The 267,532-nt window shown below is 41.2% G+C and overlaps 1 protein-coding gene and 1 long non-coding RNA gene across 6 annotated transcripts; one reads left to right on the top strand and one right to left on the bottom strand.

The window, feature by feature from the left end:
• Nucleotides 1-27,720: 27,720 nt before the first annotated feature.
• Nucleotides 27,721-52,781, bottom strand: LOC132400483 (uncharacterized). Its single transcript, XR_009514267.1, has 3 exons — nt 52,737-52,781; nt 32,796-32,940; nt 27,721-32,708 (listed from the first exon to the last, which is right to left on the bottom strand). It is a non-coding gene; the product is annotated as an uncharacterized LOC132400483 (long non-coding RNA).
• Nucleotides 52,782-52,826: 45 nt separating this feature from the next.
• On the top strand, nt 52,827-255,082 carry fam184ab (family with sequence similarity 184 member Ab). Of its 5 annotated transcripts, none has more exons than XM_059981471.1 (18): nt 52,827-53,338; nt 138,088-138,936; nt 144,680-144,815; nt 148,312-148,493; nt 167,360-167,557; nt 174,534-174,656; nt 176,597-176,758; nt 179,672-179,793; nt 195,411-195,561; nt 211,868-212,080; nt 216,698-216,851; nt 218,434-218,561; nt 227,007-227,191; nt 233,481-233,627; nt 242,631-242,748; nt 248,693-248,797; nt 248,971-249,173; nt 254,830-255,082. In XM_059981471.1, exons 1-18 carry the CDS (start codon nt 53,207-53,209, stop codon nt 254,915-254,917), a joined length of 3,396 nt encoding a protein of 1,131 aa, XP_059837454.1. In that variant the 5' UTR covers nt 52,827-53,206; the 3' UTR covers nt 254,918-255,082. The 5 variants fall into 5 exon arrangements, with proteins under 5 accessions (XP_059837454.1, XP_059837457.1, XP_059837455.1 ...); XM_059981472.1 differs by having other exon boundaries at nt 52,828-53,338; nt 248,968-249,156; XM_059981470.1 differs by having other exon boundaries at nt 52,828-53,338; nt 248,968-249,173.
• The last annotated feature ends 12,450 nt before the right edge of the window (nt 255,083-267,532 follow it).

The following is a 267,532-nucleotide window of genomic DNA, read 5'->3' as shown; positions in this document are numbered from 1 at the left end:
AAATCCAAAGTTATAACATGGATCAGTACACCTGTAGTGGAATAAAACTAAATGCTTTGATTTTGCAAGAGACACCCAAAGGAATTAGAGGTACAGACAAATAGTTCATAAAGTTGTCTGCAAACTGAACATCAAGTGTAAATAGGCCATATAGAATTTAAATTCAATTTTAAATAATAATCCTAATTTTCATAAAAGATTAGTCCAATCGTCTGAGTTTATGTTCAGTTTGGATATTATTTGAAGAGAAACGTTCTCCGTCTCTGAAGAGGATCAATGCAGTTAACTCAGATTCAACAGCAAGAGGATATAGACAAATCTTGAAGAGTAAGGGTAAATAAAACTTGATCCATCCAAAAAGATTATAGTTGAAAAAATGAATATGCTGCTAAGATAGACAGTTTGGGCAGACTGTTTAGCAATTATTAGTCATTTTTCCAACATGTAGCTGTTCAATTCTTGATAGAGAGTGTGATATCATAGGAATCTGTTTCTCCCTGATATTGGGGTCACACAGAAAAATGGTGATGACAACTTTCAATCCTATGGAACTTGCACCATTTGAAGGCTGAGATATTTGGTAAAGCATAATTTAAATAATAGACAAAATATCCAGGAAGCACTCAGCAATTGAGAACTCTGCTGAAATGTCATATACCTGAAATATAAGCTGTTTCTTTTGCTGCAGATGCTGACAGACATACTAAATGCTTCTGGCATTTCTGTTTTTGCTTCATATTTTCAAGATTCTTGTTGCAAAGATACTGATTAAAATCTATGAATTGAGAACGTAATGTCTTCAGAACACAGAACTGAAAATAAGGGGCTACACATTTAGTCTTGACCATCCATTAAAACAAGTTGCTGCAGCTATCAACAATCCACATAATAACAGAACAGCATATCTGCACTAATATAATTCCAAGCTTTGATCTGATCTAGTACTTCCAGTGCCAATTATTGCTGAGATGAGCCTATCTGGCCAGAAAGATGTCTGTGAACCATGAGCAATGGCTCACTGAGGATACAAAACTCTTCAGTACATCGTACTGTGTGTATTTGCCACGTAATTTGCCCTGGGTGATATAATCTAAAAGCAAGGCTCTATTTTTGCACGTCTGCTAACAAACTCACTCCACTCCATCACTATTCCCAACTATTCTTCTGCCTCTCAAAGTTAAATGGTTAGTCTGACATCCATGACTGGGTGAACATAATTTTTTTTCAACTAAATACTGGAAGGACCAATATTACAAAGTCAATTCACTGGCCATCAAATCCATTCCTCCCCTGCAAGTTGTCTGAAGTTAAACCATACAGTTTGCAATCTTGGTACCAGATTTTTCCTCAACAGAAAATTTCAACCAACAATCTGCAGTATCACCAAGAACACAAGTTTAAACCATATCCCTGCCTCAGTAATCTGCAAATGAAATTATCATAAATGTTTTTGTACTTCAAAAATTGGTCCTTCAAACAAATACGTATTTCTTCATTTACTGCTCTTTGTGAGCTTATATCATCCAATTTTTTTAGAAACATAGAAATTCTACAGCACAATATAGGCCCTTCAGCCCACAATGTTGTGCCAAACATGTCCCTATCTTAGAAATTACTAGGCTTACCCATAGCCCTCTATTTTTCTAAGTTCCATGTACTGCACGTATCCAAAAGTCTCTTAAAAGACCCTATTGTATTTGCCTCCACCACTGTAGCTGGCAGCCCATTCCACGCACTCACCACTCTCTCAGTAAAATACTTACCCCTGACCTCTCCTCTGTACCTACTCCCCAGCACCTTAAACCTGTGTCCTCTCGTGCTAGCCAATTCAGCCCTGGGGAATAGTCTCTATCAATTGTGTGTCAATCATATAAAATTGTGTGTCAATCTATGTATGACATCTTTCTCATTATGAAATAGGGATAGAAGGGAAATATTGCTTTCAGCCCTGGGAAAAAGCCCCTGACTATCCACTCGATCAATGCCTCTCATCATCTTATACACCTTTATCAGGTCACCTCTCATCCTCCTTCACTCCCAGGAGAAAAGGCCGAGTTCACTCAACCTATTCTCATAAGGCATGCTCCCCAATCAGGCAACATCTTTGTAAATCTCCTCTGCACCCTTTCTATGGCTTCCACATCCTTCCAAAGGAAGACCAAAGCTGAGCACAGTACTCCAAGTGGGGTCTGACCAGGGTTCTATATAGCTGCAACATTACCTCTCGGCTCCTAAATTCAATTCCACAGTTGATGAAGGTCAATACACCATACACCTTCTTAACCACAGAGTCAACCTGCGCAGCTGCTTTGAGCGTCCTATGGACTCAGACCCCAAGATCCTTCTGATCCTCCACACTGCCACGAGTCTTACCATTAATACTATATTCTGCCATCATCTTTGATCTAACAAAATGAACCACTTCACACTTACCTGGGTTGAACTCCCTCCCACTTCTCAGCCCAGTTTTACATCCTATCAATGTCCCACTGTAACCTCTGACAGCCCTCCACACTATCCACAACACCTTCAACCTTTGTGTCATCAGCAATCTTACTAACTCATCCCTCCACTTCCTCATCCAGGTCATTTATAAAAATCACGAAGCGTAAGGGTCCCAGAACAGATACCTGAGGCACACCACTGGTCACCGACCTCCATGCAGAATATGACCTGTCCACAACCACTCTTTGCCTTCTGTGGGCAAGCCAGTTCTGGATCCACAAAGCAATGTCCCCTTAGATCCCTTGCCTCAATACTTTCTCAATAAGCCTTGCATGGGGTACCTTATCAAATGCCTTGCTGAAATCCATATACGGTACACTACATCTACTGCTCTTCTTACATCAATGTGTTTAGTCACATCCTCAAAAAATTCAATCTGGCTTGAAAGGCAGGACCTCGAGGATCATTAGAGGCACCTTGATCCAATTATGTAGGCCAGTAGTGAACTACTGACATACGATCATAGGGTCAGTTATGTAACAGAGAAACAGGCCCGTTAGGCCACAATGCCAATGCCAACTTTTTGCACTAATCCCTTCTGCCTACAGTAGGACTATATCCTTCTACGTCGTGCATAGTCACGTGTCTGTTGAAATGTCGCTTAGATGTACTAACTGTCCGATTCCACTACAACCTGTAGCAATCCAGTTCAGATATCAGCCACTCTTGGTGCAAAAAATCTCTCCAAATATCCTGTCTCACCCTAAAACTATGTCCTCTTTTTGAAAGCTCTGCCATTGAAAAAAAGATTTTGACTATTTATGTGTCTTATAATCTTATAAACCTTGAGCTTCATTCAAGGGAAAACAAGCCTATTTTCTAATGTAAGCAAATATAATCTTAGGAAGAAGAAAATGAAACAACAGTTCACTAAATTGATTTCTGAGGTGACTCAGGCCTCCCCACTATCAAAAGCATATACATGAGGAGCCGCTTGAAGAAGGCAGCATCTACCATCAAGGATCCCCATCCTCTGGGTCATGCCCTCTTTTTGCTGCTACCATCAGGCAGGGGTAATAGAAGCCTTAAGTCCCAAATGGGAGAGTCTGGGCCAACAATCACTTGAACTTCCTTTCTTATAGGGTTTGACCTGTTTGGGACTGAAACAATGTCTGGGGTGTTGGAAACTAAAGGTCACAATATCAATACAAGGGCTTGGCCAATCAGGACCAAGATGAGTCACAATTCTTTCACTGAGGCTGGTTAATCTTTGGAATTCTTTATCCAAGGGCACTGTGGAGAAGCAGTTACTGAGAATATTCAAGAAGATCAACGTTTGGGGTAATACTGGGCCCAGTACGTAGAATTATGGAGAAGGCACACCAGTCCTTCTACGTTTTTGGAGTTCAGGGAGATTTAGTATATCACCAAATACATCTTTAAAAAAAACTATTACAGATGGACTGTAGAAGCTATCTTGACTAATTGCATCATGGTCTGGTGCAGTATTTTTAACACATGGTGTTGCAGGAGGCTGCAAAGAACCACGGATGCAGCTCATTCCACTTTGAGTACAGGTCACCCCCTATAAAAAGCATATACACAAGGTGCTGTCTGAAGAAGTACCACCTAACATCAAGGATACCCACCATCTAGGTCATGCCATCTTCTTGCTGCTACTGTTAAGCAGGGGAGTATAGAAGCATCAAATCCCACACCACTAGGTTCAGGAACATCTACTTTCCTACAACTATCAGGTTCTTAACTGATCCACACAGCCCTAATCCTCCTTCAGCAATACAAGATTATGGATCACCTCTTGCAATAAAACATGGGCTCAGTTCTAGTCGTGCTTTGTTTGCACTCATATTTTATTTTTCACAGTCCTTTTCTTCACTGTCTTGTATAATTTATTTTCTATATGTTGACTGAATCTATGCACCAGTAATACAGCGGAAAGCAAGTTTTTCACTCTACCTGTATCTCATAATATTTGTGCACGTGACAATAAACTCAACTTTAACTTGTGTAAAGCAGTACAAAACATGGAAATTTGGCAAGACCTTTGAGTGATGGAGCACATGTGAGCGTGAGGGTGGTCAAATAGTCTATTCCTACTTCTGGTTCCAATTTTCTTATTGTGGAGCTAGAGGCAGTATCAGAATATGGTTTAATATCACTGGCATATATTGTGAAATGTGCTATTTTGTGGCAGCAGTACATTGCAATAAATGAACAAAAAATTATGAATTACAATTAGAAATATATATAAAAATTCAAGTTAAATATTTAGTGAATAAGAGCAACAATAGGGAAAAAAAGTGAGGTAATGTACATGGGTTTATTGTCTGATTAGAAATCTGATGGTGGAGGGGAAGAAGCTGTTTTTAAAACATTGAGTGTGTGTCTTCAAGTTCCTGTACCTCCTTCTTAATGGTAGCAAAGAGAAGAGGGCATGGCCTAGGTGATGTGTGTCCCTAATGATGGATGATGTCTTTTTGAGGCATCACCTTCTGAAGGTGTTCTCAGTGCTGGGGTGGCTAGTGCCCATGATGGCGCAGGCTGAGTTTACAACTTATTGCAGCTTTTTAAAATGCTGCACCGTGGCCCCTCCATACCAGATGATGATGCAACTAGTTAGAATTCTCTCCATGGTACACCTGTAAGTCTTTGGTGATAAACCAAGTCACCTCAAACTCCTAATGAAATATAGCTGTTATCGTGCCCTCCTATAAGTGCATCAATATGTTGACATGCAGGAACTTGAAACTGCTCACCCTTTCCACTGCTGATCCTTCAATGAGGACTGCTGCGTTTTCCTTCAACTTTCCCTTCTTGAGCTCCACAATCAATTGGTCTTACTGACATTGAATGCAAGGTTGCTACTGTGACACCACTCAACCAGCTGACCTATCTCACTCCTGTATGCCTTCCATTACCATCTGAGATTCTGCCAACAATAGTTGTGTCATTGGCAAATTTACAGATGGCATTTGAGCTGTGACCAGCTACACAGTCGTGGGTGTCGAATAGAGCAGTGGGCTAAGCACGCATCCTTGAGGAGCATCTAGGTACAGAGGAGATGTCAGGTGTAAGTATTTTTTTACGCGCGGAGAGTGGCAAGTGCGTGGAATAGGTTGCCAGTGAAGGTGGTGGAGGTGGAAACGATAGGGTCTTTTAAGAGGCTCCTGGATGGCTACCATGGAGCTTAGAAAAACAGAGGGCTATGGATAAAGCCTAGGTAGTTCTAAGGTAGGGACATGTTTGGCACAGCTTTGTGAGCCAAAGGGCCTGTATCATGCTGTATGTTTTTCTATGTTGTCAATAAACAGCAGCCTGACAAAAGTACTGCTATTGTCCAAGTGATTTAAGGTTGAAAGGAGAGATAGTTAAATTGCATCCACTGTAGAGCTATCGTGGCAAATTGCAGCGGGTCCAGATCCTTGTTTAGGCCATGACCTACATCTCTACACACTTCATCACAGTAGACATGAGTGCAACTGGGCGAAAGTTGTTGAGGTAAGTGAGAAACTCCAACTATTGCAATGAGCGATTGAAGCTGCGCTTGAACCATCCCACCAGATTGTTGGCACAGGTTTTCATTGCCCTATCAGGTACATCTTCAGGGCTTGACACTCTGCAAGTGTTTACCCTCATTAAAAAAGTTCTGACATCAGCCTCCGAGACAGAGATCACTGGGTCACCAGATGCTGCAGGGACTTGCACGGGTGCAGTTTTATTTTCCCTTTGAAAGTGTACATAAAAGGCATTGAACTCACCTGGGAGTGAAGCATCACAGTCATTCATCAAGTCAAGTCATCACTTTTATTGTCATTTCGACCATAACTGCTGGTACAGTACATAATAAAAATGAGACTTTTTTCAGGACCATGGTGTTACATGACACAGTACAAAACCTAGATTGAGCTACGTAAAAACAAAACTCTAGACGACAGACCTACCCAGGACTGCATAAAGTGCACAAAACAGTGCAGGCATTACAATAAACAGGACAATAGGGCAGTAAGGTGTCAGTCCAGGCTCTGGGTATTGAGGAGTCTGATAGCTTGGGAGATCAAACTGTTACATAGCCTGGTCGTGAGAGCCTGAATGCTTCAGAGCCTTTCCCCAGACAGCAGGAGGGAGAAGAGTTTGTATGAGGGGTGCATGGGGTCCTTCATAATGCTGTTTCCTTTGCGGATGCAGCATGTAGTGTAAATGTCCATGCTGGCGGGAAGAGAGACCCCGATGATCTTCTCAGCTGACCTCACGATCCGCTGCAGGGTCTTGCAATCTGAGATGGTGCAATTTCCAAACCAGGCAGTGATGCAGCTGCTCAGGATGCTCTCAATACAACCCCTGTAGAATGTGATGAGGATAGGGGGTGGGAGATGGACTTTCCTCAGCCTTCGCAGAAAGTAGAGAAGCTTCTGGGCTTTCTTTGCTATGGAGCTGGTGTTGAGGGACCAGGTGAGATTCTCTGCTAGGTGAACACCCCCTAACACATGATGTTAGATTTCACCATGTAAGAAGTAAAGGCGTGCAAACCTGCCACAGCTGACTTGCTTCCAATTCCATTTCCAAGTGGAATTGTTTCTTCACTCTTAAAATATCCTTTCATAGATTCTGCCCGGACTTCTTGTATCATTCTGGATTGCCACAGATCTACCTTCAGCAGACTATGAAGCCACAGCTTTTGGTTTGGGTATGCATGTCCAAGGAGGTTGAGAAGCACAATCACAAGGGTAATAATCTCGGGCTTGTTGCCTGTGCCATGTGACAGGGAGGATAGGAATAGAATGAGGTGGCAGATAAATGCATTGCTGAAAAATTGGAGCTGGGAGCAGAGACTTAGGTTTCTGGATCATTGGTACCTCTTCTGGGACAGGTACAACCTGTAGAAAATGGACAGGTTGCACCTGAATCCAAGGGGGAACCAATATTCTTGCAGGCAGGTTTGCTAGAGCTGTTGAGAGTGGTTTAAACTAATATGGCGGGGGGGGGGGGGGGGCGTGGAAACCAATATGATAGAACTGAGGATGAGCCAGCAGGTTTACAAGTAGATGATGGGGATAATATGAATATAAGGAAGGACAAGCCAATGATTGAGTAGAAATGCAGATAGTGCAAAGAGTTAAGTTGTACCACAGAGACAAAATCCAAAAGAGTGAAGAATGCAGGACTGAAGGTGCTGTATTTATATGTACTTAGTATTTGGAATAAGGTAGATGAACTCGTGGTGCAATTAAAGATTGGTCGGTATGATGTTGTGGACAACACAGAGTCATGGCTAAAAGAAGGCCATAGTTAGGAGCCTAATATCAAAGGATATAACTTGTATTGAAAGGGCAAGCAGAAAGGAATGGTGGAGCAGACTCGACGGGCTGAATGGCCTAATTATGCTCCATCTTATGATCTTATTATACTCTCAAAGGCATACTCTCAATGACACAGGTTTTGATGAAGTCAGTGACAACTGTGATGCATTAATGCAAATTCAAAGATAAAATTCCTGAATATTATACCCACTCAAAGCAGTCTTGTAAGCGCTTCTCCGTCTCCCTTGACCATACCGTTTTGATCTTCACTACTGGTGCTACCATCTTCAGTCTCTCCCTGTATGCCAGGTGACTGCAAGTGGAAGTATTTCAAGGAGCATCAATATTAACAGTAATAGTGAGGCTGAGGTCAAACATAACTTTGAAAACAAACACAAGGATTATTTTATTTGAAATATTGCTCAATTTCAAAGCAAAGTAGGTTACCATTTTAAAAGTGGACAGGGTGTGATGTAAGTTAAGATTAGGGTAACATAATTCTAAATACCTAAGTTTAAGTTTATGTGGTGGTGGGAAATAGAAGGTAAAAGTACTTTGAAATAATAAAATTTCATGGGAACAAAAGGGAATCATTCAGAGTAGTGATATAAAGTTATAGATTAAAGGAAGACAAGCCATTAGAATAATTTTCCTAGCACATTCAATGCATTAAAACTTTTGTTTTTTTTTGTCACCCGTACATTGAAACTAAGTGAGATTACCGTTTGCATCGATGTCCAACGTGGTCCAAGAATGTACTGAGAGCAAGCCACAAGAAGTGACACCATGCTTCTGATGCCAATACAGCATGCCCACAATTTACTAGAACTAAACTGTATGTCTTTAGAATGTTGGAGGAAAGCAGAACACGCTGAGGAAACCCACATAGTCACAGGGAGAACATACAAACTCCTTGCAGACAGCAACGTATCAGGAACTTTACATGTTTGACTTGATATTCAAATTCAGAAACAAGTAGATAAAACAGATTAATAGAAGTGAAAAAGTTCCTGGGTCATTAGCCAATTATTCAAGGCTCCATTAATCCACAAATGACTGATAGCAGCTGAAAAGAGGCTGAGGGGATGCTTTCCTGAATAATTTCCAGCATATCTTTGCTTGAAAAATCATAAAATATTCATACTACTTCCTGAATGTAAGAGAAAGTGTTTCCAGGAAGATCAATATTAACAGCAAAAGAGATGAATATCTGTCTCCATTTCCTCCAGCTAAATTATCAGAACAATTTCAGGTCAGGCATTATTCAATGTAAGTCCACTGGTTCAGAGAAAAAATCCTGCAAATAGCTTGCAAGGTGGCTTATGTCTTTTGCATCTCCAGGCAATACTTGAATCATTAATAAGTTAGAAGTATTCATTTGAGCAAAAGGCTAATCCACTTAACATAACACACACAATTTTGCCCCAAAGATTACTGTTAATATCACTGAAGATGCTATAAAGTAACTAAACCTGAATCAAAGGATCCTATCCAACTAAAGCAGAAATACGAGAATGGCATACATCAAATACACCATTCTCTGATTTGTTTCGAGCTCTATGGGGCTAGAATTGCTTACTGCCCAATAGTTCTGACTTCCTTGGCACACCTTGGTGACAGAGTTGCTACTCACTCCATGATATTAGAATTTCTTGGCAAGTTTCAGTGAAAGAGTTCCTTAGCACATCCTGGTGATAAAATTCCTACTCATTCTGTGGTGCAAGAATTATTTGGCAATCTATGGTGCCAGATCTCTGCAGTCCACATTACACTGAAATCTTTACATTCTTAACTGTGTTAATGTTTAACAGACTAACAAAATAATAAATTGCAAGCTTCCTAATACATAGAAGAATTCTTAAATAACAAAATCAGAATTCTAAAACTTATTACAGTGCTTAGAGTAATGTCAAATTGCAATTCATTATCTAACTACTTCAGTCTGAGTTTAATATAATTTAAATATCCCTATTCACAACAAACTTCTTATGTCTGTTAATCTGCAGTTGCTGTCCTTATCAATGTAGAATTTGATTATCAAGAAAACCTTGCAAACACAGGGATACAGAACTCAAGCCAGGCCCTTTGGCTGTAATAAGACCATAAGACAAAGGAGCAGAAGTCAGCCATTCGGACCATCGAGTCTGCTCCGCCATTTCATCATGAGCTGATCCAATCTCCCCTTTAGTCCCACTCCCCCACCTTCTCACCATAACCTTTGATGCCCTGACTACTCAGATACCTATCAATCTGGGACTTAAATACACCCAATGACTTGGCCTCCACAGCTGCACGTGGCAACAAATTCCATAGATTCACCACCCTCTGGCTAAATTTTTTTTTTCTCAACTCTGTTCTGAATGGGCGCCCTGCAATCCTCAAGTCATGTCCTCTCGTACTAGACTCCTCCACCATGAGAAACAACTTTGTCACATCCACTCTGTCCATGCCTTTCAACATTCGAAATGTTTCTATGAGGTCTCCCCTCATTCTCCTAAACTCCAAGGAGTACAGTCCAAGAGCGGTCAAACATTCCTCATATGTTAACCCCCTCATTCCCAGAATCATTCTAGTGAATCTTCTCTGAACCCTCTCCAATGTCAGCACATCCTTTCTTAAATAAGGAGCCCAAAACTGCACACAGTATTTCAAGTGAGGTCTTACCAGTGCCTTATAGAGCCTCAACATCACATCCCTGCTCCTATACTCTATTCCTCTAGAAATGAATGCCAACATTGCATTCACCTTCTTCACCACCGACTCAACCTGGAGGTTAACCTTAAGGGTATCCTGCACGAGGACTCCCAAGTCCAATTGCATCTCAGAACTTTGAATTTTCTCCCCATTTAAATAATAGTCTGCCCATTTATTTCTTCTACCAAAGTGCACTTTCCGACATTGTAATTCATTTGCCACTTCTTTGCCCATTCCCCCAATCTATCCAAGTCTCTCTGCAGACTCTGTTTCCTTAGCACTACCGGCCGTTCCACCTATCTTTGTATCATCAGCAAACTTAGCCACAAAGCCATCTATTCCATAATCCAAATCGTTGATATACAACGTAGAAAGAAGCGGCCCCAACACAGACCCCTGTGGAACACCACTGGTAACCAGCAGCCAACCAGAATGGGATCCCTTTATTCCCACTCTCTGTTTCCTGCCAATCAACCAACGCTCTATCCACGTATTTAACTTTCCCGTAATTCCATGGGCTCTTATCTTGTTTAGCAGCCTCATGTGCGGCACCTTGTCAAAGGCCTTCTGAAAATCCAAATACGCAACATCCACTGCATATCCCTTGTCTAACCTACTTGTAATTTCCTCAAAAAATTGCACTAGGTTTGTCAGGCAGGAGTTTCCTTCAAGGAAATCATGCTGAGTTCCGCCTATCTTGTCATATGCCTCCAGGTACTCTGTAACCTCATCCTTGACAGTCAACTCCAACAACTTCCCAACCACCGATGTCAAGCTAACAGGTCTATAATTTCTTTTTTGCTTCCTTGCTCCCTTCTTAAATAGCAGAGTAACATTTGCAATCTTTCAGTCCTCCAGAACCAGGCCAGAATCTATCGACTTTTGAAAGATCATTGCTAATGCCTCCACAATCTCCACTGCTACCTCCTTCAGAACATGAGGGTGCATTCCATCTGGTCCAGGAGATTTATCTACCTTTAGACTATTCAGCTTCCTGAGTACTTTCTCAGTCGTAATTGTGACTGTGCATATTTCTCTTCCCTGACACCCTTGAATGTCCGGTATATTGCTGATGTCTTCCTCAGTGAAGACTAAAGCAAAATACTCATTCAGTTCCTCCGCCATCTCCTCATCTCCCATTACAATTTCTCCAGCATCATTTTCTATCAGTCCTATATCTACTAACACCTGTCTTTTACTCTTTATATACTTGAAAAAGCTTTTATTATCCTCTTGGATATTATTTGCTAGCTTCCTTTCATAGTTCATCTTTTCCCTCTTAATGACCTTCTTACTTTCTTTTTGTAAGCTTTTAAAAACTTCCCAACTCTCTGTCTTCCCACTAATTTTTGCTTCCTTGTATACCTTCTGTTTTGCTTTTACTTCGGCTTTGACTTCTTGTCAGCCACAGTTGCACCTTTTTTGCATTCGGAAACTTCTTCTTTGGAATATATCTGTCTTGCACCTTCCTCACTTCTCGCATAAACTCCAGCCACTGCTGCTCTGCCATCCTTCCCGCTAGTGTCCCTTTCCAGTCAACCTTAGCCAGTTCCTCTCTCATGCCACTGTAATTTCCTTTACTCCACTGAAATACCGACACATCGGATTTCGGCTTCTCTTTCTCAAATTTCACAGTGAACTCAATCATGCTGTGATCACTGCCTTCTAAGGGTTCCTTCACTTCCATCTCTCTAATCACCTCTGGTTCATTACTCAATACCCAATCCAGTACAGCCGATTCCCTAGTGGGCTCAACAACAAGCTGTTCTAAAAAGCCATCTTGTAGACATTCTACAAATTCTCTCTTGAGATCCAGTGCTGACCTGATTTTCCCAATCCACCTGCATGTTAAAATTCCCTATAATTATCATAATACTACCCCTCTGGCAAACCTTTTCTATTTTACTAATGAGATATTAAGATTAACATGTTCTGATTTTGTGGCCCCAACACATTGCTGAAAGGACAGTAACGTTCTTAGCCTAGATCATTTATAAAAGCTTCATTAATCTACCTTGTCAGTTGCAGAATTGATTCAGCTTCACAATCTTCTTGAGAATCCTATAGCATTACATTGTGGGTTGGATTCTGCTGCATTCAGCCAGCTACCTGAAAGTATCAGCTTCAGTTCCAAGTACAGAAGTTGAGAAGTCATGTTCTCCACATCTGGAAAGGCCACAATTCTGTTGACCCTGCTATAGGAAGGATATGATTAAACTAGAGGGGATGCAAAAAACAGATTTAAAGATGTACCAGGACCTGAAGCTTGTGTCATAAGGAAAGTCTGGATAGAGTACAACATTTTTTTTCCCTTGGAGCCTAGGAGTGAGGGATAAAATTATAAAGATTTATAGAACCATGAGGATTAAAGATTAGGTGAAGAGCCTTGCCCCAGGGTAGAGACGTCCAAACTAGAGGTAATAAGCAGAAAGTGAAAGAAAAAAAATATAAAAAAAGGTGTATGAGGGGTAATTTTTCACAACAGTGGTGAATATATAAATCAAGCTGTTGGAAAAAGTAGTGGGGTGGAGGTACAATTACATTTTAAAATGTATTTGTATAGTTACCTGGATAGAAAAGGTTTAGAGGGTTATGGGCCAAACACTGGCAAATGAGACAAACTCAGTTAAGCAACTTGCTTGGCTTAGATCAGGGCTTCCCAACATATTTTATGCCACAGACCATGGGTTGGGAACACCTGGTTTAGGTGCACTGGGCCAAAGGACCTATTTGCATATTCATTAGCTCCATGGATTGCAATATGCCTGCATTAACCTGAGCTGGAAGCAAAAAAGTCTATCTTATTGATCTCTAATACTTGGAGTTAAGAGGCATAATGTAATCTTAGGCTACGTCCACACTAAGCATTTTTGAAAATAACTCTGTCCACAGTAAAACTGATATTTCCACGAGTCTCCTCCTACTGCACATGTGCAGGACACATCTACCAAAAACAAATGTCATGTTTGGTGTTGAAACTTGCCGTGAAAGACTTGGTGTGCATTTGTGCAGTTACAGACTAGAAAAACTTAAAAGGAAATTGCCAAACGATGGACAGCTGTTGGCTCTTGCACAGGACTTAAAACTAAAAAAAAACAAATACTGGAGCATATGGAGGCAACCGAAAGGGAGTTCTCAGACAGTATGACCCAGCTGATGACGAACAATGAAAAACTGACTAACTCTGTTGCATTAATAAAGCACCTTGTTAAATGTATAAAACATGTCTGCATCAGTGTAATCTTGTATTTCCATACAATGTTACAGTAGCCTGTTACACGTCTATTGTCAGAGAAGTCCTTGCATAAATAGGTAAACCACCTTCATACAAGCAAGGACAGAAAACAGGGCAAAGTGAGTATACTTACTTATTCAATAAGTTATGGGTCAAAGTATTTGGTGAGCACATTTCTAACTTTGCTGGCTTCAGTCTTGTTGCTGTCTGTTCTGAAATTGTTAGGTTGCATTCAAGAAAACAATGAAATGGCGCGCTGCCGTCACCATCTGTTCCAGCACGTCATGACAGCGTTTTTAGATTTCTCTGGTTACCCCGTCCACTCTGCTCCAGCCTAGCGGTGTTTTCAAAATTACACACTCTAGAAAGCGTTTCTATAAATCTCCATTTTCGGGGGACGAAAATGCCGTTTTAGTATGGACGGAGGGTAAAAACGAAGAGAAAAAGCTTTGGTTACAGATTTATCCGGTGTAGTGTGGACGTAGCCTTAAGTGATGTAATGCAGAAGCCCTACCCCTGGAATGTCCTATAGACTTTAATAGAAGGAAAACCATATATAGCCATATAACAATTACAGCACAGAAACAGGCCATCTCAGTCCTTCTGGTCCGTGCCGAACGCTTACTCTCACCTAGTCCCACCTACCTGCACTCACCCCATGACCCTCCATTCCTTTCCTGTCCATATACCCATCCAATTTTACTTTAAACGACAATACCGAACCTGCCTCTACCACTTCTGGAAGCTTGTTCCATACAGCTACCACTCTCTGAGTAAAGAAGTTCCCCCTCTTGTTACACCTAAACTTTTGCCCCCTAACTCTCAACTTATTCCTCTTGTTTGAATCTCCCCTACTCTCAATGGAAAAAGCCTATCCACATCAACTGGGTTGCATCAGTGTAATCTTGTATTTCCATACAATGTTACAGTAGCCTGTTACTAAATACTAAACTGGGTGGCAGTGTGACATGCAAAGAAGACGTTAGGAGACTACAGGGAGACTTGGTTAGGCTGGGTGAGTGGGCAGATACTTGGCAGATGACTTTTAATGTGAATAAGTGAGGTTATCCACTTAGGGAGTAAGAACAGGAAGGCAGATTATTATCTGAACGGTGTAGAGTTAGGTAAGGGAGAAATACAAAGAGATCTAGGAGTACTTGTTCATCAGTCAATGAAGGTGAATGAGCAAGTGCAACAGGCAGTGAAGAGGGCAAATGGAATGTTGGCCTTTATTACAAGGGGAATTGAGTACAAGAGCAAGGATGTCCTTTTGCATTTGTACAGGGCCCTGGTGAGACCACACCTGGAATATTGTGTACAGTTTTGGTCTCCAGGTTTAAGGAAGGACATTCTGGCAATTAAGGAAGTGCAGCGTAGATTCACTAGGTTGATTCCTGGGATGGCAGGGCTGTCTTACACAGAGAGATTGGAGAGATTGGGCTTGTACACACTGGAACTGAGGAGATTGAGAGGGGATCTGATTGAAATGTTTAAGATAATTAAAGGATTTGATAGGATTGAGGCAGGAAATATGTTCCAGATGTTGGGAGAGTCCAGTACCAGAGGGCATGGATTGAGAATAAGAGGTCAGTTATTTAAAACAGAGTTGAGGAAAAACTTCTTCTCCCAGAGAGTTGTGGAGGTGTGGAATACACTGCCTCGGAAAACTGTGGCGGCCAATTCTCTGGATGCTTTCAAGAAGGAGCTAGATAGATATCTGATGGATAGGGGAATCAAGGGATATGGGGACAAGGCAGGGACTGGGTATTGATAGTGAATGATCAGCCATGATCTCAGAATGGCAGTGCAGACTCGAGGGGCCGAATGGTCTACTTCTTTACCTATTGTCTAACTCTATCTATCCTCCTCATAATTTTAAATACCTGTATCAAGTCCCCCCTCAACATTCTACGCTCCAAAGAATAAAGACCTAACTTGTTCAACCTTTCTCTGTAACTTAGGTGCTGAAACCCAGGTAACATTCTCGTAAATCTCCTCTGTACTCTCTCTATTTTGTTGACATCTTTACTATAATTCTGTGACCAGAACTATTGGGAAGCTTCTGCTTTTGTCAAAGTTTTCACTGAATTTAGTTTTTTTTTTAATGTCGCTGGCATTCAGAAGCAGAGAGATACAGAATGGAAATAAACCCTTCAGCCAACTAAATCCGATCAAATCATTAACCACCCATTTACACCAGTTCTACATTAATCCCATGTTTTATTCTCCTGGCATTCTCGTGAATTTATGCCACAATTACCTTTTGCCTTCATACTCGTGGTAATTTACAGCGGCTATTCAACTTACTAACTCTTATGTCTTTAGGAGGTGGGATAAAACCAGAGCAGTTAACCCATGTAGTCACAGGAACAACGTGTACTCAAAATCTAGATCAAATCCAAATCTCTGGCATCGAGGCAGTAACGCTACAAGCTGTTTCACTGTACTGCTGCAACTCTGGCTATAAACTGCAAATATGAAATTTTGTTCACTAAAATACATAAAAACACATGGAAATAATTTCAAACATTACAGTAAAACAGAAGAATTTTCAAAGCTCCTTCCCCTTTTGCATCCTAACCATGGCTATGAATTGTTGTTAAAATCTTACGTGCATAATCAGCAATCCCATAATTTGCGCACTACTTCTGATAAAGCCTAAGCAATGTTTTACGTGGACTGATCTTTTTGCTTTTCTGCTCTGTGTATATACTAATGAATGAAGAAATACATCTCCCATTTAACATGCTTTCATTCCTTTCTACACCCACTTCCATATTCTGTCACTTTGATGAACAGGGAAGTACAAAGTGTGATAAATACCCAGGTTGTCAAGCAAAATCTGTGGAAAGAAAAATCTTTTATTAAGAATGCATGTTTAAGAACTGGAAGCTAAATATTACAATGTTTGATTTCCACAAACACGAAATGGTGATTGATGCATGGATTACCAGGTTAGTGAATTCCATTGCAGTCCATTACTCTGTGACAAGTTATCGCATGCAAGGGCTTGGATGTGCACATTGACATCCAAGCAGCTGCAATGCCTGAATTGATGACACTTATCTAACCTTTAAGGACATGAGACCACTCACATAGAAACAGACATTAACAGTACTTACAATGCCCGTTCCTCTGGTACTTAAAGGTGTCTGCCTGAGATGCTCTCAGGATGGTGTTCGTAAAACAATTCAAATAAGCTTTTTCATAATCTGATTCTCCTTTGAGCCCTCACCACTCACCCTCTTTCAGTATAGTGTAGTCCTCAGATTACGATGCCTTTTGACCCACATCTATCGATACTATGCCTCCAAAACACAATCACATCACATTGTTAACACTTATCCTAATACCTGAATATATTCGTGACATTGGATTCCTGACAGGATAAATCCACATGTAATCTCACCTTGACCTCAATCCTCATCAGTTAATCCCTGATTTTAAGGCTTGATTCCTGACTTCAACCACCCAAAGTTGAACATGTGCAAATTTTGAACCGATTCTAATTTGAGAGAACATAATTTTCATCTGTTCATGACAAAAATGTCTTGCCTCAGCTGACACTGACTAAAAATATGGGCCTCGAACACAATTGTTCTTAGAATTGGGCCCCTAAACAAAACACTGGTCTGTCTCACAGTAATTGTTTAATAATGAGTCTATGCAGAAGCCAAATATCGATGCAAAGACAAGAAAAACTGCAGATGCTGGAAATTCAAGCCACACACACATACACACAAAATGCTGGAGGAACTTGTCAGGTCAGGCAACATTTATGGAAGAGTAAACAATTGATGTTTTGGGCCAATACCCTTCATCAGGAAAATCAATACATTATGTTTTGGTAAAAAACTGGAAGAGGTCAGAGATAGATTGAACAAGAGAATAAATTACATGACAAAATATACAAATGAACAATGAAAAGGGAGCAGTAATAAGAATAGTAAATTAGGAATCAAATGATGGGTTGAGAACCAATAAAAGTGCAAACAATTGAATTAAATTGCCTTTTATTTCTTACACCCTTCACATACATGAGTAAAAATCTTTGTTACATCTCTAAATGTGAAATGTGCAATCATAGTAAGTTATAATAAATAGAACAATGTAACACAGAAATACACTCAAATCAGCATGAGATAATCAGTCGGCCTGGTGGAGAAGCTGTCCTGGAGGCTGTTGGTCCTGGCTTTTATGCTGCTGTACATTTTTCCGGATGGTAGCAGCTGGAATAGATTGTGGTTGGGTGACTCAGATCCCCAATGATCCTACGGGCCCTTTTTATACACCTGTCTTTGTAAATGTCCTGAATTACGGGAAGTTCACAACTACAGATGCGCTGGGCTGTCCACATCACTCTCTGCAGAGTCCTGCGATTAAGAGAGGTATGGTTCCCATACCAGGCAGTGATTCAGCCAGTTGTGCACCTGTAGAAAGTTCTTAGGATTTGGGGGCCCATACCAAACTTCCTCAACTGTTTGAGGTGAAAGAGGTGTTGTTGTGCCTTTTTCACCATACAGCTGGTGTGTACAGACCACGTGAGGTCCTCGGTGATGGGGATGCTGAGAAACTTAAAAGCACCCGCTTTAATGAAAATGAGATCAGTTGCTACAATCTGAAATTTATAAACTGGAGTTTGGGTCCACGCTAATCAAAAGACAAGATACTGCTGTGTAGCCCCTGTTGATATCATTACTGAGAAGTTGCTTCACCAATAGAGAGATGCTGTCTTTCTGACAAAATGTTGTTTTCTCTGTCAGATGGATATATAAAAAACTCTCATGGCATTATTTTGAAGAACAAGATGTTTCAGCAATATTTATTCCTTGAATATTATTACATCTAAAGTTTTCAAGAGCTTGCAAGTGAGAAATTGCCTGCCTTATTTTCCATATTGTAATAATCAACACATTTCAAAAATACTTAATTGAGGCATCATGAAAGGGTCAAAAAAGGTGAAAAAGAAATGTAAATTACTTTCTAAGGAGGGTGAACCATTTTTGTTACAAATACCTTCTACCATTTGCACTGTACATTTTACTAAATTTCTTCTTAAGTTATGAACCTCTGAATGTTCTCTCTATCCCAGTCCTAGGATTTGTCTATCTCTAATCATTGAAATAGTTCCAATATCCAAATGTAGGACATCAATAAATTTCAATAAGCAGAACAAGCTTGTTACTCATCCATGATGGACAGTATATACTTCCATTGATTTTCAGAACTATGCACCACAACACCACATTTTCAACCTCTTTGCCCATTTTACATTCATTCTGCCAGTTATCTTATTAAAATTGTGATGAGCAAACCAAGCAGAGATGGGGTCCAGAGTTGACCCCCCCCCCCCCGTGAACTATGCTGCTAACGAGAGAGAGAGAGAGAGAGAGAGAGAGAGAGAGAGAGAGAGAAGAAGGGGGGGGGGCATCCTGCTGCAGATGAGAGAGAGAGACATGATTTAATATTATGGCTTTGGCTGATTGTTTACCTTTGCTCCAGGGACACTTTCGTTGCCTGCTTGTGAGGATTCTTGCTGAGACAGCAAGGTGAGACCAGGTGATGGACAGCCTGATGGCAGCTGATGCCCCGAAAGGAGAGATAAAAGGCAGGTCTGCAAAGACACAAGCAGACACACCACGGGACACTGAAAGAGCATTGGGCACCCACGTGAAGTGGAGGTTTGGAGGATCGATTCAGGGGAATCGATCAGAGGCTCACGGTGTGTGAAGGTGTGACCGGTGGGGGCTTGTTTGTGTGTCCACCCTTGCCTGGGTGACAGGCCTACCACTGAAGAACTGTTGTGCCTGGTATGGTCACAGACGGTGACTTCAAAAGGAAGACAACAGGAAGATCGACAGCAACGGCATCACCTCTCGCTCTCTCTCTCTCCAACATTACACCAGAACGACCTCGACCTAAACTAAAGTGAACTCTTCACCATCGTAAGACTATCCATTTACCCCCAGACTTTGAAAGAGCTTGGTTTTGATTCCTATTTCCCCACTTCTGTATATATCATTGCTAACCTGTTTTATATATATTTGCATTTTATAGTACTGTATTACTTCGTTTACTAATAAACACTACTAGTTACAGTAATACCAGACTCCACTGTGTATTCCATTTCTGCTGGTTTGGTAACCCGGTCACAGGATATGTGACAAATTGGGGCCTCTGTCCGGGATTTGAATGTCAAATTGGGGGGCTGTTGAATTGATTGGGGTAAATTCCCTTATTTAAGTTGGCGTGGAAAAACAGCAGAAATGGAGTTTGAGGTTGGTAAGTTTGTGGCGGTTCCAACCCCCAAGGCGTTGGACGAGGCTAAGAGGGATGTACTGCTGGGAATTGCTCATAAGTTACTCAAGATTAAGGTGACTACTCGCATGAAGAGGGCTCAGGTACAGCAAATAGCACATCATTATGTGGACGAGGGCAAATTCGAGGAAGAGGTGCTGGAGACGTTTGCTGAGGGTAAAGCACTTACTGAGGCTAAGGTTCAGCTTCAGGCAGAGAAAATGAAGTATGAACATCATGAGTTCCGAGTAAAACAACTGGAGGTAGAAAGACAGAGGGAAGAAGCAGAACGACAGAGTGAAGAAAGAGAAAAGGAGAGGCGGTTTGAGTTGGCAAAGATAAAGGCATTGCAGGAAGTGGGACAGGTAGTAGACCCAGCACAGGGGTTCTTTCTTTTCTTTTTACAATATTTTTATTCAGAAGAAAAAAAAGCAAGATTTACAGAGTGCAACACATAGAGACATCTCAACATAACTTGTGTACATTCATATATTGTAATAAAATTGATCAAAATGTTATAGCATAACACATAAAGGTATACCACTCTGTAATCAAAAATTTAAAGATAAGTCATACATCATAAAAGAAATTTTTTATATAAAAAAAGTCAACCTCCTACCAACTACCAAAGAAAAATGCTGACGGATGACAATGGATAATTAGAAAAAAAAAGACATATTCACTTAAGAAGAGAAGATAAAAATATACATAAAAGTCTGTGCACTGTTAAACTTTATAAATTGGTAAAGTAATTTAGGAAAGGTCCCCAAATATCATAAAAAGATTGTTTCGAATTTAAGACTGAGCAGTGGATCTTTTCTAAATTTAAATACGACATAATATCACGTAGCCATTGAAGATGTGTAGGAGGGGTAGACTCCTTCCATTTAAGCAAGATTGCTCTTCTTGCTAAAAGAGAGGTAAAAACTAAAATCTGTAAGTTAGGAGTACCTAAAGTTATATCTTCATTTGCAATAATACCAAACAAGGCAGTAAGGGGATTGGGTCAAATTGGACCCTAAAAAGTTGTGAGAAGGTATGAAATACCTCCCGCCAAAACTTTTCAATTGTAGGGCAAAACCAAAACATATGAATTAAAGAGGCATCAGCAGAGTTGCATTTATTACAAAGTGGAGAAACATTCGGGTAAAAACTGGACAGCTTCTGTTTAGAAATGTAAACTCTATGAACCACTTTAAATTGTAGAAGAGAATGACGAGCACAGAAAGATGATTTATTAACCCATTTAAGAATTTTATTCCATCTATCATCAGAAATCTGACAACTTAGGTCATCCTCCCAAGCTTTTTTTATTTTATCTAAAAAGTCTTGTCTAGAATCAATCAACAATTTATAGATACCGGTAATAGAAACATTAACAAAAGGTTTTAAATTTAAAAGATTGTCCAGTAAATTTTTATCAGGACCTATAGGAAACGTAGTTAATTAGAATTGTAGAAAATCTCTAATTTGAAGGTATCTGTAAAAATGTGTTTTTGGGAGTGCAAATTTGACAATTGGTCAAATGAAGCAAGAGATCCTGAGATAAACAGGTCCCAAAAACACTTAATACCTAGTTCATCCCAATTTTTAAAGACTTTATCAGTCATGGAGGGGATAAAAAAAATAATTAAGGAGAATGGGAGATGATAATGAAATATTCGCTAAACCAAAAAATTTCCTAAATTGAGCCTAAATCCTTAAAGTTTGCTTAACAATTGTGTTATGTTATTTTATTTGCTGAAAAAGAAGAGTATGATCCAAGAAGAGAGACAATAGAGGAATTTTTTTACAGAGTTAACTTCTAAGGAGACCCATGATGGGCAATCTTTATGATAAATATAATAGGACCAGAAAGTAAAATTCCTTATATTGGCAGCCCAACTAATAAACTAATAAAATTAAAGATCTTGAAGATAAAATTAATGAGTTGTTTGGAAGTTCAGCAAAAGGGCTTAGTTTGGAAAACATTGGTGATAAGCTAGCACCTGTGTAGGGGGTCTATGAAGGCCTTATCTGAGCTGGTGAGCAAGCTGATCACGTGATGGTTTAGTGCTCTGTTTTGAAGTGGAAAAGGGACAATGGTTGACCAAACGCCACTTTGAATAACAGGATCTGGTTTTGTAGGAATTTGACTTTTTTTTTGTGACAAAGCTTGTGAAAGATAAAGACAATATCATGGTGGATTGACTAAATGTTAAGTTTAAAAGTGAAATAGAGATTAGTAGTTGTATACACCTGTAATATTCCACGTGATTACATGGGTATTAGCTTATATCTTGTAATGTACCGACAATGTGATTGCCGATTGTTTACCTAGATGTTAGATTTGAAATTATCTGTTTTACTCTATTAATGGTTGACTACCTATGTATTATGTTAAACTCTGTAATGTGCATTCCTGTTTGAATTTTTACCCCCCCCCCCCGTAAAAATTCCTAAAAGGGTGGGGGCGTGTTGAGCAAACCAAGCTGAGTTTGGGTCCGGAGTTGACCCCCACCCCCCCCGTGAACTATGCTGCTAACGAGAGAGAGAGAGAGAGAGAGAGAAGAAGGGGGGGGGGGGCATCCTGCTGCAGATGAGAGAGAGAGAGAGAGACATGATTTAATATTATGGCTTTGGCTGATTGTTTACCTTTGCTCCAGGGACACTTTCTTTGCCTGCTTGTGAGGATTCTTGCTGAGACAGCAAGGCGAGACCAGGTGATGGACGGCCTGATGGACAGCCGGTGCCCTGAAAGGAGAGATAAAAGGCAGGTCTGCAAAGACACAAGCAGACACACCACGGGACACTGAAAGAGCATTGGGCACCAACGTGAAGTGGAGGTTTGGAGGATCGATTCAGGGGAATCGATCAGAGGCTCACGGTGTGTGAAGGTGCTACCGGTGGGGGCTTGTTTGTGTGTCCACCCTTGCCTGGGTGACAGGCCTACCACTGAAGAACTGTTGTGCCTGGTATGGTCACAGTCGGTGATTGCAACAGGAAGACAAAGGGAAGATCGATGGCAACGGCATCACCTCTCGCTCTCTCTCCGTTACACCAGAACTACCTTGACCGAAACTGAACTGAACTCTTCACCATCACATGACTATCCATTCACCCCCAGACTTTGAAAGAGCTTGGTTTTGATTCCTATTTCCCCACTTCTGTATATATCATTGCTAACCTGTTTCATATATATTTGCACTTTATAGTACTGTATTACTTAGTTTACTAATAAACACTATTAGTTACAATAATACCAGACTCCACCACATAATCCATTTCTGTTGGTTCGGTAACCTGGTCACAGGGTACATGACAAAATCTACTTATATATTACTACTCCAATACACTAATCAACCATCTGCATTATTTCAAAGAACTTAATGGAGTTAAGTTTGGCAGATGGAGTTCAATCTGGATAAGTGTGAGCTGATGCATTTTGGAAGAACAAACCAGAAGACTGAGTACAGGATTAATGGTCAGTTACTTAAGAGTGTGGATGTACAAAGTGACCTTGGGGTTCAAATCCATACATCCCTCAAGGTTGCTGCACAGGTTGATAGGGTAGTTAAGAATGCCTATGGGATGATAGGCTTCATTAACAGGGGGATTGAGTTCAAGAGTAGGGAGGTTATGTTGCAACTCTATAAATCTCTGCTGAGACCGCACTTAGAGTATTGTGTTCAATTCTGGTCACCTCATTATAGGAAGGATGTGGAAGTGATGGAGAGGGTGCAGAGAAGATTTACCCAGATGTTGCCTGGTTTGGAGAACAAGTCATATGAAGCAAGGTTAGCAGAGCTGGGACTTTCCTCTTTGGAGTGTAGAAGAATGAGAGGGGACTTGATAGAGGTCTACAAGATTATGAGAGGCATAGATAGGGTGGATAGTCAGTACCTGTTTCCCAGGGCACCAATAGTAAACACCAGAGGGCATATGTACAAAATTAAAAGAAGGAAGTTTAGGGGAGACATCAGGGGTAAGTTTTTTTTAACAGAGGGTTGTGAGTGCCTGGAATGACTTGCCAGGGATGGTGCTGGCGGCTAAAACATAAGGGGTATTTAAGAGCCTCTTGGACAGGCGCATGGATGAAAGAAAAATAGAGGGTTATGAGGTAGTGTGGGTTTAGTACAACACACACAAAATGCTGGTGGAACACAGCAGGCCAGGCAGCATCTATAGGGAGAAGCACTGTCGACGTTTCGGGCCGAGACCCTTCGTCAGGACGAAGTCAGCTTCGACAGTGCTTCTCCCGATAGATGCTGCCTGACCTGCTGTATTCCAGCAGCATTTTGTGTGTGCTGCATGAATTTCCAGCATCTGCAGATTTATTCGTGTTTGTGGGTTCAGTACTTTTTTTTAAGGATTATATAGGTTGGCACAACATGGAGGGCTGAAGGGCCGGTACTGTGCTGTAATGCTCTATGGTTCTGTGGTTAATCTTGTTCAGATTTTCCTTTAACAATTATGATGACTTTCTTATTTTTCAGATTAATGGCCTAGGTTTTGTCTGACGTAAATCCAGTATTCAATTATTGGCTTGATGACCAGTTTTGGATTCCAGTGCATCTGATACAGATCCCCAACCAGATCTAAATTATAAATATATCCAGACATATAAAAAAATTTATTTTATGATGTATGACCCATCTTTAAATTTTTGATTACGGAGTGGTATACTTTTATGTGATGAGCTATAACATATTGATCAATTTTATTACAATATATGAATGTATACACTATATGTTGAGATGTATGAGTTGCACTCTGTAAATCTTGTTTTTTCTTCTGAATAAAAATACTGTAAAAGAAAGACATAAGTATTCAAGCTATTGTGATCACTGTTCCTTAAATGCTCAACAATGCCTTCAATATTTCCTTCAAATTGATGCAGCACAGCTTCAGACATAGAGTCCTACAGCACAGAAACGTATCTTTCAGATTACTGACACTGTGCCATCAAACACCCTCTTACACTAATTTTATACAAATTCCATTTTATCCTCCCCCTCCCCATCATTTCATTCTCATCTGGCATATCTTTAGGATGTGGGAAGAAACCAAAGAATCCAGCAGAAACCCTCAGTCACACACAGAGCAGGCAAACACCACAACAGAGATCAGGATTGAAGGCATTAATAAAGCAAATGAACCAGTACACGTTTGTGAACCATCCTCTTTTCTGTCCTTTAGCATATGGAATCATATGCTAATATGATTCATATCATAATCATATGGAATCATATGTCCTTTAGCATCAGCTAATGGAATAATTGATTATCCCACTGTACAGGCAGCTAGATGATAGAAGATATTTCCAGAAAACAGGGTTGTCAGCTTACTTACCTTGGAAAGTAAATACTGATTCACCCAGGGATTTCCTTTCTAGGTGCAGATAACTGGTTACAACATAAGAATTCTTAGTGCTCCTTATAGTGACTGTGTTTTCTAATAAATTTGAAGATGATAAAGCGAATTATGTAAATCATCTAGATCCTATAGAATGACAATCTGGGTTACTCTCCAGGAAATAATAAGGAAATGGTTATTAAATGGTGAGAACTATTGCACAAGCCTGACACATAAACTTTTCTGTTCATATAAATAGAAGTCTCTTAAACAGTTTAAATACTCTACATTTGCAATAATCTCTTTACTGTACCTTGTGGGAAAAAGGGAGCTCTTTCAAATTTGTATATATTATTAAGTTTTCTTCAAAACTGTATACATTATCAAGTTTATTTCATATATATATATCAATATATAATAATGAAATAAACTTGATAATTAAATGTGGAAGATTTGATAAGAAGGTTAGCTCAAACTTTAGAAAATTAAAATAAAAATAATAATTAGTCAAGCTTTAGCATCAAACGATGTAGCTTTTCATGAAAATATAATTACAATGGCCACTTTATTAGGTATAGGAGTGGAACCCAGTGTGGTCTTCTGGCACATTCATTTCAAGATTTGAATAAAATATGCATTCAAAGATCCTCTTCTGCATACCACTGTTGTAATCTGTGGTTACTTGAGTTATGTCACTTTCCTGTCAGCTTGAACTAGAATGGCCATTCTCTTCTAACCTAATTAACAAGGTGTTTTTGCCCACCGAGCTATCGGTCAGTGGATGGCTTCTGTTTTGCACCATTCTCTGTAAACGTTAGTAACTGCTTTTGCACCATTCTCTGTAAACGTTAGTAACTGCTGTGTGAGAAAATCCCAGGAAATCTGCAGTTGCTGAGATTCTGAAACACCCCCGTCTGACTTCAACAATCATTCCATGGTCAAAGCCTCTCGGATCACACTTTTGTGCCATTCTCTTTACTGGTCTGAACAACTGAACCTCTTGACCATGTCTGCATGCTTGCATGCATTGAGCTGCTGTCACGATTGCCTGATTGCATTAATAAGCAGGTGTAAATGTGTACCTAATAAAGTAGCCACCGAGTGTACATAGCTACTGATTGCTATACAGATTCTGGCCAATATAACAAATTCAAAAACTGTTGTTACGCAATTGGTATTGCTGCTTGTGTGACTCCTGAAATAACAAAGCAATCATTCATCAATGAAGCACATAGAAGGATACTTTAACCTATAAAACAGTGTCCTCCAACAATAAAGGTCAACAATGAGACCCTGGAAAACAGTGATCACTTCCCATATATTGGAAGTCACTTCTCAGTCAAGACAGACAGCGATCTATCATTACCTTCAGTGTGCTAGGAGTGCAGGAGCTCAGGTGAGATACACATGTCAGGCAGCAATGAACCTTGCCCTCCAATATGATTCGGAGCCTTGGACTACCTTTAGCAGGCACCTGAAAACAATGACAATACACACCAATACAGTTCAACATCTTCTGTACCCACTAACACTATAAGTGAACCTATCTTAGAATCCCCAGCACTGGCACAAATTACACACAAATACTTACATTCTACAGTCCGCATCATTCATTATCTCAATACCTTTCCAATTTCTGACATAGACAGAGGTAAAGATACAATAATGTTCTCAAATTTGTGAAAAAATACCATATTCTGGGAATCTCTAGACTGATCTCGCTCAGAATGAAGAAGGGTATTCAAAGTGACCTGAGAAACTCAAGTCCATACTTCAGGAGTACACTTCAGTGCAAATAATCAAAAGAGAGCTTGACCTCCCAACCATCATCATACCTCCTTAGAATCTACAGAAAATGAGTGGAAGTAAGAACTACCTAAGACGACGACCAGATAAGCACATCAACAGGTTTGCTTGGCAGGTTACATGCTGATTTTTTGTTCTTTTTTTCTTCTCTCTCAATATTGTTGTCAGTGTGTACATATTCCACATTTTCCCTTAATAAATCCCAGTGACCACTTGGCCTTCAGACACTACCTCTATAATGAAATTTTCTAAAGAACTGCTCAGAGTTTTATCTACTCTCTCCATTCCATTCCTCAGCCACAGTTACTTAACAAATCACAGCAAAGTGTTTAATATGCTGAGGCATGGTGGTGGAGATAAAAACATGCTGTTCAACTTGATTTGTCAATGTAGAACCAGCAGTAAGTCCAAAATTAATGAGTTTCAAGCAAGATTAAAGATGAGAAGACTTTTCCTCTCTTGATTTGTGGCTATGTTTCAAAGGATCCCACCAAAATCATTTAATTGTGTGCATATGAACTTTTAAAAGGGGTGAAAATATTAAATCACAAATTAGAATAAATTTTGGATTTTGCAAATAAGATATTTTAATATCTTATATTCAAAACCTTAAGGTGCACAACATATAATTTTATGTTTTATGTTCACAAAATAATATATACCATATAACAGAAATTTCAGTATGCCCCCCATTGAACAACTAAAGCTCCCTGACAGGGACATAAAATTGGAAATTCATCCACTCAAAGTTACCTATATGGACAGAAACACTGGATTCTATAACTATCATTCGTGGCAAGGGGAGGAGAGGGAAAATTTAAAAATGAACTTTTCTTAATGTCAACTTGCTCCACATACATCTGACACCACTTTTACAATAACAAATAGCTAAGTGCTGCAGCTTAAAGGCATATTTTAAAAAATATATTTAAATCTTGTTTCTGTGGTGGATTTGGGAGCCTTACTTCAGTTTGCTGCTGCATAATGTCTGCAGCAATAAGATGAACACAGTAATATGGAAATTGTCAGCTCCATAGGATAATAGTTCAAACTCACAACGCACGAAGAGAAGCAGATTCTCCCATGGAGCTTTCAAAGATGCAGTTAGCCCCTGCTTAAAATTGGAAAGCTTGCTGGAGTCCAAGCCTCAATAATTCACTCCTCTCCCTTCTCCTCCAACAATTTCCGACATATGTTTCGCACCCCACCCTACACCTCCCCTCATCTTTCCTGATTGCCAAGGATTACACAACAGCTGCTAGCTTATTCCAATGTTGTTATTGTATATAAGTTAGCTGGCCTGAGTGACCAAATAGGTGAGGTCTGTTTTATGTTTGCATTACATATGCAACCACAACATTGTCTGGTACCATCGTCAGATATTAAAAAGTTATTTCTGAGTCTTCCTTTTGTATGTGGAACTTCAAAGAATAAAGATATTTGAAGGTGCTTTTGTTGAATTATCACTGACACTCCTCAATAATAGATATGTTAATCTTTCATTCCATTAGATAGTCCCAAATATTTATAGGATACATGTAAAATTTATAACTGTGATTAGACACTAGATGCTTTGTGCTTTTAAGTAAAACCCAGCTGATTAACGTTGTTTCTGCATTTCTTGTGGGATAGTTATTGAAAGTCAAGGGATGCTGGAATTAAAGATTCACTCATATTTTTCATATGAACGAAAGGAAACACACAGGAAAAAAGTAAACAAGCATTTATGCAGCACACACAAAATGCTGGTGGAATGCAGCAGGCCAGGCAGCATCTATAGGAAGAAGTACAGTTGACGTCTTGGGCTGAGACCCTTTGTCAGGACTAACTGAAAGAAGGGATAAGAGATTTGAAAGTGGGAGGAGGAGATCCGAAATGATGGAAGACAGGAGGGGGAGGGATGAAGCTAAGAGCTGGAAAGTTGATTGGCAAAAGGGATACACAACTGGAGAAGGGAGAGGATCATGGGACAGGAGGCCTAGGGGGAAAGAAAGGGGGAGGGGGAGCACCAGAGGGAGATGGAGAACATTCAAAGAGTGATGGGCAGAGTGAGAAAAGAAGGAAAAAAGAGGGGGGGGGAAATAAATAAGGGATGTGGTAAGAAGGGGAGGGGGGCATTAACGGAAGTTAGAGAAATCAATGTTCATGCCATCAGGTTGGAGGCTACCCAGACAGAATATAAGGTGTTGTTCCTCCAACCCGAGTGTGGCTTTATCTTCACAGTAGAGGAAGCCATGGATAGACATATCAGAATGGGAATGGGACGTGGAATTAAAATGTGTGGCCACTGGGAGATCCTGCTTTCTCTGGCGGACAGAGCGTAGGTGTTCAGTGAAATGGTCTCCCAGTCTGCTTTGGGTCTTACAGACACAGTATATCACACCAGATGTCTCACACGTGAAGTGTCGCCTCACCTGGAAGGACTCGCTGGGGCCCTGAGTGGTGGTGAGGAACGAAGTGTAAGGGTAGGTGTAGCACTTGTTCCGCTTACAAGGATAAGTACTGGGAGGGAGATCAGTGGGAAGGGATGGGGGAACGAATGAACAAGGGAGAGTGAATGATACGAAGGAAAAAGAAGAGAAAAAGTTTATATGGAGCCTTTCATTAACCTAAGAAGCAACAAAACACTTCAATAATTTTGAAGTCTCAAGCAAAAGTGAAACAATGACCAGAAAGTTCAAGCACAAAATGCTGCTAGTACTATGAAGAAAGGTTGGACAAACTCAAATTGTTTCCTCTAGAATGCCAGAGACTGCGGAGCAACCTGATAGCTTATAAAATTATGATGGGCAGAGATAGGGTAGAAAACCAAGTGTCTTTTACCCCAAGTAAAAGCATCACATATTTCAGAACTAAGGTTTAAGGTGATCAAGGGAAATTTAAAGGATAACTGTGAGGGAAGCCACCCCCCACTCCAACACACAAAGTTGTAGGTAGCTGAAATATGCTGCCAGAGGTAGTGCAGAATACCAATGTTTGTACAGGCTCTTCAGCCAAGGATGCTGTGCCAATCCTTCAAGCTACTTGAAAATCAATCTAGCCCTTCCTTTCCACATAGCCGCCCCCCCCAATTTTTATTTCATCGTGTGCCCATGAAAGTGTTTTCTCAAATACCCTTTATGTATCTGCCTTTACCAATACCCCTTGCAGCACTTGTCACTGTGAAAAAACCCTACCTGACATCTTCCCTATAATTTCCTCCCAACACCATAAAGTTATGCCCACTCTTATTAGTCATTTCTACTCTGGAAAAAAGTGAATGGCTGGAAAAGCTCAATGCCTCTTGTCATCTTGAGTTTAGCTGACGCCTCCGTTGGTCAGGGTTGACCATAGATGTTGCATCCTAGCTGTTTAGATATGCAATGCAAGGCAGTACGATATGGAAAGCAAGCTGATAAACCCAAAGGAATGGTGAAGACCAATACAGTTTGGCAACAGCAGCATTGCAGGAGTTGATAATCAGCATTGATTTCAATGTAGGACTGCCTTAGGGACTCCAGCTCTGGATTTGTCCCTGAGGGTTTAGTCCCAAAGCCTTCCCCATGAGTGGGTATAGACACAAGGCAGTGGAGGTTTGAAATCAGTTTTTTTCCTCCTCCTAGATGAGCTTCCAACCATGGCTCATGAGCCCCATCTACCCAAAGTGACTGTTTTTAAGATGCCAATAGCCCACCTTTCTCCTAACAGCAGAAATGGTTCCGCTGGGCTTAGTAGCCAAGCCACATGTGGAGGCCAGGCGCTGGACTTGGTTGTCCATGGTTGGGGACTATTTGAGTTGCACACCACTGGGAGCATTTAATAGGTAGAGGGAGATTGTCCCTACTACCCCTGCCGGCTTTAACAACCTTAAGGAATCACACTGTTAAAAATCCTGCCATTAACCCCATATTCCACCTTCAAGTTCAGCCTTCCAAAGAGAATCACTTCCACTCGTTCCTGGATTGAACGCTATCTACCATTTCTCAGCCCAGGTCCAATGCAGCACAAAAAATACAATAAAGAACACAATATTAACTAAACACAATAAAATACATAAGATATATACATAAAACAACAACACACACAAAATGCTGGTGGAACACAGCAGGCCAGGCAGCATCGATAGGGAGAAGTGCTGTCGATGTTCCGGGCCGAGACCCTTCATCAGGACTAACTGAAAGGAAAGATAGTAAGAGATTCGAAAGTAGTGGGGGGGGGGAGGGGGAAATGCGAAATGATAGGAGAAGACAGGAGGATGAAGCTAAGAGCTGGAAAGGTGATTGGCGAAAGTGATACAGAGCTGGAGAAGGGAAAGGATCATGGGACGCGAGGCCTCAGGGGAAAGAAAGGGTGGGGGGAGCACCAGAGGGAGATGGAGAACAGGCAAACAACTAAATATGTCAGGGATGGGGTAATAAGGGGAGGAGGGGCATTAATGGAAGTTAGAGAAGTCAATGTTCATGCCATCAGGTTGGAGGCTACCCAGCCGGTATATAAGGTGCAGTTCCTCCAACCTGAGTTTGGTTTCATTTTGACAATAGAGGAGGCCATGGATAGACATAGCAGAATGGGAATGGGACGTGGAATTAAAATGTGTGGCCACTGGGAGATCCTGCTTTTTCTGGTGGACCAAGCGTAGGTGTTCAGCAACATGGTCTCCCAGTCTGCGTTGGGTCTCACCAATATATAAAAGGCCACACTGGGAACACCAGATGCAGTATACCACACCAGCCGACTCACAGGTGAAGTGTGGCCTCACCTGGAAGGACTGTCTGGGGCCCTGAATGGTGGTGAGGAAGATATATACACAGATTGGTTGCATGTCCATAAAGTGACGCTAGGCACCTAAGTATCCATACATAAGGTGACTGACAGGAAATGATAGAGTAGCATTGGTGGGTTGTGTGGAGACATGGGTTAAAGGACGGAGGTTCTGATAAAGTAAAGTAATTGTGAGTCTGGTGATTTGGGTGTGGATGCTACGTAGCCTACTCCCTAACAGGAGTTAGACAAATAATCAGTGAGTAGGGTGAGTGGGATCCTTCTTACACCCTGACCCATTTTTCTGTTCTTGCCTACACCCCTCATCATGTGATGAAAGGAAGTCCTACCGCTGTTCATGGGAGGACAACAAATAGGAATTGTAATCAGTGCTCATTCCTCTCACCTGATTTCTACATCACCAAACCAAGGATAATGGCATAAGGGATGTATACGATCTTGAACTGTGCCAAGATAAAAGAGGACAATGTGTTTTAGTGGCAATAGAATTAGAGAATTAGTAGAGAATTAGGCTGTCCTTGCTTCTGATCAATGGAGTTCAAGGCCTTGTGTTCATGGTCCTGTAATTGGAGAGCCTGGTGTTAGGAGTCCTCATCCATCGTCATCAGCACATCTTTGTGTCGATACCAAAGATCAATGTCTGGAGATTGGTTGGAAGTCCAGAAATTGAGAAGTGATGGCTGGTGCTCTGAGTCCGAGAGTCCACTGTGTCCTAATTCAGTGTCGGGCATCTCAATGATTTTATCCATTCTCTGCTTCATTATAGTAGTACTCGGTTAAGATGACACTGATGAATCGCAGCGATTTCAGCCAGGTGGCTAATGAAACAAAGAAAACAACTAAGTACTTTGTTAATCACTCTTTTTCTGGTAAATGACCATCACAAACAACAGCCCATAGCTTACCTTTGGACTTGGAGGAAATTTGATGTGGCAGAACAAGGCAAGGCAGTGGGACCAAGGTGAGCAAGGATGATCCAAGGTTTGATCGATTTAAACATCAGCCTGAATTGGAAAGGTCAGGTACAGGCCAAATCAAGGAGTTCAGGCCCTAGAGTGTATTGAAAAGAATGAACCCGAGTTTTGGACAATGATTGAGACGCCGGGCCAGATTGAAAAGGTCATCCTGGAAGGGTTCAAGGCATAGGAAAGGCCGTTTCAGTTCACTGCTGTGCTCTGGACAGGACTGTCTTTGTGGACTTCAGTTCAGATCACTATTAGCTTGCGTTTATTGTTTGCATGACATTTGGGTATTTGATGGCCATTTTTTATAAGTTTTTTTGGGTTTCTTTGTGTCATGGCTGCCTGTTAGGAGATGAATCTCAAGGCTATATAACTTACACATACCTGATAATAAATGAAATTTGAATATTAGCTAACTTGTAACTTGGTAACTTCCATGACACTCAGTGATACTGCTACAGGTACAGTGTCACATTTCAGGCCATTTCAGGCCTTGTGAAAGGTGATTTCACCCTGAGGAACAACAGCAATTCTTTTCCTTTGGTAATTTTTTTAAACAACTATCTGGTACAGTAGTTTTGTTGTAATGATTACTTTTTAACTATTCCATTATTAATTGAGTTTAAGTTCCATAAGTTAATGTCTCTGGCAACTTAGCTAACGCGACCACTGAGAATCAAGTTCCTTTAAGAAGCTGAATGTTCAGGATGTTAGCTCTGGAAGTTGTTAAGATTACAGAGGATATTTGTTGCTCTCTACCCCTGCAATGAGACAGAGAAGAAGCGGAATAAAGATGAAGATACTCAGAGATGAGGCATTTGAAGGTTAAGAGAAGGGCATCTAAGATAATAAAATATTCTAGTTCAGGATGATAGTGGGAAGTGGCACTGATTCTGTCACTGACATACAAAAGAGAAAGTTGAGGGAATTGACCCAAGATGGACCGAGGAAATATTGCTCCACATGCTTCACTAAAAGACAGGAATAGCTTGGTCTCATAAATAATCCAATAATAATATTTAACTGAATGAACTTTCAATGTGAAAACTATTTCAAGTAGTCAGAGGGTGGTTTATCGGGGATTGCATCCTCATTTAAATAAGCAGTGATAAGGGAAAGGATTGGAGACCCACATCATCCATCTTTTACAATGTTGGTTAACGGGTAAATATTGCACAGGGCATTGGGGAAATACAACATTGCTTGACATAGAAATAGTATCATGGAATCTTTTACACGCAGCTGAGAGGAAATTCATGATTTTGGTTTAACACCACATCTGCAAGGCTTGAAGCTTTATTTTTGTGCCATGAGGGATAACACTGTATTCCAAGATACCAGAATTCCCATCCTCTTTGAGCAGCATTGAGATAAAAATCTTTATGGATAACTCTACAGGGCAAATGAAAAAAATGAAGATCAGTGAGGAATAGAATAACTACAAGATACACTCAGTGACCACTTTATGACATACACCTGTTTTCTAATGCAAATATCTAATTGGGCAAACACGTGGCTGCAACTCAATGTATAAATGCATGGAGATTTGGTCATAAAGTTAAGTGGTGTTCAGACCAAACATTAGAATGGTGATCTATATGACTGACTGTGAAATGATTGTTGGTACCAGATGGTGTTGTTTGAGTATCTAGGAATCTGCTGATCCACGGGATTTTAATGCACAACACTCTCTAGAACAGCATTTCTCAACCCTTTTGCACTGGAGGAACCCTTGAAATAATTTTCAGGTCTCAGGGAATCTCTACGTAAAATTAATTATACCTACAGCTCACCGTACGTTAGTGCAATCAGTAAGTCATAGATATAATAAACCAAAAATAACTGTCAATGCGCTTTTGAGGACAGAATGAATTTTTAGCCAACTTTTCTTTAAAAAATACAGGTATTTAAGCTTAGCTTATCTTTCTTGAAATTCATCTCTTTTCCTTTCATAAATGTTAAAAACTCATAAGGCAAACATAATAAATTTCTGTTAAATAACTGGCTTAAGCCAAAATGGGATTTAATATTTCTTAAGGTAGGCTAGGTAGATTTAATTTAAATAGTGGTAAATTGATTTTAATTAATGCTATTTACAAAATGAAGATTTATTTTCAATGTTGAATAGTAAAGTTACTGAAAATCATTAAGCTAGAGCAATACGAATGAAAATATAGCCCAAGACAATTTATACAAGACTTTGGGAAAAAATACATTTTCTTACCAAGTGACATGATTAGACTCAAATATAGGTCCAGCATATGAAACCTGTGCTTGTTCTTTGCTGCACAAGTACTCAATTCTGGATTGAAATTAAGATAAGCACACACAGATTTCACCTTCAACTGAAATGAGACTATTTCGATCCTTGCCCTGGATACTTGATAAACAAGAAAATGCTTGCTCACATGTGTAAGAAGTTGAAAACTGCAGTAAAATGCTCATTGCTTTCCTATGAATGTCAGGATACTCTTCTTTCACAGAAATCCAGAATTTATTCAGAGGCAGGTCAGTAAATCTCACCTTGAGTGTACGATGACTGCATCATGGCTGAAGGATGGTTGTTGTTGGGAGGTGAATGCTTAAGGTTAAACATTATATCGGATGTATAGCAAGGTAGGCAGAGGGGGTGGTGTGATTCTATTGCTAAAGAATAGCATCAAATCAGTAGAAAGATGTGTCATAGGATCAGAATATCTTGAATCCTTGTGGGTTGAGTTAAAAAAAAACTATGAGGGCAAAAGAACATAGATGGCAGTTATATACAGGCCTCCCAACAGTGGCTGGGAGATGGACCACAAATATAACAGGAAATAGAAAAGGCATGTCAAAAGAGCAATGTTAGGGTAGTCATCAGAGATTTTAACTTGCAGGTCAATCAGGAAAAACAAATTGGTAATGGATCTCAAGAGAGCAAGTCTGTTGAATGCTTAAGAGATGGCTTCTTAGAGCAGTTTGTCATTGAGCCCAATACTGGTTTGCGTGTTATGTAATGAACCAGAGGTGATTAGGGAGCTTAAGGTAAAAGAACCCTTAAGAACCAGTGATCACATTATGATTGTGTTCAACTTGAAATCTGATAGGGAGAAAGTCAGATGTAGCAGTATTTCAGTGGAGTAAGGGAAATTACAGTGGTATGAGAGAGAAGTTGGCCAAAATAAATTGGAAGGAGCTGCAGGTAGGGATGTCAGCAGAGCAGCACTTGTGTGCATTTCTGGAAAAAATGAGGAAGGTGCAATACATATGTATTCCAAAACTGAAGAAACACTCAAATGATAAAATAGTACAACCATGGCTGGCAAGGGAAGTCAAAGCTATTGTAAAAGCAAATGAAAGGGCATACAACAAAGCAAAAATTAGTGGGAAGATAGAGTAGCTGATAGTATGCTGACCTTTTGCATCAAAACCTGGTACTCCAGCTGCAGTGCTGCTGACAAAAAGCCTCAGGGGAGCAGAGAAGGTCATTGGGGTCTCCCTACCTTCTGTCCAAGACCTCTTTCAGAGTTGATGCCTCCAGAAGACACTGTACATCATTAAAGACCCCTCACACCTCTCCATGAACTGTTTGTTCTTCTGCCATAGGTAAAAGTTACAGGAGCATCAAAACTAAAACCACAAGACTACTAAACAGCTTCCTGCCATAGGCAGTCAGATTGCTAAATAGCTGCTCTACCTGACTCTGCTGTGGACACTTTTAACTTGCACTGGACACTTATAACTCATTTTTAACTGACATGTGGCTGTTGTATTTTACTATTTATTGTTATGTTTAATATTTAGTGTTGCGTTTGTTATGTTATGATTGCACTGCTCCTGGGAAACGCTGTCTCATTCTGCCCTGCAGAGCTGATGTACGGTTAGAATGACAATAAAGTTTTTGAATCTTGATTTGGAAGTTTTTAAAAACCTACAGAGAGGAACTAAAAAAAATCATTAGAAGGGAAAAGATGAAATAATATCAAAGTGGATAGTAAAAGCTTTTTCAAGTGTATTAAAAATAAAAAAACAAATGAAAGTGGATATAGGACCGCTAAAAATGAGGCAGGAGAAATAATAACAGGGGACAAGAAGATGGCTGATGAACTAAATGAGCATTTTGTGTCAATCTTCACTGTGGACAACACGTGCAGTATGCTGACGTTGTAGTGTGTGAAGGAAGAGAAGTAGGTGCAGTTACTATTACAAGAGAGAAGGTGCTCAAAAAGCTGAAAGACCTACAGGTACATAAGTCACTCAGACCTGAGGAACTGGTAGTTTTAGAGATTGTGGTGACATTAGAAATGATCTTTCAAAAATCATTGGACTCTGGCATGGTGCCAGAGGACTGGAAAATTGCAAATGTTACTCCACTCTTTGCAGCAGAAAGGAAATTATAGACCAATTAGCCTGACCTCAGTGGTTGGGAAGATGTTAAGAGTCAATTGTTAAGGATGGAGTACTTGGTGACACAGGATAAGACAGTACAAAATCAGCACAGTTTCCTTCAGGGAAAATCCTGCCTGACAAACCTGTTGAAATTCTTTGAGATTACAAGTAGGAGAGATAAAGGGGATGCAGTGGATGTTGTATATTTGGACTTTCAGAAGGCCTTTGAAAAGGTATCACACATGAGGCTGCTTACCAAGATAAGAGCCAATGGTATTACAGGAAAGTTACTAACATAGTTAGAGCATTGGCTGATTGGTAGGAGGCAGAAATTGGGAATAAAAGGATCCTTTTCTGGTTGGCTGCCAGTGACTAGTGGTGTTCTGCAGGGGTCAGTGTTGGGACCACTTCTTTTTGTGCTGTATATAAATGATTTAGATGATGGAATAGATGGCTTTGTTGCCAAGTTTGCAGATGATGCAAATATTGGTGGAGGGGCAGGTAGTGTTGAGGAAACAGGTAGGATGCAGAAGACTTAGACAGATTAGGAGAATGGGCAAGAAAGTGGCAAATGAAATACAATGTCGGGAAATGCATGGTCATGTACTTTGGTAGTAGAAATAATTGTGCTTTATATTTTCAAATAGGGAGAAAATCCAAAAATCTGAGATGCAAAGGGACTTCGGAGTCCTTGTGCAGAACACCCTGCAGGTTAACTTACAGGTTGAGTCGGTGGTAATAAGGCAAATGCCATATTAGTATTCATTTCAAGAGGTCTAGAATACAAGAGCAAGGATGTGATGCTGAACTTCATAAGGCACTGGTGAGGCTTCACCTTGAGTATTCCTCATCTTAGAAAAGATGTACTGGCATTGGAGAGGGTCAAGATGAGCTTCACAAGGATAATTCCAGGAATGAAAGGGCTATTATACAAGAAACATTTGATGGCTCTGGGTCTGTACCTACTGGAATTCAGGAGGATGAGGGGGAATCTGATCTACACCTTTCGAATATTGAAAATCTTAGACTGAGTAGATGTGGAAAGGATGTTTCCCATGGTGACAGAGTCTAGGACAAGAGGGCACAGCCTCAGGTTAGAGAGGTCCCCTTTCAAAATAGAGATGCAGAGAAATTTCTTTAGCCAAAGGATGGTGAATTTGTGGAATTTGTTGCCACATGCAGCTGTGGAGGCCAGGTCGCTGGGTGTATTTAAAGTAGAGATTGACAGTTTCTTGATTGGACATGACATCAAAGGTTATGGGGAGAAGGCTGGGAATTGAGGTTGAGGAGGAGAAAAACTATATCAGTCATGATTGAATGGCCGAGCAGACTTGATGGGCCAGAAGGCCTAATTCTGCTTCTATGTCTTATGCATCTCGCAAACTTCTTCCTCTTCTCTCAAAGTCAAGTCCTCAGGTTGAGCAGAAGATTCACAGAAGGGTCCCTCACCCAGTCATACACTTGTGTTCAAAGGGAGGAAAAACACTGCTCAATTTTGTTCTGCAGTTCTTCCAGATGTTTTTAAGTAGACCTGAGACTTTCTGACCCTTCCTCACTCTCAAACCCAAGCAGCAATGGAAATATTTCAAGATTTCCTTTTGCAAAATTATTTTTCCAAAGATTCTGTTTCCTTTTAAATCATAGAATTTTGTCACTTGAAGTCAAAACTTCCTCTCCAGGGCCTTGCAGAGACTTGTTCAACTGGTTCATATGATGAAAAATGTCTGCTAAGTAGGTTAGTTTCTGCAGCAGTTCTTCATCTTCAAAGCACTCAGCAAAATATGGTCTACTATTTTCTTGAAAGTACTCCTGCAATTCACCTTTCAGCTCAAACACCCTGTTGAGAACTCTTAAGCCACTGAATCTCTGTATGTAGCAGGAGATTGGTGTGTCCTTTGTCCTTGTTTGCACATAGTATTTTAAACATTCTTGATTGAACTTTGATAAAGTTAACCAAAATTTTTGTAGCATGATCCAGAACATCTTTCATCTCCAAGAGTTTTTGATATTGGCACTCTCCGTGAAGAAAGAGTGTGTTGTGACACCATCAGGGTTTTCTTTTTCATGAGGCCAGCCACTGACAGGGCCCTATCAAAACAGATGCCAACACAATTCCAAACAACAGACCTTTTGTTCCACATATGAAGACAAAACATTATATAACTTGGCCTTTGCTTGTTTTGGGCAGCTCTTTGTAACAGCAAAGTTTTATTGAATTTCACCATGATTTACGAATCTTACAAATGCTACAACATGACATTTATTAGTGAAATCTGCTAACTCATCAACCTGGATAGAGAGCTGTTGTTTTTCAGTTTATCACACAAAATGTCTTCAGCATCATGTGACATGTCATCAATACGTCAATTTATCGTACTGTTTGAGAGTGAAACCTTTTCAATTTCTCATTCTGCATCTTGTCCTAGCATTATATGCACGATAATTTTACAAGCCAGCATTATTAGGTTCTCACCAACTGTGTGACTTTTCCTTTTCTGGGTAATAAGTTCTGCTGCTAAATAACTTGCCTCCCGTATTCTTTTAATGACTGTGACTTCACTAACAAAAGCTTTACTCTGTGTGGTTTGAGATTACAATAGCCATTTAAAATAATCGGCATTTTTATGTGTCATATGGTGGTGATTTGTAGTTAGGTGTCTTTTTAATTTTGCCAGGGCCATTGCTGCATTAATAAGTTGTTTGCCACAGATAAGGCTCAATGGAATAGGACAACTTGGATCACCAGTCCATGGAAAACCCATTGATAAGTAGCTTTCATTGTAAAGATGGACCATTTTGTGCCTGTTGTTGCACTAGTGCAGTGCAATGACCAGGATATTGTAATTCAAAAATCGCCACACTAGATCATCTGATATGTTTATAAAACACATGGGTTAATATAAAAATGGGGAAGTCCATTCAATGCTTGGAAAATGCATTTCACTCTACTCATCAGCCTACCATCCTTCCCTCTGTGCAATACAAAGCTCATCAATTATCAACAACCTCCCCTACCTTGCGTCAAAAACTGAGAATGGACTCAACCAAATAAAGACGGTCCTACTGCGCACTGCCATACTAGGCTGAGAGACCTTTAACAAAATTGCTAACAGGGCTGCTCAGTCACTGCCCACCACTGTGAGCGCTAACATTGGACATCGCACCAAATGCAAAAAACAAAGCTTTTTTTTTTAAAGCACCATCTCTCATAGAATCCAGAGTGACCTCTCGCGGAACCCCGGTCCAGAAACCCTGCTCTAGAGTTTGCAGAGAAATATGCATCCAGTGAGCAGCAGTTCTGTGGGTAAAAACGCTTTGCTAATGAGACAAGATATTTGCCAGACTGGTTCAAGCTGTCAGGAAGGTGACAGTAACTCAGATATACAAGCGTTACAACAGTGGTGTGCAGAAGAGCATCAATGAACAAACAGCATGTTGAACCTTGAAGTGGATGGGCTACTGCAGCAGAAGAACAGATTAACACATGCATACAAATCATGATTAACACTTAATCAGCAAATTCATTAAGTCTCACTAGAATCCAGTGAGCAAGCAAACTGATAATAAAATGAGATATAAAGGGGAATTATGAGGCTATCAGGCAGGAAACTGTAAACTTAAATTGGAAACAGATGCTCTCAGGGAAAAGTACGGAAGAAATGTGGCAAATGTTCAGGGGATATTTGTGTCGATTTCTGTATAGGTATGTCCCAATGAGACAGGGAAGTTATGGTAGGGTACAGGAACTGTGGTGTACAAAGACTGAAATAAATCTAGTCAAGAAGAAAAGAAAAGCTTACAAAAGGTTCAGAGAGCTAGGTAATGTCAGAGATCCAGAAGATTATAAGGCTAACAGGAAGGAGTTTAAGAAGGAAATCAGGAGATTAGAAGGGGCCTTAAGAAGTGCCTTGGTGGGCAGGATTAAGAAAAACTTCAAGGCATTCTACAAGTATGTGAAGAACAAGAGGATAAGACGTGAAAGAATAGGACCTATCAAGTGTGACAGTGGGAAAGTGTGTATGGAATCGGAGGAAATAGCAGAGGTACTTAATGAATACTTTACTTTCGTATTCACTACGGAAAAGGATCTTGGTTATTGTACTGATGACTTGCAGCAGACTGAAAAGCTTGAGCACGTAGATATTAAGAAAGAGGATGTTCTGGAGCTTTTGGAAAGTATCAAGTTGGATGAGCCGCCAGGACCAGATGAAATGTACCCCAGGCTACTGTGGGAGGCAAGGGAGGAGATTGCTGAGCCTCTGGCGATGATCTTTGCATCATCAGTGGAAGTGGGAGAGACTCCAGAGGATTGGAGGGTTGTGGCTGCTGTTCCTTTATTCAAGCAAGGGAGTAGAGTTAGCCCAGGAAATTATAGACAGTGAGACTTACTTCAGTGGTTGGTAAATTGATGGAGAAGGTCCTGAGAGGCAGGATTGATGAACATTTGGAGAGGTATAATATGATTAGGAACAGTCTGCATAGCTTTGTCAAGGGCAGGTCATTCCTTATGAGCCTGATTGAATTTTTTTGAGGATGTGACTAAACACATTGAAGGAAGAGCAGTAGATGTAGTGTACATGGATTTCAGCAAGGCATTTGATAAGGTACCCCTTGCAAGGCTTATTGAGAAAGTAAGGAGGCATGGGATCCAAGGGGACATTGCTTTGTAGATCCAGAACTGGCTTGCCCACATAAGGCAAAGAGTGGTTGTAGACGGGTCATATTCTGCATGGAGGTCGGTCACCTGTGGAGTGCCTCAGGGATCTGTTCTGGGACCCTTACTGTTCATGAATTTTATAAATGACCTGGATGAGGAAGTGGAGGGATGGGTTAGTAAGTTTGCTGATGACACAAAGGTTGGAGGTATTGTGGCTCGTGTGGAGGGTTGTCAGGGGTTACAGCAAGACATTGATAGGATGGAAAACTGGGCTGAGAAGTGGCAGGTGGAGTTCAACCCAGATAAGTGTGAGGTGGTTCATTTTGGTAGGTCAAATATGATGGCAGAATATAGCATTAATGATAAGACTCTTGGCAGTGTGGAGGATCAGAGGGATCTTGGGGTCCAAGTCCATAGGACACTCAAAGCAGCTGCGCAGGTTGACTCTGTGGTTAAGAAACCATACAGTACATTGGCCTTCATCAATCGTGGAATTGAATTTAGGAGCCGAGAGGTAATATTGCAGTTATATAGGACCCTGGTCAGACCCCACTTGGAGTACTGTGCTCAGTTCTCACTACGGGAAGGATGTGGAAGCCATAGAATGAGTGCAGAGGAAACTTACACGGATGTTGCCTGGATTGGGGAGCATGCCTAATGAGAACAGGTTTGAGTGAACTCGGCCTTTTCTCCTTGGAGCAATGGAGGTTGAGAGGTGACCTGATAAAGGTGTATAAGATAATGAGAGGCATTGATCATGTAGATAGTCAGAGGCTTTTTCCCAGAGCTGAAATTGTTGCCACAAGTGGACACAGGTTTAAGGTGCTGGGTTGTAGGTACAGAGATGTCAGGGATAAGTTTTTTACTCAGAGAGTGGTGAGTGCGTGGAATGGGCTGCTGGCAACGGTGGTGGAGATGGATACAATAGCATCTTTTAAGAGACTGTTGGATGGGTACATGGAGCTTAGAAAAATAGAGGGCTATAGATAAGCCTCGTAATTTCTCAGGTAGGGACATGTTCAGCACACCTTTGTGGGCTGAAGGGCCTGTATTGTGCTGTAGGTTTTCTATGTTTCTATGATCAAAATCAGATTTATTATCACCAGCATTAAAATAAGTGTTGCAGGGAATCCATTTAGGAATCAGATGGCAGAGGGGATGAAGCTGTTCCTGAATCACTGAGTGTGTGCCTTCAGGTTTCTATATCTCCTTCCTAACGGTAACAATTAGAAGATGTGCCAAGATTGAATATGGTTCAAAGGAGGTGTACCAAAATGATTTCCTGATTTAATGGCTTGTCATATGAAGAGTATTTGATGACTCTAGGCCTGTATTCACTGGAAATCAGAAAAATGAGGGGTGACCTCATTGAAACCTATCGAATGATGAAAGGCCTTGATAGCATGGATGGACGTGGAGAGGATGCTTCCTCTGATGGGGGGAGTCTAGGACCAGAGGACACAGCCTCAGAATAGAGGGGGTGTTCCTTTAGAATTGGGATGAGGAGGAATTTCAACAGCCACAGAGTGGTGAATCTGTGGAATTCTTTGCCACAGGCAGCTGCAGAGGCCAAGTCTTTACGTATATTTAAGGCAGAGGGTGATAGATCCTTGATTGGTCAGGGCATGGAGGGATATGAGAAGGCAGGAGATTGAAACCGAGGGGGAAATTGGAGCAACCATGATGAAATGGCAGAGCAGACTTGATGGACCGAATGGACTAATTCTGTTCCCAAATCTTATGGTCTAAGAAGGACATGTCCTGGGTGATGGGGATCCTTAATAACAGATGCCACCTTTCTGCACCACTGCTCCTTGAAGATGTCCTGGAATCTATGGAGGCTTTTACCAAAATGGAGGTGACTTATTTTACAATTTTCTGTAGCTTCTTTCAGTCCTGTGTAGTGGCCTCCTGCACTGCCCCCCACCCCCCCCATACCTGTCAGAATGCTCTCCACAGTACATCTATAGAAGTTTGAGCGTATTAGGTGACAAACAAAATCTCAATCTCCAAATGAAAAATAGCTGCTGTCTTGTCTTCTTTATAGCTGCATCGACATAGTGGGACCAGGTTAGATCCTTAGAGATTTTGACAGCCAGGAACTTGAAATTGCTCACTCTCTTCACTATGAGATTCCTCTATGAGGTTTGGTTTGTGTTCCCTTATCTTAACCTTCCTGAAGTCCACATTTGCCTCTTTCATCTTATTGACATCGAGTGCAAGGAGGTTGCTGTGACACCACTCAACTAATTAGTAGTGTACCACTCCTGTACACCCTCATCTCCATCTGAGAATCTACCAACATGGCTGTGCCATCAGCCAATTTATAGATAGCATTTGAACTATATCTAGCCACAGTCATGGGTATAGAAGGAGCACTGCATTGGACATAGCCCTGAGCTGCATCAGTGTTGATCATCAGTGAGATGGAGATATTACCAACTTGCACCAATTGTGGTTTTCAGGTTAGGAAGTCAAAGATCCACTTGCAGAGGGAGGTACCACGGCCCAGGTTCTGTAGCTTATCAATCAAAACTGTGTTAATGATGGTGTTAAATGCTGAACTATTGTCAACAAACAGCATCCTGACATAGTGTAATTGCTTATATTGTCCATGTGATCCAAGGCTGTGTGAAGAGCCATTGAGATTGTGTCTGGCATGGACCTACTGTGATAATAGGCAAAGTGCAGTTCTTACTGAGGCAGTTAATTCTAGCCAGATCATTTAATCACCTTAAATGTAAGTGCTACAGGATGATCACGGCAGTTCTAAATATACTCCTGTCATGTTCCAGTATCTGCCATCCTACATCCATAGAAATATTCTGTCTATGCCTTCAATATTTTTCAGTTTCCTCTCTTTTCTTGCACTGAACATGTCTACCTATCCTCTCAAAATGGATGGGTGCAACTGATTGTAAACTATATGCAACCAAATTAATGCCTGTCACTCTGTGATTGTGTTTTGCTCAAGTTCCTTCCTTCATATCTTTTACAAGTATACTGCTGCAGCTTCCTGCTCTCACACACAACTTCCCATGGCCCATCACAGACTCTTTACTTCCCATTCTCAATTTCTCTATTTGCATCTTTCATAGTGTCTACAGATCTAAAGGTTTCCACAGCTCTCACGATTATACATCTTTTATTTCTTATATTTCTTCTGCCCAGTTTCTCCATTTCTGTAGCATCTGTTCTAATGATGTCCCCTTCCACAAAGTATATTTTATATCTTCCTTGGTGTTCAACTGCAGCTTCCATTTTATACACTTATGCTCATCCATTTTCTTCACCCAGAATCAAGTAGCTTCCCCTTGTTTATGTATTCCATCATGCTTGACTCAATATTCAATGGATTATTTTCTGTAATTTCTGATACCTCCAATGTGTTGACACCATATCCATTCACCTTTCAGCATTCCAAAGGCTTGATTCCTTCCATAACCTCCTGTTCCTTCCCAATTTCAAAAACAATATTTTCCGTGCAACCACAGCTGGTGTAACACCTAAGTTTTACTCCCGTCTTCTTGCTATAGATTTAAATGCTACTTTCAGGTGAGACATTTTTTTTCACATATATTTTATATACTTTTTTTATATAGAGATACAGTGCAGAATGGCCCTTCAAGTCACACCACCCCACAATCCCCAATTTAATTCTAGTTTAATCACAAGACACTTAACAAAGACCAACTAATCTTCCAACTAGAATTTTTTTGGATTGTGTGAAGAAACTGGAGCCTGTACTATAAAGCATTGTGCTAAGCACTATGTTACTGCATTGCCCACAAGGTGATCTCCTCTACAATAGGAAAACAGGTTGGAAGGCCACTTCACAGAACACCTCCAAAGGTGACAAACCTTCCAGCTGACTGTGACCAGAATTCCCAATACTATTTTGGAATCAGATTTGATTTCTTATTGTCACATGTACCAAGACACAGTGAAAAGCTTGCCTTGCATACTGTTCTTACAATGCACAGTGCATTAAGGTAGTTCAACAAAAACAATAACAAAATGCAGTATAGGTTTTACTCCACTCTTCTAGCTATCTAGGGGCTTAAATACTCCTTCTGGATGTGTAGAGGATGGTTCCTATCATGGGAGAGTCTAAAACCAGAGGACACAGTCTCAGAATAGAGGGGCATCCTTTTAGAACAGAAATTATGATGGATTTTCTTTAGCCAGAGAGTGGTGAATCTATGGATTTTTTTATGCCACAGGCAGCTGTGGAGGCCAACTCTTTATGTATATTCAAGGCTGAGGTTGATAGATTCTTGATTGGTCAGGGCATGAAGGGAAATGAGGAGAAGGCAGGAGATTGGGGCTGAGAGGAGAATTTTCAGCCATGATGAAACAGCAGAACAGACTTGATTGGCCAAATGGCCTAATTTTGCTTCTTTAATTTATGGTCTTATAAATTGCAATAGTTACAGAGAAAATGCAGTGCAGGCAGACAATAAGGTACAAAATCACAACAAAGTAGATTATGAGGTCCATCCTATTGTTCTAGGAAACCATTCAAGTTTTCTAGCAGCCAGGGAAGGCAGCATCGGAGATGGTACTCATTCCAACAAACAGTGCAAATCATTATCTTGGACTATACAGTACTAATGTAAGTCTTTCATAAAAGTGAAGTTGCATAAAGCAGAGGACACCTGTATTTTAGTTCTTTTTCCCCTTGACTATGACTTTTTTTCCTCACTTCTTTGAATGTGCTGTGTATGTTTTGCACCTTGGCCCCAGAGGAACGCTATTTCATTTGGCTATACCCATGTAAGATTGAATGATAATTAAACGTTGGGTAATTTTTCTTGTGATCCCAAGACCCTGTTGGACATTGGCAATGTAGTACAGTATACTGCAAGTCTGGTTCATTGGTGAGTCTGATGGTGGAGGAGCCATGTCGCTTCAGTTTTGCACGGGCTAGGCCCCCATGCTGCAGTATTGCCTGTTGTAGCCACTCAGGGGAGTTGCACAAGAGGAGGTGTGGGACAGAGCAGAGGAGCAATGTGCACACTGGCGTCCATGTACCTCACATCACAGCACTAAGCAGTATTGCACCCATATTGTACTGTCTCAGTACTTTTATATTTGTGTGCTGTAGCACTTACTTTTTATTCACAGATATTTTGTAAATAACACTATTCTTTGCATTTCTGGTTAGATGCTAACTGCATTTCATTTGGCTTTGTATCTGTACTCAGCACAATGACAATAAAGTCAAATCTAATCTAATCTAATGATGGTTTGGGGTCTGGCACCTTTCATTGGGTTCTGTCCTCCAGTGCTCTGCTCCCTGGAAAGCAAACTGGATTGTGTTCGTCCACAGCTGTACTAGCATGTGATGAGGAACTGCTGCGAGCTTGTTCTCACATAAACATGGCTCCAGGACAACATCTAATGCGGCATCAATTCTCTGGCTATACCACTCAGGGATTTAGGCTATATTTTTTTTGTGACAGTATGCTGCCCTGCTATCGTAACTATATGTGCTATCTGCTGTGTGCTCTGTGCGACTGTTGGTTTGCACCTTGGCCCTGGAGGAAAGCTATTACCATATGACATAGGAACAGAATCAGGCCATCTGGCCCATCAAGTCTGCTCTGTCATTCCATAGAACATTACAGCACAGAAAAAGGCCTTTTGGCCCTTCTTGGCTGTGCCAAACCATTTTTCTGCCTAGTCCCACTGATCTGCACCCGGCCTGTACCCCTCCATACACCTCTCATCCATTTAACTGTCCAAATTTTTCTTAAATGTTAAAAGTGAGCCCGCATTTACAACTTCATCTGGCAGCTCATTCCACGTTCCCACCACTCTGACAGTGAAGAAGCTCCCCCCTAATGTTCCCTTTAAACTTTTCCCCCTTCACCCTTAACCCATGTCCTCTTGTTTTTTTCTCCCCTAGCCTCAGTGGAAATTATCATGCCTGATTTATTAATCCTCGCAACCCCCACTCTTCTGCCTTTTCCTTTTAACTAATCAAGAACCTATCAACCCCCAGTTAAAATATACCCAGTGACTTGGCCTCCAAAGGTAGCTGTGGTAATGAATTCTACAGATTCATTATCCTGTAGCGAAAGAAATTCTCATCTGTTCTAAATAGACATGCCCTCTGGGCCTATACTCCCTCACTATAGGAAACATCCACTCTATCTGGGCTTTTCAATATTCAATTATGAGATCACCCCTCAATTCTTCTAAACTCCAGCAAGTATATGCTCAGAGCCATCAAAGGCCTTTCATTCTCAATCTCAATTGTTTGACTACTTACAAGTGTATGGCTGAATGATAATTGAACTTGACCGAGTGACTGTACTGGGTACACTTTCAAGCTTTTGTATCTTTTTCCCAATCAGAGGGGCAAAAGAAGTGGATGTCCGGGATGGGTGGGATATTGGCTGCTTCACCATGGCAGCGAGAAGTGTAGAAAGTGTCCAAGAAAGGTAGGCTGGATTCTGTCGTGTCCACAACTCTGCAGTTTCTTGCAAACACGAGAACAACAGTTACCACACCAAGCTGTGATGCATCTGGATAGGATTTTTTCTAAGGTGTATCAATAAAAATTGGAGATATGCCAGATTTCTTTAGCCTCCAGTTTTAAACTCTGCCATTGGTCTTCTGATATTGTTTCAATAAGGCCCAAGGTTAAGAGGTGAAACAGAACCTGACCACCAATCAGGAATTTCAGCACCTTCAGGGTTGAAAAATGAATTTGACAATTTCAGATTAGCCATTCTAGCCTTTTGTTTCGTATTTCCATATCTTCCCCTGGAATGCTGGGGGAAATCAGGAAATCGAACAGCGGGAGGGGATTAGGCCCAAAACGTCGACTGTACTTTTCTTCCCCTGGCCTGCTGAGTTCCTCCAGCATTTTGTGTGTGTTGGAGGGGTTTAGGACTTTGTTTTGGAAATTGCAGATTTCATGTATCTCCACCTATTTATAACTCCACAAATTATTTTTGTTATTCAGTGAAATCTTTATCATATCCTTTCCGCTAACATTACCCAGACTTTCATTGAGTCCTGAAGAAAGGTCTCAGCCCAAAACATCATTTCCATAGATGCTGCCTGACCTACTGGTTTCCTCGGGCATTTTGTGTGTGTTACCTAGCAATTCTGTTATTCAGTTTCTCCTGGTGTCCATCGCTACCTGTCTTTTAATCTTAATTCTTTTCTAATTTAAAATGCCTGATTTAATACCTTTACACTGCTATCTATTCCCAAATTTATTTTTTAACATATTGCACTGTACTGCTACAAAACAACAAAATTTCATGTCAGTGATAATAAACCTGTTTCTGAATGCTCACTTTACAATTAGCCATAAATTCTCTCTGCATACAAATTAAGCTGCATTTCCTGTTCAATTTCTTTTAACCATTGACTGCTACTTATCTTGTGTATGTTGCTTAGATTTCCAGTATCTGCAGAATTAGTCACACACAAGAGAAAATCTGCAGATACTGGAAATCCGAGCAACAAACACAAAATGCTGGAGGAACTCAGCAGGTCAGTGTCTATCAAAAAATAGTACAGCCGACATTTCGGCAGATTTTCTCATCTTTCTGCTATGACCTATTTGTGTACTAGCTCTACTTTTCCCCCCAAATTATCCTGATTGGAACACAGTGCTCTTTTCACTTTATGGTACAGCTTCATGTATAAAGGTACGTAGTCATGACTCATGGCACATCTCCAATGCCCCCCCCCCACCCTCAGGTATTGTCTATATATACGTGCCTGTGACACTGCTGTAAAGTTTCCATTGTACAGGTTATCTGAAATGCTCGGGGCTGGAAGTGTTCAGATTTTGGATAATGAGATACCTTGGGGATAGGACCCAAGACTGAACGTGAAATCCATTAACCTTACATATACAGCTTATACACTTACACTGAAGAAAGTTTTATATTTTAGTAATCTTGTGCATGAAACAATGTGTACATTGAACCTTCAGAAAGGTAAGCTATCACTACCTCAGCTGACCAGGTTCCCTCTATTTTAAAACAGCTGTGCAGGAGGATTGCCCTGAGCAGGACAATTTTTAAAAAAAACATGGCTTGAAAATTCCACAACACTTTAATAAAACATTATGTAGAAGAAAATCACACACAAGAGAAAATCTGCAGATGCTGGAAAATCAGAGAAATATATACAAAATGCTGGAGGAACTCAGCAGGCCAGGCAGCGTCTATGGAAAAGAGTATGGTGGACGTACAGGACTGGAGAAAAAAAGCTGAGGAGTAGATTTAAAAAGTGGGGGGAGGAGAGAAACACAAGGTGATAGGTGAAACCTGAAGGGGGAAGGATGAAACAAAGAGCTGGGAAGTTCATTGGTAAAAGAAACAGAAGGCCATGGAAGAAAGAAAAGTGGGGAAAAGCACAAAAGGGAGGCGATGGGCAGGCAAGGTGAGAGAGGGAAAAGGGGGACATTACCAGAAGTTCAAGAAACTAATGTCCATGCCATCAGGTTGGAGGCTACCCAAAAGGAATATAAGGTGTTGTTCCTTCAGAGTGTGGCCTCATCACGGCAGCGGAGGCCATGGAAGGACATATCGGAATGGGAATGGGAAGTGGAATTAAAATGGGTAGCCACCAGGAGATCCCGCGTTTTCTGGCAGATGGAGTGTAGGTGCTCCGCGAAGCGGTCTCTCAATCTATGCTGGGTCTCACTGATATACAGGAGGCCACACTGGGAGCACTGGATACAGTATATGACCCCAAGGGGCTCACAAGTATGGTGTCACCTGACCTGGAAGGACTGGTTAGGGCCCTAAATGGTAGTGAGGGAGGTGGTGTTGGGGCAGGTGTAGCGTTTGTTCCGCTTGCAAGTGTAAACGCAAGGAGGGAGATCAGTGAGGAGGGACAAATGGACAAGGAAGACGCGTAGGGTGTGATCCTTGCAGTAAAAAGTTTGGGGGGGGGGACTGGGAATAGAGGGAAAAATGTGCTTGGTGGTGGGATCCTGTTGGAGTTGGTGCCGCACATAGGTGATTCTACTTATCTCCACTGTACTTTAGGCTAGCAGAACACGCCACCTACTCCTTCGTCCACCCCACCCCCAGCAAGCGTGCCACCTCCTCCTTCGCCCCGTATATTCACCGCGCACGTCACCTACCCCTCGACCACCTCCCACCCCCAACAACATGTGCCACCTCCGCCCTCGCCCCTCCCCACCCTCCCACTCCGCTCGTCACCTCTACCTTCCTTCCCCCAACACTAGCGCTCGGCACCTCCACCTTTGCCCCCCCACCCAATGCTGCGCTCGTCACTTACCCCTCGACCGCCCCCCACTCCACTGCGCTCGTCACCTACCCCTCGACCGCCCCCCACTCCACTGCGCTCATCATCTACCCCTCGACCACCCCCTACTCCACTGCGTTCGTCACTTACCCCGTGACCGCCCCCAAACTCTACTGCGCTCATCACCTACCCCTCGACAGTCCCCCCCACTCCACTGCGCTCGTCACTTACCCCTCGACCACCCCCCACTCCACTGCGTTCGTCACCTACCCCTCGACCTCCCCCCACTCCACTGCGTTCGTCACCTACCCCTCGACCGCCCCCCCACTCCACTGCATTCGTCACTTACCCCTCGAACGCCCCCCACTTCACTGCGTTCGTCACCTACCCCTCGACCATTCCCCCCACTGCACTGCGTTCGTCACCTACCCCTCGACCGCCCCCCACTCCACTGCGTTCGTCACTTACCCCTCGAACGCCCCCCACTCCAATGCGTTCGTCACCTACCCCTCGACCGCCCCCCCACTCCACTGCATTCGTCACTTACCCCTCGAACGCCCCCCACTTCACTGCGTTCGTCACTTACCCCTCGACCATTCCCCCCACTGCACTGCGCTCGGCACCTACCCCTCGACCGCCCCCCCACTCCACTGCGCTCGTCCCCTACCCCTCGACCATCCCCCCCACTCCACTGCGCTCGGCACCTACCCCTCGACCATCCCCCCCACTCCACTGCGCTCGGCACCTACCCCTCGACCTCCCCCCCACTCCACTGCGCTCGTCCCCTACCCCTCGACCGCCCCCCACTCCACTGCGCTCGTCACTTACCCTTCGACCGCCCCCCACTCCACTGCACTCGTCACCTACCCTTCGACCGCCCCCCACTCCACTGCACTCGTCACTTACCCCTCGACCGCCCCCCACTCCACTGCACTCGTCACTTACCCCTCGACCGCCCCCCACTCCACTGCACTCGTCACTTACCCCTCGACCGCCTCCCACTCTACTGCACTCGTCACTTACCCCTCGACCGCCCCCCACTCCACTGCACTCGTCACTTACCCTTCGACCGCCCCCCACTCCACTGCACTCGTCACTTACCCCTCGACCGCCCCCCACTCCACTGCACTCGTCACTTACCCTTCGACCGCCCCCCACTCCACTGCACTCGTCACCTACCCTTCGACCGCCCCCCACTCCACTGCACTCGTCACTTACCCCTCGACCGCCCCCCACTCCACTGCACTCGTCACTTACCCCTCGACCGCCCCCCACTCCACTGCACTCGTCACTTACCCCTCGACCGCCTCCCACTCTACTGCACTCGTCACTTACCCCTCGACCGCCCCCCACTCCACTGCACTCGTCACTTACCCTTCGACCGCCCCCCACTCCACTGCACTCGTCACTTACCCCTCGACCGCCCCCCACTCCACTGCACTCGTCACTTACCCCTCGACCGCCTCCCACTCTACTGCACTCGTCACTTACCCCTCGACCACCCCCCCACTCCACTGCGTTCGCCACCTACCCCTCGACCGCCCCCCCCACTCCACTGCGCTCGTCACTTACCCCTCGACCGCCCCCCCCACTCCACTGCGCTCGTCACTTACCCCTCGACCGTGCCTTCCATCCCCGGCCGCCAGCGTCGGCGGTTCTCCTTCCACGTGCACCGCGGAGCGGGGACACTGGAACCGGAAATGTGTCATATGTCAACTGTCGATGCGCTCCATGGTAACGGCGCGAGCGTGCGGCGAAGGCAGAGGCAACAACAACAATAACAACATCGCGGGGATAAATAGGCGGCGATCCGGCAGCGGCAGACGCGCCTCTGCGTGGCAGCGATGCTGAGCCACGGCCGCCGGTAGCCATGGCGAGCCGCGAATCTCGGCGGTTAGCTGGAGTGCCGGCTCTCAGTCAGCGGCCGCACGGGTTCGCCGGCCTCACGCTGCCTGGCTAGAGCGGCTGCCCGAGGGAGGTGGGCGGGCTGCCGGCTCTCATCCCCTCAGCTCCGGCTCCAAGCACATCGTCCCTGGCACCCCAACCCATTCATCTCCTACTCCTGGTCGACTGGCTCCGGAAGATGGCGACCGGCGTGGGCTGGCAGCAGCAGCACTGCAGCGGTGGACCGGCACCTGGGAAGGTGGGCTCGGGCCCCGAGTACACCCAGGAGCTGCACATCAAGATGAGCAAGAAGATTGCGCAGCTGACTAAGGTGACTGCCGGCAGGGAGAGTTTGTGGTCTGGGGGACAGGATCAGAGTGTGGTGGTGTGTGGGGGGAAACCTGTATTAAAAATGGGGTGAGGAGCTGGAAGGGTTATTTAACGGGGGAGGGCCTGAAAAGAGAAACCTTGGAGGGAAAACTTGGGATAAACTCAGTGGATGTGACTGGGGACTGATGGAGAGGAGCTGGAGGGGATGTTTAAATGGGAGAGGGGAGTGTGGGACCCTGGGGAAGAGAAAAACTAGGGAAAATTTGAGACAAGCTCAGTGGAGGGGACAGGGGGATAAGACAGCTTGGGACCTGGGAGAACCTTGGAGACTAATCTGGTAAATCTGGTGCAAATCCCATGCACTGACTATAACAGGTGTATAGAGGCAATGAGAGGATGTTTAAATGGGGGTGGAGTGGTGGAGCTGGGGAGAGAAAACCTGGGGCAAATGTCAAATTCAATTCAAGGGACTGTGGAGAATATTTGAATGGAGGGGATCAGCTGGTGGACTAAATAAAACCTGGAGGCTGGGTGGAGGTGGTCGTGGTATGTTTATTGGTGGGGTGCTTAAATCGTGGGACTGGAAGTAGTGGACACAGGAAAAAGGAAACCAAGAGGGGGGATTTCTGGAGAAAATGAAGCTAAGTGCATATTTGGGGAAACTGGTCAGAACTTGCAAGTGAGGAAGGACAGACCTGACTTTGTTGGGGAGAGGAGAGGTTTTATGGTTTACAGGTCGAACTTGGTTGGAAATCTGTGAAGCAGCATGGGATCTTGCTCTTATCCAACACCACTGACATAATTCACTCACTTACTTGCGAAGCAGTCATGTCCTGTATTGTTAAATAATTTCTGGGGGTGATTTGACATCCAAATCTCAAGGTTTAGAAATGTATTTTAATGACTACTTTTTTCATTTTAGTGCTGTTTGAGGTAACATGATAAAAACAACTAAGTTGTATGGCTCTGTTGTAAAAGATGGAAAATAAACGTGTTTTTGCTATTGATGAAATTAACTCCTTGCTGAAAAATGTGTAAGATACTTTGTGAATAACTAGTAAATAATAAACTGGCCAGGTACTATGTTTACAGTGGAATAATTGAAAAGTAATCTTTGTGTAGTGGTTCATCTGTAGCAGTGGTTGGGAAAAGATTATCACTTTTTGAATTGAAATTAATTGATTTCTCATCTATTTGTACAATCACAATGTTCGTATTGGCTTCCAGATTTGACTTCTATATTAAACCTATAAAAGTCATGTTAGGTAATTTAAAAGGTGACTTAAGTTCAACCTTATTGAAAGAAAATTTGAGTTCAGGCTTTAATTTAGGTTTGAGAAATATGACGTATTGTTTTGAGAGCATTTATCAGCTAATATGTACAATGAATAGTTCTTGGGTATATTAGATATACAGTGGTTTCTGGTTAACTTGGACACATCAGGACGAGTACATTTGGCCCAATCGAGCAGCTGCCCCAATTAGTCAAAATTTCGTAGAAATAGTTTAAAAAAAGAACAAAAGGATAAACTACCATTTAACTGAGTAACAAATTATGTATTTAAGTGAAATACAGAACAAATGAGAATACTACAGTATTGTAAAACTGTATTAGTTTGTAATAGTTTTTGATGGATGAATTCATCTAGTGTACATATGCTGTCATATTTTTTGATTGCCTGTTATTAAACAAAATCAGCACAGACCTCTAGTGCAGATGATGTACTACCTTCATACAATGCTATCAATGATTTTATCTTCCAAGTCTTCACCTTTTAAATAGCATCAGTTTTGCATTTTTCTGCTTTGTCACCGATAATTGTCCAGAAATAAGCAGTAAGACAATTCAGAACTGTTTTGCTCACTGCATTGTAATATTCAATATAGTTGTCAATCCTTTTGAGTTCTTTGTAGTTCAAAAGTTGTTGAAATGGAGAAATTGTTTCACTTTCACTCTCTGCCATTTCTGGCATCTCCAAGCCTTAATGCTTGAAACCACAGTGAGCAAAACAGTTCTGAATTGTTTTGCTGCTTGTTTCGTGCCGACTATCAGTATTAAAGATAATTATTTTTTGAACAGAAACATACATAACTGATGCTATTTAAAAACTGATTGCTCATGGTGTAGTGTCTAATGGCCACATGAGTGCACACGACTGATGCTAGTTGGAAACTGTTCAGCAACAACCTCCTGTCTCAATTATGTGGCATAGTGTCCCAAAAAAATGGTGAACCCTGGCTATTTTCTTGATTAGTTTTTTGTATTTTAAGAATTGCCCCAAATTTGTGGCTACCCTGAATAAATGATAGCCCAGTTAACCAGAATCCACTGTATTTTACAATTGCAGCCAAGTAAAAGTACATGTTACTTCTTTTTGGTACATGATAATTTTATTCCTTGCCCAAGTATCAGTGACATGTGAGTTCTGGAAGTTAGATGCTAAGTTAGAGGGCAGGACCTTCAAGTTTGTGATCTTAGGATTGCTACCTGTGCCAGGTACTAGTGAGTTTAACATGTAGCCAAGGAGTTGGTATAGGAGGGAGGGTGTCAGATTTTTGGATCATTGAGCTCTCTTCCAGGGAAGGTGGGACCTGTGCAGAAGACATGGTTTGCACCTGAACTGGATGGGGAGTGATATCCTAATAGGAAGGTTTGCTAGTGCTGCAGGGGGGCAGGGGGTGTGTTAAACTAGAGTTGCAGTGGGATGGGTACCAGAGTGCCATAACAGATAGCGGAGAGATTGTGGAGGCGACGTTAAGACCTCAGACAGTCAGGAAACAAAAGCTTGTGCATGGTGTGACTAATGCCCTGAGCTGAGTATATTTTAATTGTATCGCATGAAATGCTGATTAGTTCAGGGCATAGATCAACACATAGAAGTGTAGCCTTTAGTGAGACGTGGTTGCAGGAGGGACAGAACTAGCAGTTGTTGGCGTTACTAGTCAGGGAGAATGTCACGGCAGACCTCAGTCAGGACAGACTGGAGAATTTGTCCAGTGAGACGTTAGAAATAAGAAAGGTATGACTATGTTGATGGAGCTATATTACAGACCACCCAACAGTCCAAGGGATTTAAAGGAGCAAATTTGTCAAGAGATTGCAAACTGTTGCAAGAAACATAAGGTTGTTACAGTAGGTGATTTTAATATTCCATATATTGACTGGAACTCCCATATTGAAAAGGACTAGATGGGATAGTCTTTGTCAAATACGTTCAGGAAAGTTTACTTAATCATTTTGTAGAAGTCCCAAAGAGAGATTGTGCGATACTTGTTCTGTGATTAGGGATTGAGAAGACAGTTGACAGAAGTTTGTAGAACACTTTGCATTAAGTGATCACAGTAGATTAGTTTCAAAATAACTATGGAAAAAGAGGTCTGGCCCATGAGTTGAGATTCCAAATTGAAAAAACGATAATCTGGTAAGTGTGGATTTCGACAGGCTGTTTTCTGGCAAAGGTGTACTTAGTAAGTCGGAGGCTTTTAAAAGTGAAAATTTGAGAGTACACAGTTTGTATGTGCCTGTCAGAATAAAAGCTAACAATAACGTGTTTATGGACCCTTGGTTGTCAAGAGATATTGCGGCCCTGGTTACGGAAAAAAGGAAGTGGTTGCGGAGTGTAAGATTTGTAAGAGAACACTTAAGAAAGAAATCAGGAGGGCTAAGTGACATGACATTGCCCTAACAGATAGGTGAAGGAGAATCCCAAGGGCTTCTACAAATATGTTAAGAGCAAAAAGACAAAATTGGTCCTCTAGAAGATCAGAATGGTAATCCATTCATGGAGCCAAAAGTGATGGGGGAGATTTTGAATGCTTTTTTTTACATCTGTATTTACTCAGGCAACAGACACAAAGTCTATAGAAGCGAGACAAAGCAGTATTGACTTCATGGACCCTATATAGGTTACAGAGAAGTTGTTCATTGTCTTCAGGCAAATTAGAATGGATAAATCCCCAGGGCCTCACAAGGTGTCCCCTCAGACCCTGTGGGAGGCAAGTGCAGAAATAGCAAAGGCCCTATCAGAGATACTTAAATCATTCTTAGCAGCAGATGAGGTACCGGAGGATTGGAGGATAGCTAATGTTGTTCTGCTGTTTAAAAAAGGCTCTAAAATGAAAGCAGGAAATTATAGGGTGGTAAGCCTGACATCCGTATTGGGTAAGTTATTGGAAGGTATTCTAAGGGAACGAAAGTATAAGTATTTAAATAGACATGGATTGATTAGGGATAGTTTGCATGGCTTTGTGTGTGGTAAGTTATGTCTAACCAATCTTGGAGAGTTTCTCAAGTGAGTTAGCAGGAAAGTTGATGAAGGCAAGACAATGGATGTTGTCTACATGAAATTTAGCATAGAAGGTTGGTCAAGAAGGTTCAGTTACTTGTCATTCAAGGTGAGGTAGTAAATTGGATTTGACATTGGTTTTGCGGGAGAAGCCAGAGAGTGATAGTAGATGGTTGTCTGTCTGATTGGAGCCCTGTGTCTGGTGCTATGCCGCAGGGATTGGTGCTGTTTGTCATCTATGTCAATGAGCTGAAGGATAATGTGGTTAACTGGATCAGCCAATTTGCACTTGACTCCAAGATTGGGAGTACAGTGGACAACAAGGAAAATATCAGAGCTTGCCCTGGAATCTGGGTCAGCTGGAAAAATGGACTGAAAAATGGCAGATCGAATTTAATGCAGAGAAGCACGAAGTGTTGCTCTTCAGTAGGACCAACCAGGTTAAGTCTTACACAGTGACCAGTAGAGCACTAAGGAGTGCTTTAGAACAAAGGGATCTGGGAATACAGGTCCATAATTCATTGAAAGTGGCATCACAGGTAGATAGGGTCATAAAGAAAGTTTTTGGCACATTAGCCTTCATCATCAATGTATTGAGTGCAGGAGATGGGATGTATAAGAAGTTGGTGAGGACTAATTTGGAATGTTGTGTGCAGTTTTGGTCACTGACCTACAAGAAAAATATAAATAATAGAGAAAATTTGCAAGGATGTTGCTGGGTCTGGAGGACCTAAGTTGTAAGGAAATACTGAATAGGTTTGGACTTTATTCCTTAGAAGATTGAGGGGAGGTTTGATAGAGGTATGTAAAATTGAGGAGTATCGATAGGGTAAATGCAAGCATGCTTTCTTCATTGAGATTGGGTGAGACTTACAACTAGGAGTCATGGGGGTTAAGGGTGGAAGGTGAAATGCTTAATGGGAACATGGAGGGAAACTTCTTACTCCGAGGATCATGAGAGTGTGGAATGAGCAGCCAGCATAACTGGTGTATGTGAGCTCAATTTAATTTTTTAAGAGCAGCTTGTGTAGGTTCTAAGGGTGGGGAGAGCTATGCTCCTGGTGCAGCTTGATGGGAATAGGCAGTTTAAAGGTTTGGCATGGACCAGAGGGGCTGAAGGGCCTGGTTCTGTGATGACTCTTAGGATGACTGCACTGGTTTGAGGTACAAGATATTTTTGCAGCATCCTCTGAGAAGTAAACTCATTAAGGAAACTGAAAATCATCAAGATAGGATGCACTTAGATTTTAATAGGTCTTCCAGAATGCTTTAAACTTGTTTTTTAATGTTTTTTTCCAACCAAAGTCAAGACTGTTTTACAGTCTTTAATGTGCCAACATAATTCACAGATTATGCTAGTCCACAGAAACTACAGAGGGTGTCTTCTAAAAATATATACTTTGATTCTGACATCACATCCCAAATCTATGAATAAAAAGGGCAGCAGGCATTTGTGAACAGTACCCCATGAAGTTCCCTTGCTGGTTGCGTAGTATAATAACTTTGAAATGTATTGCTACTTTTAAATCAACAGAATGGCTTTGTGCAGGGCAGATCATGTCTAACAAGCCTGATAGAGTTCTTTGAGGAGGTGACCAGGCATATAGATGAGGGTAGTGCAGTGGATGTAATCTACATAGATTTTAGTAAGGCATTTGATAAGTTTCCACACGGTAGGCTTATTCAGAACGTCAGAAGGCATGGGATCCAGGGAAGTTTGGCCAGGTGGATTCAGAATTGGCTTGCCTGCAAAAAGCAGAGGGTCGTAGTGGACGGAGTACATTCGGATTGGAGGGTTGTGACTAGTGGTGTCCCACAAGGGTCGGCTCTGGGACCTCTATTTTTCATGATGTTTATTAACGACCTGGATGTGGGGGCAGAAGGGTGGGTTGGCAAGTTTGCAGACGACACAAAGGTTGATGGTGTTGTAGATAGTGTAGAGGATTGTCAAAGATTGCAGAGAGACATTGATAAGATGCAGAAGTGGGCTGAGAAGTGGCAGATGGAGTTCAACCCAAAGAAGTGTGAGGTGGCACACTTTGGAAGGACAAATTCCAAGGCAGAGTACAAAGTAAATGGCAGGATACTTGGTAGTGTGGAGGAGCAGAGGGATCTGGGGGTACATGTCCACAAATCCCTGAAAGTTGCCTCACAGGTAGATAGGGTAGTTAAGAAAGCTTATGGGGTGTTAGCTTTCATAAGTCGAGAGATAGAGTTTAAGAGTCGCTAGGTAATGATGCAACCCTATAAAACTCTAGTTAGGCCACACTTGGAGTACTGTGCCCAGTTCTGGTCACCTCACTATAGGAAGGATGTGGAAGCATTGGAAAGGGTACAGAGGAGATTTACCAGGATGCTGCCTGGTTTAGAGAGTATGGATTATGATCGGAGATTAAGGGAGCTAGGGCTTTACTGTTTGGAGAGAAGGAGGATGAAAGGAGACATGATAGAGGTATACAAGATATTAAGAGGAATAGATAGTGGACAGCCAGTACCTCTTCCCCAGGCCATCACTGCTCAATACAAGAGGACATGGCTTTAAGGTAAAGGGTGGGAAGTTCAAGGGGGATGTTAGAGGAAGGTTTTTTACTCAGAGTGGTTGGTACATGGAATGCACTGCCTGAGTCAGTGGTGGAGGCAGATATGCTAGTGAAATTTAAGAGACTACTAGATGGATATATGGAGGAATTTAAGGTGGGGTTTATATGGGAGGCAGGGTTTAAGGTTCGGCACAACATTATGGGCTGAAGGGCCTGTACTGTGCTGTACTATTCTATGTTCTATGTAGAATAGTTGATGAGTCTTTCACTGATCTTTTCCAAGATGGCACCAGCAAACAATGTGACAAACTGTCCTGCGGGCAGTTCACAAAACAACTTCTTTCAAATATGATTCTACAACTAAGCTGAGTGTGATTGGAACCGGTGATTTGCATTTTGATGGTGTTTTGGAGGCCAATTGAGCAATCTGGTGCTTTGCTATTTCTGAGGGAATTCAGTGAGGTTAGGAATGGCCTGAATGCCTAGAGATGAGGTGCAAGTCCATGATTGACTCCATTGCTTTTCCAATTGAGGAGTATAGCAAAATTGAAGTCGATGAGAATGCAGGATGGACAGGTGTTTGGCACTGTTTGCCTGTGTTTGACCACTCTACCTTCCCCTCTCGCTGGCTGCTGTCAGAGGAAAGTACAGGAGCCTTGGGATCCATGTTGCAAGGATTGATCGAGAAGACTGGGGACTCATTTTTGGGGACTTTGTGATTCATGTTGCATATGTTTCTGTACTCTGGTTTCCTTTTTTTTTGCTGTTTTTGAGTGGTTTGTTTGGGGCAATCAATGCCCACTGGGGCACTTTGGCAAAGAATAGCTCTGAGGACTGCAGTTAGCTAGCGTTGCTAAACTGAGCTAACCTGAATACTACTGGGCTCCAATTTGATGTTTGATATTCTATATGTTGTTCGCTCACTTTTTGCTATTTGCATAATTTGTTCTTTTTTCATGGCTTGAGTGTTTGATGTTTTCTTGAACAGGTTCCATGATGTTTCTTTGTTTCGTAGCTGCCTGTGGGAGGACGAATCTCAGAAGTGTATTCTGTATACATACTCTGAATCTTTGAGAAGGACTGTAACAGCTCAGGAAGGAAGCTTGCCACCATATTTTCAAGGGTTAGGGATAGGCATTTAATGCTGGCCTTTTTTTTTAAAAAAAGATAAAAAAATATTAGTTTTATGTAGTATCATTTCCTGTTGAGTTTTCCAAAATCTGATGGTGTTATGATATTGTTGTTTTAAAAACTATAAATAAGAGTTAAATTTTCATTTATTTCAATTGCATATCATGTAAGATTCACTCATTGTCATTTTATTAGGATGCAATGAGATTCCTTGCTTGCATGAAACTTGCAGAGGAACACCAATATATAGTGACAATAAGTATAGGTTGATATCTCTTGTATGAAAATCCAAAATCCCGCGCAATACAAACAGTTCTGAGAACCGACCTCACATTTGTAATGAACAGAAGTTAATGAAAAATAGAAATACACTGCATAAAGTGAAAAATAAAGATTTTAATTGTGTACTGAAAGAGTAGATTAGTCAGCATCAGTGTGAACATACGCTGCTTAATGGTATACTGATCATGAAACAAGGAAAGATCTATCATGACAAACTGAAAATTGAAGTTAACTGAATATTCAGCAGGCTGGTTGCAGAAATTTAAGAGAAGGCATAGCATTAATTTTTTTAAAGTGTCTGCTGACCACGAAGCAGCAGAGGAATTCATTGATGAGTTTGCCAATATCACGGTTGATGAAAGCTTAACACCAGAACAAGTCTACAATGCTTTAATACCTGTATAAAATCTAAAAAAAATACAGATAGTGTCTTGAAACCTTTTAATCAAAAACAGCATTGTAGGTGGAGACTGAAAGCCTATCATTGTTTGTTGTTCAGTAGCTGATACAGGTGCTGCTGTACTGCTTTTGTTACCCTGCAATTACCACTGTATATTAATGGTATGTAACAATTTTAACTGTTAAGTACATATGTATGATGAACAAGTGTAAGACAAAGACTGCTTATGGTCTTGGCCCAAAACGTTGATTAGAATCTCTTGTGTTTATGATTTGCTGTTCCACTGTGAAGTCTCTTCAAGGGATGCCTACCCTGAAGAGGTTTAAATCAACTCTTGACAGGAGTTTAGTGAGACCCTCTCTCACTGTTCCCCCTTTGTGATCTCTGCTGCCCTCTGACTCGTTGACCATGTATTCACCTAGCTTCCATGGTCCACTTTCTTCTGCGATCAGGTTCCTTCTCCAGCCCTTAACTTTCACACCCACCCGGCTTCACCTATCACCTTCTAACTAGTCCTAGTCCTATTTCTTCCCCCTCCATTTTTTATTCTGGTGTCTTTCCCATCCTGAAGAAGGGTTGCGGCCCGAACCGTCGACTGTTTATTGATTTCCATAGATGCTCCCTGACTTATGAGTTCCTCCAGCATTTTGTGTGTGTTGCACGAGTAGAGTTATGCTGCTTGTCTCCTGGAATGTACACTACCATTTAACAATATCTCAACTCCTATACATCATCAAATACCATTTCAGGGTTGGAATGTAAGCACTGATGAGCACAACATACTGCTTCTATGTTAGAGTGAGCTAACCTCATAAAACAATCACTTATCCCACAGTGTGACATATATAAAGCTCAGCCTTTGATAAAGCACTTTTTCCCTGTTTGTCCTTCTGGAAAAGGGAGTTGGTGCCATCTGCAACTTATGAGCTGAGCATTTCACGCCCACTCTGTCTCACTCAGAACAGAAATATCAAGGAGTCAGAGTTCCTTAGCTATAAGAACAGAGCGACCCTAGTGGTTAGGACCTGTTGTTCAAATACCCAGATTTGATGAAGAGAGTGGAAGTTGCTTATGTATGACTTTTACTGTAGACAGCTGTTGTTCACATTATTCAGCATATAAATAAATGTGTATGTTGTTACCTGTCAGTCCATGCACACTCGCTACCTCTCTACCATCCTTTTATTCCCCCTCATCTATAATCCTGCTCCTTCACCATCCCTGAATCTCTTCTTCAGTAACCTGTTCCCTGAATCCTTCTTTCTTACATCCTGCCTCCTTTCTTCTCTACATTGGACACCCTTTCCTCAGTTGTTTGTCTGGCCTTTGGCTTTCCACCCTCTGTATATTTTGGAGTCCACTAACAAGCCATGTATTCACTTGTCATGCAGTCCTGACAAATATTTATCCTGAATCAAAATGGATCCAACTGCCTGATAATATAGTTGGTTAACCTTTAAAATTATAACACTAAATAACCTAATATGGTATATAATCTTCAAATATAAGCCTGATTTTTATTTGCACCTTACTGAAAATACTGGAATACCCCTGAAATAAATTCTGAAATATTATTAGCAGAAATTAATGTTTAATTGTGACTTGAGATCTGCAGTCTTCCTTCAGTCGATATGTCATAAGAATTAGTGTTGCAAGTTAATAAGATTTGTACTGTAGATTGATGTGGTTTGTCAGTCTATCCAGAGGGAACTATTTTGATGAAGTAATAATTGACCTGTTTTGATACTGTTTGATTTTTAAGTATTAGGCATTTTCTTCAGTTGAAGCTATAGCCTTGGGTGTGACAGAGAAACAGAAGAGTGGAAGGAGTGTTGTCTTTTTTTTATATAAGGGAGGACATAACAGCAGAGGTTAGAGAGGATATCCCTGAGAAATTATCTAATGAGGCCATTTGGGTACTGATTTCGGTTGCAGGGAAGTTACTGGAAGGAATTGAAGGAGAAAATCTACCATCATTTGGATAGGCAAGGCCCAATCAAGAATGGTTTTGTGTATGAGAGGCATGTCTAATGAGTTTTCTGGAGTTTTTCAAAGAGTAACTTGAAAAACGCAGGGCAGTAAGATGTTGTCTATATGGACTTTGTTAAGACCTTTGATAATGTCCCAAATGGCCAGGCTTATCTTGAAGATTAGTTCTCAAGGGATTCAGGGGGAGCTAACAAGGTAGATTCAGATTGGCTAGACAATCTGAAGCAGAGAGTGATGGTTAAAGGCTGATTCTCCAACTGGATAGATCCCATCTGTAACCAAAGACTTGAGAATTTCCACAGATGTATAGTGGAGAACATTCTGAGTGGCCTCCAATAGGCAAGATTGAAAGAGGCTACAGAGGGTTATTGACGCAGCTACCTCCAGTGCACAACCCTCCCCACCACTGAGGACATCTTCAACAGGATGTACATGGAGAAGGTGGCATCAATCATTATGGACCCTCACCATCTGGGAGATAAGATCTTCTGCCATCAGGAAGGAATTACTGGAACCACCGGTCCCACACCACCAGGTTTAGGAACAATTATTCCCCCATTAACCATCAGGCTCTTCAACCAGGGTGGATAACTTCACTTACCCCAACACTGAACTGATTCCACAACCTATGGATTCTCTCTAAAGGGCTCTACAACTCATGTTCTCAATATTTATTTATAATTATTATTTTGTTTTTTTAAATTATTTTTTGTATTCGCACAATTTGTTTTTGCATATTAGTTGTTTTTCCATCTTGGTTGCGTGCAGTTTTTCATTGATTATATTGCGTTTCTTTATACTTACTGTGAATTCCTGCAAGAACATTCTTTTTTGAATAGCAGCACTATATATAATAAAATCACAGGGGTTTTTTTGCTGTTAAATTTGAAACATAATGAAGTTGAAGCACATCAACAATAATTGTTAAATATATCATAATGCAGTCTACGGAAACAATTAAGTGCATTACTTTAAAAAAAAATATTTATTGGAAGCAAGAGATAATGTTCTTTCTAAATTTAAAGACTGATTAGCATTACTTCCTTAGAGACTGCATTTGATCCTGACCTGCGTGCTATCTGAATGAAGTTGGTACATTCTTCCTGTGACTGGATGACTTTCTCCTTGTTGTATCTGTTTTATTTCCACATGCCAAAAGTATTCTGGTTGGTAGATAATTTATTTCTGTAATTTTCTTCTAGTATAGGTTGGTGGCAGCAGACTGAGTGGGCTAAGCACCGTGCTCCCATAAGGAAAAATATAAACATTTTAGGGAGTAATGAAAATTGTATAATTATCCTGCCAGTTATGGAAATTAAAATGATACTGTATGTATAATTTCCTATTGAGAGATCATTTATTACTCTGAGATTAAATTCATGCTAGCTGAGAGATTTTTGTAAAATGGTTTAGCATGCACTGGACACGCTAAAGGGCCTGTTTCTTTGTTGTATATTAAAGTATTAAAGAGACTGTATTAAAGAGCATGAATATTAAGACTTTTTGATTCATACACCCACTTTCCCTTTCTGTGCTCCTTTGATCATCGTTTTGAGAAAGTAGATCTGTGGGTACTCAATAAACATAAAATTGTTTCAGAGTTTTAAAAATATTTCCATTTGCGACTAAATAAATTCTGAATATTACGTCTTAAAATGCTGACTGTTGCTGTATAGTCTTAACCCTTTGAAAACCCTTGACACCAGGGTTGATGACAATATGCATCATTGGTAACACGAGTGAATCTGCAGGTGCTGGAAATAAATAAAAACATGAAATGCTGGCAGAACTCAGCAGGCCAGACAGCTTCTATGGGAGGAGGTAGTTGCTGTCTGGCCTGCTGAGTTCTGCCAGCATTTTGTGTTTTTATTCATCATTGGTATCTGTTTCTTGAATTTGTTATGCTTGCACTTTGTGCAATGATGCAATTAATTATCTTAGTTTGGAGTAATATTTATCTGCAGTTTCAAACTTTGTCGTAAATCTGTTCAGTGATTTCAGACAATTGTACATGGCATTTTACCAACTCCTTAGACCTAGTCTGTAGTTGATTGGAGGGTGTTAGTTAAGAGTTTCCCTATAACTGCTCCGCTACTGTGTTTGAGAAGGTGAACAGTTTTAAGTTCCTCAGCATACACGTCTCTGAGGATCTGACGTGGTCTGTACATTCTGGCTGTGTGGTGAGAAATGCACAACAGTGACTCTTTCACCTCAGATGGTTGAAGAAGTTTGGTATGGGCCCCAAAATCCTAAGAACTTTTTACAGGTGCACAATTGAGAGCATCTTGACTGGCTGCATCACTGCCTGGTATGGGAACTGTACTTCCCTCTATCACAGGACTCTGCAGGGAGTGGTGTGGATAGCTCAACACATCTGTGGATGTGAACTTCCCACTACTCAGGACATTTACAAAGACCTGAATATGTGTGTAAAAGGGCCTGAAGGATCATTGGAGATCCGAGTCACACCAACCACAAACTGTTCCAGTTGCTACGATCCGGGAAACGGCACTGCAGCATAAGAGCCAGGACCAACAGGCTTCAGGACAGCTTCTTCCACCTGGCCATTAGTCTGATTAATTCATGCTGATACAATTGTATTTCTATGTAATATTGACTGTCCTATTGTACATAATATTTATTGCAAATTACTATACATTGCACATTTAGACGGAGATGTAACATAAAGATTTTTACTCCTAATGTACAAATGTATATGAAGGATGTAAGTAATAAAGTCAGTTCAATTCAATTCAGACAAATGACAATGTCTTCTTTGAATGCATCTGGCCAACTGCTTGTCTGTACTTACTGCTGCCTTTCGATGCAATACATTTCCTGTTCATTCTCTTTCTAATTCAGTGTTGTTTATTTTCTTCTGTTATTTCTGGCCAAGTATCCAGTGTAGTCGCCTGTTCATGATTTTTTTGTTTGCTCCTGTATATCTAATTGCTGATATGGCACTCCATAGAGATACTTGCATTCCCCTGCACCTGTACTTCATTTTCCACTCAATAATGAATCTGATTTATACCCTCGCTTGAAGCAAAGATCAGCCAACATTAGATCATTCATTCGCTCAGCAGAAGCTGTTTTTCCTTGTACTATTTTGACCCTGTCTCATTTCAATTTCTATTAAATAAATATATTATTAATTCCCCCACCTCAACTGCTTGTGCGCTTTCTCTTTATCTTTTTCCCCATAAAATCTTTAATTCTGTTGCTCTCTGTGCCCCCACTTATTTTTTCCTTCTGCTCATTTATTTGCCCAATCTTCTGACCTTGCTTGATATGAGTAATGCATTTAGCTTTCACTTTGTGCACATCGCTGCAATAGATTGACCAGAGCTTAACTGTAATCTTGGAATGTGTCAACCATAGATTATAATTATATTTTCCTGGTGCTCAAATGGATGTACGAAGGTCACTTAATTCTAAGTGAGTACCTATTTATAGGAACATTAAAGCTGATTAAGATTGGGGGGAAAAGGCAACAAATTGAAACTGCCTCAGAAGATTTTGAATCTGTCAGTTTTAATTAAACCAAACTGAGCTTGTGGCGTAGCTTACTCCTACTCTATGCTTAAGAATTCAACAGACTTGCATCTTTTTGAGTAGCATGTAATTGATTATGAATGTAAAATTGATGACGAAACTCAATCAAGCCTTCTAGCACTTAATGAATAACTCAATTTTCAATTAGCCTCTTCCAAGTATATTCAATACCCAATTGCTGAATTCCTTCTCGAACTAACTTGTGTCTTTCTACTTAATATGGTGCTAGTTAAAGGATAACCATTTACTTGCAAATTTATTAGGAATGCATTTGGAACTGAGGAGGCAGAGTGCTACAATTAAAGTTGCTTAGTTATTTGATGAACTTTTGGTGCCTTTCTTGTTACAAAAGCAAAATGGTATTGTTACGTACCCTGTGGGTATCTTGTGACTGTCTTATGACCATGATGTAATTGAGTATCTGGTGAGCATGATGTAATGGTCTTGTGATGGTGAGGTGATGTAATTTCCCGCCAGTTTGTGGTCACGTGGTGATCTGTTCCTGGGAAAGCCTGCTGTGATGCAGGAGTTTTTTGTGTTGACGTCGTTTAAGTCATCAGTTACTCCGTTATACTGTGTATTTAGTTTCACGACGCAGTTTCGTTTTAAAGCGGAGTTTTACTTTCTACTGTAAGTGGTGCCAGCAGTTTTGAAAATCACTGCCAGTTATGTTTGATGCATCTTCGATTTAATTTTAAAGTCTAAGTATTGGAGAGTGAAGATTTGCCGAAGTGCGGGAACCCGAAGGATCGAGTAAAGTTGGTGTCGTCGGCGGTAATACAGGGTCGATCTTGTTGGATGTTTGCTCAGGAAATAGTAACCTGCATCGGAGATAGCCCCTGCATTTGTGAAAGCAGAAAGGGTTGGGTGCAGTGTTATTCACCAAGGAAGAGGTCAGTTCCTTTAAGTGGTTTTTATTTCCTTCATTGTGAATCCTTCATGCAAGGCATATTTCAGCTGGGATCAGCAGTAACTGCGCGTTGTTGAGGAATTCGTTACTTCAGGAAAGTCTCTCCTAATTGACTGTATAAATCGTTTGGACTTTCGCATTTATCGCTTTAAGAACTGTGTTCGCATTTGTCGCTTTAAGAACTGTTGGAGTTGCCGTATAGCAGTTAACTTCTGGTTAAGTTAGTCATTTGTTTACTTTTCATTTGTTGTTGAGCTGAGTTTAAATAAATGTTTCTTTGTTTATATATAAAAAAAACCTGTCTCAATTCTATATACATTTTTGCCGGATCATAACAGTATCCTTGACCTGAAAACATCAAATTTGTCTGGTAAGATTTTCCCTTAAGGAAACCTCTTAGGCTTATTTTACCACGTTCCTCCAAGTACCCTGAAACCACATCCTTAGCAATTAACTTCAACATGTTCCCAACCAATGAGGTTAGCGTGACTGGCCTATAATTTCCTTTCTTCTGCCTTCCCCCCCTTCTTCAAGAGTAGAGTGACCTTTACAAATTTCCAGTCCTGCGAAGCCATGCCAGAATCTAGTGATTCTTGAAAGATCATTATTAATGCCTTCACAATCTCTTCAGCCACCTCTTTTAATCCATTTGGTTCAGGTGACTTATCTTCCTGAAGACCTTTCAGCTTCCCAAACACCTTCTCCCTACTAATAGCGACTGCACTCACTTCTTCCCCCTGACACTCTCGAACTTCTGGCATACTGCTGGTGTCTTTCACCGTGAAGACTGATGTAAAATACTGATTCAATTCATCCACCATTTTTTTGCCCCCCCCCCCCCCCCATTGCTGCTTCTCTAAAATAATTTGGTCTCTACTTTCATCTCTCTGTTACTGTTCATATATCTAAAAGAATTTTTGCTATCCACTTTGATATTATTGGCTAGCTAAATGTTTTTAAAAGCTTCCCAATCTAATTTACTGCTTATTTTTTGCTATATTATATGCCCGCCCTTTTGCTTTTACGTTGGCTTTGACTTCCCTTGAATCAACATATAGGAGGGAGATTGAAAATCTGGGTGGTACTATAACAACAACCTCTTACTGAATGACAGCAAGATCAAGGAGCTGATTATTAACTTCAGGAGAAGGAAACTAGATGTCCATGAGCCAGTACACATCAGAGGATCAGAGGTGGAGAGGACAGCAACTTTAAAATTTTCAGTGTTACTACTTTTGAGGTCCTGTCCTGGACCCAGCACTTAAGTGCAATTACGAAGAAAGCATGGCAGCACTTCTACTTCCTTGGGAGTATACGAACTGACAACCTTCTACAGATGTGTAGGGAAGAGTACATTGATTGGCTGCTTCACAACCTGGTATGTAAACACCAGTGTCCTTGAATGGAAATCTTACAAAAGATAGTGAATATTGCCCAGCCCATCACAGTCAAATCCCTCCCCACCATTGAGCATATCTACTTGAAATGCTGTTGCAGGAAATCAGAATTCATCATCCGAGACATCCACCACCCAGGACATTGTTTCTTCTTGCTGTTGTCATCAGGAAGAAGGTACAGGAGTCTCAGGACTCACACCACCAGATTCAGGACCAGTTATTACCCCTCATCCATCAAGCTCTTGAACCAAAGTGGATAACTTCACTTGCCTTATCATTGAAATGTTCCCACAAGCTACGGACTCAGTTTCAAGGACTCTTCATCTCATGTTTTTGCATTTATTGCTTATTATCATTTCTTTCTTTTGGTATTTGTACAATTTGTCTTTCGTACACTGGTTGAATATCCAAGTTGTTGTGGACTTTCATTGATTCTGTTATCGTTATTATTCCTTTTTGGATGTGTTGAGTATGCCTGCAAGAAAATTAATCTCAGGGTTGTATATGTACTTTGATATTAAATCTAAATTGAACTTTGAACTATATCTGCCGTGGTTGTGTCATCCTGTCTTTAGAATAATAATACTTCTTTGGGGTGTATCTATTCTGTGTCTCCTGAATTGCTCCCAGAAACTCCAGCTATTGCTGCTTTGTTGTCGTCCCTGCTAGTGTACCTTTCCAATCAACTTTGGCCAGCTCCTTTCTCATGCTTCTCTTATTCCCTTCACTCCACTGTATTACTGATACATTTAACTTTAGCTTATTCCTCTCAAATTGTAGGGTAAATTCTATCTTATGACCACTGCCTCCTAAGGGTAACTTAACTTTAAGCTCTCTAATCAAATCTGGTTCATTACACAACACCCAAACCAGAATATCTCATCCCTTAGTGGGCTGAACCACAAGCTGCTCCAAAAGCCATCTTGTAGGCATTCTACAAATCCTCTCTTTTGGGATACAGAATCAGCACCAACCTGATTTTTCCCAATCTACCTGCATTTTGAAATCCCATATAACTATCGTAACATTAATCTTTTGGCATGTATTTTCTATCTCTTGTTGAAATCGTAGCCCACATATTGGCTACTGTTCAGAGGCCTGTATATAACTCCCATCCTGGTCTTTCTAACCTTGTAGATCCTTAACTTAACCCAGAATGATTCTCCATCTTTCAAATCCTTGTCATCTCTTTCTAAGGATTTTGATTTTATTTTTTTACCGATAGAGCCATGCAACCCTCTCTGCTTGCATGCCTTTTGATACAATGTGTATTCTTGGATGTTTAGCTCCCAACTATAATGTCCACAAAATCATACCTGTCAATTCCTAACTGCAACAAGATCACCTACCTTACTCCATATACTGTGTGCATTCAAATATAACACTTGCAAACCTGTATTTGCCATTTTTTAAAATTTTGTCCCCTACTATACTGCCTCATCCCACTGACTGCAATTTTGCCCTGTCATCTGTCCTTCCTGACAGTCTCACCACACACTGCCTCTACCTCTACTATACTAACTGCCCCATCCTCGGCCCTATCACTCATTTTTCTCATCCCCCCTCCCCCGCCAAATTTGTTTAAACCCTTCCCAACAGTTTTAGCAAATATGCCGGCAAGGATATTGTTCCCCTTTGGGTTCAGGTGTAACCTGTTTCTTTTGTACAGGTCATACCTTACCTTAAAGAGATCCCAATAATCTAGACTTCTGAAACCCTTCTCCCTGCACCAATTCTTGAGGCATGCATTCGTCTGCCAAATCATCCTATTCTTACCCTCATTGGCATGTGGCATAGGCTGCTTTCAGCTTTCTATCTACCTCCCTAAATTCTCTCTTCATGTACTCCTCACTTTTCTTAGCTATGTCATTGGTGTCAATATGTACCAAGATTTCTGCATGCTCGTCTTCCCTCTTTAGAATGCTGTGGACGTAATATGAGATGTCCCTAACCCTGGCACTTGGAAGGCAACACACCATCTGGTTGTCAATATTGTATTCACAGAATCTCATGTCTACCCCTCTAACTATGGAATCCTCTATCACTACTGCACTCCTCTTCTTCCCCCCCCCCCCCCCCTGCTCTTCTGAGCCACAGAGACACTCAGTGCCAGAGGCCAGGTTGCTATGGCTTGCCCAGTAGGTCAGCCCCCATCCCCTCCAACAGATCCAAAGTAGTATATTTATTATTGAGGGGAATGTCCATAGGGGTAATCTGCATTGGTGGTATATTTCCGTTCCTTCTCCTGTCAGCCACCCAGCTACCTGACCCTACAATTTAGGGATGACTACCTCCCTGTAGCTCCTATTTATCACTTCCTTATTCTCCCTTATGAGCCATAGGTCATCGAGATGTAGCTCTAGTTCTTTAACATGGTCTCCAAGAAGCTGCATCTCGAAGCACTCTGTGCAGATATAGTTATCGTGGAGATTGGAAGTCTACCAGAGTTCCCACATCTCATACAAAGATCATACCACTAACTGGATCCGTACTCAGTACACTAGCTATATACTAATAGACAAAGAAAGAAAAAATGGAAAAATACTAGAAACTTACTTTGAACCTCTGTCTGTGCTTGTCCAAGCCAGTTTTCACCGAAGCTTGTTGAGCCTAAGCCTGGCCTCTCTAACATTGCCCCACTCCAACAATAGCTGTTCCAACAATGGGTTCTCTGCTTACACCTCCTTTCTTTTTATTGACTCAAAACTCATTCCTGATGAGACCTGGTCTTTTCAAATGGCTCCTGCCTTGCAACAATGTCTCTCTGAATGCGATTCAATGAGCCAGTTTCTGTATATAATTTTTGAATATTCATATTGAATCTGTAACATAATTAATTAAAAAAACTGACATTCAAACAAATTATGTTTAGTATAAATGAAGAGCATTTTGGCCAGCATAGTTGCTGCATCATTGATCCAGCCACCTCATATTCAATCTTGACCTCTGTTGCTCTCTGTGTGGAGTTTAACATTTTCTCTGTGTCCACACCAATTTCCACTGGGTACTCATCCCACATCTCAAAGACAGATTAGATTATTGAGTTTGTTGGTGAGGATAGATTCTAGGATAGCCAATGGGATTTGGGGGATAATAAAATATGATGAAAGTAGTATTCTTGGAAGCAGGTGTTTATTGCTCAGTGTACATTCAAGAGACCTAAGACCTGTATCCATGCTGTACAACTTTATGGCCCTGACAAATCAAAGAGGAGGAACTTGTATATAATGCTTTTCACATCTTCAGATGTCCCCATGTATTTAACACTAAATAACTTATGAAGTGGACAAATGCAGCAATACTTTGCATATAAAAAGACTCAAATAGCAAAGGGATACATAATCCAATAAATGTGTAACAGATTCTGGGGAAAACCCTGGGAGCCTTTGGATAGCTTGCTCCTTTTGAAGGTTTCGAATTGTTTAAATATTGCGAGTAATTAACATTTTAAAATGAATTAAAACACTTTTAAAGTATGAGCAAAAGAATTTTAAAACAATAAGATGATGTATACAGATGTTAAGATAAGCATAAAGTGGGTGTCCAGGCTCAATTCTGATGGCTCAATCAGCGGCAGGTGCAGACCACAGTAACAAGGTTTCTTGCAGGTCAACAATGCTTGTTTAAAAGTATAGAAGAGCCTAGCGGGGCGGCCATTGTTTGGAGTAGGCTGTTAGACTTTGATTCAAAGGAGGCTTCAGCTCAGCTCAGAAGAGGCATTGGCACTGGGTAAGCTTCTGTTAAGGTTCCCTTTTTGTTTTCTTTTACTATACCTAGTACAGTAAATAGTTAAAAAGAGAAAATCTGCAGAGGCTGCAAATCCATGCAACACACAGAAATAGCTGGAGGAACTCAGCAGGCCAGGCAGCATCTATGGGGAAAAAAGTACAGTCAACATTTCGGGCCAAGACCCTTTGGCAGGACATTGGTCTTGGCCCAAAACGTTGCTATACGAATGGCCTTGTTCAGCTCCTATGTCATGGTCTTGTAAGTTGTGCTTCTGTTATAAATTATGTTTACTTAATCTTAGGCTACTTCCACACTAGACCAGATAATTTTGAAAATGCCAGTTTCGTGTATAAACGATAGGCATCCACGCCAGGCATTTTTGAAAATACCTCTGTCCACATTAAAAAGGGTATTTAGGCGAATCTCCTACTGGGCATGCGCAGGACAATAATTTCAACAGAAAATAAGGACATGTTTGTTGTCGAATCATGCTGTGAATGTGTATGTTTGTGCAGTTACAGACTAGAAAAAACTTAATAGGAAATTGCCAAACGATGGACAGCTGTTGGGTCTTGCACAGGAGGACTTAAAACTTAAAAAAAAAACACAAATACTGGAGCATATGGAGGCAACCGATAGGGAGTTCACAGACAGTATGACCCGGCTGATGACAAACATTGAAAAACTGACTAACTCTGTTGCATTAATAAAGCACCTTTTTAAATGTATAAAACATGCCTGCATCAGTGTTATCTTGTATTTCCATACAATGCTACAGTAGGCTGGTACACATCTATTGTCAGAGAAGTACTTGCATAAATAGGTAAACCACCTTCATACAAGCAAGGACAGAAAACAGGGCAAAATGAGTATACTTATTTATTCAGTAAGTTATGGGTCGAAGTATTTGGTGAGTACATTTCTAACTCTTCTGGCTTCAGTCTTGTTGCCGTCTGTTCTGAAATTGTTAGGTTGTGTGGGGTTGCATTCAAGAAAACAATGAAATGCCGCCATCTGTTCCGGCACGTCATGACAGTGTTTTAAAAAATATCCAGTTACCCCATCCACATTATTCTGCCCAATCCAGCATTTTCAAATTTATACACTATGGAGGGCGTTTTAGAAAAGCTTGGTTTTCGGGGGAGGAAAATGCCATTTCAGTGTGGACAGAGGGTCAAAACGAAGAGAAAAAGCTTTGGTTACAGATTTATCCGGTCTAGTGTGGATGTAGCCTTTGAGTCATAAAGAGATACAGCATGGACAGGCTCTAATGAGTGTAGTATGTAACATTGACAGCTATTTCACAGCTATTTCAGAGAACTAACAATCTTAAGAATTGGCAAATTGAGGGATCCAGACCACCCAAGGAGTGAGTGCAGCTGCTGGAAGATCAGGGGAGATCTCCTGACCTTGGTGTCCTGATGAAAGGTCTTGGCCCGAAACATTCACTTAATTCTTTTCCATAGATACTGCCTGGCCTGCTTAGTTCCTCCAGCATTTTGTGTGTATTGCAGGGGATATCTCTGTCTCTGAAAATGTGGTTGTTGGGGAAGACTCCAGGTAAAACTGAAGTGGAATATAAAATTGAAGACCTCAGACCAAGACTGCAGTACCAAAGGAACTGACATTGCTCAACCTCAGTAGTAGCATTCTAGATATAGTGTTACAGCCTGAGGGCTCTACCAGACACCTCATGGATCAAATGGTAATATCAGGTAAAGTCAAAGGCAGTGGCAATTGCTTACGATTAACTCATTATGTTACACAGACATGACAGTTCTGTCTTAGTTGTCCTCCCCATACCTAGAACATTTGATGGTCAAGTGACAGACATGAGATTCTGAAGATTCTAGGAATCTATAGCAACATACACAGAATGCCAGGCAAAGTCAGCAGGTCAGACAGCTATGTAGAGAACTAGAGAGGTTTTCCTTCAGTTCTACACTTCTGCCCTGTTGTCCCAGCTAGAGTGTAGATAGGGTTCCTTTGTCCACACCGTCCACCTCAATAACTTTCACATTTGATGGTCCATCCACTATAAATTCTTAACACTTCAAAGACTTCACTTTTAAATGTATCTTTAATTTCCGTTTCAAAATTGCAACACAAAACACAGCACTGGACAGCCTATTTGGTGCATGATGTTGTTTTGATCTTGATGCCAATTTGTACTAAATGTTCTTCTCCTGTGTATCATCCATATCCATCCATTCCCTCCATATTCATATGTATATCTAAAAGTCTCAAACTCCACCAGCCTGCTTGGCAACTTTTTCCAGGCATGTACAACCTTTTGAATAAAAATACTTGTCCATTTCATTTTTAAACTTGCTCCCTCTAACTTTAAATCATGCTTCATATTTGACATTTCTACCCTAGGAAACATTCTGTCATTCCTATCTACGAATTTCATGATTTGAAAACCACTGTCAGGTCTTCCCTTTATTTCTGATGCTCTAAGGAGAACAACTCAAGATTGTCCAATCTTACAGCTCATACCTTGTAATCCAGGTAGCATTCTGGTAAACCTCTTCTGCAACATTTCCATTATCTCCACAGCCTTTTTATAATGGTATACATAAAATTCTCCAAGTTTGTTCTGACTAAAATTTTATATAGCTGCAGCATGACTTACTTATATTCAACAGCCCTACCAAATACCTTGTTTACTATCTTATCCACTTGCACAGTCACTTTCAGTGAACTATGGACTTGACCATAAGATCTCTACGTACCCCTGCTATTAAGGGGTCTACCATTAGCTGCATACTTCTCCTTTCATTTGACCTTCCAAAATACAACACCTGGAACTTGCACGGATTGGACTCTGTTTCTCTGTCCATATCTGTATCTGATCAATATAATGCTTTCACCATTGTTTTGGGAGATTTTAATATGGCCAGTCTGAAAAAATCACTAAGCAATTACCATCAAGAGATCACTTGCAATACCAGAGGAAATAACACACTGGACCATTGTTATACCACCATCAAGAATGCCTATCGTGCTATCCCATGCCCTCAGTTTGGGATATCTGATCACCTGGCTGTACTTCTACTCCCTGAGTATAGGCAGAGACTGAAGACTGCAGCACCAGTAGTGAGGACCAAGAAGGTTCAGTCAAAGGAAGTACAGGAGTGCCTACAGGACTGCTTTGAATCAGTGGACTGGACTGTATTCAGGGATTCATCTTTGAATCTGGATGAGTATGCTGCAGTTGCTACTAACTTTATTAAAAGCTGTGTGGATGAGTGTGTGCCTACAAAGACTTAATGTACATTCCCAAACCAAAAGCAGCAGATGAACCGGGAGGTACGTCATCTGCTGAAGGCTGGATCTGTGGCATTGAACCCTGGCCTGTAACAAAAAACCAGGTATGAATAGCAGAGGGCTATTTCAAGGGCGAAGGGACAATTTCGAACGAGGTTGGAGGCAATATCAGATGCATGGCAGCTCTGGCAGGGTCTGCAAAGACATTACTTCCTACAAAGCGAAACCCAATAGTATGAATGGCAGCGATGCTTCACTACCAGATGAACTCAACACCTTCTATGCACGCTTTGAAAGGGAGAACACAACTACCCTGCTGCACCTGATGACCCTGTCATCTCTGTCTCAGAGGCCGATGTTAGACTGTCTTTAAAGAGAGTGAACCCTCGCAAGGCAGAAGGTCCCAATGGAGTACCTGGTAAGGCTCGGAAAACCTGTGCCAACCAACTAGTGGGAGTATTCAAGGACATTTTCAACCTCTGACTGCTACGGGCAGAACTTCCCACTTGCTTTAAAAAGGTTACAATTATACCAGTGCCAAAGAAGAATAACGTGGGCTACCTTGATGACTACTGCCCGGTAGCACTCACATTGACAGTGATGAAATACAGAAACCTGAAGACACACACTCAGCAATTTAGGAGCAATTTCTTCGCCTCTGCCGTACAATTCCTAAATGAACATTACTTTTTAAACAGTTTTTTTTTCCTGTTTTTGCACCTTTTTTGATCTATTCAATATTCATATATATACTTAGTATAATTCACTTATTTTTCTGTATGATCATAGAAACTTAGAAAACTAAGACATTACAAGCCCCTTGGCCTATAATGCTGTGCAAAATATATACTTATTTTAGAAATTAACTAGGGTTACCTGTAGCCCTCTATTTTTCTAAGCTCCACGTACCAATCTATGAGACTCTTAAAAGACCCTATCATATCTGCCTCCTCCACTGTCGCTGGCAGCCCATTCCACGCACTCACCACTCTTTGAGTAAAAAATAAATAAATTACCCCTGACATCTCCTCTGTACCTTCTTCCAAGCACCTTAAAACTGTGCCCCCTCGTGTTAGCCATTTCAGACTTAGGAAAAAGCCTCTGACTATCCATACGATCATTGCCTCTCATTATCTTGTACACCTCTATCAGGTCACCTCTCATCCTCTGCTCCAAGGGGAAAAGGCCAAGTTCACTGAACTTATTCTCATAAGGTATACTAACCAATCCAGGCACCATCCTTGTAAATCTCCTCTGCACCCTTTCTATAGTTTCCATATCCTTCCTGTAGTGAGGTGATCAGAACTGAGCACAGTACTCCAAGTGGGGTCTGACCAAGGACTTGTATAGCTGACCAGGGTCCTATAGAGATGTAATATTATCTTTTGGCTCTTGATCTCAATCCCATGGTTGATGAAGGCCAATACATCATATGCCTTCTTAACCACAGAGTCAAACTTTGCTGCAGCTTTGAGTGCCCTGTGGACTCTGATCCTCCACACTGCCAAGAATCTTACCGTTAATGCCATCAGATTTGACCTACCAAAATGAACCACCTCACAGTTATCTGGGTTGAACTCCAGCTGTAACCTCTGACAGTCCTCCACACTACCAACCTGTGTGTCATCAGCAAGTATACTAACCCATCCCTCCACTTTCTCAGCCAGGTATTATAAAAATCTTGAAGAGAAGGGGTCTTAGCGGAGATCCCTGAGGCACACCACTCATCACTGACCTCCATGCAGAATATGACCCGTCTATAACCACTCTTTGCCTTCTGTGGTTGTCGTGGTTTCCTGAAATAACCAGGAGACACAGAAGGTTCTTCGAGAAGTTTAAGCCTTTATTTGCAAACAAAAGCTGAGACAATTAATGAGTGTGTCACTAATTGTCCGCCAAGCCCTAGTTCACAGTATTCTTTACAGTAATTTCTTATCTTAGTCGCATTGGCATATACTTGTTCTAGTGCCTTGACTGGTTCCCCATACCATCACACCACTCCACGATCCCATCTACCACTGTTATCGCTACATGCTTACTTTCACAGTTAGCTACATTCTCAAGGCATTGGTGTGTTCAATAGTACAGAGACAATACAGAGATTTCATTCTGGAAATAAGTTGGATGCATAATAAATATAAGGCTGGTTTCTCACTGTTAGCTACTTTCTTAAGGCTAGCTACATTCTTATGGCACTGATGTGTTCAATAGTACAGAGACAATACAGAGATTTAATTCTGGCTAATAACTTGGATACATAGCAAATAGCAAACACAAGGCTGGTTACATAGTTTTGGTTACACAGCAAACAATGCAACTTTATTCTCCAATATGGGCAAGCCAATTCTGGATCGACAAAGCAGTGTCCCCTTGGATCCCATGCCTCCTTACCTTTTCAATAAGCCTTACATGGGGTACCTTATCAAATGTCTTGCACAAATCCATATACACTACATCTACTGCTTTACTTTCATCAATGTGTTTAGACACATCCCCAAAAAAATTCAATCAGGCTCATAAGGCTCAACCTGCCTTTCACAAAGCCATGCTGACTATTCCTAATCATATTATGCCTCTCCAAATGTTCATACATCCTGCCTCTCGGGATCTACTCCATCAACTTACCAACCACTGAAGTAAGACTCACTGATCTATAATTTCCTGGGCTATCTCTACTCACTTTCTTGAATAAGAGAACAACATCTGCAACCCTCCAATCCATCAGAATCTCTCCCATCCCCATTGATGATGCAAAGATCATCATCAGAGGCTCAGCAATCTCCTATCACCCCCCCCCACCCCCCACTGTAGCCTGGGGTATATTTCATCTGATCCTGGTGACTTACCCAACTTGATGTTTTCCAAAAGCTCCAGCACATCCTCATGGTTAATGTTTATATGCTCAAGCTTTTCAGTCCACTGTACATCATCCCTACAATCGCCAAGGTCCTTTTCCATAGTGAATACTGAAGCAAAGTATTCATTAAGTACCTCCGCTACCACCTCTGGTTCCATACACACTTTTCCACTGTCACACTTGATTGCTCCTATTCGCTCATGTCTTATCCTCTTGTTCTTCACATACTTGTAGAATGCCTTGTGATTTTCCTTAATCCTGCTTGCCAAGGCCTTCTCGTGACCCCTTCTGGCTCTCATAATTTCATTCTTAAACTCCTTTCTGCTAGCCTTATAATTTTCTAGATCTCTATAATTACCTAGTTTTTTGAACCTTTCGTAAGCTTTTCTTCTTGACTGGATTTTCTGCAGCCTTTGTTCACCATGGTTCCTGTACCCTACTATCCTTTCCCTGTCTCATTGGAACATATCAATCCAGAACGCCATGCAAATATTCCTGAACATTTGCCACGTTTCTTCCAAACATTGCCCTGAGAACATCTGCTCCCAATTTATGCTTCCAAGTTCCTGCCTGATTGCTTCATATTTCCCTTTACTGCAATTAAACGTATTCCTGACTTTATTCTCCAATATAATCCCCCCTTTAAGACCCATAGGGTCTCACACAGAGAAAGAAGACTAAGAGTACTTGCACAAGAGCCTCAATAAGGTCCAGCACTTATTCCCAAATCTTGGGTTAAACTATAATTTTCTGCGCCAAGACCTCAAAGTATTCTCTCCCTGTTACCCTAGGCCGCTGAGTCAAAAACCTGTCCCTTTGTATCTGAGGCAGGGAGAAAAAAAACTCAGAAGCCCCTACAATCTACTCCCACACTGTTGTTTTGCTCTTGTTCATCCTGCAGGCGTTGTAGGTTGTAATAATACATCTTCGGTGCTTCTTTCTCCACTAAGCTTGGTTCAGTAATCGCCACAAGCATTGGGAATTGTTTGGTTGCAGGACGCACTACAAGAGACTTGAGACAAGGAAGAAAACAGCACAGAGCAAGCGCATAGCTCAGCAATACAATACTAACAGTCATTGCCATCTTAGTCAGCCATGCTCCCCATCCTCTGAGTCTACGTTCTAACCAGTCAAATAACTGATGTCCGAACCCTGCATTCTGTTTAACTTCCTTTCTGAGACTTTTCAACTTATACATTGCCTTAGTAAACGATCCTTCTGGACTAGTGTTATTTGGTATAAAAGTACAGCACTGCTCTCCAAACATCACACAAACTCCTCCTTTTTCTGCCAACAGCCAGTCCAATGCTTGTCTATTCTGCAACGCCATTTTGCTAGTTGCATCTAACTGTTGTCCCAAGGCCTCCAATGCATCAACGGTGTAGTTGATGAATCTTTGCTGATTGTAATATATATAATTTATCCATTCAACATTCTTAATAGTTCCCATCAAGGGTAGAAATGCTTCGAAGTCTGCAGCAATCTCATTCCTTCCCTTAAATTCATTAGGTATACCTCTCGGCTGCCCTATACTATCTATCCAAATCGTCGAGTCAGGTTCATATTTTCTCCTTCTTCGCAACAGTATCTGCTGTTCAGAGATATCAGTGTTGAAGTTTAATTCAGGGGATACTATAACTTCTTGAAGTAGCATAACACACGTACATGTACCTGCCCTATTGAGGGGAAGCGTGGATCTCAGACCTCCTTCCTGTCCACACAGCCACCAGGTGTCTGCTAATGGGATAGTCTGAGTGTCCAATGCACCCTCAGGAGGAGGGGTACCCATTGTGTGTTTTTTACCTGGGGTTACATCCCACGTCTGAGTGCAGTTGCCTTGGAAGTGGCCAACCGGGCGAGTACATGAAGCATTTATAACTCAGATGGTCCTGCATTATAAGTTGTTCCTGCGTAGGTGTTTGGCTCCTTTTATTTATAGCCCAAGGTCTGCTATAATTACAGTGAGAGGCAAGCTTGTTTTGGTCAAACTGCAAGGACACCTGATATAGCATACACCAATATGGGCACATTGGTGCATTGTTCAGACAGTTTCAATAACAAGGATCCGTGTTAACACAAATCCTCCTGTGACAAGCCCTAACTGGAACTGAACATCGTTGCTCGCATCGCTCCCTGTGCTCTCTTCGCCACTGCGCACAAGTGGAAGAATTATAAGGCATGGGGATTACATGCTGTGGCAGGTTTGCCCTTGAGCACAGGTAGCAATTCTGTCTTTCCATTGTGCTTGCTGTATATATTGCCCATTGGTACCATGTGTTCTCCTGTCGTGGCAAAACAGTGTGTGTGTTACTTCTCTTACTGCGTGCTCCCGAGCTTCCGAGGGTTATATCATTCCCATGCCATATCCTCCACGTTAATGGTTTCCAAATCTGCGCTAGAGTAGGTGGGTGTGTCATCCTGCGGGGCAGAACTGGTTGCACCCAAACTGTCCCCACTATCTGAAGAAGTAGTACTATCCACAACTTCATTCTCAGAGTCATCAGAATTACCAAAGATTTCCCTTACCACCTGGTCAAATTCCTGTGCTGCAGTGTCGGCTTCTTGTTCCTCCTGGCTGGCCTCTGCAATCTGCTCCTCCTCACCTCTTACCTCAGGTTATGCCTCTGACTGTACCTGCAGAACTGCCCTAGTGCAGTGGTTGAGATGATACCAAGTGGAGTGTCCTTCGACTTGAACCGCAGTGGGTGATGCCTTGATTACTGCGAAAGGCCCTTCCCTTCTTGGTTCGTTCCACTTCCTTCGAAACGCTCGCATGTAGACCTGATCTCCCGGTTGGATCGGTCCTTCCCCTTGGATAGTCTCTGGCTCTTTCTGTTTTTCCTGCGTATAGATAGACTTGTGTATCATAGTTAGTTGCTGCATGTATTGTCGTAGCTCAAGTTCCAATTGCTCTAAACTGGGTCCCTTATATGGTCCTCTCCACTGGGGCACTGGCATGGACCTCCCAGTTAGCATCTCATGTGGTGTCAGACATGTCATTCGATTAGTTTTCATGCGATAACTCATCAATGCTAACGGTAAAGCATCGACCCAATTAACTTTAGTGTGTGCACAGATTTTGTTCAGTTTGGCTTTCAGGGTTCCATTAATTCTCTCTACCATGCCCTGCGACTGAGGGTGGTATACACATCCAAATCTTTGCTTTATCCTCAGCGCTTGTAGTACCAATTTGACCACTTTCTGGATAAAAGCTGAACCATTGTCTAAGCTAACTTCTGTAGGTATTCCAAACCTTGGGATCACTTCATTTGTCAGAAATTTTACCACTGTCTTTGCCCCTTGATCTTTCAAAGATACCGCCTCCACCCATCTGCTAAATCGATCAATTACTACCAGCATGTATCTTTTCCCTCTCATTGTCTTTATCATGCCTACGTAATCGATCACTAGATGTTTAAATGGTCCTTCAGGTAGGGGAATGTTACCTATTGGGGTTGTAATTCCCTTCCAAACATTATTCTGTGCGCATACCTCGCACTGTGACAAGACAAAGTCCGCTGAAGCCTGTAAATAAAGCGACCAAAAACCATCCTTCTTTATTTTCTTTATCACTTCCCCCCTTGCACAATGGTCCATCCCATGCGCTTCTGAAATCAGAATCGTCAGTAGAGGGGTGGGCGCTACCAGCTAACTGTCTTCCATGCTCCACAAGCCTTCCGGCTCCTGCTTGGCCCCCCTTCATCTCCACGTTGTCTGTTCTGCCAAAGTTGCCTTACCTTGCATTTCAATAAGGTCCTCTACCACAGGTTCTGGAGTTAGGCTTACCTGGGGGGCAATGACAGCTGATGTACATCCGGACGCTTTTCTGGCTGCCTCGTCCGCAACTTGATTTCCCTTTGTTATTACATCATTTCTCTTTTTATGTGCCTGGCATTTTACTATAGCCAATGCTTTAAGTTTCATCATGGCTTTTATTAAGTCTAGAATTTGCTGACAATGTTGTATGAGATCTCGACTGCTTTTCTTTAAAACCTTTCTGTTTCCACTCTGCCCGGAACAAATGGCATACTCCATGAGCATATGCTGAATCAGTATAAATGTCTACTTTCTCACCTTCCATCATTTCACACGCAGCTGTCGGCTTTGATTTCCGCTAGTAGGGCGGAACACTGTTGTGGGCAGGACTCCATCCTAATAATCTTGAAGCTCGACTGATGCTGCTGCGCTACTGAGAACCCTGCATGATTTCCATCATAATCCCTATAACAAGAGCCATCTACGAACAGAACCTTTTTATCTGCATCCTCTAGTGGTTCTGACCGTAAATCTGCTCTCAATTTGGCAAATGCCATCGTCTTCCCTACACAATCATGGGGTTCTCCTTCATAGCCCAAAGGGATAAAATCAGCTATGTTACTGGTAGTGCATCTCTGTATGGTTATGTCTGGAAATGTCAATAGCATCTGATACACTGTTATCCTGGCTGGCGTCAGCACAAATTTCACCTCTTTCCAGCAATTCTGCTACTTTGTGGTGTGTGTACAGAGTCACAGGATAGCCCAAGGTTACAGATGATGCCTTTTTATATGCATAGTACAGCACCGCCAATCCCTGATAACAGGGTGGATACCCCCAAGCCACCTCATCTAGTATAGTACTGTAGTATGCTATCGGCTGCTTTGCTTTTCTTGTGCCTGGCTCTTGTGTTAGAACTGATGTGACTTTGGGGAGGATACTAATTTTACATGTCTTCAATTTGGGTGCTTTCTCAATTATCGTTTTTTGTATTATATTATTATTGTATGTTTATTTTTGCACTGTATTAATGTTCTTTATTTTGATCTGGGTTTTTTTTAATCTGTAGCGATGTAGAAAATGTATAAAAAAACTAATAAAAAAAAGGACTGCTGTGACATAACCTTCCTGTCGGTTGGATACATACAAATGAAAAACCTCGTAGTCAGGCAAAGCTAATGCTGGTGCTGACTGCAATTCCTGCTTAACAGTATTGAAAGCTATCTCCGCCTCTTCATTCCACTGTAAGCCGTTCTTCAAATTTGTATGTCCTGCTTCTTTCATTATCTTTCTCAAAGGTACCACAATCTCAGCATATTCTCCTGTCCAATCTGAACTGTACCCTGCCATTCCCAAAAATGTCATCATCTGCCCTACTGTCTGGGGTTTTGGGGCCTTAGTTATTGCCTCAATCTGATCTGGTGCTATCGCCTTCACTCCCTTGGATATTACCCTGCCCAAGTATTCCACTTGCTGCGTGCAAAATTGCAGTTTCTTTTTGGATACTTTATGTCCTTCGTGCGCCAGCTTCTCTAACAGAGTTATAGTGTCCTGCTCACACTGTTCCTCGCTGTGGGAGCAAATCAACAGGTCATCCACATACTGTAACAATGTACTTTCCAATGGTATGCCCTCTAGGTCTGCCTTCAACACCTGATTAAAAACATGTGGTGAATGTTTAAACCCTTGTGGCATTCTGGTATAGGTATACTGAGCACCTCTGTAAGTAAATGCAAACAGATTCTGACGCTGGTCAGCCAGAGGAATGCTGAAGAAAGCCGAACACAAATCAAGCACCAAAAAGTAACTTGCTTCTGGTGGAACATTAGTCAAAAGCGTGTGTTGGTTGGGGACTACCGCTGGCCACCACGTCATTTACCACTCGCAAGTCATGCACCAATCTCCATTTAGATTTGACTGCTTTTAAGACCGGCAGCAATGGGGTATTGCATGGACTGTTTGTTCTTTTAAGCACTCCTGCTTCAAGCAACCCCTGCACTGTTGATGCTATTCCCTCTTCTGCTTCTGGTCTTAGAGGGTATTGTGGTCTCCTGGTGGAATTGCTCCCTTTTTCAGCCTTATTTCCACCGAACTAGCTGTTTTTATTTTCCCTACGTCCGTGTCATGCTGCGACCACAGAATAGATGGCAATTCATCTAACCTATCTTTCTAGAGCAAACACAAGGAAATCTGCAGATGCTGGAAATTCAAACAAAGCATCGACAGTGCTTCTCCCTATAGATGCAGTCTGGTCTGCTGTGTTCCACCAGCATTTTGTGTGCGTTGTTGTTTAACCTATCTTTCTGCTGGCCTCTCTCCTTTCCCAGCAATGGCATGTGTGGTTGGGGAGTTATTTCGACCTCTTTCATTGTCCCTACCATATCAACACTTACCATTATTTTAATGCAATTGTTGTCTTCTGATATCCACACCTCTGGCGTGATTTTCCTCCACACTGTTACGGTTTCAGCACTCTTAACTAAGGGTCCTAAGTCTTTAGACTGATATCCCTTGTTTACCAACAATGTTACGTGGGACGCAGCCTCTGGTATCCTGTACCATTTTTCTAAAAAGGTTTTACACTTAACTTGTAAAGCTGCCCCTTGCTTTCCAATTATCACAGCCTCCCCTTCCAGGTGCTGTTGGGTACATGCCTCCAGGTGCCATCTCTCCTCTAACTCCCTGTTCTGAGTCTCGTGAAAAATCACTGTACAATGTAGCTCAGATTTGGGCATTACAGCCCTGGGTAATATAGCTTGCACGCCCTTTTTCCATTTTTCCCAGGTTTCCTGAATCTGATCTGCTATGTCTCCTATCCAAAAGACATTAGCCTTCTTGTCTTCTCGCACTATCAATTGAGCCCCTGCTCTTTCCACACTCAGCCCATTTCTGGTGCATTCTAATTTTAATTCCAGTTTCAATAAGGCATCTCTGCCTAACAAATTAATCGGAGTTCCTTTAGATACTAGCACTGGCAAAACAATTCCTTTATTTCCCATTCTTAACTGCACTGGAGCCGTGCACTGTGTCAACTGTGTTTTCCCCAAGAACCCTACTGTGTTAATAAACTTTCCTGACTTGGGAAGGTGAAGGGCATACTGTGGCTGTACACAAGTGTACGTGGCTCCAGTATCTATCATCATTGGTGTCAGTTGCCCTTCTAACATAACCTGAACAATGGGTTCCTCGTCTGCCTCCCTTGTTATCATTGGGTAATGTCCCTTCCCACTCGAGTCCTCGGGGCACCCCTAATACCTCGCATAGGGGTTCACAAGTCCGCTTGGGCCTTTGGGGGCTGGTCCTTGGCTAAACTTTAGTTCCCTTCTTATCGGTTCCTGCTGGTGTGTGACAGGCATGGACAATCTCTTCTCATGTGAGCTGGCTGATTACATCCGCACCACAATCTTTCTACCTCTCTTTCCCCCTGTTTCCTCACTGGTCCCCTCTGCCCATAGCTCCTCTGTCCCCCTCCTTGGGACTTCCAGTCCTGTTTGGGCTGTTTGAATTTCGTCTGTTCCTGATAGGGCATTTGTGGGAATGCTGCTCCAAAGACGTTGATTATTGGCATGGGGTTTTCCAGCCCTTGTCTTACAGATGATGGGTTCCTCCATATAGCGGTGCTTCATTCAGCTCGATGGCTGTACTCAGACCAGTGGTTGCTGGCAGCATCTTTTTGCTTTTCTCTTTTTCCTTCTTATTGAGGTCTTTGAGCTGCATTTGTATTAACTTTCTTTGCACCTCTTCTTGCTGCTCAGCCAACCTTCATTTGTCTTTCCGGTATTTCTCAACCGCATGGACTACGTGGTCTCTGAATTCTTGTGGGGTCTTTGACGTCAGCCCAACCACTTCCTCTAGTTTGGATTTAACTTGTGGAGGCACTGCATCCAAAATGCTATGTCGGAACAGTGAGGTCATAAATAAACTATTTTCCACCTCTTGCTCAGTCTCCAGTCTCCACCTTTTCAACTGGTTTTCTACATAGGCTGCTGGGTTTTCAGTGTCTCCCAGTGGATCCCCCTTTAAGGCTTTGGGGTCCACTTTGGGTGGATAAAGCTTCCTGAAGGCCCGCCATACCCTCTGCCTCACTCTGTCAAACCCGTCTCCGTCAGTTCTCGGGTTGTTCGGGTTTATTATGCCAGCCATTTCCATTAGTTCGTTAAATTTGGAGGTTCCCATCAACCTTATCAATAATGCCTTTAAATCTCCCATTGCCAATAATCGTCCCGCCGTTTCTTCTTCAAAGGCTCTAATCCATTTCCCTGCTCCTTCATGTAGACTGGGCAGAGTGTTTTTCAGCCCTTCTAGGTCCTGGGATCCCTAAGGGATATACTGCACTTGTCCTGATCCTTTTACTAACAACGGCATCATACTTCCTCCTCCTTTCCACCTGCCCTGGCTCTCCTCCTTGCTTGACTCCCCACCTGTCTCTGGGTATGTCTTTACTGCCTCCCACACAAATTTCTCCGGGGTCCTCTTCTTCCCTTGGTCTCCCTGTGGAGTCCTTCCTTTCTCTCCTGATTCAATACTTGGTCAGCCCCTGGAGTAATTTTCACATCTCCTCTGGCAATTCCCTCTCAGTAACTTATCTAGCTCTCTTCTCTATTTCCGCAAGTCGCTTCCCTACCACCTCCTTCTGCTCTTCTAGGCTTCTGCCTCCTACCTCTTCCCCACAAATACTCGCATCCTCTCTCTCACCACTTAACTCTTGCTCCTCCAATGAGTCACCTCTTTCTTCCTGTCCGTGTCTGTACACATGTGGCAGTGACTCCTCATGATCCTTACCCGTGCTTGATTCCCCTCTCTCTTTTGATTCTCCAAGACTCTCGTCTCCTACCTTCCTTCTACTTCCTCTGGAATGCCTCAGCCCTTCCTGCCCTGATGAGCTACTTTCCTTTCTAGTCTGTTCATTTTTACGGTATAACCGGTACTCCTCATACTCCTTTTCCTCTCTCAAGTATTTCATCCGTTCAATCTCTTCTCTCATTTCTCTCTTTGCCTGTTCCACCTTTATCCTTTCTGCCTGTATTTCCTTCCATATCACTGTTTTTTCCTCATATTGTCTTTTTTCCTCCTCATTATCCCAAACTTGTACTTCTCCCTGCATGTGTACTGTACCCGTCAGCAAGGGGCACTGCTTAGGGGTTCCTTCCTCATTATAGGGAGGGGACCTTTTTGCTTCTTTCACATCCGGGAATGGAGCTGAAGCCAGCTTCTCACTGTACCTTCCTCTCTCTCTAACAGGCTGTTTCTCCAGCACCTTAGTGTCTTCCTCGCTTGTAATCAATATTCTACCTGTCCTCCTCAGCCTCTCTCCCTCCATTCTGAAGAGTTTTAGCACTTCCATTTGTCGTTCTCTTTTTTGCTCTCTTTTCTTAGTTTTATCTTTTGGTTTGTAATTTTTAATTAGCGCCTCCATTTCTTTGCACAAGCTTACATCAAACGTTCCTTCTCTTAGCCATTTTGTGACCAGGTTCTTGGTTCTTTTTTCCCATTTTTCTGAAGTTTTTGTGATCTCACTTTTATTTACCGGGAATTTTTTGCTCAGAATCTCTACTGCCATTCCTTTATCTGTCAAGTTGTTCTCTCTTTTTAAGATATTTCAGAGATTCACAGTTCGTTTACTGGATAATACTATTTACTCTAATTCTATGCCTAGTCTATCATCTATCTACCAGCGCTTTAAACTATATATCAGACTGTCCTTGTTTCCTATTCGGTTCTGCCCATGAAGACCTCTACCTAGAGCGGTATCCGCAGAACATTTTTTTTGCACCTCGTCTGTTCAGACCCTTATCTCTTAAGGCGGTATCCACGAGGATTTTCTCTATTTTCCTTTCCCTGCCCGTTCAGACCTTCGTTTCGTACGAAGCGGTATCCACAGGGACTTATCAACACCACGTGGAATTTTTCTTCACTTAACTTCTTATTAGCTTATTCGTACTTACCCCCACTGCAGTGTTCTCGATCAGTCCTCTGAGCCTCCTGTTAACCCCCAATTCAGCCAGATTCTTTGGATCGGAGAGACCCTTCGGCAGTGGTTCCACACTTCTGAGTCTCAGAGACCTCCCCAAAACCAACAGAATTCTTAGTCCAAATTGTCTCAAAAAGCGTTTACCTTATGTTTGGGTGCACCCTTAATTCTGTTAGCCCTGTGGGGATCCCTAGAGGACCAGAAGCATTCTCAATCTGCCGTTTCCTTTCCACGGGTCTCTTTCCGGTCCTGTCACAGTCGCCAATTTTGTCGTGGTTTCTTGAAATAACCAGGAGACGCAGAAGGTTCTTCGAGAAGTTTAAGCCTTTATTTGCAAACAAAAGCTGAGACAATTAATGAGCGTGTCACTAATTGTCCGCCAAGCCCTAGTTCATGGTATTCTTTATAGTAATTTCTTAGTCACATTAGCATATACTTGTTCTAGTGATTTGACTGGTCCCCATACCATCACACCACACCATAGCCCATACTTACTCTAGTCTACTCCCTGGAACACATGTTCCTCTTCTTGGCCATGACTGGTCCCCATACCATCACACCACTCCATGATCCCGTCTACCACTGTTATCTCTACATGCTTACTTTCACTGTTAGCTACATTCTCAAGGCATTGATGTGTTCAATAGTACAGAGACAATACAGAGATTTCATTCTGGAAGTAAGTTGGATACATAGTAAATATAAGGCTGGTTTCTCACTGTTAGCTACTTTCTTAAGGCTAGCTATATTCTTAAGGCACTGATGTGTTCAATAGTACAGAGACAATACAGAGATTTCATTCTGGCTAATAAATTGGATACATAGCAAATAGCAAACACAAGGCTGGTTACATGTTTTTGGTTACACAGCAAACAATGCAACTTTATTCTCCAATATGGGCAAGCCAATTCTGGATCGACAAAGCATTGTCCCCTTGGATCCCATACCTCCTTACCTTTTCAATAAGCCTTACATGGGGTACCTTATCAAATGTCTTGCACAAATCCATATACACTACATCTACTGCTTTACTTTCATCAATGTGTTTAGACACATCCCCAAAAAAATTCAATCAGGCTCATAAGGCTCAACCTGCCATTCACAAAGCCATGCTGACTATTCCTAATCATATTATGCCTCTCCAAATGTTCATACATCCTGCTTCTCGGGATCTACTCCATCAACTTACCAACCACTGAAGTAAGACTCACTGATCTATAATTTCCTGGGCTATCTCTACTCACTTTCTTGAATAAGAGAACAACATCTGCAGCCCTCCAATCCATCAGAACCTCTCCCATCCCCATTGATGATGCAAAGATCATCATCAGAGGCTCAGCAATCTCCTATCACCCCCCCCCCCACCCCCCACTGTAGCCTGGGGTATATTTCATCTGATCCTGGTGACTTACCCAACTTGATGTTTTCCAAAAGCTCCAGCACATCCTCATGGTTAATGTTTATATGCTCAAGCTTTTCAGTCCACTGTACATCATCCCTACAATCGCCAAGGTCCTTTTCCATAGTGAATACTGAAGCAAAGTATTCATTAAGTACCTCCGCTACCACCTCTGGTTCCATACACACTTTTCCACTGTCACACTTGATTGCTCCTATTCACTCATGTCTTATCCTCTTGTTCTTCACATACTTGTAGAATGCCTTGTGATTTTCCTTAATCCTGCTTGCCAAGGCCTTCTCGTGACCCCTTCTGGCTCTCATAATTTCATTCTTAAACTCCTTCCTGCTAGCCTTATAATTTTCTAGATCTCTATAATTACCTAGTTTTTTGAACCTTTCGTAAGCTTTTCTTCTTGACTGGATTTTCTGCAGCCTTTGTTCACCATGGTTCCTGTACCCTACTATCCTTTCCCTGTCTCATTGGAACATATCAATGCAGAACGCCATGCAAATATCCCTGAACATTTGCCACGTTTCTTCCAAACATTGCCCTGAGAACATCTGCTCCCAATTTATGCTTCCAAGTTCCTGCCTGATTGCTTCATATTTCCCTTTACTGCAATTAAATGTTTTCTTGACTTGTCTGCTCCTATCCCTCTCCAATGCTATGGTAAAGAAGATAGAATTGTGATCGCTATCTCCAAAATGCTGTCCTACTGAGAGACCTGACACCTGACCAGGTTAATTTCCAAATATCAGATCAAGAGCAGCCTCTCCTCTTGTAGGCTTATCTATGTATTATGTCAGATACCTTCCTGAACACACCTAACAAACTCCACCCCATTGAAACCCCTTGCTCTAAGGTGGGGGTCGGCAACCCGCGGCTCCGGAGCCACATGTGGCTCTTTTACGTCTGTGCTGCGGCTCCCTGTTGCTTTGGGAAATAATTGGTTGTGGCGACCCTTTTCCTGGCACATCCGAACCGACTCACAATTAGATAGCCTACGGGGGTTTGCGAGCACAGAGCTTTGGAGCCTCTGCGCCATGGGGGGCAGGTTGAGGGAGGCTTAAAAGTGAGGCTGAAGATTTCGAATAAAGTTTTTTCCTTCGACTGCAGTTACCGACTCCGTGTCGTAATTTTAGCGCTGCGTGTAGCACACCGCTACATGGTCAGTATTTAATTAAAATGTATTTTATGTTAGTTTGTTAGTTTTTGAAATGTAAATCTAAATTTGAAGATTATGGTGATCTTGTACAATCTAAATAAGACGTTGTGGCGACCCATTTCCTGACACATCCGAACCGGCTCACAATTAGCCAGCGTTCAGGCTAAGGGAGATAGCCTACGGGGGTTTGTGAGTACGTGTCTTTTGCAGCATCCGCGCCCATGGGGGGCGGGTTGAGGGAGGCTTAAAAGCAAGGCTGTTTAGTTCGAATAAAGCTATCTTTGACTGCAGTTTACTGACTGCGTGTAGCACACCGCTACAACGTGTTTTTATCGCTGGCTGTCCAGAGGGGAGGTGCTGAAACGCTTTGTCGCGTGTCTGGAAGAAGTGAAAACTTTCCTGGGCAGCAAAGGGCTCAACTTTCCTGAGCTGGAACAGCCAGAGTGGCTGGAAAAGCTACACTTCATGGTAGACATGACAGCGCACCTGAACACGCTGAACACAGCTCTTCAACGGGGTAAGGACGTACAGCCCTGCACATGTTGGAGGATGTTTTGGCATTCGAGGGCAAGTTGACGTTGCTTGCCAGAGATTTACAGAAAGGCACATTGTCTCACTTCCCCAATTTGAGAGAGTTCAAACAAGGTCACGACATGATACATTCGGAGTATTTACATTCTGCAATCATCGCAATGCAAACATCGTTTGGGAAACGCTTCTGTGAGTTCAGAGAGGAAAAAAACACATTATCCTTCCCGGTCAGTCCCCTAAGCATCGATCCATCCCTACTGAATACGACTGCATTGTCAGGTGTGAGTCAACCTGAACAAGTATGATAAATATTTTAATTGCCTATTATTTTACGTATATTCATATGTTTTCATTGTTCAGTGAAATAGTCCTTTTATTTTTCAGGTTGACAGCTGGCTGACGTTATTTTTGGTTTGCTGCTGGCGGCAAATTTAAGTTTGGCGTTTTTCATAAATACAAGAAGGACTCAAATAGACGTTGAGTATTTTACTTAAAAGTAACCTTCAACCCAACGTCTTTTTTTCGGAGTTCAAAATGTTTTTGTTGCATGCAGAAATGTAATTTTGTTTTCTCTGCAGGAGTTCATCAATTTCATAAATGCAACACATTATAGTTTGTTTATACATAGCATAAAGGCAAAACAAAACATTGTATGCAGTGTTATTTCATTTTAAATGTCAAACGGGTTTTGCGGCTCCCAGTGTTTTCTTTTCTGTGGGAAACGGGTCTAAGTGGCTCTTTCAGTGGTAAAGGTTGCTGACCCCTGCTCTAGGGAGATGCCAATCAATATTTGGGAAATTAAAAATCTCCCATCACGCCAACCCTGTTATTACTGCACTATTCCAGAATATGTCTCCTATCTGCTCCTCAATGTCCCTGTTATTATTGGTGATCTCTAAAAACACCCAGTAGCGTTATTGACCCCTTTCTATTTCTAACTTCCACCCACAAGAGACTCTGTAGACATTCCCTCCATGAATTCCTCCTTTTCTGCAGATGTTACACTCTTTGATCCGCAGTGCCATGGCCCCACCTTTTTTGCCTCCCTCCATGTCCTTACTGAAACATCTAATGCTTGGCAATGTAAAGGAGCCCCTGAACCATCCAAGTCTCTTTAATGACCACAACATCATAGCTCCAAGTACTGACCTACACTCTAAGCTCATCTGCTTTGTTCATGATACTCATGTATTGCATTGTACTGCTGATGCTGTTAACAAATTTCACGGCATGTACCGGTGATAATAAACCTGATTCTGACTATGAATTGACCTATCTTGAGGGACTTTATGGAATACCTTGATGAAGTCCATGTAGTGACTTATCTTCATCAAATACCTGTCTCCACTCTTTAAAAAAAAACTCAATCAAGTTACTGGACAAAGTTATGCTGGCTGTCTTTAAGCAGCCCATGCCTTTCCAAGTGCACATACATTCTATCCTCTAGTGTCCTCTTCAATTGCTTCTGTAGCATTGATATGAGTTTTAATGGCCTATAATTACCTGACTTTTTCCTATTTACTTTCTTGACCGAAGGTGCAATATTTGCTTCTTTGCTGTCACTTAGGACCTCACCAGTTGCTGGTGAGGACACAATGATCTTAGTCAAAAACCCAACAATCTTCTCATTTTTCTCACTGTCCAGGATATATTCCATCAGGCCCTGGGGACTTAGAGCTTTTCAGAAGATTCAGCACTTCCTCCTACTTAGTCTTTGAAATGTGCCAGCACATTAGCACATCTGCTTCCCTATCCCCAATTCCTTCTCCTCAGTAAATACTTATTCATGCTAGTCATTTAATACCTTGGCCACCTGCCCTAGCACTAAGCTGAAATTCCCTCCTTTATCCTTACTTTCACCTTCTTTATGCTATTTTTCTAAACATAAATGTAAAGTGCTTTTGGATTCACCTTGATCCTGCTTGCATTTCATGGTCCCTTTTGCCTGTTAGAGCACTTGCTTGCTATCTTTATATTTCACAGGTGTCTAGTCTGATTTTTAGTTTCCTAGACCTTGTATATGCTTCCTTTTTCTTCTAGACTAAATTTAAGACCTCTTAAGTCTTCCAAAATTATGTTTGCATCATTGTCCTTACTCCTTACTGGAACATACTGACAGGATCATACTTAATTTGCTCAGCAGATCATTAAACAACTCTCACATGTATAAAACAACTTGTCTGATATCTGCAGCTCCCAATTAACACCCCTTAGTTCCTTTCTTATCCTTTAGTAATTTGGCCTCCCTCAATTTGGTATCTTCCTGCAAAATCCAATTTTATCTTGATAATGACTACCTTAAAACATTGGTCACTATTGTGGTCATTCTTTGCAAAACGTCTGTCACCTAGGCTGGCTCATTTCCCAAAATTGAGTCCAGTATGTTCTCTCTTCTCGTGGAATCTCCAGATACAGTTTCAAAAAATCCTTTTCGATGTACCCTTCCCATCTAATCTTGTACTAAGGAAGTTACAGTCAATAGTGTGGAAGTCACAAAGATATACAGGTTAGAAGGTTAATTGGTCATGTGAGTATAATTTGGGTCTGTTGGCTAGTTACTGTGCTGTATGTCAAACAAAAAAGTTACTCTCCTACAATAAAAAAATCCTTACTTTTGTACCATTTCTGTAATCTCCGTATGTATCTGTTCCTTCTCTACTCGGTGGGTATTGGAGGGGTCTGTCATAAAATCCCATCAGCATAGTTGCACCTGTCCCATTCCTGAACACCACCCAATTTGCCTCTGAGGATGTACTCATTTAAACTTTAAACTCATCCTCCTTAGCTATTATACACGTAATGTTGAAATAGACAGATTTCAGCCTACAGTCCCACCACGTTATTAGCCTAACCCTTGCTGTCCTTCCTTTTAAGCTTGTCATTTCATCTTTCTTACCCTCAACCATGCCAGCTTTTGCCCTTCAGTGGTGGATCCCATCTCCTGGCATTCTAGTTTCTACTCTCCTGAATAACACTGGCAAATATCCCAATGAAGATATTGGTTCCCCTTCAGTTCATATGTAAACCTTTATGTTTGTAGAGGTCTCACCCTGGCTTGAAAAGGGCCTAACAATACAGACATCTATAACAGATTATTCCTAGAGTATGAGTGAATGGCAAACTCTAGAATTCAGGATGAGTGAGTGTCAATAATATTGTCAAACAGCCTTGTTCTGCTGGTAGAGTTATACATTGGTTTACTATTGTCTCATGTATCAAATATAGTGAAAAACTTGGCCTGCATACCATTGATATAGATCAAATTACTATATAATGCAACAAAGTGCAAAATAAATTTAACAGCTGCAGAGAACTTGTCTACCTGCATTGCAATAAGACTCAAGATCATAATGAAAGAGATTGTGAGGCCAAGTGTCCATCTTATTGTACAAAAGGTTCATTGAAGAGTCTGATAACAGTGGGATAGAAGCTGTCATTGAGCCTGGTTATACATGCTTTCAGGCTTTTTAATCTTCTGCCCAATGGGGGAAAAAGGAGAGGAGAGAATATCCAAGAGTGGGTGGGATCTTTGATTATGCTGCCTGCTTTATTGAGGCAGCAACAGACAGACAGACATTCTTTCTTGATCCCGAGGGAAATTGGGTTTCGTTACAGTGGCACCAAACAAGAATAGTGTAAACATATTGCAATGTAAACCCATAAATAATTAAATAATAATAAGTAAATTATGCCAAGTGGAAATAAGTCCAGGACCAGCCTATTGGCTCAGGGTGTCTGACACTCTGAAGGAGGAGTTGTAAAGTTTGATGGCCACAGGCAGGAATGACTTCCTATGATGCTCAGTGTTGCATCCCGGTGGAATGAGTCTCTGGCTGAATGAACTCCTGTGCCTAACCAGTACGTTATGGAGTGGATGGGAGACATTGTCCAAGATGGCATGCAACTTGGACAGCATCCTCTTTTCAGACACCACCATCAGAGAGTCCAGTTCCACCCCCGCAATATCACTGGCCTTACGAATGAGTTTGTTGATTCTGTTGGTGTCTGCTACCCTCAGCCTGCTGCCCCAGCACACAACAGCAAACATGATAGCACTGGCCACCACAGACTCGTAGAACATCCTCAGCATTGTCCAGCAGATGTTAAAGGACCTCAGTCTCCTCAGAAAGTAGAGACGGCTCTGACCCTTCTTGTAGACAGTCTCAGTGTTCTTTGACCAGTCCAGTTTATTGTCAATTCGTATCCCCAGGTATTTGTAATCCTCCAGCAGGTTCACACTGTCCCCTTGGATGGAAACAGGGGTCACCGGTGCCTTAGCCCTCCTCTTATTTCACAATAAGCTGCAGATGATTCTGCTCACACCATGTGACAAAGTTTCCCACCGTAGCCCTGTACTCCGCCTCATCTCCCTTGCTGATGTATCCAACTATGGCCGAGTCATCAGAAAACTTCTGAAGATGGCAAGACTCTGTGCAGTAGTTGAAGTCTGAGGTGTAGATGGTGAAGAGAAAGGGAGACAGGACAGTCCCCTGTGGAGCCCCAGTGCTGCTGACCACTCTGTCTGACACACAGTGTTGCAAGCGCACAGACTGTGTTCTGCTAGTGAGGTAATCAATGTATAGACATATACAATGTATAGACAAATAATAGACATAGTCCATGGACAGGATGTTTGTTTCCTTGATATACTGAGCTGTGTAGACACTCAACAGTTTCTTGTGGTTACAAGCAGAATACCAAGCCAGGATGCATCCAGATCAGATATTTTCTGAGTGGCATTGATTAAAACTTGGGATATGACAAATTTCCTTAGCCTCCTAAAGAAGTAGAGGTGCTGGTGAGCTTTCTTGGTTGTGATGTCAGTGAGGTTCAACCAACACAGGCTATTGGTGGTGTTCACTCCCAGGAACGTACAGCTCTTAAACCAGTGCACTACTCACCTTCCTGAAGTCAATGATCAACTGGTTTGTTTTCTGACATTGAAGCAATGTTGACATGACACTATTTCACTAAGCTCTCTTAGTAAAATGGTGTCATGACAACAACAGAATCAGGTTTTTTCTCACTGGTATGTGTCGTGAAATTTGTTATCTTAGCAGTAGCAGTGCAATGCAATATATGATAATATAGAAAGATAAAAATAGTGCAAAAGCAGAAACAATATATATTTAAGAAGTGAGGTAGTGTTCATGGGGTCAATGTCCATTTAGGAATTGTATGGCAGAAAGGAAAAAGGTGCCCCTGGAACACTGAGTGTTTGCCTTCCTGATGGTAGCAATGAGAAGAGGGCATGTCCTAGGTGATGGGGGACCTTAATAATCACCTTTCTGAGGCACCTCTCCATGAAGATGTCTTGGATACTATGGAGGGTAGTACCTAAAATGGAGCTGACTAATGTTACAGCTTTCTGTAGCTTCTTTCAGATCTGTGCAGTAGCTCCCCCACCACCCCCATATGAGATGCTGATGCAACCTATCAGAATGCTCTCCATGGTACCTATAGAAGTTTTCAATTGTTTTCGGTGAGAAACCAACATTACTGTACTCTGACTCATGATTGGTTAAGATATGGCCCATGATCTGTAAATTTGTAGATTAAGTTTGAGCAGTGTCTGGATCAGAATAGACTGCTATCATTAGTGTATAGAGTAGAGAATGGGGCTGAAGAAGTAGCTGTGTTGGTTGTCCATTCTGAAGATAATTGTGTTGGAGGAATTGCCTATTGATTGCAGTTTGTTGGTCAAGAAGTTATGGATCCATTTGCAAAAGATGTTAAGCCTCAGGTTTAAGAGTTTGGAAATGAGCTTCCTTCAAATTATTGTATTGAAAGTGGATTTGTCAGTAACCAACAGTGTCTTTAAAGAAACAGTTGTCTTTACAGTCTAAAGTTCACTTGTCAAAATATGGATGCAATATACAACCATAGAATTTGCCTTCCCACAGACAGCCAGAAAACAAAGAAATACCATGGAAAGAAAATATCAAACACACAATGTGCAAAAAAAGAACTAAATGTGAAAATGGCAAAAAAAAAACAAGATAAAACCACACAACATAAAATATCACAGAGTCGAGGAGTATTCAGTTTAGTGCAATTCAATTTAGCGCTGGCCATCACATTCATTGACTGCAGGCCGTGGAGGCAGTCCATTCCGATCAAAATCATATGAAATAGTAATTAAAAAAAGGAGTAACTGAAAACACAACGTAACATGAACCAAAGAGTCCAATCCACTAGGCTCATCTATTAAACCTTTCCCAAGATCCAAGACTCCAGTACCATCCTCTGGCAGCATTGAGCGAGAGGGAGTGTGAGAACGGTCAAATAGAGGCACCTTTCTCCAGCAGCAGCAAGCAAGAGGGAGAAACACAAACACAAGCAGACAACGCTGAACAGCCACTTGCCTTCTGCTCTAATGCTTATTTACTTCAATCTTGCTCAACGCTTTAATCGATGAGATCAGCGAGAAATGAAGTTGATCATGGGTTGTCTCCAGGCTTCTTGGCCTCCTAACTGCAAACTCTGCTCGAAATCTCACTGAACTCCCTTGGAGCCAGCAAACTCGCTCAGTCAGTCTGAAAACACACCATCCAAATGTAAATCACAGGTTCCAATATTAGCAGAATCATATTTGAAGCAAGAAGAATTAAAAGAAGTAGTTTTGTGAACTGTCTAAAGGACATTGCCTTTGGTCGTGTGGTTTGCTGGTACCATCTTCTTTACAGAGGTGACTATAGAGTCAGGAAGATGGTATCTACCATAGACCTGTCTCACCAGTAGGAGAGTTATCGTGGGTTGAGGTTGTTTGTGAGGCTGGAATTAATGTGTGCCATGACAAGCCTTTTAAAGTACTTCATGATGGTGGATTTCAAAACCTGCAGATGATAGTTGTCAAGACAGGTTTTCTTGTTTTCTTAGGTCCCAGGATGATACTGGCCTTCTTAAAGCAGGTGGTAACTTCAGATTGAAGCAGGGCAAGATTATAAATGTCTGCAAATATCCCTGTCAGCTGATCTGTGTAAGATATAAGGACGTTGGTAGGGACATAATCTGGGCTTTCCTCAGATTCACTCACCATATGAGTGATCTTGCTCCTACAACCATGACTTTGGGCTCAGGTGCATTAGAGTTTGTTGGGGTGGGTGCATCATTCCAATACCCTTCATTTTATCAGTTAATGGGACTTGGAAGGCAGCATTTTTGTCGACCTCGGGTTTTTTGAAATGTACAATGAAAGGGGCTGGTCTGAAGTGCCTGCAATAATCAAGTTCCGGCATGAAATAAAATGATCCTTCTTATTGGATATGTCTTGTAAGATTAATGGTGTTGGCACTTGTTTGCATCATTACTAGTTGACATCATCTAGTTCTGTAAGTTAAGAATTAAACCCCAAAGTAGTGTAAAAGTTATCCTAAATGAGAGGTAACTGGAAGGAGCAATGTAATATTAATTGCCAAACAAGTAATATCGGAGGGAGAAAAGTAATATTAGAAAATGCTTTCTAGGCCACACATTTTCAGGTTTGTTGGAACCAGCAAGTGTGAAATGATGTGTTGAGAAATTAAAGATTTATTCAGATGTGTACATATGGTTCAGCAGTCATTTAAATTTTGTTTTTATTGGAAATCTGATTACAGTGCAACTTGCGGTATACGAGTACTGCAGGGAAATCTATTGTAGGAGAGGGTGTCAGGAGTTTCCATTTATTTTGAGACTGAACATTTCAACTCATCCAGTAATTTTAGCATATAACAAGAAATTGAAAAACTGTGGTTAATGCTCGTTTGTTTGACATGGTACTGCTGCATTAATGCATTATACAGATTCTCACATATGGCCTCACATGCTGACCACAGAAACTCTCTCTGGAAATATATTGAAATATTAAATATTAACAGCATAGTGGGATGCTATTTGATCCTTCAAATGAATGTTGACTGTTTGCAAGAACAATATTAGCTCGTCCAGCTCTCCTGCCTTTTCCCTGCAACTCTGTATCACCTTGAACCTGTGCAAGCCTAAATCTGACAACTGTTCAACACTACTGTCTATTCTCTGTTAAATGATAGCCCTTCATACTAGCCTATAGAGTTACACACCATGCCAGCTAGCCTATAGAGACTGCATTGTAGGCTGAATATAGGCTGAATAGATGCTCCCAGACATTGAAGATTTCAAAAACAGCTGTTGTTGGAAATATAGTGGCGGTGTTATTTAAAATTGGGGTGGCAGGGTGGAGCTACATTTCTACCAAAGGAGATATAAGGTTCTCCTTCCGTCCGCTAGGCTGCAGGTTACCCTTGGGCAAGGCGTAGCATCTGCTTAGCCATGGGAGCAGGTCGTGGATGGTCGTATAAGTAGCTGGTGTATATCGCAAGTCCTGGTTATGTGACCACTGACGTGAGGCAGACAATCTTTGAAGAGTATTGATAATAGCCAGGGTCACCCATCTTGTAAAGGTACTGCCCAGAAGAAGGCATGGGCAAATCACTTCTGTAGAAAAATTTGCCGAAAACAGTCATGGTTATGCAAAGACCATAATTGCCTACATCATATAACATAACAAATAAACAAAATTATTTTTCAATCTGTATTGTTGGCAGCAAAGCACCAATTTTAATTATTCTTCCAAGAAATATTGGGCAGTGAAGCTGATGTGGTATAATGAAGTCTTCCTTTCAGAGCCTGAAAGATATATGTAACCATGGCTAATTTGAAGTCTGTGCCATAGGATTACACAATTACAATCTGGGAATTAAAAGTGATATTGCTGATTGTAAAATTGAAGAAGATATTTGATTTTGTTTTGAATTGTGCTACTTAGAATGATGGATTGTAATAGACAAATGTTGAATTGATGTAGACTGTGAGTCTGAAAATTTGCTGCAGTTCTGACAGCTATTTTGATGTTCTCTTTTTGCCTCTTGTATACTCTCAACTGTTTGTGAGGAGTCTGTATGTTCTCCCTGTGGTGTATGGGTTTCCTGTGGGTACTTTGGTTTCCTCCCACATTCCAAAGACATATGGATTAGTAGGTTAATTTGACTCATGGGTATAATTGGCCAGTGCAGATCCATTGGGCCAGATGGGCCTGTTACTGTGCTGTATCTCTAAATTTTAAAAAAATGAGTGCCTTTGCTGTTGTCAAACTACATAATTACTACCTTACCTTATTGGAACAGGACCAGAGAGCATGCAGTACTTTAAGGTGGTTCTGTAATTCATTGAGACTGTAATGGATTTGATCATGATCTGTACTTCAACTTAATTTAACATCTATGATCAGTCAGCCACACTGCCACTTGAGCCTGCTCCATCATTCAATTATATCATGGCTAATGTAGCTGTAAAGTCAATTCCATATTCCCACCTATCCCTGGCAGTCTTTTTCTCTTTTGCTCTTGAAGAATTTGTCCAAATAGTTTAAAAATACTTGATGACTATGATTCCAGGACCAGTTGAAGAATACAGTTCCAAAGATTCATTAACTCTCTGAGAAGAACAATAATATTGTCTCCTTGTTCTTAATAGAGTGACCTCTTACTTTTAAACAGTGACTCTTTGTTCTACATTTGCCCTCCAAAGGAAATATTCATCCATTTCAGAGCCTCCAGGATTTTTTTGTTGTATATCCTTTGATAAAACTGTTGATACCCCTTGATCTTGGTGCCAAGGTAGCATAGTGATTAATGCAATACTATTATGGCTCGGAGCATTGGAGATCAGAGATCAAATCAGGTCTCTTCTGTAAGGAGTTTGTATATTCTTCCTGTGAGTGCGTGTTTTTCTCTGGGTGCTCCAGTTTCCTCCAACATTCCAGAGGTGTATCAGTAATACGTTAATTGGTCATTGTGAATTATCATGTGGTTAGGCTATGGTTAAATAGGTGATTTGCTGAGTGGTACAGCTCGTTGGGCCTGAAGGACTAGTTTTGCACTGTATCCCTAAATAAATAAATTTAACAAAACACTTTTATTTTATCTGAGATTCAATTGTTCCAATGTCAGGATTTCTAACCACTTGTGGTGTATTAAAATTATATCCCGATTTTGTTCCTGAATGCCTTAACTCTAATTTCCTCATTTGCCAACATGGCACTTAAGAAAGTGGTGATAAGGTGATGCTTAAACCATTGTAATCATTAGGCTGAAAGTGCAGTTCTTCCTCAATGTTCTAAGGTTAGGAATGCAATGACTAGTCAAAGCAACAATGAAGAAATATAAATAAAAATAATCCCTCTTCATGATTTTGTGTGATTTTCTGGGGAACTTGTGATTCCATGCTCCTACTAACTGTAGCATGGGAACACCACTGGTAACAGTTGGAGATATCTGGCAGGTATTGTTAAAATAGCCTGGAAAGTAGCTGCAATTCTTTTTGGAAATGAGCACACCATGGCTGTAGGAGGTACTCTGATAGAGGAAGTGGATGTTTAGTGAATTATGTGGAAATCAAGAAAGCTGCTTTACTTGGATGGAGTCAGACTGATTTAGCGTTTCTTAGAACTACACTTATCTACACAAATAGAGAGTATTCCTTTACAACCTAATTTCAACTTTGTAGTTGGCTAAAAGGCTTGCAAGTGGACCAGCCACAGCCTGATTGCCAACTTCAGATCTTCTTGCAAAAGCAGTACTTTTGTGGTTGATCCAGTCTTAACACCTCCCTTCCCTACCCCCTTGATGTTGATGTTTGAGGGCTTAGGGTTAATATTGTAGAAAGCTAAATTGAGACGTAGGACACTACATCACACAAACAAGCCCTTTGTCCCATCTAGTCCTTGCCATATGGTTAATGTACCTAGTCCCATCAACTTGCACTTGGACATTAGTCTTCCATACTCCTTTCATCCATGTGCCTATCTAAATTTCTCTTAAATGTTGAAATCAACTCCACATTACTGCTTGTGCTAGCAACTCATTCCACACTGTCACCACCGAGATTCTGCCACGTGCTTTGGTAGTCTTCCTCGCTGTCCACTACACCCCCAATCTTGATGTTATCTGCAAATTTGCTGATCCACTTTACCTTATTATCATGCAGATTGTTGATATTGATGAAAAACCACAATGGACAGAGCATTAAACTCTGTGGTGCACCACCAGGCACAGGTCTCCAGTCAGAGAAGCAACCAACTACAATCACTTTCTGGCTTCTTCCACACAGCCAACATCTAATTCAATTTACTACCTCAACTTGAATTCCAAGTGACTGAACCTTCTTGACCAACCTCCTATGTGGGATCTTGTCAAAGTCCATTAGACAACATCCTTTACCTTGCCTTCATCAACTTTCCTAGTAACTTCCTCAAAACTCTCTAAGATTAGTTAGACACAAATCACCATGAACAAAGCCATGTTGACTATCTCTAATCAGACCCTGTCTCTTCAAATATTTATATATTCAGTCTCTTAGAATACCTTTCAATTACTTTCCCACTACTGATGTCAAGTTCACCTTTTTAAACAAAAGAATAGTATTCACTGTCTTCCAATCTTCCAGCACCTCACCAGTGGCTAATTATGTCTTCTTGGAGTTCTCTTGATTTCCTTGTTAAATTTGTTAAGGAAATTCTTGCATTTCTTATACTCATTGTACCCCATTTGTTTCTACCTACTGATACCTTCTACCTTTTCCTAACTAGAGCCTCAAAACCAAGGTTCTATATACCTTTTATCATTGTCTTTTATTCTGACAGGAACATACAAACTCAGTAGTCTCTAAATTTCACTTTTGAAAGCCGTCCGTTTACCAAGTGCACCTTTGCCAGAAAACAGCCTATCCCAATCACTCTTGCCAGATCCTTTCTGATATCCTTTCATCAAATTTGGCCTTCCTCAAATTTAGAATCTCAACCTGAGAACTAGACCTATATTTTTCCTTAATTCCCTTAAAAGTATTGGCATTATAATCACTAGATGCAAAGTGTTCCCTTACCTAAATTTAACATTAACGGACATACGGATTACATCACTGGTGACATCAACTTCTGTGTGGACACTGTAATACCATTGACTGTGCACTGCTTCCCTAACAACAAACCATGGTCACCAGTGATCAAAAGGCTCTTCTCAACCACAAAAAGAGAGCCATTAGACCAAGGTACAGGGAGGAATTGAAACATGTGAAAACTATAGAAAGGGTGCAGAGGAGATTTACAACAATGCTGCCTAGATTGTGAGCATGCCTTATGAGAATAGGTTGATTGAACTTGGCCTTTTAGATTGATTGAACTTGAACTTGGAGCGAAGTAGGATGAGAGGTGGCCTGATAGAGGTGTATAAGATGTTGAGAGGCATTGATTGTGTGGATAGTAAGAGGCTTTTTCCCAGGGCTGAAATGGCTAACACGAGAGGGCACAGTCTTAAGGTGCTTAGAAGAAGGTACAGAGGAAATGTCAAGGGGAAGTTTTTTACGCAGAGGGTGGTGAGTACATGGAATGGGCTGCCAGTGATGGTGATGGAGGCAGATATGATAGGGTTCTTTAAGAGACTCATAGACAAGTACATGGAGCTTAGAAAAATAGAGGGCTATGGTTAACCCTAGATAATTTCTAATGTAAGTACGTGTTGGGCACAGCATTGTGGGCCGAAGGGCCTGTATTATGCTGTAGGTTTTCTTTGTTTCTATGTCTCTCTGTGCAGAGGGACCCAAAGAAGAAGATTAAGGTGGCTAAAGAGGAATACAGGAGAGAGCTGGAGAACAAACTTGGGCAGAGTAGCACACAGGAGCTGTGGAGAGGCATGAAGAACATCACTGGCTTCAATCAGTCTAGCTGCAGAACCCTAGAATGCAGCCATGAATGGCTAATTAGTTAAACCAATTTTTCAATAGGTTTGACAATGGCCCTCCTGTTCACAACACCACCCCCCCTACAACAGCACACCAATCCAGGTCCTGAGGCATCCAATACTCCCTCAGCACCAACAGCTTCCTGCACATGCTCCCCACCCCCTTATATGTAGGCTTAACAACATCTTCCTCCACAACCACTGCTCTCTCTGGCTGGTGCTCTGATTCCAATCCTCCTGCAATTCTAGTTTAACCCCCCCCCCCCCCCACCCCAGTACAAATCTTCCCGTTGAGATATAGATCCCCTCCAGTTCAGTTTCAAAATACATTGATTAGACTATTTATTATTGGTCACCAAATTACAGGAAGGATATTAATAAGGTTGAAAGAGTACAGAGATGGTTTACAAGGATGTTGCCGGGACTTGAGAAACTGAGTTACAGAGAAAGGTTGAATAGGTTAGGACTTTATTCCCTGGAGTGTAGAAGAATGAGGGGAGATTTGATAGAGGTATATAAATTATGATGGGTATAGATAGAGTGAATGCAAGCAGGCTTTTTCCACTCAACGTCTAGGGGAGAAAAAAACCAGAGGACTTGTGTTAAGGGTGAAAGGGGGAAAAATTTAAAGGGAACATTGGGGGGGCTTCTTCACACTGAGTGGTGGGAATGTGGAATGAAGTGGTAAATGCGGGCTCACATTTAACATTTAAGAAAGATTTGTTCAGGTACCTGGATGAGAGGTGTATGGAGGAATATGGTCTAGGTGCAGGTCAGTGGGACGAGGCAGAAAAATGGTTCAGCACAGCCAAGAAGGGCCAAAAGGCCTGTTTCTGTGCTGTAATGTTCTATGGTTCTGTGGTTCTATTAAGGATTGTTATTGGCCACTACTGTGCATTGCAAATGTTACCTATCATTTATGAATGGTATCTGTTGTTGTATTTCTTTGTGTTGTATTTTTTGTCACTGTAAAGAGAAATAGAGTATTTGTATCTGTGTTATCCAACATTTTGTTATTTTTTAGCATCTCAATTAGCTCATTCTGTAAAATTTTGCAATTGATGGAATACAATTCAAATTTGCACAACTTGTGCTTTTTACTTAATATATTAAAGCTTGGCATCATTCTGACGAAACCACAGCATAAATCCTTCAAGGTCAATAGTAAGTGTAGTATCTAAACCTGAATGTAGATTGGTACCTGACCCATGCTTTTTACAGCTGAATAACTTTTTGAAGGAAATACCAAAATTCCATTAGCTTTCTTTGTATTTGGTCACTAGGCTTGATGATATCTTTACTTATGGATAACCAATATCTTATCCATCCCTCTGGAGCCACTGTGCATTGCTGTCTTATGCCAAACTGCAGTACAGACAATCAATTATTTTTTTCAGATGCAACTCACTTACTGAGTTTTAAAGTCCAATTTTAATTTGACCTAATGATAGATAATTAAATAAATATAAATAATTAAATATTTATAAATTTATAAATTTGCTGGCTGTTAACATGCCACTTTGCCAACAAAATGTTTACTTACAAAATATAGAGAAAACCGAGAGCACCATATATTCATTATATTCTATTTCATCAATCATAGTTGTCTGCTTGCATCTTGTAAAAGCACACTGATAGCAGTTCCTTGAGGATTGTAATGATAATCAAATCCTGAGCATTCTATAGCATTTTTTTTCTGTTGAGCGGTTTAACAGGATTTGCTGTATAAGTGATTAGGTTTTACTTTATGGTGCTTACTGATTGTGTGTTGTGGATAGCTGGTTTTCTTATGTATTTTAACTTCAATGCAAAAGTATTCTAGTTGCATGTTACTTACCTCTTCCAAATGAATTTGTTAGGTTTATGTTTGTATATTCTTTAAAATGTTGACATTTGTTATAAGATTACTTTATTAATGCTTACTTCATTTCCTAAGTTAATGGGAAAAAATGGCATTTTAGCTGGCAGAATAATTCACTTTGCTTTCTTTTGGAGTGCAGAGTTTCAGTGTATTAAGGAGATGATCAGGTTCAGCCATGATCATTTTATCACCATTTTAAATAGAACACTAGACATTTTATTTCTGTTCTGGCATTTTCGATTATTTGCGTAAGGGGGTTTTACTTTGTATTTTGAAATATGTTTCTTCTTGTCTAGTTTCTAGCTTTTGTTTAGATTCATATTGAAGAAAAGTAATTTTAATTATTCTTTGTGTATTCAGTTGGTGCACAAAGTATGAGATACTGCATGTATTACGAAGCATCCGCTAAAAGCCATTAGGTTGATTCAGCTGTGCATGCTATGCTTGGACAAACTTCCATCTCTTTCATCCTGTGATGTATCTCTTCTTAGCAGATTTTATAGTCATGAATATTTTCTTTATACTTGCACCATCCAATAACTTTAAGCTTTCCAGTATATACTTTGTACACCATTTCTACATTTTTGGTAATGTCAGTCTTCCAGTTTTGTACTTTCTTGGGCATTTGACCTTGGTTTTAAAATTATAGTTTTCTTCTGCTTTTTGACTTGTATACTAGTGATCTCATGAATATTGAAGATAAACTTCCTCCATATGTTTGTTACATTATGAAAAGGAAGAAAGGCTTATATATCCAATTCTGACCATTTTCATACGTTTCTAACTTTTCTGTTTCTGTCTTAATTCAAATCATCTTGTACAATCCTAGTTAGATTTGTAAGGAACAAGACATAGTCACTGCTTAAAAGAAAACTTACTGAATTTAGCACATGTGAGAATATAATTTGCAGACCTACAAGGAAAGAGGGAAAATGAAATTGACAGAATTGCACTATAAAAAGCTGACACAAATGAAGTGAGCTTATGTGTTCCTTCTTTATTATAACCATTCTGTGGTCTTTAGAGGCCATAGAATTCATAACTACAGTTAGCATTTTTTTTGTTGTAAGTTCCTCACAGTCTTCGTCCCTATATTGTTTTTTTTTTATCTGCAAACTAACACATCTTCATTACTCAGAGAACCCCAACATTAATTGCATGATTAAGATTTAAAATGTTGAATATAGGTCTTTAAACCTATGTACCTCCCATAGTAACAAGAAGAGGACATGTCCCAGATGGTGAGGATCTTTAATAATGTATACATTCTTTTTGGCACTGCTTCTTGAAGATATCCTTGATGGCAGGGAGGGCTGTACCCCTGATGGAACTGACTGAGTTCCCTTTGTAGGCTCTTGCAATCGTGTACATTGGCACCGCCATACCAGATGGTAATGGAACCAGTTAGAATGTTCTCCATCATATGTCTGTAGAAATTGCAAATTTGACATACCAAACTAACTCAAACCCCAAATGAAACCAACCTTCTAGCATGCTTTCTCTGTTTAGTGTGGTGCCCAAGGATACATCCTCTGAGATGTTGAGGCCCAGAAACTTAAAGCTGTTCACCCTCTCCACCACTGACCCCTCAATAAGGACTGATGTGTGTTCTCCTGATTTCCCATTCTTGAAGTCCATAATTAATTCCTTGGTCTTGCTGACTTTGAGTGCAAGGTCATTGTGGCTACACCATTCAACTGTCTTATTCCTTTACACCTCTTCATTGCCTTCTGAGATTCTACCAACTGTGGTGTCATCAGCGAAGTTAGAGATGATACTTGAACTGTGCCTGACTACACAATTCTGAGTGTAGAGAGAGCAGAGCAGTGGGCTAACCACCAGTATCAGCAAGGAGAAGATCCGCTTTGCCTGAAGTCTGATAAGGAAGTCAAGGATCTAGATGCACTGGAAGGTACAGAGGCCTAGATATATCAAAAAATCATAGCCAGCAACTTTCAGTTTTTCATTCCCAGTAAAACAGATACATTGTGCAGTAAGGTAGGAAATGTGTGTGAACTGAAGAGTTCCCACAGGATTAGCTCTTATTTTCATTGATTCTCCAGCATTGATTTTAATAAGGTACTTTTTGCAAGGAGGCAGCTCTTACAAATATCACAGTTTTGTTCATTTGCTGTAAGCCACTCCAAAACAGGTAAATAAATATTGAACCCGGTGGATGAACATTGAATCCTTCCACTCACCCAAGTACCCTTGATGCCCATCCTTCTGTGTTTCATCTACCCCTTTCATACCATACTTATTTCTATAGCTGACTGTGAACACTGCAGCAGGTGATCATTTAGCACCACAGATTTGCTTTCCAGCAGGCACCATGTGAATGAGATAGCAGCTGTGAATTCTGCAAGCAGCTGTCAACTATGAACACACAGACTGTTTTGAATGTTGCTGATATGGAGAAGACCCTAATTTTTAATAGGTTTTCTGAAAAACAAAGCCACGCTGACTACCTAATCAGAACGTTTCTTTGCAAATGCAGATAGATCCTCTCTCTCTCAGAATCCCCTCTAGTAACTTGCCCACCACTTTTACTGGGATCACTGACCTGTAAGTTCCTGTCATATCCCTGCTGCCTTTCTTAAATAAGAACAAAGTATATTTTAGTCTTCTAGTATCTCAAATTCGGCAAAGATACAAAAATCTTTGTCAACGATCAAGTGATTTCTTCCTTTGTTTCACACAGTGCCTCTGGGTGCATTTGGTAAGTTCTTGGAGATTTATCCACCTTCATACAGTTAAAAAAATTCCAACCCCATCTCTTTCATAATATTAATATGTTTCTTGATGTCATTATTATCTTCCCTGAACTTCTTAGCTTCTATGACCTTCATTACAGTAAATACAGACAAGAAGTATTCATAGACAACAGGCTGATCTTTAAGGGGATTGATTGCAATAGGGATCGATGTGAGAAGCGAGGGGAGTAATGAATTAAAAGTATTATATATGAATGCACGAAGTATAAGAAATAAAGTGGATGAGCTTGAGGTTCAATTGGAAATTGGCAAGTATGATGTTGTAGGAATAACAGAGACATGGCTGCAAGAGGACCAGGGCTGGGAAATGAATATTCAAGGATATACATCCTATCAAAAAGACAGACAGGTGGGCAGAGGGGGTGGGGTGGCTCTGCTGGTGAGGAATGAAATTCAGTCCCTTACGAGGGGTGACATAGAATCAGGAGATGTAGAGTCAGTATGGATAGAACTGAGAAATTGTAAAAGCAAAAAGACCCTAATGGGAGTTATCTACAAGCCCTCAAATAGTTGCCTGGATATAGGGTGCAAGTTGAATCAAGAGCTAAAATTAGCACATCGCCAAGGTAATGCTATGGTTGTAAGGGGGGGATTTCAACATGCAGGTAGACTGGGAAAATCAGGTTGGTACTGGACCCCAAAAAAGGGAGTTTGTGGAGTGCTTCCGAGTTGGATTCTTAGAGCAGCTTGTACTGGAGCCTACCAGGGAGAAGGCAGTTCTGAATCTAGTATTGTGTATCTAGTATCAAACCGGATTTGATAAGGGAACTCGTGGTAAAGGAGCCATTAGGAGGTAGTGACCATAAGTTTTCATCTACAATTTGAGAGGGAGAAGGGAAAATCGGAAGTGTCAGTATTACAGTTGAACAAAGAGGGCTATGGAGCCATGAGGGAGGAACTAGCCAAAGTTGGCTGGAAGGATACCCTCGCAGGGTTGACAGTGGAACAACAATGGCAGGTATTTCTGGGAATAATACAGAAGGTGCAGGATCAGTTCATTCCAAAGAGGAAGAAAGATACTAAATGCAGTAGGAGACGACCATGGCTGACAAGGGAAGTCAAGGACAGTATAAAAATAAAAGAGAAGTATAACATAGCAAAGATGAGCAGGAAGCCAGAGGATTGGGAAACTTTTAAAGAGCAACAGAAGATTACTAAAAAGGTAATACAGGGAGAAAGGATGAGGTATGAAGGTAAGCTAGCCAAGAATATGAATGAGGATAGTAAAAGCTTCTTTAGGTCTATGAAGAGGAAAAAAATAGTAAAGACCAAAGTTGGGCCCTTAAAGGCAGAAATGGGTGAATTTATTATGGGGAACAAAGAAATAGCAGACAAGTTGAACAGGTACTTTGGATCTGTCTTCACTAGGGAAGACATAGACAATCTCCCAGATGTAATAGTGGCCGGAGGACCTAGGGTAACGAGGAACTGAAGGAAATTCACATTAGGCAGTAAATGGTGTTAGGTAGACTGATGGGACTGAAGGCTGATAAATCCCCAGGGCCTGATGGTCTACATCCCAGGGTACTTAAGGAGGTGGCTCTAGAAATCATGGACGTGTTGGTAATCATTTTCCAATGTTCTGTAGATTCAGGATCAGTTCCTGAGGATTGGAGGATAGCTAATATTATCCCAAGTTTTAAGAAAGGAGGGAGAGAGAAAGCAGGGAATTATAGACCAGTTAGCCTGACATCAGTAGTGGGGAAGATGCTGGAGTCAATTATAAGAGATGAAATAGCGGCACATTTGGATCGCAGTAACATGATAGGTCCGAGTCAGCATGGATTTACAAAGGGGAAATCATGCTTGACTAAACTTCTGGAATTTTTTGATGATGTAGCTATGAAAATGGACAAGGGAGAGCCAGTGGATATAGTGTACCTGGACTTTCAGAAAGCCTTTGATAAGGTCCCACATGGGAGATTAGTGGGCAAAATTAGAGCACATGGTATTGGGGGTAGGGTACTAACATGGATAGAAAATTGGTTGGCAGACAGGAAACAGAGTAGGGATTAACGGGTCCTTTTCAGAATGGCAGAGGGGTACCTCAAGGCTCGGTGCTGGGACTGCAGCTATTTACAATATACATTAATGATTTAGATGAAGGGATTAAAAGTAACATTAGCAAATTTGCAGATGACACAAAGCTGGGTGGCAGTGTGAAATGTGAGGAGGATGTTAGGAGAATGCAGCGTGACTTGGACAGGTTGGGTGAGTGGGAGATGCATGGCAGATGCAATTTAATGTGGATAAATGTGAGGTTATCCACTTTGGTGGCAAGAACAGGAAGACAGATTACTATCTGAATGTTGTCAAGTTAGGAAAAGGGGAAGTACAACGAGGTCACTGAAAGTAAGCTTGCAGGTACAGCAGGTAGTGAAGAAAGCTAATGGCATGTTGGCCTTCATAACAAGAGGTGTTGAGTATAGGAGCACGGAGGTCCTTCTGCAGTTCTACAGGGCCCTGGTGAGACCACACCTGGAGTATTGTGTTCAGTTTTGGTCTCCAAATTTGAGGAAGGACATTCTTGCTATTGAGGGAGTGCAGCGTAGGTTCGCGAGGTTGATTCCCGGGATGGCAGGACTGTCATATGTTGAAAGATTGGAGTGACTGGGCTTGTGTACACACTGGAATTTAGAAGGATGAGAGGGGATCTGATTGAAACATATAAGATTATTAAGAGATTGGACACGCTAGAGGCAGGAATCATGTTCCCGATGTTGGGGGAGTCCAGAACCAGAGGCTACAGTTTAAGAATAAGGGGTAGGCCATTTAGAACAGAGTTGAGGAAATACTTTTTCACCCAGAGAGTTGTGGATCTATGGAATGCTCTGCCTCAGAAGGCAGTGGAGGCCAATTCTCTTTCAAGATGCTTTCTAGGTGCTTTCAAGAAAGAGTTAGATAGAGCTCTTAAAGATAGTGGAGTCAAGGGATATGAGGAGAAAGCAGGGACGGAGTACTGATTGTGGATGATCAGCCATGATCACATTGAATGGTGGTGCTGGCTCAAAGGGCCGAATGGCCTACTCCTGCACCTATTGTCTATTGTCTATTTTGTTCCCCTAATATACTTGTAGGATCTCACTGTATTCTTTAATTTATCCACCAAGGATTTCTCATGTCCCATTTTTTTGCTGCCTTGTTTTCCTTCTTAAGTGTACTACAATATCGCTTATACTTTTCAAGGGACACACCTTATCCCAGCAACTTCAGTCTCTTTTGTCCTGGTTAGAGCCTCAATATCCTTTGTTATCCAGCATTCCCGAATCCTTCAAACCTTGGCCATCATCCTAGAAACATGTTGACCATGCAATCTCAATATCTCAGTATTAAAAGCTTACACATGCTGAAGTCCCTTTATCAGTTAACAGCCTGTCCTACTCAACTTTTGCAAGTCCCTGACTATTGCCATTAAAATTAGCTTTGCACCAATTTTGGACTTTAGCTTGTGGACCAATCCGATCTATTTCCATACTTCTTTAAAACAGATTCTCAGAGTCCTCCGGGTCTCTGACACTTGGGTCACTTCTACAGCTTCACTTCTCAAGAGGACTTCAATTGTTGCTCCCATCTCCATGAGGACCATCTACTTGCTTGAGGAAACTTTCCTGGACATACTTGAGAAATTCTGCCCCATCCCTTAGCACATTCCCAGTCATCATTAGGGAAGGTAAAATCATCAACTATTACAACCCTGTTATTTCAAAAAGTGTTCTGCAACCTGCCTGTATACTTGCACTTATAATTTCTACTGACCATTTGGGGCTTACAATACAATACTATCAAAATGATCACCCCTTATTCATATAACCTCATTTGACTGTCCCCCAAGAATATCCACTTTAACTACTGCCATGATAGCAGTATGTTGAATCATTGTGGATAGAGCTAAGTAACTTCAAGGGTAAATAAGACCCTGATGGGAGTAGAATACAGACCCCCAAACAATAAGGGTATGGCTGACAAATTACAATATTACAATGCATGCTAAAAAGGCAATGTTACAATAGTTAATGGGGGACTTTAATATGCAGGTAGATTGGGAAAATCAAGTTTGTGCTGGTTTACGGAAGAGGGAATTTCCACTGTACCTATGAGACGGATTTTTAGAGCAGCTCATGGTTGAGCCCATTAGAGGATCCACTATTCAGGATTTAGTGTTGTGCAATGAACCAGAATTAATTAAAGAGCTTAAGGTAAAAGAATCCTTAGGGGGTAAGTGATCATAATATGATCAAATTCACTCTGAAGTTTGAGAAGGAGAAACTAAAGTCAGATGTATCAGCATTACAGTGGAGTTAAGGGAATTATAGAGGCATGAGAGAGGAGTAGGCCAGAAATGATTGGAAAAGAACACTGGCAGGGATGACGACAGAGTAGCAATGGCTGGAATTTCTGGAAGCAATTCAGAAGGCACAGTTTATATACATCACAAAGAGGAAGAAGTTTTCTAAAGGAAAGTTGACACAACTGTGGCTAACAAGAGAAGTCAAAGCCAACATAAAAGCCAAAGAAAGGGCATATAATGGAGCAAAAATTGGTGGGAAGTTAGAGGATTGGGAAGCTTTTAAAAACCAACAGAAGGTAACTAAAAAAAGTAATTGAGAAAGTAAAGATGGAATACGAAAGTAATCCAGCCAATAATATTAAAGAGGATACCAAACGCTTCTTCAGATACATAAAGGTAAAAGAGAGGTGAGAGAGGATATCGGACAACTGGAAAATGATGCTGGAGAGAGAGTAATGGGGGACAATGAATACTGGACAAACTGAAGAAGAATTTTGCACCAGTCTTGACTGTGGAAGACACTAGCAGAATGGCTGAAGTTCCAGGTGTCCAGGATCGTGAAGTACCTGGTTATCATAACTAGGGAGAAGGTCCTTGGAAAACTGGAAGGACTGAAAGTAGATAAGTCACCTGGACCATATAGTGTACACACCAGGGTTCTGATAGAGGTGGCTAAAGAGATTGAAGAGGCATTATTTATGACCTTTCAAGAATCACTAGATTCTGAATAGTTCCGGAAGACTGGAAAATTGCAAATGTCACTCCACTTTTCAAGAAGGCAAAGAGGCAGAAGAAAGGAAACTATAGGCTAGTTAGACTGACCTCAGTGGTTGAGATGTTGGAGTTGATTATTAAAGATGCCTCTGGGTACTTGGAGGCAGATGATAAAATAGACTGTAGTCAGCATGGTTTCCTCAAAGAGAAATCTTGCCTGACAAATCTGATGGAATTCTTTGAAGAAGTAACAAGTAGATAGGCAAAGGAGAATCGGTTAATGTTGGGTACTTAGATTTTCGAAAGGCCTTTAACAAGGTGTCACACATGAGGCTGCTTAGCAAGCTATGTGTCCATGGTATTACAGGAAAGATTCTAGTATGGATAAAGCAATAGTTGTTGGCAGGATGCAAAGAGTAATGGGAGCCTTTTCTGGCTGGCTGCCAGTTACTATTGGTGTTCCACGGGGGGTCTGTGCTGGGACCAATTCATTTTACATTATATGTCAATGATTTGGATGATGGAATTGGTGGCCATGTTGCAAAGTTTGCAGACAGTATGAAGACAGGTTGAGGGCAGATAGTTTTGAGGAAGTAGAGAGGCTACTGAAGGACTTAGACAGATTAGGAGAATGGGCAAAGAAGTGGCAGATGGAATACAATGTCAGGCAGTTATGATTGTGTACTTCCTTAGAAGAATTAAAGGGCTGACTATTTTCTAAATGAAGTAAAAATACAAAAAAACTGAGGTCAGAGGGACTTGAGAGCCCTTCTGAAAGATTCCAGAAAGGTTAAATTGCAGGATGAGTCTGTAGTGAGAAAGGCAAATGCAATATTCATTTCAAGAAGACTTGAATATAAAAGCAAGGATGTAATGCTGGAACTTTATAAAACACTGATGAGACCTCACTTGAAGTATTGTGAGCTGGTTTCAAAGGTACATTTAATGTCAGAGAAATGTATACAATATACATTCTGAAATGCTTTTAATTCGCAACCATCCACAAAAATAGAAGAGCGCCCCAAAGAATGAATGACAGTTAAATGTTAGAACCCCGAAGTCTCCCCCAGCTCCCCTCCCTCTCACGTGTAAGCGGCAGCAAGTACCATCTCCCCTCTCCCCACTGGCATTGGCACCCACCACCGAGCACTCAAGCATGAGCAAAGCAACAGTAAAGACACAGGCTTGCAGTACTCCAAAGACTACATTGTGAAACTGGCATTTGACATACCATAGGCTCTCTCTGTCCCTAATATGGGAGAAAGAGGTGTCTCCGTTTCACAGTGAGAGGTGAGACATAACAAACAACTTGCTGGTTTACGATGTTGAAAGTCCATTGTGTCGCTTTTTTCAAGCTCTTGGGTCTTTGGGCACACAACTGTAGATCTTCCCCTGATGACACACAGATCTCCTGCTGTGGCACCAACCTTTGGTCCACCTGTCTCCAGAGCCACAATATCATAGGCCTCCAAAGGTGAGCCAAACTTTTAGGCTGAGCCCTTGGCATGTCAAGCAATGGCCAGTTGTGAAACCCTGAGAGCAGGTCCGATTCTTGCAAAGATCCGTAGTGTAACTCCAGGTCAGGGTCTTCCAAAGAACCCTGAAAAGGAAAAATAGAGATATTAAAAATGGAAATACAGTAGAGTTGTTTGTGAAGATGCAAGCAAAGGAGTTGCTGTTAGGTGCCATTAACCCTCCTGAGCACCACTTTCTTCTGGGCCCCTTATCTTAGAAAGGATGTGCTGAAATTGGAGAGGGTCCAAAGGTGGTTCACAGAAGTGTTTCCAGGATTGAAATGCTTGCCATATGAAGAGCGTTTGATAGCTGGAATTCAGAAGAATAAGAGGTGACCTCATTCAAGCCTATCGAATTGTGTAAGGCCTTAATAGAGTGGTTGTGGACAGGGTGTTACATATGGTGGGACAGTCTAAGACCAGAGGACACAGCCTCAGAATAGAGCGGCGCCCTTTTAGAATGGAGATGAAGAGGAATTTCTTTAGCTAGAGAGTGATGAATCTGTGGAAATCTTTGTCATAGGCAGCTGTGAAGGCCAAGTCTTTATATATCCAAGGCTGAGGTTGCTAGATTCTTGATTGGTCAGGGCCTGAAGGGATATCAGGAGGATGCAGGAGATTGAGGGTGAGAGGAAAATTATATCAGCTATGATAAGCCAAATGGCCTCATTCTGCTCCTATATCTTATTAAATCATAATTAAAAAAGGAGTAAACATCTTTTTTTGAACTTGGCACAATGCAGGATGCTAACACTCAGTGGTAGGTAGTGACCAAGCAATCTCATTAGGGTTCTCTCAGCCTAGTATGACAGTGTGCAGTAGGACACTGTTTATTTGGTTGAGGCCATTCTTAGTTTTTTTATGCAAGATTCGGAAGGCCATTGTTAACTGGTGAGTGCCGTATTGCATGCAGCAGAGGATGGTAGGCTGATGAGGATGAGGAGTGTCAGATGCGTTTTCCATGCATTGAATGGACTCACCCAACTTGGGCTGTGCCATCAGCCTCTCCCTCCCTAATGACCTCCCCAAACTACCGTTGCATGCTGTTGATTGACTTATGGGAGCTAACAAACTTCTGTGTAGCAGAAAATTGGAGGGAGATTTTCATTCTAAAAAGAAATTTTACATGTCGCGACTCAGCTGCTGGCCTGCTGTGTTGTAAACATTGCAAAAGGTGGATTATGTAGGTTAGATGTGAATTCTATTATGAAGTTTTTGTATTTTTTGTGGTTTTTATTATGCTGTTCTTCTTATATAGTCCATCTTTACAAAGAAACCTACTTATCAATGGGTTTTCCATGGACTGGTGATCCAGGTTGTCCTATTCCATTGAGCCTTGTCTACAGTAAACAACTTACAAATGCAGCAATGGCTCCTGCAAAATTGAAAACATACATAACAACAAATCAGAGCCATATGGCATACAAAAGTATTGATTATTCTAAACAGTTATTGGAATCTCAAAACAAACAGTGTAAAGCTTTTGTTAAGGTCACAGTCAGTAAAGGGATTCAGGAAGCAAGTTATCTTGTAGCAGACTTTATACCCAGAAAAGGAAAAGTCATATTGTAGTTGAGGTTCTAACAATGCCAGAATGTAAAATTATAGTGGATAAAATTATAGTGGATAAAATTCTAGAGCAAAATGTAGTACGAGAACATAGAGCATGGAACATAGAAATTTACAGCACATTACAGGCCCTTCAGCCCACAATGTTGTGCCAACCATGTAACCTACTATAGAGACTGCCTAGAATTTCCCTAGTGCATAGCCCTCTATTTTTCTAAGCTCCACATACCTATCTGAGAGTGTCTTAAAAAACCCTATTATATCTGTATCTGCTTCCGCTGCCGCCTCTGGTAGCCCATCCCACACACCCACCACTCTCTGTGTGAAAAACATACCCCGGACATCCCCTTGGTACCTATTTCCAAGCACCTTAAAAGAATGCTCCCTCGTGTAAGCCAATTCAGCCCTGGGAGAAAGCCTCTGGCCAGCCACACAATCAATGTTTCTCATCATTTTAGACACCTCTATCAGATCATCTCTCATCATCCATTACTCCAAGGAGAAAAGGCCAAGTTCACTCAACCTATTCTTATAAGGTATGCTCTCCAATCCAGGCAACATCCTTGTAAATCTCTTCTGCACTCTCTCTATAGTATCCACATCCTTCCTGTAGTGAGGTGACCAGAACTAAACAAAGTACTCCAAGTGGGGTCTGACCAAGGTCTTGTATAGCTGTAACATTACCTCACAGCTCTTGAATTCAGTCCCACGGTTGATGAATACAACACACCCCACACCTTCTTATGACACAGTCAACCTGTGCAGCAGCTTTGAGTGTCCTGTAGACACAGACTCCAAGATATCATTGATCTTCCACACTGCCAAGAGTCTTACCATTAATATTATAGGATGTCATCAAATTTGACCTACCAAAATGAACCACTTCACGCTTATTTGGGTTGAACTCCATCTACCATTTCTCAGCCTAGTTCTGCATCCTGTTGATGTCTTGCTGTAACCTCTGAAAACCCTACAGATTATCCACAACACCTAATTTTTGTGTCATCAGCAAACTTACTAACCCACCCTTCTACTTCCTCATCCAGGTCATTTATAAAAATCACAAAGAGGAGGGGCCTCAGAACAGGTCCCCTACAGAACACCACTGGTCACCATCTTCCATGCAGAATATGAACCACCCTTTCCCTTCTGTGGGCAAGTCAGTTCTGGATCCACAAAACAAGGTTTTCTTGGATCCCATGCCTCCTTGCTTTATGATTGAGCCTTTCATGGGGAATCTTATCAAATGCCTTACTGATATCCAGTACATCCACTGCTCTACCTTCATCAATGTGTTTTGTTGCATCCTCAAAGAATTCAATCAGGCTCGTAAGTCATTTCCTGCCCTTGACAAAGTCATACTGACTATCCCTAATTAGATTATGTGTTTCCAAATGCTCATAAATCCTGCCTCTCAGGATCTTCTCCAACAACTTGCTCACCACTGAAGTAAGATTCCCTGGGTTATAATTTCCTGGGTTATCTCTACTCCCTTTGTTGCACAAGGGAACAACATTTGCAACCTTACAATCCTCTGGTACTTCTCATGTCACTTCCCACAGTAGACTAGGGTGTATCTCATCTGGTCTTGGCAGCTTATCTAAATTAATACTTTTGAAAGCTCCAACACATCCTCTTTCTTAATACCTATACACTCAAGCATTTCAGTCTGCTATAAGTCATCCCCACAATTGCCAAGGTCCTTTTCACTGGTGAATACTGAAGCAAAGTATTCATTAAGCACTTCTGCTTCCTCCTCTGGCTCTATGCACATGTTCCCCCCGTCGCTCCTGATGTCCTATTCTCACACGGCTCATCCTCTTGCTCTTCACATACTTGTATAATGCCTTAGGGTTTTCCTTAATCCTGTTCATCCAAGCCTTCTCATGGCCCCTCCTAGCTCTCCTAATTTCATTCTTGAGTTCCGTCCTGGCAACCTTGTAATTTTCTAACAGTATCTAGATGCTTGAACTGTTCATAAGCTTTACTTCTTAACTAGATTTTTTACATCCTTTGTACACCATGGTTCTTTTACTTTATCATCCTTTCCCTGCCTCAGTGGAACACACCTATGTAGAATACCATGTAAATGTTCCTTGAGCATTTGCCACATTTCCCTGAGAACATCCGCTCACAATTTATGACCCCAAGTTCCTGCCTAATGTTTTCCCCTACCCTAATTCAATGTTTTCCACAATTGTCTGCTCCTATCCCTCTCCAGTGCTGTGGTAAAGGAGATAGAGCTAAACCTCTAAAATTCTCTCCCACTGAGAGATCTGACACCTGACCAGGTTCATTTCCTAATACCATATCAAGAACTGCCTCTCCTCTTAGTTGGCTTATCTACATATTGTGCCAGGAAACCTTCCAGAACACACCTAACAAACTTCACCCCATCTAAACCCCTTGCTCTAAGGAGATGCCAGTCAGTATTAGGAAAGTTAAAATTAGCCATCACAACAAACCTGTTATTCTCCCAGAATCTGCCTCCCTATTTCTCCTCAATGTCTCTGTTACTATTGGGGAGGGGTCTATAAAAAACACCCAGTAGAGTTATTGCCCCTTCCTGCTTCTGGCTTCCACCCACAATGACTCAGTAGACAATCCCTCCATGATTTCCTCCTTATATGCAGCCGTGATACTATCCCTGATTAATAATACCACTCCCCTGCCTCTTTTGTCTCCCTCCCTGTCCTTTTTCTAACATCTAAAGTCCAGCACACTCAGCAGCCAACCTTTACCCTTCTCCTGCCTAGGACATTGGTACCAACATGCATCATGACCTCCGGCTGCTCACCCTCCCCTTCAAGAATATTCTGCAACTGCTCAGAGACATCCTGGACCCTAGCACCTGTGAGGCAATGCACTATCCTGGTGTCTCTTTTACTGCTGCAGAATCTTCTATCTGTCCCTCTAACTATTGAGTCCCCTATGACTATTGCTCCAGCTGACTTCACCCTTCCCTTCTGAGGCTCAGAGCTGACCATGGCGCTATTAGTCTGGCTGCTGCTACTGTTGCCTTGCCCAGATAAGTCATCCCCCTCAGCAGGATCCAAAGGGGTATACTTGTTGCTGAGAGGAATGGTCACAGGAACACCGTGCACTGACTTCTTTCTCCCTTTACCTCTCTCGGTGTTCACTCACCTACTCCCTGAATTTTGCACAGGGTTTAGTGACCTGCTCAAAAGTTGTATTGCTCTACTTTCTGGAAGATCCTTAGTTCATCTAACTCCAGTTCCAGCTCCTTAATGTGGTCTTTCAGGAGCTGGAGTAGGCTGCACTTCCTGCAGGTGTAGTCATCAGAGAGACTATCAGGTTCCATGAATTCCCACATCCTACAGGAGGAGCATTCCACTGCCATATCTGCTGTCCTGTCTGCACTGTACAATGGACTACCAAGACCATATCAACTATAACTAAAGGAAAAACTAACCCTTCTGACATGTCTCGTGTCGTTGATGCCTCTTCAGTCAAAGCCCAATGCTACTTTCACCACTGGCCTACTCCCAACAATGGGTGCTGCACTTGTCCCTTTTATTTAATTTGCAGTGCTCTGTTCCCTCTGTTGATTGGGCCTCTGGAATCCCTAAATTCAGGGATTTATCTCAGGGCTAACAACCCTGACTGGTAAAATTACTATGGAAACAGCAACGAAGAATCCTTCTACATCTGAATGCAATGGTATTCCTGAGTCTCCATCTGGGACTTACATGACTGACAGTAGTGAAGAGCAGAGATGGAGGACTTTTATTACTGCCCTAGATGCCAGTGGCGTAACAAGCAGATATATGATTGTATGTGGATAAGGAGCATGTGATTCACAAATAAAAAAATCTCAAATTGATCGAAATTCCAGATTTGTATTACTCATTTATGTGAACAAAGAATTGACGACTGCACTTTTTCAAGGTGCTGTACATCTCACCAAGCTGACCATCATTCAGTCCCATGGTTTGCAAAGACCATCCTTTGTCGATAGAACAGTGGAGTATACCCCATAGCAATTCCAATCACAGTTCTCTTAAGGTTATTGAATGTACCTTTACATGCATTAACAAAGATGTATTATCATAAATATTAACCAAAGAAGTGGAATAAGGCCCATACTTATTCTAACTTGGCAGGCAGACAAAAAAAAATGTTTTTGATGATACATATAAAAGCACAAGTTTTAAGAATTTATGGAATTAAAATCAATAGGAAAAAATTGAACTTAAGGTGCTACATAAGACTGTAAGACCATAAGACAGAGGAGCAGAATTAGGTCATTTGGCCCATTGAGTTTGCTCTGCTATTCAATCATGGCTGATCCTTTTTCCCTTCCTCAGCTGCACTCCTCAGCCTTCGTCCTGTAACCTTTAATGCCATGTTCAATCAAGAACCCATCAAGCTCTGCTTTAAATACACCCAACAACTTGGCCTCCACAGCAGCCTGTGGTAATAAATAACACAAATTCACCACCCTCTGGCTAAAGAAATTTCTCTGCGTCTCGTTTTTAAATGGATGCCCCTCTATCCTGAGACTGTGCCACTTATCCTAGTCTCTCCCACCTTGGGAAACATCCTTTCCAAATCTACTCTGTCTAAACCAGGCATGGGCAAACTACGGCCCGCGGGCCATATGCAGCCCGTTAAGCTTTTTAATCTGGCCCGCAGAACTTGATGAAATTATATTAATAAACCTTGTTAACGTTTTTTCCCCGCAATTCTGGCGTTTTCCCAATAGATGACGCACTCTATATACATTGACCTTTGTTGAGGTGCAGCGTATTACTCCACATTTGCGCTTTACTCTTTGTTCGGCTCGACCTATTTGTGTGAACAGGCGTTCAGCATCATGAACATCAACAAAGCCAGCCACAGATCCAAGTTAACTGACCAACACCTCAGATCCATCCTGAGAATCGCCACAACAAAACTAAATCCAGACTTTGATGCGCTGGCTAAAAAGGGAGACCAACAACACTGTTCCCACTGAAATTAAAAATAAGTTTCTTTGTTGTGTTATGTAAAAAATGCATTTGAAAATATTTTTTTCAATAAGCCTTACATGTTACATGTCATTTCTGTTAAGTGATGGACATGAGTAGTGCGCAGGTGCACGTACGTTCTCAAAATAAAAAATGCGCTCCAGATCAAATAACGCGCTCCGCATACTGGCGCGCTGTCATTGTTCTGACTTTGTGCTGGTCGTTGTTGAGTTTTGGCACAGGGGACAATTGAATAAGAAGGAGCAGGACAAGTAGACCTGCATCTCCTACCATTTTTGAAATAAAGACAGTCAGGAGGAGAGTGATGATGATAATATCTTGAAGGATAACAGAATTTTCAGTGCTTTAAAATAATAACTGTTATTATTAAAAAAAGCTGTATTTTATTCATTTAATTGTCAGTGTTTTAAAAGTCATTTCAATAAATAGCTAAATACCATGGGACTTCAAAGACAGATATTTTGTTGTAATGCATTTGTTCATTTTCAATTGAAATTAAAGCACATGTTTTCTACATATCCCATGATATTTTATTTTCTCTTATGAGGTGTATTACCAAAACACTCTGTCCATCTGCTCCTGGTCCAGCCCCCCTGTCAAATTTTAGAACCCTTTGTGGCCCACAAGACAAAAAGTTTGCCCACCCCTGGTCTAAACCTTTCAACATTTGAAAGGATTCAATGAGATCCACATTTATTCTTGTGAAATCCATCCACCTAGAGCTATCAAACGTTCCTTGCATGATAACCCTTTCATTCCCAGAATTAACCTTTTGAAACTCCTCTGAACTCTCTCCAATGCCAGCACATCTTTTCTTAGATGAGGAGCCCAAACCTGTTCACAGTCCTCAAGGTGAGGCCTCACCAGTGCCTTATAAAACCTCAGCATCACATCCCTGCTCTTGTATTCTAGTTCTCTTGAAATGAATGTTAATATTGCCTTTGCCTTCCTCACCATGGACTCTACTTGCAAGTGCATCTTTAGGGTGTTCTGCACAAGGACTCCCAAGCTCTCATATTTATGGATTTTCTCCCCATTTGGAAAATAGTCTGCATATTTATTTCTACTACCAAAGTGCATGACCATGTATTTTCCAACATTGTATTTCATTTGCCACTTTCTTGCCCATTCTCCTAATCTGCCTAAGTCTTTCTGTAGTCTATTGTTTCCTCAATGCTACATGTCCCTCCACCAATCTTCATATCATTTGCAAACTTGGCATCTAAACCATCTATTTCATCATCTAGATCATTGATATACAGCATAAAAAGAAGTGGTCCTAACACTGACCCCTGCAGAATATCACTAGTCACTAGCAACCAACCAGAAAAAGATCCTTTTATTCTCACTCGCTACCTCCAACCAATTGGCCAATGCTCTAACCATGCCAGTAACTTTCCTGAAAAGCCATGGGCTCTTAAGTTGGCATCATGTGTGGCACCTTGTGAAAGGTCTTCTGAAGGTCCAAATATACAGCATCTACTGCATCTCTCTTTATCTATCCTACATTTAATCTCCTCAAAGAATTCCAACAGGGTTGTCAGGCAAGATTTTCTTTTAAGGAAAGCATGCTGACTTTGTCCTGTCTTGTCCTGTGTCACCAAGTACTTCACATCTTCCCAACCATTGAAGTCAGACTAATTGGTCTCTGGCACCATGCCAGAGTTCAGTGATTTTTGAAAGATCATTACTAATGCCTCGCAATCTCTACTACTACCTCTTTCAGAACCCTACGGTGCAGTTCATCTAGCCCAGGTGACTCAGGTACCCTTAGGTCTTTCAGCTTTTTGAGCACCTTCTCCCTTGCAATAACATCTGCACTCACTTCTCTTCCCTCACACCCTTCAACTCTGCTCGTGTCTTCCACAGTGAAGACTGATGCAAAATACTCACTTAGTTCATCTGCCATCTCCTTGATTCTTGGTTATCATTTCTCCAGCCTCATTTTCTAGCAATTCTGTATGCACTCTCACCTCTCTTTTATTTTTTACATACTTGAAAATGCTTTTATTATCCTCTTTGATAATGTTTGCTAGCTTGCTTTCACATTTTATCATTTCCCTTCTAATGATCCTTTTAGTTCCTCTCCGTAAAGATTTAAAACCATCCCAATCCTCTGTCTTCTCACTAATTTTTGCTTTGTTGTATGCCTTCTCTTTTGCTTTTATATTACCTTTGACTTCCTTTGTCTGCCACACTTGTACTATTTTACCATTTGAGTATTTCTTTGTTTTTGGAATATATCTATCCTGCACCTTCCTCATTTTCCAATAACCTCATGCCATTGTCGCTCTGTTGTCAACCCTGCCACATCTCCTTCCAGTTTAATTTGGCCAACTCCTCTCTCATGCCACTTAATTTCCCTTGCTCCACTGAAATAATGCTACATCACACTTCACTTTTTTCCTATCAAATTTCAGGTTGAACTCACTCATATTGTGATCGCTGTCTCCTAAGGGTTCTTTCACCTAAAGTTCCCTAATATCCTCCGGTTTATTACATAACACCCAATTCAGTATAGCTGATCCCCTTGTAGGCTCTTAAAAGTCAATTCATAGGTATTGAACAAACTCACTCTTGAGATTTATTTCCAACCTGATTTTCCCAATCGACATGTATGTTGAAACCTCCCATGACATTGCCCTTTTAACTTGCCTTTTCTGTTCCCTGTTGTAATCTGTGGCCACATCCCAGCTACTGTTGGGAGGCCTTATGTAACTGCCATCAATGTCCTTTTACTCTTGTTGCTTCTTATCTCAATCCACAAGGATTCAACGTCCTCCAATCCTATGTCACATCTTTGTACTGATTTGATGCCATTTTTTTACCAGCAGAGCCACGCCACTCCGACTGCTGTCTTTCTTATCCCTCCGATACAACGTGTAACCTTGGACACTCAACTCCCAACAACAACCATATTTCAGCCATGATTTACAGTATCATATCTGACAGTCTGTAATAGTACGACAAGACCTTATTTCTTAAACTCTGTGCATTGAGACTTAATACTTTGAGAGCTGCATTTGCTACCTGTTTTGATTCTGCATCCCTAATGCACTGATACTCACCGTGCTGGCTATAGTTATGTCCTATCATCTGCCAACCCTTCCTAACAATTTAACTGCATGTTATCTTTGCTTCTTTTTACCATCCATCTTTTCCTATGTCCCTTCACTTCAGTTACCATCCCCCTGCAAAATTAGTTTAAACTCTCCTCAAAAGCTCTAACAAACCTGCCTGCGGGAGTATTGGTTCTCCTTGGATTCAGGTGCAACCCATCGCTTTTAAACAAGTCATACTTCCCCAAGAAGAGATTCCAATGATCCAAGAACCTGAAGCCCTGCCCCCTGCACCAGTTTCTCAACCATGCATTAATTTGCCAAATCATCCTGTTTCTAGTCTCACTGGTGTGTCCATAGGCAGCAATCCAGAAATTGCTATCTGGGAGGTCCTGCTTCTCAGCTTTCTACCTAGTTTTTTCAATTATCTTTTCAGGACCTCTTTGCTTTTCCTTCCTATGTCATTGGTACCAATATGTACCAAGAAATCTGGCTGCTCTCCCCCTCTCCAAAATGTTGTGGACACAATCAGAGATGTCCCTGACCGTGGTACCTGGGAGGCAACATACCATTCACATCCACAGAGTCTCCTGTCTGTTCCCCTGACTGTAGAATCCCTATCAGTACAGCTGCCCTCTTCTCCCTTTTTCCCTTCTTCATCACAGACCCATGCTCAGTGTTGGTAACCTGGTTTTCATGCCATTCCCTGGAAGGTCATCCCCCACAACTATATCCAAAACGATATACTTACTTTTGAGGGGAATGGCCACACAGTGCTGTGCACTAACTGCCTATTCACATGTCCATTTTTCCTGACAGTCACCCAGCTGCTAACCTCCTGCAACTTCAGGGTGACTACTTCGCTGATCGATTATCTTGCCACTCTTTGAAGTAAAAGTTATTCTCAAAATTTCATAAACAAAATAATTAATGTTTTATTCAAAACCTAAGGTGGAGACTGAGTTAAAAAACAGTAAAGATGCATTGGTCAACATCTTGATAATAGAGAACTTTAAAAAACATTTAAAACAACACACACTAAACGCTGGTGGAATACAGCAGGCCAGGTAGCATCTATAGGAAGAAGTACAGTCGACGTTTCGGGCCGAGACCCTTCCTCAGGACTAACTGAAAGAAAAGATAGTAAGAAATTTGAAAGTAGGAGGAGGAGGGGGGAAATCCAAAATGATAGGAGAAGACAGGAGGGGGAGGAGTGAAGCTAAGAGATGCTAGTTTTTGACATAAAAGTGCACACTCTCCAATTCGTATATGTTCAAATAGCATTTGAAAACTCCTGTCTTGAAAATGGTTTGAGAAAAAGCAAAATTCATTTCTCACCTTACTTTAGGCGGTTCACTCATTCAGTAATTAAAAAAAATTCTTGAAGCTTGCCAAAAGTTAAAGAATTACAGAATATGTATTTGCTTGTGTGTATGATAACTCTAATTTGATCGGCCTCTGAAGAACCTGTCTTGGTAAACTACATCTGGTAGGGAGACGAGGAATGTCCAGCTAATTATATTTGTTATTCCTCTCTACGCCGTGTGTCTCATTGGGCAGCAATCTTGCTGTTTCTTTAGCATTTTGGCTGTTTTTTTAACGAATCTGAGTTGCTAACTCAAACCTCAGCCCACGGAGGGAAAGCGTGCAAGGAGGCAGCTGGATTGAAACCCTGGGAACACTCACCTCAAAGTTGGCTGCTGATACCATTACACCACCAAAAGTACAAACAGATCACCATTAGTCAATACAGTGGCATGGTCCTTTGTAGCTGCCAGCCACGAACATTTGGGGAACATGACCTTGAATTGAATTGGCTTTTACTTATGTCCTTCATATACAGTATATGAGGAGTAAAAATCTTTGTTACATCTCTGCCTCAGTGTGCAATTTATAGTAATTTATAATAACTAGTATGTACAACAGGACAGTCAATATAACATAGAAATACAATTGTGTCAGCATGAATTTATCAGTCTGATGGCCTGGTGGAAGAAGCTGTCCCGGCTGCAGTACTATTTTTAATACTGGCTTTTATGCTGCAGTACTATTTCCCAGATGGTTGCAGCTGGAACAGTTTGTGGTTGAGGTATCTTGGGTCCCCAATGACCCTTCAGGCCCTTATTACACACCTGTCATTGTAAATGTCCTGAATAGTGGGAAGTTAACACTTACAGATCTGTTGGGCTGTCTGCAGCACTCTCTGTAGAGTCCTGTAACTGAGGGAAGTACAGTTCCCATACCAGGCAGTGATTCAGCCAGTCAGGCTGCTCTCAATTGTGCCCTGTAGGATGTTCTTAGGATTTGGAGGCCCATACCAAACTTCTTCAACCATCTGAGGTGAAAGGTGCCGTTGTGCCTTTTTCACCAGACAGCCAATATGTACAGACCATGTGAGATCTTCAGTGTTGTTTTTGCCGAGGAACTTAAAGCTGTTCACCCTCTCAGTCCCAGATACAGTGATGTCAATAGGGGTTAGCCTGTCTCCACTCCTCCGGTAGTCCACAATCAGCTCCTTTGTTTTTGCAACATTGAGGGAGAGGTTGTTTTCTTGATACTACTGTGTCAGGGTGATGACTTACTTTCTGTAGGCTGCTCACTATTATGAGCTAAATGGCAAACAGTATTCATATTCTTAAGTTACAATGTTTGGTTGTTTTATTTATGACATTTTAACTGTTATATATGAGAAGAGATTTTAAAACAAACACATGGTTAAAGTTTAGCCAGCATCAGTTTTACAAATCTGTAGTGAATGCTGGAGAGCCAGTAAATGAAAAGAATAGATATGTGAAATGTTTAACTCAATTTCTATACATAAAATAAAATAGTGTTTGATAGACACCAACCTAATTTGAAGAGAAATACAATGTCACTTGAAGTTTTGTTTGTATAGTTACTGTTCAAAGCAGAATTATTTCCTTATCAGCAGCCACTGAAAGTAAATAAAACATATTGCAAAAGCATGGGGGGGGGGGGGGGAATTCCAGAAAATTAACAAATTGCAATCTGACAAATTTGCTGGAACTAGCATGTTGATTGTTGCAAAATTTATAATTTATGAATAGCTACATTGTATGATGAGATATTATGAAAAAAGATTTCTCAAATATCTTTGCTAAAACTATTTTTCTGTATGAGTATTATTATTTAAAGTGTCTGGGAATGTTGTACCTGTATGTATTTGTCAAAATATTACAAATAAGTATGATTAAAATATGTGTAGTGCATTAATAAATGATTTTGGAAACATATAATTCTGTTCCAATTTTAAAGATATGATAAATTTGTTTTTCTGCCAATTAATACATCTGTTAGTATGATGTTTGTATTTATTTCAGTAAAACAAATTGTGCAATTAGTGAGAATTCACAATATCTTATTTTTGTGCGATTGTGAACAGAATATCATTACCCACTTAGGTATTTGACATTCTTTTGTGAATTCATGGCAACTACCAATGAGAATAATTAGGTAATCTTTCCTCAAAGACACCCTTGAGGGAAAGTTGTAAACTTATAACTGTATGGCATAATGGCCAATAAAGGTCTGAAGAAGTAACTAAGGGAGTACCCCAGAATTTCACAGTTTTTGGAAATAATTTTGACAAATGTGTATTGTATGAAGTTTGGAAGTCTTCCACTCTTTTTTTTCAAAGCTTTACTAAAAGTCTAATTTTAAGCCTTTCTAAAATTTATTTCCATTGAAGTTTAAGTACTCAACTGCACCAATGCCTTCAGCAACTGTTTGTTTCTTTAGGAGGTTCTCATGCAATATCCTTAACACTATTAATATTGACAACTTTATTGTTTTGTTACTTAATTTCACGATTATTGGCAGCAGTATCATCATTGTAATTGTCGTTGATGGGAAATTAAAGATAAACTACTGTATATAAATAGATATTTTATTGATCCCAAGGAAAATTACAGTGTCACAGTAACATTACAAGTGCACAGACAGGCAAGTATAGAAATATTAGAATTGAAGTAAGAAAGAATAAAAAATAAGTTACCTCAAACTGTCTAACAAGAGGGGGTCATCACTTCCCCAGCTATAGGTTGACTTGTTGTAGAGCATAACACCCGAGGGTAATAATGACCTCATATAGCACTCTTTAGAGCAGCACAGTTGTCCTAGTCTGTTACTAAAAGTGCTCCTCTATTCAGCCAAGGTGGTATGCAGAGGGTGAAACATTGTTCAGAATTGCCAAGATTTTCCGTAGGGTCCTTTGTTCTGCCTCAGTCTCCAGTGTGTCCAATTTGACTCCTATAACAGAGCTAGACTATCTAATGAGTTTATTGAACCTGTTGGGATCACCTGTGTTGCTGCCATTGCTCCAGCACACCACCACATAGAAGATTGTACTGGTGACAACAGGCTAGTAAAACGTGAAGGATAAGTCTGCATACTTTAAAGGACTGCAGTCTCCTCAGGAAGTAGAGGAGACTGGCCCTTCTTGTACTCATCCTATGTGTTGATGCTCCACTCAAGTCTGTCTTCCAGGTACTTGTAAGTCCTTACCACATCCCTGTCCTCACCATCAATAGTAACAGGAAACAGTGCAACCTTGATCTTCCAAAAGTCCATCACCATCTCCTTTGTCTTACTGATGTTGAGCTGCAGATGATTCAGTTTGCACCATTTGACAAAGTCCTCCACCAGGGCCTTGTATGCATCCTCCTGTCCTCCCAACTATTGCTGAGTCATCGGAGAATTTCTGCAGATGACTCAGTATTACATCTAAAGCTCGAGATATACAGGGTAAACAGGAAGGGAGCTAATACAGACCCCTGTGGAGCCCCAATGCTGCTTATAGTCATACCTGACACACAGCTTTGAAGTCCCACAAACTGTGGTCTGCCAGTCAGGTAGTCCATTATTCAGATACAATGGAAGTGCCAGCCTGTATTGAATGGAGCTTCTCCTCCAACAATGAGGGCTTCGTGCTATTGAAGGCACTTGAGAAATCAAAAAACATGATCCTCACAATGCTGCCTTGCTTATCCAAATTGGAGTAGGCTCTGTGCAGGAGATAGATGTCAGCATCATCGACTCCAATGCGCTCTTTGCCTCTTTGCAGGGGATAGCAGGTGAACCAGGACCAGCCTCTCTAGAGGCTTCACAGTGTGTAAGGCCACTGGACAGTAATCATTCATGACCATCTTGGCCGTTCTTGGATACTGGGACCATACATGTTGTTTTCCATACAGCTGGGACCCTTTCCAGGCTGAGACTTAGACTGAAAATGTGCTGTAGGACTCCACACAGCTGCTCAATCTACTCCTTCAGGACCTCAGGGTTCACACCATTTGGTCCCAATGCTTTGCCGTGTCTGAGTTTCCCCAGAGCCCTTTTCACCTGCTCAGTTGTGAAGGTGAGTCCATGATGACTGGAGTGCTGGTGGAAGGTGGAGGCTGGGGGAGGTGAAGATTGGGGCAATAGCATTTGGTATGTGGAGGTATGGATGGTAGCTACAGGACAAGGAGGGGATGTAGACAGGGGTAGCTTGTATTACTCAGCCACATGTTGAATTGGAGGAGGGAGGAGGGGAAGCTTAATTGCTGAAGGAGCATTGGGTGCCTCTGCACCTAGACTGGTGTGCAGAGGAGGTGATGAACAGGAGGGCAATTGTCAAATCTATTGAAGAATTGGTTTACTCATTAGCCCATATGTGGCTACATTTTGAGGCTCTACAGATAGGCTGATCGAAGCCAGCAATGTTTGTCATGCCTTTCTACACCTCACATGTGCTACTTATGTCAAGGATGCTAGACCACTTCAGATCATTGTTGATCATTTAATTTATTGGTTCCGCAAGTCATCCCGACACCTGCATGACTGTGCAATACACTGTTGCATGATTAACTGCAGGTACAACAGTGTATAAAAAATGAGATGCTCAGTTTAAAGCAATGACCATGACTAAGGTCATTTATCATTTTAATATCTTTTGCCTTGACCAGAAAAAAGAGAAAATCTGCAGATGCTGGAAATCACTTAGCTTTACATTGTTTGCGGTGTGTATACATATATCTCACCTGGGTTTCTCCAACAGCATTTTACAGATCTTCAGCCTCCTGGTTTAAAATATGCCTACCTCACTGGATTTCTAGAGTTGTTGTTGGCAATTGAAAAGCAATGCTTCCTCTAGAGACACTAGACTATAGATGTGGAAATCTGGAGCAAAATCAGTTCCAGTTTTTTTTTGCTCCAAATGGTCTCAGTGTGTTAGTTTAGCTTTGGGAAAAGAACTACTTGTCTGAGCACTGACTCCCTCTTTGTATTTGAAATTTACCATGTTAATGACAGCTGCTGGGGTAATGAATACTCTCTGAAATCTATGTGCCTTTAGAGACTAATTGGTGAACAGCAAAATATGACCAAAAAAATGACAAAAACCCTCTCCCTCAGATCCCATCGTCAGCTCCTGGGCCCTCAGAGGCTGCATCTTCCTCTCACCCCAACCCTTCCCTCTCCACCGACACCACCAGCCTCCCTCCCTCCTTGATCCCATTTCTCATCCGTGCCGGGTCTTTACCATTCCCTCTGACCTTCAACTTTCTGAGGCAGAGCGCTTTGTCTTCAGTAAGGGCTTCACCTTTGTCCACACCTCAGCGAGTTCCGCGTACGCCATGATGCCAAACTCTTCTTCCGCCGGCTCCGTCTCTGAGCTTACTTCTTTGGCAAGGACTCTCCTACCCCCACCGATGACCCCTTCTCCCATCTTCAACCCTCCTCCTCTTCATGGACACCCCACTCTGGTCTTCTGCCTGCTCTGGATCTCTTTATTGCTAATTGCCGACAGGACATCAACTGTCTCGATTTCACCACACCATGTTCCAATTCCAACCTCTCTCCTTCGGAACACTCTGCTCTCCGCTCCCTCCATGCCAATCCCAACCTTACTATAAAATCCACTGATAAAGGGGGAGCTGTTGTAGTCTGGCGGACTGACCTCTACCTGGCCAAGGCACAGCAACAACTCTCTGATACCTCCTCTTATTTACGCCTTGATCATGACCCCACTAAGGAGCACCAGGCCACTGTCTCCTATACCATCACCAATCTTATCAGCTTTGGGGATCTCCCATCCACTGCCACCGACCTCATAGTTCCCACACCCGCACTTCCCATTTCTACTTCCTACCCAAGATCCACAAACCTGCCTGTCCAGGTAGACCCATTGTCTCAGCTTGTTCCTGCCCTACCGAACTCATTTTTGCATACCTTGACACTGTTTTATCCCCCCTTGTTCAATCCATTCCCACCTATGTTCATGACACTTCTCACACTTTGAATTTTTTCAATGATTTTAAGTTCCCTGGCCCCCACCGCATTATTTTCACCATGGATGTCCAGTCCCTATATACCTCCATCCCCCACCAGGAAGGTCTCAAAGCTCTCCACTTCTTTTTGGATTCCAGACCTAACCAATTCCCCTCTACCACCACTCTCCTCCGATAGCGGAATTAGTTCTTACTCTCAATAATTTCTCCTTTGGCTCCTCCCACTTCCTCCAAACCAAGGGTGTAGCCATGGGCACCCGCATGGGCCCCAGTTATGCCTGCCTTTTTGTTGGCTTTGTGGAACAGTCCATGTTCCAAGCCCATATGGGTATCCGTCCCCCTCTTTTCCTTTGCTACATCGACGACTGCATTGGGGCTGCCTACTGCACGCATGCTGAGCTCATTGACTTCATTAATTTTCCTCCAACTTTCACCCTGCCCTCAAATTTACTTGGTCTATTTCTGACACCTCCCTCCCCTTTCTTGATCTTTCTGTCTCCATCTCTGGAGACAGCCTATCAACTGATATCTACTATAAGCCTACAGACCCTCACAGCTACCTGGACTATTCCTCTTCCCACCCTGTCTCTTGCAAAAATGCTATCCCCTTCTCACAATTCCTCTGTCTCTGTCGCACCTGCTCTCAGGATGAGGCTTTTCATTCCAGGATGAAGGAGATGTCTTCCTTTTTTAAACAAAGGGGTTTCCCTTCTTCCACCATCAACTCTGCTCTCAAATGCATCTCTCCCATTTCCCATACATCTGCCCTCACCCCATCCGCCCACCACCCCACTCGGGATAGGGTCCCCCTTGTCCTCACCTACCACCCCACCAGCCTCTGGATCCAACGTATAATTCTCCATAACTTCCGACACCTCCAACGGGATTCCACTACCAAGCATATCTTTCCCTTCCCCCTCTTTCTGCTTTCCGCAGGGATTGCTCCCTACGCAACTCCCTTGTCCATTCATCCCCTGCACCCCCCATTCCTTCCCACCAATCTCCCTCCTGGCACTTTTCCTTGCGGACCAAGTGCTACACTTGCCCTTACACTTCCTCCCTCACCACCATTCAGGGCCCCAGACAGTCCTTCCAGATGAGGCGACACTTCATCTGTGAGTTGGCTGGTGTGGTATACTGCGTTCGGTGCTCCCGGTGTGGCCTTTTATATATTGGTGAGACCCAACGCAGACTGGGAGACCGTTTCGCTGAACACCTATGCTCTGTCCGCCAGAGAAAGCAGGATCTCCCAGTGGCTCCACGTCCCATTCCCATTCTGATATGTCTATCCATGGCCTCCTCTACTGTCAAGATGAAGCCACACTCAGGTTGGAGGAACAACACCTTATATACCAGCTGGGTAGCCTCCAAACTGATGGCATGAACATTGACTTCTCTAACTTCCATTAATGCCCCTCCACCCCTATATTTAGTTGTTTGTTTTTCTCTCTCTCTCTCTCTCTGCCCATCACTCTGCCTGTTCTCCATTTCCCTTTGGTGCTCCCCTCCACCTTTCTTTCTCCCAAGGCCTCCCTCCCGTCCTATGATCCTTTCCCTTCTCCAGTTCTGTATCCCTTTTGCCAATGACCTTTCTGGCTCTCAGCTTCACCCCACCCCCTCTGGTCTTCTATCATTTTGCATTTCCCCCTCCCCTCCTACTTTCAAATCTCTTACTATCTTTCCTTTCAGTTAATCCTGACGAAGGGTCTCGGCCCAAAACGTCGACAGCGCTTCTCCCTATAGATGCTGCCTGGCCTGCTGTGTTCCACCAGCATTTTGTGTGTGTTGCTTGAATTTCCAACATCTGCAGATTTCCTTGTGTCATGACAAAAATTAGTTGTGTTCAAAGGTTTTAGCCTGAAACATCAAATGTTTAATCCCCTCCACAGATGTTGCATGACTTGCATTTTTCTAGGATTTTCTGTGTGTTGCACAAAATGAAGGTGTAAGGGGAAAGTAGTTGGGCTGGTCAAAGAATAACACACTAAAGGAAGGATAAGCCCAATATGAATTGGAGGTAACCTTCTTTTTCCCAGTTACCTCTTTGCACTGATGTGGTTAACAAAGCAATCTTCAAAATAGCTGCAGAGGCTTTGTACAGTTCATGGCCTTAAGGTCCATGGAAATGCTTTGAGAACTGGCCTGTGGATAGGTGACCCTTGCTTCTCTTTCTGAATTAAAAACATAGAAACATAGCACATTAGCACATCTACAGCACATTACATGTTCTTCAGCTAACAATGTTGTGTGACCATGTAATCTACCCTAAAAATTGCCTAGAATTTCCCTAACGCATAGCCCTCTATTTTTCTAACCTCCATGTACCAATCTAAGAGTCTCTTAAAAGACCCTATTGTATCTGCATCTACCATCTTTGCTGGTAGTGCATTCCACGCACCCAGCACTCTCTGTGTGAAAAACTTACCTCTGACATCCCCCTTGTACCTATTTCTGAGCACTTTAAATTATGCCCCTTTGTGTTAGCCATTTCAGCTCTGGGAAAAAGCCTCTGGCTATCCACACAATCAAAGCTTCTCGTCATCTTATACAGCTCTATCAGGTCACCTCTCATCCTCCGTTGTTGCAAGGAAAAAAGGCCAAGTTCACTCAACCTATTCTCATAAGGTATGCTCCCCAATCCAGGCAACATCCTTGTAAAGCTCCTCTGCCCTCTCACTATAGTGTCCACATCCTTCCTGTACTGAGATGAACAGAACTGAACTCAGTTCTCTGGGTGGGGTCTAACTCTGGTCTTATGTACCTGTAAAGTTACCTGACAGCTCTTGAGCTCAGTGCCACGGTTGATGAAGGCCCACACACCATATACCTTCTTAACAACACTGTCAACCTGCGCAGCAGCTTTGAGTGTCCTGTGGACATGGACCCCAATTCAACCTAAAGCGATTCAACCAGGATAAAAATTAATACTCAGTGGTATGTTGATTTTGGCTCTGATATTTTCAGGCTTTTGTAATTAATCCAGAACTGATGTAACCATAATTGACACTTCTTTGTGGTTAGTTTTAAAAGAATACTTGTCACCAGCAGACTGATTACACTAGTTACTTCTTGGATTATTGTAAAGTTCACTCTCTTGGCATTAATGACTCCCTTTGTATTTCATCTCACAGTCTATTTTTAAAAGTACATTTCAGTTCCTCACAGCATGCTGTGATATAAACTTTGGTCAAATTTTATGTGTAAAGGTCACAACAAAGACTTGCTTTGTTTTTCTGCTTTATGTGTGCTCTTCTGACCACATCCACAAACATAATTAGATGCCGAATAAGTGATTGCTGTGATGTTCACAGACCTTGATAAATGATAAAAATGTACCCCATATTTTTTTTTAAGTATAAAGAAAACCTTGAAGCTTGCCTCTCTCTCACAGCTATTCTTCTCCATTGAAATGAATGGAATTGCTGACCCTGTAACAGATCTAAACTTCAGGCAAAATTTCCAGTGTACCTGCTAGATTATTGCAGGAACCTGCACTTCTCTGTTTGTCTTCTTGAGTTCAACATCAAAAGAGTGTCATCAAATTTCCTTGTCTATATAGAAATACTGGCATATTTCCAAATATGGCTAGTTTAGGATTCTTGTGTTATAGTTAACATTATAACATTATAACATATATGATATGAAGCACCATGGAAACACCACTGTAGGTGCAGGTGAGCAGTCATCTTGACTAATTAGGATAGCTCCTCACCCATGAAGGAAAATAAAATAAATATTTAACAGGTGCTATACGGCAAAGGGCAACCAGCCTCCAGCAGTGTTTGGGAATCAATGTTCTCAGCAATCAGTGAATCAGTCAAAGTACTATGTATAATTACTGAACAGAAATTAAGATTTACTTTGATTTGAGGGAAACAAAAGAAACAAATTTAATGGGAAATAAGGAAAATAATAACAAAATATCCATTCAGTCAATGGTATTGACAAAAATACTGCATATTCTGGAAATGGGAAAATAATGTCAACTGAGCAGGAGGGAAAAATAAATTAGTAGTAGTACAGAAATGGCATTGATGATTAGATAGTGAAATAACAACATATCCTCTGGATGTATTATTCCATATCCTAGGGTTTCAAGAGTTGCCAACAGAGGTTGTGGATTCATTTGTTTTTCCAGAGTTCATTTGCTGCACCTGCTGTGAATTTGAGGAGTCGTAGGGTGATTCTTTGTAATCTTTCCAGGGCTTGCTGATTTTTGTTTAAATTCATTCCCAGGATGGTAAATTTGAAAATTGATTCTCCACCCTGAGAAGGTGGTGGTGGTTTGCCATCAGTGAACTGCAATCCAGTTTTAATATAACGTAAGTATGGTTTGATAGGCTACATCTTAAGCAGCCTAGCTGATGAAAGCATATTTCCTTTGTAAAGTGCATTAGAGAAAGTGTGTATGAATTTAATGGCAATGCAATGCATTGGCTAGTGCATGGTTATTTTTATTGGTCAGGTGCCCACAATATAGAATGTTCATTATCATGGATGATGTGAGCTTTTAAGAGGCAAAATGAGTCCAAAGAATTTTATGAGCTTATTCATGGCTCTTTGAAGCACAGCTATGGTGAAAGGCTAGGGGGAACCAAGGAGGAAATCTTTAAGATACAATAAGGGCATTCAAGAATTAGAGATGCTGTGTGATCTGCTGAGTTCTTCCAGCATTTTGTGTGTTGCTAAGAATTATGTTATTCTTGTAAGAAAGATATTGCATTGGATACTATCTTTATGATCAAATAATAAATGTTTTTTTTTGTAGGTGATATATGCTTTAAATACTAAAAATGATGAACACGAGGCTGCTATCCAGGCACTCAAGGAGGCCCATGAGGAGGAAGTACAACAAATCTTTGATGAAACAAAGGAGAAAATTCTTCACTACAAAAGTAAGATCAATGAGGAAGTAGAACTACGGAAGAAAATCCAGTCTTTGGAAGAATCTCTGGAACAACATGAGCGGATGAAACAACAAGCACTTGCAGAATTCGAGGCCTATAAACAACAGGTTGAAGATGCACGCCTTGTTTTAGAAACTCATCAAATGCAAGGTGTTATGATTATGTCTAGAAATATTCAAGAAATTAAGGATAATTTTGAAGATAAACTGCAACAGTTTATGCGGTTAGAATCTCAATTTGATCTGGATAAACAAGAAACTCTGGAAGAATTGCGTGCAGCTCACAGACTAGAAATCCAGAATCTCTTAAAGTCTCATCAAAGTCAACAGGAAACTTCAGATAAGCAACAGGAAAAATTGCACCAAATGCTCAAAGCTGAACTGGTTTCTATGAAGAACAAAAATGAAGAACTTGTACTTGAAAAGCAAAATGTAGTGGAAGAATTTGAAGCTAAATTGAGCAAAACTCAGACTTTTTATGAACATGAAATTGAAGCTTTAAGAAAATCTCAGCAGGCATCAGAAAGTGCACTATGTAAACAGAGGGAGTCTCAGTTAAAGATGGAGTTTCATAGCCATGAAACTGCTTTAAAAACAGCACTTGACAAGCTTCAGACGGAATTGCAAATTGCTCAGGAGGATGGCAATCAGCTGAGGAGCAAATGTGAACAGCTTCATGGTGCATTAATCAAAGCAGAAAGTCATATTCAAGTAAGAACCATACAAGTGGTTAGAAACAGAATGATCAAAAATGATAGATATGAGTCATTCGCTACCTAGATTTTATTAAACAACAAACTTAGAGCATGTTACATCAGAAATGGTCTTTGTTCGAGATTAAGCCAGTTTGTTCTGTCCACTGATGAATAGTTTTTGTACTAAAACTAAAAGTTCCATCACTATTGTTGATACAAATTTTTCGAAGTCACTTTCCTGAGTGAATGTTGTGAGTTATGTTTGGACTGTACATTGTACTGTGGTAATGAAATTGTTTCTAAGTCTAACTATGTAGCATCTGCACTTATGCCTGTTGCTTTCAGGGCATAATAAAAGATTCCATTGCGACTTGTCTCAGTTGGGATGGATTGAGCTGAATTCAGATCATTGCCTACACTTATCTGGGCCAGTGTAACCTGCTGTCTCTGGAAATTAAGCAGCAAAGCCTAGTGAAGATTCAGTTGCAATTTGGTGGTGTACTGAACTCTGCCATAGTATACCCTGACTCCTTTTGTCAGGAGGCAAAGCTGGGTGCAGAAACTTGCCTTTTGTAAATGTTGGAGGCACTTTTAACAGATTTTCAAAGTATTTAGAAGTGATCTACATTTGGAAAACAATTCACTAATTTAACATTTAAAAACATGTAAACAAAAAAATAAAATAAGTAGAAAACAAATGAAGTACTCTTTCCCTCTTTTCCTGCATTTGGTAATTATCAATTTTATGAATGCAGACACTGATCCTGTATCCTGGTTGATATAGGATTACAAATCCTCAGATTCTGTGGCACAGGGTTCATAAAACCATAAGACATAGGAGCAGAATTAGGCCATCTGGCCCATCGAGTCTGCTCCGCCATTCAATCAGGGCTGATCGTTTTTTCTAATTGTCAGCTTGATTGGCATTTGAGGTTGGATTACTGACAGGACATAGTGATCAAGTGCAGAGACAATGTGGTGATATTTGTCACTCAACTCACCTGAGACTTTTATCAAGTCGTCTAAATTCAGAATATTCTTAAAGAAGGGTCTTGGCCCGAATCGTTGCCTGCTGATTTATTTCCATAGATTCTGCCTGACTTGCTGCATTCCTCTAGCATTTTGTGTATGTTGCTCAGAAAATTATTACCTGGTAGCAGCTTAATGCAGATAGTTCTGACCCATTAGTTCTTTTAAGAAAACATTCTGAGTCTCCTGCAATAAATAAATAAATAGCTTGATCCATTAAGTTATTACATTGCTTGGCAGACGTAGCAGTTAATGCTGCTACTTAGTGGCTGTGCAGACTTGGGATTATTTCTGTCTTTGTGCTGTCTATGTGTGGTATACAGTTGGCCCTCCTTATCCATGGGGGATTGGTTCCGGGACCCCTTCCAGATACCAAAATTCATGGATGCTCAAGTCCCTTATTCAACCTGTCTCAATCGGGTGCACCTTAGGACCCAGCGGAAACCCAGACCTTATTTAACCTATCTCAGTGCGGTGGACATTAGGACCTGGCGTCGGAGCTCTGAATGCGCAGTGTTTCTGTTCACGAAAATAATCATGATCACGATTGAAAATACAGTAGAAATAATAAAGCAATCAGAAAGAGGTGAACACCATCAGTCATTGTAAAAGTGTTAGGCTACATCAGTCAACTATCGGAACAATTTTAACGAATAAAGTGAGAAAGGCTCTGCCCCGATGAAAGCTACAATTATTACTAAGCAACGCAGTGGTTTAATTATTAGGTTTTGAGTTTTTGATCCTCTATATCAACCCAGCACGGTGGAGAGTGCACTAGGGAGCGATCTGTCCTGAGTCCTGAGAACTTCTGTTCCCAAGCCCGGTGCTGAAACATACTTTCTTAAGTGTTTTATATGCATAGAAAGGTAAAATATATTCTATATACTAAGATGAACATTTGACTGACTGATGCTAAATAATACCGGATGTACCTGTTCCAATTTACTTAGTAAGAGAACTTCCAATTTTTTCGATCCTGATGCACGGTAACCCACGCACATCCTCCCGTATACTTTAAATCATCTCTAGATTACATAATACCTAATACAATGTAAACGCTATGTAAAATGGTTGTTATACTGCATTGTTTAGGGAATAATGACAAGAAAAAAAAGTCTGTACGTGCTCAAACAACAAGTGCTGGAAGAGCACTTCCATATTTTCATGATTCACGGTTGGTTGAATTCGCGCATGTGGAATCCACGGATAAGGAGGGCCGACTGTACACATTCAGACTTTGACCATGCGGGTTTCCAACAAGTGCTCTGCTTTCCTTTCCATATCTCAAAGACTTCCTGAAAACTTAATTGGCTGCTGTAAATTGTCTCTTAGAACAGGTAAATGGTAGAAGAAAATCAAAGAACTGTAGGGCATGTGAGAGAGTAAGTTGCAGGGGTAGAAGGAAATATAAAAGAGGGGGTGTGGGGGCTGATAGAATTACCCTGCAAGGAGCTGGCAAGGGTTTGATGATCCACATGGTTCATTTTGTGTTGCAGTAAGTAAGTAAACAGTAATGACCAAATATCAGGGTTTCTTTATTTTCAGCTGTAATGAGCTTTCTAATCTCGCTGGCTCACATACCTATTGACAATATATGAATACAGAGGCCCAAAAGAGTGGAGGCTATATGTTCATCTGTATCAAATTGATTCCATGAGACCAGGTTATCTGAAGCTCAATACAGCTTGATTTTGAAAGTCAGTGACATGATCAAATACACATAGGCAACTGCTTACCTACACTTTTCTCAATACAGTGGATTCCAGTTAATTGGGACACATTGGACCAGTACATTTTCGACAAATTAAGCAGCTGCCCAAATTAGTTAAAGTTTCATGGATGTTCTCATCACTGGAGAGAAGTACCAGTAGGCATGACATAATGTCTTTATTGAATAAAATGAGATACAGCATGCAATATACTGTGTCCCTTTTGGAGCAAAAGGTCTTCCTGACCCAGCTGTACATGACATTTTGATAGCTCAATCATTCCATTTAATATCAAACAATGTACACAAGAGACAATATGAAATTCTTGCTCCTCACAGTCATCCATGAAAAACAGGAGAGTACCCCAAGGAATGAGTGACTGTAAAAACATTAGAATCCCAAAGCCCCCTTCTCATTCCACGCAAAAACAGCAGCAAAGCATCAACCCTTCCCTACTTAATTCAGCAAAAAACATCAACAGCAACCACCCACCAAGCAAGCAATTGCAAAGCTGGCAAGAGTGAGCATCACCTGCAGTACAACAAAAACAAATTTTTCATCTGACAATCCGACATGACACAGACTCCTCTCAGTGAGAGGGGGGACAAAACAAAACAACTTGATAATTATGGTGTTAAAGTCTGCTTCATCTCTTTTTTTCACTTCCCTGACTCAAGAATTAGCAGCAAACTCTCCCTCAGAGAGAGAGAGAGAGAGCGATTTGCCAAGAACCGAGTCCTCCAACAGCTGATCTGTTGTTCACGATATTCTGTTTTCTCCCTTGATGCTTCAGTCGACGACACCAGTATAGAATCAGCTCATTCACAGGGCTGCAAGGCGTGCTCATCTTCTAGGCTGCTTCCTTGGGATGCTCTAAAGATCAACGGACAGTTCCATATTTACAATGTAAACACTTCTTTGAGCTATGCATAAATTTCACAACTCCCACTTTGCACCCACACCACAGACATTTGAAAGAATTTTAATTGACTGTGGTTCACACTTCTTAGAAACTCATTGTTCAGAACTTCATTTTAGATTTAATCCACCTTTAATATTCACAACAAAGACAATTGGCTGAAGTCAGGTTGCTGAAGTTATTTGTTATATGTGTTAAAGGTATAAAAAAGATGAGCTACATTTAAATGAGTAACAATTTACAGTATGTATTTAAATGAAATACAGAACAAATTAAAACACTGCCAATACCTCTTCAGTACTATAAAACTGAGTATTAGTTCCTAATAGTTATCGACAGAGGAATTTATTTGCTGTGTTCCTTTGATTGACTGTAAATAAACAAAATCAGTTTAGACACCTTTTCCAGATCCTCTAAATCTTCATTTTCATTGTAATATTCAAAATGATTGTTGATACTTTCAAACTTTTTGTAGTACAAGTAGTGAACAATTCATTTTCACACCAGGCTGTCTCTGGCATTTCCAAGCCTGAATGCTTGAAACCATGTTGAGCAAAATAGTTCTGAATTGTCTTATTGTTTAGTTCTCACCAACTATCAGTGACAAAAATCATTGCCAAGTGGTTAAGGCTTTGGATCTGAAGGTCATTATTTCGAGTCTCAGCCAAGGCAGCGTGTGTGTCCTTGAGGAAGGCACTTAACCACACACTGCTCCTGCATGTTTATAGCCCAGTGGCGGCGGTTGGTGAAGTATGGACAAGACAATACAAGACTGCTTTTTGAACACAAACATACATAACTGACACAAAAACTAATCATTAGACACCATGCCACTAATCATGGTGTAGTGTACAGTCAGCCCTCCTTATTCGCGAGTTCTGCTTGCGCGAATTCAACCAACTGCGAATCGAGAATACCTGGAAGTGCTCTTCCAGCACTCATTCTTCGAGCATGTACAGACTTTTTTTGTCATTATTCCCTAAACAATGCAGTATAACAACTATTTACAGAGCATTTACATTGTATTGGGTATTATAAGTAATGTAGAGATGATTTAAAGTATACGGGAGGATGTCCGTAGATTATCGTGGATCGGGATCGATAAAAAGTAAGTTCTCTTACTAAGTAAGTCGGAACAGCTACATCCAGTATTATTTAGCATCAGTTAGTCAGACGTTTGTCTTAGAAAATTGTATATATTTTACCTTTCTATGCATATAAAACACTTAAGAAATGTACGTATTTCAATAATTAAACCACTGCGTTGCTTAGTAATAATTGCAGCTTTCATCGGGGCAGGGCCTTTCTCACTTTATCCTTTAATATTGTTCCGATCGTTGACCGACTGTAGCCTAACGCTTTTCCAATGGCCGATGGTATTTCACCTCTTTCTGATCGCTTTACTATTTCCACTTTATTTTCAATCGTGATCGTGATTATTTTTGTGAACAGAAACACTGCAGATTCAGAGCTCCACTGGGTCCTAAAGACTACCGCTCTGAGACTGGTTACGTAAGGTCCGGGGTTCTGCTGGGTCCTAAAGTCCACCGCACTGGAACAGGTTAAATAAGGGACTTGAGCATCCATGCTTTTTGGTATTCGCGAGGGGTCCCGGAACCAATCCCTCGTGGTTAAGGAGGACCAACAGTATGATGGTCACACATGTGCACGTGATTGACACTAGTTAGAAACTGTTCAGCAACAGTCTTCTTCCCCAAATAAGTGACATTGTGTCCAAAATAAACAAAGGGAATGCCAGGTATTTTAACAACTTAGTTTTTGTTCTTTCAGATTTATCCCAAATAAACAAGTGCCTAATTAACTGGAATCCACTGTATATTGAAATATTTGGCAGTTTGAAGCAGAGAGCTATTGTCTCAAGTCTTCACTTCAAAAATGCTGAGGTTATGTTCAATGAGAATGGGAATTGCATGTGTTTGTCATTGCCTGACATGAAATTGATAAAAATTAAAATATTTCAAAATATACCTTTTAAAATCGAGAAACCTGCTTTGCTTTGACTTTTTTGGTATATTTAGTCCTGAACACAGCTCAGTTGTAACAATTGATTTCTTTAATAAAAGTGGCATGTATTCTTTCAGATGCTTCAGGAACAACTGAAAGACGACCAACAGAATGCTAATGATACTCTTATAAAACAAAAGCAGTTAGAAAATGAACTCGTTGCTTGTAACGATCGTATTCAACAGCAATCTGCAGAATTGCTACTTAAATCAAGTAGGTCGCTCTTTAGTTTAACCCCATTTATTTCAAAAACAACAAAATGGTGGATAAATCAGCTTGAATGATACAATTTAAAAGAGAAGTAATGGAATAACACGTTATTTAATATTAAGAAAAATTACTAATGCTGAACTCGGGAGTTTTATGAGAGAAAATTTTCTCAACTATTGTTTCATATCTCTAATGCCATTAGCATCAGTGAAATTAGCTACTTGTCCCATCATGTCTAGCCTAGCCATTGGGCATCCATATGTATTAATCCCATTTTCTAGCCGGTAGCCCATATCCTTAAATGGCTAGTCATTTGAAGTGCTCTTCTAGACATCTGTTAAATGCTGTTACTGACTCTGCTTCCACCACTCTCAGGTACTTCAGATATTCATCCCGATCTGGGTGAAAAAGGACACATTCAAATCCCCTCTACTTCTCTTACTTCTTACCCTAAGTCAATATTATCTAGTTTAATTCACCTGCATTATACCCTATCTATTGTCCTCATAATTTTGTATACCACAATCATGTTCTCTCTTAACCTCCTTCACTCTAGGGAAACCAGACCTAATCTGTCCAATCCAGATCACTCAAACTCCCCAGTCCAGGTAACAGCCTTGTGAATCTTTTCTGTGCTCTCCATCTTAATCTTATCCTTCTTATAGTGGGCTGACTGGAAATGCACAGAGTAGTGAAGTTGGCCTGACCAACATTTTGTATAATTGTGGAGCCACACTCACGTCTCCATCTACATCAACAGAGCGTGTATCAAGCTTCAAATTCCTTGGTGTCCACATTTCTGAAGATCTCACCTGGTCCCTGAACTCTTCCATCCTGATCAAAAAGGCTCAGTAGTGCCTTTATTTCCTGCAGAGCATCAAGAAAGCTCACCTCTGTCCCAGGATACTGATGGACTTTTACTGCTGTACCTTTGAGAGCATACTCACCAACTGCATCTCAGTGTGGTACGGCAATTGTCCTGTATCGGAATGCAAAGCACTCCAGCGTGTGGTGAAAACTGCCCAGCGGATTACCGGCACCCAATTGCCCGCCATTGAGAACATCTACCATAAATGCTGCCTGGGCAGGGCAAAAAGCATTATCAAGGATGCATCTCACCCTAACCATGGACTTTTTACTCTCCTCCCATCCGTTAGGTGCTACAGGAGCCTCCGCTCCCGCACCAGCAGGCACAGGAGGAGTTTCTTCCCTGAGGCTGTGACCCTGCAGAACTTCTGCATCACAACACTAAGCAGTATTGCACCCATATTGTACTGTCCCAGTACTTTTATATTTGTATGCTGCAACACTTACTTTTTATTCGCGGTTATTTTGTAGATAACATTATCCTTTGCATTTCTGGTTAGATGCTAACTGCACTTCATTGGCTTTGTGTCTGTACTCAGCACAATGACAATGAAGTTGAATCTAATCTAAATCTAATCTAATCTAATCTAATATGACATCGCAACTCATACTCATTTCTTTTGCTGATGAAGTCAAGCATGCCATACACCTTCACATCAGCCTATCAACCTGCATTCCCATTTTCTGAGAACTATGTATTTATATCTTAATGTCCATCTGTTTAACAATACTCCGCAAGGCCCTGCCATTCAACATATTGGTCTGTTCTGCTTTTAATTTCTCAAACTGAATTACTTTATAATTGTCTATGTTAAATTCCATCTGCCATTCCCTTTCCCATTTTCCAAGTTGATCAAGATCCTGTTGTAATGTTGCACAACCTCCGTGTCCATTATAGAGGCAATTTTGATATCATCTGCAAACTTGTTAATCATAGAACTTAGAACAATACAGCACAATACAGGCCCTTTGGCTCACAATGTTGTGCCGACCCTTAAACCCTGCCTCCCATATAACCCCCACCTTAAATTCCTCCATATACCTATCTAGTAGTCTCTTAAATTTCACTAGTGTATCTGCCTCTACCACTGACTCAGGCAGTGCATTCCACGCACCAACCACTCTCTGAGTAAAAAAACCTTCCTCTAATATCCCCCTTGAACTTTCCACCCCTTACCTTAAAGCCATGTCCTCTTGTATTGAGCAGTAGCACCCTGGGGAAGAGGTGTTGGCTGTCCACTCTAACTATTCCTCTTAATATCTTGTATACCTCTATCATATCTCCTCTCATCCTCCTTCTCTCCAGAGAGTACAGTCCTAGCTCCCTTGATCTCTGATCATAATGCATACTCTCTGAACCAGGCACCATCCTGGTAAATCTCCTCTGTACCCTTTCCAATGCTTCCACATCCTTCCTATAGTGAGGTGACCAGAACTGGACACAGTACTCCAAGTGTGGCCTAACCAGAGATTTATAGAGCTGCATCATTACTCTGCGACTCTTAAACTCTATCCCTCGACTTATGAAAGCTAACACCCCATAAGCTTTCTTAACTACCCTATCTACCTGTGAGGCAATTTTCAAGGATCTGTGGACATGTTCCCCCAGATCCTTCTGCTCCTCCACACTCCCAAGTATCCTGCCGTTTACTTTGTACTCTGCCTTGGAGTTTGTCCTTCCAAAGTGTACCACCTCACACTTCTCTGGGTTGAACTCCATCTGTCACTTCTCAGCCCACTTCTGCATCATGCCGCCTATGTTCTTATCCAAATCATTTATATAAATGGTGACCCATTTATGGGTGACCCACCTCTCCAAAAAGCCCAATCTCATCTGTGATATATGATTTCCCATACACAAAGCTCTGGTGATTATCTTTAATCAGTCCTTTCCTTTCCAAGTTCAATAAATCCTCTCTCTTAGAATCCCATCCAATAAGTTTCCCATCAATAACGTAAGGCTCACTGGCATGTAAATTCCGCACCTATTCTTGCTACCCTTCTTAAGTACAGGGGCAACCTTAGCTATCATGTAGTCTTCCAGTAGGTTATTTGTGTCAATGACAATACAAAATGCTCAGCCAAAGCCCTGGAAAAATTGTCAGAGCTTTCTGTAACATTGCTTATATTATTGTGTATTTATACCTTTGAATTTTGTCCTACAGTGAAGTTTACAAATAGATGCTAAATGTTTTTTTGATTTAATTTAAAACATGCAACTACTCGTTTTAACTAAGAGAGGTTCACACTCATACAGCATCATTTTGACCTCTTAATTTCTCAGCTAATTTCACATGTGCTTTATAGGCATTAATAAATAACAAGTTTCCCACAAATAAAGATATAATAATGACAATATTAATTCCTTTAGTTGTATTAATTGGTAAATAGCTGTTGTCTAGAACCTCTGAAATATTTCTTTTGTATCAGAGATTCTATAACATCCACCTCAGAGCATAGGTGGTACTTCGATTTAAAGATTTTTTTCAAAACCAGGGAATGAATTTAACTGGAATCTTTTAACCACAGATCCATGAATGTACAGTAACTAAGTATAATAGTTGTATTGTAATATGAGAGATCATGGATAATCACGGAACAATTATATAAAAATGCTTTGTGTTGATTTTAGGTCACATTGGAACACTTCAAGCAACACAAATGACTCAAGAAGCTACAATCCAAGAACTGGAGTTACAGCACTGTAGATTAATGGAGAAGTTATCCCATCTTGAAGAGGAAAGGAATACATTGCGAAACAGCAAGATGACCTTGGATGAGCAGCAGAGACAACAACTAATGGCCATTGAGAAGGTTGTGCTTTTAATTTTTAAGATATTTTAGTAGTTTAGATATTTTGGGAGTAATGCAAATACAAAGAAATTTAAATTGATTGTTGCCACTTCAACCTTTCAATATTGGATTTTTTACTAAGAAAATACATAAATACATCCACAGAATCTCCTATGTATATAATACAGTTTTATTTTAAAGTAGTTTTGCTTTGCTAACAAAGCTAAATGTCTTTCATATTAGTGAACATAGTATTGTTAAGCATGCATATTTTTCACTCATTATCTTTTAAATTACTTCCCAGCTCTGAGGGGTGTGTTTGATTTGTTTGTATGAATATAGCTGTACATATCTCCTAAATGAAGATGAAATTATTGACCTAGTGACAAATTCTCCCCCTCCCAAATCAAATATATAATTAAAATATCCAGTCAACTCGGGTGCAATGTTCTTTTTGATAATATGCGGTAGCTTGCTTATGCTGAACTTGTGGTAGAGTGGAGTTACTAAAAATTGTTTACTGTTGCCATGATGATTTCATATAGAGAAAAGGAAATTGGTGGGAAACTTCCATGTGGAATATGAAAGAAAGGGTTCTTACAGGTTATAAACTTAAAAATGTTCAACAGTAGCATTTAATCTAATCAGCTCCATCTTGAGTACTAACCTACAAAGTACCCAGGACATCTTCAAGGGAGCTGTGTCTCAGAAAGGCAACATCTGTTATTAAGGACCTCCAGCACCTGGGGAATGCCCTTTTCTCACTGTTACCATCAGGTAGGAAGTACAGAAGCCTGAAGACGCACACTCAGTGATTCAGGACCAGCTTCTTCCCCTCTGCCATTCGATTCCAAAATGGACATTGAATCTTTGGACACTACCTCACTTTTGTTTTAATATACAGCATTTCTGTTTTTGCACATTTGTTTAAATCTATTAAATATATGTAATTGATTTACTTGCTTATTGTTATTATTTTTATTTTATTTTTTTCCCTCTCTGTTAGATTATCTATTGAATTGAACTTCTGCTGCTAAGTTAGCACATTTTACGTCACATGCCGGTGATAATAAACCTGACTGTCATTAATTTAGGATATCAATAAAAAGATGGAATATTTGCATCTATTAGAAGGATCTGTCATGGGTCCGGTTGGCCGTTCCCCTTTAACACTTCTTTCTCCCTAGCTATGCCCCAATTTCAGTCATTTGATCTCCATTGCTGCTCGTTTACCCAATAACCGTACATCTGGATTTCATCAGAGACTGGGAAATAAATACGATGGCGACACTATCACAGGTTGCCAGTTTGTTGGTCTATTCTCGTGTGATACTTTGTTCCCTTGTCTGATTAGAACTGTCAGTTCTAAGTTCCGCTCCAGTTTCTGGAAAGTCGCTATAACTCCCGTCTCCATGTCAAGATTCTTCTGGTTTCCTGTTCTACGTTCAAGTCTACGCCAGCCTCCCCAACTCAGTCGACGTGCCGATGTCCTGCACTTGGGTTCTCCTCAGTTGCCCCATGCAACAGGCTCTTTCAAAACATTTATTTACACCCTAAGACCATAAGACATAGGAGCAGAACAAACTGGCCAGCATGAACCCAGGGGACACGAATCCCTTGCAACAAGCCCTCGCCAGCCAGGACTCCTTACTGGGCCTGCACAATCAGCTGCTTTGGGATGTCATGGAGTACCTCTGCTCCCTGTCAGTGGACATAAGAAAAGTCAGTGAACAGGTCGACTGAGTATCCACCCATCTTACCCCGTCGACCCCGGAACTCTGTCTAACCAACCAAGACAGCCTATATTGGCGACACCTGATGCATTCACTACACGTCCGTTAAGTGAGCCGCACGTACCCAAAGCAGAACCCTACGCCGGAGATCTGGGGAAGTGCCAGGGCTTTTCTTCTGCAATGCTCCTTGGTGTTCGTGCAGCAGCCATCCACATACGCCTCTGACCAAGCGAAAGTAGCTTACATTACGGGGTTCTTGCGAGGAAATGCCTTAGCTTGGGCCACCGCGATTTGGGACAATCAGCCAGAGACCTGCTCTTCCTTCCTCACCTTCATTTCAGAGATAAGGAAGATTTTTGACCATCCAGTCTGCGGTAGGGATGCCACCAAGCGTCTACTCACCCTCTGTCAAGGCTCACGCAGTGATGCTGAATACTCCGAGGAGTACTGGACACTAGCGGTCGACTCGGGTTGGAATGTTGCGGCACTCCAGGAGGTATTCCGTCCGGCAAGGCCTCTGTGATAAAGTAAAGGACGAGTTGGCGGCTAGGGATGACTCAACAGCCTGGATTCAGTGATCTCCCTAGCCACCAGGCTGGACAACCAACTCCGAGAACGGCAGAGGGAGAGAACCAGTTGCCCTGCTCCTTTGGCCACCCCACGGCATGCTTTACCATCTAATCCCAGCCCTAACCTCTCTCCTCCTCCCATTCCTAGAATAGCACACCATCCCGGGAGAGGAACCAATGCAGCTGGGACGGAGCCGTCTTTCTCCCACAGAGCCACTCCGGAGATTCAGAGCCGGGGATTGTTTCTATTGTGGTCAGTCTGGCCACTTTCGTGCTACCTATTCCCTTCAGCCAAAAGGGATGGCTCTCCAGTGGAAAGGGGGACCCTGGTGAGTCAGACAACATTCCCTTCTGTCTCCCAATCCTGGATGCAGATCCAAGCTACTGTGAACCACAACCAACCGTCCCTGTCCTTGCCTGCCTTGATAGACTCCAGAGCTGAGGGGGATCTGTTGGATGAAAACATAGTTTCCCAGGCCGGAATTCCTCGGGAGCCATTGAGTACCCCTCTGGAAGCCCGGGTACTGGAAGGAAGATTTCTGGCCAGAGTCACTCACCGTACTCCACCACTGTCTTTGATCCTCTCTGGGAATCATCAGGAGCAGGTACAATTTAACCTAATTTCCTCTCCTCAAGCTCCGATAGTTCTTGGGTACCCCTAGCTAAGCCGCCATAATCCTTGCATTGATTGGTCCACCGGGAAGATCACCAGCTAGAGTCCATTTTGTTACTTCACTTGTCTACAGTTGGCCCTTTCCCCTGTGAGAATCACCATGACCTCATCTGCCGTTGAACCCCCTGACCTGTCCAGGGTTCCAGCAGAGTACCACAACCTGGGACAAGTCTTTAGCAAACAACACGCCCTTTCCCTGCCTCCACACCGACCATACGATTGTGCCATCGACCTTCTCCCCGGAGCTACTCTACCCACCTGTTGGCTGTATAATCTGTCCCGGCCAGAGAGGGAAGCACTGGAAGGTTACATCAGTGAATCTCTCGCGGCGGGCATTATTCGACGCTCATCCTCCCCAGTGGGTGCAGGGTTCTTCTTTGTGGGGAAGATGGATGGCTCTCCCCGTCCCTGCATCGACTACAGAGGCCTAAATCGTATAACCATTAAGAACCACTGCCTCTTATAAGTTCTGCATTCGAGCCACTTCATGAAGCCACCACCTTCTCGAAGTTGAACCTCTGAAATGCCTACCATTTGGTCCGGATAAGGGAGGGAGATGAGTGGAAGATGGCTTTCAATACCCCGTTAGACCACTTGAGTACCTAGTCATGCCTTTCGGCCTCACCAATGCCTCTGCTGTTTTTCAAGCCTTGATTAACGATGTACTAAGAGACTTCATTAACGGCTTTGTGTTTGTCTACCTGGATGACATCCTGATCTTTTCCAGCAGTCCCGAGCAACAGGTGCACCATGTCCGTCAAGTCCTGCAGAGGCTGGGGGATAATAAATTATTCGTAAAGGCGGAGAAATGCAAATTCCACGTCCCCTTGGTCAGCTTCCTAGGTTATATCATTGAGAGGAGACAGGTGAGAACTGATCCTGAAAAGATCCGGGCTGTGGCGGAATGGCCAAAACACACCGTCTGCAAGCAACTCCAATGGTTCCTGGGGTTCACGAACTTCTATCGCGGGTTCATCAGAAATTAGACAGGTGGCGGCTCCCCTTACCCAACTTACCTCGACTGCCACACCTTTCCTTTGGAATTCTGAGGCGGACTCAGCACTCGCAGAACTAAAGAGGCGTATCACGTCTGCTCCCGTTCTGATTCAATTGGATCCCTCCTGTCAGTTTGTTGTGGAGGTTGACATCTTTGACTCCAGGGTGGGAGCGGTACTGTCCCAACGTTTGGGCCCGGATCAGAAACTACATCCCTGTATCTTCTTCTCTCGCCGACTGTCTCCCGCTGAACGGAACTACGACGTGGGGAACCGGGAGCTACTAGCGGTCAAACTGGTATAGGAGGAGTGGAGACACTGGTTGGAGGGGGCAGAACACCCGTTCATCATCTGGACAGACCACAAGAACCTTGAATATATGCAGACCGCCAAACACCTGAATTCCTGCCAGGTCGTTTGGGCATTATTTTTTGGCCGGTTCAGGTTCTCCTTCACCTATCGCCTGGGGTCCAAGAATGCCTGATGCCCTCTCCCATCAATATGTTTCCAAGGAGGACCGTCGCAACCCTAAGACCATTCTTCCACCATCCTGTGTAGTGGCTGCCCTTACCTGGGAGATCGAGTCCAGAGTCAAAGAAGCCCAAAGGACTCAACCCGACCCAGGCACTGGACCTCCCAATCGCCTCTTTGTACCCGATTCTGTTCGATCACAGGTTCTACAGTGAGGGCACAATTATTGTTTCGCCTGCCATCCCAGAATCGATCGGACCCTGACCCTCCTGAAGAGGCATTTCTGGTGGCCCTCCATGGATGCTGACACCCGTTCCTATATTTCTGCATGTTCTGTCTGCGCCAGTCGAAAAGCCTCCCATCGGCCACCTGTGGGATTACTCTGTCCCCTACCTGTCCCTGGGCGTCTCTGGTCCCACATCGCTTTAGATTTCGTCACTGGTCTGCCCTCTTCACATGGAAACACTGCCTTACTCATGGTGGTGGACCGTTTCAACAAGTCGGTACATTTTGTAGCCCTCCCTAAACTACCTTCTGCACAGGAGACCGCAGACCTTCTCGTCATCCACTTTTTCCAACATCACGGAATCCCTTTGGATATTGTCTCCGACCGGGGACCTCAATTCATTTCGCAAGTTTGGAGATCTTTTTGTCAAGCTCTTGGTGCCTCAGTTAGCCTGTCGTCCGGGTTTCACCCACAGACGCAGAGGCAAACAGAGTGGATCAACCAGGAGTTGGAGGCGGCGTTATGTTGTATAACATCCAACAACCCATCTACTTGGAGCAGCCATCTCGCATGAATAGAATACGCCCACAACTCTCTGGTCAGCACCGCTACCAGAAAATCTCTGTTTGAATGCTCTCTCGGGTATCAACTCCCGCTGTTTCCCGCCCAGGAAGAGGAGATTGCGGTGCCGTGTCATGGTCTGGATCGGTTCCCCTTTAAATTTAGTTAGGTTGCAATCCGGACCATTGACGCCTTGTTCCCTTTTAATTTTGTTTCATGCGTCCCTTGAGCTTGGCAATCAAGGTAATCTACCCTCGACCTGAACCGGCAGCTTATAAACCCCTGGCTTTAGCCGTTCGGGGCAAGAGTGTTAAGAAGCCTTCGCAAGTCGCCACTGCCGCTACGATAAGCCAGAGTGATCCAGCCCACATCGGAGTACCAGCAATTTGCTTTCCGTCACCAGAGTGGCAAGGTCAACCTACCAGGGGCGAGTGGAAGGCGGAGTCCTGACTCGATGTTCCTGCCCGTTGTCCATGTTGACCCTTCGAAGAGTCCCGGCTCGATGCCTGATCTGAAGGAGGAGTCCTGGTTCAAGATTCCTTGTCCTGTGCCTTGGTGTCCACGTTCCTGGCTGCAGTGATCCATGGTATCCAAGCGTCTGGCGGCTGTGAATCAAGGTCCCAGTCTCCAAGTCCAAGGGCAGTGGTGGTCCCAGTCCCCAAGGTCCGTGGCTGCCCATGTTCCACCCTGTCCTAGTCCAAGGTCTGCAGCGATCCAAGTCCCTAATCCCCGTAGTCCAAGGTTCGTGTTTCTCTTTGTCCTCGATTCCCCAATCTTCTGTGTAGTGAGTAATAAACGCTATTTTATTGTACCTAAGAAAGACGTGTTTGTGTCCTGCATATGGGTCCTCTCCCAGCACCCTTGTCCCCACCTCGTCACAGGCCGTCAGTTCAGGCCCATATACACAGGTGCCAGAAAATCTGGGAAGACACGCACGGCCCTGCTTAGCTCAGTCAACCGTAACGAAAAAATTGCTGACCGTCATCGTACCCCTGCTCCTGAGTATCGACAGCTGGTGTATCTGTATCTGGGCAGATGGTGTGGCTCTCGTCCAAAGACATTCATTCCACTCAAGAACAAGCCCAAGAAGCTCCCCCCCCCCCCACCCCCCGGGACCGTTCGAGTTGAGAGCATTATCAATCTCACGGCAATCCGGCTCAAACTACCCACATCAATGCAAATCCATCCTACATTTCACATCTCTAGGTTAAAACCGGTTTCTGTCAGCCCCATGTGCCCTCCGACTGAACCCCCTCAACCTCCCTGGATCATCAACAACCATCAAGAACCTGTCAATCTCTGCTTTAAATACACCCACAGATGCATGTGGCAACAAATTCCACAAATTCACCATCCTCTGGCTAAAGAAATTTCTCTGCATCTCTGTTTTGAAAGGGCGCCCTTCTATTCTGAGGCTATTCCCTCTTGTCTGAGACTCTCCCACCACAGGAAACATCCTTTCCACATCTATTCTGTCTAGGCTTTCAACATTCGAAAGATTTCAATGAGATCCCCCCCCACATCCTTCTGAATTTCAGCGAGTACAGACCCAAAGCCATCAAATGTTCCTCATATGATAACCCTTTCATTCTAGGAATCATCTTTGTGAACCTCCTCTGGACTCTCTCCAATGCCAGCACATCTTTGCTAAGATGAGGGGCCCAAAACTGTTAACAATACTCAAGGTGAGGCCTCACCCCTGCTTTATAAAGCCTCAGCATCACATCTTTGCTCTTGTATTCTAGACCTCTTGAAATGAATGCTAATGTGGCATTTGCCTTCCCCGCCACTGACTCTGCCTGCAAGTTAACCTTCAGGGTGCTCTGCACAAGGACTCCCAAGTCCATCTGCATCTCAGATTCCTGGATTTTCTCCCCATTTAGAAAGTAGTCTGCACATTTATTTCTACTACCAAAGTGCATGACCATGTACTTTCCAACATTGTATTTCATTTGCTACCTTCTTGCCCATTCTCCTAATCTGTCCTTCTGCTTCCTACTTGTTTCCTCAACACTATCTGCCCCTCCACCAATCTTCATATCATCTGCAAACTTAGCAACAAAGTCACCTATTCCATCATCTAAATAATTTATATACAGCATAAAAAATGTAGTCTCAACACCGACCCCTACAGAACATCATTAGTCACTGGCAGCCAACCAGAAAAGGATCCTTTTATTCTCACTTGCTGCCTCCTACCAATCAGCTAATGCTCTAACTATATTAGTAACTTTCCTGTAATACCACGAGCTCTTAACTTGATAAGCAGCCTCATGTGTGGCACCTTGTCAAATGTCTTCTGAAAGTCCAAATATACAACATCCACTGAGTCCTCTTTATCTATCCTACTTGTAATCTCCACAAAGTTCTAACAGGTTCATCAGGCAGGATTTTCCCTGAAGGAAACCACGCTGACTTTGCACTATCTTGTCCTGTGTCACCAAGTACTTCATCATCTCATCCTTAACAATTGTCTCTAACATCTTCCCAACCACTGAGGTCAAGCTAACTGGTTTGTAATTTCCTTTCGGCTGCCTTCCCTCTTCCTTAAAGAGTAGAGTAACATTTGCAATTTTCCAGTCCGCTGGCACAATGCCAGCATCCAATGATTTTTGAAAGATAATTTCTAATGCCACTACAATCTCTAATGCTACCTCTTTTAGAACTCTGGGGTGCAGTTCCTCTGGTCCGGGTGACTTATGAACCTTTAGGTCTTTCAACTTTTTGAGCACCTCCTCTCTTGAAACAGTAACTGCTGCAGTTCTAATCCTTCACACGCTACAATATCAGGCATACTGCTAGTGTCCTCCACAGTGAAGACTGATGCAAAATACTCATTTAGTTCATCAGCCATCTCCTTGTCCACCGTTGTTATTTTTTCTGCCTCATTTTCTAGCGGTCCTATATCCACTCAACACACACAAAATGCTGGTGGAACGCAGCAGGCCAGGCAGCATCTATAGGAAGAAATACAGTTGACGTTTTGGGTCGAGACGCTTCATCAGGACTAACGGAAAAAAAAGATAGTAAGAGATTTGAAAGTGGGAGAGGGAGGGCGAGACCTGAAATGATAGGAGAAGACAGGAGGGGGCGGGATGAAGCTAAGAGCTGGGAAGTTGATTGGCAAAAGGGATTCAAGGCTAGAGAATGGGGAGTATCATAGGATGGAAGGTCTTGGAAGAAAGAAAGGGGGAGGGAAGCACCAGAGGAAGATGGAGAACAGGCAAGGAGTTATTGTGAGAGGGAAAAAGAGAAAAGTAATAAATAAATAAATAGATAGATAGATAGATAGATAAATGGATGGATGGATGAATAAATAGATAAATAAATAGATAAATAGATAAGGGGTCGGGTAAGAAGCAGAGTACGGGCATTAACAGAAGTTAGAGAAATCACTGTTCATGCCATCAGGTTGGAGGCTACCCAGACGGAATATAAGGTGTTGTTCCTCCCACCTGAGTGTGGCTTCATCTCAACAGTAGAGGAGGCCATGGATATCACCCCAGCAGACTCACAGGTGAAGTATTGCTTCACCTATATTGACTGTCTGGGGGCCTGAATGGTGGTGAGGGGGGAAGTGTAAGGGCAGGTGTAGCACTTGTTCCATTTACAAGGATAAGTGCCGGGCGGGAGATCGGTGGGAAGGGATGTGGGGGACAAACAGACAAGGGAGTTGTGTGGGGAGCGATCCCTGCAGAAAGCAGAACGTAGGAGGGGAGGGAAAGATGCAGTTGGTGGTGGGATCCCATTGGAGATGGTGGAAGTTATAGAGAATTATATGTTGGACACCGATATGTCCCACGTCACATTCCCATTTTGATATGTCATCTAACAGTGGCAACACATTTTAATTCCATGTCCCATTCCCAATCCAATATGTCAGTTCATGGCCTTCTCTACTGTTGAGATAAAGCTACTCTTCATGTTGGAGGAACAACACCTAATATTCCGTCTGGGGAGCTTCCAACCTGATAGCATGAACACTGATTTCTCTAACTTCCGTTAGTGTCCCTCCTCCCCTTCCTACCCCATCCCTAATTTTTTTCTCTCTTTCCCTCTCACAATAACTAAAAAAGCAATACGAAGAGAAAAAATCAGGTATGAGCTCAGTCTAGCCAGGAATATAAAAGGGGATAGCAAAAGCTTTTTTAGCTATGTGAAGAGAAAGAAGATAGTTAAGAACAATGTTGGCCCCTTGAAGAATGAATTGGGAGAAATTGTTATGGGAAACAGGGAAATGGCAACAGAATTTAATGCATACTTTAGATCTGTCTTCACCAGGGAGGACACAAGCAATCTCCCAGATGTATGGATGGGCCAGGGTCATAAGATATCAGAGGAATTGAGGCAGATTGACATTAGGAAAGAAACTGTGATGAGTAGACTGGTAGGACTGAAGGCTAATAAATCCCCGGGTCCAGATGGTCTGCATCCGAGGGTTCTAAAAGAGGTGGCTCAGGAAATTGCGGATGCATTGGTGATCATTTTCCAATGTTCCTTAGATTCAGGATCAGTTCCTGAAGATTGGAGAGTGGCTAATGTTGTCCCACTTTTCAAGAAGGGAGGGAAGGAGAAAACGGAGAACTATCGCCCTGTTAGCCTAACGTCAGTCGTGGGGAAGATGCTTGAGTCCATTATTAAGGACGAAATAGTGGCACATCTAGATGGCAGAAATAGGATTAGGCCGAGCCAACATGGATTTACCAAGGGCAAATCATGCTTGACTAATTTGTTGGAGTTTTTTGAGGGTGTAACAAGGATGTTAGACGAGGGTAAGCCAGTGGATGTTGTGTACCTAGATTTTCAGAAGGCATTCGATAAGGTGCCACATAGGAGATTGGTGAGTAAAATCAGAGCTCATGGCATTGGGGGCAGGGTTTCAACATGGATAAAAAACTGGTTGGCAGATAGAAAGTAAAGGGTAGCAGTGAATGGGTGTTTCTCGGACTGGCTGGAGGTGACTAGTGGGGTACCACAGGGCTCTGTATTGGGACCACAGCTCTTTACGATTTATGTCAATGATTTAGATGAGGGCATTGAAAACTATATCAGCAAGTTTGCTGATGATACTAAATTGGGTGGCATTGTGACATGCGAAGAGGACGTTAGGAGAATACAGGGAGACTTGGATAGGCTGAGTGAGTGGGCAGATACTTGGCAGATGTCATTCAATGTGAATAAATGTGAAGTTATCCACTTTGGAAGCAGGAACAAGAGGGCAGAGTATTGTCTGAACGGTGTCAAGTTAGGTAAGGGAGAAATGCAAAGAGACCTAGGAGTCCTAGTTCACCAGTCAATGAAGGTGAATGAGCAAGTGCAACAGGCAGTAAAGAGGGCAAATGGAATGTTGGCCTTTGTTACAAGGGGAATTGAATACAAGAGCAAGGATGGCCTTTTGCATTTGTACAGGGCCCTGGTGAGACCACACCTGGAATATTGTGTACAGTTTTGGTCTCCAGATTTAAGGAAGGACATTCTGGCAATTGAGGAAGTGCAGCGTAGATTCACTAGGTTGATTCCTGGGATGGCAGGGCTGTCTTACGCAGAGAGATTGGAGAGATTGGGCTTGTACACGCTGGAATTGAGGAGATTGAGAGGGGATCTGATTGAAACGTTTAAGATAATTAAAGGATTTGATAGGATTGAGGCAGGAAATATGTTCCAGATGTTGGGAGAGTCCAGTACCAGAGGGCATGGATTGAGAATAAGAGGTCAGTTATTTAAAACAGAGTTGAGGAAGAGCTTCTTCTCCCAGAGAGTTGTGGAGGTGTGGAATGCACTGCCTCGGAAGACGGTGGAGGCCAATTCTCTGGATGCTTTCAAGAAGGAGCTGGATAGATATCTGATGGATAGGGGAATCAAGGGATATGGGGACAAGGCAGGGACTGGGTAATGATAGTGAATGATCAGCCATGATCTCAGAATGGCGGTGCAGACTCGAGGGGCCGAATGGTCTACTTCTGCACCTATTGTCTATTGTCTATAATAACTCCTTGCCTGTTCTCCACCTTCCTTTGGTGCTCCCCCCTTTCTTTCTTCCAAGGCCTTCCGTCCTATGATACTCCCTCTTCTCCAGCCTTGTATCCCTTTTACAAATCAACTTACCAGCTCTTAGCTTCATTCCTCCCCCTCCTGTCTTCTCCTATCATTTCGGGTCTCCCCCTCTCCCTCCCAGTTTCAAATCTCTTACTATCTCTTTTTTCTGTTAGTCCTGATGAAGGGTCTCAACCCGAAATGTTGACTGTACTTCTTCCTATAGATGTTGCCTGACCTGCTGTGTTCCACCAGCATTTTGTATGTGTTGCTTCAATTTCCAGCATCTGCAGATTTTCTCATGTTTGAATTCCTATATCCGCCCTCATTTCTCTTTTATATTTAACATACTTGAAAAAACTTTTACTATCCACTTTGATATTATTTGCTAGCTTGCTTTCATATTTCATCTTTTCCCTTCTAATGATTTTTAAAATTTGCTCTCTGTAGATTTTAAAAAACTTCCCAATGCTCTATCTTCCCACTAATGTTTGCTTTGTTTTATGCTCTTTCAAAGCATTTACAATAGCTTTGAATTTCCTTGTCAGCCATGGTTGTACTATTTTACCATTTGAGTATTTCTTCATTTTTGGAATACACATGTCCTGCACCTTCCTCACTTTTTCCCAGAAACAGATGCCATTGCTGCTCTGCTACCATCCCTGCCAGCATTTCCCTTACTCAGAATCAGAATTAGGTTTATTATCACTGGCATGTGACATAAAATTTGTTAACTTAGCAACAGTTCAATGCAATACATAATATAGAAGAGAAATAAAAAATTAATAATAATAATAATAATAATAATAATAATAAACAAATAAGTAAATCAATTACAGTATAGGTACATAGAATAGATTTTAAAGGTGCAAAAATCAGAAATACTATATATTAAAAAAAGTGAGGCGGTGTCCAAGAGTTCAATGTCGATTTCGGAATCAGATGGCAGAGGGGAAGAAGCTGGTCCTGAATCACTGAGTGTGTGCCTTCAGGCTTCTGTACCTCCTACCTGATGATAACAGTGAGAAAAGGGCATGCCCTGGGTGCTGGAGGTTCTTAATAATGGACGCTGCCTTTCTGAGACACCACTCCCTGAAGATGTCCTGGATACTTTGTAAGCTAGTACCCATGATGGAGTTGACTAGATTTACAACCCTTTGCAGCTTCTTTTGGTCCTGTGCAGTAGTCCCCCCCAATACCAGACAGTGATGCAGCCTTTCAGGATGCTCTCCATGGTACATCTATAAAAGTTTTCAAGTGTATTAGTTGACATGCCATATCTCTTCAAACTCCTAATGAAGTATAAATCAAATCAAGTCAAGTCACTTTTTATTGTCGTTTTGACCATAACTGTTGGTACAGTACACAGTAAAAACGAGACAATGTTTTTCAGGACCATGGTGCTACATGAACAATACAAAAACTACACTGAACTATGTAAAACACACAAAAACTACACTGGACTACAGACCTACCCAGGACTGCATAAAGTGCACAAAACAGTGCAGGCATTACAATAGATAATAAAAAAGACAATAGGCACAGTAGAGGGCAGTAAGTTGGTGTCAGTCCAGACTCTGGCTATTGAGGAGTCTAATGGCTTCAGGGAAGAAACTGTTACATAGTCTGGTCGCGAGAGCCCAAATGCTTCAGTGCCTTTTCACAGATGGCAAGAGGGAGAAGAGTTTGCATGAGGGGTGCGTGGGGTCCTTCATAATGCTGTTTGCTTTACGGATGCAGCGTGCAGTGTAAATGTCTGTAATAGCGGGAAGAGAGACCCCGATGATCTTCTCAGCTGATCTCACTATCCGCTGCAGGGTCTTGCAATCCAAGATGGTGCAATTTCCAAACCAGGCAGTCATGCAGCTGCTCAGGATGCTCTCAATGCTCCCTGTAGAATGTGGTGAGGATGGGGGTGGTGGGAGACGGACTTTCCTCAGCCTTCGCAGAAAGTAGAGAATGCTGCTGGGCTTTCTTTGCTATGGAGCTGGTGTTGAGGGATCAAGTGAGATTCGCTGCCAGGTGAACACCTAGAAATTTGGTGCTCTTAACGATCTCAACCGACGAGCCGTCGATGTTCAGCAAGGAGTGGTCGCTCTGTGCACTTCTGAAGTCAATAACTAGCTCTTTTGTTTTGTTCACATTCAGGGACAGGTTGTTGGCTCTGCACCAGTCCGTTAGCTGCTGCACCTCCTCTCTGTATGCTGACTCGTCGTTCTTGCTGATGAGACCCACCACGGTTGTGTCATCGGCAAACTTGAAGATGTGGTTCGAGCTGTGTCTTGCAGCACAGTCGTGGGTGAGCAGGGTGAACAGCAGTGGACTGAGCACACAGCCCTGGGGGGGCCCCCGTGCTCAGTGTGATGGTGTTGAAGATGCTGCTTCTGATCCGGACAGACTGAGGTCTTCCAGTCAGGAAGTCTAGGATCCAGTTGCAGGGGGAGGTGTTCAGGCCCCGTAGGCTCAGCTTTCCAGTCAGTTTCTGAGGAATGATTGTGTTGAATGCTGAACTGAAGTCTGTGAACAGCAATCGAATGTACATGTCTTTTTTGTCCAACCATCCATTTGGTAATATAGTGAAAGATATGTGAGAAATATGTGGGAAAGATCTGGAGGTACACACTCAATTTTGAAAGATTTTAAGTAAAATGTCAAAAGAAACTCAAAGAACCCCATTAATATGTTGTCTGAAAAATTATCCTATTAAACTGGCAGGATGGGCAAACCTTTGTCAGTATCTTCTCAGAGGCCAATATTCCCTGCCTAGCAACTTGAGTTACCCAAGTCTGGAGGATAGGCAACATCATCTGCATGCCAGAGTCTAGATCCTTTGAAACAAGAGTTCATCCCAAATCCTATTAACAGGCAAGAGCTTTTCCAGGTGGACAAAGAAACTGCTTCAGTATGTTTTGGAAGTTGTCTTGAAAACATGTAACATTCTCAGTGACATGGGGATCATGGCCCTTGATCACTCAGAATGGAGAGAAATCATCCATGAAGTCACTGGAAGAACATGAAGGTGTGCACAAACAACAGAAATAATGGATGACTTCCCACCCACCAGCTCCATCAGACACCACCCGTTCTACCTATGGCAAAGGCTACATCCACACTCGGCCGGATAATTTTGAAAACACCAGTTTCATGTAAAAACGATAGGCATCCACACTATGCATTTTTAAAAGTATCTCTGTCTACATTGAAACGGAGATTTCAGCGAATCTCCTCCTACTGCGCATGCGCAGGACACATCTACCGAAAACAAGCGACGTGTTTGGTGTCGAATCTCGCCGTACAAGTGTGTGTTTGTGTAGTTACAGACTAGAAAAACTTAAAATGACGGACAGCTGTTGGCTCTTGCGCAGGAGAACTTAAGAGTAAAAAAAACAAATACTGGAGCGTATGGAGGCAACCGACAGGGAGTTCATGGACAGATTGACCCAGCTGACGACGAACATTGAAAAACTGACTAACTCTGTTGCATTAATAAAGCACCTTGTTAAATGTATAAAACATGTCTGCATCAATGTTATCTTGTATTTCCATACAATGTTACATTAGGCTGTTACACATCTATTGTCAAAGTACTTGCATAAATAGATAAACCACCTTCATACGAGCAGGGACAGAAAAACAGGGCAAAGTTAGTATACTTATTTATTCAGTAAGTTATGGGTCAAAGTATTTGATGAGTATATTTCTAACTCTTCTGGCATCAGTTTCGTTGCCCTCTGTTCTGAAATTGTTAGGTTGCGTTCAAAAAAACAATGAAATAGCGCGCTGCCGTCTGACAGTGTTTTCAGAAGTCTCTGGTTACCCCGTCCACACTGATCTGCTCGAGCAGCGTTTTCAAAAATACCCACCCTGGAAAGCATTTTTGAAAAGCTCTAGTTTCGGGGGACAAAAATGCCATTTTAGTGTGGACGGAGGGTAAAACGAAGAGAAAAAGCTTCGGTTACGGATTTATCTGGCGTAGTGTGGACATAGCCAAAGTCTGCAGATCCTGATGCTTCTTTGAATGGACGCAAATTAAACTCAAGGCACAAGCACTGCCAGAGGAGGAGGAGGTAGAAGCACTTTCAAACTTGGTTCTGAATAACTAAATAGGTGCAGCATACAAGCTGAGTTAAAAGAGGGGTTTTGACAAATATTGAAAATGGAAAGAACAGTCAAAGTTATAGTTTTTGGATAGATCATTAAATAATGTAATTAAAATGAAAAGAGATCTTGGCCAGATTAACTGCTAGGAAAAAGTTGTAAGCCAAATAAGTAACAGAGTGTGAAAAATATTTTAGTACAAGACGGATGCAATGTAGTTTTATGCAATCTAATCAGAACTAATGTCATGATAAATAGATTTAGAGGTTAAACTAAAAGCAACATTTAAAAAGAGACATGGTAATAATGACCCGTGAAAAGATTGGTAAGATGATGACACGCTTGGATACAGTGGCATCTCTGGGTCCAAACAAAGGTGTTGTTGTTTGTCTTCTATATCTTTTTCACAAATGCAAAACACTGCTGGATATTAAGAACACAAAATGCTGCAGGTCTACCCCAATATTGGGTTGCTGGATGATGGTGGAGCTGGACTTGTTGCCTGCTTCTTCTTGTTCTCTTGCAGCCTGCTTCAGGTACCCATGGAGAAAGGTGTCAGATGGTGTACAATTCAACAGATGGTGCAGCTGATTATCTTGGACCTTCTTGTTGTGATTGCAAGACTCTGTTAGACAATGATAATGTAGGATACTGTGAGACCAATTCAGTAGTTCGTTGGTGAGACTGACAACAGGGGACTTGAGTTGCCTCGGTTGTTCAACAGACAAGGCCCTCATGCCTTGAGATCGCATCTTGCAGCTGCCGCGGAATAGGAGACACCGGGACCGGTTGTGTGCAGCTTGATTCTGCGTTAGGTTGGGGGCTGGCCCATCTGTCGGTGCTGCCATCCAGTGTTCCTTGGTGGAAGACCCAAAGCTGGATTGTGCTCATCTGCAGCTGCACTTGAATGAGGCAAAAAAAAACTACAAACTTGTTCTACAGAAGCATGGCATCAGAACAACATCCATGCACCATCAATCTACAGCCATGACAGTCAGGGGACTTGGACTATATTATTATTTTTAATATATTTTTATGGTTTTTGCTTTCATAAGCACAGAAATGCATACAGGACTGCTTTGAATCAGTGGACCGGACTGTATTCAGGGATTCATCTTTGAATCTGGATGAGTATGCTGCAGTTATTACTGACTTCATTAACACCTGTGTGGATGAGTGTGTGCCTACAAAGACTTACTGTACATTCCCAAACCAAAAACCAAGGATGAACCAGGAGGTACGTCATCTGCTGAAGGCTAGATCTGTGACATTCAAGTCTGGCAACCCAGACCTGTACCAGAACACCAGGTATGATTTACAGTGGGCTATTTTAAGGGTGAAGGGAAAATTTCGAATGAGGTTGGAGGCGATATCAGATGCATGGCAGCTCTGGCAGGGACTGCAAGACATTACTTCCTACAAAGCGAAACCCAATAGTATGAATGGCAGTGATGCTTCACTACCAGATGAACTCAACACATTCTATGCATGCTTTGAACGGGAAAACACAACTACAGCTGTGAAGATCCCTGCTGCACCTGATGACCCTGTCATCTCTGTCTCAGAGTCCGATATTAGGCTGTCTTTAAAGAGAGTGAACCTTCGCAAGGTGGAAGGTCCCGATGGAGTTCCTGGTAACGCTTGGAAAACTTGTGCCAACCAACTAGCCGGAGTATTCAAGGACACTTTCAACCTCTCACTGGTACAGGCAGAAGTTCTCACATGCTTCAAAAAGATAACAATTATACCAGTGCCAAAGAAGAATAACATGGGCTGCCTTAACGACTACCACCCAGTAGCTCTCACATCGACAATGATGAAATGCTTTGAGAGGTAGGTTATGACTAAACTGAATTCCTGCCTCAGCAAGGACCAGGACCCATTGTAACTTGCCTTTCGTCACAATATGTCTACGGCAGATGCAATCGCCATGGCTCTTCACACAGCTTTAGACCATGTAGACGACACAAACATGTACATCAAGTTCATCGACTATAGCTCAGCATTTAATACCATTATTCCCACAATCCTGATTGAGAAGTTGCAGAACATGGGCCTCTGTACCTCCCTCTGTAATTGGATCCTCAACTTCCTAACCGGAAGACCACAGTCTGCGTGGACAGGTGATAACATATCCTCTTCGCTGATGATCAACACTGGCGCATCTCAGAGGCGTGTGCTTAACCCACTGCTCCACTCTCTGTATACACATGACTGTGTGGCTGGCATAGCTCAAATAACATCTACAAATTTGCTGATGATACAACCATTGTTGGTAGAATCTTAGGTGCTGACGAGAGAGTATACAGGAGTGAGATATGCCAACTAGTGGAATGGTGCCGCAGCAACAACCTGGCACTCAACGTCAGTAAGATGGAAGAGCTGATTGTGGAATTCAGGAAGGGTAAGTCGGAGGAATACATACCAATCCTCATAGAGGGATCAGAAATGGAGAGTTCAAGTTCCTGGGTGTCAAGATCTCTGAGGACATAACCTGATCCCAGCGTACTGATGTAGTCATAAAGAAGGCAAGACAGCGGCTATACTTTATTAGGAATTTGAAACGATTTGGCATGTCAAAAAATTCACTCAAAAACTTCTATAGTTGTACCATAGAGAGCATTTTGACAGGCTGCATCACTATCTGGTATGGACGGGCTACTGCATAGAACCAAAAGAAGCTGCGGTAGGTTGTAAATCTAGTCAGCTCCATCTTGAGCACTAGCCTACAAAGTACCCAGGACATCTTTAGGGAGCGGTGTCTCAGAAAGGCAGCGTCCATTATTAAAGACTTCCAGCACCCAGGGCATGCCCTTTTCTCACTGTTACCATCAGGTAGGAGATACAGAAGCCTGAAGGCACACACTCAGTAATTCAGGAACAGCTTCTTCCCCTCTGGTATCCAATTCACAAATGGACTTTGAAGCTTTGGACACTATTTCACTTTTTTAATATACAGTATTTCTGTTTTTGCACTTTTTTAAATAATCTATTCAACATACGTAATTGATTTACTTGTTTATTTATTATTATTTTTCTCTCTCTGCTAGATTATGTATTGCATTTGAACTGCTGCTGCTAAGTTAACAAATTTCACGTCACATGCTGGTGATAATAAACCTGATTCTGTGTTTTGCACCTTGCACCCTGTTTCATTTGACTGCTTTGATATGTATTCTTGACTGACAACTGAGCTTGAAGTTGAACTATTGGCCATCAGTCAGTGTGTAGAATTGCCACCCTTAATCTTGTATCAAATAATTCTACTGATACTTAGTTCATTCCAAATATTAACTGTAATTTTGACTTTCCATTAAATCTAATTAATATTTTGATCCTTCTTTATGTTTGATTCATGACAGAATTAAAAAATAAGACAGTGGTGTATTAAAATGAATGAGTCCTTTTCAAATCCAATGAAAATGTAGTTGATATAGAAATTGGACCCCAGTGCTAAGTCCTTTGAACCTTGCAAGATCTAATGCTTAGTATTATGCTTGTCACTCAGTGTATGATTTTTAACTGCAGTCCTTAAATGAAGAAAAAGAAATGCAAAGGCAATATTATGAACAGGAGATAACAAACCTGCGCCACAAGCTTGAAGAGGAAACTAGATTTCTAAAGGAAACCTTTAGGAAAAGTATGGAGGAGTTATCTGAAAAACATCAAGCTGCATTAGAATCTGTTCAAGGCACAAGTGAAAGAGAAAAGAAAAAGTTGCAACTGGTAAGTGGACGACATTGGCCTTGAATTTTCTGTTACTGGCTTGTTACACTGACCTGTGACAAGTACAAACTGATCTTTTCCAAAGCTCCATCATCAGCATGTGTTCCCATGCTAACACATCCCTTGGTCGTATCATGCATTGTAAATGTTGAGATGTGGTGGTTGGGAGATGGGATGAAGATAGGGATGGGAAGTGGGTTTGCACTAATTGCCAAAATAATCTCTGCTGATGAAACAGATAGAAATAAAATATAGCAGGCTAATTCCTGAGACAGATAATAAGCATGCCCAAGTTTTTCGTAGTAAATTTATTATCAGATTACATGCAATATATGTTATCATATACTACATTGAGTTCACTTTCTTGCAGGCATTTACAGGAAAAAATAGAAGTACAATAGAATTTTACAAAAAATAAACTACACATAAACAGCTAAAGACTGACAAACAACCAATATACGAAAGAACACAAATTGTGAAAATAAAAATAATACTGAGAACATGATTGTGTAAAGAGTGCTTGAAGAGGAGTCTATAGGTCGTAGAATCAGTTCAGAGTAATAGTGAATGAACTAACTGCTGATTGACGAACCTAATTGTTGTAGGATAATAACTGTTCCTGAATCTGGTGGTGTGAGACTTCCTGCCCACCGTTAGTAGTAAACAAGGACATGGCCTTAGGTAGTGGAGGTCTTTAATGATAGATGCTCCTTTCATGTGACAGCACTTTATGCATCCAATAACTGCATCCCCTTTATCTGTTCTATGTGTAATCTCCTCAAAGAATTCCAGCAGGTTCATCATGCAAGATATCCTTAGATTCAGGATCAGTTCCTGAAGATTGGAGAGTGGCTAATGTTATCCCACTTTTCAAGAAGGGAGGGAAGGAGAAAACAGAGAACTATCACCCTGTTAGCCTAACGTCAGTCGTGGGGAAGATGCTTGAGTCCATTATTAAGGACGAAATAGTGGCATATCTTGATGGCAGTAATAGGATTAGGCCGAGCCAGCATGGATTTACCAAGGGCAAATCATGCTTGACTAATCTGTTGGAGTTTTTTGAGGGTGTAACAAGGATGTTAGACGAGGGTAAGCCAGTGGATGTAGTGTACCTAGATTTTCAGAAGGCATTCGATAAGGTGCCACATAGGAGATTGGTGAGTAAAATCAGAGCTCATGGCATTGGGGGCAGGGTTTCAACATGGATAGAAAACTGGTTGGCAGATAGAAAGCAAAGGGTAGCAGTGAATGAGTGTTTCTCGGACTGGCTGGAGGTGACTAGTGGGGTACCACAGGGCTCTGTATTGGGACCACAGCTCTTTACGATTTATGTCAACGATTTAGATGAGGACATTGAAAACTATATCAGCAAGTTTGCTGACGATACTAAACTGGGTGGCAGTGCGACATATGAAGAGGACGTTAGGAGAATACAGGGAGACTTGGATAGGCTGGGTGAGTGGGCAGATACTTGGCAGATGTCATTCAATGTGAATAAATGTGAAGTTATCCACTTTGGAAGCAGGAACAAGAGGGCAGAGTATTGTCTGAACGGTGTAGAGTTAGGTAAGGGAGAAATGCAAAGAGACCTAGGAGTCCTAGTTCATCAGTCAATGAAGGTGAATGAGCAAGTGCAACAAGCAGTGAAGAGGGCAAATGGAATGTTGGCCTTTATTACAAGGGGAATTGAGTACAAGAGCAAGGATGTCCTTTTGCATCTGTACAGGGCCCTGGTGAGACCACACCTGGAATATTGTGTACAGTTTTGGTCTCCAGGTTTAAGGAAGGACATTCTAGCAATTGAGGAAGTGCAGCGTAGATTCACTAGGTTGATTCCTGGGATGGCAGGGCTGTCTTACGCAGAGAGATTGGAGAGATTGGGCTTGTACACACTGGAATTGAGGAGATTGAGAGGGGATCTGATTGAAACGTTTAAGATAATTAAAGGATTTGATAGGATTGAGGCAGGAAATATGTTCCAGATGTTGGGAGAGTCCAGTACCAGAGGGCATGGATTAAGAATAAGAGGTCAGTTATTTAAAACAGAGTTGAGGAAGAACTTCTTCTCCCAGAGAGTTGTGGAGGTGTGGAATGCACTGCCTCGGAAGACGGTGGGGGCCAATTCTCTGGAAGCTTTCAAGAAGGAGCTAGATAGATATCTGATGGATAGGGGAATCAAGGGATATGGGGACAAGGCAGGGACTGGGTATTGATAGTGAATGATCAGCCATGATCTCAGAATGGCGTTGCAGACTCAAGGGGCCGAATGGTCTACTTCTGCACCTATTGTCTATTGTCTATTGAAACCATGCTGACTTTATCCTTTCTTGTCCCGAGTCACCAAGTACTCCATAACCCTGTCCTTAACAATTGACTCCAACATCTTCCCAACCATGTCAGGCTAACTGCTCTATAATTTTCTTTCTGCAGCCTTCCTCCTTTCTTAAAGAGTGGAGTGACATCTGCAATTTTCCAGTCCAACTGGCATAATGCCAGAGTCCAAGGATTTTTGAAAGATCATTACTAATGCCTCCACGATCTCTACCGGTACCTCTCTCAGAACCCTATGGTTCTGGTCCATGTGACTTATGTACCACTAGGTCTCTCAGCCTTTTGGAGAATCTTCTTCCTTGTCATAGCAACTGCTATTCAATTCTCTTCCCTCACACCCTTCAACATGTGACACACTGCTAGTGTCTTCCACAGTGAACACTGATGCAAAATGCTCACTTAGTTAATCTGCTATCAGATTATTCCCGTTATTATTTCTTTGATCTCATTTTCTAATAGTCCTATATCCACTCTCATCTCTCTTTCGTATTTCACTGTTTCACTCCTAATGGTTCTTTTAGTTGCTCTGTGTAGGGTTGTAAAAGCTGCCCAATCCTCTGCCTTCCCACTAATTTTTGCTTTGTTGGATGCCGTCTCTTTTGTTTTTACATTAGCTTTGACCTCCTTTGTCAGCCACAGTCGTTCTATTTTGTCATTTGAGTATTTATTTGTTTTTGGAGTATATCTATCCTGCACCTTCCTCATTTTCCCCTGAAACTCACACCATTGCTGCTCTGTTGTCAACCCTGCCAGCATCTCCTTCCAATTTACTTTGTCTAACTCGTCTTTCATACCACTATAATTTCCTTTACTCCACTGAAATACTGTTACATCAGACTTTACTTTCTCCCTGTCAAATTTCAAGTTGAGCTCAGTCATGTTGTGATCAATGGTTCCTGAGGGTTCTTTTACCTCAAGCTCCCTAATCAGCTCTGGTTCATTACGTAACACCCAATCCAGTGTACACGATCCCCTAACACAAACAAGAAAATCTGCAGATGCTGGAAATTAAGCATCATACACAAAATGCTGGAGCAACTCAGCAGCCAAGGTAGCATTTTGTGTGTGTGGCTGATCCCCTAGCAGGCTCAACAACAAACTGCTCTAAAAAAGACATTGTGTAAGCATTCAACAAACTCACTCTTTTGGGATCCAGTTCCAATCTGATTTTCCCAATCTCCCATGACTATCATAACATTGCCCTTTTGACACATGTTTTCTACTTTGTGTTGCAACCTGTGGTCCACATCCTAGCTACTGTTGAGAGGCCTGTTTATAACTGCCATCAAAGTACTTTTATCCTTGCAATTTTTTAACACAACCCACAAGGATTCAACATCTTCCGATCATATGTCACACCTTTCTACTGATTTCATGCTATTCCCTCCCGGCAGAGCCACGCCACCCTCTATGCTGACTTTCCTATCCCTTTCATATAATGTGTAACCTTGGATATTCAACTCCCAACCACAACCATCCTTCAGCCACAATTCAATGATGGCCACAACATCATACCAAACAATCTTTAAAAGTGCAACAAGATCATCCACTTTATCTTATACTCCATGCATTGTGATATAAGATCTTGAGTGCTGCATTTGCTACCCTTTTTGATTCAGCATCCCTTATGCACTGATACTTACCCTGCTAGCTGCGATTATGTCCTATCATCTGCCTGCTCTTTTTGACAGTCTGACTGTACGTTATCCTCGTTTAACCATATGTCCTGCCCTGAGTCCCTTCACTCTGGCTCCCACCCACCTACCAAATTGGTTTAAACACCTTCCTAGCAGCTGTAACAAACTTGCCTGCGAGAATATTGGTTCCCCTCAGATTCAGGTGCAACCCATTACTTTTGAACAGGTCATACTTCCCCAAGAAGAGATCCCAATAATCCAAGAACCTGAAGCCTTGCCCCCTGCACCAACTTCTCATCCATGCATTAAATTGCCAAATCATCCTGTTTCTGCCTTCACTGGAGCATGGCAGAGGCAGCTATCCAGAAATTACTTCCTGGGAGGTCCTGCTTCTCAGCTTTCTACCTAGCTCTCTAAATTCTCTTTTCAGGACCTCTTTGCTTTTCGTATGTCATTGGTACCAATATGTACCAAGACATCTGGCTGCTCTCCCTCCCTCTCTACTGCTCCCCTCCCCTCTTATTCTTTTCAGCACCACAGACCTATACACAGTGCCAGTAACACAGTCTCTGAGGGGTTCCCCTTGGAAAGTCATCCCCCACAACAGTATCCAAAGCAGTATACTTATTTTTGAGGGGAATGGCCTCAGGGGCACTTTGTGCTAACTGCCTATTCACATTTCCATTTCTCCTGACAGTCACCCAGCTACTTGCCTCCTGCAACCAGGGTGATTACTTTCCTGTAACTCTGATCAATTAGTGTAGTGACACTGATGAAGGACAGGAAGATGATAGGGCAAAATTGTAGTCAGTGGGATAAGCTAAATTGTAACGGGGACAAAATCAAAAAGGTTGAAGGTGTTTGAATGCATGCAATATATGGAGTAAGATAGATGATCTCATAACATGGTTAGAGATTGGCAGGTATGATGTTGTGGGTGTGACTGAGTCATGGCTAAAACAAGATCATAGTTGGGGGATTAACATCCAAGGAAGCAGATTGTATTGACAGGACAGACAGGTAGACAGAAGGGGTGGAGTGGCTCTGTTGATAACGAAATGAAATAAAATCCTTAGAAAGAAGTGATAGGATTTAATGATGTGTAATGCTGGTGGGTTGAATTAAGAAATTACAAGGGTAAAAAGATCCTGATTGGAGTTACTGTATATGCAGGCCTCTGAACAGTCATCAGGATATGGACTACAAAGTACAGCAGGGGATAGGAAAGGCTTGTAAAAAGTCCAAAGTTGGAATACTTATAGGGGTTTTGAATATGCAGGAAAATTTGGAAAATCAGGTTGGGGCTTGATCCCAAGAGAGGGAGTTTGTGGAATGCATTCAAGATGCCTTCTGAGAACAGCTTGTTGTTGAGGCCACTAGGGGAATGGCAGTTCCTAAAGGAATCTTTTTGAGGTAGTAATCATATTATGGTAGAATTCAGTCGAGTGGGAGAAGATAAAGTCAGATGTATAAGTATTACAGTGGATTAAAGGGAATTACAGAGGTATTTGAGAGGAGCTGACCAAAGTTGATTGGAAGCTGACATTATCAGGGATGATGGCAGAACAGCAATAGCTGGAGTTTCTTGGAGCAATTTAAAAGGCTCGGGATAGATGTATCTGAAGGAAGCAGTAGAATTCTGAAGGCAGGATAGCCCATTTGTGGTTGGCAAGGGAAGCCAAAGTCAACATAAAAGCAAAAGATAGGGCATATATGTAGGAGCAGAATTAGCCCATTTGGCCCATCGAGTATGCTCCACCATTTCATCATGGCTGATTCATTTTTCCTTTCAGCCCCAATCTCCTGCCGCCTTCCCGTATCTCTTTATGCCCTGACCAATCAACAATCTATCAATCTCTACCTTAAGTATACAAAAAAACTTGGCTCCACAGCTACATGTGGCAACAAATTCCACAAACTCAGCATTCTCTGGCTAAACTAGCCAATAATATAAAAAAAGATACATGAAGTATTTTACTTGAGCAGGTTAACTTGCAGGTTGAGTCGGTAGTAAGGAAGGCAAATACCATGTCAGCATTTATTTTGAGAGGGATAGAATGCAAAAGCAAAGATGTAAAGCTGAGGCTTTATAAGGCATTTTTTCATACTGCACTTGGAGTATTGTGAGCAGTTTTGGGTCTTTTATCTAAGAAAAGATGTGCTGACATTGGAGAGAGTCTACAGGAGATTCATGAGAATGTTCCCAGGATTGAAAGGATTGATATATGTGGAGCGTTTCATGGCTCGGGGCCTGTACTCGCTGAATGAGGGGGCGATCTCATTGAAACCTATGAATATTGAAAGACTCAGAGAGAGTAAATGTGGAGAAAATGTTTTCTTTAGTGGGAGAGTCTAGGACCAGAGTTCACAGCCTCATAATAGAGGCACATCCATTTACAACAGAAATAAGGAAAAATTTGTTTAGGCAGAGGCTGGTGAATCTGTATAATTCATTGCCACAGGCGGCTGTGCAGGCCAGGTCATTGGGTATATTTAAGGCAGAGGTTGATAGGTTCTTGGTTAGTCAGGGTGTTACAGGTTACGAGAAGAAGGCAGGAGAATGGAGTTGAGATGGAAATAAATCAACCATGATAGAATGGCAGAGCAGACTCAATGGGCCAAGTGGCCTAATTCTGCTCCTATGTCTTATGGTCTTATTGGACTTCCTTGAAAATATTGATCTGATGGTCTCCAGCTTAAGCATCCTATATAAATATTTTATACTGTAAACATTTAATTTTTTGAAAAACGCACACACTCTGTCTCTATCCTCACCTCCTTCTGACCCCCTTTACCGCCATCAACAATTCAGAGGTAGGAACATCATCTATGAGTCTAGGCTGTTTGCTAAACAAATTTCATCAATAATATCTAGTCTAAGTTTAAAAGAATATTGAAAATTTGCATTACTATTTTGAAATCTCAATCGAAATTTTGCTTTGTACAAAATAATAGATTTAAATGCATATTTAATTAATTTAAGAGATTAATTGAATTATTCTCTTCAGGAAATAGATCAAAATCTTGAAAAAGATCGACTACGAATGGAAGAAGAGAAGAATCGGTATCAACAACAAATGGAAAACTTGCAGAATGAGTTGACTGCTAAACTAAACACAGCCAATCAAGAGGCAAGAGAATCTGCTACATTTAGATTTGAATATGCATTTAAAAAAATGTTGCTGTGTCAGGATACTAAGGGTTCTGAAAATAAAAACAATTTTCAAAGTATTGTAAAATATAAGAATCCAACTACAGTCGGCCTTCCTTATCCGCGGGTTCCGCATGCGTGGATTCAACCAACCACGGATTGGGAAAACCTGGAAGTTCTCTCTCCAGCACTCGTTGTTTGAGCATGTACAGACTATTTTTTCTTGTCATTACTTCATAAACAATACAGTATAACAACTATTTACATAGCATTTACATTCTATTAAGTATTATAAGTAATCTAGAGATGATTTTAAAGTCCAGGCAGTCCCCGGGTTATGAATGAGTTCCGTCCCTGAGTCCGTCTTTAAGTCGGATTTGAAGTCAGAACAGGTACATCCAGTATTATTTAGAATCAGTTAGTAAAATGTTTTTCTTAGTATATAGTACATATTTTACCTTTCTATGCATATAAAACACTTAAGAAACATACATATTTTAATAATTAAACCACTGCGTTGCTTAGTAATAATTGTAGCTTTCATCGGGGCAGGACCTTTCACATGCTCCATTAAAATTGTTCCGATCGTTGACCAACTGTAGCCTAACGCTTTTCCAATGACTGATGGCATTTCACCTCTTTCTGATTGCTTTATTATTTCCACCTTATTTTCAATCGTGATTGTAATTATTTTCGTGAACAGAAACATTGCGGATTCAGAGCTGCCCCAGCTCCTAAAATCCACCGCACTGAGACAGGTTGAATAAAGTCCAGGGTTCCGCTGGGTCCTAAAGACCACCGCACTGAGACAAGTTAAATAAGGGACTTGAGCATCAGTGTTTTTTGGTCCCGGAACCAATCTCCCGTGGATAAGGAGGGCCAACTGTATTTAGATATCATGATGGTGCGGCATCTAATTCATTGAATGATGTTTGTGGTGTCTCCTTAAACTCAGGGACCCTTTTTGCTGCATTGCCTCTAAACTCACTGGAGTCCTGGTGATATTGGTGCCATGGTAACATCTTACCTTTTATGTCAGCAAAACAAAAGAGCTTGTTAATAACTTCAGTAAGAAGGGGGAGGGACAGTGCACATGCTCCTGTCTACATCAATGGTACTGAGGTTTAGAGGGTTGAGAGCTTCAAGTTCCTTGGGGTGAATATCGCAATAGCCTGTCCTGGTCCAACAAATAGATACCAAGGCCAAGAAAGCTCACCAATGCGTCATTTTCTTCAGGAGGCTAAAGGAATTTGGCATGTCCCTGTCGGCCCCTAGCAATTTTTATTGATGCACCATATAAAGCATCCTATCCAGATGCATCATAGCTTTGTATGATAAGTGCTCTCCCTGTGACAGCAAGAAACCTCAGAGTTGTGTACATAGCTTAGCACTTCACAGAAACCAGTCTTCCCCCTTTAGACTCTGTCCATTCTTTTCATTGCCTCAGTAAAGCAGCCAGCTTTCTCAAAGTCCCAACCCATACCAGATATTCTTTCTTTTCTCCTCTTCCATCAGCAAAAGAAACAAAAGCCATAAAGCATGTACCACCAGGTTCAATGACAAGCTTCTGGCCCGTTGTTATAAGACAATTAAATGGTTCTCTGGTACAATAAGCCGGACTCTTGACCTCACAATCTATCTTATTATGTTCTTGCACCTTATTGGCCATATGCACTGCATTTTCTGTCTGTAGCAGTTGTACTTTATTCTGCATTCTGTTACTGTTTTACCTTGTACTGCCTTGATGCATGGTATAATGAATGATCTGTATGAATGCTATCAAAGACAAGATCTTCACAGTACCTCAGTACATGTGACAATGATATTCCAATTCAATTCCCACATCCCCTTTAAATTAATTGAGACTGTGATTCATGCACTACCTTTGAACTTTATAGTAAAATGAGCCTTTTTCACCAGGTGTGTCGTTTACAAGAGCTTGTGAAAAAGAGTGAACATGGCTTAGGATCAGCAGAAGAGCATATATCCAGCTTGAAGGATGCTCAGGAAAAACTGCAAAAAGAATTGAATTATTCTAGGGCCAAACTAAGGGAGACAAGTGATTCCCTTTCTTCTGTGCAGGTATTAATAGTTTGTTTATATATTTGACATATCTTCATTCAATGTACTGAAAGTGCATCTGGAAATAAGACCTGTGCTACATGTTCTTGCACAATATTTTCGTTCCGTGATCCAAGGTGAGTGTCACTTAATGACTTGCCAGTGATAGTTGCATGCAACATGAAAGTGACATAATTTTCTGCTCCCCTAGCTCATTTTTCCTTTAGTAGATATGTTTACAGCTCAAACTTATACAGAAATTGAGTAACAAATGATTCATTTAAATGAAATACAGAACAAATTAGAACAGCATCAATGCCACTGCAGTATTATAAAACTATGTATTATTTCTAACAATTATTGACGGAAGAATTTATCCCTGCCATGTTATTTTGATTGACTGTAAATGAACAAAATCAGCACAGACACTTAGTGCAGATAATCAACTGCCTTCATTGCTTTCCTGCATAAAGTTAAAATAATAAACAAAATTATTAAAAGTCACTGCTTTTTGAATTGTCATCCATCGGCCCAAATGGATAACATAACACAAGCACGCACAGCTGACACTATTTAAAACTTGTTCTCTCCATAGTGTCTGACAGCCATTTCTAGCATCTCAAAGCCTGAATGCTTGAAACCACAGTGAGCAAAGCTGCTCTGAATTGTCCTACTGCTTATTTCTCATCAACTATCAGTGACAAAAATCACTGCTTTTTGAGCACAAACACACACAACTGACACTAAAAATGCTTGCTCTAAGCATTTTACTGCTCCATTTAAGTGTCAGTATTGTTATGAACCTGCAGGTTTCGTTTACTGTAGACTGTCACTTTAAAAGAGTGCTTCAGTGAGGCAGGACTATGGTGTTACTCACTGACTGACTCGCAGCTTGTTTACCTTTAAAACAAGGACACAGACTGGCTCAGTCAGAAGAAGAGAGAGAGAGAGAGAGAGAGGGGTGAACCTGGAAAAGGGTAGCAGCTCCAGCTTGTCAAAGCTGGGGATCTGGAACTCTGCTATACCCACAAGGGTGGGTTGATCATCGATCCAGTGCACATCGAATGTGTGGCTGTCAGTTCGGATAATCCATAGGACTGGATTTAGGAATGTCCTGTGTGACCACTTGAAGTTAACCCTTGCCTGGGTTTGTCATGTGGTAACCCCTTGAAGATGACATCCCTGTGACAGATCACTCTGATGGTAATTTGTATGTGGATTTGAAACAGCTCGATGGAGGATCTTCGACAACTGATATTTATTAATTGCCATTGTGGAACCTGTGGAATTCAATGTAATTGCCTTCTTACTACGTTTTACCTTGGATTACAAATATCCCTCTCCCATCATTTTATTCTGTGGATAAACTAAACTTCCATGCTTTACCATCTCAAGACTCTAAGCCTTGTTCTCACAAGCTCAATAGTTTGGGAGTTATATTTGCACACACATGCGTGTTATATTATAAGTAGATACTAGTAAAGAGAGTGGTTTTAACATCAAAACCAGACTCCAAGTGTGAACTCAGTTGTCAAAAATCCTCCGTCGAGCTGTTCCAAATCCACATAGGAATTACCACCAGAGTGATCTGTCACAGGGATGTCATCTTCAAGGGGTTACCACATGACATACCCAGGCAAGGGTTAACTTCGAGTGGTCCCACAGGACATTCCTAAATCCAGTCCTATGGATTATATGAACTGACAGCCACACATTCGATGTGCACTGGATCGATGATCAACCCACCCCTGTGGGTATAGCAGAGTTCCAGATGCCCAGCTTCGTCAAGCTGGAGCTGCTACTCTTTTCCAGGTTCACTCCTCTCTCTCCCTCTCTCTCTTCTTCTGACTTCTGACTGTGTCCTTGTTTTAAAGATAAACAAGCCGTGAGTCAGTCAGTGAATAACATCATAGTCCTGCCTCACTGAAGCGCTCTTTTAAAGTGACAGTCCACAGTAAACAAAACCTGTGGGTTCGTATCAGTATCCCAAATAAAAGATGATAATCCAGGCTGTTTTAACAATTTAGACTGTAAGAGCATAAAATTCAGGAGCAGAAGTAGGTCATTCAGCCCATCAAGTCTGCTCCACCATTCAATCATGGGCTAATCCACTTCATCCAGTCATCCCCACTCTCCTTTCACCCCATACCCTTTGATGCCCTGGCTAATCTCTGCCTTAAATACACCCAATGACTTGGCCTCCACAGCTGCTCGTGGCAACAAATTCCACAGATTTACCACCCTCTGATAGAAGTAATTTCTCCACATCTCAGTTCTAAAAGGACATCCTTCAATCCTGAAGGATGTCCTTTTGTCCTAGAATCCCCTACCACGGGAAATAACTTTGCCATATCTAATCTGTTCAGGCCTTTTAACATTTGGAATGTTTCTATGAGATCCCCCCTCATTCTCCTGAACTCCAGGGAATACAGCCCGAGAGCTGCCAGACGTTCCTCATACAGTAACCCTTTCATTCTTGGAATCATTCTCGTGAATCTACTCTGAACCCTCTCAAATGTCAGTATATCCTTTATACTTGAAGAACTAAATTTATGTCCTTAAATTAACTAGATTTGACTCAAATTCATTTGGAGCATTTTTCACAGTTCCTTCCTGATTTTGGATCTTTCTCTGTCCATCTCAAAGAAGATGGAAGAAAGTGGTGGTGTATTAATTTATGCATAGATCCATTGTACTATATATACTAGATACTATGAAATGACATCTACTTATAGAGGAAGTAGGTATGAAGTTTTGGTTTACAGTAGATTTGATTTTTATCATGAGGTAAGGTAAACTATTTACTATAGTTCTACAGTATAACAACGATTCAATTTACTTGGTGCTTAAAATAAGTAATTTCAGTAGAACATGCATTTTTGAGTTCATATTTGTTTATTGCAGTGGTAGGACTAATTTACTTGTATGCCATAGGGAGAAATGGAACAACAGAGACAGAACTATGAGGCACGACTAACTGCTGCTAAAGAAGAAGAGAAAATCAAATTAGAAAGATTGGAAAAGGATCTGGAACAAAAGTGGAAAACAGTTGTGAGGTAATTCATTATCTTTCATAAAGGAGAACAATAAGCTCTTGAACTGACCACACCCACCCCCCCCCCCCCCCCCTCAATTAGCCTAAGCAGTCCTCCTGGACTGGGTGAGTACAGTTTTCCCTCTGCCATTAACTATAATGCTGACACAAGGAAATCTACAGATGCTGAAAATTCAAGCAACACACACAAAATGCTGGTGGAATGCAGCAGGCCAGGCAGCATCTATAGGAAGAAGTACAGTCAACATTTTGGGCCGAGACCCTTCGTCCACTTTTGGTGTGTTAACTGTAATGCTGAGCTTTGTTAAACAGCTGGTACAGGTCTAGTGGTCTGTAAAACTCCTTGAATTACCATAATTGCTCCAAAGATGAAAATGTGGAATTTTTAGATAATGGTTTTGAAGTTGGACAGGGAGAAAGTATCTGTGGCTTCCTGATATATCAGAGTAGGAAATGTTTGACCTCTGAGAAAAGTTCAAGTTTAATTGTCATTCAACTATACACATGAATACAGCTAAAAGACATGCATACAGCTAAACAAAACAGCGTTCCTTCAGGGCTAAGGTGAAAAACACAGTTCATACAGTCACACATAGCACATATAGTTACAATAACACATACAGTCACAAAAATTATATCAGCACTAGTCCCTGAATAGCAGGACCTGAAGATTGATGATGTATGTGATGTTATACTGGAGCCACATATTATCAGGAAATGTAGAGGAGGCTTGACCAGAAGCAGAGCAGCAGAGATGATTCAGCAATGAACAATAATTTTAATAATAGGTTGCAAAAATAACAAAATGAGAGAGAACAGAGACTAAACAGCACAGACAACAAGGTAACTGAAGCTTAGGAACAACTGGTTGAGACTGACTAGTTCGATGGAAGAACAAGGACTGTGGATGAGAGCTGGGTATGAATAGGCTGCAGTTGATGTGTTAATGCAGTTGGAGAACCAAATCTGCCATCCTAGCGTCTGACGGAAGTTTGGGGAGGGCAATGAAGTGGGCCGCCTTGGAGAATCAGTCCACTATTGCAATGATCACCATTGCTCCATCGGAAGGTGGCAACCTTGTTGCGTCTAGGGACCACAGGAGCACGGAGGGCTGCTGGTTGGAAGAATTGAACCAGGCACATTGAGCGCAGGCAACGATGAACTGATGTACATGTTTGATCATGGTGGTTCACCAGAAATGGCATCACAGAAATGATGGAGTCCACCGTGTGCCTGGATAGCTGGAGAGGGTTGAGTGGAATCCCTCAGAGCATGTGGCTGATGGCATGTACATGCGGTTGTCACCTGTGTTGGCTGGAGCAGGCTTGTGCTATAGTGCCTGGTGGATCTGGTTCTCAAGATCCAAGAGAATTGGGGAGAAGATCTGCAAGATGGATTGATGGGCTGAGGGTCAATTTCCATTTCATAGAACATAGAATAGTACAGCACATTACAGGCCCTTCCTCCCACAATGTTGTGCTGACCCTCAAACCCTGCCTCCCATATAACCTCCCACCTTAAGTTCCTCCATATACCTGTCTAGTAGTCTCTTAAACTCCACCAGTGTATCTGCCTCCACCACTGACTCAGGCAGTGCATTCCATGCACCAACCACTCTCTGAGTAAAAAACCTTCCTCTAATATCCCCCTTGAACTTCCCTCCCCTTACCTTAAAGCCATATCCTCTTGTACTGAGCAGTGGTGCCCTGGGGAAGAGGCACTGGCTATCCATTCTATCTATTCCTCTTAATATCTTGTACACCTCTATCATGTCTCCTCTCATCCTCCTTCTCTCCAAAGAGTAAAGCCCTAGCTCCCTTAATCTCTGATCATAAACCATACTCTCTAAACCAGGCAGCATCCTGGTAAATCTCCTCTGTACCCTTTCCAATGCTTCCACATCCTTCCTATAGTGAGGTGACCAGAACTGGACACAGTACTCCAAGTGTGGCCTAACCAAAGTTTTATAGAGTTGCATCATTACCTAGCGACTCTTAAATTCTATACCTCGACTTATGAAAGCTAACACCCCATAAGCTTTCTTAACTACCCTATCTACCTGTGAGGCAACTTTCAGGGATCTGTGGACATGTACCCCCAGATCCCACTGCTCCTCCACACTACCAAGTATCCTGCCATTTACTTTGTACTCGGCCTTGGAGTTTGTCCTTCCAAAGTGTACCACTTCACACTTCTCCAAGTTCAACTCCATCTGCCACTTCTCAGCCCACTTCTGCATCCTATCAATGTCTCTCTGCGATCTTCGACAATCCCCTACACTATCTACAACACCATCAACCTTTGTGTCGTCTGCAAACTTGCCAACCCACCCTTCTACCCCCACATCCAGGTCGTTAATAAACATCATGAAAAGTAGAGGTCCCAGAACTGATCCTTGTGGGACACCACTAGTCACAACCCTCCAATCTGAATGTACTCCCTCCACCACAACCCTCTGCCTTCTGCAGGCAAGCCAATTCTGAATCCACCCGGCCAAACTTCCCTGGATCCCATGCTTTCTGACTTTCTGAATAAGCCTACCATGTGGAAGCTTGTCAAATGCCTTACTAAAATCCATGTAGATTACATCCACTGCACTACACTCATCTATATGCCTGGTCACCTCCTCAAAGAACTCTATCAGGCTTGTTAGACACAATCTGCCCTTCACAAAGCCGTGCTGACTGTCCCTGATCAGACCATGATTCTCTAAATGCCCATAGATCTTATCTCTAAGAATCATTTCCAACAGCTTTCCCACCACAGATGTAAGGCTCACTAGTCTATAATTACCTGGACTATCCCTACTACCTTTTTTGAACAAGAGGACAACAATCGCCTCCCTCCAATCCTCCGGTACCATTCCTGTGGACAACGAGGACATAAAGATCCTAGCCAGAGACTCAGCAATCTCTTCCCTCGCCTCGTGGAGCAGCCTGGGGAATATTCTGTCAGGCCCCGGGGACTTATCCGTCCTAATGTATTTTAACAACTCCAACACCTCCTCTCCCTTAATATCAACATGCTCCAGAACATCAAGCTCATTCATATTGTCCTCACCGTGATCAAGTTCCCTCTCATTGGTGAATACAGAAGAGAAGTATTCATTGAGGACCTTGCTCACTTCCATAGCCTCCAGGTACATCTTCCCACCTTTATCTCTAATCGGTCCTAACTTCACTCCTGTGATCCTTTTGTTCTTCACATAATTGAAGAATGCCTTGGGGTTTTCCCTTACCCTACTTGCCAAGGCCTTCTCATGCCCCCTTCTTGCTCTTCTCAGCCCCTTTTTAAGCTTTCTTGCTACCCTATATTCCTCAATAGACCCATCTGATCCTTGCTTCCTCAACCTCATGTCTGCTGCCTTCTTCCACCTGACTAGATTTTCCACTTCACTTATCACCCATGGTTCCTTCATCCTACCATTCTTTATCTTCCTCACCGGGACAAATTTATCCCTAACATCCTGCAAGAGATCCTTAAACATCGACCACGTGTCCATAGTACATTTCCCTGCAAAAACAACATTCCAATTCACACCCGCAAGTTCTAGCCTTATAGCCTCATAATTTGCCCTTCCCCAATTAAAAATTTTCCTCTCCTCTCTGATTCTATCCTTTTCCATGATAATGCTAAAGGCTAGGTAGCAGTGATCACTGTCCCCCAGTTGCTCACCCACTGAGAGATCTGTGACTTGACCTAGTTCGTTACCTGATACTAGATCTAGTATGGCATTCCCCCTAGTTGGCCTATCAACATACTGTGACAGGACACACTTAACAAACTCTGACCCATTTAAATCCTTGGAACTAATCAGGTGCCAATCAATATTAGGGAAGTTAAAGTCACCCATGATAACAACCCTGTTATTTTTGCATCTTTCCAAAATCTGCCTCCCAGTCTGCCCCTCGGTATCTCTGCTACTACCAGGGGGCCTATAGAATACCCCCAATAGAGTAACTGCTCCCTTCCTGTTCCTGACTTCCACCCATACTAACTCAAAAGAGGATCCTGCTACATTACCCACCCTTTCTGTAGCTGTAATAGTATCCCTGACCAGTAATGCCACCCCTCCTCCCCTTTATCCCCCCTCTCTATCCCTTTTAAAGCACTGAAATCCAGGAATATTGAGAATCCATTCCTGCCCTGGTGCCAACCAAGTCTGTGTAATGGCCACTACATCATAATTCCATGTATGTATCCAAGCTCTCAGTTCATCACCTTTGTTCCTGGTGCTTCTTGCATTGAAGTACACACACTTGTAGCCCTTCTACCTTACTACCTTTTCACCCTTTATTCTGCTTCTCTTTCCTCAAAGCCTCTCTGTTAGATCTGACTTTACTCCATGCACTTCTTTCACTGCTCTATCAGTCCGAGTCCCATCCCCCTTGCAAATTAGTTTAAACCCTCCCGAACCATGCTAGCAAACCTACCTGCAAGGATTTTGTTTCCCCTCGAGTGCAACCCATCTAATCTGTACAGGTCCCACCTTCCCCAGAAGAGATCCCAATGATACAAAAATCTAAAACCCTGCCCCTTGCACCAACTCCTCAGCCACGCATTCAACTGCCATCTCCTCCAATTCTTACCATCACTATCACATAGCACTGGCACCAATCCTGAGAACACCACACTTGAGGTCCTGATCTTCAGCCTTCTGCCTAGTTCCCGAAACTCACACTTCAGGACCTCATCCCCCTTCCTTCCTACATCATTGGTACCAAAATGTATCACGACTTCTGGTTGTTTTCCCTCTTGTACTGGGATGTCATGCACCTGGTCAGAGACATCCCGGACCCTGGCACCCGGGAGGCAACAAACCATACGGGTGTCCTTCACACGTCCACAAAATCTCCTGTCTTCTCCCCTGACTATAGAGTCTCCAATGATGACAGCTCTCCTCTTCTCCGTCCCATCGTTCTGCACCACAGGGTCAGACTCAGTGCTAGAGGCCCTGCCACCATGGCTCACACCTGGTCGGTCATCCCCGCCAACAGTATCCAGGACAGTAAACTTATTATTCAGGAGAATTGCTACAGGGGTGCTCTGCACCACCTGTCTACTCACCTTTGCTTTCCTCCCTCTGACTGTCACCCAACGACCTGCTTCTGGCAGCCTAGGTTGACTACCTCCCTGTAGCTCTTACCTCTAACTGCCTCATTCTCTCTTATGAGTCGAATGTCATCCAGCTGCTGCTCCAGATTCCTCACACGGTCTTCCAGATCACCCAGCCGCATGCACTTCTGGCAGATGTGACTCTGCAGGAGAGGGGAGGTCCCCCAAGATTGCCACATCTCACAGGAGAGGCATATCACTGTCTCAGGAGGCATTGCACGTCCTCCGCCTCTTCATGTCGAAGCCTCTCAAGTCAAAGACTCAAAGCTCCACTCCTTCACTGGCCACTTTCCACATTTGGGTAGAGTTGTCATGACAAGGTGTCTTGCCTTAATGTTCTTGGAGCCCGGTTGCTAGGAGATGGTTAAGTTGAACTGCTCAGAAAAGAGGGCCCAGCAAGCCTGATGTGGGTTGCGTTGGTGAGTCTGTTAAATAGATGTGAGGTTCTGGTGGTCAATCCAGATCAGAAAGGGCTCGGTGTTACTATTTAGCCAATATCTCCATTCTACAAAGGTCCATTTAATAGTGAGTGGCTCCCTGTCTCCTATCCCATAATGGCCCTCTGTAGAGTTGAACTAGCACGAGAAGAAGGCATAAAGGCCTTCCAGTCCATTCCTCAATGAAAATGGGTGTTCATATCAGATGCCTATGTCAGTGCTTCCACCCAACTACAAAAGGTCTAGAGGATGGGAGCGGTGTTAAAGCGTGTCTTGAGCTCCTCAAAAGTGTGATCTGCAGCAGCAGACCAGGTTATTTATGTGGTAGGTGATTTGATGAGGGAGGTGAGAAGGATGGTAATTTGGCTGTAGTTCCTGGTGGTAAAAGTTGGAGAAGTGCAAGAAACACTGTAGCTATTTGAGGGAATTCAGTCAAAGCCATTCAATGATGATATATGCTTTCTCTGGGTCCATTGTTACCCCTTGGTGTGAAAGAACGTAACCCAAGAAGGAAATAACTGGTGTGTGGAATTTGCATTTCTCTAACTTCCAGTGCAGTTGGTTATTGAGGAGACACTGAAAGACTGAACAGGTGTGAAGATGTAGTCTTGGGGATCCTTTAAGAAGGTGAGGATGTCATCATGGTACATGAACACATACCTATGTAGAATGTTTTGGAGGATCTTGTTAATGAAAGCTTAGAAAACGAATGGACTGTTTGAAAGTCTGAAGGGCTTCACCAAGTATTTGTAGTACCTAGTGGGTATTATGAATGCTGTCTTCCACTCATCCCCTTAACAAATGTAGATCAGCTTATACGCTTTGTAGATTCAGTTTGGTGAAGATCTGGGCCACACTGAGTGGTTTGAATGCACTATCCATTAAGCTGAGAGTATAATGATTCTTAATGGTGATATTATTGAGTCCACAGTGGTTGATGTAGGGATAGAGACCTTCAACTTTCTTTTTGACAAAGAAGAATCCTGTTCTGGAGTCTGTATGTCTTCCTTGTGGAATGCATGGGTTTTCTCTGGGTGCTCCGATTTCCTCCCACAGTCCAAAGGTATATCAATTAGTAGGTTAATTGGCCATTGTAAATTGTCCTGTGCTTAGACTTGGGTTAATTCAGGGGTTGCTGGATGACTCAGCTTGAAGGGCGGGAAGGGCCTATTCCATGCAGTATCTCAATAAATGAATAAATAAGTAGGTAGATACATAGGTAAATAAGCAAAACCAATGCATTCATTAGTGTAATAAAGAGTTTGGGAGACATGGGGGAAGGTTCTAGCATGGATAAAGCAGTGGCTGATTAGCAGGAGACAAAGAGTGGGAATAGAGGGAATCTTTTCTGACAGGCTGCCAATAACTAGTGATGTACCACTGGAGTCTTTGTTGGGACCATTTCTTTTTACATTATTTGTCAATGATTTGGATGATGGAATTGATGGTTTTGTTGAAATGTTTGCAGACGGTATGAAGATAGTTGAAGGGGTAAGTAGCTTTGAGGAAGTAGAGAGGCTACAGAAGGACTTAGACAGATTAGAAGAATGGGCAAAGAAATGGCAGATGGAGTACAATGTCTGGAAGTGTATGGTCATACAGTTTGGCAAAAGAAATGAAAGGGCTGACTATTTTCTAAATGAAGAGAAAATACAAAAAACTGAGGTGCAAAGGGACTTGGGAGTCCTTGTGCAGAATCCCCTAAAGGTTAATCTGCAGGTACAGTCTGAAGTGAGGAAAGCAAATGCAATGTTTAGCATTCATTCCGGCGACCCAATCAGTGGCAGTGGCAGGAGCAGGGCACATCAACGAGGTTACTCACAGGCTGGCGACACTTGTTTAAAAATACAGAAGGGAAATGCAGGGCAGCCGTTGTCAGGTGTAGGCCAGTGGTGAGAGTAGGAGTGTCAGGGTTTGGCTCAAAAGAGGCTTTAGCTCTGGTTAAGCTTATGTTTAGGTCCCACTTTTTTTTACTCTTACTGTACCTAGTGTAGTAAATGGCTGTTGTGTGTTCTTCATGCAGATGTTGGAGTCCTGGGAGACCCACAGTCTCCCAGGGATCTACATCTGGGTGAAGTGCATCCAGATGCAGCTCCTTGAAGACCCTGTTAAGGACCTGGAGCAGCAGCTGCATGACCTTCGGCTTGTATGGGAGAGTGAGGAGATAATTGATTAATGTTACAGGGAAGTAGTCACCCCGAAATGGTGACTGTCAGGAGAAATGGAAATTTCAATAGGCAGTTAGTGCAGAGCACCCGTGTGGCCATTCCTGTCAATAGTAAGTATGATGTTTTGGATACTGTTTTGGGGGAAATGACCTCCCAAGAGAATATCACAGAGACCAGGTTACTGGCACTGAGCATAGGTGTGTGGTGCAGGAGGGAAAGAGAGAAGAGGGAAGTGGTAGAGATAGGGGACTCAATAGAACATAGAACATGGAAAATGTACAGCACAATACAGGCCCTTTGGCTCACAAAGCTGTGCCGAACATGTCCTTACCTTAGAAATGACCTAGCCCTCTATTTTTCTAAGCTGCATGTACATTACCTATCCAGGAGTCTCTTAAAAGACCCCATTGTTTCTACCTCCACCACCGTCACCGACAGTCCATTCCACGCTTTCACCACTCTCTGCGTAAAAAAACTTACCCCTGACATCTCCTCTGTACCTACTTCAGAGCACTTTAAAACTGTGCCCTCTCATGCTAGCCATTTCAGACCTGGGAAAAAGCCCCTGACTATCCACACAATCAATGCCTCTCATCATCTTTTACACCTCTATCAGGTCATCTCTCATCCTCTGTCGCTCCAAGGAGAAAAGGCCGAGTTCTCTCAACCTATTCTCAGAAAACATGCTCCCCAATCCAAGCAACATCCTTGTAAATCTCCTCTGCACCCTTTCTATAGTTTCCATACCCTTCCTGTAGTGAGGCTACAAGAACTGAGCACAGTAGTCCAAGTGGGGTCTGACCAGGGTCCTATATAGCTGCAACATTACCTCTTGGCTCTTAAGCTCAATCCCACGATTGATGTAGGCCAATGCACCATATGCCCTCTTAAACACAGAGTCAACCTGCACAGCTGCTTTGAGTGTCCTATAGACTTGGGCCCCAAGATCCCTCTGATCCTCCACACCTCCAAGAATCTTACCATTAATACTATATCCTGCCATCATATTTGACCTACCAAAATGAACCACCTGACATTTTTCTGGGTTGAACTCCATCTGCCACTTCTCAGCCCAGTTTTGCATCCTATCAGTGTCCCACTGTAACCTCTCACAGCCCTCCACACTATCCACAACACCTCCATCAGAAAATCGGAAAATTTACTAACCCATCCCTCCACTTCCTCATCCAGGTCATTTATAAAAATCACAAAGAGTAGGGGTCCCAGAACAGATCCCTGAGGCACACCACTAGTGACCAACCTCCATGCAGAATATGACCCGTCTACAACCACTCTTTGCCTTCAGTGGCCAAGCAGGTTCTGGATCCACAAAGCAATGTCCCCTTGAATTCCATGCCTCCTTACTTTCTCAATAAGCCTTGCATAGTGTACCTTATCAAATGTCTTGCTGAAATTGATATACACTACTTTTACTGCTCTTCCTTTATCAATGTGTATAGTTACATCCTTAAAAAATTCAATCAGGCTTGTAAGACACGATCTGCCTTTGACAAAGCCTTGCTGTCTATTCCTAATCATATAATGCCTCTCCAAATGTTCATAAATCCTGCCTCTCAGGATCTTCTCCATCAACTTACCAACCACTGAAGTAAGACTCTCTGGTCTATAATTTCCTGGGCTATCTACGTCCTTTCTTGAGTAGGAAAACAACATCCACAACACTTCAATTCTCTGGAACCTCTCCCGTCCCCAATGATGATGCAAAGATATTTGCTAGAGGCTCAGCAATCTCCTCCCTTGCCTCCCTCGCCTCCCACAGTAGCCTGGGGTACATCTCGTCCGGTCCCGGTGACTTATCCAATTTGATTCTTTCGAAAAGCTCCAGTACATCCTCTTCCTTAATATCTACATGCTTAAGCTTTTCAGTCCACTGTAAGTCATCCCTACAATCACCAAGAGCAAGAAGAGGGCATGAGCAGTCCTTGGTGAGTAGGCTAAGGGAAAACCCCAAGGCATTCTTCAATTGTGTGAAGAACAAAAGGATGACAGGAGTGAAGGTAGGACCGATTAGAGATATAAGTGGGAAGATGTGCCTGGAGGCTGTTGAAGTGAGCGAGGTCCTCAATGAATACTTCTCTTCGGTATTCACCACTGAGAGGGAACTTGATCACGGTGAGGACAATATGAGTGAGATTGATGTTCTGGAGCATATTGATATTAAGGGAGAGGAGGTGTTGGAGTTGTTAAAATACATTAGGACAGATAAGTCCCCGGGGCCTGTCGGAATATTCCCCAGGCTGCTCTATGAGGCAAGGGAAGAGTTTGCTGAACCTCTGGCTAGGATCTTTATGTCCTTGTTGTTCACAGGAATGGTACTGGAGGATTGGAGGGAGGCAAATGTTGTCCCCTTGTTCAAAAAAGTTAGTAGGGATAGTCCAGGTAATTATAGACCAGTGAGCCTGTGTTGGGAAAGCTGTTGGAAAAGATTCTTAGAGATAGGATCTATGGGCATTTAGAGAATCATGGTCTGATCAGGGACAGTTAGCATTGCTTTGTGAAGGGCAGATCATGCCTAACAAGCCTGATAGAGTTCTTTGAGGAGGTGACCAGGCATATAGATGAGGGTAGTGCAGTGGATGTGATCTACATGGATTTTAGTAAGGCATTTGACAAGGTTCCACACGGTAGGCTTATTCAGAAAGTCAGAAGGCATGGGATCCAGGGAAGTTTGGCAAGGTGGATTCAGAATTGGCTTGCCTGCAGAAGGTAGAGGGTCATGGTGGAGGGAGTACATTCAGATTGGAGGGTTGTGACTAGTGGTGTCCCACAAGAATCTGTTCTGGGACCTCTACTTTTTGTGACCTTTATTAATGACCTGGATGTGGGGGTAGAATGGTTTGTTGGCAAGTTTGCAGACAACACAAAGGTTGGTGGTGTTCTAGATAGTGTAGAGGATTGTCGAAGATTGCAGAGAGACATTGATAGGATGAAGAAGTGGGCTGAGAAGTGGCAGATGGATTCAACCCGGAGAAGTGTGAGGTGGTAAACATTGGAAGGCCAAACTCCAAGGCAGTAAATGGCAGGATACTTGGTAGTGTGGAGGAGCAGAGGGATCTGGGGGTACATGTCCACAGATCCCTGAAAGTTGCCTCACAGGTAGATAGGGTAGTTAAGAAAGCTTATGGGGTGTTAGCTTTCATAGGTCGAGGGATAGAGTTTAAGAGACGCGATGTAATGATGCAGCTCTATAAAACTCTAGTTAGGCCACACTTGGAGTACTGTGTCCAGTTCTGGTCGCCTCAGTATAGGAAGGATGTGGAAGCATTGGAAAGGGTACAGAGGAGATTTACCAGGATGCTGCCTGGTTTAGAGATTATGCATTATGATCAGAGATTAAGGGAGCTAGGGCTTTATTCTTTGGAGAGAAGGAGGATAAGAGGAGACATGATAGAGGTGTGCAAGATATTAAGAGGAATAGACAGAGTGGTCAGCCAGCACCTCTTCCCCAGGGCACCGCTGCTCAGTACAAGAGGATATGGCTTTAAGGTAAGGGGAGGGAAGTTCAAGGGGGATATTAGAGGAAGGTTTTTTACTCAGAGAGTGGTTGGTGCGTGGAGTACACTGCCTGAGTCAGTGGTGGAGGCAGATACACTAGTGAAGTTTAAGAGACTACTAGACAGGTATATGGAGGAACTTAAGGTGGGAGGTTATATGGGAGGCAGGGTTTGAGGGTCAGCACAACATTGTGGGAGGAAGGGACTACTGGACAGGTATTTGGAGGAATTTAAAGTGTGGGGTTATATGGGAAGCAGGGTTTGAGGGTCGGCATAACAATGTGGTCCAAAGGGCCTGTAATGTGCTGTACTATTCTATGTTCTATGTTCTTCTGTAATGAATACTGAAGCAAAGTATTCATTTAGTACCTCTGTTATCTCCTCAGGTTCCATACACACTTTTCGACTGTCACACTTGATTGGTCCTATTCTGTCACATCTTATCTTCCGCCTCTTCATATACTTGTAGAATGGCTTGGGGTTTTCCTTAATCCAGTCCGCCAAGGCCTTCTCATGGCCTCTTCTGGCTCTCCTAATTTCATTCTTAAGCTCTTTCATGCAAACCTTATTATGTTCTAGATCTCTATCATTACCTAGTTTTTAGAACCTTTTGTAAGCTCTTCTTGACTCGATTTACAACAGACTTTGTACACCATGGTTCCTGCACCCTACCATCCTTTCCATGTCTTATTGGAACGTACCTATGCAGAATCCCATGCAATATCCCCTGCACATTTGCCACATTTCTTCCGTACATTTCCCTGAGAACATCTGTTTCCAATTAATGCTTCCAAGTTCCTGCCTGATAGCCTCATATGTTCCCTTACTCTAGTTAAACACTTTCCTAACTTGTCTGTTCCCATCTCTCTCCAATGCTATGGTAAAGAAGATAGAATTTTGATCACTACCTCCAAATTGTTCTCCCCCTGAGAGATCTGACACCTAGCCAGGTTCATTTCCTAATACCAGATCAAGTACAGCCTCTCCTCTTGTAGACGTATCTACATATTCTGTCAAGAAACCTTCCTGAACACATCTAACAAACTCCACCCCATCTAAACCCCTTGCTCTAGGGAGATGCCAATTGATATTTGGGAAATTAAAATCTCCTACCACAACAATCTTGTTATTATTACATCTTTCCAGAATCTGTCTCCCTATCTGCTCCTCGACGTCCCTGTTATTATTGGGTGGTCCATAAAAAATGCCCTGAAGAGTTGTTGACGCCTTTCTGTTTCTAACTCCCACCCATGGAGTCTCCACATACAATCCCTCCATAATTTCCTCCTTTCTGCAGCCATGTGGTCTGACGCTAGAAAATTGCAAATGTCACTCCATTCTTTGAGAAAGGAGGAAGGCAGCAGAAAGGATATTATAGACCTCAGTGGTTGGGAAGATGTTGGAGTCAGTTGTTAAGGATGAAATTATGGAGTACTTGGTGATACAGGACAAGATAGGACAAAGTCAGCATGGTTTCCTTAAGAGAAAATCTTGCTTGATGAACCTGTTGGAATTGAGGAGATTACACGTTGAATAGATAAAGGGGATGCAGTGGATGTTGTATATTTGGACTTTCAGAAAGCCTTTGTCAAGATGCCGCACATGATGCTGTTTACCAAGTTAAGAGCCCATGGTATTACAGGAAAAGTTACTGGCATGGCTAGAGCATTGGCTGATTGATAGGAGGCAGCAAGTGGGAATAAAAGGATCCTTTTCTGGTTTTCTGCCAGTGACTAGTGGTGTTTTGCAGGGATCAGTGTTGGGACTGCTTCTTTTTATGCTGTATATCAATGATCTGGATGATGGAAAAGATGGCTTTGTTGCCAGGTTTGCAGATGATATGAAGATTAGTGGAGGAGCAGGTAGTATTGAGGAAACAGGTAGGCTACAGTAGGACTTAGACAGATTGGGAGAATGGGCAAGAGAGTTGCAAACGAAATACAATGTTGGAAAATGCATGGTCATGCACTTTGACAGTAGAAATAAATCTGTAGACTAAATGGGATGAAAATCAAAATACTTAAGATGCAAAGGGACTTGGGAGTCCTTGTGCAGAACACCCTAAAGGTAGAGTCGGTGGTGAGGAAGGCAAATGCAACATCAACATTCAATTCAACAGGTCTAGAACACAAGAGCAGGGATGTGATGTTGAGGCTTTATAAGGCTCTGATGAGGCCTCACCTTGAGTATTGTGAACAGTTTTGGGCTCCTCATCTAAGAAAAGATGTGCTGGCATTGGAGAGGGTTCAGAGGACGTTCACGGAGATATTCTCCAGAATAAAAGGGTTATCATATGAGGAATGTTTGATAGCTCTGGGTCTGTACTTGCTGGAATTCAGAAGGATGAGGGGGTATTGCATTGAAGCCTTTGGGATGTTGAAAGGCTTAGATGTGGAAAGGGTATTTCCCATAATACAGAGTCTAGGACAAGAGGGCACAGCCTCAGGGTAGAAAAGCATTTACTTAAAACAGTGATATGGAGAAATTTCTTTAGCCTGTAGGTAGTGTATTTGTTGAATTTATTATTGCAGGCAGCTGTGGAGGCCAGGCCCTTGGGAGTATTTATGGCAGAGCTTGATACGTTCTTGATTGGACATGGCATCAAATGTTATAGGGAGAAGGCTGGGGATTGGGGCTGAACAGGGGAAAAAATAATCAGCCATGATTGAATGGCAGAGCAGATTTGATGGGCCAAATGGCCTAATCCTGCTCCAATGTCTTATGGTCTTCATTTCAAGAGGACTCGAATATAAAAGCAAGGATGTAATGTTGAGACTTTATAAAGCACTAATGAGCTCTCACTTGGAATATTGTGAGCAGGTTTGGGCCCCTTATTTTAGAATGGATGTGTTAAAACTAGAGAAGGTTCAAATGAGGTTCACAAAAATGATTCCAGGACTGAATGGCTTGTCATATGAAGAGTGTTTGATGGCTCTGGGCCTGTATTCACTAGAATTCAGAAGAATGAGGGGTGACCTCATTGAAACCTATGAATGGTGGAAGGCCCTGAGAGAGTGGATGTGGACAAGAAGTTTCCTATGGTGGGAGAGCCTCAAACAGGAGGACACAGCCTCAGAATAGAGTGGTGTCCTTTCAGAACGGAGATGAGGGTTTTTTTTTTTGCTACAGTTTGATGAAGCTGTGGAATTCTTTGCCACAGGCAGCTGTAGAGGCCAAGTCTTTATATTAAAGGCAGAGGTTGTTAGATTCTTGATTGGTCAGGGAATGAAGGGATATGGGGAGAAGGCAGGAGACTAGGACTGAGAGGAAAATTTGATTAGCCATGATGAAATGGCGGAGCACACTGAATGGGCCAAATGGCCTAATTCTGCTCTGAAATCTTATTGTCTTGAGATATGGTTTTATGATCTTAATGTTTGGAGCAGGGACCGTTCAACATTAGAGAGGGGGAGGTCATTGGATTGGTGAAGAACTATCAGGGCTGGAGCTGGAGCAGGAGCAGGGATTAGAGTCAGAAGAGGGTGATGTGGGCAGTGGGAGTGAGAATAGGAGAGGAGAGATGAAGTGAAGGGTGAGGTGACCAGAGGTGAATCTGAAGTGAAACGGGAGAAAAAAAGCAATAAGTATAATGTAAGGGCTGGGAAGAAATAAAGATGCTTTGGTGAGAACAAGAGGTTGCAGTAGGAAATGAAGAGTTGGGAGCTTCAAACTGGATGGAAGGGGAAAGTGGTACCTACAGAGCTTTGGAAGGCTATGGGCATCCAGGTGGGGCTTCAGTTGCCTAGAAACGATGGGAGAACAAGGAAGTCCAGATGTACTGTATCTTCAGGTGCCTGGAATTGGATGGAAAGTTAAGAAATTCAGATGGGTATTTAGCCTGAGGCAAGAGAAAATCTGCAAATGCTGGAAATCCAAGCTTCACACAAAAAACGCTGGAGGAACTCAGCAGGCCAGGCAGCATCTATGGGAAAGAGTATAGTTGACATTTCAGTCTGAGGCCCTTTATCTTTTCCATACATGCTGCCTGGCCTGCTGAGTTCTTCCATAATTTTGTACGTGTTGCTTGGATCTTCAGCCTGGTGTCAAGTGGGAGAACAAGAAAGTCCAGGTGGATCCTTGGTTGCCTGAAGGTGAGCAGATATCTAATCCAGTGAAACAGAGAATAGCACATCTACAGCACTTGCATTTGTGAATAACTTTTCAGATGTTTTGGAAAACTTTAGATTTCATAACTTATTACAATTGATATACCAAAAGGAGGAAAGCCTTCAGTGAATGCAGTAAATGTTATTTAGATCTTTCCTTGGGTGAACCAGGTATTTTTTGATATCATCAGTTCAATACACTTTCCTGTTTATATTGCTACCCAAAACTTTTCAGTTCTTTTTTTTTTCTATTACTCAAGTGATGTATTTATCTTAGGGAGCAATATGAAAAATTATGTGTAAAGTTAGAAAGACAACACGCAGATGAGAAACGGTCTGCATTGGCTCACCTCTCACATCAAAAGGACCAGGAAATCAGTGCAGAGAAGGAAGGCTGCCAGAAAAAGGTAGAAGATCTTTTGAATCAGGTATGTGTTGATCTTATATAAAGTTAGTACTATACTATGTGTAGATATAGCTTAAATTTTGCAAAACTATATTTCTTCTTTTCCTTGGACCTTGCGCAATTAAAAACAATAAAATTAGCAGGACTAAATACAAGTCATAAAGAAAATATATTGCTTTGAAATTGTTCTGTTGTTTTCATGTGCTTAGTGTTTTGACTGGAAATAACATTTTTAAAAATTAATTAGGTCTACTCAATTATAATAGGTTATATGATGGAAATGATTATATTTTCTCTTGCAACTCTCTTTTGAAGACAGTGGTTTATGTTAAGGTATCATTCCACTGATATGAGTTTTTGTTGTACAAAATAATCAGTGATTGTGCATCTCTGAACTGTGGGTGGGCTTCATAATGGGAAAAGATATACCAGAAGAGCCAGTTCACCTGTCAAGGTGGGTCCTGCCTTCGTCACTATTGATATTTGTGTTCTTTTGTTGCATATCAATCCCATAGAGCAAGTTCTTCTTCATCTCCCAGAAACATTATACTTGGGTGCCACAGTAGCATAGTGGTCAGCATGATACTATTACAGCTTGGGGTGTTCCAGAGTTTGAAGTTCAATTCTGGCTGTGTCTCTAAGGGTTTGTATCTTCTGCCCAGGGACCATGTGGCTTTCTTCTGGGTGCTCTGGCTTCCTCTCGCAGTCCAAAAATGTACTAGTTAGTAGTGTTACGAACCCCGTAACTGGGTCACTTACCAGCAAAGATAGAGAGGTCCTTTGAAGTCTGATGGTACTATTTTTAACAGTATTTATTAGTAAAAATACACAAAAATAATATCAATGCAAACATACAGATAATATGTCGTCAATACTAAATCTACAAGTGTGGGAATAATAATGATAAGAAATAGCTCTATCGTTGTCTATAGGTTAATGTATTGTCCGATGGAAATATAAAAGTCACTCAGTTCACTCAGGCTGCAGCCTTTGGTTGGAATCAAAAGAGAGATTTTTAGAAACTTGCCAGCTTTTCCTTTTTATGATTTCGATCCTTCGAGAGTTCCGTTGGTGTGGCCGGTCACTTGTGGCCTCTCCTTTAGCTAAGCCGTTCTTCCGTGGTAAGGCCCCAATCCCAGGCAAAGGGAAAGGACGCACGCGAGCCCCCCCCCCACCGGCTGTCGCTATTAAATGCTGTCACGGGATTTCTAGCATTTCTCCTGGTGCATCTAAAGGGGTTGTTCCCCAGACCCTCTTTTATCCTACTCACGGGGTCTCAGATGTCAATCAGGTTGGGATGATGCAATCCCTCAACCAGCCCACTCTGGTCGACCCCTGAGGGCTTCAATGAATAGTACGGTACTCAATACACAATTCCGTCTCCAAGAGACAATGGCCGTTATCCATGGCTTTGTCTTGCTGAGGCCAGGACACATTCCAAAACCTTGAGGATTCTCTCTCATTTCCTGGGTCCCAGACCCAAATTAATAGTGATCTTGCGATTATCAAAAAGGAGGGGGCGACTCTGTACCCTTCGGCCCCTCAGAGTTGCTGCACATTCGTAACACCCCCTTCCTTCAAAGCTTTTTTACCATCGGTAAAAATGAATTAATACAGAGTCTTACAGGATTTTAGAATCTTAACACAATACAAAAGTTTTTTTTCACTCCAGAGTAATACAGTTATACATTAAATTCAGCATCTAAACAGTTAACGATTACATTGTCACTTCCTTTAATATCTTAACATCTTGTACCTTAATAAAGTCTTGTAGCATCAGACTCCAACTTAGTAACTACATATTTTATTCCTTTTCTTCAGCAAACAAAAACTAAAGAGTTGTGATCTTAGCTTACATGTATACTACAAAAGTTCATGCAAATATTAATCTTTATTTTACTGTCAAACTTAACAGTCAATCTTCCATGGGGTTGTCTTTATTATTCATATGCTTTGTCGAAATTCCTTAAAACCGGATCCTGTTAGTTAAAATGGCATCCCGTCAACCCTTGCCCCATTTCCAGTTATCTCCCACGTGGTGAGCTTGTGCACCAGTGTGGAATAGGCTTTTGCCTGCTCCTTTCATAGGAGTTATTTTATCAACAATGTGGTTCAAACTTAGACTATTTTCCAAATTTCCACACAATTCTTTAATTTTAAGCAAGTTGCTAATTTTCTCTTCAGAACCCTTCAGGCTATTAGTTTTCAGTTTAAACAGCATTTCAAATTCTGCTTTTTCACAGCACACTCTTGAATAACAATAGTGTGTGGGGCACCTTTACATTCCAAATCAACCTGTAATTGATTTGCAGGCAATGTTTTACCAAGCCATTGTCTCTGCAGCCTGGTTGCTGCTTCTGACATCAATCCAGACTTTAAATTTTCTTCATTCAATTTAGGAACGGCACTTTTCCCTTTTCCTTCAATAATAATATTCACCTTACCACCTTTTATCTCCTCACTAACTTTTAACACACCTTCGAGCACAAACAACTGGGAATTCTCACTTCCCACTATTACCAAGGTTAACCCTTTTTTCACTGAACCAAGTCCATCTGACCCACAAGGACTGCATTCCTTTTCAACTGAATCAAATACCTCAGACTTTTTCTGAGCTCCATTACTAGGTTCAGTACCACATGCGTCCACATCTTGAACTCACTCAAACGGGACATTTGCCTCTTCCAGGCTTTCAATACCCGTACCCTTTTCAAATTCTAAATTCCCCTGATCCTCCCAGCTACTCTCTGGGCAACTCCCTTCCGGAGTAAACTCAACCCTGCAGGCTGAAACAACCTCATCTGCCAACCCAGCAGACTTCTTCAAGGTAATGGCATCCTTTTCATCTAGGACTGCCCTCATTTCATTATCGGGAACTCCTTTAGAATTTTCAACTTCTTCAAACAGTTCTGCCAAACCAGACAGATCATCCGTGTCCAACTCTGGACCTTTTAACAGCCTTATCTGTTTCTCATCTTTAGTTTGTGCCTCTATAAATTTCCTCCTGGCTAAGGGCAGGTCTACCTCCTCTCCCTTACTCTCTTTCACTTTCCTATTCTCCGTTTTACCACTCTCTAAACCCTCTTGGTACAGGGTCAGTAAAAATGTCTCTGTCAAATCGATACTGGCCGGATTTAAACTGCTCTTGTTCTCAGCTGCCTTTCTCGACATGCTGCGAGTGGTCGCGCATGCAGGATAGATCTTGGAGTCTAGGGGTGGGACCTCAACACTCACAGGCTGGCTCGTCAGCTTCATTGCTGACCAAACCTTACCACTGGCTAAATCGTTACCAAGAAGGACGTCCACGTCAGTTCTCGGGAATTCTGACCGCACCCCTATTTCAACTGGTCCAGATACCAACTCACAATTTATAATGATCCTATGTAAGGGCACCGCTTCTGTCCCTTTTCCTATTCCTCTCAAAGCTACCTCTCGAGTCTTGCAACCAAAATCCAGTACCTTACTGCTAATCAATGACAGCTCAGCTCCTGTGTCTCTCCAGATCCGCACTGGAACTGGTGTGTGTCTCTCTCTCACAGATACGGTTCCTTCTGAAATACATTTCTCAGACCCTTCTCGTACTCTGTCTACCTTGGGCTCTCTCGTCGATTTACTGATCACCACAGCACATCCTATAGGGACTGCTGCTTTCCATTTTCCTGTCTCCTTCCTTGGAGCAAGGCACTTGGATGCAATATGACCCACCTTTCCACAATTAAAACAGGTCAAGCCAGGACCTCTCCTGCCGTCTTTCCTCTCCTCCTCAATTTTACCACTAGCTCCCGGCGGGATCTCTGCCTCAGCCGGCGGGCTTTCTCTACCGTTCCCATGGTCTCTCTGGTAACTTTTATTCGAGGAAAACTTTGTCTTGTGAGTTAGGGCATATTCATTTGCGGACCTAGCAAATTCGGAGATGGACTTATTTGGCTTCTCATTCAAGTACATTCGGATATCATCCGAAACACAACCTTTAAATTCCTCAATCAGAATTAACTCCCTGAGATGCCAAAAATCTTCTTCCACTATTTCTGCTGCACACCAACAATCCAAGAGCTCACCCTTCCCATAGGCAAACTCGGTATACGTCTGATTCCACCCTTTCTTTAAATTTCTGAACTTTTGTCTATAGGCTTCAGGTACCAATTCATAGGTCTGAAGAGTGGCCTCCTTTACTTTCTCATAATTCTCAGACTCTTCCTCCTCCATGGACAACGCCGCATATGCCCATTGTGCCTTCCCTTTTAACACACTTTGTAACAACACCACCCATTGCTCTTTGGGCCACTTCTGACTCACTGCCATCTTTTCAAAATGCAAGAAATAACTATCAACATCCGTCTCCTCGAACGGAGGTATTAACCAAACTCCCAACTAACATTAAACCGCTCCTCTCGGTCTGACCCTTGAACTCTTCGCTCTTGCCTTAACTTCTCCATGTCCAAGTCATGTTGCCTCTGTTTCTCTTTCTCCTCATACTCTCTCTCCTTCTCGGCTCTCTCCCTCTCTTTCTCAGCCCTTTCCTTCTCCTTTTCAGCTGCTTCCAGCTGTTTTAACTGAATTTCATGCTCCCTTTGTTTCTCAGCTCTTTCCTGCTCTTTTTTCCTTTTTGGCTCTTTCTTTCTCTTTCTCGGCTCTCTCCTTTTCTTTTTCAGCTGCTTCCAGCTGCTTTAATTTGATTTCATGTTCCAACCTTAATTTCTCCAACGCTAACTGAGCTGTCCCACTAGCTGGTAACTTTTCAGGGATATTTTCCAATACCTCAGCAGAAAACACATTTTTCACAATATAATACTGAGTTATGGCCCTCCGCACCTCCCGCTTTTTCATCGACAACCTCACCTCTGCGAGGTTGAGTCCTTTCACAATATTTATCAATTCCGACTTTGTGGCCGCCTCTAGCACCTCCAGAGTCAGGTTTTCTATAAATTCATCCACGTCCGTCTTTGCTGGTTTCCCGTCTGGCTACCCGCGCAACCAGACCCAAGTTTGGACTTACAAGCCCGATTCACTGGCCTTCCAATTTGGTATCAAATTCCGGATGAGCCCCCAAGTTGTTACGAACCCCGTAACTGGGTCACTTACCAGCAAAGATAGAGAGGTCCTTTGAAGTCTGATGGTACTATTTTTAACAGTATTTATTAGTAAAAATACACAAAAATAATATCAATGCAAACATACAGATAATATACGTCATCAATACTAAATCTACAAGTGCGGGTATAATAATAATCAATAAGAAATAGCTCTATCGTTGTCTAGGGGTTAATGTATTGTCCGATGGAAATATAAAAGTCACTCAGTTCATTCAGGCTGCAGCCTTTGGTTGGAATCAAAAGAGAGATTTTTAGAAACTTGCCAGCTTTTCCTTTTTATGATTTCGATCCTTCGAGAGTTCCGTTGGTGTGGCCGGTCACTTGTGGCCTCTCCTTTAGCTAAGCCGTTCTTCCGTGGTAAGGCCCCAATCCCAGGCAAAGGGAAAGGACGCACGCGAGCCCCCCCCCCCCCACCGGCTGTCGCTATTAAATGCTGTCACGGGATTTCTAGCATTTCTCCTGGTGCATCTAAAGGGGTTGTTCCCCGGACCCTCTTTTATCCTACTCACGGGGTCTCAGATGTCAATCAGGTTGGGATGATGCAATCCCTCAACCAGCCCACTCTGGTCGACCCCTGAGGGCTTCAATGAATAGTACGGTACTCAATACACAATTCCGTCTCCAAGAGACAATGGCCGTTAACCATGGCTTTGTCTTGCTGAGGCCAGGACACATTCCAAAACCTTGAGGATTCTCTCTCATTTCCTGGGTCCCAGACCCGAATTAATAGTGATATTGCGATTATCAAAAAGGAGGGGGCGACTCTGTACCCTTCGGCCCCTCAGAGTTGCTGCACATTCGTAACAGTAGCTTAATTGGTCATTGTAAATTGTCCATTGAATAGGCTAGTACTAAATAGGTGGACCGCTGGGCGGTGCAGCTTGTTGGGCCAGAAGGACTTGTCCCATGCTACATCTCTAAATAAAAAAACTAATTAATTAATTAGGTTAATAAATCAATCAAAAAGTTGTAGCTGGAATAATTTTAATTGTATCTTTATCAATGGCAAGGAGTCAATGATAAACTGCAAAGGAACAAAAAGCATCAAGTTGCCTATTGTTTCTAGAGACTACATTTTTACAGGTCGTGTCAAGGCAGATATTTGGTTAGGCATTAAAGATGCATATTGATAAAGTTAAAGCAATATTTTACATGCTTACTTTTCTTTAAGGTTACTAGATTTTTATATGTAAAACCATGAAGTATAAAATCAAATGAGGGATCATGTTGAAAGAAAAGAATTTGGTATCATTCAGTTTTGCTGTATCTTTCAAACAAACTGATAGTTTTGATTATAGTACCCCAGTTGGACCAATTCCATTAGCTCCCTTTTTCTTTTAAGTCTAACCACAAAGAATGTTTAAAACTTAAACTAAATTGCAAGCAATCTGAATGGATAAAGTAATAAGAAAATGAAAACTGATCAAAACTTGATGTATTAGTAAAGAAAAAGACAAAAATATAAAGAGAAGTGTGGGTATGAAGTAGAAAGGGAAGATAGGGAAAAGAGAAGAAAGAAAAATTCAGTCTTAAAGAATTGGTTATGGTTCTGTTTGATTTCTTGTTTAAACTTTTCACACCTAGCTACTGTACATCATTAATTTCAGATGGAACGTCTCTTTTTTTTCTTTTAATGATTTTAATTTGTTTCAAATGCATAATGTTCAGAAGCCCCTTCAATTACAAAAATTGCGTTGTTGGTTCAGGACAGACAGACAGACTTTATTGATCCCGAGGGAAATTGGGTAAGAATTGAATCTGCCATCTTGATAATAAGAGCGGTCACTCTTATATTTCCTGTGAAATTTAATTTTTTTTATCAGGGCTTGGTTCAATTCTGCAAAGGAATTTAGACTATTTGGATTGGAACTTAACTGAGCTTTCATAAGAAAGATAACTGCCAATAAATCCTTCTGTTTCTCCTTTTATCACTCTGCTAAAATTTGAAAGGAGATTGATGGAATAGTAATTGATCCCATTGGATATTGGTTCCATCAGATTTGCTTTGGATTTTATGGTCAGTAAATAGGATATTTTCATTTATCAAGTGGTACCAGTTTTGCAACTATATCAATTAAACTCAACTCCTTGACCAGGAGAGGGCAAATTTTATAGAAAATGTTTACTCCTAAAGTTCAGATGTGGTCAGGCTCCACCGATTTTTCTGTTTTCAGAATGGTTAGCTGTTTTGTACCACATCATTGCTGACAATGCATGAGCCAAAGGATATAGATGAAGACTTCAAGGAGGGAAACAGTGAAGTCTAGAATGAATTATCATTAATAAGGATGTGGTATTAGATGAGTTAGAGAGATTACTGGTGGGATGAATCTCTTGGGTCTAATGATATTTATGTGCTATGTGAGGTGAGGAGGAGATCGCTGGGAACCTGGTAAGGATTTTCAAAATGTTCACTGACCACAATTGTGGTGTGAGATGATCTGAGGATTGCCAATATGCTGCAACTTTATATAACACATGTTAGGCCACAGGGGAAGTACTGTGTACATTTTTGGTTGAACATTATAGAAAATACAAGAATACGCTGGAGGAGTAAAGAGAGGGAGTGAAGAGAAGCACTCTCAAAAACTTTAAGAAATATCTAGATAAGCACTTGGATGTTCAAGGAATAGAAATCGGTTGGCAAAGTACTGGTAAATGGAATTAGTATGGATACGTATTTGATGGTTGGCTTCAACATGGTGAGTTAAAGAGCCTATTTCCATGCTTTCTGCCTGTTTGACTTTATCACCCAATGTGTCCAAAATTTCCATGTACTTTAAATAGTTTGAAGTAAATTTTACTATCAAAGTAACGTAGAAACATAGAAAACCTACAGCACAATACAGGACCTTTGGCCCACAAAGTTGTGCTGAACATGTCCCTACCTTAGAAATTACTAGGCTTACCTATAGCCCTCTATTTTTCTAAGCTCCATGTACCTATCCAAAAGATTCTTAAAAGACCCTATCGTTTCCGCTTCCACCACCGTTGCCAGCAGCCCATTCCATGCACACACCACTCTCTGAGTAAAAAACTTACCCCTGACATTTCCTCTGTACCTACTCCCCAGCCCTTAAACCTGTGTCCTCTTGTGGCAACCATTTCAGCCCTGGGAAAAACGTCTGACTATCCACACGATCAATGCCTCTCATCATCTTATACACCTCTATCAGGTCACCTCTCATCGTCCTTTGCTCCAAGGAGTAAAGGCCGAGTTCACTTAACCTATTCTCATAAGGCATGCTCCCTAATCCAGGCAACATCCTTGAAAATCTCCTCTGCACCCTTTCTATGGCTTCCACATCCTTCCTGAAGTGAGGCATCACCAAATATAACCACGAGATTCATTTACTTAAGGGCATACTTAATAAGTCTATAGAATAATAACTATAATGAAATCAATGAAAGACTGCCCATCTAGGGCATTCTACCAGAGTGCAGAAGACAACAAACTACAAATTCAAAAAGAAGAAACAATAATAGAGATACATAAGCTATAAATATCAAAGACACGAGATAAAGAGTCCTTGAAAGTGAGTCCATTGGTTGTGGGAACATTTCAATGATGGGGCAAATGAAGTTGAATGAAGTTATCTCCTTTTGTTCAAGTGCCTGATGCAGAGGGATGGTAACTGTTCCAGAACCTGGTGGTGTGAGTCCTGAGGCTTTTGTACCTTTTTCCAGATGGCAGCAGTGAGAAAAGGACATGTCCTAGGTTGTGGGGGTCTCTAATAATGGATTCTGCCTTCCTGCAACAGGATTTAATGTAGATCTGCTCAATGGTTGGGAGGACCTTACCCATGATGGACTGGGCCTTATCCACTACTTTTTGTAGGATCTTCAGTTCAAGGGCATTGGTATTTTCAATGGTTTAAAAAAGATCTTTTTGTGTGTTGAGATCTGTTTGGTATGAATTTTGAATTTAACATTGACAAAATACATTGGTTATACAATTAAGTATCAAAATTGTTAATACAACTCTTAAAACTCCCTCTAAATGTGTAAATATTGAATATAATTTTCATCTTTTTAACAGTGTGCTAAAATCATCACACTGTTCATTATGAACATTTGTATTTTTTTCCAAATTGTTTATTCAATTTACAGTTAGATTCTGATCTTTTTTTTTATTCCTGTGGTCTTTTTCATAGCGGCACTTTCTAGGTGAAGCATTACAAAAATCTATCAGTAATGTAAGTGAGATGCAATTTTCATCCTGCCTGATACCTGATGTGTAGGTGTGGCATGCTTGCATTACTTGATTTACTCATAGTAAGTTCCTCTACATGTAAAAGAGTTTGCTTCAACACATTTTTTGTATTTGGAAAAAGATTAAAATACATGCAATATTCATCTCACCAAGATATATACATATATGTATATATGTGTGTTTGTGTGTGTGATTTTTGCATGTTTATTTAATATTTCTCATTTCCCATAAATAATAATACAGTGAGGATTTCATCTAGAAATAAACAAAAAAACTCCATTGTTGTTAAACTTTATAAAGGTATGTCAAGATATAAAGACACAACATAGTTATATATTTCAGTTTATTGTTACTTATTCCTTTTTTAATTTTAGAACCAGAAAACTTAACACTGTTTTAGAAGCAGATTGTCTGAATAAAACTTTCTACCTTCCACCTTTCCCGGAAGTTGATGGGCTGAAATTGTGTCCTTGGTCACATTAATAGAACTAAATTGTGGAAGTGGAGTTCAATGAACAGCCACTGCTCTATGTAGAGGATTGTGAAATTGCTAGCAGATGAATTTCTACCCTGTATATTTTATCTCTGCAATATAAATGAAGAGGGTTATGCATAATTCATTCACCATTCTTGCATGTTTATGACTTTGCAGTCCTGTAATTGTTCATTCAACACGCTTTGAGCTGGCCTTACCACTTTTAGTAAACAAATAACTTTATAAATGTTTAATGTACTTGGCATTTATGTATTTTTATTTGAACTTATGGTTGCAAAGAAAAATAATTTAAATAAATTCCTTTCAACTGGGAAGAATTGGGGTCCAATTAGGAGTTTTTATTTAAAGATGAGATAGGACAATGTGTTAAGTAGAACTTAAATTCAAAATATGAGATTTTAACCAAGTATAAAACTGATTTTGTGCAGAAGCATTTTGAAGTTGAATGTGTTAGTCAAAAATAGATATAGAATCATGGACTTTTGCAATGCTTAGTTATGCATCAAGCAATGTGGCTTTTAAGCTTTGTTTCACATTGAGCTTCTTTAAAAAATAAATTGTAATATGCTCACAAACTACCTTTGCATGAAAAATTGTGCTAGTAGATTTTGTATGTTGCATGAAAAGAAAGCCATTTGATAAAAAGCACCTGCTGTGACTTCAATGATTTTATGTTTATAGGTTGTTCATAATAGTATAAATGCATGTTAGTTTTATGAGTGTCTTTTCATCAGTAGATGAACTACATCAAACATAGCCTTGGGTAAAAACACAATAGTAGTTTATGAATAATATATAATTTTGTGCATTGTTTACATATTTCCACAATAATTGCTTTGTGATGATTACATCGTTGGCTGATTATCAATGCATCTTGCAGTTCTTCTCAGATTTGCAGTCTTGTGTCTATGGACATTTTGAAGAAGTGTAAGACATTATTATTTGTGTTTCTGATGGGTAGGCCAACTCGGCAACGAAAAGAATTATTACTGTGTGTTAAGTGTGATATTGTATATCTTATGAATAGGAATTTTCAACATCATTTTGGGTGAACAGCACTTGCACAATTACTAAGTAATTTGGTCAATTATTTCTTTGCTTGCTGAACTCCAGAGAATGTAAGTGTTCCGGAAGGCCATTTTACCCCTTAAATTGTGCATCTTTAAATTAGCAAATACTCTGAAACAGGATGCTATGACCATATAAGAAGCAGGTAAGAGGGATCCAAAGGAGAATTCCAGAAAAGCTCCAGTCCTTATTTTCTCCAACAGGTACAAAGTTGTTGTTCCCTGTGTGGATGAGGTTGGTGTCCATTACATCATTGTGTATGAAGCCATTCAAGTAGAGAGAAAAGATAAATGTAATAATCATAAGGGACAGCATATTCTCTGTGACAAAGACAGAGACTCACAAAAGCTAAATTTCCTGCCTGTTACTATGGTTAAGGATATCCTTTCTAGCCTGGAGAAGAACTTGGAGAGTTAGGAGTAGAAGAAGGGTGAGAGTGTTCTATAGGCCAAAAATATGGCTTAGAGATAGGGTGGAGCATAAATGGCAAAATATCTAAAGCATGCATGAAAGCAGCTATAATTGTTATGAGACATTTTAATGTATAGAATTGATGGGATGCGTCAGATTGGAAAGAATGTGTGAAAATAATAGTGGAGTGCATCCCAGGTTGCTTCTTAGGGCAGAAACAGGCTACTAAAAATTTAGTCATCAGTAATGAGGAAAGATTAATAAAAACTTTTGTATTAAACTAGGAACTAGAGATCACTGTGTTATAACTCCTGAAGCAATATGAAGTTAAAAGCTGTAGGACCAAAATCACTGTCTTCTATTTAAATAAGGGAAATTGTGTAACGATGAAATTATCAAAGGTGGACTGGGAAAATAAACAACAGTGGTAGATGTTCAGAAATCTAGTCCATAATGCTCAGCAGGAATTTATCCAAATTAGATATAAGATTCCATAAGAAAGAGGCACAAACTGTGGTTAACATATCAGGTCAGCAGTGATGTTAAATTGAACAATAGAGCATAGAAAGTGACAAGGACTGGGAAGTTTTAGGATTCAGCAACAGAAGACTAAGAATTTCATAAGAAGGGAGAAACAAATTTTCAAAAAACTGAGAGTAATACAAAAAAACAGGAAGTGTTTCTAGGGTAAGAGTGGAACTTCTGAAGAAGGAGACTGGTGTATTAATTACAAGAAACAGACAAAAGGCAACAAATGGATTAATTTAAAATAACAAGAAGGAACTTATGAAGTCCCAGCCATGAGGGATAAGCTATCAGAGAAACTCACAGGGCTAGAAGTGAACAAATTGGCTCTACTAAATGCCCTGCATCCAAGTACTGCAGAGAAATAGATCCATTGGTTGCAGTTATTTGAAACTCAATAAATACCAGTCGGGTACCAGAAGACTGAAAAATAGTCAATGTGTCTCAATTGTTTAAAAAGGAATGCAGAAGGTCAGGAACTGTATGTCAATTAATTTTACATCTATTGTTGATAAGGTACAGGTGTTGATAATCAAAGTGGAAATAACTAATGATTTCAGAAAGCTGAATATAATCAAACCTCATCTAAGTGACTTTGTGAAAGGCAATCATTTTTGACAAATTTGCTTGGATTCTTTTAGAATGTGACCTGGTGAGTAGGGAACCTGCAGACAATTGTGTACTCAAATTTCCAAATAACACTTGACAAGGCGCATAAGAAGCGGGTATGTGAATGAAAAATCAAAAGCACAGGAGATATTATCATTGCATGAATTGAAAATTCGCTGTTGCATAGAAAACAAGAATTGGAAGAGAGTGGTCCATTTCAGACTGGAGAGATAGAATAGTTGGTTCTTGGCTTTCAATGTCTCTGTGGGTGGAAGTTAGGAACAGGAAGGGGTCAATAACTCTACTGGGTGTTTTTTATAGACCATCCAATAGTAGCAGGGACATCAAGGAGCAGAAAGGGAGACAGATTCTAGAAAGATGTAATAATAACACGGTTGTTGTGGTGGGAGATTTTAATTTCTCAAATATTGATTGTCATGTCCTTAGAGCAAGGGGTTTAGATGGGGTGGAATTTGTTAGGTACGTTCAAGACAGTTTCTTGACACAAAATGTAAATAAGCTGACAAGAGGAGAGGCTGTTCTTGATCTGGTATTGGGAAATGAACCTGGTCAGGCATCAGATCTATCAGTGGGAAAGCATTTTGGAGACAGTGATCACAATTCTATCTTCTTTATCATAGCATTGGAGAGGGATAGGAACAGACAAGTTAGGAAAGTGTTTAATTGGAGTAAGGGGAAATATGAGGCTATCAGGCAGAAACTTAAAGCATAAATTGGGAACAGATGATCTCAGGGTAATGTACAGAAGAAATGTGGCAAATGTTCAGGGGATATTTGAATGGAGTTCTGCATAGGTATGTTCCAGTGAGACAGGGAAAGGAACCACGTTGTACAAAGGCTGTTGTAAATCTAGTCAAGAAGAAGAGCTTATGAAAGGTTCAAAAAATTTGGAAATAATAGAGATCTAGAAGATTATAAGGCTAGCAGGAAGGAGCTTAAGATAGAAATTAGGAGAGCTAGAAGGAGCCATGAGAAGGCCTTGGCGGACAGGATTAAGGAAAACCCCAAGGCATTCTACAAGTATGTGAAGAGCAAGCAGATAGGACCAGTCAGAAGTGACAGTGGAAACGTGCACAGAGCCAGAGGAGACAGCAGAAGTACTTAATGAATACTTTGCTTCAGTATTCACTCTGGAAAAGGATCTTGGTGATTGTAGGGATGACTTACAGCAGACTAAAAAACTTGAGCATGTAGGTATTAAGAAAGAGGATGTGCTGGAGCTTTTGGAAAGCATCAAGTTAGATAAGTCACTGGGACCGGATGAGATGTACCCCAGGCTACTGTGGGAGGCGAGGGAGGAGTTTGCTGAGCCTCTGGCAATGATCTTTGCATCATCAATGGGGAAGGGAGAGGTTCCAGATGATTGGAGGATTGCAGATGTTGTTCCATTATTCAGGGCATAGAGATAGCCCAGGAAATTATAGACCAGTGAGTCTTACTTCAGTAGTTTGTAAATTGATGGAGAAGATCCTGAGAGCCAGCATTTATGAACATTTGGAGAGGCATAATATGATTAGGAATAGTCAGCATGGCTTTGTGAAAGACAGGTCGTGCCTTAGGAGCCTGATTTAATTTTTTGAGGGTGTGAGTAAACACATTGAAGAAAGAAGAGCAGTAGGTGTAGTGCATATGGATTTCAGCAAGGGATTGAACAAGGTACCACATGCAATGCTCATTGAGAAAGTAAGGAGGCTTGGGATCTAAGGGGACATTGCTTTGTGTATCCAGAATTGGCTTCCCCTCAGAAGGCAAGGAGTGGTTGTAGACAGGTCACATCCTGCTTGGAGGTCGGTGCCTCAGGGATATGTTCTGGGATCCCTACTCTTCGTGATTTTTATAAATGACCTGGATAAAGAAGTGGAGAGATGGGTTAGTAAATTTGCTGATGATATGAAGGTTGGAGGTGTTGTGGATAGTGTGGAGGGCTGTGAGAGGTTACAGCCGGACATTAATAGAATGCAAAACTAGGCTGAGAAGTGGCAGATGGAGTTCAAGACAGATAAGTTTCAGGTGGGTCATTTTGGTAGGTCAAATATGATGGCAGAATATAGTACTAATGGTAAGATTCTTGGCAGTGTGGAGGATCAGAGGGAGCTTGGGGTCCGAATCCATAGGACACTCAAAGCTGCTGTGCAGGTTAACTTTTTGGTTAAGAAGGCATCTGTGGTTAAGGCATATGGTGCATTGGCCTTCATCAATCATGGGATTGAGTTTAAGAGCTGAGAGGTAATGTTGTAGCTATATAGGACCTTGGTCAGACCCCAATTGGACTACTGTGCTCAGTTCTGGTCGCCTTACTACAGGAATGATGTGGAAACCGTAGAAAGGGTGCAGAGGAGATTGACAATGATGTTGTCTGGATTGGGGAGCACACTTTATGAGAATAGGTTGAGTGAAGTCGGCCTTTTCTCCTTGGAGCAATGGAGGATGAGAGGTGACCTGATAGAGGTGTACAAGATAATGAGAGGCATTGATCATGTGGATAGTCAGAGGCTTTTTCCCAGGGTTGAAAGGACTAGCACAAGAGGGCCTATTTTTAAGGTGCTTGGAAGTAGGTCCAGAGGAGATGTCAGGGGTAAGTTTTTTACGCAGAGAGTGGTGAGTGCGTGGAATGGGCTGCTGGCAATGGTGGTGGAGGTGAATACGACAGGGTCTTTTAAGAGACTCCTGGACAGCTACATGGAACTCAGAAAAATAGAGGGCTATAGGTAATTTTTAAGGTAAGGACATGTTTGGCACAGCTTTATGGGCCAAAGGGCATGTATTGTGCTGTAGGTTTTCTGTTTCTATGTTTCTTCTATGTTTCAATGGCTTACTATTTACATTAATATCTAGAGAAGGAAAATGGAGTTTAATCTGGGATTGAAGCCATGCATTTTGATAAGAGGAATCAAAGGGCATCTTATAAATGGGAAGAGAGACTGAAAGTGAGTTATGTTCAGAGGGATATAGATGTTTTAGTGCATGGGTTACAAAACATTGGTCCTGCCTGTCTGCCTGCCAAAAGAAGACAAATGGTATGTTGGTGTCTATTGCAAAAGGATTGGTGCTTAAAAATAGGGAGGTTTACCTACAGATAAGTATATCGGTATTGTGAGGCCAGTACTAAAATGTTGTTCAGAAATACTTTACATAGTTTTGATCCCCTTACCTATTGAGGCATTGAAGACAGTTCAGAGATTCACCAGGCTAATTATTGGGGTGAGAAGTTCATCCTATCAAGACGGTCTTGTTAAATTGGATCTGTCTTTTGAAAAAAGAGAAATGACTTTGTTCAAACATCCAAGATGCAAAGAAAGTTTGATAGGGTAGGTACTGAAATGTTTTTCCTCATGGGAGAGCCATGAACTTAGGACACCACTACAAAATAAAGAGTTGATCATTTAAGCTGAGATGCATAGAAATTTCTCTCAATAGTGAATCGCTGGAATTCCCTGGCCCCAAGAATGGTGGAAATCAGATTAGATATCTTTCAATTAAAGACAGATAAATATTTGAAATATCTGGAAATTCAAGGTTATGGAGAACAAGCACATATGAGGAGTTGAGGCCAGCACAGATCAACCATGATCATATTGAATCGCAGAACAGATTTGAAGGGCCTGATGGCCTACTCCTGCTCATATTTCCTTATGTTGTTGTGCTTGCATATATGGTCACTGCATAGAATAATGCCCACTGCACTTGTATTCATTATTTATCAATGCTTTTGATCAACCAAATGTAATCTCTAATATATAGACAAAGTTGTTGAGATTACATAAAATAATATGATGGATTTTAATGTTAACAAGTTAAGCTCTACATAATAAGGTTTCTATGTTTATATGTGATAAATATATACTGCTACCTTGAACTATTGCTTGACTCTATTAAATCCTCCCTACTATAGATCTCCTTATTGAAGCAAAATTTGGAAATGCAGCTATCCCAGTCTCAAGATTCCTTGCAAAAACTTCAATGCCAATTCAGTCACGAGAGACAGCGACTCATAAAGCAAATGCAAGAAATGGAAGAAGATCATAAACATCAACAGGCATCTTTAGAGGATGCTCACCAGAACGCTTTAAGAGCTTTGAGTGAGTCGAAGGACCAAGATTACAAGGTAACATTGTGGTATAGATCTTTCCTTGTTACCTGTTTGCTCCTTTGATTTGCTTAGTAGTTGTGGAATAGTACCTGCCTCACACTTGGCTTACAGTAAGGGCAAAACTGGGCACCTATTATTCATTGGTACAAGCCATTCAGAAAAGGTAGTGAAGGAAGAAATGGAGCTGAGAAGAAGAACTGAATAAGGAAGATATTACAGGATCAAAGATAAAGAACGCCCTTGACAGTCATGACTACAGGTCATCAGCAGAGTATTCTGAGGACTCCGAATTTTTTTGCTACTGTTTTTTTCTGTATTCTTTGTTTCATTAACTATATTTATCTGTATTGTTACATTTCAGGGTTTTTATGTGTTTTTGTTAGGTCATCTCTAGTTTATATTTAAGTTGCAATTATCCTTGATTACTTCCAATTAATTCTCTGAGACTTTGCAGGTGTCCAATTAAGTATTCTTGGACTTTTATCTTTTATTAGAATAGTTACTTGGTAGCCTGTAATTAGTCTGGGGTTTTATCAGCTAGACACAGATACTTTTGTGTCTTGGGGTGTATTTAAAGGGGCAGTGCTAACTCCTTGTTTGCCCTGATCCTTGCTTAAAGTTCTGGCTGAGTTACCTAAGACCTTGTAAGTTCTACTATTTTGCTTTGTCTCTTTTGTTAATAAAATTCCTAGTCTTGTTTCACCCTTCCAAGTTTCTGTGTGCTCCTACACTTGGCTTCAAAGATCCTATGTAACTTCAAAGATAGAATCCATTTGATAATTTTGCGTTCCTCCTTAATTTAGTTTTTTTTTGCAACCAGTGAAATGTCATATTTAATTCCCTTAGCTCAATCATTGAGCTACATTGTAATAGCTGTAGGCCAAGCACCCACCTCAGAGGACCCCACTAGTCAGTGCCCGGAAATTAGAAAATAACCTGTTTGGTCCCACTCTCTTCCTTGTCTGTCAACCACTTCTCAGGCCATATTCCTTCCCATCCTATATGCTTTACTTTTGCACAATAACTCTTCTGTGTTTCCTTATCAAAAGCTTTCTGAAAGTCCAATTTCACTACAGTCGGGCCTCCTTATTCGTGAGTTCTGCATGCGCGAATTCAACCAACCGCGAATCAAAAAAAACCAGAAGTGCTCTTCCAGCCCTTGTTGTTCGAGCATGTATAGACATTTTTTCTTGTCATTATTCCCTACACAATGCAGTATAACAACTATTTACTTAGCATTTACATTGTATTAGGTATTATAAGTAATCTAGAGATGATTTAAAGTATAAGGGAGGATGTGCATAGGTTATCGTGGATCGGGATCGTAAAAAAAAAGGAAGTTCTCTAATTAAGTCAGAACAGGTACATCCACCATTATTTAGAGTCAGTTAGTCAAAAGTTTGTCTTAGTATATAGAATATAGTATATATTTTACCTTTCAATGCATATAAAACACTTAAGAAACGTATGTTTCAGTGCCAGGCGATCCAGTGACAGATCACTCCCGAGCACGCTGTCCATCCATGCCAGGTTGATGTGGAGGATCATAAACCCAAAACCCCAAAGCCCAATAATTAAACCACTGCGTTGCTTAGTAATAATTGTAGCCTTCATCGGGGCAGGGCCTTTCTCACTTTATCCTTTAAAATTGTTCTGATCGTTGACTGACTGTAGCCTAATGTTTTTCCAATAACCGATGGTATTTCACCTCTTTCCGATCGGTTTATTATTTCCACCTTATTTTCAATTGCGATTGTGATTATTTTTGTGAACAGAAACAATGCGGATTCTGAGCTCAGCCACCGGGTACTAATGTCCACCGCACTGAGACAGGTTAAATAAAGTCCGGGGTTCCACTGGGTCCTAAGATCCACCCCATTCTGACAGGTTGAATAAAAGACTTATCATCTGTGTTTTTTGGTATCCGCGAGAGGTCCCGGAACCAATCCCTCATGGATAAGGAGGGCCGACTGTACATCTACTCTCTTATCAACTTTAATTAGGTCTGATAAAACTGGTCTAAAACATTTCCTGATTTTAAAATTTATTTCATATTTGTGTAAAGTGAAATGAGTTAGTTAAAAGATATAACTGCTAAATATGATTAGTTGCATGAATCACTAACTTAGAAAGTTTGTTCTTGATTCCTGACGCTTGCATCACACCCTTTTTTTTTTATATATATTAAAAAAAAATAAAACACTAAACTAAACTAACATAGGCAATAACAACAGTTTACAAGTATAAGATAGTGTCAAAGAACTCCGGAACTCCATACCTGAACATGAATAAGCAGAAAGGTCCGGAAAAGGCCAAATTAATTCATATGAAAATGTCGAATAAACGGTCTCCAAGTTTCTTCAAATTTAATTGATGAGTCAAAAATAGTGCTTCTAATTTTTTCCAAACTCAGATAAGAAATAGTTTGAGAAAGCCACTGAAATGTAGTAGGAGGATTTACTTCTTTCCAATTTTGTAGTATAGACCTTCTGGCCATTAATGTTACAAAAGCAATCATTCGTCTGATTGAGGGGGAAAACTGATTGCCATCTTCATTTGGTATGCCAAAAATTGCAGTAATAAAATGAGGTTGTAAATCTATATTCCAAATTGAGGAAATAGTAGTAAATATATCCTTCCAATAATTATGTAAAGTGGGACATGACCAAAACATATGGGTCAATGAGGCCACTGCTAAATGACATCTGTCACATAGAGGGTTAATATGAGAATAGAATCGAGCAAGTTTATCTTTAGACATATGAGCTCTATGTACAATTTTAAATTGTATTAAAGCATGTTTAGCACATATAGAAGAAGAATTAACCATTTGCAAAATTTTTTCCCATTTATCTGTTGATATGTTGTATTGAAGTTCTTTTTCCCATTCTTGTTTAATTCTAACTGATATTTCTGGTTGTATCTTCATAATCATATTATAAATAAAAGCTACTAATCCCTTCTGACAAGGATTTAAGGTAAAGATCAAATCTGTAGTGTCCATCAAAGTTGAATTAGGAAAAGATGGTAAAACTTTATGTAAAAAATTTCTAATTTGTAAATATCTGAAAAAATTAGATTTAGGTAATTCAAATTTATTAGAAAGTTGATCAAATGACATCAAAGTATCTTCAAAAAAGAGATCACGAAAACATTTTATACCTTTCCTTTTCCATATGTTAAAAGCTTGATCTGTCCAGGAAGGTTTAAAAAAGAAATTAAATAAGATAGGGCTATCAAGAACAAAGTTTTTCAAAATAAAGAACTTACGAAATTGAAACCAAATTCGTAATGTATGTTTAATAACAGGATTAAATATTTGTTTATTAAATTTAACTAAATCCGCAGGAAGACAAGAACCAAGAACAGAGAATAGAGAATTCAGAAGAAAATGTTATCTGTTATTTGAGGCCCAATTTGGACTAGGCCAAAGAGGACTGTTCTTATTAGTCCTCTGCTGGTAAATCTGGTATTTCAAACTTCTGCAGAGCAGTCTTCTGTAAGTTTGTTTGGTGTTCCCTGTCAACCTTTGCATCTCTGTTAATAACATACTTGATTATAGCTTCCATTTGATTGCTCGTCTGATCCCAATATTCCACCTCGTTAATTCCATCCCTAATCCTCCCTGCACTCATAGTTGCCCTCCCCCATTCCCCCTACCCCTTTGCCTCAGTGCCAGGCAAAGTATTTGTTTGAGAACTTAGAGGGCAAGGTTGATCTATCACACATGCTATTTGGACTGTAAAGACTATAGTGTTTTTGCTATCAGGTTGCCTCATAAAAAGACCAGTTTTGTAGACACCAAACATTTTCTAGACCATTTCTCTCTCCACAGGTCTCTGCTTGAAGTGCTGAGTCTACCAGTTTTTTAATGTTTTCTTTTGTTTGCTTTTATGGTTTGTACTGGTAAATACATTAAAACATTATCTTTACACCAGTAAATGTGCAAATTATTTGAAGATATCTAGGACCAATTACCATTTTCCTCGTGTTTGCCAGTTACCATTTTTGTAGTTTGTGATGTTTCAGTATAGAATCAAGAATTATCTTGCTGGTAAAAGTTTACATTGTATCATGAATTGATGATTAAAACTTTGATGCATATTAGTTTCCTTCTCCAAAATGAAATTGTAACTTGTGAACTAATTATCTTACCTGAAAAATGTTGTAAAAGAGAAGGTAAATTGGAGAAATAAGAAGTTGTAATTGAAGGACTGCTGCTAGGGTTCTCCAGAGTTCAACAGAAATGGAAGTATTTTTGTTCAAAAGGAGCTTGAATAATGCCGATTGAGAAATCTAGAGCCTGTGGGTGTGGGGAGGCACAATCTCAAAGAAGGATCGAAGCCATTCAAAACAGATGAAGAAATTTCTTTAACTAGAGGGTGATGAAGTTTGGAATACATGACCTAAAAGGGCTGTGGGGAGTCAGCAGCTGAGAAATTCCAGGGTAGAAAAGGTTTATTTTTTAAATGTTCTGGAAATCAAGGGATATAGAACAAGAAAATGGCACTGATATTAAAATTCTTGAGGATCTGATTGAATAATGGAGCAGATGAAAGGGGCCTGTGACCTACACCCACTTCTATTTTTTTGTTATGCTTTTAATACATTAGTGTTGTTAATGTTTTACAGAAATTGGAAGAGTCTTTAATCAGTCAGCATATGGAGGAAATGCAGGCCCAGAAGGATAGTCAGAGAATGAATTTGGAGGCATTGCAAAAGGAGGCAGAACAACATCTGCAGGATTTGAGGACAGAGTTGGAAGAGGAAAGGAAAGCACTACTTGGTATGCGTTCTTATATAATCCTGTAGGTACACCCATATGTAAATAAAGTACGTAACTTTAGAGAAGAGCCTGCTGCGTTTCTCCGATTTCACCTCATTTGATTTTTTAAAATTTCTGTCTTTTGCTTCTTTCACCCACTCTCACTTAACATATTTATTCACATGTCTACCCATTTCTATGTTCATGATTAAAAATTAATGCATCTTGTTATCTACCCAACTGCCACAAGAATTTTCTCTCACCAAGTTTACTAAAGCCACTCCTGTTTGAATATTTCTGTCAGTTCTTAATATTGTGTATTGATAAGCAATCAACTTGCCAGCACTTAGCACCACTTCTAATAGATTTTGTCAGACTAAAACTTGCAGTACTAGTTCATCAAGATATTTATCAATGTGCTTCTTATAAAAGAACAGCAGTGACATGATATTCACAGCAATCTAAACCAACAGTTAATAATTGAGAAGTTATTAAAAAAAATCTTAGTTGTAATGTAAGATTAATGAAAAGGCTGGAATTGATCAGTGATAGCCAGGACAACTATATTGATTGAAGATTTTATCTGACTAATTTGATGTATTTTATCAAAGAGGTAACTGGATGTATTGATGAGGGCAGTGTGGTTGATGTGGTTTACCTGAACCTTTGATAAGGTACCACATGGAAGACTAAGGACTAGTCCAAAAGATGAAAAAGAACAGGATCCAAAATTGACTTGTTAAGAGACAGAGTGATATTGGAGAGTTGCTTTTTTGATTGGAAACAGAGTAATCAGTATTTTACTATAGAGATTGTTACTAGGAATCTGGCTGTTTGTAACTAAAGTTAATGAGATGTGAGTTCTGGAGTTTTGCAGATGACCCAAAAATTGGAAGTGGTGTCTACAACAGAATAACAAGTTAGTTGGAAATTTGGGCAGAACAATGGTAGATGAAATTTAATTTTGGTAAATGCAAAGTGATGTGTTTTGGGGGTGGGGTTATTTATAATATGGGCATGATCAGTAAAGCTCTATTGAAGAACAAGGTGACATTTTTTCTACAAGTCCATTGATCCATGAAGGTGACAGTTTAAGTGGATAGGGTAGTGAAGAATGCATACAGGGTGCCTGCCTTCGTAGAATACAAGAGTAGGCTAGGGTCAAATAGGGGGATGCTGAGCTGTCCAGCTCAAGGTCTGGGAAGCCTGGGAGATAGGATGGGTTTGTTTTCCTTGGAGCAGGGGAGGCTGATTGAGCCCTGTCACAAATATACAAAATTATTGGAGGCAAAGATAGGAATAAAATATTTCATATGGCAGAGTTGTCTAATTCCAGAAGACACAGGTTTAAGATGAAGAGTAAGAGTTTTCTGGTCTGTTTGGGTTCCTTTAAGCAATAGTTACTTGAGTGTTATTACTTCAAACATGGGAGCGAATGTAAGAGTACCTTTATGCATTTTATTAAATGTAAGACACCAATGCTACAGACAGACTTGTTTCCATTTTGGAATATATATCCCCTATACAATTAGTACTTATGATTAACTGTCAAATTATCAGAAGCAGTTACAATTACTAAAGCTATCTTGTATTGTCTTGCTAGCCGCGTCTTGTTCAGATCTCAACTACAAGCATTCTGTAGCAATGGAACAACTGAAACAAAGTCACCAACAGGAAATGGCAACTGCACGAATGGAATTAGAACATGCTGTTGAGCTGCGCCGACAAGAGGTCAGGTAGTTTAATGTTCGGTTTATTGTTTTAGAGGACAAAAACATGAATAGGTATTGTGTACCATTATTCAACAACTCATCTATTTGCCCTAGATAGTCATAGAAAATAGAACAGTACAGCACAGTTCTGATCCTTGGGACCAGAATTTTGTTCCAACCAATTAAAAAAAATCTACTCTATTATCAATGTAACCTTTCCCTACTACATATCCCATACCATCCAGTTTTGATTCCATGTGCCTATTTAAGAGTTTCTTAACAGTCCCTGTTGTAGCAGCCTCTCCAACTACACCCCACCCCGGCAATGCATTCTAGGCACCTACCACTCTCTGTATAAAAGAAACCTACCTCTAAAATCTCTCCTAAACTTGGCTCCTTTCAGTTTAAATGGATGCCCTCAGCTATTGGTCATGGTCACCCTGGAGGAAAAAAATACTTTTGGCCAATCTATCTGTGCATTTCATAATTTTATATACCTATATCATGTCACCTGTCATCCTCCTTCACTCCAAAGAAAATGCACTTACTGACTCAAACTTTTTTCAAAAGATATGTTCTCTAATCCAGGCAGCATCTTGGCCATACCTTTTCAGCATCCTCTCTAAAGCTTCCACATCCTTGCTATAAAGAGGTGATCAGAACTGGACTCCCAAGTGGGGTCTAACCAGATTTTTACAGAGCTGCCACATTATCTTGCGACTCTTGACTCAGTCTCCCAACTAATGAAGGCCAATACACTATACACCTTCTTAACTACCCTATCAACTTCGCATGGCAGCTTTGAGGGAACCCAGGATTCTTCTGTTCCTCCAAACTGCTGAGAATCTTGCCATTAACCTTGTACTCCAACTTCAAGTTCGATCATGCAGAGTGTATAACTTCACACTTAATTCAGATTAAACTCCATCTTCCACATCCCCATCCAGCTCTTCATCTTGTCTCTATCCTGTTGTTAATTATGACATTCTGAACACTATCCACAACATCACCAGCTTTCATGTCATTCATAAAATTGCCCATCCTTCCACTTGATCAAGTCATTTATAAAATTCACAAAGTGTAGCAGTTCCATAACAAATCCTTGTACAGCACCAATAATCACCAACCTCCAGGCAGACAGAATACGTTCCATCTACTGCCACTCTTTTCTTTCTGTGGGCAAGATAATTCTGAAACCATATTGCCAAGTTTCCATGGAAACAATGCCTCATGACTTTCTAGATGAGCCTACCATGGGGAACCTTATCAGAACCTCATTATAGTCCATTAACACAACATGCACCAGTCTACCTTCATCAGTTTGTTTTGTCACCTCCTGGAAGAACCTAGTCAGATTCTTAAGTCATATCCTGCCCCTCACAAAGCCATTCTGATTATCCTGAAACATATTTTGTTTCTTCAGATGCTTGTAAATCCTGTTGTAAAGAATCCTCTTTATTAGTTTACCCACCACTGACATAAGACTTAGTGGTATGTAATTCCCAGGGTTATTCCTATTATCTTCACAATGGAATAGCATTTGCCATCCACCAATCCTCTTGTACTGTCACTGTGGCCAGGGAGATCATCGTTAATACCCAACAATCTCTTCACTCTCTTCCAATAGTAACCTGTGGAGTTGTAGAATCATAGAGAAATACAGCACAGAACAGACCCTTCAGCCCATCTAGTCCATGCTGAAACCATTTAAACTGTCTACTCCCATCAACCTGCACCGAACCATAGCCCTCCATATCCCTACTATCCATATATATCAAAACTTCTCTTAAATGTTGAAATCGAGGTTGCATACACCACTTATGCTGGCAGTTTATTCTACACTCTCGGAACCCTCTGTGTGAAGAAGTTTCCCCTCATGTTCCCCTTAAACTTCTCATCTTTCACCCTTAACACACCCAACCCCAGTAGAAAAAAAAGCTTGCTTGCTTTTACCCTATCTATACCCCTCATAACTTTGTATACCTCTATGAAATCTCCTCTTAATCTTCTACATTCTAAAGAATATATTCAATCTTTCCTTATAATTCGATCTTCCAGACACAGCAACATCCTTGTAATTTTTTTCTTGTTTACATTTTTCAACCTTGTTTACATTTTTCCTGTAGGTAGTGACCAAAACTGTACATAATACTTCAGATGAGGTCTCATCAATTTATACAACTTCAACATAACATCCCATCTCCTGTACTCAGTACATTCATTTATTAAAGCCTATCTATTGTGACCCCACTTTCAATGAATTATGGACCTGTATTCCCAGATCCCACACTCACTTTGTACCATTCACTTTGTACCGTACCATTCACTTTGTAAGACCTACCTTGGTTGGTCCTACGGAAGTGTGAAACCTCACGCTTGCCTGTATTAAATTCCATGTGCCATTTTTCCAGCTGATGCAGATCCCTCTGCAAGCCATGATTGCCTTCCTCACTGTTCACTACACCCTAATGAGATACCCTAATGTTTTTCAGAAGTTCCACCCCTGTCTATTTCTTAACCTTGACATGCTCATGTATATTAGCTTTTTTTATGTTGACTTCACATTTGTCAAGGTCCCTCTTCCTGGATCCTGGATAGGACCTTCCTGCCTCCTCAGCCACCAGATATCTGTTTTTCCCCCCTTTTATCCCTGAGTGGTCCTACCCTTGTTTTAGTCATTCTGTGTTCTTCATGAATGTGTAGAATGCCCTGCAACTTTGCAACTTAAACCTAGTTGCCAACGCCTTCTGAAGCTCCCTTTTAGCCCTCCCGTCCCCTTCTAGCTCTAAGTCCCTGGCTACCTTGTAACTCTTAAGAAACAGGTCTGATATTTGCTTTTGAAATTAAGTATGTGTCCTTCTTGACTAAATTCTCCATTCTTTTGTTAACCATGGGTTCTTCACCCTGCCTTCCATTTCCTGTCTCAGTGGGACAAAACTATCCAGAATCCTATGCAAATGCTCCCAAGCTACCTTCATATTTCTGCAGTGATATCTTTCCAAAATAGAACATGGAACATAGAACATAGAATAGTACAGCACATAACAGGCCCTTCGGCCCACAATGTTGTGCCAACTCTCAAACCCTGCTTCCCATATAACCCCCCACCTTAAATTCCTCCATATATTTGTCTAGTAGCCTCTTAAACTTCACTAGTGTGTCTGCCTCCACCACTGACTCAGGCAGTGCATTCCACGCACCAACCACTGTCTGAGTGAAAAACCTTCCTCTAATATCTCCCTTGAACTTCCCTCCCCTTAACTTAAAGCCATGTCCTCTTGTACTGAGCAGTGGTGCCCTGGGGAAGAGGCGCTGGCTGTCCACTCTGACTATTCCTCTTAATATCTTGTTCACCTCTATCATGTCTCCTCTCATCCTCCTTCTCTCCAAAGAGTAAAGCCCTAGCTCCCATAATCTCTGATCATAATGCATACTCTCTAAACCAGGCAGCATCCTGGTAAATCTCCTCTATACCCTTTCCAATGCTCCCACATCCTTCCTATAGTGAGGCGACCAGAACTGGACACAGTACTCCAAGTTTGGCCTAACTAGAGTTTTATAGAGCTGTATCATTACATCGCGTCTCTTAAACTCTATCCCTTGACTTATAAAAGCTAACACCCCACAAGCTTTCTTAACTACCCTATCTACCTGTGAGGCAACTTTCAGGGATCCGTGGACATGTACCCCCCCAGATCCCTCTGCTCCTCTACACTACCAAGTATCCTGCCATTTACTTTGTACTCTGCCTTGGAGTTTGTCCTTCCAAAGTGTACCACTTCACACTTCTCCAAGTTCAACTCCATCTGCCACTTCTCAGCCCACTTCTGCATCCTATCAATGTCTCTCTGCGATCTTCGACAATCCTCTACACTATCTACAACACCACCAACCATTGTGTCATCTGCAAACTTGCCAACTCACCCTTCTACCCCCACATCCAGGTCGTTAATAAAAATCTTGAAAAGTAGAGGTCCCAGAACAGATCCTTGTGGGACACCACTAGTCATAACCCTCCAATCTTAATGTACTCCCGCCACCACAACCCTCTGCCTTCTGCAGGCAAGCCAATTCTGAATCCACCTGGCCAAACTTCCCTGGATCCCTTGCCTTCTGACTTTCTGAATAAGCCTACCGTGTGGAACCTTGTCAAATGCCTTACTAAAATCCATGTAGATCATGTCCACTGCACTACCCTCATCTATGTGCCTGGTCACCTCCTCAAAGAACTCTATCAGGCTTGTTAGGCATGATCTGCCCTTCACAAAGCCATGCTGACTGTCCCTGATCAGACCATGATTCTCTAAATGCCCATAGATCCTACCTCTAAGAATCTTTTCCAACAGCTTTCCCACCACAGACGTAAGGCTTACTGGTCTATAATTACCTGGACTATCTTTACTACCTTTTTTGAACAAGGGGACAACATTCGCCTCCCTCCAATCCTCCGGTACCATTCCTGTGGACAACGAGGACATAAAGATCCTAGCCAGAGGCTCAGCAAACTCTTCCCTTGCCTCGTGGAGCAGCCTGGGGAATATTCCGTCAGCCCCCGGGGACTCATCCGTCCTAATGTATTTTAACAACTCCCAACACCTCCTCTCCCTGAATATCAACATGCCCCAGAACATCAACCTCACTCAATATTGTCCTCACTGTCATCAAGTTCCCTCTCAGTGGTAAATACCAAAGAGAAGTATTCATTGAGGACCTCGCTCACTTCAACAGCCTCCAGGCACATCTTCCCACTTTTATCTCTAAACGGTCCTACCTTTACTCCTGTCATCCTTTTGTTCTTCATATAATTGAAGAATGCCTTGGGTAAATAAATTAGGTTCAAGTATTATTCCTTTAATAGGGAATGTGACCTATTATTTTCTGTAAGGTAAAGTTTTATTAGCAGTGCCAAAGTGAGTAAATGTATAGTTTAAGATTTCATTTATATCTATATTAGTTTGTCTGCAATTTTGGCTATTCTCCATGCCTGTTGCTATTAATGCACCACTTTCTCTCTCCATAGTGGAGAACTGCATCCATTTCTCGTCCTATTCAGCATTGTTGTACTAAATTAATTAAAGGAGATTTGTTTATTAAACATATTCTTCCATTTTAACTTGAAGTATGTGATAAGATTTCATCTAACTCTTCCCTGCTTATGGAGATAAGTTTAAGAATTCACTGCTGGGAATTGCAAATGTTGCAAAACCTACCTTCAGATACTGATTATCTAGTCAGTCCCTGCTTCACTTGACCTGATCTATAATTCACAATAGCCTTCTCCCAATCAACATAATTTTCTTTTTCCTTTGAAGTAGCTGATATTCACTTCATATCCCTGTAATTTATGACTTCAATTGAATTTGCACCATCTTTTTACATGTTGTTGTCTTTTTAAACATTAGATTCCTTCAGAATTGAAGATGCTGAATATTTATTAGAATTGCCTGAATTTTGTTTAAAATTGTCCATTATGCAATTGGGAATTATTTAAATTAAATAATAGAACTATGTGATTTATGACACCAGTTTTAAAAACTTTAGAATTTAATTTATATTACATATTTAGAATGTATATTAAATTGTTATGTCTTTGAACAATTATATAGCAAAAGCATAAAAAACAGAAGAGATTCTGCTGAAAATTCCCACAGCTATCTTGACTATACCCTTTCTCACCCGTCTCCTGGAAGAAATGCTATTCCTTTTTCTCTGTTCCTTCATCTCCGCTGCATCTATTACCAGGATGAGGCTTTTCATCCAGGACATCAAAGATGTATTCCTTCATCAAAAAAAATGGGATTTCCTTTCTTTCCATTGATTTTGTTCTCATACACATCTCTTCCATTTCCCAGGCATCCGTCCTCACTCCATCTTCACGTTGCCTTAACAGGAATAAGGTTCCACTTGTCCTCACCTACCACCCCATGAGCCCCATTCATCCAATACATTATTCACCGCAATTTCCACTATCTTTAACAGAATCCTACCACCGAACATATCTTGACCTCCCCCACCCCTACTCCACAAGGATTGCTCTCTCTATGATTCCCTTGTGCATTTGCCCCTCCCTCCTGTCACATAACCCTGCAAGGAAGAGAATGTAAGCTAGCCAATATTATCATAAAGAATACTAAAGGTTTCTTAATATGTGTAAAGAGTAAAGCAGAGGCAAGAGTAAATATCGGACCATTGGAAAATGAGGCTGGAGAGGTAGTAATAGGAGAGAAAATAAAAGCCTACAAAAGTTTCAAGAAACTAGGTACTGTAAGAGCTCTAGAAAATTACAAGGGTGGCAGGAAGCAGCTCAAAAATGAAATTAGGACAGCTAGAAGGGGCCATGAGGAGGCCTTGGTGAGCAGGTTAAAGGAAAACTCCAAGTATGTGAAGAGCTGTGTGAGAATAGGACCAATCAGGAGCAATAGTAGAAACGTGCATGAATCTGGAGGAGGTAGCGGAGGTACTTAATGAATACTTTGCTTCAGAATTCACCAGTGAAAAGAACCTTGGCAATTGTAGAGATGACTTAACAGTGGACTAAAATGCTTGAGTGTATAGACATTAAGAAAGAGGTTGTGCTGGAGATTTTGAAAGGTATTAAGTAAGATAAGTCAGCAGGACCAGACAAGATATACCCCAGGCTACTGTGGGAAGCAAGGAAGGAGATTGCTGAGCCCCTGGTGATGATCTTTGCATCTTTGCTTGAATCATAGGAGGAGTGAGACATTTACAAAAATACCATAAGACCATAAAAGACATAGAAGCAGAATTAGGCCATTTGGCTCCTTAAGTCTTCTCCACCATTTCATCATGACTAATCCATTTTCTTTATCAATATCATTCTCCTGCCTTCTGCCTGTAACCTTTCAAATACTAATTGATCAAAAATCTATCAAGCTCTGCATTTAATATACCCAATGACCTGGCCACCACAGCCATCTGTGACAATAAATTCCTCCTCATCTCTGTTCTAAATCGTCCTCCCTCTATTCTGAGGCTGTGCTTCTGGTTCCAGACTCTCCTACTATGGGAAAGATCCTCTCCACATCTATCTAGGCTTTGTGACATTTGATAGGTTTTAATGAGATTCCCCCCATCCATTCTTCAAAATCCCAGTGAGTACAGGCCCAGAGCCATCAAACCCTTGCACTCCTAGAATCATTCTTATGAACCTCCTCTGAACCCTCAATGTCAGCACATCCTTTCTTAGATAAAGGGTCTAAAACTGCTCACAATGTTCCAAGAGAGGCTTCACTAGTGTCTCGTAAATTGTCAGCATTACATCCTTGCTTTTACATTCCAATCCCCTTAAAAATGAATGCAAACAATGCATCTGCCTTTCTCACCACTGACTCAATCTGCAAATTAACCATTAGGGAATCCAGCACATGGACTCCCAACTCTATTTGCTCCTCATTTTTTTTTTGTATTTTCTCTCCATTCATAGAATAGTCAACCCCTTCATTTTGTCTGTCAAAGTGCATGACTATCATACACTTCCCCAACACTGCATTTCATCTACCACTTCTTTGCCCATTCCCCTAGCCTGTCTTAGTGAGGGGATCCCAGTCTTTTTTATGCCATTAACCAATACTATTAAGCAAGGGGCCTTTGGACCCCAGGTTGAGAACCCCTGCTCTGTCCTTCTGCAGCCTCCCTGCTCCTTCAACACTAACTGCCCCTCCATCTACTTTTGTATCGTCTGCAAACTTTGCACAAAGCCTTCAATTCCATCATACATATTTTCGATACATAATGTAAAAGGAAGAGTACCCAACGCCAACCACCGTGGACACCACTAGTCACAGGTAGCCAATCACAAAAAGCTCCCTTTATTTCCCCCTCTACTGCCTGCCAATCAGCCAATCCTCTATGCATACTAGTATTGTTCCTGTAATACCATGTCACGTCACATGCCAGTGGTAACAAACCTGATTCTGATTCTGATTTTGTTAAATAGCCTCATGTTGACACCTTGTCAGAAGCCTTCTGAAAATCCAATTACACAACATCTATCTTGCTTGTTATTTCCTCAAAGAATTTCAACAGGTGTGTCAGGCAAAATTTCCCCTCAAAGAAACCAGGCTGAGTACGGCCTATTTTATCATGTGTCTCCAAGTACCCTGAGACATCATCCTTAACATTCAAATCCAACATCTTCTCGACCACTGAGGTCAGGCTAACTGGCCTATTACTGTATTTCCTTTCTTGTGCCTCCTTCACTTGAAGAGTATATAAGTATTAAATAAGTATTCATAACTGATGTGCATTTCTTTTTGAAAGGAATTGAAAATTAGTTATTTTTTGGTCATAGTAGGATCTCTCAAATCAATATGCAATCTGTGATCAAAAAAAAAAACAAGCTGTATGATTTCTACGGCTGAGTTTCCTTTTGGGAGCACATTTGATTAAATTGCTCCTTTCTCTTCTACTTGAATACCAATTTGAGATTCTTTTGACAATCTAGAAGAAGGAGCTACTGAGCAGAATATCGGATTTGCAAGAAGAAGTACGCCACCGTGAGCAACGTGTAAAGGAAATGGACGAGGAGAACCGAACTATGCATGAAAACTTAAATACCTTGACCAAAGAGCTTGAGTATAAAGGAAATGAAGTTCTTAAAGTACGAAGTGAAGTCAACCAGAAAATTAGGTAAAGAGAGTAATTTTTGAAAAGAATATAGTCTGCATATTTTAACTCTTTCATTGCGTGTTAGCTCAATATTAGTTAACATTAGAATGGACAAATCTTTTTGAATGTTCTTCAAATTTTAATAATTGCATCATGATCAACACAAAAATATAACTTGAGAAAGGTAAGGAAATTTGATTTATATTTGCTGAAGAGGTGCTTTGGAGTAACATCTTTGTTGTGGACCTGTTTAATTCATGGTTCCTTCTTCCTCTCTGTCACTAGTAGGATTGCTGTCACACAGCTCTGGTAACCTATGTTCAATTTTGGCTTCTAGTACTGTCTGTGTCTAGTTTGCCCTTTCTCCCTGTGTATTTCCCTTGGATACTCTGATTCCCTGCCCAATCTTTAGGATGTGAGCTTGTACATTTTGTGGCCTTTGTAAATTGCTTCTTAGATGCAATTGTGAGGTAGAATCTGCTTGGATTTGATGAAAATATGAAGTATAGGTAAAATTATTAAGCAAATTTTAATAATCTGTGAACCGACATAGAGTCAAGGAGCTGAAATGGTCTATCTATATTTCATAAGCAAATAAAGATCAAACTCTCAGAACAGTGATTATTTGAAGTTTGTTCCTTTGTGATTTTCTTTGCAGTATTACATGTTGAGTACCACTTATCCAAAATTCCAAAATTCAAAAACCTCTCAAATCCAATTTTTTTTTTTGAGTGCTAACAAATGGAAAATTCCACAGGTCGCAGAGAAGGTTTCTAGGCAATGCACAGTCTCTGCGCACCACAGTTTGGAAAAGTGACCTCACATATATGACAGAATTTAAGGTAATTGTGAATACTCAGCAGGCTGGCTGCAGAAATTTAAGAGTAACGGCATTAATCTTTTTAAAGATTTGAAGTGATAAAGCATCTGCTGATCATGAAGCAACAGAGAAATTCATTGATAAATTTGCCAAGCTTGTCATTGATGAAAATCAAACATACTGAATGGCTATATCAGTACATTTATATGATGAACAAGTGTAAAACAAAGACTGCTTACAAGTAGCACATGAATTCAGAGTTGGAAAATAGTGATCCCAAGCTAGCTTATTATATATTCCAAAATCCCCAAAAAATCTGAAATACGAATTATTTCTGGGCCCCAAACATTTTGGATAAGCGGTACTCAACCTGTACCTACTTATGTCAATCAACTGAAAATTAACAGAAAATTTTACAATAAATTATATTTATTATGAATTTGAATTGAATTGAATTTCAGTGAAAGGAAAAGAGCAATTGTGCATGTTTATGAATTCTGTTCCCTCTTAAAAGTTTCAAAAAGAATAAGATATATGCTCCGCCTTCAATATATTCCTCAGAGTCTATCATTTATTGGTGAGGTGTGAGCCTTGATAGCAAATGTTGAAAAGCTTTTTGACTTGAAGAGACATCACAGCAAATTACACAGTGGAGAGCATTAATGCATGAGGTCATGTGCAATTTTGTAATTACGCTAGAAGCGCCAAATCTCTGAAATGTGGTGTAGATAATGATTGAACTGGCTAGGAGAATATAAGCCCATTGAATGGATAAGTAGATGAAGGTTAATGGAGTAAAGAGTTGTCTGTTACACTTTAGTAGGGAAAATCAAGAAAGACAATCAGAATATTTTGTATAAATTGTATAGGAATAAAGAGCGATCTGATAGTGTTTGAACAAAAAATGTTTCAAAGGTGGTAGGACAAGTTGAGAAGAATTCAGATAACTGCCAAAAATATGGCTACATCCATGACTAAAAATTATGCAGTGAGTTTTTATGCGAAATGCAGTGCCTGAGATTGTCTTGTAAGTAGCTTCAGTTATAACTTTCAATGGACAAGTGCTTTAAAGGGACACAGAAAGAATAGAGAAGAGAAGATGCTGTTGGACATTTGGCCTTTCAAAGAACTAGTGAAAGTATGATGAAGTTATTGACTTTCACTTTATCATTGTATATTTATTCTATATAAGTTAGATATGGCCCTCGTGGCTAAAGGGATCAGGAGGTATGGACAGAACGCAGGTGCAGGGTTCTGAGTTGGATGATCAGCCATGATCATACTGAATGGCGGTGCAGGCTTGAAGGGCCGAATGGCCTACTCCTGCACCTGTTTTCTATGTTTCTATGTTTCCATTTCTATACTCTCTTACTGCTTTCCAAAGTGACAGCCTCCAGCAAATGTATATTGAGGACAGACAAGAACAGACACTGCCATATAATTATTTTCCCTTCATAACTCTTACATTTAAAACATAAGAACTTGGAGCAAAATTAGGTCATTTAGCCCATCGAGTCTGCTCAGTCATTCTGTTCCATCATGGCTGATTTATCATCCATCTCAATCCCATTCTTCTGCCTTCCTTCCATAACCTTTGACGCCCTTACTAATCAACAACCTTTCAATGACTGTTTTAAATATACCCAATGATTTGGCCTGCACAGCCATCTGTAGCATGGAATTCCACAGATTCATCACCTTCTGGCTAAATACATTTTTTCCTATCTCTATTCTAAATGGACATCCCTCAACTTTGAGGTTGTGGTTGTGGTCCTCTGGTTCTAGACACCCCTCCCCCCCACCCCCAATTAGGGAACATCCTATCCCACATCCATTGCATTCAGACCTTTCAATGTTCAATAGGTTTCAATGAGGTCCCCCTCATTCTTCTAAACTCCAGCAGGCACAGGCCCAGAGCCATAAAATGCTCCTTATATATTAACATTTCATTCTTTAGATCTTTCTCGTGAACCTCCTGTGGGCTCTCTCTAATGTCAGCACATCCTCTCTTAGATAAGGGGCCCAAAACTGCTCACAATACTCTAAGTGCAGTCTTGCCAGTGCCTTATAAAGCCTCAGCATTACATCCTTGCTTTTGTATTCTAGTCCTCTCAAAATGAAGGCTAACATTGCATTTGCCTTCCTTACCATGGACTCGACCTGCAAGTTAACCTTCAGGGAATTTGACATGAGGACTCTGAAGTCCCTCTGTGCCTTTGATTTTTGAATTTTCTCCTCATTTATAAAATAGTCCACACCTTTATTCCTTCTGCCAAAGTGTATGATCATGGACGTCCCTACATTATATTCTATCTGCTAACTTTTTGTCCATTCCCCCAATCTGTCTTAGTCCTTCTGACGACAACTGTCTTCCTCAACACTACCTAGCTTTCCACCTATCTTTTTATTGTCTGCAAACTTAGCCACAGAGCCATCAATTCTTTCATCCAAATCATTGACATACAATGTAAAAAGAAATGGTCCCAGCACTGACTTTAGCGCAACACCCCTGGTCACCAGTAGCCAACCAGAAAAAGCTCCCTTTATTCCCACTCTTTGCCTCCTGCCTAGCAAGCCAGTCTTTTATCTCTTCTAGTACCTTTCATATAATACTCTGGGCTTTTATTTTGTTAAGCAGTGGCAGCTTATCAAAGGCCTTCTGAAAATCCACTAAACAGCATTCGTTGACTCTGCTTTGTCTGTCCTGCCTCTTACTTCCTCAAAGAATTCCAACAGGTAAGTCAGACGAGATTCCTCTTTTGGAAACCATGCTGACTATTTTCTCATGTGCCTCCAAGTACCCTGAAATCCATTTTTTAATAATATACTCCAATATCTTTCCAACCACAAGTCAGGCTAGCTGGCCTATAATTTCCTTTCTCTGTCTCCCTCCCTTCTTAAAGAGTGGAGTGACATTTACAATTTTCCAGTCCTCAGGAAACATTCCAGCATCTAGTGACTCTTGAAAGATAATTACTAATTCCTCCACACTCTCCTCAACTTCATGATTCAGAAAACTGGAATGTAGTCACCTTGTCCAGGTAACTTATCTACCTTCAGCTTCTCCTTAGTAATAGTAAGAACCACCTTCTCCTTAGTAATAGTAATAACATTTTTTTCTGCCCCCTGACACTTACATTTCTGGCATTCTGCTAATGTCCTTTACAGTGGAAAATGTCACAAAATATATAAAGTTCCTTCAGCATTTCTTCGTCCCCCATTACTACCTCTCTGGCATCATTTTCCAAATGTCTGATATCCACTTTCATCTCTCTTTTATTCTTATGTCTGAAAATATTTCTTGTATTCTCTTTTATATTGTTGACTATTTCCTCTTTTCTATCTTTTTTTGGCTTTTTAGTTGCCTTCTGTTGGTTTTGGTTTTTAAAACCTTCCCAGTTCTCTACCTTGCCAGTAAATTTTGCAATATTATATACCCTCTCTTTCGCTTTTATGCTGTCTTTGACTTCTCTTGTCAGCTACGGTTGCCTCATTCTTCTTATAGAATACTTCTTCATCTTTGGGTGTATCTTTCCTGTGCCTTCTGACGCTCCCCCTGAAACTCCAGCCATTGCTGTTCTGCCGTCATCCCTGCCAGTGTCCCCTTCCAATCAACTTTGGCCAGCTCCTCTCTCGTACCTCTAATTCCCCCCTTAACTTCACTGTAATACTGATGCTTTTGATTTTAGCTTCTCCTTCTCAAACTGCAGGGTAAATTCTATCATATTATGATCACTCCCTCCTAAGGGTTCCTTTCTATTATGTTTCCTAATGACATCTGGGTCATTACATAACACCCAATCCAGAATTGCCAGTCCCCTTGTGGGCTCAATCACAAGCTGCTCTAAAAAGCCATCTTCTGCGCATCCTACAAATTCCCTCACTTGGGATCTAGTATCAACTGGTTTTTCCCAATCTACCTGCATATTGAAATCCTGCATAATTATTGCAACATTGCCCTTTTTACATCCCTTTTCTATCTCTCATTGTACCTTTTAGCCCACATCCTATTGTACAAAGACATGTATATAACTTCTACCATTTTTTTTCTTTATCCTTGCTCTTTTCTTAACTCTACCCACAAAGATTCTACATCTTCTGAACCTCTTTCTAAGGATTTGATTTCATTTTTTACCAAAAGAGCCGCACCACCCCATCTGTCTACCTGCCAGTCCTTAGGATACAATGTGTATCCTTGGATGTTAAGCTTCCAACTATGATCTTCCTTCAGCCACAACTCTGAGATGCCTCTGATTTCTGAGAACAATGGCAGCATATTATAAATGATTTAGTAGTCAGCCGGTAGTATAATGACATCCAAACCGGACTTCGAGATGGACAGTGCCGTGTTTGAATCCAGCCCGCTCTTTGCACACTTTGTGTCCATGCTGGGTTAAATGTTCAGCTAGCAACTCAGCCTCATTTTTTAAAAAAACAGACAAAAAAAAAAATGCTAAAAAAGCAGCAAGGTTGTCTCCTGATGTGCCACAAGGTGAGGAAAGGAACTCCAACAATAAATGATTTAAATTAAATCAAAGCATTAAAATTTAGCATTATTTGCCGGATTAAAATTGTCTGGAATTGGTGAAGACAACTTAAAAAAAAAGCCAAAAAATTAATTTGAAAGGACATTAGGCTTTGAAGATTTCCAAAGAAGCAAGAGAAGATTGCTACTTAAGGGGCACATTTATTTTTCATTATTTTTATTTTTACTTGTTTCCTGGGATTAGGTGTGGATGAGGGGCTTGGTTGTCATATCAAAGTTAATTAATCATACTGGGTATGTACCCTCCTGAGTTCAGAGAGAAGGTGATATGATCTCATTTAGTAGCACAGAATTTGTGATGGGGTAACTAAAAGGATATGTTTATCTTGGCTGGGATGTTAAAACCAATAATCACTATCTCTAAACAGTTGATCTTTCAGGACTGGATTAGTACATTGTTTAAATTCACTATTCAAGAGAGTTATAAAAGCACAATCACAGTGTATACTTAAGTCTGAGCTGGAAGGATTTTTGGACTGAAGGTGAATCTAAGGTTATTACAGGAAAGTGGGTTGAGGTAGAAGATCAGCCATGATCTTATTGAATGGCAGAAAGCAACAGAATGTATGATGACACTTGTGGCCTGCCTCCAGCACACCCTTGGTTGTTAAACACAAATGGTATGTTTCAATGAACATGTAATAAATAAATTAATCTGAGGCCCTAGGTCTTCATTGGCAAACTCCTGCTTCTGTTTCTTATATTCATATGTTGCCTGCAGGCCACAAAGCTAGTGCTGCAAGGGGGAATTAGGCTTTCTGATCACTAAGGTCTAACTCACCTCCTTCTGTGTCATAAATTTTCTCCACTTTAAATAGATTAATGTAAATAAATTTAATATTTTATCATTTGGGAAGCACACCAATTCAAATAATGGGATTTAGCTGTGTAACTTGGTGGCTGTTAAGAAGGGAGTTAGCTTTGCTTTGTCTCTTTTTAAACAGGATTTATGAACAGGAGATGATAAAGAAACAGGAGAAGAAGATAAATGAAATGACTGCAGCCCACATCCGAGAAACACAGTGCATGTTAGCAGACTTCAACAAGGCTCAGGAATTCCTGAAAGATAAAATTTCTACTCTGGAAATCTTGTATGTTGTGTAACACTTTAGTGACTGTGGGAACTGAAGTTGACAGCGAGACAATAATAGCATTTTAACCCCATTAAAATTTCTCTCCACCGTCTCTCATTTACATTATAGTAACATAGAAAACTTACAGCACAACATTGGCCCTTCGACCCACAAAGCTGTGCCGAACATGTCCTTACCTTAGAAATTACCTAGGGTTACCCATAGCCCTCTATTTTTCTGAGCTCCATGTACCTGTCCAGAAGTCTCTTAAAAGACCCTATCATATCCGCCTCCATCACCATTGCCAGTAGCCCATTCCACACACTCACCACGCTCTGTGTGTGGGAGGAAAGAAAACTTACTGCTGACATCTCCTCTATACCTAAAATTTGTCTTAAAAATTTTTAACTTGTACCCTGTATTCCACCTCCTGGTGTGAATTGTGGTTCTCTGTTGCTCTGTGCTCTTGTGCTGGCAAACTGACATAAATTTCTGCCCTCCACTTATAATAATCTAGCAGAAATCATCCCGTGGTTTGGTATGGCAATGCCATTGTCTGGAATTTGGTGGGCCCGCCGCACCCTGCAGCTGTTCTCAACTGAGTTGCAGAGTTACAGCAGCAGCTTTGCTGGAATGGAAACACTCAGTGGCCATTCCTGCAAGGTGGCATTAGCTATTCAATGTGTCCTCAAGCCTCCTCACCCCAGCCCAGAGGTTTCAAGATAATGCAATCTTAGGTCTGAGTTTATTGCTATAGAGAAATCTGTGGGCTAGTGTGGGGTTTTTATGAAATCAAAGACAGAGAGATCTGGCAACTTCTGTCACATCCAGTGCAAGAATTTATAGGAATGGGCTGTCTGTCAACGTATGCTGTCAGTCTGTATCGATGATCTATATGGTAAGTTCTAGTGCTGAGCCCCACATCTCGGCACCAATGGCCTTGTTCTCACTGAACTACTCAGCAATGGAATCTGAAAAGATTGATACTGCTTCTTTAAGTAATTGACACAATTACACTTTTTTTGCACTAGTTCTACACTAGCTCCCATAATTCCCCCCAGATTCTACCCACCATTCACCTCTACAGTGGGAGTGTTTCACAATGTCCAATTAACCTATCAACCTGCACATTTTTAGGATGTCGGAGTAAACCAAAGTGCTTAAGGGAAATCCACAGCACAATCTTCAATCTACACACAGCTAACACTGGAGGTCAAGATTGGTTTGCGGTCACTGAAGCTGCGCTGCTCCAATTCCATATAAAGTACCTCTCATTCCTGTCTATCTTAATTTGTGCCATTTTGAAATGAATCAGAATCAGAAATGAATGGCAAAGTTGTTACAAAGTAAAGAGCAATTTGTTCAATGTTTATATTCCCCAGTGCCCTAAAGTAACGAGCACCAGATTCAGACAGGTAATCTTGCTGACCAGGTACCAAGGTGAGTTGAGCAGTGAGGCTTGGAGTTGGCACCATTTTTTTAGGTGAACTTGTTGGGTGGTATGGACTGGCCATGTTGAGCCTCATCCACGAAACTCTTTTGGAAACCGTCACCAGGTGGGAAAAAACCCTACTGCAGCGTTGTCAATTATCAAAGATATCAAAACTTATCAATGTTTTTTAATGTTCCTGACACACAGAAGCTGTTAAAACAATCAAAAAATCTAAAGTCATTAAAACCCCTCTATTAAGTAATTAAGAGCATTAAATTAACTTGAAGTAGATGCATTAGGGACATTTAAGAGACCCTTGGATAGGCACATGTAAGAAAAAAATGGAATGATAGATGGAAGGGAAATGATAGGTTAATCCTGGAGAAGATTAAAGGGTTGGTACAATAGTTCTATGTTACATGTTTTAAATCACACAACATTAAAGTTACACTTATATTTTTCTTCATTCAAATGAACTAGATTCTATTCAAGTGTTTTTTCAATTTAGTCTTTGAGGGTAGAATTCATTTGATTTGATTAACATGGTCAGCAGGACAGAACATGTGCACGAATCCTGAATTTTCTAGTACTCTTGAGGGTAAAATCCCAGCATACTTGTGCCTTATTTACCCCATTTGATATGACTTTTCATTTTCTGACCATACTTGCTCTTATCAGCCTTTCTTTACATGGTACTGAGTCGTTATGACTGGAATTGTCCAATGTTTAAACTATGATTTTTATGGTCTATAAGTTAGAGGAGCAGAATTAGGCCATTTGGCCCATTTCATCATGGCTGATCCAATTTTCCCCTCAGCCCCAATCTCTTGGCCTCTATAGCAGCCTGTGGCAAAGAATTCCACAGATTCACCACTCTAGTTAAAGAAATTCCTCCTCATCCCCATTCCAAAAGAACAACACTCTATTCTTAGACTCTCCCATCATAGGAAATATCCTCACCATATCCACACTAACAAGGCTTTTCACCATTTGATATGCTTCAATGAGGTCGTCCCTATTCTACTGGATTCTAGTGCATACTGGCCCAGGGCCATCAAATGCTCTTCATATGAATGCTATTCAATCCTGGAATCATTTCATGAAACTCATTTGAACCTTCTCCAGTTTCAGCACATCCTTTCTAAGATAAAGAGCCCAAAACTGCTCACAATACTCCAAGTGAGGTCTTGCCTGTGCTTTATAAAGTCTTAACATTATATCTTTGCTTTTATATTCTAGTCCTTTTGAAATGAATGCTAACATCTCATTTGCCTTTCTCACCATAGACTCAACTTGCACATTAACCTTTAAGGAATCTTGCACAAGGATTCCCTAGTCTCTCTGCGACTCAGTTTTTTTGTGTCTTCTCTGCAATTTAGAAAATAGTCAACCCTTTTATTTCATCTACCAAAGTGCATGACCATATACAACGTTTGTACTTCCCAGCACTATATTCTATCCGCCACTTTTTTGCCCATTCTCCTAATCTGTCCAAGTCCTTCTCTAGCCTCTCTACTTCCTCAAAACCACCTGTTCCTCCACCTATCTTCATATCATCTGTAAACTTTGCAACAAAGCCATAAATTCAGGGCATGCCCTTTTCTCACTGTTAACATCAGGTAGGAGGTACAGAAGCCTGAAGGCACACACTCAGTGATTCAGGAACAGCGTCTTCCCCTCTGCCATCCAATTCCTAAATGGACATTGAACCCTTAAACAATATATATATATACACACATTTTTTGCACAATTTTTAATCTATACTCTAATATGATTACTATTAATATATTATTAATATATTTGTTTTTCTTCTTTATTATGTATTGTATTGTACTGCTGGTATTAAGTTAACAAATTTCATGATACATGCTGATGATAATACACCTGATTCTGAATTCCATCATCCAAATCATTGACATAACTAAAAAGAATCTGTCCCAACACAAACCCCTGTGGAACACCACTAGTCACCGGCAGCCAACCAGAAAAGGCTCCCTTTATTCTCACACTTTGCATCCTGCCAATTTAGCATGCTTTATCCATGCTAGAATCTGTCCTGTAAGATCATGGATTACTAATTTGTTAAGCAGCCTCATGTGTGGCACCTTGTCAAAGGTCTTCTGAAAATCCAAGTGCACAACAACAACAACAACTGATTCTCCTTTGTCTATCCTGTTTGTTATTTCTTCAAAGGATCCCAACAAATTTGTCAGAGAAGATATTCCCCTGAGGAAATCATGCCTCCTGAGGTCAGACTAACTGGCCTATAGTTTCCTATGGAGTGACATTTTCAATTTTCCAGTCTTCTCTAACCATTCCAGAATCTTGTGATTCTAATGCCTCCACATTCTCTTCAGCCACCTCTTTCAGAATCCTAGGCTGTACACCATCTGATCCAGGTGACTTATCTACCTTCAGACCTTACAGTTTCCCAAGAGCCTTCACTCTAGTTATAGTAACTTCATGACCTCTGACATTGGAACTTCCATCATATTGCTAGTGTCTTCCACATTGTATACTAATGCAAAATACTTATTCAGTTCATCTGCCATTTCCTTGTCCTCTATTTCTACCAGTCCAGCATCGTTTTCCAGCGGTCTGATATCCACTCTTGCCACTCTTTTATATTTTATGTATCTGAAGGAACTTTTAGTATCCTCTTTAATATTATTGGCTTGTTTACCTTTGTATTCCATCTTTATTACTTATTAAGTTGCCTTTTCTTGTGTTTAGATGCTTCCAAATCCTCTAACTTACCACTAATTTTTGCTCTATTATATGTCTTCTCTCTTTTGTTTTTATGTTGGCTTTGACTTCTCTTGTTAGCCATGGTTGTATCATCTTGCCTTTAGAATACTTCTCCTTTTTGGGATGTATATAATGTGCCTTCCAAATTGCTTAAGAAATTTCAGCCATTGCTGCTCTGCTGTCATCCCTGCCAGTGTTCTTTTCCAAACATTTCTGGCCAACTCATCTCTCATTCCTCTGTAATTCTCTTGACTTCATTGTAATACTGATACACCAGACGTTAGCTTCTGCTTCTCAGATTTTAGGATGAATTTGATCATATTATGATCACTTGTCCCTAAGGGTTCTTTTACTTTCAGCTCTCTGATCAATTCTGTTTCATTGCACAACACCCAGTCCAGAATAGTTGATCCCCTAGTGGGCTTAACTGTGAGCTGCTCTAAAAAGCCATCCTGTAAGTATTCTATAAATTCCCCCTCTTGGAATCTTGCACTAACATGGCTTTCCCTATCTACCTGCATATTGAAATCTCCCGTGACTATTTAACATTGCCCTTTGACGTGCATTTTCTATCTCCTGTTGTAATATGTAAACCACATCTTTACTACTGTTTGGGGGTCTGTATACTACTCCCATGAGGGTCTTTTGATATTTGCAGTTCTTTAGCTCTGTTCTCAATAATTCAATACCCTCTGACCCTATATCACCTCTTTCTGAAGATTTGATTTCACTTTTTTGCCAGCAGAACAATGCCGCCCTCTGCTTTCCTGCCTGTACTTTTGATACAATGTGTATCCTTGGGCATTAAGCTCCCAGTTATAATCTTCTTTAAGCCATGATTTGGTGATACCCACAACATCATACATGCCAATCAGCAACTATACTTCAAGTTCATCTATCTTATTCCATATACTGAGCACATTCAAATATAATACCTTCACTACTTTATTCACTCTTTTGATTTTGTCTATCTTTTACATTGCAACTCATCCTGTTGATTGCAATTTTCCCTATCAACGTCCCAACCCCACTACACATTTGCTACACATTGTTTGTAAACCAGCCACTTCATCTTCATCTATCTTTTCTTATGTACTTCTTGCATTGAAATAAATGCAGCTTAGGATACGAGTCAGACCATGCTCAACATTTTGATTCCCAACTTTATTTGAGGTCTTACCAACATCTGCCTCCACAATCTCTTGTCCGTCTGTTTCCCATCCCCCTGCCAACTCCTGTTTAAACCCCACCATGCAGCATTAATAAACCTTCCCAGTAGAATATTAGTCCTCCTGTGGTTCAGGTGCAAACCATCCCTTCTGTACAGGTCTCACCTTCCCTGGAAGAGAGCCCAAGGATCCAAAAATCTGACACCCTCCCTCCTACATCAACTCCTTAGCCACGTATTAAACTCTATAATCCTCCTAGTTCTGGCCTCACTAGTATGTGGCATGGGTAGCAATCCTGAGATCACAACTCTGGAGGTCAATAGACAATAGGTGCAGAAGTAGATCACTTGGCCCTTTGAGCCTGCACCGCCATTCTGAGATTATGGCTGATCATCTACTATCAATACCTGGTTCCTGCCTTGTCCCCATATCCCTTGATTTCCCTATCCATAAGATACCTATCTAGCTCCTTCTTGAAAGCATCCAGAGAATTGGCCTCCACTGCCTTCTGAGGCAGTGCATTCCACACCTCCACAACTCTCTGGGAGAAGAAGTTCTTCCTCAACTCTGTTTTAAATAACTGACCTCTTATTCTTAAACCATGCCATCTGGTACTGGACTCTCCCAGCATCTGGAACATATTTCCTGCCTCTATCTTGTCCAATCCCTTAATAATCTTATATGTTGCAATCAGATCCCCTCTCAATCTCCTTAATTCCAGCATGTACAAGCCCAGTCTCTCTAACCTCTCTGCATAAGACAGTCCGGACATCCCAGGAATTAACCTTGTGAATCTACGCTGCACTTCCTCTACAGCCAGGATGTCCTTCCTTAACCCTGGAGACCAAAACTGTACACAATACTCCAGGTGTGGTCTCACCAGAGCCCTGTACAAATGCAAAAGGATTTCCTTGCTCTTGTACTCAATTCCCTTTGTAATAAAGGCCAACATTCCATTAGCCTTCTTCACTGCCTGCTGCACTTGCTCATTCACCTTCAGTGACTGATGTACAAGGACTCCTAGATCTCTTTGTATTTCTCCCTTACCTAACTCTACACCATTCAGATAATAATCTGCCTTCCTGTTCTTACTCCCAAAGTGGATAACCTCACACTTATTCACATTAAACGTCATCTGCCAAGTATCTGCCCACTCACCCAGCCTATCCAAGTCACCCTGAATTCTCCTAATATCCTCATCACATGTCACACTGCCATCCAGCTTAGTATCATCAGCAAACCTCCTGATGTTATTCTCAATGCCTTCATCTAAATCGTTGATGTAAATCGTAAACAACTGTGGTCCCAATACCGAGCCCTGTGGCACCCCACTAGTCACCACCTGCCATTCCGAAAAACACCCATTCACCGCTAGCCTTTGCTTTCTATCTGCCGACCAGTTTTCTATCCATGTCAATATCTTCCCCCAATGCCATGAGCTCTGATTTTACCCACCAATCTCCTATGTGGGACCTTATCAAATGCCTTCTGAAAATCGAGGTACACTACATCCACTGGATCTCCCTTGTCTAACTTCCTGGTTACATCCTTGAAAAACTCCAATAGATTGCCCTTGGTAAATCCATGCTGGCTCAGCCCAATCCTATCACTGCTATCTAGATATGCCACTATTTCATCTTTAATAATGGACTCTAGCATCTTCCCCACTACTGATGTTAGGCTGACAGGATGATAGTTCTCTGTTTTCTCCCTCCCTCCTTTCTCAAAAAGTGGGATAACATTAGCCATTCTCCAATCCTCAGGAACTGATCCTGAATCTAATGAACATTGGAAAATGATTACCAATGCATCCGCAATTTCCAGAGCCACCTCCTTTAGTACCCTAGGATGCAGACCATCTAGACCTGGGGAATTGTTAGCCTTCAGTCCCATCAGTCTACTCATCACCTTTTTCTTCCTAATGTCAATCTGTTTCATTTCCTCTGTTATCCTATGTCCTTGGCCCATCCATATATCTGGTCCTTCCCTTTAACTTAGCACCTAACTCCCTGAAGTCCCAATGCAGAATCTTATCACTCTCCTTACACACGTCATTGGTACCTATGTGGACCACAACCTCTGGCTGTTTACTCTCCCAGTTAAGGATGTCAATGACTCAGTTCGAGATAACCTGGACCTTGGCATCTGAGTGGCAACATACCATCCTGAAATCTCATTTTTGCCCACAGAACCTCCTGTCTGTTCCTCCAACTAGTGAATCCCCTATAACACAACATGCATTTTCTTTTCCATTCTCTTCTGAGTCACAGAGACCCAACTGCTTTGACTTTTGTCTGTTAGATCAACCCTCCCCCACCACCCAACAGTATCCAGAGAGATATGGCTGTTGTGGAGCGAGATGGCCATAGGGGTACTCTGCACTGGCTCCTTAACCCCTTTCCCCTTCCTGACTGTCACCCAGTTTCCTGTTTCCTGCGCCTTCTTCTCTATATGCTATCTATCACCCTGCAACCACTCAGGTTATCAGGAGTTCATCCAGTTCCAGCTCCAAGTCCTTAATGTGGTTTGTTCGAAGCTGCAGCTGGTTTCCCTGCCTTCCCACATCCTGCAAGAAGAGCATTCCGCTATCCTGACTGCCATCTCTACCGTTCTAGCCGAGCAGATATAAAGACAGGAAGAAAAGAAGAATAAAAAAACTTAACCTTGAGCTTTTCTTTGCCGTATCTGACTGAAACCTGTCTTCACTGAAGCTTCGAAGGGCTAGAGCCTCAAGATCACCACTTTGCCTATGTCCACCTAGATGACAGCCATTGCGCTTGCCCCTGCCTTCCTTTAATTTGCTCTTGCTCATCGATTCCAAATGCAGATTGGTCACTGGTCGAAGTCACTACATCTGCCCAAAGCTACCTTTTCCAGATAGTAGGCAGAAAACAAATTAGTCTGGCTCTACTTGCCAAGTAGTGACACTTCCAGAAAAGTGACCTTTGCTGTTAGGTGAGCAGCTGGCTTCACTGTGAGGTATGCCATCTCTTTATTTCTTTTTCTTGCATCCATCCACACCTAACACGTACTTGAAAAGGCTCTTGAAATAGCCAGGCTCATATTTGGGATATAGCCACTTGGTCTTTGTGGCCCCTCTGGAACCATACTTGGCCATGTACGTAATCACCTGGAAGACCCTAACATATTCTTATTTAAGTTTTATTCAACAATAGTGTGCCAAAGCGGAATTAGGTTTGAATGTGGTTTTTTGCTGCAACTTTTTGTAAATTAGCTAGCTATTGAATTGCTATCTTATTAAAACTGAGTGAATTTAAATGTAAGCAGTTGATGTTTAGAGTGTTAATATAATGTGATGCAATTTGATCTTGTTTGTATTATTGTGATGTAGTCTTGTTTCCTGATTTGTAACAGATGGGAAAGTGATAAAAATTGCCTGGTGATTTGCCTATCAAAAACATGCGTTCTCGCTCTTTATCTCATGCTTTATTTCTTTCGATTTATAAGCCACCATAAAAAATCTTGCATAAAAATTTGTTTTGAAAGATTCAAGGCAAATGTGTACTATGTTCAACGTTTTTATTAATTTATTATCGATGAATTTGATGAATTCTGCTTTTCCTGTTCGTGCAAGGTATAAAATTTGGACCTAGCAAATTCCATACCACCTGAGTGCTCAATCCAAGTTGATAATATATTGTTTTATTTCAGATTGGAAGAGGCCGACGAAAAAATTAGCAACAGAGAATCAAGAACAGAAGATTTACAGCTGATCAGTGAGTTAAAGGAAATGATTTCAGAACGGGATCAGCTGATGAAAAAACTAGTGGTATGTAATCATTGGCTTTAAATAGAAGATATCACTTTTACCCAAAGATGGCAAGTAACTATTAAACATCTCAATATGATTCATAGATTGTGGACAGATTCTCTTTGGAACAAAATTGTGACTGTAATTACCAGTTGTGCTGAAAGAATTGTGCCAAATTCTTTACCCCTGCTTTGACAGCATGAAGTGAAATTTCAGAGTTTAAATTAGTTAGCCAACTGGTGTCTTGAAATTGAATTATTTCCAATAAAATGAGGAAAACCAAAATGATTTTCATTGACCCTTGCCTTAATCTCTGCTACTTGGCCATTAATTCTATCTAATTCTTTGACTGTAATTAAGATGAACTCCATCTGCCCGCAAGAGCCAATCAATCACAAAGATCTACTTATTAATGCCTAATTTAAGTTCCAGCATGAAGATTTCTCTCTCTGTCTCAAATAAGCAATTATCCTGGTGTGGACACAAAATGGCTAGTAGAGCTGAGGTAAAAATATAGACCCTGACAAAAAGGCAGCATTTCACAACACTGTCACTCAGGAGCCTCTGTAAAACTGCAGCCAGGGCAATTGGGGAAAATTCTATTGTCATCGTTAGCATTGGTGAAAGTCAATCATCTCACTTGCAAGTTTTAGCCATTCTTCAGCTGCTTCATCATTAAAAGAAACAAGGGAAGATGTAAATAGCATTCTGAACCTCCTTTCCACTGGTGCGTGCAATTATGGTGGCATGCTCAGTTGCAGCAGCCTCTGTGGGTCCAAACTAAGGTGTAATTGTTCATTCTTTATGTCTTTTTTATGAGCGTAAGATACTGCTGGATATTAAAAACATTAAGTACTGCAGGTCTAATCCACTTGTGAGTTGTTCAATAGCAGAGGAGCTGGACTTGTTTCGGTCTATGTTACCTGCCTGCAACAGGAAAGCACAGAGGCACAGTACGGTGGCAGTCCACGGTCCAACAAGCGGTGCAAGTGATTGCCTTGGACGCTTTTCTTGTGATCATAAGACCATGTTGGACATTGGTAATGTAGAATACCACAGGTCCAGTTCACTGGTTCATTAGCGAAACCGAGGGTGGGGGAGCTATATGGCCTTGGTTGTTGCCCATATCATGATTGAGGATTTTAAAAAGCAGCTTTACAGCAGTTTTTGGATTTTGAAGTGTGCTCTTTCAGTGAATGGGAGCGCAAGAAGAAGAGGCCATTTCACACAGGTTCCCAATTTAAGATTTAAAAAGCAGTTTTCAGAGTTTGAATTGCATCCAATCAGTGAATGAGATTTATTAGCAAGGATGAATAAAAATGAGGCAGGAACAAGCAGAGCGGACATTGTATGAGTTGGCCAGTGTTAGAGGAGGCTTTGGCTCGTCAGGCGAGATAATTATCTGATAAGTTTCTTCTTTTGTGTTCTTCACTCCTCATCTGTTAGGGTACAGTTAGTGCAGTGAGAATGGCTCCAGGGACTATGTTGTGTTCTTTGTGTGAGATGTGGGAATTCACAGAAGCCTCCAGCCTCCCAGATAACTGTCAGGTGCACCAAGCTGCAGCAGCTCAGAGAACATGTTAAGGAACTTGAGCTGCAACTCAATGACCTTCAGCTCCTGTGGGAGACTGAGAAAGTGGTAGATAGGAGCTGCAGGGAGGCAGTCACTCCTAAGTTGCAGAAGGCAGGTAACTGGGTGACTGTCAGAAGAAGAAAGGGAAATGGGCAGCCACATAGAATGCCCCTGTGACTGTTCCCCTCAATAATAATGGATACTGTTGAGGGGGACGACCTAGTGGGGGAGACACATCAACTGGGTCTCTGACACTGAGGCTCACAAGAGAAGCGAGGTGAAGGGGACTGCAGTAGTGATAGGAGATTCCATAGTTAGAGGAATAGCGAGATCGGTGGACACGATAGACAGACCTGGAGGGATGTTGCCTCCCAGGTGCCAGGGTCAGGGGTAACTCAGATCAGGTTCACAGCATTCTAAAGGGGGAGGGTGAGCAGCTAGAACTCTTCATACATATTGGCACCAATGACATGGGTAGGAAAGTCAGGGAGGTCTTGAAGAGAGATTTTAGGGAGCTAGTTGGAAAGCTGAAAAGCAGGATCTCCAGGGTAGAAATCCCTGGATTGCTTCCAGTACCATGCACCACAAAGGGTCTTTTGACAGATAAATGTGTGGCTGTGGAACTGCTACAGGGGACAGGAGTTCAGGTTTCTGGATCGTAGGAACCTCTTCTCTGGGGAAGGTACAGCCTATAGAAAAGGGATGGATTACACCTGAACCCAAGGGGCAGGCAATATCATTGTGGGCATGTTTGCTGGAACTGTTCAGGAGGGTTTAAAGTAATTTGGTAGGGGCATGAGAACTGGAGTAATAGGGCTAAGGATAAGGCAGTTGGTTTTCAACAAAGGCAGTGTAAAGTGAGTCTGCTAGCAAACAAGCTAAGGATAGGGCAAAATTATAGTCAAAAGGATGTGTTGTAACTGAAGCTGTTATATTTGAATGCACACACTATACAAAATAAGGTAGGTGAACATCTAGCACCTTTAGAGATTGACAGGTATGCCGTTGTGGGCATCTGCTGAAAAACTATAACTGGGAGCTTAATATCCAAGGATGCACATTGTGTCAAAAGGTAAGCAGAGGGGTGGGCTGTCTTTGTTGGTTAAAAAGATGTAATCAAATTCATAGAAAGAGGTTGGAAGGTATAGAATTGTTGTGGGTAGAACTAAAAAACTGTAAGGGTGCAGACTGGGAGACCGTTTCGCTGAACACCTACGCTCTGTCCGCCAGAGAAAGCAGGATCTCCCAGTGGCCACACATTTTAATTCCGCATCCCATTCCTATTCTGATATGTCTATCCATGGCCTCCTCTACTGTCAAAATGAAGCCACACTCAGGTTGGAGGAACAACACCTTATATACTGGCTGGGTAGCCTCCAACCTGATGACATGAACATTGATTTCTCTAACTTCTGTTAATGCCCCTCTTCCCCTTCTTACCCCATCCCTGATATATTTAGTTTCTTCCCCCCCCCCTTTTCTTTTCTCTCTCTCTGCCCATCACTCTGCCTGTTCTCCTTCTCCCTCTGGTGCTCCCCTCCCCCTTTCTTTTTCCCTAGGTCTCCCGGCCCATGATCCTCCCCCTTCTCCAGCTCTGTATCCCTTTTGCCAATCACCTTTCCGGCTCTCAGCTTCATCCCATCCTCTCCAGTCTTCTCCTATCATTTTGCATTTCCCCCTCCCCCTCCTACTTTCAAATCTCTTACTGTCTTTCCTTTCAGTTAGTCCCTACGAAGGGTCTTGCCCCAAAACGTCGACAGCACTTCTCCCTATAGATGCTGCCTGGTCTGCTGTGTTCCACCAGCATTTTATGTGTGTTGCTTGAATTTCCAGCACCTGCAGATTTCCTCGTGAAGGGTAAAAAGACCCTGATGGAAGTTATGTACAGACTCTGAACAGTAGTAAAGATGTGGGTTAAGAATTATAAAAGGAGGTAGAAAATGCATGTCAAAAGGGAAATGTTATGATAGTCATGGGAGATTGCAATATGCAGGCAGACTGGGAAAATCGGGTTGCTGCTGGATCCCAAGATCCTACAAGATGGCTCTTTTGAGCAGGTCATGGTTGAGCCCATGAGGGGTTGAGCTATTCTGGACTGGGTGTTGTACAATGAACCAGAATTGATTAGAGAACTTAAGATAAAGGAATCCTTGGGTGGGGGGGGGGGCAGTGTTCATAATATGATATAATTACCCTGCAATTTGAGAGGGTGAAACAAAATCAGATGCATCAGTATTAGAGTGGATTAAAGGGACTTGCAGAGGCATGAAAGAGGAAAGTTGATTGGAAGGGGACACTGGCAAGGATGAAGGCAGAGTGGCAATTGCTGGGAGCAATTCAGAAGGTGTAGGATTGATACATCCCAAAAAAGAAGAGTTATTCTAAAGGCAGGATGATGCAAACATGGGTGACAAGGGAAGTCAAAGCAAAGCATTTAACAGAGCAAAAATTAGTGGGAAGTTAGAGGATTGGTTGGAAAGCTTTCAAAAACCAAAACAAGGCAACTAAAAAGTCACAAAGAGTTAAAAGATGGAATATGAACATAAGCTAGTCAATAACTTTAAAGAGGATACTAAAAGTTTCTTCAGATATATAAAAGAGTAAAAGAGAGGCGAGAGTAGATATCAGACTGCTGGAAAATGATGCTGGGTAAGTAGTAATGGACAAGGAAATAATGGATGAGTAGTATTTTGCATCTGCCTTCGTTGTGAATGACACAAGCAGTAATGATGTTGCCATTACTAGAGAGAAGGGGCTTGGGAAACTGAAAGCTCTGAAGTTAGATATATCACCTGAAATAGATGGTCTACACCCCAAGGCTCTAAAATATGTGGCAGAAAGATTGCAGAGGCATTAGTAATGATCTTTCAAGATTCTGGCATTGTTTTAGAGGACTGGAAAATTGCAAATGTCACTCTAGTCTTCAAGAAGCGAGAGAGGCAGATGAAATAACAAGCAGGATAGACAAAGGAGAATTGGTGGATTTTGTGTACTTGGATTTTTAGAAAGCCTTTGTCAAGATGCCACATGTGAGGTTGCTGTACAAGTTAAGAGCCCATGGTATTACAGGAAAAATAACTAGCAAAGGTGGAGGTTTAGGTAAACCTGGTTGGAAGTAAAAAAAGTGGGAATAATGGGTGCCTTTTCTGGTTGGCTGCTGGCGACTACTGGGGTCCCAAAGGGGTCTGTGTTGGGACTATTTCTTTTTACATTTAATGTCAATGATTTGGATAATGGAATTGATAGCTTTGTGGACAATATGAAGATAGGTTTAGGGGCATGTAGTGTTGACAATGCAAGGAGGCTAGAGAAAGACTTAAACAGAATTGGAGAATGGACAAAGAAGTGGTGGATGGAATACTGTGCCATGAAGTATATGGTTGTGCACTTTGGCAGTAGAAATAAAAACATAGACTAATTTCTAAATGGAAAGAAAATTCAAATCTGAGGTGCAAGTAGACTTAGGAGTCCTCATGCAGGGTTCCCTGAAGGTTGATTTGCAGGTTAAGCTGGTGGTGAGAAAGACAAATGCAATGTTAGCATTAATTTGGAGAGGACTAGAATGTAAAAGCAAGCATGTAATATTGAGGCTTTATAAGCCACTGGTGAGGCCTCACTTGGGAGTATTGTAAGCAGTTTTAGGCCCTTTATTTAAGAAAGGATATGCTGACATGGGAGAAGGTTCAAAGGAGATTCACGAAAGTTATTCCAAGTCTTTGGGCCTGTACTTATTGGAATTCAGAAGAATGAGGGGAGATCTCATTGAAACCTATGAAATGTTGACAGACCTCAATAGAATGGATGTGGAGAGGATGTTTCCTATGGTGGGGTAGTCTAGGACCAGAGGACACAGTCTCAAAACACAGGTGCATCCATTTAGAATGGAGATGAGGAGGAATTTCTTAAGACGGAGTGTGGTGAATCTGTGGAACTTGTTGCCACTAGATGGCTGTGAAGGCCAAGTTATTGGGTATACATAAGGCAGAGGCTGACAGATTATTGATCAGTCATCTTTGAAGTGTTGAGTTTGAAGGGTTGAGTCTGAGTTGTGTAATTTGAGGTGAAAATCAAGGTCATCCTCACCAGTAGGCATAATGTTGCTTGATTAGCATCCTAGCCATAACCTTACTCACATAATCCTCTCACTGGTATCTGAAAACTCTGGGATTCCTTCCCCCTACCTCTGTATCTTACACCTGTCAATGCCCGCAAATCTTTAGACTTAACACAAAGCTTTCATTGTCTTGGGATCTATTTTTGACTGGAGCGTTCTAGAAAATACCTGATGATAATTTATCACAGTGGTAGAATAATAGTTATTAAAACTGAAGGAAGTTAGTAAAATGTAATCATGGAAAGCATTTTAATTTTTGATATTGAATTTGACAGGATGACAAGAAATTTTACCAACTGGAATTGGTGAACAGAGAAACGAATTTCAACAAGGTTTTTAATGCCAGCCCTACAGTAGGAGTGATCAATCCTTTAGCCAAGGTCTGTTTAATTGGAGTGTGTTTTTAAACTGCTCAATAGTTACTTGTAGTTTGATCTTACTATTTAAGATCATCCTAATTTACAGTATAGATGCATGGACCAATTAGCAAAGAACTTTCTTTAGATGTAAATAGTTTTTTGACTCTTAAGTTCTTTTGTTTTCTTTACAGCAGAAAAAGAAGAATGATAAAATTGCCAGTCATTTTGTTAGTGTTCCAAACCTAAGTGCTGTGGAGTCTGGAGGAATGGGAAATGGGCAACATCACCATAATCGTTTGGAGCCAATTCCGAATTCACCTGTTCATGATATTGAGTTCAATAGCAACAAACCTCTACCCCAGCCAGTACCTCCAAAAGAGGTAAAAAGATTTCTGAGGTGAGCACCCACCTCAATACAATCTTTAAGCTGCCCTTAAACCCAAACCATAATTTTGGAAATTGGTTTTAAAATGCATAATATAGGGAATGCATTTAGGTTGATAGGATATTTATTGCAAGCTCACTTTTTTTCACAATTGGAGCATCAGTTTCTCTGATCTGTTATAAACACTTCGGTCAGAAATTAACTTAATGACCACCTTCTATTACTTATACAAGCTTCATTGACATCAGTGGCCTCATGATTACCAAATTTAATTTTAAATTAATTTGTAATGAGCAATAATTTCAACGATTCCGATCAGTATCAGTGAAGCTGTTAATACTGGAATTTTTAACTTTATTGTTGAATTTGTGTTAATTATCCCCACTTCATTTTAAAAATACTTAGGATTTCATTCTGAATATATGGATATAATTATATGGATTTGCATCTGATTAAATTGAAGCATTGCTGATGTTTAGTTCATTGATTAGATTTATATAATGAATAACATCATAAAACAGTGGAGTCTTTGCAGCTATAAAATACACAATATCTGCTGATTGTTTTGGACTTCAAATATTGTTAATATTGGTCATTAAGTGTATTTTATGTGTGGTAAGGTTAATTCACTCTCAAACTGAAAAGTATTTTTGGAGTAAAATATGAAAATGCTTAAAATCTGAAACAAAATCAGAAATAGTTGATCATCTGCTTGAAATATTATCCCTATAACTCTTTCTCTGAATGCTGCCTAAGCTGAAGAGTATTTCCATCATTCCTTTGAGAAGTCCATTGTTTTTTCCAGCTGAAAAGATGGCTACTCTGATAGAAGGCACATGGTAGATCTGTATCAATGGCTGTTTCCGGTCAGAGAGCAGCTGCACTATGTCACAAGAAGGGAGAAAGGAACTCTAGAAAATATGAACTTTTATACAGAGGTTCCCTAATGACCTAATGAATATTCAAACTGCAGTATTCCTTAATACCTAGTGAATGAGAATCTTAGAGATCTCCTTTTCATGTTAAATGTAAGGTATGGCTATATAAATTGTTAATTTGGGTTAAAACGAAGAAAATGTTGAGAGTATAAAGCATATTGTAAAAGATAAGTAGATGAACATTTCATAATGAATATATTATCTGTAAAGTTTCGTTTTTTTTAAATGAATGATATTTTACATTTATTAGTATGTTTTGCCCATTAACTTATGCTTATAAAGCTGGTTTCCATAATTATATTTTGTCACTTCCAGATTAATACAAGAAATTTGAAATTAATTGATTACTTTAAAATCTGGACAAATTTAAAAGGTACATAAGAACTTAGGTTGCTGCAGTTTACTGTAAATAGTTTGTAATAGCAAGAATAAACTTGATAAATTATAATTGTACAGAATCTATGAAACCTGTTTTTTAAGATATACATATAATACTGTGTTTACAGGGAACTGTGCCACTTTAAAGCATGTATACAAGTGCCTTTAACTTTGAATAGTTGCAGTTGTTGAATTATTCTTTATTATCCATTATATTTGTGGAATTGTTCCTGCTTTGTTATTTCTTATTATCTGGGCTTAAGCTTCATTGGTTTGACCATATTTGTACTTTGCTTTGTTTGGTAGCTTGTATAATGTAAAGCATGCTTTTTTAACTACATATTTTTATTTTAATAAATTAATCTTGCATATGAGCAGTTGTTTTATTTCTATGCAGCATGTTAACCAAATCATTTTGGTGTCAGTCAATTAAATGTTATTTTTACTCTTTTATGTTATAACGCTGTTTAAAGCCAATCTTCGTTTTGTCTCTTATTTGAGATTTTTTGTGCTTCAATTTATATATTTCCATATCTAAAAATTAATGTTCAATTCAGTTGAACAATTTAAGTTTTGATGTTAATGATTTGTAATCTGTAGGGTTTTTCCCCCATATTATCTTCCCGAATAAAGCTATTCTGCCTAGCAAATCTGTTTTGGCTTACTCTTGCATGTCAATAGAAATATTCATCACACAGCCCATTCCATTCTCTTATTCCTTTACCTTCTTTCCTGTTAATTTATACTCATGGAATACACAGCACTGGAAAAGTACCGCAATGCATGCCATTCATAACGTGCAATTTGACCAGCATGTACAGGGGATTGAAAGATGCAACATGTGTCATGAATTTTATAATCTGCTGGCTGAACTGCACTGCTCTTTGCTTTATTCAAATACCTTCTCACCCATAACTTACTCTTATTTGCCCATTAAGTTCATTGAGGAGTGAAATTTCTTCATTCAAAGGATAGTGGATCATTATCCAAGTGGGCTGTGAGACTGGATCAGTCAGATGTATAGATTTTTGGGTATAATGAAAATCAAGAGGTAAGGAACTGGTGCAGAAAAATGATGCTGAGATGAAAACGGCTATGGCCTTACTGAATTGTGACGAGCTCACAAGGGTCCAAGTGGTCTCCTCCAGCATCCACTTCTTTTGCCCTTACATAAACTTTGCTCTGCTACATTGGTTTTAAGGATCTCTGATATTTAAAAATGAATGAATAGACCAGTCATATAAAATTGTATGGCACAATTTTCTGACAAGAGCATCTTAATTTATATACTATGCTGTGTCAATTCTTATTGCTGAGAGATCACTGGGCTGGCATCCACGTTTGGATAAAATTGACTTATCTCTTGGGGCTGGATTCAAACACTAATCCAGCAGCTGAGAAATCTAAACCTAAGATGGTTTGTTCAAGCACAATATATGTTTGGAAGGCTGCAACAGTAACTTGTTTTGTTAATAGTCATTACTTCCCTTATCATCAGCCAACATTCATGCACACTTTCACAATATTATCATCCACAGCATTCTTTTCTCTTTTTGTACTAAGAATACTGATACAGCCTCTGCTCAAGAAGTTAGAGCTTCAGATTGAGAGACTTACACAAATTCTTCTATGATCTTCCACAGGTGCAAGTCCTATGAGTCCTGTGTTATCAAAATATTCCCCAGAAAGATTTCTTTGGATGACATGGTGGTCTACTTTTTGCCAGATTTCCATCTGCGGCTTATTTGAGAGTTTACAAAGAACCCCTATTAGTATCATGATATCCTGCTCCATTACATGATTACTTAAAATACATTTCAAACCCCTAGACAGTTATCTCTTCACTTCACCTAAAACAAACATTGGTCTAAGATCTGGCATAGAAGGGTGGTTATCAACATCCCTGAACCACTTAAATTTGCAGTATAAGGATAATATTGTGTGGTAAAAATATATTTAATGTTCTATGGCTGTATTTAATGCACTTCTTCACTATGTCCGTGCTGATGTTTTTATCCAACTCCACTAATCCCATTTGCTGCATTAGGACTGCATCTTTTCACTCTTATCTGTTCAAGTACCTGTCAGAATGATATAGCACAGTAACCGACCCTTTGGCCTATAATATCTGTGCCAATATTAATGTCAATTTTAACTAACCTCACATGTGGTCAACATGAGCCTCCAATGTCTCCTCTAGCGGTAATACTGTGTGTGTGTGTGTGTGTGTGTAAAATGCCTCACAAATCTTTTCCCCTCTAATCTTAAATCTTGGCTCTCTCCCAGTGTAGTGTGCCCCCCACTTCAAGTTATCCATCATTGTCCCTGTATCAGAAAAGACCAAGGTAACATGCCTGACCGACTGGTGTCCTGTCACACTAACCTCAATAATAAGCAAATGCTTTGACAGGCTGATCAAAGATTACATCTGCAGCATGCTACCACCCAAAATGGACCACCTACAATTTGCCAACTGGTTGACAGATGACGCAATAGCCACTGCTCTACACACCATCCTTACACATCTGGAGAAGGGTGCTTATGTGAGTATGCTGTTCTTGGACAACAATTCAGCATTCAACACCATAATTACATCCAGGCTCGACAGGAAGCTCAGAGACCTCAGCTTGACCCTGCCTTGTGTAGTTGGATCCCGGACTTACTGTCAGATCGCCGGCAGATGGTAAGAGTGGGCTCCCTTACCTCTGCCCTCTGACCCTCAACAGTTGCCCCTCAGAGCTGTGTACTAAGCCCCTCCTTTACTCTCTGTATACACATGACTGTGTCGCCACCTACGGCTCTAATCTGCTAACTAAATTTGCCGATGATACTGGACTGATTGGCCTAAAATCAATTGATACGTCGGCAAAAGCAGGCTTGAAGAGTGATGTGATTTTCCAAAAGCTGGGCAAAGGAGAGCTTTGTAAGCATTGCGGAAGTGGGTGTAACAGAGGTCAAGTATCTTATCTCCACGAGTTCTCACCTGGATGTGCTGGCAAATGCTGGCGGCTATGCATGAGGAAGGATGCGGTCGCACTGCAGAGAATGCTTCATCAGTGACACTCAAGTAAAGTCACCGGCAACGATGAAGGTAGCCTCTGTCTGTGCAGTCTCCAGCATGTTGATGGTCTCATACAGTTCCTTGAGAGCCAGGTCAGTATCAGCCTGCAGCGGAATGTACACCTCTGTGATGATAACAGCCGTGAACTCCTAGGCAGCCAGTAGGGTCTGCACAGCAGTACCAGTATTCCAGGTCTGGGGAACAAAAGGACTTAAGTGCACAAACACCATCTTTGTTTTTGTGACATTGAGGTTGTTTTCTTGACACCACTGTGTCAGGGTGATGACCTCTTTGCAGGTTGCCTCATTATTACTTGAGATTAGGCCAATCAATGCAATGGAGTCAGCAAATTTTATTATCAGATTACAGCTGTGGTTGGTGACACAGTCATGGGTATACAGAGAGTAAAGGAGGGGGCTTAGTACACAGCCCTGAGGGGGACCTGTGTTGAGGGTCAGAGGAGCAGAGCTGAGGGAGTCCACTTTTACAACCTGCTGGCCATCTAACAGGAAGTCCAGGATCCAGCTACACAAGCCAGGATGAAAGCCGAGGTCTGTGAGCTTCCCCTCTGCATTCTCTGCAGTGCAACCACATCCTTCCTCTTGCATAACCACCAGCACTGCACACAATAGAGTAAGTGCAATTTAAAACAGACTGTTAAGTTACAACGTCCCAACATCCCTATCAAAGAAGTTAAGCAAACCATAAGCCGCCTTCACCATCCTAACTCTGTTTTGCTAACTCTGTTTTCAGGGAACTCCGATCCAGAAATCCTACTATTAGCATCTTATTCTGTATATATTCTATCCCAATTTGACTTTTAAAAATCCTTAATTTTGTACTTATAATTCAATTCGAATTGGTTAACATGTTTCTTACACTTGTTTGCACCTTGTAGGCTTAATGAATATTCAGTGGTGTACTTTAGAACTTTTGTTTTTTTTTTGCAGGATCTACTCTTTGTATTTTTCATGATCGTTCTACTAACTTTTTCATTTTTTGTGCAATTAATCTCAATGTTACTTTGTTTAGTCTTACTGATTTAGAATCTTGGCTTCCAAACAATCTCTTTCAGAATCCATGAGGAACATTTGATCAAAGAAACAACATAATAACATGAAAGAAAGGACATTGTTCCATTGAGAAATGCTTTCAGGCCCAATTTGTTTGTGGGAACTTATCTTTTGAAGCACTGCACCAATAAAGATGTCTAATGTGATCATATGTCTTTTGAACTTTTACTGTCTCTGCCCATACTTATGAAACATGGTTTCTCTATCTCTCACTGTAGCCCTTCACACATGGAAACCACAACAGACACAGAGCCTCCATCAGACCCACAGCATGAAGAATGGTTTGCAAGATATTTTACTTTCTAAAAGTAGCCAATGGATCTTAAACACGTTATTCTGCAGTAGGAGCATGATGCTACAAAAACCCATTTGCAACACATTTGAATATAGTTATTGTCATAAAGCATTCTGAAGAAAACAAGCATTTTAAGGAGTAACAACACACACAAAATGCTGGTGGAACACAGCAGGCCAGGCAGCATCTATAGGGAGAAGCGCTGTCAACGTTTCGGGCCGAGACCCTTCGTCAGGACTAGACCTGACAAAGGATCTCGGCCCGAAACGTCGACAGCGCTTCTCCCTATAGATGCTGCCTGGCCTGCTGTGTTCCACCAGCATTTTGTGTGTGTTGTTGTTTGAATTTCCAGCATCTGCAGATTTCCTTGTGTTTGCATTTTAAGGAGTAAGGAGTTTTGTTTATTTTCCCAGGCTGTTTGAATTGCCATCCAAGATTTTAAAAATATTTAATGTTACCAGCAGCACAAGATTTTTTAAGTATATTTTACCATTTTAATAAGGTGCTCCTAATTCCTTGCAATGCTCCCAAGTTGTAGGGCAGAACAAATGGATGTTCTCCTATGTGTGCCACAAAACTCTGGCTGACGAATTGCCTCATATAACTTTCCTTATAATTATCCCTTACCAACTATGGAAGAGAGAGAGAGAGAGAAAGAAAGGACTAAGTTCTGCTTGCTATCTCGTCAACTTATATAATTTCATGTACAAATATGCAATATATTGGTATATAATGTAGATGTGAAATTAATTTGTATTTTACCTCAGGATGTCTCACTGTTTGGAAGTTTATATTGATTGCTAAATAAACTTATGTTCCTGTAACATGAGCTTTACTTGTTTTGTTCAGGCCTATGCTTAATTCCAGGATCTGTTCATGAGTCAGCTAACAGCACTGCTTGACATTAGGATTTATGCTTATTCAAATTCTCTAAGGACAAATGTAATTCAGTACTCCATTTCAAAAAGAAATATGTAAATATAGAATTAAAGAAATTTAAATGCTATATTGTCAGAGGTGGGTAAGTGATCATTTGGGATCTGCAGGCTGAATAAAGAACATAAAAATAAATGCATGTTGTTTCCTTTTCATGTATGTTTAAATACAGCATGTAACTAGTTTGTGATCAATCCTGAAAACTGGTGTATGAAGGAGGTTAAATGCTACCATTTTCTGGTTACCATTTCAGTAGAAGTACTTTAAATCTGCTGGAAATTGTCGTGCTCTACACAAAGAATTTTAAATGTATGTACAACTGCTGAAACCTAAACATAATTTTGAACTCTAATGAGGACATAAAGCAAATGAGCATAATATTGCTAACTCTACAAACATTATGGAAGTAAAATTCTGCCTGGTAGGTTTTATGCATTGTACAAAAATTATGTACAGAACATAGAAAAAATGGCACCACAATCTTGCAAGCAGGTAGTCTTCATTAAAAATCTGTGCCAACCTGCAAGTTCATTCTTCATAATTGAAGGTGCTCTGTGCCTATTGTTTGGGAGACAAGTTGGCAGTCCTTCATTCGCAGCAGCTTGAAACTATGCAGACATTAATGCCCCAGTCAGTTAATTTATTCTGTATGGTGAATTTTCTCCTCAAATTTCCCAAGTGTCATTTTGGCATTGACAGTATATCATCATTAACTATCGGATTAAGCTGTCCTTTCCAGAAAAAATGTATCATATGAATGAAAAACGATACCATTTAAGTTTTACTAATGTGTATGTGTCAAAAATAACGGGAGAGAGGCTATTATTTCATTTGTATGATAATAACAGGGAATTAGTAAACTTAGAAGAATAAGCCTAAAGGAGAATTAAATGAAAATCATAATTATAGAACATCAAGCATTATTTCACAGTACAGATCCTCAGCCCATGACGTTGTGTCAACCTTTTAACCTACTCTAAGACCAATCTAACCCTTCCCTCTCACATAGCCATCCACTTTTCTAACATCCATGTGCCTATTTAAGTGTCTCGTAAATGTCCTTAATATATCTGTCTCTACCACTACCCTTGACAGCACATTGTGTGTACCATCGCTCTCTGTGTAAAATACTTACTTCCAATATCCTCCCTAAACTTTCATTGAATCACCTTGAAAACATGCCCCTCTTTTTAGCCATTTCTACACTAGGAATAAGTCTCTGTTTGTCCACTTGATCTGTGTCTCTTACCATCTAGCTCACCTCTATAAAGTCACTTCTCACCCTACTATGTTCCAAAGAGAAAAGCCCTAACTCATTCAACCAATTAAAGTGGATAAATGATGGCGCATTGATTACAATAGAATTTCCAGATGCGTTTGCAGGTAACATGGTAAATACAGTATTTTAAAAATTGTTGGATTTTGGTCCTGCAAAACTTTGAATATGCCTATGATTCTGTTCTCCGTTATGTATATTTTTTATAGGGGTAGGGTAATTATGGAACACAAATGAAAAAGATTTTAAAGTTTCTGGCTTGTTTTTGGATTATTGCTTGCAGAATTGACTATTTATTGTATATAATTCCTCTGTCTCTTATCCCTTATTTTAAGAAAGTCCTACAGTTTCCTTCAGTGTTTTCCCCAATAAACAATAAGAGTAAAATAACAAAATTCCATAATTTAAAGAAAAAATTGCAATTATTTCAGTAGTTGCAACATACACATTGGATTGTATGTTAATATTAATGTGTACTGGTATGAATGGCATCCACACTTTTAGGCAAATAAACATGCTGAATGAGATCAATGAGACTCATTGCACTTGTGAAACAGGGACTCCTCTTTTTCCCTTATTAGGGAGAGAGAGCCTGTGGTATGTCGAATATCAGGTGAATGAGTAGTCTTTGGGGTACTGCTAGTCTGTGTCTTTATTGATGCTTTACTGCACACTCAAGTGCTTGGTGGAGGGCGCAGATGCTGTTTTACTGGTGGGGGGGTCGCTATTTTGCTGCTGCTTATGCATGAGAGGAGGGAGCTGGGGGGTGCTTTGGGGTTCTAACATTTAACTGTCATTCATTCTTTGGGACAGTCCTCTATTTTTGTGGATGTTTGAGAAGAAAAAGAAATTCAGGATATTTTTGTATACATTTCTCTGACATTAATGTACCTACTGAAGCTATTATGATTCAATGGTGGAGTAGATTTGATAGGCCAAGTGGCCCAATCCCACTCCCATATCTTATGGTTTTATGGTCTTATCAGCCAATTTTCTTCATTTGAAACTGAATATTTTCAAGCAAACAGTATAAAAGGGGAGTAGTATGGCATATTATCAATGCAATGTAAGAAACTTTAATGAATCTTCAGACTATCTTCTTAATAAGATAGCCTGGTAAACTTGAACAGCAGGTCAAGTTGCTATATCGATTCATTTTCTAATTACTGTAACTGCTAATATGTTAGTTGCCAGTGGTGCAAAATTTGAACTTAAAAGACAGTATAACCCTAAGTGCTTATTGTCAAAATTAATGACAAAACATAAAATTTGACTGAAGACCAGCTCCCTGATATTACAAATATGATCTATTAATGCAGCAATGAAAAATCCATTCTGCTTAAGCCAAGAATCAATTACACAATAGAAATAGCTGTTGGTTTCTCACTTATGACTTCAGCAGCAGGTGTGTCAATGTGCTTTGTAAAGATTGCATTGTAGAAATCAAGAGTGCAATTAGTGTAATAGCAACTCTGCCCATTAAATAATCTCTATTCTCAAGAGATCACTGTGCCTTTGTAACATTCACCCATACTGTATTTTTGAATAGAAGCAGCAGAAACAGTAAACTGATGTTTTAAATTGTAAACTCTCCCACTATTGGAAATATCCTCTCCATGCCCACACTATCTAGGCCTTTCAATATTTAGTAGATTTCAATAAGATTCCCCCTCATTCTTCTAAATTCCAGTGAGTACAAGACCAGAGCCATCAAACACACCTCATAAATTAACCCTTTTGTTCGTGGGGTCATTCTTGTAAACTTCCTCTGAACCCTCTCTCATGCCAGCACATCTTTTTTGAAATCTGGGGCCCAAAACTGCTTACAATATTTCAAAAATGGTCAGGCCAATGCCTTATAAAACCAGCAATACATCCTTGCTTTTATATTCTAGTCCTCTTGAAATGAATGCTAACATCGCATTTGCCTTCCTTACCACCTAATCAACCGACAAGTTAACTTCCAGGAAATCATGAACTGGGACTCCGAAGTCACTTTGCATCTCTAATTTCTGAATTCACTCCTTGTTTAGAAAATAGTCTGGTTTCGTTCCAGATATTACGTCATGCATGGTGTATTGTTCTCTGCATTCTCTTATTTTCCCAGCTTTGTGATGTGCATTTAATGGATTTATTCTGACACTCTTCTCTTCTTTAAAGGCAGTTCTCACCATTATTTTCAAGCAACTGTGCCCAGCTGCTGCTGATATAGTTTGATACTGATCATCATCCTTGTCTTCACAAGATCTGATTTTACCTCTTTGCTCTTGTAGAGAGCAAATGCAAATTTCATTAGCAAAATGGTCTCTTTCCAAGTTCTTTGACACTATAAAAATCCTGTGGATAATGCTAATAAGAATGTTCACTGGTTGGGCATTAATATGCGGAACAAAGTTTAAAAGATAGAAGTTTATTTAGTGACAAAAATAAATCTACATTGCAAACTGATAATTTTACCTTGTGGATAGTTACAATTGTATAAGACAGTGACAAAAACATATTTAAATAAATTGTATATCAACTTTATTTATACTTTGAAATTTGACATATATCAGAGTCATTTATTTTCTGTCAGTAATGTATACAATAGGCCAGATGTTAAGTGATAGAGACGTGCTTGAATATTATAGTTTCTGATCATTTATTTCTCATCTAATTAATTCAAATCATTGCCAATGTCCTTCAAGAAGACCATAACCTTGTCTTTGGGTTTAAAGGCTTGCATGCCTCAATGACTTCAGAGAGCTATGTTGGCTGAAATCAGGACTTTATGCTTTGGCTCTTATTAGGGTTACCCATGCCAAAACGGTCAAGGGTAGAGGCCAGATTAAGAATAGTTCACTGATCCTCCAGGTTCGCGGTTTCAGCTCAGCTCAGGGTAACGACCCTGACTGGTCAAACAAAACTGTTGCAATAGTATTCCCGGGTCTCCACTCAGGATTTGCATGACTGACAATAGTGAAAACCAAAAGGAAGCTACTGACGTGATAAAGGAAGCCCTGAACACCGCCAGAGATGGAGGACCTACATTGCTGCCCTAAAAGCCAGTGGTGTAATGGGCAGTAAGTAAATATTGCCAATGCACATAATATTGTATATTGATGTAAGTTTTGTCTTAGAGCATCATTTTAAGATAATTTTTAACATTTATTTTATGAAAGTGAATCCAAATCATTTTGGAACAGAGAGGAAGAAATCATCAACAAAGCTGCCAAATCAATGAATGGAAAAAATGGAAAAATTGATAAGCAAAATGGCAGAGAAATTGTAAACTGCAGAAATAAATAGGATGATAATTGGATGATATAGAGTACTATACAGTAAGCTTATTTTTAAACTTTTCTCTTATTTAAACACTCTTAATTATGAGAGATCAATATTACAGTATTTCAAATACAAGTGATAAATATTTATGTAATATAAACATTTAAATTAATATCATTGTGTGTTAATTGAAATAAAATTATCTGATCCGAGATTACCTAGTATTTATGGCAGTCTAAAGGTTAAAACTGATGAGGTGCCTAATTAGTGTAGATATAAGAAGGTTATTGAACTAAGATAACAATCACAGAACTAGGAACGATATAAAAATTAATAAGCCAGAAGCAAGACTTTAGATTACATGTTCATTTTTTTTCTTATTGAGTAACAGAGTCAATTCCCAGAAAATCCAATTAATGGCTTAATTGTTCACTCTTTAAAAAGGTCTAGGTGCACAGAAAATTCAATACCTTAATGAAAAATGATGGTGCCTGGATGCAATGACAATAGGACAATTTGTAAAGACAGTGGCCTTGTTTGCCTAATGGACCAGTTATTATAAATATTCTCAGTTTCTTATGCTATTGCCAGTGTGGTGGAATCAGGGAATCCAAGAAAACTGGTTACCCATGAATGTTAATGCAAGAGAAATACACTTAGTGGCCACTTTATTAAGTATAATTGTGGACCTATAGTGGTCTGCTGCTGTAACCCATCCACTTCAAGGTTCAATGTATTGTGTGTTCAGAGATGCTCTTCTGGACATCACAGTTGTAATGCGTGTGTGCTTGAGTTACTGTTGCCTTCCCATAAGCTTGTAAGATGGCCGTTCTCCTCTGACCTCTCCCAGTTGGCGGCAGTTATTTCAAAAGGGAGCTTTGAGAGCGTTTGTTCATTGTATGTGGCCTATCGGCAGCATCAACAGAGCTCTACGAACTAAATAGAAGTACAGAAGGGACAAGCGGAGCAGCCATTGTCGGGGTGGCCGTGGCGAGAGTTGAAGTGGCAGGCTTTAGCTCAAAGGAGGTGTCAGCTTGGAAGAGGCGTCGGCTCTGTGTAAAGCATCTGTTAAGGTTTACTTTTTGGTTTATTTCCCCCTCTCTAACTGTGCATTTAAATGGCTGTGGTGTGTTCTTCGTGCCAAATGTTGGAGACCTGGGAGACCCAGAGTCTCCCGGGAACTACATCTGGGTGCTTTGCATCCAGCTGCAACTCCTTGAAGACCGTGTCAGGGATTTGGAGCAGCAACTGGATGACCTTCAGCTTGTACAGGAGAGCAAGGATTGTTAAGAAGGGCAGGCAGGTGATGGAACTTAGTTGCAGCCAACAGGCTGAGTATCAAAACATTACAGATGTAGAAACAGAAAGGATAGCAAATACAGTACTCAAGGTGCTGTATCTAAATACATATAGTATAAGAAATAAGGTGGATGATCTTGTTGCAATATTGCAGATTGGCAGGTATGATGTTGTGGCCATCACTAAACTGTGGCTGAAGAATGGTTGTAGTTGGGAGTGGAATGTCCAAGGCTACATTTTGTATCAGAGGGACAGGAAGGTAGAGGGGGTGGTGTGGCTCTACTGGTAAAGAATGGCATCAAATTAGTAGAAAGATGTGACATGGGATTGGATTATATTGAATCCTTGTGGGTTGAATTAAGAAACTGCAAGGATAAAAGGATGTTGATGTTATATACAAGCCTCCCAACAGTGGCTGGGAGGTGGACCACAGGTTACAACAGGAAATTGAAAAGGCGAGTCAAATGGGCAACATTATGGTAGTCATGGGAAATTTTAACATGGGAAAATCAGGTTGGTAATGGATCTCAAGAGAGTGAGGTTGTTCAATGCCTTTTTAGAGCAGTTTGCCATTGAGCCTACTAAGGGATCACCTATACTGGATTGGGTGTTATGTAATGAACCTGAGGTGATTAGGGAGCTTAAGGTAAAAGAACACTTCAAATCCAGTGATCACACTATGATTGTGTTCAACTTGAAATCTGATAGGGAGAAAGTCTGATGTAGCAGTATTTCAGTGGAGTAAGGGAAATTACAGTGGTATGAGAGAGGAGTTGGCCAAAGTAAATTGGAAGGAGCTGCTGGCAGGGATATTAGCAGAGCAGCAATAATGTGCATTTCTGGGAAAAATGAGGAAGGTGCGGGATATACGTATTCCAAAAATGAAAAAAATACTCAAATGGTGAAATAGTGCTACTGTGGCTGACAAGGAAAGTCAAAGCTATTGTAAAAGCAAAAGAAAGGGCATACAGCAAAGCAAAAGTTAGTGGGAAGATAGAGGATTGGGAAGTTTTTAACAACCTACAGAGAGCAACTAAAAAATCATTAGAAGGGAAAAGATGAAATATGAAAGTAAGCTAGCAAATAATATCAAGCTGAATAGTAAAAGTTTTTTCAAGCATTTTAAAAATAAAAAAGAAATAAGGACCTCTGGAAAATAAGGCAGGAGAAATATTAACGGGGGCAAGGAGATGGGTGCTGAACTTAGATGAGTATTTTGCGACAGTCTTCGCTATGGAAGACACTAGCAGTATACCTGATGTTGTAATGTGTGAAGGAAGAGAAGTGGGTATAGTTACTGTTAAAAGAGAAAAGGTCATCAAAAAGTCGAAACACCCGAAAGTACACAAGTCACCTGGACCAGATGAACTTCACCCTGGGGTTCTGAAAGAGGTAGCGTTAGAGATTGTGAAGGCATTAAAATGATCTTTCAAAGATCATTGGACTCTGGCATAGTGCCAGAGGACTGGAAAATTCCAGATGTTACTCCACTCTTTAAGAAAGGAGAAAGACAGCAGAAAGCAGATTATAGACCAGTTAGCCTGACCTCAGTGGTTGGGAAGATGCTAGAGTCAATTGTTCAGGATGAGGTGATGGAGTGCTTGGTAACACAGGACAAGATAGTACAAACTCAGCATGGTTTCCTAAAGGGAAACTCCTGCCTGACAAACCTGTTGGAATTATTTGAAGAGATTACAAGTAGGATAGATAAAGGGATAAAATGGATGTTGTATATTTGGACTTCAGAAGGCCTTTGACAAAGTGTCACACATGAGGCTGCTTACCAAGTTAAGAGCCCATGGTATTACAGGAAAGTTAGAGCATTGGCTGATTGGTAGGAGGCAGCGAGTGGAAATAAAAGGATCCTTTTCCAGTTAGCTGCCAGTGACTAATGGTGTTCCACAGTGGTCAGTGTTGGGACCACTTATTTTTATGCTGCATATGAATGATTTAGATGATGGAATACGTGGCTTTGTTGCCAAGTTTACAGATAATACAAAGGTTGGTGGAGGGACAGGTAGTGTTGATGAAACAGGTAGGATTGCGAAGGAGTTAGACAGATTAGGAGAATAGGCAAGAAAGTGGCAAATGAAATACAATCTTGGAAAATGCATGATCACACACTTTGGTAGTAGAAATAAATGTGTGGACTATTTTTGAAACTGGGAGAAAATCCAGGGATCTGAGATGCAGAGGGACTTAGGATTCCTTGAGCAGAACACCCTGAAGATTAACTTGCAGGTTGAGTCAGTAGTGAGGAAGACGAATGCCATGTTAGCATTCATTTCAAGAGGTCTGGAATACAAGAGCAAGGATGTGATGCTGAGGCTTTATAAGGCACTGGTGAGACCTCACCTTGAGTATTGTGAACAGTTTTGGGCCCTTCATCTTAGAAAAAATGTGCCGACATTGGAGGGGGTCCAGAGGCTGATTCCAGGAATGAAAGGGTTATCATACAAGGAATATTTGATGGCTCTGGGTCTGTACTCGTTGGAATTCAGAAGGATGGGTGGGGATCTCATTGAAACCATTTGAATGTTGATAGGCCTAAACAGAGTAGATATGGAAATGGTCTTTCCCATGGTGGGAGAGCCTAGGACAAGTGGGCACAAGCCTCATGATAGAGGGGCGCACTTTCAAAACAGAGATGCAGAGAAATTTCTTTAGCCAAAGGGTGGTGAATTTGTGGAATTTGTTGCCACGTGCAGCTGTGGAGACCAGGTCACCGGGTGTATTTAAGGCAGAGATTGATAGGTTCTTGATTGGACATGGCATCATAGGTTACGGGAAGATGGCCAAAAACTGGAGTGGAGGAGGAGAAAAAGAAAGGATCAGCCATGATTGACTGGCGGAGCAGATTCAATGGGCCAGATAGCCTAATTCTGCTCCTCTGCCTTATGGTCTTATGGTATGGTATAATACCACAGCATTTTTGCCCACTCACTAGATGTTCTCTTTTTTGGTTTTTTGCTCCATTCTTAGTAAATTCTAGGAACTGTTGTGGGTGAAAATCCCAGAAGATCAGTAGTTTCTGAAATAATCAAACCACCCCTATGTGCAATGCATACGGGGCTACGTGCTAGGGAAATTCTAGGCAGTTTTTGGCGTAGGACACATGGTTGGCACAACATTGTGGGCCGAGGAGTCTGTAATGTGCTGTAATTTTCTATATTCTGTGTTTATCCTGTTTGGCAGCAACAATCTCATTCCAGAGTCAAAGTTACTCTGATCACATTTCTTCCCCATTCTGATGGTCGATCTGAACAACAACTGAGCTCTCCACCAATCCTCTATAATGTTATGCACTGAATTGTTGCACTTAATTGGCTGAATAGATATTTTCATTCATGAGCAGGTGTACTTATTAAAATGGCCATTGAGCATATCTCTGATACTGACATTAGATCATCTGATCCACATATAATTAACAATTATAAGCAGGCTATGGCCATATGAGTTGAAATAACACTTAAACAGTTGGTGCTATCTTTCACGGTAGCACATTAGATTTTGATCTGTGCACACATTAGACAATTCTGAATACTGGTGTATATTGCTATGGTTATATTAGTATATGCCTCCTAGCCAAGTAATTTGAAAATTCCTATGATGGTTTTATTTGAGTATGCACTACATTTTGATGCAGTATATCAGCTGTACTTGTTCACAATTTAAATAATTCCTGAAAAGTCCAGCACTTGTAATTGTAAAACATCAGGAAATAAAATCAAAGTCAAGATCATTGTCATACACTAAGTTTTGCTAGTACGTTATGCTAAGTGAATTTTACATCTAGGCTATGTTGTTTGCTATGACCACACTTGTGGACTGCCCCCAGCACATCCACAGTGATTTGAATAACTTATTTGAATTGACACAAACGACACATTTCACTGCATGTCTTTGACGTCTCGATGTATATGTGACAAATAAAGGTGATTTTATGGCAATTTTCTAATTGCAGCAGCATCACAGGCACATAGGAAATAGAGATTGTTCTATGACGCTGTGTAGAAGCAGCGGACAGGTGCCTAGTTTTGAGCACAGGTCCCCAGTCTACAACTCTTAGTTTTGGGTGCTCTAAAGTAGGTAACATGCAAGCAAAAGAATGCAAAGATCTTCCCTCTGCAACCTCCTGCTACCTTGGAGAGTGTAAGTCACTACATGGACAGTGGTTGGGGTTGGAATGGAAGTCATCTGTGGGGAATAGTGTAATGGATCGGGAGAGGATTGTAGTGGACGGAGAATTATCCCACAATGGGGAAGGTTGGCCAAAGAAAGACTTTTCTGTGGGATAAAGATCAGCGTGGGAATGCTCAGGTGATGATGAGGTGTTGGATTGGACTGTATAATTGTTATTTTCCTTGTAGTTTAACTTTCTTATACTTGTATTTTTATATAATTACTTATGTTCATTATATAATTATTTAATTATATGCATTATACACATTATATAATTTATGTAATTACATGTAATTGTTCAGTATGTCCTTGGTGGTTGCAATTGCTTTTGTAACTTTCTGGATGTGTCTCAGTGACGGGTACTTGATTAGGGGCTATCTTCGTGGTTATTTTAAGCAATAGAATTTGAATAGAATGTGGATGCCATTACTAGTCTGATATATGAAAACTGAACTACATTGGGTCACCCCCTTTTGTCTCTGCTCTTTCCCCTGCCACTAAGCTTTGTTTTTTCTGCTCTTTCCCTTCCCCTTGTTTTGTTCTTGAAGCACTTAATAAAAATTATCATAAGCACCAAGTTTTATGCCTAACTCTTGACTTCTGAAGAACCTTGGGTTTCAAAAACAGCAGGATCCAACCATGGGAGTCAGAGCGAGTCTCGGAAAGGATCAGCAGCACAGACTGAACACACCAGCTTGGAGGAGTGAGAGTGATGAGAAGTTACAGAAAAAAGACACATCTCGCGAAAGATTGGCATTTTGGACTGTCCAGCAATAACCAGCAGAATGGGCTCTGTAAATAACAGCAAAGCTGGTCTCTATGCTCTGGTTAAAGCCAGCTCCAGACTGTAAAACTTACAAGCCTGCTGCATCTTGTTAGGAGCAAGTGCACCTACTAAACAGACTCTGAGGGCACGTGAACCAGCCCGATTGTCTCAAAGGGCACCAAATACCCAACTGTAGCATATTGTTTCATAGAATTTCCAAAGTTAAGTCCTTGCCAAGGTGAAAAGTGCTGAAGGTGCTCTGCTCTGTTCCATTGCTTTCAACAGCAGGTTAATTGGAAAGATCCAAGCCCCCACTATCCTTTGTTGCCATAGTGATCTGCATTGGTTCATACAATGTGTCATAATCTTTGAAGATGAATCTTTATGAATTTTTATTATGTAAATAGTTCAATAGTTTTACTTACTGTCAATATTAACTATATCTACCCAATCATATGGAATGGTGTCTAAAACTAATTCTTAACTGGGCGGGATAATCAAAGTCGTACAAATATTAGCCATGATTTTAAGCAGTATTTCTATTTGTTGAGTGACAGTGCAATCAAAGGTTTATTATGATTATGAGTCTATAGACAAGTTGGTCTCATCTGCCAGCTGCAGCCCATCAAGGGGAAAAGATTAATTCTGTAATATCCATTAGAGCTGCTGCTAGCGAATGTTACTGATTGTACATTACTTATGGACCATTAGCGCCCTCCTGTGGCTTATCAAGCTAAACCCAAACTATATTCAGTCAACCTTCAATAATCTTCCATCTCCATAGAGGATTATTGGTTTAGAAATCCCAATAGTTTGGCCTCTGACTCACCGGGTACAAATTCCTGCACACTAGGGTCCCAGTTCCTATGTTCTCTTTATATCATCGTCATTATGTGCCGTATT

Source organism: Hypanus sabinus, chromosome 10 (assembly GCF_030144855.1).
Source record: "Hypanus sabinus isolate sHypSab1 chromosome 10, sHypSab1.hap1, whole genome shotgun sequence".
In the NCBI taxonomy this organism is placed as follows: Eukaryota; Metazoa; Chordata; class Chondrichthyes; order Myliobatiformes; family Dasyatidae; genus Hypanus; species Hypanus sabinus.
The sequence above is the reverse complement of the archived record's forward strand: the minus strand, read 5'-3'. Positions and strand labels throughout refer to the sequence as shown.

Excerpts from the sequence above, each read along its gene's own strand:
- fam184ab (XM_059981470.1), top strand. The coding sequence starts at position 53,207 with ATGGCGACCGGCGTGGGCTGGCAGCAGCAGCACTGCAGCGGTGGACCG. Across the intron at positions 167,558-174,533 it reads AAAAGAAAAAGTTGCAACTG|GAAATAGATCAAAATCTTGA; the intron begins GTAAGTGGACGA and ends TATTCTCTTCAG. Across the intron at positions 233,628-242,630 it reads ATTTCTACTCTGGAAATCTT|ATTGGAAGAGGCCGACGAAA; the intron begins GTATGTTGTGTA and ends GTTTTATTTCAG.